The sequence below is a fragment of the Sus scrofa genome, chromosome 11, assembly GCF_000003025.6.
Source record: "Sus scrofa isolate TJ Tabasco breed Duroc chromosome 11, Sscrofa11.1, whole genome shotgun sequence".
In the NCBI taxonomy this organism is placed as follows: domain Eukaryota; kingdom Metazoa; phylum Chordata; class Mammalia; order Artiodactyla; family Suidae; genus Sus; species Sus scrofa.
In genome coordinates, this window is record NC_010453.5 from 64997008 (window position 1) to 65228196 (window position 231189).

At 43.9% G+C, this 231189-nt stretch overlaps 2 protein-coding genes across 4 annotated transcripts; one reads left to right on the forward strand and one right to left on the reverse strand.

The window, feature by feature from the left end:
- Positions 30699 to 147995, forward strand: CLDN10 (claudin 10). 3 transcript variants are annotated; one of them, XM_021065094.1, is made up of 5 exons: positions 30699 to 31166; positions 131347 to 131508; positions 131597 to 131678; positions 146746 to 146853; positions 147560 to 147830. In XM_021065094.1, exons 1-5 carry the CDS (start codon positions 30953 to 30955, stop codon positions 147684 to 147686), a joined length of 693 nt encoding a protein of 230 aa, XP_020920753.1. In that variant the 5' UTR covers positions 30699 to 30952; the 3' UTR covers positions 147687 to 147830.
- On the reverse strand, positions 149996 to 207287 carry DZIP1 (DAZ interacting zinc finger protein 1). The gene is given in 25 exon segments (XM_021065790.1): positions 149996 to 151110; positions 152562 to 152733; positions 153956 to 154086; positions 155437 to 155490; positions 155493 to 155629; positions 157239 to 157289; positions 157865 to 157994; positions 158268 to 158430; positions 159807 to 159946; positions 164785 to 164844; positions 170774 to 170830; positions 173712 to 173767; positions 175507 to 175559; positions 176149 to 176195; positions 176198 to 176288; positions 185185 to 185247; positions 187524 to 187661; positions 190986 to 191147; positions 193595 to 193719; positions 196459 to 196543; positions 203767 to 204315; positions 204428 to 204669; positions 205621 to 205834; positions 206188 to 206285; positions 206965 to 207287. Coding segments are annotated over 22 exon segments (2544 nt in total). The 5' UTR covers positions 204431 to 204669; positions 205621 to 205834; positions 206188 to 206285; positions 206965 to 207287; the 3' UTR covers positions 149996 to 151033.

Below are 231189 nucleotides of genomic sequence, written 5' to 3' on the forward strand. Positions count from 1 at the left end.
GCCCGGGTACCCAACCGGAAGGTGGAGAGGGAAGGCGTGGTATCTGCCCGCCCCTGCAGCTCAGAAACACCCCCGCAGCGTTCTGAAGACCCAGAGAAAGCAGGCCAGTGGCCTTAGCAGTATACTCTCTGGGCACCCTGCCTTCATCAGGACCAAAGTAGGATGCTCTGGGAGGTTCTCCAACCTGCTGCCAAACAGTTGACATCGGACAATGGCTGGATTTAGCACAGATCATGTTCATAAAGTTGCAAGACCCAAAGATACATTAACAGGATTAGGAGAACTCAAATGATTTTGGAAGACCACCTTCCAAAAGGCTTTTGGCATCTCACATTGCTGCCTTGTGCAGGGGAACCTCTTTGAGCTTTTTGCTGATCTTTTAGATTGAGAAAGGGGAATACAGCGAGAGAGACAGCCTTATGATAGTTTTCATCATGTGCTCAGAACCTAGTGGAAGAACAGTGGTATATGGAATAAAACACCAATTATGGGCATTTCAGGGAACATGACTGCCCCTTGTTCTTTTCTTTTCTTTAACTGTCTTTAATAGACAGTTAAGCTGAGGCTTTGCAAAACTGCTACATTTTCAAGAAGGTCAAGAGAATTTGGGCTACTGTTAATAGGGTCTAGTCCAGTAAGAGCACACTGAGTGGCCCATCAATGAAATCTTTGCCAGACCTGGGAATGAGTATTCCCAGCACTGTGGAATGAAATGTCCCCAAAATCATGGTCAGGTTTATGACACTGAAGGGGCCCTGCCAACTGAAAACTGGCACTTGTCATCCACCTCTACAAGGATTCAGTCAATAGCCACTGCAGTCACTGACCTTCAGCATCCCCTGAAGGGAACACAGGGTGGGCATCAAGACTGAGGCACTCTGTGCTCTGGGAAAATGTGTTAGGTAGGATGGATAGGGACTCGGACCCGGGTGATTCAAAACAGGCCATTTATCGTTTCCAAGAACATGAGGCCTGCGATCAAACAATGAAGACACATGCAGGTACCAAAGGAATGCTCTTCAGGGCATTTCCCTATAACCTTTGTCCCATGCAAGTAAGGCAGCCCTGCCTGGAACCAATCAGAGACTTAAAACACGCCCCCCATACAGAGATCAAAACAACCTTCAGCCCTTAGGCACCCATGACACAGGGGGGTTGGGACAGGAAATTAGTGGGTGAGGGGAAAGAGAATAGGAGTCCCCAAACATGTCCACAATATAGGAATATAAGGAGAGACCCAGTTGCAGCCAGCGCCAGTCCCTCCTCAGGGCAGCCTGCACACTCTGAGGGTGTAAGTAAATAAAAGTCTCTGTACACTGCAACCTGACTCTTGATTGCCTCTCCTTGCATGGCCATGCAATAAACCTTTCTCTACTCCAAACTCCGATGTTTTGCTATGTTTGGCCTTTCTGTGCGTCAGCACACGGACTGGTGCTAACAAGGCCAGGGATGGAAACCACATCCGCATGGATATGACTTGTGTTCGTTACTGCTGAGCCACGAGGGGAACTCCCTGCACTTTTATTTCTAACGATGCCCTATTAAAGAAGGTATTATTATCCCTCTTTTACAGATGAGAAAGATGAGGCTCAAGAACAGAACTTGTCCAAGGATTTAAAAGCCATACATAGGGGTTCCCACTGTGTCACAAGGGGCATTAGCCTGTTGTGGCCCCCTTCACCCGGAAAAGCAATTAAGCTCTTTTTCTCCTTCACCCAAAACACTGTCTCTGCAAAGGCGGACAGAGGCTGAGTTTTAGCAACAAATTTGGAGGACTCCTCTGGGATCTGTCTGCGGGCAGGTGGCCCCACAGGGCTCTCGGCTTGATTGGATGCGCTGAGGTCTCTCTCCACACCAGGCTCCCTTTGGATAAGTGGAGGGTTGCAGGACCCTTTTGGAGGCCAGGTTGCTGAGTGTTTCCTGCCACAGGGCCAGCCCGGAGCAGACCCGAATGGCTATCTCAGAAGCTGAAACTCTGTGGTGGAGAAGTTGTTGGAAGGCAAGGACCACCCCAGCAACCACAGAGGCTCCTCTGGCCCTGAGGGAACTCCTCCTTTTGCCTCTGCTCCCGCAGACCCAAACTTCCAACTTCAATAAACCTTTTTGGTAAAGAGAAAAGTAGCAGCTGGGACGTCAGGACGCCTCTGCCAGTATCTGGGTAATTCCCCCAGCATGCATTCCGAGGTCCCCTGGACCTTGTCCATCTGGGGAACCTTTGGTTCCTATTTGGGGATTTTCCTTTTGGGAGATCCCATCTGTAAGGCATGGCTTGGACTCAGGTCCCAGGCTTAGTGGTTCTTGGAAGCCAATTTGGGACTTTGAATCTGTGGCTTCCTTATGGCTGGTGAGTGAGGATTTCAGTTGTGCTTTCCATTTTGTGCTTGAGTATTTAATTACATCTGATGGTACTCTGCAAAGATTGTAACAGGTTCTAGCCTACGCGTCAGTTGTGTGAGCTAAGAACAAACAAAGCCAATCTGGGAAATTTCTCTGAAATGCCATCAGGCAGTCCCCTGGGGAAGATCGCAGGCAACTAGTCCACTTAGATCCATGAACCAATGACTAAGATACCATGACTGGCTTAGCTGGAAGAGACTGAGGGGTCTGGGCTGAGGGCTTAGGTGAGAGGCTGATCTGACACCTTTCCTCAATCCATGCATTAGTAGAATTTGTCAGGATAAAGGTGAAGGTATTACATGAGAGTCTTTGCTCCAAAGAAAAAAGACTCCTCCTGGCCACTTACAGTTTTCTCAGGTTTTCTCATGGGTGCAAGAGTCCTCACACCATGCTGTGATCCCATAGGGAAACTCATTAATTAAAACCTGCTCAGCCAGGGACGAATAACACCTGGCCATTGGGCCATCTGAGCACCTGTGGGGTCCTAGATGCCCCTGGGAGACACGCACGAGAGACTGAAGCAACGCTGGGCGAAAACCTAGAGGAATTAAGCTCTTAAGCAGCACACTGCCCACGACACAGTGTCATAAGTAGACTTTAACCCTGACAATTTCAACTTTAAAATGAGAAATAAAATCTCACACAGAAAAACGGGGAACACCAGAAAGCTAGGCTCTAAACCTCAACCAGATTTATGCGTATACAAAACTTATACTTGCAAGCAGCTACTTAATTTTTTGCCCTAAAAGTAGTCAAAATGGGCTTTTATTGCATATGCAGTTATTAGAGGAAGTTAGCTTGAAAAACCAAATCTTTTCAGAATTGGCGACTCTGGTGGGACATCCCTCCTTGCCATGACTGACATGATGACCACCCGGGGCACCTGAGGACCAGATCCAGTTGCTGCCACCTGGACCCTTTGGTCCCTGGTCTCCTGATGTGGACAACTGGCCAGAGTGTCCTGACTGGGTGAGGGACAAGAGATTTTTGACCTTTTCCCCTTCCCTTCTCTCAAGCTGGCCTCTTTTCCTCCCTTGGAAACCTTCGAAGACTCAAGATATTTCTGTTTACTCAGTTGAGTAGTACTCAGGTCTGAAGGTTCTGTGTCTCTGTAGGTTTTCCGAGACTACAACCTTGACTTGAAGGGAGCGTCTGATTAAGATGACCACACCTGTGTGATGTGTACTTTATGCTCTGTGTTGTCATTCGTGATGGGCATTCTGCCTTGTGAAATAGGTAATTCTGGTTCTGTTCCACTGCAGCGCCCTCTTGGGTGAATTCTGACTGGAAAGAGGCTAAGACTAAGGAAAAAGAATATTTTAATGCTGTATGGCCACAGCATTATTCTTCAGACTCTAGAGGAAATTGGTTTGGGTGAGACTCTTCTGAAAGTTCCAAAACTGGTTCTTTGTGCATATGCAATTGTAAAAAGCAAGCTTGAGAAAGCTTCTTTTCAGAATTCTGAATTCTGACCTTGCGGGAAGACGTGCTTCTGGGAGAACTTGCTTTTCTCACCCTGTGCCTTGAGACCTGGGCTCTCAGAATCACTTTTCTAGATCATCTCCAAATCCTGCGACTGAAACAAGGAAAAAGAATTTTATAAGAGAGTGAGTTTTATATTGTGATACTTGATTCATGATTAAGTTTAGAAAAAGAAGCTGTGAGATTTCTGCTTGTGTTGGTCTATGTGTCTGTGTGTATTATATGTATGTCCTCACCTTTGGATGGTATCAAAATTTGTCAATGAACTCTAATTATTTGTCATAAAAAACTAAGTGCTTATATAAATTCTCAAAAATGCAGAAGGAACTGGCCAGAATTAATTATAGGTTCAGGTGAACTGGGGAATATTCAGGATTAAATTAATATCTAGCACTAAAGCTAAAGTTTGTTAATATAATTAATAGAGACATGTCTTTAGATTATCAACATTAAATATAATCCCGTATTGTACCTAGGTTTAATAGAAGTCAAATGAGATACTGAGACATCATTCACTAAACAGAAACGAAAGGTATCTAGATCTAGGACTATTGCTTGGTGCCACCCCGAGATGTTCTCTATAAGGAAAACACGTTTTAGAAATTAGAAAAGACAGTCCATGGTTGCTTTAGGAAAGTAGGAAGTGTGTTTTTAGTAAAGAAGGAATAAGGAATGGAACTGCGTGTTACTAAGGGAAAAGAAAATAAATCTGCCTTGTAGCTTGTTGCTCTGGATGGAAAAATAAGGGACAGACAATCTGGATACAGAAAGTGATGCAAGGTGTGGGGGAAGTGGATTCTGAGAAAAGAGTTTTGTGCATGGTCAGGACTAAGTTTAAAATAAATTTAATTGAGTAAATTAATTTTAAAAGGTAAGCTGGTGCAAAACTTGAACTTGGCTTTTCTCCCTCTCTGCTAAAAGAACAACATCTTCTTGGGATGTAACTTTTGACAACAGATTATGTGAAGTCCCTTACCTTTAAGTGATCTGCATTTGCTTTTGAGATCTCATAACTTTGGCGTTCCTGTCGTGTCTCAGTGGTAAAGAAACCCAGCTAGTAACCCTGAGGATGATGGTTCGATTCCTGGCCTTGCTCAGTGGGTTACGGATCCGGCATTGCCCTGACCTGTGGTTTTATGTCACAGATGCAATTCGGATCCCATGTTGCTGTGGCTGTGGTGTAGGCCAGCAGCTACAGCTCCAATTCAACCCCTAGCCTGGGAACTTCCATATGCTGTGGGCGCGGCCCTGAATATACAAAAACAAAAAAAATAAAAATAAAAAAGACACTGAGATCTCTTGTAACTTTAGAGGCCATCCACAGTGGCCTCTCTCCCTCCAGGTTGGATTGGCACATGCATCCCGGGTTTCCCTTGGGTCCCAAAACATAAACAAAAAACTCTGCAATTTGCCAAACTGCTAATCTACTAGATGGACTCAGTCAGTTTTCAGATGCTTTGGTCATTCGATCAATTTCTTTGTTCCCAGCATAGGCCTGGAGAGAGTCACTCTCCATATAGAAGCTCTGGCGAAGTTCACCCAAAAAGCCTTAAATGATATCCAGAGAAGCATCACCTTGTTAAAGACTGAGGTCTCCCTGATGAGAAAGGCAATCTTGCAAAACAGAATGGCCCCAGACATCCTCACTGCCTCTCAAGGGGGAACCTGAGCCATCATTCGCTCAGAAGGCTGTACTTTTATACCAGATGATTGTGGAGAAACCTCTGCTTTGCTTAAAGAGATGAAGGCCCAAGTACAGAAAGTACATGATGGGAAGGCTTAGGCCTCTGAAGTAGTGACTCAAGTTTCAGACTGGTTTTCTGACATACTGGGCAGGATTCCACAGGGCATTCGTTCAGTTCTTTCAGGAACAATTAAATGTTTTGTCTTAACCCTTCTTATAGGAATAATGATTTATGCCTCAATTAGACTACTTCTATGTTGTATTCCATACTTATGCAAAAAAGACTACAAAAACTACCCTTAAGTCCCCATCTGAATGGCATAATAACCTCATTCCTTCCGTGAGAAGATCCCCCATTCACCACCCCTGTTCAGCAGGAGGCAGCCAGGCGATCATGATGCCCGTTTCCCGTCTTCCATCGAAATGGAAGGAATGAACTAGCAGTGGGGAAATAATGTGAGGCAGGTACCTCATGCACCTAAGAAAGGAAATTATATTCCTTACTTTTTAAAATTACTTAATGATTTGTGTTGCAATTATAGGTGTACAACAATCATCACAACCACATTTTACTGCATCTCCATCCCTTACCCTCAGTGCATCCCCATCCTCCAACCTGTCTCATTTGGAAACCATAAGTTTTTCAAAGTCTGTGAGGCAGTATCTGTTCTGCAAAGAAGTGCATTGTGTCCTTTTTTTAGATTCCACATGAAAGTGATAGCATTTGATGTTGGTGTGTCATTGTCTGACTGACTTCACTTAGCATGATAATTTCTAGGTCCATCCATGTTGCTGCAAATGCCATGATTTCTTTCCTTTTAATGGCTCACTAATAGTTCATTGCAATAGTATAAGAACATTATAACAATTGTATAACAACATTGTCTAATTGTATAACAACATTAGAACAGTTGTAAATATCTATGCACCCAACATAGGATCACCACAATATAAAGGCAACTGCTAACAACCTTAAAAGGAGAAATCAACAATAACACAATAATAGTGGGAGAATTTAACACCCCTCTTACAGCAATGGGCAGATCATCCAGACAGAAAATCAATAAGGAAACACAGGCCCTGAATGAAGCATTAGACCAGATGGACTTCATAGATATTTATAGGACATTCTATCCAAAAGCAGTAGAATAATACACTTTCTTCTCAAGTACACATGGAACATTCTCTAAGATTGATCACATCCTGGGCTAGAAACCAAGCCTTGATAACTTTAAGAAAATTGAAATCATATCAAGCATCTTTTCTGACCACAACACTATACGACTGGACATCAACAACAAGAAAAAAACTGCAAAAAACACAAACACGTGGGGACTTAACAACATGCTACTAAACAACCAATGGATCACTGAAGAAATCAAAGAGGAAATGAAAAAATACCTAGTAGCAAATGACAACGAAGATACGACACCTCAAAACCTATGGGATGGAGCAAAAGCCGTTCTAATAGGAAAGTTTATAGCAATCAAGCCACCTCAGGAAACAAGAAAAAGCTCAAAGAAATAACCTAACTTTACATCTAAAAAAGCTAGAGAGGAGTTCCCGTCGTGGCGCAGTGGTTAACGAATCCGACTAGGAACCATGAGGTTGCCGGTTCGGTCCCTGCCCTTGCTCAGTGGGTTAACATCCGGCGTTGCCCTGAACTGTGGTGTAGGTCGCAGACGCGGCTCGGATCCTGCATTGCTGTGGCTCTGGTGTAGGCCAGTGGCTACAGCTCTGATTCGACCCCTAGCCTGGGAACCTCCATATGCCGCGGGAGCAGCCCAAGAAATGGCAAAAAGACAAAAAAAAAAAAAAAAAAAAAAAAAAAGATTAATTTAAAAAAATAAAAATAAAAAAGCTAGAGAGAGAAGAACAGACAAGACCTAAAGCTAGTAGAAGGAAAGAAATCATCAAGATCAGAGCAGAAATTCAATGAAACAAGAAAACCATAGAAAAGATCAATGACATGAAAAGCTGGTTCTTTGAAGAGATCAACAAAATTGATACACCTCTAGCCAGACTTATCAAGAAAAAAAGAGAGAGGACTCAAATCAATAAAATTAGAAATGGAAAAGGAGAAGTAACAACAGACATCACAGAAATGCAAGAGATCATAAGAGACTACTATATGCAACTATACGCCAATAAAATGGAAAACCTAGAAGAAATGGACAAATTCTTAGAAAAGTACAATCTTCCAAGACTAAACCAAGATGAAATGGAAAAGATGAATGGACCCATCACAAGTACTGAAATTGAAACTGTGATTTAAAAACTTCCAACAAACAAAAGTCCAGGACCAGATGGCTTCACGAGCAAATTCTATCAAACACTTAGAGAAGAGCTAACACCTATCCTTCTGAAACTATTCCAAAAAATTGCAGAGGAAGAACACTCCCAACTCATCCTATGAGGCCACCATCACCCTGATATCAAAACCTGACAAAGATACCACAAAAAAGAAAATTATAGGCCAAATTCTCTGATGAACATAGATGCAAAAGAAAATTATACTCCTTATATTTCTTTTAAAAATGACTACTGTGGGAATTCCCATTGTAGCTCAGTAGTAATGAGCCTGACTAGTATCCATGAGGTCACAGGTTCAATCCCTGGCCTCACTCAGTGGGTTAAGGATCTAGGTTGCCATGAGCTGTAGTGTAGGTTGCAGGCATGGCTCAGATCCCAAGTTGCTGTGGCTGTGGTGGTAGGCCAGCAGCTGCAGCTCCAATTTGGCCCCTAGCCTGGGAGCTTCCATATGCCACAGGAGTGGGCCTAAAAAGACAAAAAAAAAAGGAAGAAAAGAAAATGAGTAACCTCTAAGTTAAATAGCTTAGTGTCCTTTCTTGTGTTTCTCCCTGGCCTAGTTGCAGCCTGAATACTCTCAGGCCACCCCTTTTGTTCTTCCTCTCCTCTCAATCTGGTCTTTTTCCTCCCTCTGAAACCTCTGATAATGGGAGTTCCCTTCATGACTCAGCAGTTAATGAACCTGACTAGGATCCATGAGGATGTGGGGTCAATCCCTGGCCTCACTCACTGGGTTAAGGACGTGGTGTTGCTGTGGGCTGTATTGGTGTAGGTCCCAGTGCTGGATCACATGCTGCGTGCTTGGTAGGCTGGCAGCTGTAGCTCCAATTTGACCCCTAACTGGGAACTTTCACATGCCAAAGGAGCAGCCCTAAAAAACAAAACAAACCTCTGATGACCCAAAATATTTCTGTCCAGTCCTGAAACAGAGCCGGGCCCTCTAGGGCACCTGGAAGAAGCCTTTGTGTCCCCCGTTCCTTTTTCAGGAAATAGGCCTCATTCAGCCTCCTTGACCTTCCCTGAATTCCAAAAGGCAAGTTCAAACAGCTGCTCATCAGGGAAGGGAGTGGGAGAACTAAATTCATGAGCGAAATCCATGGAGAGCATTCTCAAATGAACAATAAGCCTCAGATTCCACAGTATGATGTCTCAAGAGTGACCAAGTTTCTCTGTCAACTGCATTGTAATCAGACCTTAAAAGTGCTTTCTTAAGTCTTTTGTCATTATAGGCAGTTACTGTCTTTATTCTAACACCTTTGCAAAAATGCTTGCTCCTCAAGGAGAGCTATAGAAAAGACTTTTGAAAAATACAAGTTCCTGATTTTCAGACCATAATGCTGAATCCAGTGCTGAATGACCCCTGCACTGGGCTTAACAAGAGGACTGCTGACAAAGTCACACTCACATGGAGGAAAAGCTACACCAGGACAAGAAGAACACATATACCAGGAGAAGTAGACAGCTGGCCCAAGATGCTGGACCTGACTCGTATGTTGATTTATAATGTTTCTCGACTTCTTGAACTTTTGCATATGAATCAAATGTTCTTCCATCAGGAGCACCATCCTAGGGTAATTTTAAAAAGCAGTCCAATTATTGGGTTGTGGCCAATTACCTGTGCCTAGTACTCTGGCTTAGCTTGCTGGATTCTTCATCTCCAAGGCTCTGACTGAGTATCTCCTAGAAAATGTATTTTATTACTGGCTGAGATTTTTGCACCTGGCCAATTAAAAATACCTGCTGCTCTGACCCTGCTTGAAACACCCCCTTCTAAAACTAGTTTGAAGCAGGAAGCTATTGGCTTAAATATTTACTTAAACTCTATTACTGTTATTAGCTGTACTGTTGTATTTCAAGATTATTGTTTCTTATATTACCAAATGAGCGAGTGAGCCTCAGAGAAAAATCATGATGACTAGGAGACCGAAAGCAGTTAATTAAATATATGGTTATTTACCAGATCAATGATTGTAATGGTGTAACTCTAGATATGGGAAGATGCAACAAGAGGGAATGTATTCCTGGGCCATAATAGACTATGAAGAGAGGTAGTCCAGAGGATTTTGGCTACTGTAATGAGGCCTAGTCAAGTAATAGCACATTGAGTTGCCTAATCAATTAAATCTCTGCCAGACCTGGGATGAGCATTCCCAGCACCATGGGACAAAATGGTTATGAAATGCCTCCCAAAACTATGGTCAGATTGATGACTGTGTGGGAGCCCTGTGACCTGGAGACTGGCACTTGCCATCTGCCTCTACACAGCTTGAGTCATGAGCCCCCATAACTGATGAACTTCAACACTCCTGAAAGAGCTCAGGGTGGAAATCAGGAGTGAGGCATTCTGTGCTCTGAGAAAACTGGCAGAACAGGTCTTCAGACAGTTAGATATTTTCAGGAGAGTATTTTATGAGCCCAATTCTTGCATCTCCTCATATCTAGAAAATCATTAACAGTGATATCTGCCTTGGCCATTAAGAAAAATACTAGTAAAAGTCAAAATGGAGTAGCTCTGGTTCAGATATCAAAAGTCATGCTAGGTGACATCATGCTCATGATTTCAGACAAATCCTTGTATTGCTGAGAACTTGGATTTTCTGAGCTGTGTCAGACTTGGGATGCACCAGCCATTCTCAAGGCAATGTCTGCTAGCAGCTAGTAGCTGCAACCTTATGACTTCGAGGTATCCTGTTGTAACTATTAAATTTTTAAACAATGAAATGACTTTAGATCAGACATTAGCCAAAATGGCAAATAGCTCCTGTTGTGTATATGTCAATACCACATCTGAAGTTAAAAACCACTTAGATGAGAGTAGCCAGGATGAGAAAATGCTACAGAAGAAGATGAAGCACATACCACGCAGCTGGGGAATAGATGAAGCCCCAATTAGGTCCTTCCTTTAAAATCCCATAGCAGAGTTGGTTTTAAAAACAAAATAAAAACAATTTTTTGGTTTCTTTTTTTTTTTTTTTTTTTTTGCTTTGCATTTGCAACATATGGAAGTTCCAAATTAGGGGTCGAATCAGAGCTGAAGCTGGCAGCCTATGCCACAGCCACAGCAACACCAGATCCAAACCGCATCTGTGACCTCCTGCCTCAGCTCACAGCAACACAGGATCCTTAACCCATGGAGCGAGGCCAGGGATTGAACCTTCATCCTCATGGATACTAGTTGAGTTCTTAACCTGCTGAGCCATAATGGAACTCCCTAAAAACAAAGTAAATTTTAAAAAACATCTGCCAAGGAAAGTGGAAATCACTTTTTTTTTTTTGGTCTTTTTGTCCTTTAGAACCACACCCATGGCATATGGAGTTCCCAGGCATAGGTGTCCAATTGGAGTTGTAGCCACCAACCTATGCCACAGCAACACCAGATCTGAGCCGAGTCTGTGACCTACACCACAGCTCACAGCATTGTTGGATCCTCAAACCACTGAACGAGGCCAGGGATCAAACCTGTGTCCTCATGGATGCTAGTCTGGTTCACTAACTACTGAGCCACGATGGGAACTCTGGAAATCACTTTCATAAGGACTTTTCTGAAGTGTAGATAATTTTGATACCAAAACAAATTTGGGTCCCCTGACCACACACAGTAAAGCCAATCACTGACTGGGGTTATGGTGAAGGAAAATGCAGCGTTACTTTAAAGGCACCAATACAAGAAACACAGGTGACTCATGCTTTAAAACCCTGAACTCCCTGATGGGGATTTTTTTGGGGGGGGGGATTATTATAGGCAAAATTTGGGGCTAGGCCCGAAGGGTGTGTAGCTTTCCTCTGATTGGCTGGCGGTAAGGTAACAGGACAGTGCTCCAGGTACCTAGTGCTCAGCCTGAAGGCACCATCCTCCTCCTGGGGGGAGGCCTTGCTTCTGCAGAACAACTCAAAGATAAGGGTCTGCATATTCTTTGGGAGGAATCAGGACCCTGCATCAAGGCAGCATTATTGTTGCTTGACTGCTCCTCCCTTGTTCACATACCCTCTCCACCCCTCCACCCACGATGAGCAACGATTTGAATCTGCCCCTGGGAACTAGGGGAAGATCTAGGAGGCTGAAAGAAGACCATTTCCTACAGACAAGAAGAGAGGCGCACGGAAAGGATTGTGTCTGGGAGAGGCCCACAGGGTCCTGCCCCATTTCAGTCTGATTTGTAATCAGGTTAGGTCTATAATCCCTATTTTTCATCCTCCAAGGTAAAAACATAGAGACATTATTTCCATATTAATGAGGCATCTTAGCCTGTCACCTGGGAGCCCAGACCTGGTTCTTCATGCACCCTGATGTCTAGGCCATGTCCTTTCCCATTTAAGTAATACTCAATTCTCTTCCTAAACCAAGGACTCTCACACATTTTAGTAGAAAAATCAGCCCCTACCAAGAGGAAGTTACCCTGTGGAAAACAAAAAACAACCTATATTATTAATACTTTCTCCCAAAGGCCAGATGTAGGACTTCAACAGAGATCTAGGAGCCCATGGAGGGCTAGTTAATGAACATGGGCAATACTTTTTTCCCCAAATTGCAACTTGTTAAGAAATTAGGGAGGCTCATCAAGGAACCCGCTACGTGAGGAAAGTTCTGTATAATATGTTAGTTGAGCTCATGGTAACTCCTGGCATGAAAAGTGAGAACTCCACTTGGCCAACACCATTCCTCTTGCCTGATAGTTGAGACACGCCCCATCTGCACAATGAACACCCCCAACACCAGACCACTCCCCCCCCCAGGCCCCCAGATAAAGCCCATTCAGACCAGAGGGACATATCCTGGAGAAGATTAGGAGACTGACTTTGCTGTCATGCCGAGAGCATAGGGCAACCTCAGATAACTCTTGGTGCTAGTGCACCTGTTTTCAGAGTGGGTAGAAGGGTTCCTCCTGTCAACTTAAAAAAACCGCACAACCTGGAAGTTGAGAGTTAAGTTTTATTTGGGGCAAAATTAGGACTTAAGCCTGGGAGACCACATCTCAGGTGGCCCTGAGAAACCTCTCCAAGGAGGCAAGGGGGTATTTCTCTCCTGGAAGACGGTGCTAGTGGAGCTTTTTCAACAAAAGGTAGGTAGTAGGGGCAAAAGATGTACAGAAAACCAGGTATCTCAAGTCAAGGATTTTAGCACATTTCTACAGCAAGATGCAAGGGACTGGGCTTAGTGGAATCACTCCTTTGATAGGCTATGGGCCAGCACTCTTTGTTTCTTTCCTGAGTTCCCTCAGTGCTCACAGGTTCACCCTTGGGAGTGGCTGCCCTCACAGAAGACTGTGACGTCTTTTTGCTTTTAAAAAGAAGAGCAGGGGTGGGTGGGGGGCAGTATTTCAGACAGCTCTGAAATACCACACCAGAGAGGAAAGGGGAAATATCAGGATGCAGTGATAGAGGTGAAGGGGGAGGTGCATGCAGCCATGCACACAGTTTACAGGATTGCTTCTGGCATCATGAAGGTTACTGCTAGTCATTGGAGGAGGAGACATCACCACGAAGGATTTTCATCTTTTTCTAGACATAAGGAGATGCAAGAAATGGGTTCCTAAAATCTCCTCCTAAAAATATGATCCACACCCTGAGCTCTGCTCAGGCAGCGCTAGGGGTCAGCAGCTGCAGTGGCTCAGGCCTTTATCTATGGTGAGGCCCGATGGCAGGTGCCAGGCTCCAGTTCACACCCACTAGAATTGAAACCATAGCCAAAGTGGCAAGATTACAAAGAGGTTTGTGTTCCCAGGATCCTTACAAAGTGATAATGGCACAGCATTCCTGTCTCAAATGACAAATGGGATAAGTGGGCACAAATGGACTTTGCACTAAGCTTGGAGACCCCAATCATCAGAGAAAATAGAGAGATCCAATTTAACCTTAGAAGGAACTTCAGTCAAGCTATGCCAAGAGATTCAAGAAAATTGGATTAAGTTATTCCCAATTGCCCTGCTCAGCATGTGACTAGCCCCGAGGGAGAAGTTAAAGTTAAAAGCCATTGAATTCCCCAAGGCCAAGAGAAGGGGCACTTTAGCCCCCTTGAAACAACTCCAGTGCCGCCTCCAAGTAGGAGAAACCATGGTGACCAGGTGCTGCCCACACCCACCAACCTGTCCTCCACCTGTTCCAGCCAGGAGACCAGGTGCATTTAAAAACCTGGAAAACCTGCAGCCGCAAGACCAGCTCACTAAGAGGAACAGACCTCACTTGTGATGCTCATCACCCACCTGCCCTGAAGCCGTGGGGGGGGGTCACTCTGTGGGTGCATCACCGTCAAGTGAGGCCTCCCCACCACTCCCACCCCCCCACCCACCCCAGCTCCAACCTCTAGCGAGACAACCTGGGCCAACTGAGTTCCTTGACCAAACGTGTGAATCTCGCTCTGACGGGAAGCTTTTTCAGATGCAGACTAATTGCAGGAATCACTGCTCCCAGGGGATAGCTAGTGACCTTGGCCAAGGGAACCATATACATCACTGCCACCATAAAACAGGTTACAGTCACCCTGGTGACAGTGACCAAGAAGCCCAATGTGGACTTCCAGCTGTGACAAAAGTCTGCTGCCTCCCTGGCCAGGATGGCCCTGTGGGTGACAGAGTCGCCCTGATCGTCCGCCGACTGCCTGGGGAGGGGTCTGTGCACCAGCGGGCAGGGGTGGAGGGGGTGGGGGTGGGGCTGTTGGCAGGTGGATCCACGTGGCCTAAGTGAAGGCGGTGAAGACAGACCCGGGAAGGCCGCTGGGCTGCGGAGACCAGGCCGCCTCACCTGGCGGAACAAACCCGGAGCCCAGCCGGGAGACAAACCCTTCCTGGCCCCTCAGTGACCCTGAGCAGCTGTAAAACCCCAACGGGCAGAGGCTCAGGGCAGAACAGGTGCGGCTGAGGCCCGGGGGCCCCAGACACGGGTCCAGGCGGTGGGGGGAGAGGCCCTGCTCCTCCCCGGGGTCGTGACGACGCCACACGCACAGGAAGCGGCTGCAGGAGCCGGACCTGCGCCCCTCAGCGCCCCGCAGGGACCAGGAGCAGGACGGGCCCAGAGAGGCGGTGCCACCCGCCAAGCCCGTCAGCAACCCCGGAGTCGACACGGAATCGCCTCATAAAATAAAGTCTGACCTTCTCTTTCCATTGTGCTTAGTCCAGTGCCACGTGCTCACAGGCGGCCTCGTGCGGAGGCCTCACCCTCGGCCCCTCAAACCAGACGCCCTGGAGCCACAGGCAGGCGCCTCCACCTCCGCGGGGCGGAGGGCGCAGATACTCACTGCCGCCCCCCCACAGGAGCCCTCCCCAGAGCCCCCCACAGGAGCCCCTCCCCCACGGAGCCCCGCCCCACGGAGCCCCGCCCCCACAGGCCCGCCCCCACAGGCCCGCCCCCACAGGAGCCCACGCAGCCGCCCCCACCAGCCTTGTGGAGAAAGTGGCCTCGAGAGGCCCAGCTCCCATCTCTCTGGTCTCTTACCAAAGGCCAAAGCCTTCCTTTGCCTCAGACCCAAACTAGTCCTCATTCCACAGGTGTGAGCGACACCAGGCAGAAGGTCCCCGTTGGGGTCTGACTGGGGAGGGTGGGTAACAGGACGGGAAGAAATGGGACCCTCTTCTGCTCAGTCACGCTGTGTGATGTCCCCTAGGGACAGAGCTAAGGGAGCAGCTAAGAAAATCTCTTAAATATGAGTGGGGTCTGCATGTCCCCTTGAAGAGGAATGTTGACTCTTGGAAACGTGCGCCTCCCCTCCTGATAGAAGCCACGTGAGGTTTACAGCCCTTCTTGTTCCAGCAGGTCAAAGACTTAAAGAAACAGACCCTCACACGCTCTCAGAGGCGGGAGTCTTGAAGGAAATCCATTGCCCGGGAGACCCAGGCTCACACCAGACCCAGGAGCCCACCCGTCAGAGCGTTTCCTCCTTCAGACGCCCCCACCCTACAGACCTGAGCCCCAGGAAGCGCCCCTGTCCTCTAAACTGAGGGACTGGGACCTGAGACCTGCCTGACTGGCCAGGGGTCTGGAGCCGGATTCACAGGAACTAGTGGTTCCTATGAGGACGGGCTTCCTGCAGGGGGCGGTAGAGAGTGGCGTGACCACAGTGGAAGGGGGCCTCAATAAAACACCAAGGGCAAGAGGACTGGTGTGGCCCCCAGAGTTCCCACCAAGGGAGCTTTTGGCAAAAGGCCAATTCTCTCTCCTCTCTCTCTTTTTTTTGTCCTTTTAGGGCTGTGCCCGCGGCATATTGGGGGGGGGGGTGTCCCAGGCTAGGGGTCTAATAGGAGCCGGTAACTGCTGGCCTACACCGCAGCCACAGCAATGCCAGATCGGAGCCGCATCTGCGATCTACATCACAGCTCAAGCAATGCCAGATCCTTAACCCACTGAGCAAGACCAGGGATTGAACCCATAACCTCATGGCTCCTAGTCGGATTTGTTTCCACTGTGCAGGAGCTCCCAAAAGGCTAGTTCTCTAGTGTCCACTTTTAAAAGCTGGAAAAAGGAATCTTGTCAGAACTGTAGCCATTTCCCTTCTGCACTGAAATAAACACCCTTTTGAAGTTATTTCAGCTCCCAAATCAGAACATTCCTGCCCGGGACAGAGCTGCAGTTCCAGGGAGGCTGACAGGACAGGCTGGGGGGATGGGAAAGGGGACAGTTGCCCCACCTCCACGCACTGACCTACTGGGGACAGAGCATCATCCTGTCAGGTGGACAGAGACCCAGAGACTCAGGTCCTGCCCCACAGTCCTGTGCAGGGTGAGCCAGGAGGTCAGGGGACATTCCGCACCCTCTCAGGGAGCCTCCTTAGTGCACAGCTCACGACGCCAGGAAGCAGGAATCCGTTGTCTGTCACACATAAGCCACCCAAGACAAAGGGCCTTAAACAGGAGGCACTGAGCTATTGTTTAGCACAACGGTGAGGGCTGAGGAGGAGGGGTGTGGCTGGCCTCACGGGCTCACTCACCCGCCTGCTGCCAGCTCGGGGCCCAGCAGGCCCTGGGTGTCCAGGACAGGCCTCACTTCCATTTGAGGCCTAGGCTGGGCTGGCTGGGAGAGCTGGGATGACCTGGTCTCTCTCTCCACGTGGCCTCTCACCTCAGGCCACTGACAGTGTGGTGGTCAGAGAGGGTTCTCTGATGGAGTCCCCTTTGAGCTGAGGTCTAAAGGATTAGAGGGCAGCAGTGAGCAGGCAAAAGGGGGAGAGGCTGGTGAGAGGGAGGGAAATGATTTGTAGGAGGGAATAACATGTGCCAAGACCCTGTGAGGCAAGAGGAAGTAAGACGCTTCTAGAAAAAAAAGGAATAAAGTTAGTTTGGTTATTGAACAGAATATAAGAAAAGAGAGAAGGTAGGTTCCAGGAGCTGAGGATTTTTTGAATAATCTTCATACTGGGAATAATGGAAAAAACTGAAAGTTTTTAAACAATGGAATGACAAGATTCAATTTGCTCTTTTTTTTTTTTTTTTTTTAGGGCTGCACCCGTGGCATATGGAGGTTCCCAGACCAGGGGTTGAATCAGAGCTGTAGCTGCCGGCCTATACCACAGCCACCACAACGAGGGATCCAAGCCACATCCGCAACCTACACCGCAGCTCATGGCGACGCCGGATCCTTAACCCACTGAGCGAGACCAGGGATCGAACCCAAGTCCTTATAGTTACTAGTCGGGTCGTTAACCACGAGCCACGACAGGAACTCCCAATTTGCTCTTTAAAGAAAAAGGATGGCTATATATTTGAAGTACTGCAGGGAGACTGGAAGCAGCCTATCTCACTCTCAGCACTATTGATATTTGGACTAGATAATCCTTGGTCAGTGGTGGGACCTGTCCTGTACATTGCAGGATGAGAAGGAGCATCCCCGCCTTCTACCCACTAGATGCCAGTAGTCACCATCCCCCTTGGTTGTGACACTGAAAATGTGTCCAGACATTGCCAGCTGTCCTCTGGGGCAGCCGATTCCCAGTTGAGAACCACTGGGCTGGAGTGAAGGCAGGGCTTCTCTGCTTATGATGACTGGCTTCCAGGAGAGAAGTATTCAGCCCCTGGGCTTGACTGGTGGAGTGGGCCTGAGATAAGCAGAAGGGATTCCAGAGACCAGGAGATGAACTCACTGTATCTGGGTGGACAGACCCATCATGACGGTCCAGTCCTCACTCCCCTCTCGGCTTCCCTCTTTAGACATTCCACCTGCTCTGAAAAAAGAACCCGGTCTTATTTGTGTTGGGTCATACTCATAGCTGGATGGCAAAAGGATAACATGTGAGATAGAAAGTTCCTTTTCACTCCTTCATATTTGTTGGTGCTCATATAGTCACAATCCGATGAGGGAATTGACTGGACATGAGTAAGGCAGGGCGTTTCCAGGCCTATATTTGAATGAGGGACATCTAGAGGTTTGAAGAGCAAACCCTGAGGACTGCAGGCATTGGAAAGCAGTCTCTGAAACGAGCCTGCCTAAGTCACTGGCCCCAAACCTCAGCCCCCTGTGCACAGAGGCCAGCTTGTTCTTTTCATGACATCTGTGCCTGCCTCCCCTTGGTTTTTACACAAAGACTAACAATTCTCTATCCCCCACCTGCCTGTAAGGAGGCATTGTCACAAATGGTGAGCTCCCAGCCCTAACACACTTGGAAGTCCTCTGAAAAAAGACCCTGCCCTTATTTCTCCACCTCTAGAGTGCCGTTTTCTGTAGAAGAGGAAAGGTTGTGCTTTATGCTCCTACAAAGGAAAAATAGAGGCCAAAACCCCTTTAAAATCAAAGCATTTTTCTTGAGGCCAAAGCACGCACGTCTTGAGCCTCCAGCCAAGCCCGTGAAAAGGCTTTGTTAGATTATCTAAAGCTCTCAGGGTTCATAAAGGTCATAGTTTCACTCACGCTCAGCTTGAGAAGTCTGGCTTTCTCTGCTTAATTCTCATTTCCTTTCTACTTTACCCCGACTCTTTCCTTTCTGACTTAATGAATACAGTCACCCAGAAGTCATGTTACGCTCTATTTTTACTGTAAAAGTATTATTTTAAAATTTATAATGTAGGAGTTCCCATCGTGGCGCAGCAGAAATGAATCTGACTAGGAACCATGAGGTTGCAGGTTCGATCCTTGGCCTTGCTCAGTGGGTTAAGGATCCGGCGTTGCCATAAGCTGTGCTTTAGGTCATAGATACGGCTTGGATCTGATGTTGCTGTTGCTGTGGTGTAGGCTGGCAGCTGTAGCTCTGATTGGACCCCTAGCCTGGGAACTTCCATATGCCGTGGGTTCCGACCTAAAAAGAAAAAAAAATTATAGTGTAATTCACATAAAATTTTAGAAAATATGAAGATCTGAAAGTCAATTCTTTTCTTTATGGTCAGAAGGTTGGTGCCTTTCCACCCGCCTCCCAATTTTTCTACTGGGCAAAGGTGACATGAATTGTCACCATAACCAACAGAGCCACCAGCCAGGACCCAGTCCTACCCAGTCTCACTTAGAAATGGGCTGCTTTAGAGAGAATTCCAATTAATGCATGCAGAAGGATTGGCAGAAATTTTTAAAATGATCTTGTGGTAAATATCACAGTAATAATAGTTACAGGTAAGAATAAACGCTAAGACTTATAGGCAAAAATATGATGAGAAATAGGATATTTCATGGACTCAAAGCACATCCCCACAAGCCCCTTAGTGAGTTGAAAGGGAAGTAGTGACTTGGCAGCGGAGAAACCTGTGATGGAGTCAATATCACCAGTGGAAACCCGTCTGCATCACGCGTCTCCTAACATGATGTCAGCTGACAGCCTGCAGAGCACGCAGATTAAACACTGTTTCTGGGTGAACATCTGCGGGGGTGTTTCTGCAGGAGCAGCATCTGAATCAGCGGACTCTGGAGCGTGGCCTCCCCACGGCCGTCATCGCGCCTGAGGGCCCGAGCAGGCGAGGGCAGGAGACAGCGCAATGCTCCCCACTTTGCCCTGCCTCGCTGCTTCTGCTGCTCATCTCATTCTCTCCGGCCCTCGGACTGGGATTTACACTTTTGCCTCCCTTGGTTCTCAGGCCTTCGGACTTGAACTGAATCACACCAGTGGCTTCCCAGGCTCTCCAGTTTGCAGATGCAGAGTGTGGGCTCCTCCGCCCGCATAATTGTATATACCAGTTCCTCACAGTAAGTCTCCTTTATAAAGGTACATGTACGTACAGGTGTCTGTCCACAAAAAAAGGAAGGTGGGGGAGCGGGGACGGGGAAGCAAGTCATTTGATCCTAAAGTCTGCATTCTCCACCTCTACTCTGCACCGCCCCGCACGTTCTCAGTTCTGTTTGTGTCCCTTATCAGAATCCACTTAAGCCTGCAGCGCAGCCATGAGGAGCAGCAGCAGCAGTAGTGTCTTGCTGGTGCATGGCGCCATCTTGTGGGAAAAGTATGCAACTGCAGGACCCACACCACATCTACTGTGTTGGGGGCACATCAGTGCTTTGTTTGGGGGTGAAAACAGAACTCTCTGGCTGTTTCTTCTCTTCTCTTTTCTTTCCTTTAAACAGAGTAATATTTGTTCACATATTCTCCATGAAATTTATGTTCCTATTTTAACTGACTCATGGCAGAAAACGAGAAATGCCCATGCTGTAGAAATGGAAAATTGGAGGATCACAGGAGCAAGAATGAGCTGCAAGGAGCAGTTTTGTTGGTGGTGGTGTTTTCATTTTTGGCCGCCCAGCAGGATATGGAGCTCCTGGGCCAGGGATCAGATCCAAGCCATAGTTGTGACCTAAGCCGCAGCTGCGGCAGTGCTGGATCCTCAACCCCCATCCCAGGGCTCCCAAGAGGCCGCCAATCACGATGTGCCTCAGCAGGAGCTCCAGGAGTATTATTATTATTATTATTTGTCTTGCTGCCTTTTCTAGGGCCGCTCCCATGGCATATGGAGGTTCCCAGGCTAGGGGTCCAACCGGAGCTGCAGCCACCAGCCTACACCACAGCCACAGCAACACCAGATCCGAGCTGTGTCTGCAACCTGCACCACAGCTCATGGCAACACCAGATCCTTAGCCCACTGAGCAAGGCCAGGGATCGAACCCACAATCTCATGGTTCCTAGTCAGATTCGTTAACCACTGAGCCACGACGGGAACTCCAGGAGCATTTTATTATTAGTGCAGTACTGATGCCTCTTTTCCCGGCATGATTCAAAGACAAAAGTACAGTCATGCAGAGGTATTGTGATAGAAACACTTTTCATACATATAGATATGGCATTGTGAAAACGGATCTCTGTGTCTATCCATCTACCTATCTTTATCTATCTGTCTGTCTGTATATTCTCCACCTCAATATATATCAACTAGAAGACAAGACTATCAAAACCCTTAACATATTTCCTCATCCTTACTTGTACCTCTGACGGTTCCCCTGACTCCTCTAGGGAGGTTATGACTGACCTCCATGGCTGGGTTGATTTCAGGACAATATGAAGGTGCTTTGTCTTCCCCAAACCTCTGCTCCATGACTGCGAATGCTGGGAATAGAGAACAAAGCCTGCTTCTCAAGTACTATAATGTGCTTTGCTGTATTCTTTGGCAACAGTCAATTCTGCTGTGAGAGACAAGAAAAACAGGCAGGACAGATATGATCCAGCAACCCCACTCCTGGGCATATATCCAGACAAAACTATAATTCAAAGAGATACACACACACTCCTGTGTTTATAGCAGCGTTATCCAAAACAGCCAAGACATGGAAAGAACCTAAATTTCCACTGACAGATGAATGCATAAGAAGATGTGGTACATATACACAATGGAATACTACTCAGCCATAAAAAAATGCCATTTGCAGCAACGTGATGCACCTAGAAATTATCATCCTAAGTCAGAAAAAGACAAATACCATGTGATATCACTTATCTGTGGAATAAGACACAAATGAAATTATCTACAAAACAGAGACCAATTCACAGACATAAAGAACAGATTTACCAAGGAGGAGAGGCGGGTGGAGAAGGATGGACTGGGAGTTTGGGACCAGCAGATGCAAACTGTTAATATAGAATGGATAAACAGCAAGGTCCCACTGTACAGCGCAGGGAACTATACTCAATACCCTGTAATAAGCTATAATGGAGAAGGATGTGAAAAGGAATGTGTATATGTGTATAACTGAATCACTCTGGTGTGCAGCAGAAATCAACACGGCATCCTAAATCAACTCTACTTCAATAAAATAAAATTTTTTAAAAAAGAAAAATAGAAACAGGCAGAACGGATGAAACTCTTAAGTGTTAAGTATGGATAGTAGGTAAACAAGTCATTTATGAAATCTAAGCAAACCTAATAGGATATATGAAATATAGCTAAGACAATTAATTATCCAAAAGCCATGCTAAAGATAAGCAGAATAAAAGGAATATGCAATGGGACAAACAATATTCCTCCTAGGTAGAAAGATGTAGAAACGAAGTCACCACCTTGCACTCAGCTGGCAGCTGAGTCACACCCACATCAGCCACGCGTTGGTGACATCCAGTGTACCCCATCTGGTCCCCTGTGTGCTCTGCCCAAGAAAACTGAGGCACAGCAGAGCTGCTCAGGAGGTTAACCAGCAGGTGCCAGCTGTGGCCAGGTGTGCACACCCATCTCTCTGAGGGAGCAGGTGGCGCGGTGGCCCCCACGCCTGCTGTCTTTTGGGTTCCCTTGCTTGACCTGCAGCCCTCCTCATGCCCATGCTGCCAGGAGGTGATGCAGCAGAGAGAGGGAGAGAGAAAGAGAAGACAGGACACATGGACTCTGAATGATCTGGGTTTCAGGCAGGGTGGTCCTCGCATCCCCCTTACACCCATCCTAAACCTGTGCACCTTTTGGGCTATGGTCTTTCTGTCCATGACCCCCGGGGTAGCTCGCATCGGCCATGCTCTTGAAGCCTAACATTGCATCTGGGCGATTTCCTACACAGCCAGTACAGGTAAGGGCTGTGTTGCTGGGACTCCAGCATCTCTACGTAGGAGGGGCTGAGGGACAACAACTTGTGGGAAAAAAGAGGCTGGGGGACAGTCTTGAAGCTGCATTTATGGAGCAAACACTGTTTAGAGTGATGGGGGTAAGGGAGTGGCCTTAAACCTTTAGTCACTGAGTTTAAAACCATTTATCTTGGGGAGGCGCACACAGACATAAACCCACATTGACCCACAGACACAGCAGATCCCCTCCTGAGAGCCACTTGGCATTTTGGGGGGAGGTGGCCCTGAGGATGGGGGGGAAGCCACCACCAGGGAGGGACAGGTAAGGAGACGTGGGCTGCAGTTTCCCGGAAAGACCTGGGAGCTGCAAAGCAGGCGAGAGTCCTGGTCCACACAGGCCTGGTTCTGCCCAGGGTCCGGGAGCAGCCCTGAGTGTGAGGGGCACAGACCCAGAGATGCTGGGGAAAGGGCCCAGGACTCCCACCTCCCAGGTAAGTACATGTGCATAGGCCACTGCTCCCCTCATGGCTGCGGGGAAGGAACGCTGTGTCCACTCCCACCTGGGAGACAGACCAACGCGTCTGAGGACATGGAGGCTTCTGACACTCGGTCCTCAGGCTGCATTGCTAAGGTTGCCATGAGTTCCTATTTCTTCTCCTGCAACATTTTTTTTTTTTAAATCTGTGTCCACAACATATGGAAGTTCCCAGGCTAGGGATCAAACCTGAGCCACAGTGGTGACAACACCAAATCCTTAACCACAAGGCCACCAGGGAACTCCTCCTCCAATATTTTATTTTGAAATTTTTTGTAAGTATTTTTATGTTTTCCATTATAGCTGGTTTACAGTGTTCTAGGTTGAAAATGTTTAACCAGAGAAGTTGAACGTATGGTGCAGAGAACATGCAGGCACCCTCCTCCAGCTCCAACAGTTGTCAACAACCTCTTGCCACTTTGCTTTGTACATATGTAGTTTTCTGAATCATTGGAAAGCAAGTTGCCTATATTTGACACTGTGATGTTGGGTTGGAATCGGTTGATGTGCCCTGAGCAACATGGAAGAGTCTTCAAAGTGCAGTGTCGACAAAAAGCAACAGAGCGGGACACATTGATGGAACAAGTATTTTATACAGTGCTTTAATAAGCCAATAAAATCTGTGCATCAAACAAACATGTACCTTTTACAAAGAATACAGAACACAAGAAGGCACAGTAAACACCAGAGGACAGTGGTTTGTTTATGGAAGAGAGGAAAGTGGGAGTGGAGACAAGGGGTAAAAGGAGCACAAGAAACGAGAGCAGCTCCACACCGTGCAAAGAGGATGTGACATCATGAGCTGAGGGGAACGATGAACTGTACCTAACGTCAGAAATGAAGGCAAGAAAGGGACAGAAAACAATAGAGAAGGAGATTGGGGAATAAGAGAGCAGGAGGGAGGGAAATAACAATAACTGGATTTATCCCAAATGAGGGGAATCCTGGAATTTCAGATTTCTGCAAATGTTGCTGCACTACCTGATGTCAATTCATATCTAGCTTCCCTTGGAAAGTACTTGCATATGTTTGGGGGAAAGAGCCCTCCTTAAATAAAAGACTGTCTATGGCCATCATCAAAAAGCCTACAAGCCATAAATGCTGGACAGGGTGTGGAGAAAGGGGAACCCTGTTACACTGCTGGTAGGAATGTAGGTTGGTGCATCCACTGTGGATAACAGTAGTGTGGAGGTTCCTTAAAAAACTAAATATAGTACTACCATATGATCCAGCAATTCCACTCTTGGGCATCTATCCAGAGAAATCGAACATTTGAAGATACATGCACCCCAGTGTTCACTGGAGCACTATTTATAATAGCCAAGACATGGAAGCAACCTAAATGTCCATCAACAGAGGAATGAATAAAGAAGATATGGTACATATCACAGTGGAATATTACTCAGCCATAAAAAAGAACAAAATAATGCCATTTGCAGCAACATTGATGAACCCAGAGACTCTCATACTAAGTGAAATAAGTCAAATAAAGACAAATACCATATGAGATCACTAATAAGTGGAATCTAATTTAAAAAGATACAAAGGAACTTATTCACAAAACAGAAACAGATTCAAAGATTTTTTTAAAAAATGGTCTGATAAACCTCTTTCTTTTTGTTCTTTTTCTTGCTTTTTTTTTTTTTTTTCTTTTGAGGTTCCCAGGCTAAGGGTCCAATCTGAGCTGTAGTTCCTGGCCTACACCACAGCCACAGCAACACAGGATCTGAACTGCATCTTCGAACTTCACCACAGCTCACCGCAATGTCAGATCCTTAACCCACAGAGCCAGGCCAGGGATCAAACCTGCATCCTCATGGATGCTAGTCAAATTTGTTTCCCCTGAGCCATGATGAGAACTCTTGATAAGCCTGTTTCTTAATACATTATGTATTTTTTCATCACAGTGTGAATTGAATTCCCAGGAGAGATATGCTTTGTTCTACATTTAAGATGAAAACCCAGCAATTTGAAATGAAAAAACACTTATTTTCTTATATCACTCAAATGAAATTTTTACTAGATTTCTTGAAACTTAGAAACATTAATAATCCATCTCTTTGAGTCAATATCTTGATTCCAGGGCTTAATTCAAGTGCTGTTAAACATTTTCCAAACATGAAATAATTAGCAATAAAAATTAAATAAGCAATTCTGTCTATAAGTAGTTATCAATCTTTTACTTTCTCTGCCAGAATTTTATGTACTTTGATTTTTTTTTTTTTTTTTTGTCTTTTGTCCTTTTTAGGGCCTCACTCACGGCATATGGAGGTTCCCAGGCTGTAGCTGCCAGCCTACATGACAGCAACACCAGATCCGAGCCACGTCTGCGACCTACACCACAGCTCATGGCAACGCTGGATCCTTAACCCACTGAGCAAGGCCAGGGATCGAACCCTCATGGTTCCTAGTCAGATTCGTTTCCACTGCGCCACGACCGGAACTCCTGATTTTTTTTCAGATGTGAATACATGTTAAAATCTACTTTCTGAAATAAAGATTCAGATGATTAGAACATGAGGGGAAAAAAAACAACAACAACAGAGAAACACTACCTGCGTGTCTGCAAATGTTTGGGGCATAAGCACATTCCCAGCTCACCTCCCTCTGGGGGGAAAGAAGAGGTGAATTTTCTGGAAGAATTCAGCCAAATTTTGTTCACTACCCTACTGTCAAAATTACTAAGAAATACCACATCTTAAATATTTTTGATCTTTTGCAAAGCTTCCTGGAATTCAAGAAGGCAATTGCAGGTGAGGGTGGAGGGAAGAATCCATTGTAATTAATCATAGAAAAAAAGGGGGAAAATAATTTTGCAAAGACAGAAACACTAGAAACAGCCAGTTCATGGAACATTCAGCAAGCGGGATGGCAGTGGGGTACTGTGAGTACAGCTGAATGACAGGATTTTCTTGGAAGGGGGATGGAGCTATGTGAACTCTTCCAGTCTAATAACTCTTATTCTATCATAAATATCTTCCTCCCAAGTTGGCGTGAGGATTATGACATAATACATGTAGAGCACAGAGCAAATGCCAAATAAATGCCATCGATGGTTGTTATTACTATTTCTAGAAAGACGAAGATACTGAGATCAGAGTGACCAACCCTTTCAGTTCGCCCAGACCAGACCGTCTAGGTCCTGCGTCCTGTGAATTCCAGGGTCACAAATACTTCCAGGTTCTTAGCTTCTGTTTCGGTGGGAGTGGGTTGAGGAAAATGACTGAATTCCTATTTTCCACAATCAAACAATAATCTCCTGCCAGAGGCTCAGCATTTCCTGTTTCTACCCTATCTTCCCCTCACACCGGCCGGCAAAAAAACAAGGAACTTCTAGTCCTGCGAGAGGAGTCAAGCGCAGAGCCCTGAAGAGGGCAGCCTGAAGCTGCATCTGGACTCAGTGTTCTCTGCACTACTCAGCTGTTACCAGCAGAGGGCACACTCCAACCTATTCTGCCCGTTGTACTCACAATTCCCCTCCCATGAGGTCTTAGTACACTGCTTTTCCAAGCTGGTTTGTGTACATCCTTCTTCGCTCTTCCTCTCTCCTTCCCTCCCTTCCTTTCTTCCTTCCTTTTTTCCATCTTTCCTCCCTCTTTGCTTCCCTCTCTTTCATTTCGTTGAATAAAGTTGCAAGGAACCCAGGCTCACAATCACAAACCACAAATCACAAAAACACATGTTAATAGCCAGCATGAGTAAGAGAGTAAAATTTTTGGAATTTTAGAAAAAAAAATCAACCCAATATGCAAAAACTACAGATATGGGGATAATGAGATACAGAATATAAACTATGTATATTTAATACTTAAAAAATAAAATAGGGTATTTGAATTATGACCAAAGAACAAGTTAGAATAAAAAGAAACCAAGGTTTGAAAAAGAATAAAAAAGAAATTACAGAATTTTATTTATTTATTTATTTATTTTAGGGCCTCACTAGCGGCATACAGAAGTTCCCAGGCTGGGGGTCCAGTCCAAGCTGCAGCTGTTCTGCCTACACCACAGTCACAGCAACGCCAGATCAAACTGCGTCTGTGACCTACAGCACAGCTCACAGCAACGCCAGACCCTTACCCCACTGGGCGAGGCCAGGGATCAAACCCACATCCTCATGGATCCTAGTCATGTTCTTTAACCCCTGAGGCACAAAGGGAGCTCCTGGAAGTTGCTCAGTGAGTTAAGGATCTGGCGTTGCTGTGAGCTGTGCTGTAGGTCCCAGATGCAGCTCAGATTCTTTGTTGCTGTGACTGTGGTATAGGCCAGTGGCTACAGCTCCAATTCAACGCATAACCTGGGAAACTCCATATGCCACAAGCGTAGCCCTTAAAAAAAAAAAAAGAAGAAGTTCCCAGGCCAGTTTGTGGCTCAGCTATCGTAAAGAAGTAAGGAATCCAACTGCTATCCATGAGGACATGGGTTTGATCCCTGGCCTCACTCAGTGGGTAAAGCATCTGGCAATGCTGTGAGCTGTGGTATAGATTGAAGACACAGCTCCGATCCCGAGTTGCTGTAGGCTGCAGCTCCAATTCAACCCCTAGTCTGGGAACTTTCATATGCCACAGGTGCAGCCTAAAAAAATAAAATAAAAGTAAAATATTTTTAAAAAGAGTAATTGAAATTAGAAACTCTATGGGTTCCCGTTGGGGATCAGTGGGTTAAGAACCTGACATAGGGTGTGGGTTCAATCACCAGCATTACTCAGTGGCTAAAGGATCCAGCCTTGCTGCAGCCTGAGGCGTAGGCCAGCAGCTGCAGCTCCAATTCAATCCCTAGTCTGGGAACTTGCATATGCCATGGAGTAGCTGTAAAAATAAAAAAAAAATTTTGGAGTTTCCGTTGAGGCGCAGTGGTTAACGAATCCAACTAGGAACCATGAGGTTCCAGATCCTTAACCCCTTGCTCAGTGGGTTAAGGATCTGGCGTTGCCGTGAGCTGTGGTGTAGGTCGCAACACAGCTCGGATCCCGAGTTGCTGTGGTTACAGCTCCGATTAGACCCCTAGCCTGGGAACCTCTATATGCTGCGGGTTCGTCCCTAGAAAAGACAAAAAAAAAATTTTTTTTTAAGAAATTAGAAACTCTGGATAGGTTAACAGCAGATTATATATAGCTGAAGAAAAAAAAAAAAAAAAAACCCAGAACAGATGTCTGAGAAAATACCCAGAATGCAGGATGGAACAATGAAAAGATAAAAAATATTAAAGCAAGTCTGAAACACAGGACGAAAAAAAAAAAATAGTTCTTATCAGAGTTAAAAAAGGAGACAAAGAAAGGTTAGAGACAGAGGTGATGTCTGGAAAGGGAAGGGACAAATAGTTTTCCAAAACTGATGACAGATATGAATCATTGCTTTCAAGAAGTTTAGTAAATTCCAAAGATTTTTTTAAAATCTGCACTTAGAAAATTAATGAAATTGCCATAACCAAAGACAATCTTAAAACTAGCCAAAGAAAAAATATAGATTAATCTTCAGAGAAATGACAAATTAGACTCTCGATTTCTCAAAAACAACAATGGAAACTGAAAAAAATGAACTTATATCATCAAAGTGCTACGTCAAAATAATTGTCTACTTACAACTGTGTACCTAGCAAAATCATCTGCCAAAAGCAAGCACAGAGTAAATACATTATCTGAAACACAGAAAATAAAATCCCTGGCCCAGGAACTTCTACATGCCATGGGCACAGCCCCAAAAAAATAGACTTTAGGAAGAAGAAGATAAACATTTATGGAGCAAAAAATCTAATTTGGGGGTCTGAAAACTAAACGACATAGAAATAAAGTAATAACATAGACTGGAAGAGGATTTATTAGTGTTAAACATTTTAAGGTCCTGGTATTCTTTAGATGAAGAGTAAACATAATGATTAATTTTACATGTTACATTAAATATCATTTACAATTTATAGAGCAACCATTAAATATTACAAATAGTATATAACTTCCAATTTAATAGAGTAGAAAAAGTAAAATGTGGGGGAAAAACCTTAAAAAGTGCAAGAAAGGAGTCCCCTTCATGGCTCAGCGGTTAACGAACCGGACTAGGATCCATGAAGATGCAGGTTTGATCCCTGGCCTCGCTCAGTAGGTTAAGGATCTGGCATTGCCATGAGCTGTGGCTTGCAGACATAGCTCAGATCCTGTGTTGCTCTGGCTGTGGTGTAGGCTGGAAGCTACAGCTCAGATTTGACCCCTAGCCTGGGAGCCTCCATACGCCCTGGGTGCGGCCCTAAAAAGCAAAAAAAAAAAAAAAAAAAAAAGTGAGTCAGGGAGTTCCCCTTGTGGCTCAGCAATTAACAGACCCAACTAGTATCTATGAGGACTCGGGTTCAATCCCTGACTTTGCTCAGTGGATTAAGGGTCCTGCATTGCCATGAGCTTAGTGTAGGTCAAAGATGCCACCCCGATCCCAAGTTTCTGTGGCTGTGGCCTAGGCCGGCAGCATAGCTCCGATTGGACCCCTAGCCTGGGAACCTCCATATGCCAGGGACTGGCCCTAAAAAAAGATAGAAGCCCCCCCCCCAAAAAAAAGAAAGTGAGCTAATAAACCCAAAAACATGCTCAACCTCATTAGTAATCCGAAAGTACAAAGTAATAATCATAATGTGGTATCTTTATATTCATTGGAAAAGAAAGAAAAATGAAAAAGAAAAAAAAAATGCAATTCTGAGGAGTTCTTCCTGTGGCGCAGGGTCAAGGATCTGGCATTGCTGCTTGGCCATAGCTGCGGCTTGGATTCCATCCCTGGCCTGGGAACTTTCATAGGCCTTTGGTCTGGCCAAAAAAAAAAAAAAAAAAAAAATTCTGAGAACACCAAGTGTTACGAAGTAGCGCAATGGAGACCCAGCCAGTGGTAGCAGGAGGGTATATAGGGCTGTGGCCACGGAGTCAGAAAAGCAATTCAGCATCATCTAGAAACCAGAAGATGGGTATTTCCTGCATCCTAACAATTCTGTTTCTAGGATTCACCCTGGAAAAACACTTGCAGTTGTGCACAAGGAGAAATGCATGCGAATGTTTTTAGCTGTTTCAATTTTGATGGCATGGAAGGTTGGGGGGAGAACATAAATATTCATCTCCAAGGAAAGCAGATACACTGCAGCACATTCATTTAATGAAATACCATATTCGGCAGTAATAATGAATGATAGCTTAGTCCTCAGCACAGACCAATTTCGCAAACATAATGGATGAAAAATAGGTTACAGAAGGAGACCTACTATGATTCCATTTACATAAAGACTCAGAAGTAAGCAAAACTAAAGCAATGGGTCAGGGAAGCCTTAACTGTTACTGTTATATTTTGTACTTTGTGATACCTGCATGGTTGGTTAAACTTCAGACTTTACAAAATTAAGCATTAACGACTGTGCCAGGAAAAAAAAAAAAATCTGCGAACTCAAAACCTTTAGAATCCGTCTACAGGGTTTTAGTAAATATCCATGTAGGAAGCTAGAAAGCTCATCTTAGGCTACTGTAAAATGCCATCGGTAAATCAGACTTTATCCGAAATCCCGGTCCTTCCCCAGGCCACTCGAGCATGAAGTGCTGTCACCTACCCGCATTAACCTGCTGCAACACTGGTCCAAGCGGGTTTTGTCCGCTGCATGCCTAGACCACCGCGGCCTCGATTCTGGACAGTGTCCCGGGAGACGGCTGAGCGGCATGTCCAGGGCGCAGATCTCGGCTCTGGTGTTCGGCGTCGGGGGCTTTGGCGCTCTTGTCGCTGCCACCACGTCCAACGAGTGGAAAGTCACCACGCGCGCATCCTCGGTGATCACGGCCACTTGGGTTTACCAGGGTCTGTGGATGAACTGCGCAGGTAACGCTTTGGGTTCTTTCCATTGCCGACCGCACTTTACCATCTTCAAAGTAGAAGGTAAATATAATCGTTCTGTTTGGGGTAGAAGTAAAATGTCGCCTTTCCCCTCCCTGTGCTGGAGCGTCCGTGTACAGTCGGCTGTTAACTCAGTGCTTAGCCTTAGTGCCAGCCTTTGCCTAGGATCTACGGGGTGTGGGAATGGTGGCTGAAAGAATTCAATTCTGTGTTGTATTTCGCGAAGGAAAGTTCAGAATAACTCTATGGATCTTTCAGAAATACCTAAGATGAATAACAGACTCTAGAGGAAAGAGTAGAAGTGACTGTCTTGTTTTCAAACTAGTTTGGATTTGCCTTGTGTCATGGAGGATGCCCTTACACACACACACACACACACACACACACACACGCGTGCGCACACACGCACACGTGTGCACACACAGACACACATTGTCAGGAAATCATACGTTGACCTAAATCCCTGTACTTGGTCAGGCCATCCAGGCATGAAATCCATTCGCACGTGTATACATTCAAATATATATTCACAGTGATAGGAACATGAAAAGATGGGCAGTGTTGAGAGAGGAAGTTCTAGAGAGGTTTTCATATTTTTGAAAAAATCCTGTTTAGTGATAAAATGGCAGAGGCAGTTAAAGGAAATAAATGCCCGTGAACTTTCACTTTTTGTTACTAGGTTTTACTAAACAGTTCTATGTAGACAAGCTTTCAATGTTATGCATACTAGAAACTATTACAAGCATGTGTCTCTTAAAGAGGGAAAATTTTAAAGGCATTTTCAGTATAATCTATAAGAATATTGAATCTTATATTGTACATCTGAAAATGAGTATACTATTTAAATCAACTATACTTTTTTTAAAAAAGGGCTTTTTCATACCTCGGGTTATCTTCAGGAAAACAATTATTTGCTATTTGCCTGTATAGGATGATAAAGATCAATATCGGCATCTGCTTTCTGATATCTTTACAAATCTGTCACACGCCATGCTCTTGTTGTGTTAAAAATTACCCCTGGAATTTTGTAACATCGAGACTTTTCAGGAGTTCCCATGATGGCTCAGCGGTTAATGAATCTGACTAGGAACCATGAGGTTGTGGGTTCGATCCCTGGCCTTGCTTAGTGGGTTAAAGAATCTGGTGTTGCCGTGAGCTGTGATGTAGGTGGCAGATGTGGCTCAGATCCCGCGTTGCTGTGTCTCTGGCATAGGCTGGTGGCTTGGCTACAGCTCCGATTCAACCCCTAACCTGGGAACCTCCATATGCTGCAGGAGCAGCCCTAGAAAAGGCAAAAAGACAAAAAAAAAAAAAAAAAGGGAGAGAGAGACGTTTCACAATCAAATGGCAAAACTGTACCTCTGTACCTTGACCCCAATAAAGAAAATGTAATAAAATTTTAACTAGGAAGTCACTAAAGCATAATATTTTATGGGATCTTGTGTCAAGTAGTCACGTCATTAGTCCACAGCGCGTGCCAGAGGATAAAGCGAGACTACTTAGCTAAAGCCAGGAGCTTCGAATGATCAAGGAAGTGTTCACGCTTGAGACCCATTTGTTAGGTCCTCAAAGGCCTTGGACCTTCCTAGACACCCGTTAGAGGAATCAGTGCTAGTCTCTCTTCCATCCCAATTTTTAAATGTACTTTGGGATATTTCAAAAGCATTCCTTCTACTATGGAAGGTTTCCCTAGGTGCAGGGAAAGTTATAAAAGGAGAAGAATGTTCTGGAGACACTATTGCCATCCCCAGACCTCTTGGCCCATGTCCATCTTGGCAGCAAATAGAAGTTATGCTATGTGGGTAAGTGGATTTCTTTGTTCTTTACTGGGCTCATCCTTTTGAAAAGTTTTTTTGTTTGTTTGTTTGTTTGTTTGTTTGTTTTTTGTCTTATTATCCTTCATTCTCTATTCCCAACGAAGCCTAGTTATTGTGAAAAATCGGCATTCAACTTTAGCTCTAAAGTGAACCAAGTTAGAGTTCCGTTGTGACTTCAACAGCTACTTCCCCAAATGCATCTTAGAAAACATGGAGTTAGGAATTTTGTGACTAAACAGCGTTGATGGCGGTCCAAAAATATTCTACTCATAACCCTTTATCTCCCTGATTTTGTTTCTCAAAAGTAAGAATAATGTATTCTCTGTCTGCTGGGTACCCTGCGCACGAGAGAAAAATTAGAAAACCTTGTCTACTTACCATGCATTTGCATTTGTGAGGTTAATTTAACATAATCTTTCCATTTTCTTCATCCTGAATCAAAGTCTTTATCAAAGACCCAGGTTACTACAGAAATCGATATTCAGAGGTCCTATCATGGCTCGGAAGAAACGAATTTGACTAGTATCCATGAGGACGCAGGTGTGATCCCCAGCCTTGCTCAGTGGGTTAAGAGTCTGGCATTGCCAAGAGCTATAGGGTAGGTCGCAGATGCGGCTCAGATCCTACATTGCTGTGGCTGTAGGCTGGCAGCTACAGCTCTCATTCAGCCCCTAGCCTGGGAACCTCCATATGCCACAGGTGCGGCCCTAAAAATGCAAAGAAAGAAAAGAAACAAAATCGATATTCAACATCTGGAACACTGATTCCTATTTCCCCAGGAAATGGACAAATTTGAACTCTCGCATTCACATGGAGTCACTGCTGATGATACTGGTTGCTTTTTCTTTATTCCTGCTTGAAAGCGTAACAGTGAGGCATTGGGAAAGTTTCTATGCCATCAGGCTCTCAAACATTAAGTGGTTCCAAACTGAGAAAAGAACCCAGAAGCCAAAGAAGAATGGAAGTGGTTATGCTGCATTTTAAAATAATAAACAATTTAAGCCTTCATTGTCCACCTGAGACAGATCTTAGATTTGGGCCAGATTAAGCCTCTTCAAGGAAAGAAAAACAGAAAACCTTTGTAAGCTGCCAGAGTTTTTTTTCCTTGCCAGTTACGTAACTTCATTGTTACTAACCCTCTTACACGTCCCAGTATAGCCATAGTTGTTTTAGGGACTCATTTAGATTAATAGTGACTACATCTTTTATAGATTTGATGTAAGCCAGCATCTCTTTGGACAAGGAACATTTACAGTTATTCTAAAAAATACAAGCCCCCTTCAACTACAGTTCTGTGGAACCAATTTCAGGAAACCATCATAGGGACACTTGAAATTCAGTCCTTGTTATGATCTGAAAGTTTCTTGACTCAATTTCAAAAACACTTCATTGTCTTTAGATGCAATATCCACTCTAGGCTGTGTCTCTTGCTCTGTTTTGGTTTTCTCTCTCATCAATGTGAGTAGAGACGTTGTAGCTGTGGAAGCAGAGCCCGTCTCACAGGCAGAGCAGCAGGCGTTTCTGACGGGGAAGGTTGGATCTGGAAAGCATGGCTCCCAGGAGAGACTGAAGCTGAATCGTGGGCCCCTTGAGGGCAGGGACCTGGTCTGTGATGTGCTCCTTGTGCTCCTGGCCCATGGCGGGCTCCAGATACATGTTTGCAAAATGACTGAATGAACAAAATAATGAGTGAGGCAGAGAGTTTGTGATGAGGGAAAAACTGTATTCCTGGAGGAAGCCTGGGGTGGCGCGAACTGAGGAGGGATTTAGGAGGTGCTCTCAGGCGTCAGAAGGGAAGATCAGCAGACGGAGCTTCCTGTTCTGACTCATTAACTAACTGCAAGACCTTGACGTTGGTTTTGAAGCTCTCTGTGCCTCATTCATAACTTTCCTCCTCCATCAGTCGAGAGAGCTAGACGCCAGGAGTCCCTTAGAGTGTGTTTCCACCTGAAGGTCCCTCAAGAGCTTTGCAATCCTTCACCTCCTTGCAGTAGAAGTTCACCAAAGTGATGGCTGTGAAAGGCTCCCTCTTTTTTCTCCTCTTATCTATTATCTTGCTGGCTTCCTGTGAGGCTGAGGGTTTAGAAGCCTATCTGCATCTGAGTGGAGATGGGTCTACATGACCTCAAAGGACCATAGGACCCAAGTAAAGATGCTGGGTTTCATTTGAATGAAGCCAAAGGCTGTTCTGGAAGCTGGTGGTCACATGATGCTGGCTGCCTGTAGGAGCTCAAACCTCCTCTCCTCACTTCCCCATCCTTCACCTGTCACCCCATTCCCTCATCAGCCAGGTCATGGGGTGGGGTAAAGGAATGGCTTTTGCTAAAGAAAAGGGGCTTCTGTGGGTGTTTATTCTCACATAGGGAACAGTTGGGAGCCATCTGATGTCATAACATTAGATTTCTTCCTGCTTGAAATGTGTGCCACAATTAAATTACAGTAGTAAATAAATCTCAGACAACAGTAATAATAAATGAAAACTAATTAGAGTACCAGTGAGGGAAAGTTGACTCAATAATTAGATGCTTCAAAAATAACATATTTGAAAGATCTTAGTACCTTTAGAAGGCATTTACCTTTAATCTCAGGACAGGTGTCCATTTGCTAAGATTCTGACTGCTTTCTGAGACTTAATTTTGTTAAATAAAACTAAGGTGAATTTTAGTTTAGATTTATTTTCTTGCTTTGTTCCAAATGCCTATAAAGTTGTGTAAAAGCATGTAGAAAAACTATTTTTAGTGGATCCCACCCCAAAAATAAGTGTAAGAAACATCTGATGTGTTCTTATCCCAATAAAAATGGCATCATTTTATATGTGTGCTGACATAATCAATGACCCAAGGTGGGTCAACGGAATTTTCACAGTAGAGTCTGGACAGAATGAACCACCATGAAATATCTCTGTGCCAAGAGACTTGGACACCTGCTGAAACACGTCCACATGCTGTGGAGGTGAGGGTGGCCCTGTAGCCAAGGCAGCCCATGACTGGACTTGGAATCCTTCTTTCATGGAAGCACCAGAGGTTTGCAGGACAGCTTGTCCATCAATAGCTCCTCTCTTAGAGGCCAGGACCTTGTCTTATTTATCCTGATGTCTTTGGTACCCACCTCTGTGGCCGGCTCCTAGCAGGCTCTCAGTACAGCTGTGTGGATTGAACAAATGGAAAAAGAAATCATTACTGAGTTAAATCATAGCATTTAGTAGATGCAGAGGGAATCTCCCCTCTGTCACCAAGCCCTGATAAAGGGAGAGGCCCTAGGGAAGTGCCTAGAAGGGTAAAAGAGCCTTGAGTATTTTTTATGGCAGGATTCAAGAAGCACTTTTCAAGCAGCAGACCAGTTAGAGCTTTGGTTCCCGAAGTATGGTCCTCAGACCAGCAGCATCTCTACAACTTGGGAACTCGCTGTACGCACAGAACCTGAGGTACCACCACAGACCCAGGGACTCAGCATCTGCACTTGAACAACATCTCCAGGTGTCTCTCATGCCCATTAAAAGGTGAGAAATCCTGCTTAGAGCTTGGACTTCGAGTCTGATGGACTCACCACTTACTCACTAAGGGTCTCAATCTTCCTGTGCTTTAGTTTTCTTGCCTGTGAAATGGTGATGAAGTGAGATAAGCCAGGCAAAGTGCCTTCTGCAATGCCAGATACAGAGCTGCTCACCAGAAAGGGCAGCAACCATTCCCATGAATACAGGGCTGGAGGGCTGACCTCTCAACTGTAGGAAGGTGACTGTTACTTCTGCTTCACCTGTGTTTCCAGCCAGGACTGCAGGAGCTGCTTCCTGGAATCCAAAACCTAATAGAAGGATGCTCTGCTCCCTTGTAGCAAATCTCATGTCATATGTATGATGGTGTGAAGGCTATTATGCACTTGAACTACAGTAAATGCTCATCCTACAGGTTAGGACTTGCTGTACCTCAACAGGCAAGACCACACTTCGTTTAGAAGTCAGTTTCTCCCCACAGATATTCATTGTGTCAATTCATTGTGTCAATCACATGTTGTATCTGCTGGAAATGGGGAAAAATGACCCCCTTTGGGCTCTAAGGTGGAAAGTAGAGCTTCACCAAACCTAGGATGTATTTATATGCTGGGCAGTCAAAAAGAACAAAGTTTATTTGAATATTCCTAGCCCTGAGGACTGGGAAAAACTCTGTGACAGTTAAATATATTGATTTGACTCATATTTGTATTCTATAAAGTACTTTCACATAAAATGTCATATTTATCCAAAAGATAATACTCTAAAATCCCCATTTTACAGACAAATTAACTCAGACTCACAGGAGAAGGTAATTTTAACTTTGTATGGTCATCTATAGAACTTATGGGGGATTGTTCAGCATTTTGTACTGGCCCCAGACCTATGTTTAAGTTCCAGCTCTGCCATTAACTTTTTGTGTGACTTTGGATGAGGTCACACAAAAACAAACAAATTCACTCTGTTTGTCTGTCTTTATCTATAAGATGATAATGATGATATCCAGTCACAGACTTCGAAAGTTTGTAGGAAGGTCAAGGCAAAGAATCTTATTGCATTAAATAGACTAGCAGGTGTTTTTAAATGTCCCTGGAGTTTGTCTTCCTCAGGGATGGAGAGACATAGACGTGAAGTGCTGTCGCGCAGGGAGAAGGTTTACACTCACAGATCCCTAGAAGAGGGAGGCTTGGGTCACCACACAGGACCATGTCAGGAAGCACCAGAGTTGGTCAGGAGGCAGACGGACTGACAGGAGACACGGGCAAGAGCCTCACTGAGCTGTCTGGCACCTGCTTGGGGTTGATTAGGGCAGAGGAACAGTAGCTCAATGTGTGAGAGCTCGGGAAGGAGGTCCCTGGGGTGTGGGCTTTGGATTCGTTCACCTGCCAGGAAAGCTGCACATGTGTGTTGTCGCTAAGACACTGCTAGCCCTGGGAGGGCCATCTCCCCGTCCCCTCCCCTGTCACGGCAAGGTCCTAGATGCCAGAGCGTGGAGAACGCAGACAATAAGAAAATGCAGTGAGTACACCACGGACCCGGGACCCTTTGATGGTGTTTGCATAGGCAGGTGGGCGAGGCAGGCGCTGTGCTGCTCCACCTCCCCTTTACGGCATCTCAGGCTTAGCTGGGTTCAGCGTTTGTTTTCTCGTGGTGAATACATCTTGTGCAGGAAAGGTTCAGGTGTATTTGTCACAGGGTCCCCTGTCCTCTCGCGCTCATTGCCGGTCGGACCACATGTGCGGGAAGCGGGCGATCTCGAGTCTCCCCCGCAGGTCCCGTCACTCACAGAGAACTCTCCTCCTGAGGGGAGGAGCTCCAAGGAGCAGAGCCTGCGGGGATCAGCAGTTTTAAACCTTTCCGCCACTGTGCATTTTTCGATAATTCTGGAGCACTTCAGAGAGCAGTATTGCTCTTAAAAATAAACTCAGGATAACGGAGCTGATTTTCAGAAGACAGCTGGTCTACCATGAAGCTTTGGCCAGATTTTTGTACACATTACAGATGACCCCAAATTGACAATGTGGCACATGGCTATGATACCATACTACAACTTCAGAAAGAATCCTGTAAGTAGTTAATTTGCTTATTTGTCAATGAGTTCCTTTCATCAGAGCACTCCCTAGATTCCTGGCATAGAATATAGGCTCTGGGGACTCAGTGAAGGAAAGGACATAGGCCTGTGCTATTTAGACAGAGATAACATTTAGCAAACGACTAGCCCAGATTGATAAGTGCTCTCTGGGGTTAAATTCAGCGGGTAGGCAGACTTCCCAGAAAAGCTGATGCTTGAGCTGTGTTGAAAGATGGGTAGAAATTAGCCAGGGAGAAAGAGAGGAAGGGCATTTCAGGTTACAGGACTGTTCCAGCTCTACAACTTATTAACTGCATGACTCCGGGCAAAATGCTTAACATATCAACTCCCCTATCTGTGAAATGGGAGTAATATTATCTACTTTAGGGGGTGGCAGTAGGATTAAGTGGGTTAATATGTATAGAACATTCCTAGCAAGGCCTGGCACATACAAGCAAAGACCTCAAGGCAGGAAGGAGCCACGTGCATCATCGGGGAAGAGCAAGTGCATCAGAAAGTCCGAGACGAGGGATGTGCAGGAGGAGGTGAAAAATGGGGCTGCAGATGCAGATAAAGGGGAACTTGCAAAGGGACCTTTTAAGCTCTATGAAGGGATGTGGACTTTGTCTCGGAGGACCTGGAAGCCACTGAAACATTTCGAGCAGACTTGCATCTTAGAAAGATCCTGGGTATTTCATGTGAGAACCTGCATCCAGAGAACGGCGGTGGAAACAGACAAGGAAGGTTCTTAGAGGCAGAATCAATGAAACATGTAACTTGGTGACTCATGAGGATGAAAGGGTCACAGATGAGCCCAGTCTCCTGCCCAGATGTGTGTGGGCAGTGGAGGAGAAAGCTGGCGGCAGAGCAGGTCCCAGCCTGAGGTCCATCCCTCTTCCCAGGATGGTGCTCCGTGTTACATACCATGGTCTCAAGCAACCAGATTCTCTACTTAATGTCTGGCTTTAAAAATCAGTTGGACAAAATGAAAGAGAATAGTTTGCATTTAATTTTTTAAAAACTCTGTGTTTTAGATGTTTAATAAAAACCAACAGTACATTTAGAATGAATATGCAATGCGATCCTACTGTATAGCACAGGAGCTATAGCCAATCTCTTGGGATAGAACATGATGGAAGATAGTATGAGAAAAAGAATGTGTGTGTGTGTGTGTGTGTGTACTGCGTCACTTTGCTATACAGCAGAAATTTGCACAACATTGTAAATCAACTATACTTTAATTTTAAAAAGGTAGCAGCCTTAAAGATTAATGCAATCTGAAGTGCCATTAATAGCATAAGAATAGGAGTTCCTGTCATAGCTCAGTGGTTAACAAATCCCACTAGGAACCATGAGGTTGTGGGTTCGATCCCTGGCCTTGCTCAGTGGGTTAACGATCCAGCGTTGCCGTGAGCTGTGGTGTAGGTTGCAGATATGGCTCGGATCCCGTGTTGCTGTGGCCCTGGTGCAGGCTGGCAGCTACAACTCCGATTAGACCCCTAGCCTGGGAACCTCTATATGCCGCGGGAGCGACCCTAGAAATGGCAAAAAGACAAAAAAAAATAGCATAAGTATATCAGAATTAGCGTTAATATCTCTCACACCCCCCCCATATTCTGTAGTCAAATAGGGCTAGTCTTCAACACCATATTCTAAGGGACATGAATATAAACACATTTGTAGATTTGAGAGGATGGTAACTAGGAAGATGAGAGGTCTTAAAATAAATGCACATGGGCAATTGTTTCGCTTGGACAAAAGGAAAAGAACATGGTGGGTAAGGTTGTAGGGGATGGAGGCGTGGGAAGATGAGCAGGACCACTGGGTAGAAGTTACTAGGGAAACATATTCAGGGACACTATGAAGAAGAAATTTCCATCAGAGTTGCCCAACACTGGAACTGGCTGTCCCACAAAGAACCGACTAGAAATATCCAGAGGAGGCGCATGATCCTCTGCTAAAAAGATGGTGGAAATAATTCCTGCATTGGCTGGGAAGACACACTAGGTAATCACTAAAGGCATTTCCAGTTTGAGATCCAAGATTTTGTGAACATGTAAAAAGATAAATATTTAAATATCGATATTCCTTACTTGCATATCAACTTAAATATTTTTTGGACAACTCTGGGCTCCATGCTGGGCACTTGGGAACAAAGCAATTAAAAGACCTGTCTTTGCCCTGGAGATGTTCACAGCCTGGAAGGGGACATGAGTTAATGTAGTAAACATGGTAATATACATGTTATAGTAATGTTATTATATCTAAATCAATATATTGATGTTTGTTAGAATTAATATAATAAATATATACTTCTCTTTCTTGAACTGATATTGTAAACGGTCTTAAGCAAACCCAGGAATTATGCCCCCAGCCCTTCAGAGGAAGAAATGACTCCTCAATCCAGACACAGACAGAGCTAAGTGCTGGGGGGCTGGGAGGTTACGAGAGAGCAAATCTTGCCTTTAACTGGATTTCTTTGGATCAGTCTTTTTGGTTTATACAAACCAAATATAGTCCATGTATAACAATCAGACCAGTCACCCTAATGGGAGACTGAATTTCTGCAGAACACAAAATGTGACTTTGGGCAAGGTGGGCAGGGAAACGAAAACTATTTTCTCCCTGTCTGACCTCAGCAGATGCTCTCTTTAATCTTACCAGCAAACCTCCAGCTAATCATGTCTGGGGACTTGCGCCTGCTCTCTAGGACTCCTGCAAACATCTCCACGAAGCTGACTCTCTGCTGCAGTGGTGCAGACCCTTCCTCGGCCCTGTGCCCAGGCTCTGTGTTCCTCCTGCTTTGCTTAGCCTCCCAGCTCCTGGACCTCAGCCGATTCCACACCCCTGTTTAATCCTGGACCTCAGACCTCTCATTGGTTCTGCTGGCTGATATCTGGGATCCAGGCACCAGATATGTTTTATGACTGTCCTACCTGCTATTTCCAGGCTGCCTGGCCACTCAGCCCTGACCCAGTGTCTGCTCTCAACTCTAAGCTCCAGATCTGCCCGCTCTGTCTGCTGGCTCACCCATTTCCTCTGCTCTGGTTCCGCTTCCTCACCGGAACATGCTCTCTCCCACCCTGTGCCTTGGGAAGGACTACTGGAGCAGCTCTCCAAGCCCTGAGAGCGTGGGAGGAAGGGAGAAGGGGGCGGGAAGGAAAGAAACAGGAATCACATCCACCACCCAGGTGCATCAGGAATGCAGTCAGTCGTGGCTTTGGTAGGACCACAAAGAGAAGCCAGCAGACACTATGAGAAAATTATCTGGAATCCGTTTACAGCCTCTTGGAAAATACCCACATTATCCTACTGACTTCCTCTATCCCAGATTCAAGTCAGTACTGAGAGACTGCAGCGCCCTTCTCAGGAAATCGCCCGTCCCAGCTGCAGTTCCAACGCTGTCCAGTAGGGGCGCCCGCAGATTCTTGGGGAGCCGCAACACCGCCTCTGCTTTGCAGGGCTCTTTCTGCTTCCGTTTCTTGTGACTTCATTAGTCTTTACTGGGAGTGCTGGGGCGGGGCGCGGGTGGGGGCTGTCTGCCTTTGCCCAGGGTGGTGAGCCATTCAGCTTGTGCTCAATTATGCTAGAATCAAAAATCGATTCACACCAGAGTGCTGACACCACGTGGGCACATAGATGCACCTACACAGATGCAGGGGGTTCGATAGCCAATTGCATGTCCACACAAGCTCTCACCATGCAGACACCTCTATACATCTCTCTCTCTCTCACACACACACACACACACTCACACACACCCCCTCATCATCATCATTGCCGTTGTCAGAGTCAAAAGACAGACTAAGATTTTCACAGACAGATATGTAGATATTTCCACAGGTAGGTATGTGGATCCACTGAACAGGAAGAGTTGAACATTGTTGTTCATCACGCTATTGTAGGAAGTAATTCATATGGATCAGGAGTCTACAGAGAAAATTTAGCTTCCTGTCTCATCCTCAAATGCCTCTCACAGGCCTAGGGAGTGCCTAGAAATACCCACCCCCATCATCATCTACCAGGTCACACTTTAAATCATCTGACCTCCTCCCAGGTCTTCCAGCTTCCTAAGTTTTCCCTTGGGTGAACCTTGGTGTCTAGCACATGATAAATACTCCATAATGATCAGTTTCCTTCCTTCCTCTTTCCAGAGCACAGAACTTAAATCCTGACTTTCTGTTCAAATCCCAGGTTTACCATTACTAGCTGTGTGATCTTGGTCTAGTTACTGAATCTCTCTGTGTCTCAGTTTCCTAATCTGTAAAATGAGGGTGATAATAATACCTCCCTTATGAAAAAGATTTAATGAGCCAATAAATGAGTTCACTAGTATTGTGGTTGTTTTCTCCAACCCACAATTCTAGCCTTCAAGACTGCTTTGAATCTTGATCTGGTCATCTTTGCGTTTACCAGTTTCCCAGTTGAGCATCACCCAAAAGCCTTTAGCCTGCTCCCTGTGGGTCTCCCCCGAATTCCTCCTGTAGAGGAAAGTCTTCCACCCAGCCCCACATGTGCCCCCAGATTTCCAAATCTAAGAGGATGCAGCACACACTTCCACTCCTTGGTTTTTTGTTTTTTGGGTTTTTTGTTTTGTTTTGTTTTTTCTAGGGCCGCTCCCCTGGCATATGGGGGTTCCCAGGCTAGGGGTCTGATCGGAGCTACAGCCGCCGGCCTAAGTGCCACAGCCACCGCCATGCGGGATCCGAGCCACATCTGCGACCTACACCACAGCTCACGGCAACGCCAGATCCTTAACCCAATGAGCAAGGCCAGGGATCAAATCCGCAACCTCATGGTTCCTAGTCCGATTCATTAACCACTGAGCCATGAGGGGAACTCCCCCACTCCTTGTTTTTCCCAAACTGCTGACCCCACACCTTGTCTGCTGCCGAGTCCTGCAGAGTCTGCCCGCCACCCTCCCGTCTCCCCATGGGGAGGTCTGCTTATCTGGGGCTCAGCCTGTGGTTTACCAGGGCTCAGCCTCCGGGCTCTCCCTGCTGTGCTAGATTGGAATCAAATATTAGAAAAACATTTTCTGCTCTTCACCTTGCTCTAACCAGGGCTATCCAACACCACCAGATCACACCTGCAAAAGCAAAGCTGCCTCCAGTTTAATTCCGGGCTTTATTCAGCTGCAGGTAGAGAGCACACCCTCTGTGCCAGGCACCACTTGACACAGAGTCTCATTCATTCCCCACAGTGACCCTCTGAGTTGGGTGCTATAGCCATGCCCACTTTATAGGTGAGGTAACTAGCACTTGGAGAAGTTCCTTAATTGGCTCAATTTCATGGCTAAGGTGGTGGCCATGGCAAGATTCCTGCCAGACTGTGTGATTCCTGAGCCCAGGCACTTGCTTGGAGGACTCCCTGAGCCTGATTCCCGACAAGAGGAATGTGTCACAACAGTGCTGGCATCCTTTCTGGCCCCTCCGCTTCCTTTCGGGTCCCTTGGCTTCAATCAGAGTGGACTTGGTGCTTAATCTTTTCCCTAGTCTGTGCCTCTGCTCACACCATGTGAGCAAATACCTTTCTCCATCATCCCGCATCTCTTCAAACTTCACCTTCAAACTGCACCTCAAATGCAATCTCCTTTTAAAGGAGCAAAGCCTTTTAAATCTTCTAACCAGAAGGGATCTCTGTCTCCATTGATCCCACAAGGCACGTGATACTTTTCTTATTGTGATCTTGTTTCTGTGACTTGGATTATGGTTCATTGGGTACTTTTCCTTTCTCCCACTAGGTTATAATCCCTGTGAGGACAGGAATTGAACAATTTTTTTCTACCCCTGCCTAGAAGATAAAATACATAAAATCCATGCTCTGTAAGGTGTATATTGAGCTAATGAATTTTCTGATGAGACGAATGAATGGGAGCAAGGACGGGACCACAGGGCCTGTTCACCATCCTTGGTACCATTATTGATGGTGACCAGGCCCACATTTCTCATCACAGCATGACAGACGTCCCAAAGCATCCTAATAAACTCATCAAAGAAAAAGCATCCAGCAGGGTGTTTCTTGCTCTTAGGAATCCTGCTGGCCCCTATTGGGAGCTTCTTTCTTTACAAAGAAACCATCCCTTTAACGATCTAGTCTAGGATTTATCTGGAGCTTGCTACTAAGTTTACCAACGGCAGTTTCTGAAATGTACCTTTCGAAATGTGGGACTTTTCCTTGACCCCTGCCCTCCTCCCTGGTCATTGTCTTCATTCTAAGATCTCCCCTGGTCCTTTCGTTTAGATGGTAACGTTATGAAAAGTCTCAGGCACCTTTCACCATGTTCCCATTGGGTCACAGAAAAGAGCTTTTATGTGAAAGGTGCAGGGAGGAATCAGAATGTGATAAAAACAGGTCTGAGGATTCTGATTATTCAGACTCATTTCTGAGGACTTTCTATGCTCGGAGCAGCTCTGGGCTGAGTCCCTCTCTTGGAAGTTGCTCTGAGATATGGACGTGGCCGTGGTCTTGTCCCTGAATCACCCAGCTGGGCATGAGCACAGTCAGCTGCACAAAGAGCTCGCCGGCTCCTCCTCTGCTGGATTCCGAGGGACTGGACCACATGACCACGAGGGTTTAGTTCCTGGACATTAGAAGCAACCGGGTGAAAAGTGCAGGGGAAACATAAAGTGCCGTTCACTGAAAGGAGACCAAGTTATAAGTCGTGACCTCCTCAAGAGAGGTCGGTGCCCCGGGATATCTAGGTTACAGAAGGCGACTGACGGGATCGCTTTGGAAATAGCTGTTCTTTCTCGGGTCTTCCTTTAACTCAGGTAGTTATGATGAGGAGTGGAAGTCATTTTTTAGCAATAAGCTATTTCCTTCCTGTCAGGATTTTCTCTTACTGACCCTGATCACAGACATGCCACAAATCAACTGTGATTTCTTAGCTGCTTTTTTTTTTTCCCCTGGCTGCACCCATGGCATATGGAAGTTCCCAGGCCAGGGACTGAATCAGGGCTTCTCTTTCTATTTACAATCTTGATTCTTCTCTTAATAAGCAGGCATTATTTTTTAACTTTTCAACCTGGGTTATATCTCATACATTTTTTCTTATGTGTAAAATTTAGGCTCCACACTGCATTAGCCTATGGTAACAAATGCTATCTCTTTATATTTCTGCCCCAATTCAAATGGAATCCAGGCAGAAACTCCAAACTTTTCTGGGGGCCTCTGCCCTCAATATCTCTGAGCTTCCTGGCGCTGCCTGGAAAGATCTCATCTACTTGCTCTTGTCTTGGGGGAGAACTCAGATCCCGTCAATAGGCTGCAGCTTGAGTGCAGTCCCACCACCACCACTGCTCCACCTCAAACTCCATCAGCCCTTCCTCTAGGTAAACACACAAGGAGAGTAAGAATGAGGTTTTCTATGCAAACGCGGCTTCCAGAAAAGATCCGAAGGCACACCTCTCCCTGTAACGTGCTGTGCACAAGCTCCTCCCACCTGGATTCCTGTGCCGCCTTTCTCAAGGTCATGTCCACCTCTGCTGCCTCTGCATCCTGTCTCCTTCTCCCTCCCTCCATCACCTGAGAGAGACTTGTCCCAAGGGTCCCACGACAATGACAATTTCAGGTCACTTCTAGGTAATTGTTTCCCACAAAATACAGCCACAGCCAGGATGGCTGAGTCAGGACAGGTTTTGGTGTTGGTGCCACCCCGGACCAGGACTCTCGTCCTCCTCTCCAACAATTTAAGGAAGATTGATGCTGAGATCAGACCACCGACAGGCCCTTCTCCCTCTCCCCCACCCTTTCTTGGGGTTGACAGCGGGTGGGAAGGGAAGTGCTGTCCTTTCCACACTCTGGCTGCATCTCAGAGGTTCGGGGGCCGGGGGTGGGGGATGGTAGCAGAGCAGGTGGTGTGTGAGGACAGAAGGATGGAAGTGGGGTGCGGGGAAGATGTCAGGATCCTGGTGACTTTCAGAAACTTGACTCCCATGAAAATTCATGAGTATGAATAGATACTGAAGGAGAAGATGCTGTCCAACTCTCGAGGCCAAGTCATCATTACATTATATGTAGTCTTTCACTGGGAAAGGATATTTTGGGGGCTAATTCCACCTCCCCAACCACAATAAAGTTTTAATTTCAAGCCTACAATTTCAGTTAAAGAAAGAAATGTCCCTTCGCAGAAACCCCTGGCTAGATGACCTCTTCTTTTAGCGGGGCTTAGTCATTCTCTCTGCAGTTTGCCCTGCACTGACCAGTTCCCGGGGCCCCCAGAGGAGCTGAACATTCCCGTTTCTAGAGGCTTCAGTGATTCCCAAGCTCTTCCTATCTTCTCATACATGTCTCTGTGGTTCTTAGAGCCTGTGTCTCTTTCTAGTTTCTAGGAAACAAACCACAGTGATAGCCTCAGGCCTCCTTGTTAGCAGAAAGGCACCTCCTTTCTCCAACAGGAACCAGGTAGACAAGCAAAGCCAAGGCCGGCAAGGACAGGGTGGCCTTGAGTTCTTCTGCCTGTGCCCCCTGGTTCTTATCCCTTCAAGAAGCCTGGATGGGCTTTCCTGCCTCCCATGGAATCTGCTTTCACAGCCTTACATGACTCTCTGGTGGCATTTACTATTTTCCACCTTGCTCTCTGGTTTTGGACAGTGGTGTGTTGGCAAATGCTAACAACCAGTGCTCCAAAAAAGTGTGTCTATAAATACAGGTGCAAAGATGAATAGATAGATACACATGCCCATGTGCACACATATATACACAGAAATACATGTGTCTGTTTACGATAGATCTTACTGCTATAAAGAACACACAGCACACAATTCACAAATAGTAACAAGATGCACACTGCTCTTTTTCATTTTTCGTTTTTGGCTGTCGTACAGCATATGGAGTTCCCAGGCAAGGGATCAGATCCCAGCCACAGTTACAACCTAAGTCCCAGCCATAGCTGTGACCTAAGCCGCAACTATGGCAACACCGGATCCTTAACCCATTGCGCTGGGCCAGATGGAACCTGTGTCCCAGTGCTGCCAAGAAGCCGTTGATCTCATTGAGCCACAGTGGGAACTCTAGATGCACAGTATCTTTATCATAATTTCATGTGGCCAATGGATTCTCACAGACACTTTCATTGATTTTTGCTGAATTTCGGTATCCATGGCCAACGAATGGTTGTAATGGGTGAATGACTGTAACCCTGACAAGACCGTTGGCTGATCCATAGCAAGTCACATGAAAGGAAACCAGCAAAGACGTGTGTGGATACATCAGTTGGTAGTCATGTGACTTCACTGTACTGGATGATAGTCTTCAAGGGTGGAGGAATAGTTTCTTAAGGCATTGGTGCTAGTCATAATATAATGGCTGAGACACGACACACTTTTCTGTTTAATTTGCATTTTTGTTATTTTCTCCATCATTTTTTAAAATATAGAAGATAAAAGAATGAAGAAAGTCTTGATGTGTAGCATTTGCCACTTTCTGTGGTGTCAGCGGTGTAAATACTTCTACTGGGGCAATTTTGAGCTACCGATGTGATATCACTGAATGAGGAGTTGAGAAGGCATGTGCAGTAGCACAATTACACAGATAGAATCAGCCTAACATCCTCAAGAGCACAGATAATCCAGGGAGTAAGGAGTTTTGAGTATTTGTTGCCTTTGTTTTCCATATAATTTATTTAATTGTAAATTTACATTTTTTAATGGCTTTGTTTTAAAACTGGCTTAGCAATTGGCTCTTGAGAGATAGTGGGAGCCAGGGCAGGTCAGCCATGGCACAGCACTGGTCATGGATGGGCGTGATCCATGCTGGACCACGGATCTAGGCTGACAGGTTCCCCCTCCAATTGCCTTCCTTTCCCCAAGTATCAGACACATGTAGAGGCAGAGAGAAAATGTTTCCCACAGGTTATCAGACTTTCCCTCTCACTGCTTTGTGTCTCATGATCCCCTATACACTTGTTTCATTTTTCCTGTTACATATTAGCTTCTTAACCTTGGAATTCAGCCTTACTCATGGTCCAGGACTCCTGGGAGTGAGGACATATGATTAGACCTCCCCATTCCTTACCTTTTCTATGATGGACCATTTACCTTTGTCTGGTCACAATTCACCTCATTTACTATTGTTTCAATTCCTCCTGTCCAGAAACCCTGCTAGTTCTATTTTTCACACTTGGGATCTGTTAGTTCCTTTCCTTCTTCTTCTTCCCCCTCCCCCCCACCCAGTGGCCACACCTGCAGCATATGGAAGTTTCCAGGCCAGGGACTGAATTCAAGCTGTAGCTGCAACCTACATCACAGTTGTGGCAATGGTGGGTCACTGCAGCAGGCTGGGGATCAAACCTTCACCAATGCAGCAACCCAAGCTACTGCAGTTAGATTCTTAACCCACTGTGACACCACAGGAACTCCTTTCTCTTCTCATCTTTCCTCCAAAGCATCTCCTGGAACTGAGATTGCATGCTCTCTGAGAGCTTGTACCTTATCCTTTTCATTTCTGTAACTCTAACAAAGTAGCAGAGTATTAGAGGGAAGTCAGAAATCACACCAGTCACTCATAAACAAAGAAGTTCTCTCTCTCTCTCTTTTTTTTTTTTTTTTTTTTTTTTTTTTTTGGTCTTTAATACCAGATCCAACATTTCTTTTATCCAGAGCAGGAGGAACATTCATTTACTCATTCACTCTCTCTACAGATGCTAACGGAGCCTCTCCATGTGCTATTCACTGTATAGCCCTGGAGACACATAGAAAACAAGGCAAACAAAGTCCTTGCCCTCATGGAGCTTAGATTCTAGTGGGAGCAGGTAGAAATAAGGGGGATTCAATGAACTGAATGCATCCCTCAAATTTGCATGTAGAAATCCTACCCCCCATTGTGATGACAGGAGATGGGGCCTCTGGGAGGTGATTAGTGCCTTTATAGGAAGGACCGCAGAGAGCTCTCTCACTCTCCTGCCACCAAGTGGGGGTACAAAGGGGGAGCTGACAGTCTGCCACGCAGAAGAGGGTCCTTACCAGAACCCGACCCTGCTGGCACCCTGATCTCAGACCTGCAGCCTCTAGAACCGTGAGAAATACACTTCTGTTGTTTATAAGCCACCCGATCTGTGGTACTTTGTCGTAGCAGCCCCAACCGCTTGACCAAAACTAAGAGGGCAGTGGGGAGTGCCCTCAAACGCCATCTATGTAATAACCATCCCTTCTGGACGCCTGGTCATCAGCCTCATCTCCCTTTACTGCTCCAGTAACACCCAGCATGGCATTGCTGTTGCTTTCCATACCTTCTTTCACTGACTCTTGAAGAACCACAGTTTGACCAACAAGGAGACAAGCGAGGCATAGATGGATTAAATGGAAATTGTCTCAGTATGTGTCAGAACTATAAGAACATTTGGTCCTACTTGTAACTAGTTTTTGCTAAAGATCATTCCTTCTAAGGCTATAGAGACTCATGGAAATACTCAAGGAAAAAAGTAGACCTGATACGCTGCACCAAGGGTTCTTTTCTACAGCCCCTAATGGAGAAATAGATTTTTAAAATTCTCTTCCTGTAGCCAGCTGGCTAGGGGCCATGGGATTCGATCCAACCAAAACCCACACTCCTATCTAGGGGCGCAGCATGACCTTGCTAGTCTTTTCCCACACAGAATGTTCACGATCTCCTTAAAGGTGCAGGGAATGGTTCAGGGCTATTTCTTTGTGAAGTTTTTTACTGGCTGAAAATACCAATATAAATTGAATTTAAACTGTCCGATGGTAAATTTTTTATAAAAAATGAAACAAATTCTAAACTCCTGAGGAACAGAAACAGTGGTTTATATTTCTCTCTCTATCCCACGGCACTCACCTAGCTCAGTGCTCAGTACACATAACAGCTCTGCAAGTTCATTTGTTGAATGAATTAATTTATTTGCTCATTACTTTCTTTTCTTGCATTTTATCTGTCATTTTCTTTATTCTTTGGACTCAGTAATACTTTTCATATCATTTTCAATAAGAGAGCTGAATACATGCATATTGACCTGAATTGGAAAGAGAAATGGAAACAGACAGAAAATCCTTAGCAAATTGGACCCAAAACCACTCAGTGAGTTGCAAATTAATCCAGTGAAACGTTCTGGATGTTTTGGATGAGGGAATTCTATCTTAGACAGGTCACACTCTCTTACTAACCTCGGGGCTGGTTGAAGGAAGATTCCTCTAATCCAAAACATCCTGCAATTTTAATTTAATTACAAAACAACATGTTGTGCAAATGAAGTTAGGCCTCAAGATGTCTTAGCAGAAAGTCTCTGGTTTGATAACGAGAACAGATGCCATCCAGAGCAATAAAAATGACTGTGCCTGGCCAAGCTGTTAGAGACAGGTCCAAGCAAGCTGGAATAGCTTTCATTTAATGTGACACTAGGAGTAATAAAAATTGGTGTCATTTGGGGTTAAACATTAATTTCATGTTCTTCAAATATAAGCTATGTTTGCTACTTCTCACCAAGTAGACCATCTAGACACCTTTAGTCTCTTTCCTTACTTCCCAAAACACAACTTATTTTTAGGTCCTGCCAACGCTTCTTTCTGATCTTTTACATCTGTCTGTTGTCCCCACAAAGACGCCAACCCCTTTCAAACCTCTGCTCTTCTATCCTGCCCCACTTTGCTCTAAGGAACTACAAGAAGCAAAAGCAAAGCCTCTGCTCAAGAATTTGAATAGCCTGCCTTCCTTCCATCCTTCCTTCCATCCATCCACCCATCCATCCATCCATCAATCTACCCATCCATTCATCCATCCACCCAATGGATGGATGAATAAATCCAATCCATTGGGTGGGTGGATTCAATAAATATCATTCAATAAGTATCTAATAAGCATCTTCTATGTGCCTTTTGCTTGGTTTGTGGTGCAGATCAATGAAAACCAAGCTATTGTTTCTTTTCTTCAAGAGAGATTTAAGCTTGAAGGGAAGATTGAAGCAAAGAGAGAATCGGAGAAAGACAGAGATGATGTACATAAATATAAGACATAGGGTCCCAACTAGGTGTGAAATACATCCCAAACCATATTCATCTTGTTCTTGCACAAACCACTTCCTTTTCCACTTCCTCATGTGGTTATGGTCCCACAGCTGCCTTCAGGGAGCATTTTATGGTGCCCATCTTGTGTCCACCTGTATTACTGTCGTGTATGCATTTGTCTACTTCTTACTCAACCTGGAATCTGAATCTGATGGCAGGTCTAATTCCTAGCCACTTCCTCATCTCTGGAGATGACTCCAGTTTCCACAGGGAAGGACCCTTCTCAAGGCATTTATTTATGCTAAAAACCATTCTACTTTTTCCTTCACTATTGATCCCCATTCACTCTCATTTCCAAATTATTTGTTTTTTCTGCTTATGTGGTTGGATCTCAGAATTCTACCTCAGTATTCCTTCCACTCCCACACACGGTGCCTCCATATCATCAGCATGACTCCTTTCCTGACCTATTAGTGGTTTAGGAAGCCCCAAGTTCCCCTGGGGGTCTGCATTAGTCTTGGGGGGAAAAAAAAAAGAACTTTGAAGTGAAACAACCTCAGCTTCCTCAGCCACATTCCTGAAGACAAACTCTGCTTTTTAAATCTGAGCTAATCGTTCCTACCACAATGCAAATGCTTGAACTCTGTGGGCTTCTGTGAGATACAGAACAGCAAAACCTGCTCTTTATAGAACACTTTCCATGCAGTATTTAAACCCTATTACTAGGTGGGCCTTTATTTTTTTTTTTCCCCCTCCACACTCTTGTAGAGTGTATACGAGCGTTTTCACAGTCCATTATACACACAAGGAATCCGGGCTGGGATTCCTTGTGAGCTGGGGGAGGAAGTAAGGGGCAGGGATGGAGAGATATTAATAAATGATCATCGCCGAAAGAAAAATCTGTGAAAGATGTTGAAAGGGTAAGAGAGGCTACAGAATGCCTCTTATGCTCTCTTCAGGGCGGTGCTGGCTTGTGATCTTTGCAGGGTTGCTTTATTGTACAGAGGGGAGCACCTGGCTTCCACTAGGCTATTTTACCTGGTTAGGGTAGAAGTTAACTTGCAGAAAACTAATAGTGATACAAACGATTCCTGCTCACAGCAGTGCAAACCATCCTGCTCGTGGCGATAGAGTGATATTTTGTCAGGAAGAGACTATAAAAACCATCCTAATAGAGTTTCCATCGTGGCTCAGTGGTTAACGAATCTGACTAGGAACCATGAGGTTGCGGGTTCGATCCCTGGCCTTGCTCATTGGGTTAAGGATCCGACGTTGCCGTGAGCTGTGGTGTAGGTTGCAGATGAGGCTCAGATCCTGTGTTGCTGTGGCTGTGGTGTAGGCCAGCAGCTATAATTCTGATTAGACCCCTAGCCTGGGAACCTCCATATGCCATGGGAGCAGCCCAAGAAATGGCAAAAAGACCAAGAACAACAACAAAAAAAATCCTAATATTTTACCAATTCCATCATGAATTAATAACAGCTAATCCTAAATAACTCATAAATAATGACCATTTATTATCTGCATGAGAGCCACGGTTTTACCTTTTTAAAAATCACCCTCTAAGGCTACATTGCTGGGTTGTCTTCCAGATACAACCCCTACAGTCACTTCTGCTTATTTTATTCATTGGGTCTGTAAAGCGTCCACAGTTATTAACATCATAACTGATTTTCTTTAACCATTCTCTGAATATTTTTTGGAAGTAAATAACTTTCATAACAGCAAAGGCTTTGGTATCAAAGGCAACCGAGAGACCCAGGATGTGTAGCACCGGGGCTGGGGTGGTTCTATCTCACACACCCCTTTTGTACAGGTTGTTAGGAGCCACTCAGAAGATGGAAGGAAGGAAAAAGGAACAGAGCCTGGGGACTGCTCGGCAGAAGAGTCAGCTCTGAAGTCAGAACACCTTAAAGTGTTTGAGGCATTAAGTACTTAGAAAAGAAGCCAAAAAAAAAAAAAAAAAAAAAAAAACAGTGGTCGAGTACCACCTTATTCTAAACAGCAGCTCGGTATTAGCTAGAAAAAAAGAAGGAAAGAATTTGTGAAGGAAGCCAGAAGCCAGCAGAAATGGAGAAAGTTAAAACAGCTCTCAGGATCCTGTGATGCTACAACTCAGAGCTTTTAACAGTTCAGTTCCCTCTAAGTACTTATCTGATTGGAAGGAAAAAGACAATCCTGTATCAGGGACACAGGAGAGAAATACCTAATTCATGCTTGTTCTACTGATCAGAGATTGTAAGTTGCTTGCTCAGGACTGAGGCCGCCACAACCTGTCTGTTTGGCTGGTCGGTGCTTCTGAAACATCTCAAACATAAATGCTTTTAGACAGGGACAGGCCACCTGCTCTCTGTGACAGTCCATACGGCCTCCCTCAGTTCTTTCACCCATGGAAACATGTGAGTTTGCACTCTGGACTATTAATTATATCTTTAAGCAGTTTTTGAAACCATTTACACAGATTTAATGGCATGACATTATTTATAGCAGTTAGCCAGAGCCAAAGTAAGCGCAAGTTCTGCCCCTGTGTGAACAAAATCGCCCTAGGGTAATGACCCCAAATACAGGCAGAGGAGCTGCCCTGCAAAATCATCATTCTTGGCAATAATCAGCCAGAGCTGTCTTTTCTTTGAGCCATTTATGTCTTTATTTTAAATGCACAATGGCTGAAGTTGCCCCAATTAAATTTCATTCTGTGATCAATCTTTTCTTCAGTTTTCAAGGTTATTCAAGCAAAAGGTCTGGTCCTTAAACAAGAATAGTAGTCCCCTAATAATGACATCTATCTATCTAAGGGGCAGACCTAAGAGTCCTAAGACAGACCTTTGATTTACACAGTCTTGAATGTTCATCATGACGAATCTTTCCATGGCCCAGGCATTAAATACTTTATAGGAATTGTTATTATTATTTTTTGTCTTTTCAGGGCCACATTCATGGCATATGGAGGTTCCCAGGCTAGGGGTTCAACTGGAGCTATAGCCGCAAGCCTACACCACAGCTACAGCAACTCAGGATCCGAGCCGAATCTGCGGCCTACACCATAGCTCACGGCACTGCCAGATCCTTAACACACTGTGTGAGGCCAGGGATCGAAACTGCATCCTCAAAGATACGAGTCAGGTTCGTTAACCACTGAGCCACAACAGGAACTCTGGTATTGTTATTTTTAAATTCTCATCTTATGGTGTCAGAACTCTAATTTCAGATATGAATAAGAACTAAAAGAATCCTGAAACACAGTTTATTTTATTTTATTATTATTTTTTTTTGTCTTTTTTTTTTTTTTGCTATTTCTTGGGCCGCTCCCACGGCATATGGAGGTTCCCAGGCTAGGGGTCGAATCGGAGCTGTAGCCACCGGCCTACGCCAGAGCCACAGCAACACGGGATCCGAGCCGTGTCTGCGACCTACACCACAGCTCACGGCAACGCCAGAGCTGCGCAGGGACCGAACCCGCAACCTCATGGTTCCTAATCGGATTCGTTAACCACTGCGCCAAGACGGGAACTCCCTGAGACACAGTTTAAATAACTGACCTGGAGTTCCCTTGTGGCGCAGCGGTTAATGAATCCAACTAGGAACCATGAGGTTGCGGGTTCGGTCCCTGCCCTTGCTCAGTGGGTTAAGGATCCGGCATTGCCGTGAGCTGTGGTGTAGGTTGCAGACATGGCTTGGATCCCGAATGGCTGTGGCTGTGGTGAGGGCTGGCAGCTACAGCTCCAATTAGACCCCTAGCCTGGGAACCTCCACATGCCGCAGTAGCCGCCCTACAAAAGGCAAAAAGACAAAAACAAACAAACAAACAAACAAAAAAAAACTGACCTACAATCACACACCTAGTGTTAAGTCTAAGTCTAAAGACTGCCCTAAATCTCCAAGCCATTCAAAGGCCCTTTAACAACAGTACCAAAAACACACGTGCCCACCTAGAGGAGGATAATTGTGCCTGCATCGCAGAAGGAACACACATACCAACTTACCCTTTAAGCGTTTACACTCTGGGAGTTCTGTTGTGGCTCAGCAGGTTAAGGGTGAGATTAGCGTACATGAGGATGCAGGTTTGATCCCTGGCCTCACTCAGTGGGTTAAGGATCCAGCATGGCTACCAGCTTTGGCCTAGGTCACAGATGTGGCTCGGATCTGGCATTGCTGTGGCTGTGGCATATGCCAGCAGCTGCAGCTCTGATTTGACCCCTAACCCAGGAACTTCCATATGCTACAGGTGCGGCCCTGAAAGAAAAAGAAAAAAAAAGTTTACACTCTGCACTCATCTTAGATTTTAGATAAGTCATTCCTGTTATCATTGCTCACGATCAAGGCAGATTCAAGAAAACTCTTTCCAACAGATTCAAGAGAACATTTTCTTCCCAATAGCAACCCCTAAGATCCATCTTCTAGCCCAGGGGTGTTTCTTCACTATTATTTGCCATCTGCTATAGTTAGAGACTTTCCAGTACAGTTTTTTTGTTTTTTGTTTTTTGGGGTTTTTTTTGTCTTTTTAGGGCTGCACTAGCAGCATATGGAGGTCCCCTAGTATGTGGAGACTAGGGGTCAAATCAGAGCTGTGGCTTCAACTGCTGGCCTACACCACAGCCTCACCAGATCCAAGCCTCATCTGTGACCTACACCACATCTCACAGCAACGCTGGATCCTTAACCCTCTGAGCGAGGCCAGGGATAGAACCTGTGGTCTCATGGATATTAATTGGGTTAGTTAACCGCTGAGTCGTGATGGGAACTCCCCCAGAACAGGTGTTCTTAATCTGGGGGTCCATGTATTTGGATTTTGTCTAATGCTTTTGCTGCACCTACTGAGATGATCATGTGATTTTTGTGATATGATGTGTTACACTGGTTAATTTTCTGATGTTAAATCCTCCTTGCATCCCTGAGATAAATCCCATTTAGTCATGGTGTATAATTCTTGTTATTATTTTACTATTTTTTACTGTAGCGAAATACATATCACATAAAATTTGCCATGTTTAACTGTTTAATTCTTTTTATATGTTGCTGGATTTGGTTTGCTTGTCTTTTGTTGAGAATTTTTGTATACATTGAATATGAATATTGGTCTGTAGTTTTTTGTGGGTGTGTGTTATGTCTTTTATTTTCTTTGTTTTCATGTGTGTGATATCTTTGTCTTATTTTGGTATCAGAATAATATTGGCCTCATAAAATGAATTTTGAAGTATTTCCACTCTTCTATATTTTGGAAGAGTGTGTCTGACACATAGGATGGAGTTTGATTACGGTGGACTTTTGTCAAAGTAGAGGGTATCTGCGTTTTGTCACAGTGTTGAGGAAATATTTAAGCTTAGACTATAGATTATGCATTTCAATAATTTTTTTAAAAAAATCACTGTAGGTAAATATGACAAAATAAAAGAGAGCTCTCCTCATGAAATAGAGAGTTAAAGATCATATAGTTTATGAGGCAGATGGAAACATTTGCAGTAGACAAAAAAGGGAGATAGGTTTTGATTGGTGCCTTAAAAATATAAGTCAATGGAGAAGTAAGCATTCGGGGAAAAAAAGCACTTACTTGTAAAAAATTTCTTACGGGGAGTTCCCGCTATGGTGCAGGGGGTTAAGAATATAACTGCAGTGTCTCAGGTCGTCGAGGAAGTGCAGATTAAACCCCCGGCTGGGTGCAGTGGGTTAAAGGATCTAGCAGTGCCATAGCTGTGGCGTAGGTCACAGCTGCAGCTCCAATTCAATCCTTGGCCTGGAAACTTCCATATGCCATAGATGCGGCCATCAAAAAAATTATTATGGGAATAATATCCAAAAGTAGAGAAAATAGTATAAACACCTCCCATGTTCTCATCACCTGTTCCTCAGCAGCTCCCAACACACCATGACCTCAGTTTGTCTACACCCACTCTGCTCCTCACCCTTACTCCTAGCCCTGCTGAATTATTTTGAGGCAGGTGTCAGATAGCAAAATTATTTTACCCACAAATATCTCACTCCATATCTGAAAAAAATGTGGACTTAAAAAAAGCATAGCAACATAAACATCATTGCACCCTCCAAATTTACAGTATTTCTGTAACATCATCAAATATCCAAGCACCGTTTTGAATAGCCATCATTTTCTCATAAATTTTAAATTCTCAGAGTTGGTTTGTTCAAATTAGGCTCCATATAAGACCCCTACAGTCTCTATATTGCATTTGGCTGATATGACCTTTAAATCCTTTTAATCTATAGGTTCCCCATCCCTTTCTCTTTTTTAGTGCAATTTATCTATTGAAGAACAATAATATATCTGCAGGGCTGCGGAATGTCCCACACTCAGGTTTGGTTTGTTGTTGTTGTTGTTGTTGTACCCCCCAGGGATGTATTTCCTATAAGCTGGAAGTTAGAGCAAGGCTTACTTCATCAGATTTGGGTTTTATCTTGTTTTGTTTGGCAAGGATGCTCATAGGTGGTGTTGTGAACTCTCACTGCATCTCATCAAGAGGCTCATGAAGCCCCATGGTCTTTTTGGCCATGTTAAGAATCACTGATGGGGGCAGGTGTCAGAGCCTGGTCCTCTCATTATAAAATTCGCTATCCATGTTCTTTCACCTATTTGTTCAGCAGCTACTGAAAACCATTTGCCTTCATCTATTATTCCATTAGAGGTGGCATATTCCAATTCTGTTTCCCTCTGCATCTATCGGCTCAAATTCTTCCAAAGGCAGAAACTGACTTCACAAACTATTTGGTTACCCTTTACTAGCAACTTTAATATAATTCTGCAGAAGAAAGAATTGAGCAGTTATTTTTGCTTTTCTCTTTATTTCTCAGTTTCCAGAATAATGAGTTAGATTCCTACCTTCCTTCAAAGATGTGGGGGGGGGGGGTAAGAATTGTATGAACTCATAGATTTTTAACCTGTTCATTGTATTTAAATCATTTGCAGTTTAGATTCTTTTGGGTGCTGAAAGTGCATAATTTCTGGCCTACAGATTTTTCAATTTGCTTCTGTCTTTTGGGTGTGATCTTACGGTTTTGATAGCTTCCTTGCTTGCTGGTAGGACAAGATATTCCAGACTCATCTCTGACCTTGAATCAGTCATTTCTCCACAAAGCTCTGTTCATTTTAGTGGAAAATGAAGTTCAGTAGCACAATCTGAGTCCTAAGGAGGCGCACTGCTATGGGTTAGTCTAGGCCTTTTTGACAGCACTGAAATGAATTAAAAAACAACCACCAGACAGTATCTACGTATTCCTACTAATATTTCTAATTTCATAAGATTTTTATTTAACCTCTTTGATTTGATATGTACATCTCTTTTTTTTTTCCCTTGCACTGAAAATCTTGGTTCCTAATGAAAAAATGTTTAACTTCTTTTGCTACTAAATCGATTACTGTTTAATAATGGTACCCTACTATCAGAAAACATCTTAATATCAGGGGGAAAATCATGCTAAAAAGTAAATTACTGAAAACCGTCTGAGATTTCTTTGCGGTTTGGGGCTTGTTTCTTTTTCTCCTTTTTCCTTGACATATACTGTACTAGGACTACACAGTCCAATTATTGTAGTTTAAGTAAAATTCAGCTGACACCCAGGGGGTTTTAGCCAATTTTAAAGGCAGAAATGGGGAGTTCCCATTGTGGCTCCGCAGTAACGAATCCACCAACTATCCATGATGATGAAGGTTCGATCCCTGGCCTCACTCAGTGGGTTAAGGATCTGACGTTGCTGTGAGCTGTGGTTAGGTCACAGACGTGGCTCAGATCCACAGTTGCTGTGGCCGTGGAATAGGCCAGCAGCTGCAGCTCTGATTTGACCCCTAGCCCCGGAACTTCCATATGCCGAGGGGGAAAAAAAAGTAAAGGCAGAAATGATACACCCTGGAGGGGTTAGATCTGAATGCTGTAACCAACTATTAATTAACTCAAGTTTCTGCTAATTCGGGAAAGGATATGTTCAGAGTTATATTTACCATAATTATTTTAACCTAACCATCTATATTTAGCAGGCGTTAGACCCTTGCTAATGATCAATGACCCAACTGGCTAAGAATCCATTTCACTCATGACGCTTGGGTCTTTAGGAGGAAAGTACAAAGTCCTAGAGCCACAGAGGGTTGGCATGCTGCTGAACCTTACAGGTCACCAGGTTCAACCACCCATTTGCAGAGGAGGAAACTAAGACCCAGCAGAGTCTAATAACCTGCCTGACATCACAAAGCCAGTTAGCAGCAGGGGCAGAGGTGGAAACTAAACTGCCTTCACCCTTCCACACCCTGTGCCCTGTTCTCTTGCTCTCCTTGTATGACTGCAGAAGCAGACTGTCATTTTTGCAATGAGCAAAGAGGCCCAGGCTAAAAGTTTAACGTCCAGACTCAAAAGAGGGAGTTCCTGTCATGGCTCAGTGGGAACAAATCTGACTAGCATCCACGAGGACGCAGGTTCAATCCCTGGCCTTGCTCAGTGGGTTAAGGATCTGGCGTTGCTGTGAGCTGTGGTATAGGTCACAGACACAGCCCAGATCCGGCATTGCTGTGGCTTGGTGTAGGCCAGTGGCTACAGCTCCGATTCGACCCCTAACCTGGGAACCTACATTTGCTGCAGGTGCAGCCCTAAAAAGACAAAAAAAAAAAAAAAAAAAAAAGACTCGAGCTAATCAATGTTTATGAGAACTGGGTAAATCTTTGTAACTGGCTCTGAGTATAGCAACAGTCTTCACTGTCTACTGCTTTCCCCTGTACAGCTAATAAATTGAAGAGAAGATATGTTTGGTGAAATGTCAAGACAGGAGACTCTTTCAAACATTTAAGACCATTTTTCCACAATCTTTTATCCAAAAAAATACAACATTACTTTAAAATAAGTTCTGCTGTTCTGATTATAAATGTTCTTTGTGGGTATCTAATTCAATAACCACAACCACCTACAAGGCACTGGGCTAAAGGGTGTTTTCCAGCAACAAGAACTCTCCAAATATGGACCGGGCTGCCCTGTGGGTTAGTGAAGGGGAAATGGAAGGCTGTGAGTCATCAGAATCTGCAGAGACAGAGTTCCCTTTGTGGCTCAGTGGTTAATGAATCCAACAAAAAGAACCACGAGGTTACAGGTTCGATCCCTGGCCTTGCTCAGTGGGTTAAGGATCCGGTGTTGCCATGAGCTGTAGTGTAGGTCACAGACGCGGCTCAGATCCCTTGTTGCCGTGGCTCTGGTGTGGGCTGGTGGCTACAGCTCTGATTAGACCCCTAGCCTGGGAACCTCCATATGCCGAGGGTGTGGCCCTAAAAAGACAAAAGACAAAAACAAAAACAAAAAAAGAATCTGCAGAGAGAATACCTGCAGAGGTAGAAGGATGGGACCCGATGACAGCCCCTGTTCTTTCCAACCCTGGGGGTGGATGAGAGGGTTGTACACTGTAATGGGTGTGATATCACTGTTAAGTGGCTTGTTGGGGTGGAGAGTACAAGCATTGATATAAAGAGACACAACATGTGTTTCTTCCAAGGTCTGTTTCCATTGCCAGCTCTGCCCACAGAGCCTCCGCCCCTCAGAGAAGCAGCAGAGGGAACCCCCAGGACAGTCCCCGGCAGGTTCCTCCTGGGAGCCCTCTTTACAGGGGACAGGACAGGCTCTGCGGGAATCAGGCAACTCGCTGTTGGCCACGCACTTCCTGAAGTGCCAAGGTCTTTGCTGCTTCTCTCCCCAGCTGCCTCCTACTTACATCACACACTTGTGCTTATCCTGAGACCCTCCCCCCAGCACACCTGAAGTTTCTGCGCCGCCAAGTTCCTGGTCCAAGGGGACAAGAGAAGCAAGTGGACAAACCTGGGACACAGAGGCAGTTCACTCACAGCCTGGGTGCTTCAAAGTCACCCCATGAGTGTTGAGCCCTACTGTGTGCCAGGCTCCTAGCCCTACTGTGCGCCAGGCTCTGAGACAGGTGCTAGGGGACATGGAGATGCAGCTGCTGCTCTTCCAGCTGAAGAAGGAGGGAGACTGGAAAGGATCAGATACAGGAGGGTCAGGAGGGGGGACAGGGCGGGGCCCCTTCTCACGGAGGAGGGGGAGGGGGGCCGCTGGGCAGAGTGATGTCCGCCTATGACCCGAGGGAAGAGGAAGGCCAGTCACTAAGGAGGGAGAGGGTTTCCAGGCGGGGCAAGATGAGTCCAAAGGTCCAGGACAAAGGGGAGGCTGGCGAATTGGAGGAACTGAAAGAGGTTAAGACCTGCGGGAGCTCAGGCTGCAGAGAGAAGGTCTCGCGATGAAGCAGGAGGGGGCAGGACTCAGGCGGGAGGTCTGTCCTGCGCCCTCTGGACAGGCTCACGGCCACTCCCAATTCCACCTGTGGACTCGATCCTCAGTCCTAAAGGAGTCCTTCCCAGCCTCTTAAACCCCCTGTCAGAGTGTTTCACATCCAACCTTTGCTCAGCACCTTCTAAGGGCGGGCAGGGTTCCAGGCCTGGGAGAAAGTCAGTCATAATGCACAGGCCACCCAGTCAGGAGCTCAGAAAAGTATGTTTTGTCTTTTTATAACACCAAATATTAACCACAACAATTACATCCGAGAAACAAGAGACAAAAAACTAAAGGCTAAAAAAACCCCTGCATCATCAACTTCTTTAGACTACATTTTAAAATAGAGTGGGACATTTACCACTACAGGAAAATGGAAACTCTTACTCCCTTGAAAAAACATGTTTTGGGCGTTCGATCCCTGGCCTCACTCAGCGGGTTGAGGATCTGGGGTTGCTCTGAGTTGTGGTGTAGGGCGCAGACGTGGTTCAGATCCCACATTGCCGTGGCTGTGGTGTAGATCGGCAGCTGTAGCTCCAGTTTGACCCTTAGCCTGGGAACCTCCATATGCCACGGGTGCGACCCTAAGAAACAAAAATATAAAAATTAAAAAACCTATACTCTTATACTCAGCAGCTTTTGGACACCCAGTACAGTCTATTAGCCACACATGGTCAGCTTGCTGTACAGGTGATTCCCATGACTTACTTTAGAGCTGGAAGTTTATACCTTTTCACCACCTTCAACCATTTCATCTCTTTCCGCCCCCCCCACCGTCTTTGACCATCAATCTGTTCTCTGTACCTGCAGGTTCTGTCTTGGTCAGGTCGGGGGTTTTTTGCTTTTAGTTTTTGATAAAAGTTTTTCTTTTATTGAAGAATAGTTGATTTACAATGTGTGAATTTCTGCAGTACAGCAAAGCGAGTCAGTTATACATTCTTTTTCATATCTTTTTCTGTTACGGTTTATCAGGTGATGCTGAATATAGTTCCCTGTGCTGTTCAGCAGGACCTGGTTTATCCACTGATAAAATATTTTAACTCCAGAGTGTGGATGAGAAACCTGGCCCCACCACTCCACAGTGGAGCCTGACTGCACCAACCCTGGCGCCTAGAAGCCAGGGCTCCCTGGGGCACTGGGACTTCTCCTCAGGACACTTCTGAGACCTTCGGGTACTAACCACACCCTGCGGAGGGGACAGGACACGACGACAGAAACAGGGGCTAAGGAAGAGACAAGCATCACGCACCCCGGCGGCCCTATTATCTACACAATGAAATTACACCACGAATTAAACAGGCGAAGTACCTCAGACTCGGGGAGCCGGTCACTTGGTCAAGTTCTCAGCTCACAGGAGGCAGAGCAGGTGTCAAACGCCCAGTTCACAGCTGTTCTCACACATTTGCTCATGTAGTCATTCAAAGGTCATTGGTGAGTTTCCGTGTGTGTGCAGGTCTGTGTTCCCACCGCGGCCACTGTGATGGGGACCCAGGTCAGAGCAGAGGCAGGATGGGAAGGAAACCCGCCGCTCTGCCCTTGGGGCGGGAAAGAGAAAGGAGCCCTGAGCAGCTGCGAACAGCCGCAAAGGCGCCTGCGCCGCAGAGGCGCTCGGGACAGACCCGGCCCCGTGTGAGTCCAGAACCTGCAGGGGCAGCACCTGGGGGCTTCCTAGCAACGCACACTCCCCCCCCACCCCCCGCCCCGCCACCTCCCAAGTCCCAGTCTGCAGAGTAAAACCATCCCCGTGGGACCCGCAGGGGAAATGTGCTGCCCCCAATTACAGACAGACCCGTGGACAGAGGGCGGAGAAGGATGTGGGATTAGTTAGGAAGGCTTCTTGGAGGAGGCTTCCAGCAATGAAAGCCGGCTGCCACTTAGGACAATAAGATCCTTGGCCTCCAACAGCTTCTCAAACTTGGCTGCCAGGTGAAATCACCTGTGGTTTTAAAAAATGATTCCTGCCCCCCAAACCCAGAAATTATGACTTAATCGAGATGAGGCTTCAGCACCGAGTTTGTTTTTCTTTTGCACCTTAGGGCCGCACCTGAGGCATATGGAGGTTCCCAGGCTAGGGGTCTAATAGGAGCTACAGCCACAGCAACGCGAGATCCGAGCTGTGTCTGCGACCTACACCACAGCTCACGTAAAGGCCAGAATCTTGAGCCACTGAGCGAGGCCAGAGATCAAAGCCGCAACCCCATGGTTCCTAGTCGGATTCGTTCCTGCTGCGCCACAACGGGAACTCCAGCAGCACCGGGATTTTAAAGAGCTCCAACAGCAATTTGGTTTTGCCGCCAAGTTTACAAACCACTGACCTTTGCTATATTTAAGACATAAAGGACTGTACCTGGACGAGAAAACAGAGTAAACAGCGATCAGGTGATTCTGCAGGACCAGGAATGTGCGTTTCTGTGTGCCGAGGATGAGGTAGATGATGAGGGTGAGGCTAGGGTTTGAGACCCCTCCTGCCCCCAGTTCGGCCTTCCTGGCCCCAAGTTCTGTCTCCTTTTCGCTTGCCTCACCTGGATGCCTGGATTCCGCTGCCGCCTAGTGGTGGTTTTCAGTACAGCATGCTGTCCCTGAAGGTTTCACAAGAGCGGAGCCTTCATCACAAACTTGAGTCCCAGGGTGTGTCTTGCTGGCTGGCATAGCCTAGGAACTGTACACGCTGAGCAGTGTAGCAGGAACCTCAGGAGTTGCTTCTTTGCAGGGAAGCTGAGGGAACTCCAGGTCCCTGACCAAGCACAGGGCTGACACTGGGCTGTGACTAGAGACTTCCTATGCCTGAGATTTGAGGAAATTGGTCTTGTCAGTGACAAGTGCCTATGAATGATATCAAGCATAAGGAAAAGGTGAAAGGTAACAAGCTTCAACAATGACCAGCCACCCCTTATTCTGCTCTGAATCATTGAACCTGCCCCTCACACCTGTGGACACCTGTCAAGCGCATAAATCGAGCCCATACTATGTGTTTGAATATTTAAAGTTACAGATCAAGCAGACAAACTGTCAAGTACACCTGTGTAACCACCTCGCAGCTGCCATTCCTGGGCCCTGCAGCTCAAGCCACAGGTGGGACAGCAGAGGGACAGCCGCCCCCAGTCCCCGAGGGCTCTTCCCACTCTGGCTCCGACCCGCTTTGTGCCCTGAGGAATCTGCTGCTCAGTCAAGAGCACACCCAGCCTTCAAATCCAAGCTCAGGCCACCCTCCTCCGGCCCCATAAACAGCTGAGACTTGACCACTTGTGGGGCTAGGAGATGAGCCCCAGGGGGCAGGCCTGCACTAGGACTGGGAGTAGGAGTCTAGGGTTTAGGTGCTCAGTGCATGGCCTGGGAAGAGGGGCTCCAGGTGGACACACCCCCTTGTCCTCTCTGGCTGCCTGCCCCACGGGGAGGGTACAACCAGAGGGAGACCTGAGCAGGGCCTTCAAAACCAGCACTTCTCAAACTTTAATGTGAGCAGGACTCACCTGGGATCTGAAGACTCTGAGGCAGCAGGTCGGGGGAGAGACCAAGATTCCACGCCTAACAGCCTCCCCGCAAAGCCGCTGCTGCTGGTCCACAGGCCCCGCTTAGCAAAGCTCTAAGGTGGGGTGGGCGGGGGTTTCTGCAAAGGGACGCGAGGTACATTCTCAGGCTCTGCAACACCTCAGCTCTGCTGGTGCCACACAAATGCGGTTGCAGACAAAGTTGGTGAGCCTGGCTGTGTGTCAATACAACCTTGTTGGTGAACATTGAAACTTGAATTTCATGATTTTTCTATGACACAAAATATTCTTCTTCTGCGGATTATTTCAACCTTTTTAAAATGTAAAAACTGTTCTTAACTCATGGGCCATAAGAAACAGGACCAGACAAAGCCTCAAATCTCTAAAAGATAAGGATGTTTTAACATTAAGCACAATATCAACATCCCACCTAAAAGCAATTAGCAAAAATATTTAATATCATCAAACACCCTTTAAGTGTTTTAATCTCTAACTATATTATAGAAGATAGGTTTAACCCCATTCTTAAATATATAATCACTGTCTAATCTGTCTCTTTATTCTTTACCTGTAGCTCTGGATTCTTTCCCAGTAGCTCAGCATCTTGCACCCTATGTTGTCATACTACATTTCACCAATAGGTGGCACTATAACCCTGACATTTGCTAACAGCTTGGCACCCAAGAAAAAAATTGTATGCAATTTGCAATTATAAATGAGTACATGATCACAAAAATTGAAAAATAGCCTGTTTCCTCTGTGTAACATGTGATAAACCTCAATACATCCCAATTTCAAGGAAAAAAATATTGATGTTAAATAAATTTCTTTTTTAAAAAAAACAAACATGAGAAGCCCACTGCTCTGTATTGAGGTTCACTTTTGCATTTCCAGTGTTCAGTAACTGAGGCCCTTATATTCTCCTGCTTAAGATAAAAGCAAATTGAATCTATTTGCACAATTGATCTAAATGTCAAATACCCATTTCAATTGTACCATCTGAATTGTATTGTGTGCCTACCTCTGAATAAAACAGTTTCTTTTCCAACTGGCTCTAGCATGGTCTGAAGAACAAGGAATCAGAATGTGCGACTCGGATAGAATCTTTAAGGCCTTCTGTGCAATTTGCCATCTTTCTGCCAGCAATTTCCCCTTCTTCCCTCCACACCTACCCTGCAATAAGCATAAACTATTGCAAATATCTATTCAATAATAATTAACATTTCATTTTAATGCAAATAGTTTACTTATGAAATGTATGCAAATGTTTAATTAAGTATTTAGTGCAGATATGTTATTTGCTCAAAATCCAAACTGTGCAGTTAATCCTCTCCTTTTCTGCCCTTTAAATCTATTCAGCAAACATTTATTGGGTCCTGCTATGGCCAAACAAGTTCTTCCTATTTTCTTGCTCAGCTGGGTCTTCCATTTGAACTCACATCTTGAAATTCCCTAGAAAGAACTTTTGGAAATCAGCTGATGTGAACTCTCTCATGGGCAGCATATATGACTCTTTCCAGCAGATGACACAATATTCCTGAGTCATTTGTTAGCCTATCCTCCTATATTCAGATTAACACAATACTGGAAGGTCCTTTCTGTTCTGAAAATCAAGTCCTCTGTCTAGGGCAGGCCCTAAACGTTGTTCTTGACAGTTAATTCTCACCAGATTTACCCCAGACCACTTTGCCCATAGTAGGTCTTCCTCACGTTCTGGAACATCCGGGTTCTCTTACCATCCTCCGAGAAGCAGCCCTCTGCTCCACCTGCGCCTGCATTGCTTCTCTCCTTCTGGTCTCACCTACCAAGCCTCCCCCTACACAAGCTTCTGACTTCTCTGGGCAGTTACATCCCACCTGGAAACACCCTCTCACCTGTAGTACCTTTTAACTGTGTTATGGGAAGTATTCATAAGGGGGAGTCCTGTTGTGGCTCAACAGTAACAAACTTGACTAGTATCCATGAGGAGGCAGGTTCGACCCCTGCCCCTGCTCAGTGGATTAACGATCCAGCGTTGCTGCGAGCTGCAGAAGAGGTTGTAGACACAGCACCTCTGATTCAACCCCTAGCCCTTCCATATGCCAAAGGTATGGCCCTAAATTTTTAAAAAAAGGAATAAAAAAGGTGTGGGGGGGGTGTCAAACAAGTTTGAGAAGCAATTGGCTAAATAAATTTAAACAGTTTTCTTTACTGCAGGACTTTTCAGAGCCTTCAATTTCCTAATAGGTGTTAAGAGCCTATTAACATAGGGGGTGAGTACAGAGAATTTTCTAAATTGATTTGATTAAAAAGCACCCTCCCCTGTATTAGTCAGCTCCAGCTGCTGTAACAAAACACCACAGACTGGGTGGCTTAAACAATAGACATTGATTTCTCACAAGCTGGAAGTTGGGAAGTTCAAAATCAAGGTGCTGGCAATTTTGCCTCCTAGAGAGGGCTTCTTCCTGGCATGTTGATGACCACCTTCTTGCTGTGTTCTCACATGGCAGAGGGAAAGGAAGCCTCATCTGAACCTAATTACTTCCCAAAGGCCTCTCTCCAAACACCATCACACTGGAAGTAGGGCTTCAACATATGAACTTGAGGGGACAGAAGCATTCCATCTATAACAACACCCCCTTTCGTTTTTCTCATTGCATGGTCTCCCGTGTGTTGTGTGGGATGAACCTTGGGATTTATACTGGGGGCAGGCTCTGGAGTCAGACCGCCTGCGTCAGAAAGCAGGCCACTCGAATTCAATCCCAGGTCCCCTGCTTCCTGATCGTAGGGCCTGGAACAAGTTTCTCCATCTCTCTTTGCCCCAGTCTCCTTGCCTGATAAAACAGGGATAATTATGGTACCCACCTCATTGGGCTGTTGTGAGGATTCAGTGAATCGATACAAAGCAATAAAGTGCAACAAAGAGTAAGCACCCAGAACATGTAAATTATAATTGTGAAATGTTATCACTGACGATGGAGTGTAAAATTAACCAATTTATTGTATGAGTTATTGCTAAACATATTAACAATCACTAACACTTGTTGGGTAGCAATATTTAATTTCTATTTAGGTTGAATGTTGCATTTTACCACTGGGGCAGGTCAAGCCTCTATTTTATTTTATTTGTATTTTTATTATTTTTTCCTTAGAGCCCCACCCACGGCATACGGGGGTTCCCAGGCTAGGAGTGGAGTCAGAGCTGTAGCCGCCAGCCTATACCTCAGCCACAGCAACGCCAGATCCTTAACCCACTGAGCGAGGCCAGGGATCGAACCTGCATCCTCATGGATACTAGTCGGATTCAGTGCAACTCCTATTTTTTTATTGAAGTACAGTTGAGGTACAATATTATATATGTTAACAGGTGTACAATGTGATGATGCACAATTTTAAAATTTACAGTTATTGTGAAATACTAGTTATATTCCCCATATTTTTTGTAGCTTATTTTAAACCTAACAGTTTGTACCTCTCAATCCCCTCCCCGCATGTTGCCTCTCCCCTTGGCCTCTCCCCACTGGCAACCTGTATTCTCTACATCTGTGAGTCTGTTTCTTTTTTAAAAATCATATTCACTAGTTTGTTGTATCTCAGCGTCCCATATAAGTGATATCATACAGTATTTGTCTTCCTCTGACTTATTTCACTTGGCGTAATGCCTTCCAAGTCCATCGTGTTGCTACAAATGGCAACATTTCATCCTTTTCCATGTCAAGCTTCTATTTTTAGATTGCAGCCTCCCAGGGCCATGCAGCTCTGAGAGCAACAGCAAGAGGAGACCTCAAAAACATGTGCCAGGAATCCGAAATGGTGTGGCTGGGTTAAGGGAGAAGGGGCCACTGATCTCAGTGCCAAGACTCTGTGCCAGTCAACACAGCTCTGGCAGGAAGCAAGCTGTGATTCAGCAAAGGATGGACCAGCCACACAATGAGGGTAGCAGGCCCGCCCATCACCCCCTGTTCTTGGCAGACACATTCCTACGCATCGTAAATAATACTTTGAATCACATGGCAATTACTCTTCCATATCTGCCTTACCCAATAATCCTAGAGCAGTGAAACTTCAACACAAATATTCCCCTGGAATTTCAAGGATATGGGGGGTCCCTTTATGTAATAAGGCAGGGGGTCAATGCCAGCCAGGAAATCCAAGGGTTTAAAAACTGTTCAGCATTTTTGCAGCCAAAGAGTATTTGCTAAACATTTCTCTCTCAAAAGAAAGCAGGCCACTGAATGAATACTAGTCAGGGGATTCTGAAAAATAATTGAAGAAGGGAAGGGGTGTCTTAAGAATCTCAACATGATTTGAACTTAAAATGAGATGCTACTGAACTTGAATATATTAAAAACACACACACACACACAAAAGAGAAACAGAATAAAGCTGATTTTTAAGGGCCAACCAAGAGAAAATTTTACAATCTATTAACTTCTGGATGTAATCAAATAAAAGCAGAGTCTCTGTTAGAGAGCCTAGAGCACTCAAAGAGTTATGGAGCCAGGCTTTTCCTGAGAAATGATCTAAAAGGTCAAAGTCATGGTCTGAGGTAAGTGCTTCTTTGGAACTCGCAATCCAGCTCTCATCTCCTAGCATCATGGCATCGCCCTGCCCCAGCCCTGCTATTGTTCAGTTAAATTCTCACAGGATCCCAAGGCCAAATTCAGATCCTCATTAGCTATTCCTCAAGTAGACTCAGAGTAGAATTGCTCAGGGAGGAGAACCAGCTGTAACTGACGATTGCTAGAGGCTCAAGGCAGACAAGTCTGAGAGTTAAAACTTCCAGAGGGGGAGTTCCCGTCATGGCTCAGTGGTTAACAAATCCAACTAGGAACCATGAGGTTGCGGGTTCGATCCCTGGCCTCGCTCAGTGGGTTAAGGATTTGGCGTTGCCGTGAGCTGTGGTGTGGGTCTCAGATGCGGCTCGAATCCTGCGTTGCTGTGGCTCTGGCGTAGGCTGGTGGCTACAGTTCTGATTGGACCCCTAGCCTGGGAACCTCCATATGCTTGGGGTCTGGCCCTAAAAAAAGGCAAAAAGCCAAAAAAAAAAAAATTTCCAGAGGGTGTTTTCACAGCAGTACAATTTACAATAGGCAAGGCATGGAATCAACCTAATGCCCATCGACAGAGGAACGGAAAAAGAAGATATGGTACATGTATATACATCACAGAATATCACTCAGTCATGAAAATGAACAAAACAATGCCATTTGCAGATAATCTCTGGATGGACCTAGACATTCTCTTACCAAGGGAAGTCAGATGGAGAAGGACAAATACCATATGATACCACTTATATGTGGAATCTAAAATACAACACAAATGAACCTATTTACAGGACAAAATCAGACCCACAGACATAGAGAACAGGCTTGTGGTTGCCCAGGGAGACATGGGTAGCGGAGGAAAGGATTGGAAGTTTGGGGTTAATAGATGCAAACTGGTACATACAGGATGGATAAACAACAAGGTCCTACTGTAGAGCACAGGGAACTGTATTCAATCTCCCACAATAAATCACCATGGAAAAAAATATGAAAAAGGATATATATCTACATATAACCGAGTCACTTTGCTGTACAGCAGAAATTAACACATTATAAATCAACTGACCTTCAATAAAATTTAAAAAAAACTCCAGGGGACCCAGTCATAATGGGGGTCCCACAATATTGTGAGATTTACTTCCAAGAAATTGACTGGCTTCCCAACAGCACCTACTAGAGAAAAAATCTCCACATACTACCAGCAAGGAAAGGGGAAAGGAACCGTTTTGAAATGTGCCAGGGAACTCTGTGCTTAACTCTGTTCCCACCTTCGGGGGAAACTAGTTAACCAGAGTCTAACCTGCTGGAGTGTTAACAGAAAAGAGAATGCAGTGCAGCTTATTTTGTAAAGACGAGCAAGGCCAGGGAGCTCCGCTGTAGCTCAGTGGGTTAAGAACCTGACATAGTGTTCATGAGGATGTAGGTTTGATCCCTGGCCTCGCTCAATGGGTTAGGGATCTGGCATTGCTGCAAGCTACTACATAGGTCAAAGATGTAGCTTGGATCCTGTGCTGCTGTGGTTGTGGCATGGGCCAGCAGCTGCAGCTCCAATTCAACCCCTAGCCCAGGAACTTCCATAGGCTGCAGCTGCAGCCATAAAAAGAAGGCAGGCCACATAGAAGAATACTTGTAAGCAGGAAAGACAAAACTTTCCCTCTTTTTTATTTTTATTTTTTTAATTTTTTTGGTCTTTTTAGGGCCATACCCTCAGCATATGGAAGTTCCCAGGCTAGGGGTCAAATTGGAGCTGTAGCTGCCAGCCCACAGCTCACGTCAATGCTAGATCATTTAACCCACTGAGCAAGGCCAGGGAATGAACCTGCGTCCTCATGGATACTAGTGAGATTTGTTTCCACTGAGCCACGAACTCCTGCTTATATTTTAATACTCCCTCAAATCCTCTGCAAAAAATACTGATTACATTTACCAAATTATGGTGTGATTGTCACACATTCTTTAAAAGAATCCATTTGCTTTATGCCTAAATTCCTGTTGAATATTATTCCATCGGAAATTCTCATGAATGTCAAGGCACTCACATGTAAAATCAGATCTTCCGGTTCTATCTTTATGGAAATTTAGCAGAACCCACGAGTTTGCAAAGTTGTTATGCCACTTGGTTCATTCATTGCTCAGATGCAGAGCCCTAGGGCCATCTTGGATTGAGCCCAGCAAGGTCGTGGTTGTTCACTGACTCGCCTTCCTCAATGCTCAGTTTTTAGCTCTTATTAGTATAAATACTATGGTCTTTGGAAGTTGATTTTGGTTCCAGCCCAGGCCCACAGTCTCTTGGTGGCTTAGCTGAAGGATATTTTTGGCTCCACGGGCGAATCCAAGATGGCTGTTGGCAGCCGGAGACGCAAATACAGTTCGAAAGCTCTCGTCTAGGTGTTGGATTACTGCCCCAACTGTTACATGTACTACCGAGGCAGTGGGCAGGGCCATGTTTGCAAAGTGAGGCTGACCTATATTGATGCTTGAATGAAATAAAATAGAGACACTTGCAGCTTTGCTTATGGCAGGCCCCTTCTTAAACAGGGGACTAATGAGCTTTTGGGCATAGGGAACTCACCGCCTGGTGCCTCAAAGAAGGGCCTTCTCTGCTGCTGCTGCAAACCAGCCTAGGGGCTCTGCAGCTGGTGTGTGTGTGTGTGTGTGTGTAGCCCTGCAAAATGAAAGCATAATCTCTGTCCTCCCCCAAGTCCCTCCTGGCACATCAACCATCCCTTTCCAAATGCACAAGGAATTCCGATGTTTTCCTCAGAAGCATCAGGCAGATCTCAGAAGAACCACCCAGTCAGTGTAGGAAGAACAAGAGGTGGGACTTGATCCTTGAAGTCTCAGGTCTCTAGAAGGAAGGGTGACCCCATGGGTGCTTCTCTCTCCCATCTGGTGTTTCTTGAACTCTCACTCAATGTCTGTCCCATTTCTAAAATCTCAGTTTTAAAATCTCATCTGCTACCTCCCTCCTCAGGAGACCATTCCCTCTGCCTCTGGGGAGGTTCTGCCGTCTCAGACCCATCGTCTGCAGACCCCACGGAGTGGCTCTTCCCTGCTCAGTGAAGGGGAGGGTGGACCTGGTTCTGCGGGTGAGGACCCGGGTCTGTGAGCCAAGTCTAGGTCAGTCTCTTTAGCAGCAGAGCCGGTGTCTTCGCTGCTTTATCCAGATATGAGAACACCTCGCTAAAGTGAATTTGTTGTTGTTGTTGTTGAGGCAAAGAAGCGTTGCTTTCTTATTGGTTGGCCCTCGGGGAATTCGAATTTCCTTGCCGCCCCAGACACAGCCCTGACATCACGCGTCCTCCCAGCACCGCTATCTTTCCTCATATCCCAGCAACATCCAGGGCCCAGACCACCCAGTGCTCGGCAACAACATTCTGATAAGATGATCATCAGTCTCTCTCTCTCTCTTTTTTTTTTTTGTCTTTTTAGGGCCACACCCGTGGCATATGGAAGTTCCCAGGTAAGGAGTCACATCAGAGCTGCAGCTGCCGGCCTACACCACAACCACAGCAACGCCAGATCCAAGCCACAGCCTCAACCTATGCCTCAGCTCATGGCAACACCAGATCCTTAACCCACTGATCAAGGCCAGGGATCAAGCCTGCATCCTCATGGGCACTACATGGGGTTTTTAAGCCACTGAGCCATAGCAGGAACTCCACCAGGCTCATCTTGATGAGAGACATGGACTAGATTCCACCAACCTCATAAAAAGATGACAGGAAGTATCAGGTAAAATCTTCTCTCTCCCTAAAAGGGAGGTGAGGGGAAAGGGAGAGCTCCAGTCCGCAAATTCAGCATCCCCCCAAAAGATGACCTCCCTTCTCCCTCCCTGTCTCCTCTCACACTGATGCAGGGAGCTGGGGTCTGGGGGTGGCAGAGCTCTTGAAATGGAGAGTTTCAGTGGGCTATGGGGAACGGAGGCAGGTCTGAACAGAAAACAGCTGGTACCCAGCTCTTTATTCTCCGACCATGGGCTCATAGAAGCTGATGCTGTCCTGTCACCATACTTTCAAAGCCTCTACACACAGTGTTAGAATTATCCCAGTGAGCACAAATTTCATGGAAATTAAAAACGAATCTAGAAAGACGTGTTTGCCTTTGAACACACCCAAGTTTCTCCATTGGAAAAAAAAAATATTCCATTGATCCAGTTTGAATTTAACTATTATCCTCATTTCCTGCCACCTCCCATGGATGTACGTTACTGAGTTGAGGCAAGAGTAAGGTTGAGGTTGAAGTTAAATTCCACCACCTTTATTCCTACATCCTTTTCTACTAAAGTTGGGGGAGGCAGTGATTATGAGGAAGAAACCAGTTTGAACACAGAGCAGCCATTCAAAAGGCATGACTCTGCATCTGTCATTTGAACCTTTGTGTTTCAGCTTCCCTGTTGGTAATTATCTTTGGTTTTTAGTTTTAGTTTTTTAGGGCTAAACATATTTTTTAGAGGGGTTGTGAGGATGACATGAAATAATGTATGTAAACACCTGGAACATCCAGCACCAACAAATGCTCATTAGCTTCCTGCCCCCATTCCTATCCTTCTGGGCCATTCAGGTTACTTCTGTGAAGCTACTTGACCTAGAGCCTCTGTTAATGCCCTTGTGACCAAGTTCGGCCTTTCCTTCACTCTAGATCTCTTCTCTGCATCAGTACTATGGATAAGGCGACCCGCCGTGAAATGTTTCATGTTTGTCCTTCCAAGCTTTCCATTTTGGAGCCAAATTCATATTATCCCCACGTCCTATTACTGCCTTCTCAAGCTTGCAGCTACAAAGAAATCAAGTCCACAGCTAACAATTCTGCAGTCCTGTATCAAACATCAACTAAGTGATGGGCAAAAGAGATGCAAGGCCAAAGAGGATGTGGTTCCTCCTGTGCAGTAAGGGAAACAGACAGGTACCCGACCGTGTGACACCAAGAGTGATTGAAATGCAGAGAACGCAGGAGAGACCTGTGCATCAATTTGGATGTCACAAAAGATTTACTTTTAGAGGTGATTTTAAGCCAAACTCTGACAGATGAGTAGGAGCTAGCTAAATTACAAAGTAGGGGAAGAGATTCAGGGATTCAGGTGGGAATTCCAGGCAGAAGGCACATAATGTGCCCTGAGGTAGAGACAACAAGACATATCTGAACCTCTGAAGAGCTGAACTGAAGGCTGTCGGTAGAGGAGGTGAGAGGAATGAGACCAGAGGAGTAGATAAGCCTTGTTTCATGAGGCCTCATGAGCTAATGTGAGGACTTAGAGATTTATCATGAAAATTCTATGAGTTTCTGCTGTGGCCCAGTGGGTTAAGAATCAGACTGCCATGGCTTGGGTCACTTCAGAGGCTCAGGTTCAATCCCTGGCCCAGAGCAGTAGGTTAAGGGATCCAGCATGGCTGCAGCTGCAGCATAGGTCACGGCTGCAGCTTGGATTCAATCCCTGGCCCAGGAACTTCCAACCTGCAGGTGCAGCCATTAAAAAAAAAAAATCTTGGAGTTCCCGTCGTGGCTCAGTGGTTAACAAATCCCACTAGGAACCATGAGGTTGTGGGTTCGATCCCTGGCCTTGCTCAGTGGGTTAAGAATCCGGCGTTGCCGTGAGCTGTGGTGTAGGTTGCAGATGCGGCTCAGATCCTGAGTTGCTGTGGCTGTGGCATAGGCTGGTGGCTATGGCTCCGATTAGACCCCTAGCCTGGGAACCTCCATATGCCACGGGAGCAGCCCTAGAAGAGGCAAAAAGACCCAAAAAAATAAATAAATAATTAATTTTTTAAAAAATCTAGAACACTTTTGGAGGAACAAGAAGTGACACAATCAGATTTGCTCTTCTAAACATGACCCTAACTTGGAGTATAGATTGGAGGATAAGGAGGCTAAAGGCCCAGACTCTAGATAATTAGGACATTTTTATGGGACTCTAGGGAAAAAGCAATGAGAACTTGATGGAAGGCAGTCTCAGTGGCAATTGGAAACAGATTCTAAAGATATAAAGTCAACTGGATTAAATGTGGGTGGCAAGGGATATAGAGAAACCCAAAATGATGCCCAGGTTTTTATTTGGAGTAACTATTCAGATGATGATACGTAAGCTTTGGGTTGTAGGAGAAGAAGCAAGTAGCAGAAGAAGACTGTGAATGTGGTATTGGACATGCTAGGGCTGTTCAGTGACAGCAAGGACATGAGGGTCAGCATGCTATATGGCTGTCATTGACCGCTACACCTCACAGGGAATCAGGGACAGAGCGGACATCCTCCCGTGAAAACTGTGTGGAGGAGTTCCTGTTGTGGCTCCGTGGTAATGAACCCAACTAGTATCCATGAGGATGTGGGTTCGATCCCTGGCCTCATTCACGGGGTTAAGGATTCGGCGTTGCTGTGAGCTGCAGTGTTGGTCACAGACGTGGCTTGCATCCTGTGTTGCTGTGGCTGTGGTATAGGCCGCAGCTGCAGCCCTGATTCAATCCCTAGCCTAGAAACTTCCATACACTGCATGTTTTGCCCTAAAAATGCAAAAAAAAAAAAAAAAGTAGAGAGAGAAAAGAAACAAACTGAGGTCATGGATATCTTGATGCAGGGGGAGCAGCAGGAGTGTCTGTTGGCAAGGCCAACATTCTCTAAGAATTGTTCTGGAACTGCTCCAATGAACAGAGAAATGAGTGGTTACATGGCAAAGCCGCAAAAATTTTAGCTTCATAAAAATGCTAGGAGGGGGCAGACATTTTAAAATAACCAAAAATTTTTAAAAAATCTTATTTCAGCATTCACATTAATACAAAGTTCTAAGAACTCTACTGTTACCTAGAGATATAATGGAGGTGACTTCATGACTCTCTGGACACACTGCTGCTGCCCAGCCCTCCCACTCACTCTTCTTGAAGGCGGTTGGTGGCTCCCCCCTCGCCCCCCCTTGTGACTCTACCTCTGCCTCCTCACTCATTTCTTCTGCCCCCTCCGGTCCATCTCCTCATACACAATGACCCGAAGCAGCTCCCGGACTGTAAAATCCCCATCTTCCTGGTGGGCCGGTGTGTGTTTAACAACTGGCAGGTGGGGCCATCATGGCTGATTTGTAGTGTTTGCCAATGGCTGTGGTGTAAATACCGCCAACTCGACAGACGGCAAAATTCTAAGCACACATTGTTAATGGCCTCTCAAAATCCATAAAATGTTAAGAATGGGCAAGGTCTCCTCAGTCTTCAAAAGGGTTCCAGCACACCCCAGCTTCTGAAATGGAGAAGAGTCACGGTGAATGTGATAGTGTTCCTTCTCTTCCCTTTGGGGAGAAGCTGGAAAGAAATGGACCGTCTGGCTTATGAATGAGGATGTTCTCAGGAGATGAAATCTGGAAAGGTCTACCTCTGACTTTTGATTTGGCCAATCCCCCCCTTCCCTCTAATGTGCACTTTCACTCCGCTCTTTTTAGGAACCTGCTGTGATTTTCCTGACCCCTCTGAGCACACTTTGATGTTTATGAATTCATTCCTAACTTTGCCACTTTGCAGACTCTTGTATTTTGCACAGAGACACTAGTTCTTTGTTCTAGCATCATTAAAGAATATTTGTTCTCTGTTTTCTCAGGCTAACAGTAAACTTCTTAAGAGTAAGAATCTTATCCCTACACATGATTGATTCGTGAGCATTTGATTGACTGCTTAGGTAAGCCCTTCCCTGATTTGCTTTGGCCTCCTTTGTACCAGGCTCTGCATCTTGAAAATTATTTTTCTTGGCTTAATATTAAGCCACCTATATAAATCTTTTATATACAATGAAAATTTAACTATATTTGTCATCATGTCAAGTGCCTTTGCCCAGTAAAGAAATCATTTGGTGTTGGTAAATTCATAATTTATGTTGCAAGGAAATCAGTGATAAGATAGGCTGGTTTATTGGAGACTTCTCTCTGTTACTGACTGCCTTGCTGCCTGAGGCAAGTTATTCAGTTCTCAGGCCTCCAAGTATTTTTTTTTAAAAGGATAATAAGAAAACTTTCAGGGCGTTGGAAAGGTTATGTGAGCCAAAAAATATTTAGTCATTAAAAGTACCCTATGAATATATTTGTCAAGCATACGAATTTTATAGAAAATACAACATTTTTACACTGCAGGGATCATTTTTTTAAAGCTCGATCATTCTCGGAACATCTACAAAATTTAGGCTTTGACAACCAGTTTGACAAGAACTTTGTCCAATCTTTGGATGCATCCAAAAGTCAGTCAGCTGTGAGAACCCCAAGCCGCACAAAGTAAAGTGAGATACTATAAATACAGATTAGTATCACTTAGCCAAGCCATCCCCATCGTGGGATTTTCTCTAGATGAAAAAAAGCAAACAGATGAGAGAATGGCAGAGAACAAAAAGGCAAGAGGAAAAAAAAAAAAGATGTCTGAAACAAGGAGGCCATTCAAACCTACATCTGTCTATTAACAGAAGCAAGCGTTGAGAAACTTGGATGATTCGAGGGAAGTGGTTTCACAAAAAAAGCATTGCTTTGTGCCAGAGTTTTCTGCAGTAGGCGGAGGTGACAGAAAGAGGTGAGGGTTCCTCATGGTGCTTCAGAGCCAGGCCAACTGTTGACCTAGGAAGTCATTTACTGTAAAGACTCACTCTTTCCTTCTCTCCCTCCTGCCCTCCCTCCTTTCTTTCCTTCTCTCCTCCCATCCTTTTTTTGATGTAAGTGGGAGCCATGTGTTTGGCCAACCCAAGACAAAGCTTGGACGGGGAACAATGGGCAATGGGCGAATGCACTGTGATGAATGTTTCAACCTCCGTTGAGGTGCGTGATTTCACCGCAGGACAATAGCTTGGCTTCTGCCACACAGGATGCTGTCCTGGGAATTTCCCAGGGGCCCATCCACTCCCAGACCCCTGGTGCCATCTTCTCTCTGCCACCTCTACCACCTGTGCTTTCAGGTGAGCTGGGAGGGGGTGCGTCCGTGTGGGCTGCCTGTGTCTACAGGCTTACTTGGGAGAATGAGCCAGCACTTTGCAGAAACGCCAGGTTCCTCCCGCAGGAAATGCCTAAAGTGTCTCACCAATACCTGACGCGCACTCCATAAATATTTTATTGACTTGAAACGGGAACTTTCCTTCACTGCGGAAGTTCAAAATGAAGAACTTCTTCATTATTTATATACTCAATAAATAATGAGTGCCCACTCTTTGCCAGGCACCGTGCTGGACAGTGGGCACAGAGTGTGAGGGAGAAACTTACATTTTATATAACAAAGGCAGACACGCTCTACACTGAAGATAGATCTGCTTTCTAATTAACATAAGGACAAAAATCATTTCACTTGAGAGTTTCAAACTATAAACTCATCCCACTTCCTTCCAGACAACACCCTCTAACTCCCATTACACTCTTGGCCCTTTCTCTCTCCAATGCCCTCCTCATCCAATGTCCTAGCTCCTTCTTGGCCTTCTGAAATTTTTTTTTTTTTTTGTCTTTTTGGGGCCGCACCCTCTGCATATGGAGGTTCCCAGGCTAGAAGTCAAATCAGAGCTACAGCTGCCAGCCTATGCCAGATCCGAGCCTCGTCTGCAACCTACACCACAGCTCGGAGCCATGCCAGATCCTTAACCCACTGAGTGAGGCCAGGATTCGAACCCGCATCCTCATGGATACTAGTCGGGCTCATTAACCACTGAGCCACACGGGAACTCCTGGCCCTCTGAATTTTAAAAGCAAAGTTTTTTTCCCTAAAATAAGAAAATATATTTTTTTTAATTTGGGAAAGCTAAGAAAAACAAAAGACTGGGGGCGGGGGGAATCCTTGTGTGTGGAATGACTGCTTAACATTAATACATAAATAGTTTTGGAAGACTTATAATTGATAAGAATTGGGCTGAGACAGATCTTCCTTCCTAGACAAATCTCTAATCTCTGTCTATAAGTTTTGAAGACAAACAGAAAAGTGGTTGTATGAACAAATACACGGTGTTACAGCTTCCAAGGGTGCCATTAAGGAAATAAGCAGGCATGTGTGATGGAGAATAATGCAGCTCACATCAGGGCACAAGAGCTGATTGTTACATTTCAGAAGTTTTGCCAACCCTGGGCTCCACGTTAGCAGCATGGACTCAGCTATGGTCGTGGTACTTACACCATAGAAAGCAGCAAACCCTAGCAGTCAGGGATTCTTCCTCTTCCCCTGAGAGCGGTGGTTAAATATTTACCAGTACACCACTGATAACTGTGTAGAGGAATTGGGCTAATTTCTATTTTTCTTTTATTTATTTATTTTGCTTTATAGGGCCGCACCCGAGGCATATGGAGGTTCCCAGGCTAGGGGTCCAATCAGAGCCACAGCTGCCGGCCTACACCACAGCAAGGGCAATACCAGATCCTTAACCCACTGAGGGAGGCCAGGGATTGAACCCACAACTTCATGGTTCCTAGTCAGATTTGTTTCCACTGCACCACAACGAGAACTCCTGGGCTGATTTTTAAATATAAGATGTCATGGCCAAGGAGATAACATTTATTTTTTTTTTTAATAATGATTTTTTTTCCCATTATAGTCAGTTTACAGTGTTCTGTCAATTTTAAGCATCCAGGAGATAGCATTTAAATGAAGATCTGTTAAGAGTCCGGTTACGTGTTTCAGACAGAAATTTCCAGAAGGGCAAGGCAGCACTGTAAATCAACTATAACGGAAAAAATAAAAATCTTAAAAAAAGAAAAGAAAGAAGTGCAAGGCAGGCCAGTTGGCGACCTGAGGGTTCTCTAGGAATGATGGGCAGACGGGGGTGGTTCCAGAGCAGTGAGGGGGGGGATGCAGTGAGTTGGATGGGATAATATGGGATTTAGTGAGTCAAGGCAAAGCATGTCCTTGTTCTTTCAAGAGCAGGGAGAGCCGTTGAAGGGTTTTAAGCTGGGGAGGGGTGTGTGTGTGTGACCTGATTTGATTTTCATGTGAGGAGGCTCACCCTGGCTACTGTATGAGGGATGAATTATAAGATGATGGGACAAGCATGGAGGCAAGGTAGCATCGAGGGTGTGAGGTGATGTTACATGCACTCCTATGAGGGTGGCACTGTAGACAAAGAGAGAAGACGGATTTAAGAGATACTGTGGACGAAGAGCTGGCAGGAGACTTGGCTGCCATGTGCAATCATTACTAGTGTTTTTTTCCTTTTTTTAGGGCTCCACCTGCAGCATATGGAAGTTCCCAGGCTAGGAGTTGAATCTGAGCTGCCGCTGCCAGCCTACAGCACAGCCACAGCCACAGCAACACCAGATCCAAGCCATGTCTGCAACCTACACCACAGCTCACAGCAACATCATATCCTTAACCCACTGAGCGAGGCCAGGGAATGAACCCCCTTCCTCCTGGATACAAGTTGGGTTCATTACCACTGAGCCACAGCAGGAACTCCACTAGAGTTTTTTCCAAGAAAGAAAAATGTTACACACAAGAACAGAATGAGTACTTTTTGTGGATGAATGTGAGTCTTTCCGCTACATGAAGCGGTGAGTCAGCCTCCCTACAGAAGAGGAACGGTGGAATTGAGATGCCTGGGGTGAACCTCAGAGCTTGCCTTCTCATTGTCCTGTCACCCGGCCTTCTCCTCTCGCTTCGGCGCACTGGGGGAGTGGTACTTCCAGCCTGGCTCCTTTGATGGCAGCTTAAGGAGCACTGGTCCCGAGGGAGGGGTGTCACCTTCGGAAACCCTGGACCTTGACTGGCTTCAGAACAGAGGTTCCAGTCCTCCACTGAATCCGTATTTATTTGGCTCCAAATTGACCCAAAGGTCTATTTTCCTTAAGTACCACTTTTCTAAGAGAAACTCAGTTCTTTTTTTCCTTTGAAATGTAAGTGCTACAACTAGGTGCTATAAAATAACCACACTGAGGAAACCTAACTAATAAAAATGATATTGAGGGAGTTCCTGTTGTGGTTCAGGGGATTAAGAACCCAACTAGTATCCATGAGGATGCGGGTTCAATCCCTGGCCTGGCTAGTGGGTTAAGGATCCGGCGTTGCTGTGGCTGTGGCGTAGGCTGGCTGCTTGCTGCTGCTCCAATTTGACCCCTAGTCCAGGAACTTCCATATTCTGTAGGTACAGCCCTAAAAAAGAAGAAAAGGAAAATAAGCGTAAAAATAAATACATTTTTAGAAAGGGAAAAAAATGATGCTGTGTTCCTTGTTGCAATAACAAAAGTAATTGTGGTCCTTGGTGGCCCCGGTGCAGACAACAGCCTATATTGCTATTTGAAACATTTTTCAAATATTCAACTCACCAGATGAAAAATATGTAAAGGAGGGCCTGGAGTTTGTTCTTTTTATATTTGTTTGTGTTGGGTAAGAAGGGGTGGGTAGGCTATTTAGGGGAAGATTTTGCCATGGTATTTATGTAAAGCTGTTCCTTTCAGAAATAATAGGAACTGATCTATCAGATAAGTGCATACATAATACTGGGGGAAATAGCAGGTATCCCAATTTGGCTTGTTTTTTTTAAAGGTTTTTTTTTTTTTTTCCCCCATGAAGATCTGTTTTATAATTTCAAAATAATGTATGTTAAAATGTCCAAATAAATAATTGCTATAAATGTATACTGACTAAAAATATTTTTTCAATAAAAAAAGAAATGAAAAAAAGGATAGTGCGGAGAAGAAAAGAACTTCACAGTAATAGAATTATTTCTCATCCGTATCAGCTGGCCCATAATCACGATATTTGTAGAGTATCATTACATTATAAATCTTCAGATGAATTAAACCGTATCATAAAATATCTGAAACAATGTGCAAGCCCAGCCCTCTGTAAATGCTGACAATAATAGCTTGAGGCAAAAAGGAGTCACAGAGAAGGAAGAGCAGGCTTCAGGCTTGTGTTGACTGGAGGAGTAGGCTTAGAATTCAGATGCATACCTTCAAATGAATGGCTGTGTTTTGGAGAACACGCTGTAAATTAAATGCTTTCAAGTTCTTTTTTTTTTTTTTAAACTCCCTCTGAAATCCAAAAGGATATTGTTTTTACCAAAAACATTTGCCAGGAAATGGGAAGCTTAAGGGATTCCCAAAGAAAATCAATTTCCAAACATCCTCAAAGCTTGTGTCATTAGGCAAATAGATGCTATACAGATTCTTGTCCCTCTGCCTTTCTCAAGGACTCTGGGGGGACCACAAAACCTGTCGGGCAGCTAAGAAAAAGAATTTGCATCTCTGTGGGTGCCTAGAAGGGCACAAAGGGCAATCCTATCTCCTTATGGCCTTCATATTTACGGTAGGAAGCCTTTACCATTCAAATTATTCTTAATTCATCAGAACTTAAGTGTGGTTTAGGGAGGAGATATGACTATATCTTCCACTAACCATAAACCATGTTTACTCATAGAGTCATTTGTGGGGTTTTGGCTTGGCTTATTTGTTTTTAGGATAGGTGTTTTTATTTACATGTACCAACAAACAAAAAACAAAACAGCTTTCCTTCCTGCTTGCCCTGTGCTTCATTTCGTATGTCTCAAGGCCCTCTTGGGAGTTAGTGTCCAAACCCCAAGGGGACCCTGGGAGAGAAGTAGGCCCACTGCAGAAGCTGCTGCTCATTCCTCCAGATACAGGGAGGGCCCTCGAGCTTGTGCCCCTGCAGTGGGCTGGTGGAGGTGAGGACTGGACTATCTCGGGGTTTTTCTCCATGGAAGCCATGAATGCATTTGTCTAAGTGAGTCTCAAAGGCACTGAACTCATAGAAGGTCTGAAGGCAGAAATCCTATTAGGATTGTTTAAAGCAAGTTTCTTTTTATACAAATAGGGGACCCAGGGGCAAGATCTTACTGGGGTTTTTATGTTTTAAAAGCCTTCCCATTCCACTCAGGCCTGATGCCATTATGACAGCTTTCTTTTGCTGAATTCTTAAGGGAAAAAAAAAAAAAAAGTATCTGCACACCTTTGTCAATGCATCATACTCTAAACAGCGTCATTTCTTTTTAATACTGTTTTCAACTGTTACTTAACCTGGTGATATACTTTTAACTGCTCATCTATTTATGAAGGCTCTTAGCTAGACTGTGAGCGCCTTAAGGTTCTTTAAGTTGTCGCTTTCCTCCATGGAACTTTCTCAAGCGCCTCGATTCTCAGTTCCCTTTTACTGCTTGCAATATAAATTTTTTTTTTTTTTTTGTCTTTTTGTCTTTTCCAGGGTTGCACCCGCGCGGCATATGGAAGTTCCTGGGCTAGGGGTCTAATCAGAGCTACAGCTGCCAGCCTACACCACAGCCACAGCAATGCCAGATCCGAGCCGCGTCTGCGACCTACCCCGCAGCTCACGGCAATACTGGATCCTCAACCCACTGAGCGAGGCCAGGGATCGAACACGCCACCTCGTGGTTCCTAGTCAGATTCGTTTCTGCTGCGCCATGACAGGAACTCCTACAATATAAATTTGACACCAACTTACCTTGCCCTCTGCCTGTGCAGGTAATTATATGTTATTTTACTTTATATTTACAGAGTCATTTGTGATGAAGCCATTCTCTGGGTTAAAAGATCACTTCCACCCTCCCTCCCTTCCTTGTTCCCAACTTTCTTCCTTCCTTCTTCCCTCCTGTTCTTTCATGGCCTTTGACTGAGCACTTACTCCTGCTCTGTGCTGGGAACTGGAGATACTGACATGAATGAGGCAGTCCATGTCCCCCAGGAACCTTTTTCTTTTTCTTTTCTTTTTTGTCTTTTTAGGGCCCCACTCACAGCATATGGATGTTTTCAGGCTAGGGGTCAAATTGGAGATGCAGCTGCTGGCCTGTGCCACAGCCACAGCAAAGCCAGATATGAGCTGCATCTGCGACCTACACCACAGCTCACGGCAACACCAGATCCTTAACCCATTGAGCGAGGCCAGGGATCAAACCCACAACCTCGTGGATACTCATCAGTTTCATTACCACTGAGCCACGATGGGAACTTTTGGGGAGATTTTTCTACAAACAAATAATAGAAACACAAAGGGATGAGCACCTACTGACCTTGGGGATCTGCCCATGAGAGAAGGAAAATCAAGGGGGAAAAGTTGGTAGCTAAATTGAATCTTAACAGCTAAACAGAAAATTATCAAGTGGAGAATAATTGGTCTCGGCAGAGACTGAAATATATTCTATTTTCTCTAGTAGAATTATAAATAGGAATCACATTAATAGCTGTGCTAATCTTTTCCTGGGAAAATATTTGGAACTTTTAGATTGGACTTTTAGACAGTGTTAACATACACAGTATTAAAAATAACATGTTGGAGTTCCCATCATGGCTCAGTGAAAATGAATCTTGACTAGCATCCGTGAGGATGTGGGTTTGATCCCTGGCCTTGTTCAGTGGGTTAAAGATCTGGTGTTGCTGTGAGCTGTGGTGTAGGTTGCAGACACGGCTCGGATCCAGCATTGCTGTGGCTGTGGTGTAGGCTGGTGGCTGCAGCTCGGATTCAACCCCTAGCCTGGGAACCTCCATATGCCACAGGTGCTTAAAAGACAAAAAAATACAAAATACAAAATAAAAATAACATGTTAAAGTCTTTAGATTCTTTCTCTTTCCAAAAGCAGCTTATAAAAACATTAAAGCAGCTTATAAAAACATATAAAAGAAAACAGGAATAGATGAGGCAAGAACTATAAGGAGAAAATAGTATTAGAAAAATGAAATAAAGCTTACAGCCTGCATGCCGTAGGTCTTTCACAGCTGACGGAGGTAATCAGCAGATAGCGTGTGAAAAATCCTTCTTACCATATGGGGAGCCTAATCAGGTCCAATGGTCACAGTCTCCATAAAATAAAATCAAGCCAGAATTTCTCCCACAAATATGTAAAGTGGACTCTAGTGGAGTGTGCTGGTTTTGCTGCCCAGCACCCATCTACTCTGGCAACTAAATCAATTTTCCTGGGGGGTAGGGGCGGGGTTGTCCTCTACTCAACCATGATCTATGTGCATCCTCTGGATTTGACCCAGGCTTCCACCTAGACCAGAGGTTGAACACGTGACTCAGACAAGACCTTTGAATGCACTGCATTTCCCTGGCTGCAGGGATTGATTCAGAGATAAGCACGTGACCCACCCAGAGCTAATCAGACCACTTGGACTTCTGGAAAAGAGATTCTGAACTTGCACATGAGAAAGCAGGCATCTTGGAGCTGTTGCTGCTGCTATTTAGAGATCTCAAGAGCAGAGCTTATCCAAGAATGGGGTCAAGATAAAGAGAGATGGAATGAGAGAAGGTAAATCCTGATGACATCATTTGAGCATGGATCAAGTCGTCCTTGAAGCACATTTAGACTTTTGAATTCCATGAGCCAATGATTTCCAATTTTGCTTTAGCCAGTTTGTGTTGGATTGCTTATCCTTCACTCATATAATGACACTGTGTGATGGAGCAGAAAATACTTCCAACAAGATCACTGTAGTAAGTGCAAAAGCTTTGTAAAAGCATCTCACGCCGTCCCTCAACACAGGCCAATTGAAAAATGCCAAAGCATAGTAAAGTCAATTCTAATGGGAACCAAAGGGACATGATCCCAAATGATAAAGCTGACATGAATCAGGAATCTAGATATACTTCATATTCTTCAGAAAATTCTCCATGAGTACTCTGTCCTGATATTGCAATTATACCATGCAGTGAGAGTTTTCTGACAGGTCTCTGAAGTGTAGCTATTCCATGTAACCAACTAAAGAGTGTATGCTTTGACAATCAGTGAATATTCCTATTAGGATGTACAGTTAGCCCTCTGTATTCATGGGGTCTGTGTCTGTGGATTCTACAAACCTCAGACTGAGAATATTAGAAAATACTTCCAGAAAGTTCTAAAACACAAAAATTGAATTTGTTGTGTGTCAGCAGTTATTTACGTAGTATTGACATTGTATTTACAACTATTTCCATGCCATTTACTTTGCATTGAGTATTATAAATAAGCAACAGATGGTTTAAAGTATATTGGAGGATGTGTGTAGGTTATAGTCAAATACTACACCATTTCATATAAAGGACTTGAGCATCCTTGAATTTTGGTACCTGTGTAGGTCCTGGAACCAATCCCCCTCAGATATTGAGGGACAATTGTATTTCTAGAGCCAGCCTTCCAGGGTTCAAATTCCTTTTCTGTCACTTCTTAGCACTTCAGCAATGTGGAACAAATAACATTTCTTGGCCTCCGTTTCCTTACCTGAAAAAACAAGATTATTTTATCTCCTGCCACAGAATTGTTGTGAGGACAGAATGAGTATGTAAAATGGTTGTAATGTAGCTAGAATCATGCCTACTGTATACTTAGCCCTCAAAAAAAAAATGTTCAAAATCCATTATTTTTGGAGTTCCCTTCATGGCTCAGGTAATGAACCTGACTAGTATCTGTGACGATGTGGGTTTGATCCCTGGCCTCACTCAGTGGGTTAAGGATCTGGCATTGTCCTGAGCTGTGGTGTAGGTCACAGATGCAGCTTGGATCCCAAGGTGCTATGGCTGTGGTATAGGCCCACAGCTGCTGCTTCGATTCAACCCTTAGCCTAGAACTTTCATATGCTTCGGGTGCTGCCCCAAAAAGACCAAAAAAAAAAAAAAAAAAAGAAGAGAAAAGAAAAGCTATGTTTATCATGGTCCTGTCCTCACAGAGAGTCCTTGAGGGCAGAGCCAAGGTTTTACTCAAAAAGTTTTTCCCACCTAGCACCCAGAAAAACTAGTGAGCTAGATCCCAAAGTTCTGTTATAGATCACATCCCTGGTTATTTACAAGGGAATTTTTGCAAAACTCAGACTTACCAATTGCAGCCATGATGGGAAAAAAAATGACATCTAGAGATTTTGGAGAGTGCAGATTCCTGAGGACACCTGCTCTAAGGCAGAGTAGCCGCAAACAGACTGCAGGTAACACAGTCATTGTTGATGTCTCCAGAGCTGTAGACCTGTTGGGAGATGTTGATCAGAAAAATATGTTTTGGTTTAGGGTGTGATCTTGTATCACATTTCTGACAATAATGAAATAACTGAATCAATTGTTGAGGCCTCCATGCGTACGTGACATCCATCAGCAAAGCCATGTGACATTGTGAGTACATTGCTTCATCTTTCTACACCTCAGCCTCTTGGGAAAGGGTTATCCTGGGGCTTAAAGGGCATAACACATGCCAGGTGCTTAGCACAGTGCCCAGGACCTAATACAAGCTCATTGGAGGTTAGTGTGTCAGGCAGGGATTGAGTTTACTTGCACATAACAGTAAACACGGGTAACAGCGGCTTCATATCTGGGGTTTGTTTTTCTCTCATCAAACAAGAAATCTGAAAGTTGGTGACCCAGAGCTGGTCCAGAGGCTTGAGAAGGCAGAAGCCAGGTCTCTGTAATTCTCTGGGCTTTCTCTCACGTCTGGTCACAAGATGGCTGCTGCCGCCTTTGCATCCGGGCTTTGAGCTTTAAGCAGGAACATCAAAGTCTGGGATCTGTTTGTTTTTTAAAAAGAGAGAGAATTGATACGGCAGTCTTTGCTGCAGTTAGTTATCAATTATCTAACTCTTTATCATACCAATTCTTCCTGATAGCTGTGGAGGTAGACACAAGAGGTATTATCTCCATTTTACAGATGTGGAAACTGAGGCTAGAGAGATGAAATAATTTACTCAAGGCCATACAGTAGTACTGGAGAAACAGGCTTCTGACTCAGGCTACCATTCTCCTAGCTCTTAGTTTTTAATTCTTCCTGGCGTACCATACCACCACAAGGGACAATTCTTTGTCACAGGCATGTAGCTAAGTTTTAAGGCAATAAAGGGGTTAGTGGGAGACAATATCATTAAATGTAAATGAAGATAATTTGCTGCAAAATGCTCTGAGCATCTCAGGGTCTAGGTGAAGAAGAGAAGGAAGGGCAGAACCTAAAGATTAAAATGGAAAGTAATGATAAAGTGAGAAAAATAATGCACAAATATGTATAAGTGGGTTGCTTTGCAGTACAACAGAAGTTGACAGAAGATTGTAAATCCACTCTAAGAAAATTTTTTTTAAAAAATGATGGGAAGTAATGAGAGTCATTTGTGAAAATCGTCTATGGAAATCAGATAGGAAAATCAGATAGGAAAAGCATATGAAAATCTAAAGTGCAAAGCGTCTTATAATTAAGACTTTGTGTTTCCCTCAAAATGCAGCTTGAAGAATAGTGTATGTGTGTGTTTGTATGCTTGTGTGTGTAGATGAACACACACCCATGTGCTCAAGTGAGTGCATCCACGTGCCTGGCAATAGACACCACCACGTTAACAAAATCAGAAATGACACCAGATTAAGATTTCTAGACTAATAAATGCTTTCAGCCCATATAAATCAATTTTACGCAAAAGATTCTATGTTAAAATAGATTTTCCATATGGTATGTTACCTATACACTATGTTTGATATGGTTTAAGCAGCTTTTAATATTTAAATAAATATTTTCTATCAAATGATCCCACAGTAACAAAACTGATTTTTGAGGGATTTTTCTTTTTTTGTCTTTTTAGGGCCATACCCTTGGCATATGGAGGTTTCCAGGCTAGGGGTCAAATCAGAGCTGTAGCCACTGCCCTACACCACAGTCTCAACAACGTCAAATCCTTAACCCACTGAGCAAGGTCAGGGATCGAACCTGTGTCCTCATGAATGCTAGTCAGATTCATTTCTGCTGAGCCACGCAACAGAAACTCCTCATTTTTGAGTATTTTAAAAGAGGGGTAAAAGAAAAAAAAAGATCATCATAGTTAGTTATCATAAAAACTAATCTTGCCAGAAATTACAGTTTAATCAAAGCATTTCTTCAGTAATTAAAAACAACTAACAAGGAGTTCCCATTGTGACTTGGTGGGTTAAGAACCAGACTAGTATCCATGAAGATGCGCATTCGATCTCTGGCCTCACTCAGCAGGTTGGAAGACCCAGCATTGCCGCGAGCCGCAGCATAGGTTGTAGATGCAGCTTGGATCTGAAGTTTCTGTGGTGTAGGCTGATGACTGTGGCTCCAACTCAACCCTAGCCTGAGAACCTCCATGTGCCTCAGATACGGCGCTAAAAAAAAAACAAAAAATAAAAAATAAAGCCAGCTAGAAAGAATGGTGGACATTGTAACCAAAGATCACTATCTACATCGAAATCATTGTTCCATTTTTTCTTTACTCTCAGTTTCCTCATCTGTAAAATGGGACTATTTGCCTCATAGGGTTGTTTGGAGAATTAAATTTGATAATTTCATAAAGTACTTAGCACAGTGAGAACACCCAATATTAGTAATTTTCCTTATTTCAGTAAATGAATTTTAGTTTTTCTTTTGTGGATTTACAGAAAGATCTCAAGTACCGCTTTAGAATTCTTATTTTAAAGCGCTGAATGTTTTAATTAAGTTTAAAATTCCAAAAGCTATACCTTCTTACTTAATGATAGGGCTACTAAGGGGAATGCTAGGCTTAAAAATAATTTCATGGTCCTAGTTTGTAAAATCAAAGTGACATTACTTCTCTAAGTTTCAAAATATACTTATTTTAATGCTACAAAAATGGCCTTGGAATTTAAACTCCACTGTTTAAATTCACTCATATCACTCATGTTATAGATTCTTAAGACTGTTCCTGGCTTGGTTGGTTACATCAAGGTACTTAACTTGTGCTTAAATTGCTTAAATCCAGTGGGCTGCCCTCTTGACCTGTCATGGGTCCATATGAAAATGCTCACATTCAGTGGGTATAAATGCTTCAGCCGATTTCTATTACTTTATACACTGTTCAGAGTTCAAGTCCAGTGAGAGCTACATCTCCAAAAATTTCTGTAATCTCAGTGGCAACCTTCATGTTACTGACCTGGGTTCCTGGACTCCTTAATCAACAGAAATTGCTAAGAGGCCGGATGAGAAATTCAAGCAAGGCGTTACTGGGACTCGTGCTGCAGCAGGAAGGAGGAAAAACAAGTAAAAGGTGCCCTTGCTCGCTCTCTGAGTTGGGGACAAGCTGGTCCCTTAGATGGGGTGAGGGTGGGAGTGGGGCGGGGATCCCACTGGAGGGGTGCTTTAGGTGATGTGCCCACCCCCTTGGTGGTGCTGGGTGTAGGGATGACATGCAGTCCCCTCGTTTTTTTCCCAACTCCTCAGATGTGATAGTTTATGATCTTTTTATATCTTGTTCAAAATTTGCCCCAACTGCTCATGCACATGGTTATTTTTAGCCCCTTATATTTTCTTTATACTTTGTTGCTGGAGGAGATGTTTGTCCAGGCGGAAGCAGGGCAGCAAAGGGCCCCAGGTCCCAGGTTTCAGGCGCCAGCCTGTTTCATTCATATCTTTTAGTTTCCAGAGATACAGAAGCACTTAGCTGAAACATGAAAGACTAATTCTGGGAGTTCCCGTCGTGGCTCAACCCAACTAGTATCCATGAGGACGTGGGTTCGATCCCTTACCTCACTCAGTGGGTTAAGGATCTGGCGTTGCTGTGAGTTGTGGTGTAGTTCGCAAACGCAGCTGGGAACCTGTGTTGCTGTGGCTGTGGTGTAGGCTGGCGGTACAGCTCTGATTCGACCCCTAGCCTGGGAACCTCCATATACCTTGGGTGTGGGCCTAAACACACAGACAAACACACACATAAAGAAAAAGAAAGAAAGACTAATTCCTCAAAAACTATCAGCAACAAAATTCCTCTTATTTTGTAAGACAATTTCCTCTGTCTTGGCCTCAGGCCTCTCAAGAGTTGGAAAAACTGGGGGTAAGGTCTTTGGGGATTATTCGGACCTAGTTTTGGCTTAAGACTCAATACGATTACACAAAATTATGCTACCACTTTAGCTTTTAAAAAAGTTGTCTATTTTTATATTTAACATGATGTCATTTTCACACATAACGGGATCCAAACACATCCACAAACTGCATTTGGTTGGTATTTCTCTTAAATTTTTTTGAATTTATAATAGTTTCCCCTTTTTAAAAAAAATGGCATTTATTTTTGAAGACACCCGGCCATTTGTCTTGCAGAATATCACACATTCTGGATCGTTTTGTCCTTCGCTTAAAGGACAGTGTCCACCTGGAATTAGTTTTGTGTCTCATGTGATGTAGAGAATTATTTACTATCTTTTTGGTGGAGTTTCTGGAAAAATCAAATGTAAATATATATGCCTACCATCTTACCCAGAAGTTTATCTTCTGTCTTCAAAGTCTGACCTAAAAAAGAGGTGTGTTCTGGGGCACAGCAGATTAAGGATCTGACTCTGCCACTGCAGTGACTTGAGTTGCTGCCGTTGGGGGGGTTCGATCCCTGTCGGGGAACTTCCACGTTGGAAGTGCTACAGTCAGTGTATATCACCCTATGGCCACATGAAATTTTTGTACCCAAAGATGAACACACCTTCATCCAGTATCGGCTACAGCCATTCACTCCAAGAGGAATGTGGCCTTGGTAGGGAACAGTTTTTCACTCAGCAACTGTGTCGTTGAATTGGAGGTATCCTGAGCTATGGAACTCTAAGATCAGTGGCAACCTAGAGATTTTCTGCAGGGTGCTGTGTGATCTGAAAGTGTTTGGAAGCTCTAGGAAATACTTATTTGCCTGCTTTGTTCAAAATCTTCTTTCCTTGATGGTGTAACTGTATCTCTATAATGCCACATGTGCAAGTGAGTCATACACTTTAGTGTCAATATTTCTTGGTTTTCACATACAGTGCAGCAGGAGCTAGATAAATGAATCATCTGCTAAAGGCCAAATTCAAATAAGATATCGCTAGCAAGGAAGCTCAAATAGAAATGAATGTGATGCTTTTCTTCTCCCAAAGAAATGACCACAAATTGAGCGAAGCACACTCTAAGGAAAGGGACTGTGTGCCCACCAGTTGAGTGTGGAGCTCATGGCAGTGGAAACAAGAAGAGACCACAGCAAAAGCAGTCGTAAGATTTGACTGCGTTAATGGGCCATGGTAGTTGGCAAGGAAAAAAAAGTTCATTCTATAAGTTGGTGATGCTAAGTTACAGAGAGGTAGCAGCTAGATCATTACGACAACAGACACACTGATCTTAGACTCTAGAGCTAGAATACAGTATGAATTGATTGGCTACAGAAAGTTGTAAAACGTGCCAAGATATATGACTGATTAGTGGCTAATTTGGGACGTTTTGTTTTTTTTTTAAATAAATACAGTTTTTAAAATTTTTTTGGGGGGCTGCGCCTCAGCGTGTGGAAGTCTGGGGCCAGGATCAAAGCCCTCCCCAGGAGTGATAACACTGGATCCTTAACCTGCTGAGCCACCAGGGAACTCCTTTTTCTATTTGAAACAAAGCTGTTTTTTTGTTTTTTTAAGGTAGGACCGATTGGATCCATGAGATATTACTGCCCACACCTAGTTTTTTTTTTTCCTTTTTGTGTGACTGTGATCCAATGGCCACATGCTATTGCCTATAAATTCCTAAACTGAAAAACAAGGTCCTCAAAATAATCAGAAGGAAATTCAACAGACACTGTTAAAAACTCTTCTTGCTTTGCTTTTGGATATATTTCTTCAACCAGTAAGTTAGTGGTGCTTTCTTCTTCCTTGACTGGGAATGTTTTCATCAGTTCTCATGAAACATTTCTTCCCAATGCTAGTGAGATTTCCAACTAATTGAAGTGAATAAACACGCTTCTTTCAAAAGAATGTGCCATGTTACACAGAAAACAGGGCTTGAAAGGAATGGTTAAGAATCATTAGCCTTATTAATATGTTATTTTGGGTACTGTCAAGGGCACAGGGAACTCCAGTCTTTCGCAGTAGAATTCTTAGCTTCTAGGTGAGATTGCCTCCAGGCTGGAATAATTTAGTCACCTGACTTTCCTGTAACTTTTATTATTTTTGGCTTCATGAGGCAGCATTCATGCACAAGTGGTCCTTGTTCATTCCTCAAAAGTCTTTTGTAGGACACTGAGAGTCTTTCTCTTTCCCTACTTTGCTGCAAGAACTGTGCAAAATCTGTTCATTCCCAGGACTCGCATGCAAATCATCGATACAATTAGGATTCTGATTTTGCTATTACTTATTTCAAAGCGTCTTGGGTTTAACATTGTTATTTCTTGGTTTGGCAAGAGATAGCTCTCCCTTGAAACCATTTTATTAGATCTGATCGTTTAGCACTGTTTTTAATAATTTGGTGGGGAAAACATTGTAAATTATCCTAGAGTCCAAGCCACTATGATTGTTATGGAAGGTCACCTGAATTATTTAAAACACTGAGTTTGTTAGACTTAAATTAAAAAAAAGTATTAGGAATGTATAAATTTCATGAACTATAACATCATGCCACATTCATATAACGATTTTTAATGTCCATCAACTACAAAGTATGTTACTTCCAAGCACTTCTATTTGTTTGGTCTTGAAAACTAGAGCGAGGGGGAAGCATCAGGAAGTTTCCAAAGTGTCCTGGGAGTTATTGAAATCCACTGTCTGTGCAGTGAAAGCCCCGTGACATTTCCAGAGCTGCTGTTTATTTTGGGATGTGAGGGATGTTCAAATTCTTTGTGCTCAAACCACAACATTTATGAGTGGCATGGGACAAAGACGCATGGCAGAGTGTAAGTGCTCAGGCAACCCTTAGCGGAAGGAAAGAGGCTATTGAATTACCGGAGTCAAGAGCAGGCAAATCCACCTGGGTTGGCAAGTGTAGCGGAGGCCGCCCCGGAAGACTAACACCCTTGTTTCACACCTGCCCGAGTGTGTCCACTCGCAAGGAACAGTGTGTTTCTGTCTTCTCACGTAAAGGGGAATATGAAGGTGCTGGGTACAAGCTTTTCCAAAGGGGAATACCTGCTACGCGGATGTCCAATGAAAACACCTTGGATTTCTCAACCGCCTCACACTATATCTGTTTTTGACTCTTTTCTTTTTTTTTTTTTTTTTTTTTTGTCTTTTGTCTTTTTAGGGCCATGCCTACAGCATATGGAGGTTCCCCGGCTAGGGGTTGAATCAGAGCTACAGCTGCCGGCCTACACCACAGGCACAGCAATGCCAGATCTGAGCCACATCTTCGACCTACACCACAGCTCACGGCTATGCCGGATCCTTCATCCACTGAGCGAGGCCAGGGATCGAACCCGCAACCTCATGGTTCCTAGTCGGATTCGTTTCCACTGCGCCACAACAGAAACTCCTATTTTTGACTCTTTTAGCCATAGGTTTCACTACAATATTTCCCTGAACTATCTGGACATTGTAATAAGAACTAAGAATTACTTCCTTTTTCTTTCTTTCTTTCTTGAGGTAAAATAATCTCAGATTACAACATAAAGATTCAATATTTGTATATATTGGGAAATGATCACAGCCATAAATCTAGTTAACATCCATTCCCATCCATAATTTACCTTCTTTTCTTTCATACATTTCTTTCTTTAAAAACAAAAACCAGGGAGTTCCCATTGTGGCTCAGAAGTAACAAACACAACTAGTATTCATGAGGATGCGGGTTGATCCCTGGCCTTGTTCAGTGGGTTAAGGATTCAGCATTGCTGTGAGCTGTGGTGTAGGTGACAGACTCCATTTGGATCCCACATTGCTGTGGTTGTGGCAGCTGCAGCTCTAATTTGACCCCTAGCCTAGGAACTTCCATAGGCCACAGGTGTGGCCCTAAAAAATAAAAACAAACAAACAAACAAAAAAAAACCCCCAAAAAACAGGAGTTCCCATTGTGGCTCAGCCGTTACAAACCCAACTAGTATCCATGAGGATTCAGGTTCAATCCCTGGCCTCATTTAGTGGCTTAAGGATCTGGCGTTGCTGTGAGCAGATGCAGCTCGAATCTCTCATTGCTGTGGCTGTGGTGTAGGCCAACAGGTGCAGCTCTGATTAGCCCCTAGTCTGGGAACTTCCATATGCCACAGGTGCAGCCCTAAAAAGCAAAAAACAAAAACAAAACCAGGAGTTCCCTGGTGGCCTAGCTGTTTAGGATTCGGCAGTGTCACTGCTCTGGCTTGGGTTCAGTCCCTAGGCCAGGAACATCTTCATGCCACAGATATGGCCAATAAATAAATAAATACAAAATAAAGGAAGGAAGTCACTTATCTAAGTTCACGTACTAAATTCCTAAAAGCATCCCTGCCGTTCAACCACATTAGACTCTAGTAAGAGAAAATGGATCATCCGATTAAGTGATAAAATATGGTGAACTTTAAATTAGGATATAATAGCAGTAACCTAGTTCTCTATTTTGCATTTTTGAGCACTACTTCATTTTCAAATAAGAATTCCATACATTTGATTATCAATATGAATGTGAAATTCCTTAAGAGAGAGAAGTTGATTCATACTCTAAAGTTACAGGGTCTCAATTTTTCTAAAAGGCTATTAGACATCACTACATCCTCGTTATGAAATTCTTGTTTAAATTATGGTTAAATAAGATAAAGGTGTAAAGGTTACATAAAGAAAGACATAATCTTTAAGAAAGAAACTTCTGGGTATTGATTGCTCAGTATTTACACTTTTTAAAAGAGAGTAAATAGACCCACACTTATTCAAGCATTGGATTTTTAACAAAGGCACCAAAGCCAAAGCAATGGGAATTTAAACAGATGGTGCTGAAATAGCTGGAGAGGCATAGGAAAATGAACTTTGCTCCCTAGTTCACATAAAGGACATCAGTGTTAAACAGAGGTATGTCGTAGCTTAAATAGAAAAGCTAAAACCATGAAGTTTTAGAGGAAAACATAGGAGAACAACTCATTACTTGAAGGTAGACAAAAGCGTCTCAAACAGTTCACCAAAAGCGTAACTGTAAGAGAGAGGTGGGATAGGTATATTTATATTATATTATATTATATTATATTATATAGACGATTAAAATTTAAAACTTCTTGGAGTTTCCATCATGGCTCAGTGGTTAACGAACCTGACTAGTATCCATGAGGATGCAGGTTCAATCCCTGGCCTCGCTCAGTGGGTTAAGGATCTGACATTGCTATGAACTGTGGTGTAGGCTGCAGACATGGCTTGGATCCTGCTTTGCTGTGCTGTGGTGTGGTGTAGGCTGGCAGCTTCAGCTCCAATTGGACCCCTAGCCTGGAACCTCAGGCGTGGCCCTAAAAAAAGACAAGACCAAAAAAAAAATTAAAACTTCTCATCAAAAATGACTTTGAAAAATGGACTTCCTGTCGTGGAGCAGCAGAGGCTAATCCGACTAGGAACCATGAGGTTGTGGGTTCGATCCCTGGCCATGCTCGGTGGGTTGGCGATCCAGCATTGCCGTGGGCTGTGGTGTAGTTCACAGATGTGCTGGATTTGGCGTTGCTGTGGCTCTGGTGTACGCCAGCAGGAATAGCTCCGATTGGACCCTAGCCTGGGAACCTCCATATGCCGTGGGTGTGGCCCTTAAAAAAAGGACAAAAGACCAAAAAAAAAAAAAAAAAACTTTGAAAATAGTTCCACCACACACTGAGAGTAAACATTCCCTAAACACACATCTGTCAAAGGGCTGATATCTAGACTATTTAAAGAACTCCTACAATGATGAAAGAAATAACCCAATAAAAAATGGTCAAAAGATTTTCAGAGACTTCAGAAAAGAAGCATTTGAAAGGCAATAAGCACACAAAGGTGTGCTCAATACCATTAGTTATCAGGGAAATGCAAATTAAAATCACAATGAGATACTGCTGCATACCCACTAAAATGGTTAAAATAAAAGACTAATAACATCAAATGTTGGCAAAGATGTGGAGCAGCTAGAATTCCCATACATTGTTACTGAGAATGTAAAATAGCACAACTCTTTAGCAAAAAGTCAGGTATTTCTTACAAAACTAAACCACACCTGCTCTGGAACCCAATAAATCTGATCCTAGATATTTACCCATGATAACATATGTTCACAAAAAGACTCTTCCAAGAATATTCATAACATGTTATTTGCAATTACTCAAAAACGAAACAGCCCAAATGTTCATCTGTGGGAAAAAAATGGGTAGGGAAACTGTGATATCTCCAATAATGAACTACTGCTCAGAAAAGAAAAAAAAGAGGATAAAAGAAAGAGGAAAGAAATAAACTATACATAAAACATGGATCAACATGGAGGAATCTTTAAAATATACTGAACGAAAGAAACCTTGTATGAAAGAGTACATACTATTTGACTCAATTTAGATAAATTCTGGAAAAAATAAGAAAAATGGTGGGGTGAGGATTGACGGGAAGAGTATGAGGAAAATTTCTGGAGAGAAGTTAGTATCCTACATATTAATAGGAGCTTGGGGGGGGTTGTTTGTTGGGGGAGTTGTTGCTTTTTTTGGCCTTGCCTACAGCATGTGGAAGTTCTGGGTCAGGGATCAAATCTGGACCAGAGTTGTGACCTGAGCCACAGCTGTGGCAATACTGGATCCTTAACCCACCCTGCCACAAGGGAACTCTAATAGGGGCTTGTTTTGCTTACAAAGATGTACATGGTGTCAAAAGTCAGTGAATATACACATAAGATTTATGCATTTCATTGTATTTAAATTTTACATCGAAAGAAAAAAATTTAACCTCTAGCTAATGATATTCATGTTGAAGTATTTAAAAGATACTGTGCCAGTGCCTACCATTATTCTAAAATGCTCCAAAAAATAGATGGATTGAAGGATGGATAATAAGAGGGAAGAAGAGAAGGATGGGATAAGAGATTAAAAGAGAAGGGAAGAAAGCAAGTAGTATGTTGACACTAGCATCTAGGTAGTGGGTACCATATACAGTATATTAGTCAGCTTGGGCTGCCTTAATAAAATGCACAGACTGGGTGGTTTAAATAACTGATATTAATTTCTGCACAGTTCTGGAGACTGAAGGCCAGGATCAGGTGACATCATGGTTGGTAGGTGTCTGGAGAGGGTTCTCTCCTTGGGTGGCAGACACCATCTCACTCTGTCCTCACGTGATAGGGAGATTGCTCTTCCTCTTCTGATAAGGCCACTAATTCTATCAGATTAGGGCCACCGTTACTACCAGGATTCAACCTTACTTACCACCTAGAAGCCCTTCTCCAAAGATAGTCAAATGCAGGTTGGGTTAGGGCTTCAACATATAAATTGGGGTGGGGCAGGGGAACAATTCAATCCACAGCAATGGGTATTCACTGTAAAATTTTCTTTCAATGTTGCTATGTATTTATGTATTTTTAGAATAAAATGTTGACAAAAAAAAGAAGGTAGGTTTTTAAGAGAAAGAACTGCTCTTCCAGGGATTTTTTTTTTTTTTTTTTTTTTTGTCTTTTTGCTATTTCTGGGGCCGCTCCTGCGGCATATAGAGATTCTCAGGCTAGGGGTTGAATCGGAGCTGTAGCCACCAGCCTACGCCAGAGCCACAGCAACGTGGGATCCGAGCCGCGTCTGCAACCTACACCACAGCTCACGGCAACGCCGGATCGTTAACCCACTGAGCAAGGGCAGGGACCGAACCCGCAACCTCATGGTTCCTAGTCGGATTCGTTAACCACTGCGCCACGACGGGAACTCCTCCTCTTCCAGGGATCTTTAGATACACTTCCTTCCTAAAACTGTTTTGCAGAATTGCTTTCTGCTAAGCCTATTTGACAGTAAATAAATGATGAATTTGTTCAACCCATTAAAAGATAATTCAGGCTGGAGTTCCGAGTGTCTCCCAGTCACTGGAGAGGTATAAGAAGTAGAAGGGAAAAGACTCAGGTCAAATAAATGCAGCACTCACTGAGCATTCCCTACCAGCTCACCTTGCGGGACGTGACGATATGGAAGACCTAGATCTTTTACCGGCAGGGGGCACGCTCTCACTGGGTGGCCCTGAAGAATGGAGCCAAGTTCAGGTCTAGAGGTGGTACAGGTGAAGCATAAACACCAGCTCCACAGGTTCCTCCTCACAGTCTTGTTCTGACTTCCTCCCACCGCTGGTCCCTGCACAGACCGTTGGCTCTGTCTACACCACACAGCAGGGCTCCACCTCATTCATCAAGCCCCAGCCCCAGCCCATTTCCTCAGGACATTCTCCCTGACCCGGAGCACAAATCAGGTTCTTTGTTATACAGCTTCCAAGGACAGTAGTCCTTTATTTCAGAGCATTGATTCAATTCATAATTATACGGTCACTGGAGGGATCATTTGAGAACTGTGTGTCTCCTCTACTAGATTTTTTTTTTTTTTTTTTTTTTTTTTTTTTTTAATGGCTGTACCCACAGCATATGGCAGTTTCTGGGCCAGGGACTGAATCTGAGCCACAGCTGTAACCTATGCCACAATTGTGGCAATGCCAGATCCTTTAACTCTACTGTGCCGGGCCTGGAATGGAACCCTCCCTTGCGGCAATCTGAGCTGCTGCAGCTGGATTCTTAACCCTCTGGCCATGGCAGGCCTACGCCAGAGCCATAGCAACTCGGGATCCGAGCCGCGTCTGCAACCTACACCACAGCTCACGGCAACGCCGGATCCTTAACCCACTGAGCAAGGGCAGGGACCAAACCCGCAACCTCATGGTTCCTAGTCGGATTCGTTAACCACTGCGCCACGACGGGAACTCCTCTACTAGATTTTAAACTCAATGCCAAACAAACTGTATTTCCTTTGTAGTTCCTATTTAATTATAATAATATCCCAGCAATTAGCAGCATCTGTTACATAGAAGTTTACACAGGAAAACAAGAAATATTGGGTCTGCGATTTTTTTCTCTCAACAGAAAAGGAAAAACAAACAAACAAAAAAAAAAAAAAAAAACCCACACACTGTTATCACCATAGGAATTGACTTCCAGGATAACTTGATAAAATAAATTTAAGAAAATATATTTTAAATTCAAAGGTCAATGTTTGCAGAGTCTTAGGCTGAAAACACCGTGGGTCATCTGGTCCACCTTAAGTTTTTTTAAAAAAAAACTATTTATGTCAAACTGTTAAAGAATTGCAACCAAATCAATTCTCAATTCTCTGGAAACTGATCATTATATGAAGCATTTTGTACAATGCTTGAGTCACAGTAATAATTGTATATTTATTATTAGTGGTAGCAATATTATCAGAAAACCTCTAAGTTGTAGAGCATTATTTTGAAAATAGCACCGGTTTGGGACCATAAAAACACCTGGATTAAATCCCTACTCTCCCACTAACTGGGCCTATAGCTTTGAGCAGTTCACTTAATATCTCCAAAATTCAGTTTTTGCCTCCTGGCATCTAATACATGGCAGCCTATAGTTATAAGAATCACAATGACAATGAATTAGAATCTGTTTAACTTGGAGTTCCTGTTGTGGCTCAGCGGTAACAAAACCAATTTAGTATTCATAGGGATGCAGGTTCAATCCCTGGCCTCGCTAAATGGGTTAAGGATCCGGTGTTGCCATGAGCTGTGGCGTAGCTCGCAGATGTGGCTTGGATCCTGTGTTGCATAGGCCTCAGCTGCAACTCCAATTCAACCCCTAGCCTGGGAACTTCCATATGTAGCAGTTGTGGCCCCCCCCCCCCCCCCCCCAATAAAAACCTCACAGGCTAGCAGAGAAATAAGTACAAACTCCAATTCTGTGTAGTAGAATGTGTAGCAGGAATGGAAACAAGCCCCCAAAAGGAATGGGAAGGAACTCTCAGACCTGGCCTGGTGAGGAGGAAAGAGTCATGGTCAATTCAAAAGAGTTAATGAGAGGGCATTCTCCAGGCTGATTAAGCGGAAAAGGACACTCTGAGCAGAGGAACACTGAAGAGTGTCTGGGTACGATCCCAGCAGAGTTTCCAAAGTCGGGTGTGGCAGGAGATGGGCAGCTGATCCTGGGGATCTAGTACATTATGATAAAATGCATGGATTTCATACCGTGGGAGGTGAGAACCAGGAAAGTAATCAGAGAAGTAATCAGACTTATCATTTAGGAAAATCACCTGGGTCGTCCAAAGGTGGGTGGTTTAGAAGGGGTGAGGCTAGAGGCAGGGAGACCAGTCAGGAGGCTCAGAGACAGGCAACAGGAGCGGTAATGAGGACCTGGACTGGGAAGAGCTGTGTGGGCAGGGAGAGGTGAGAATGACCAGGAGACAGTTCTGGGCTTGAGTCAAGCAGATGGGGTGATGCAGAGCACAGGGGGGAGTGAGGGGTCCAAGATGACACATGAGGAATCATGACCAGCTCAAGGGAGTGAGAGGGTGGGCAAACAGATCCAGTTCCATGAATCGGTGTAGAGATGACAGAAAGACAGGGGCAGGTGGGAAGCAGAGGGATGCCAAGGTGAAGGTGAGACTTTTGAGTTTAGACATGCTTCAGTTGGCAGTCCCTGTGAGCCACCAAGAGAAAGGAGAAGCTGGTCCCGTAGGGACTAGAAATCAGAAGGGTCAAGGAATCCTATTTTGGAGCCGCCAGTTTGCCCAGGGGTTGAGGATGACACGGAGAGGGTAAGTGCCCAGCACAGAACGCTGGGGTGGCAGCCCCACGGAGGAGATAGGAAGGACCACGGAGCAGGCAGAGAAATAGAAGTGAGGTTGGGGTCATGCAAGCTAAAGGAAGACGTTATTTCACAAGGAGGAACCGGACAACTTTGTCAAAAGCTGCAGAAAAGTCGCAGCGCTGCTCAGGTCGTGCAAAGCCACTGCCCCCCTTTGCCTGCCACCTTTATTGGAGAGAGAAAGACAGGAAACTAGACTGCAGTCACTGCAGTGACCGCCCGGTGGAAAGAGACATCGCGATGACAGACAACTCTACTAAGATGCTTGGTTGAAACGAAAATGGAAAAACATTTTCAAAGTGTCCCTCCAGATATTTTTAAATATTTTAGTGCCTTTTTCTAAAAGTGAAAGAAAGAAACCACTCCTTGAGATCTGCTTCATGCAGGCAGAAAGGTCACCCCAGGGATAATTTGAGACTACAAAATTATAGTCTCAAGAGGAAGATAAGTGCTTACCCCTGTTTTCTAGACCATGTTGGCCCTAAGAAACATGACTCTATAATTCAACTATGGGGCTGAATTTCCCAACACATTCTGATTAAAATGAAACAGTAGATTCCTAATTCTGGGTCCTCCAGATGCCCATTTTTGCCTTGGGCCCTGTTAGTGCTGCCTTTGCAATGTCCTCACATCTGTCCTTTCTTCTCCTTTCCCACGGGCTCTAAAACAAAACTTGTGTTTATTTTTAAGCCGAGTTCACATCTAAATGTCTTCACCATCTTTATCCAAAAGAGGGTGCAAATTTCTCGTGAACTGTGGTACCGTGTTTCACAAAATTTCCTGGCTCTTCATAGTATTTCAGTTTCACAGCTGCTGTAATTTAATGCCGAAATATTATTCCTGGGGTATGTGCATATGAATTAAGTCCTATTGTGTGAATGCTAATTAAAAGCCTTTTGCTTCTTCAGAGTAATATCAGAGAAGAGCCAGACTACTGGGAAAGTAAAGAAAGAAGTTGAAGCTGACGTTCTATTTTGGGTAGCCAAGTCAAATTAAGTTGACATTTTAAAATTAAACATTAAATGGAGTTAAAAAAAAACTGTTTACAATCTTCTAATTTTAGGGTTTATTTCCATTCTACTACTGGCTTAAAAAATGACTGGTGAAGCCCTGGAGCTTAGAACTTTTGTGGGGGTGGTTAATAGGTAATGATAGGGTTTGGTTTTTGTTTTGGATTCTTAGGGCCATAGCTGGAATTGCTCATATTTTGAACACTCAGTAACATAGCTCTTCTTACATCTAAGAAGCAGCATGGCTGTGAACAGAGGGGATAATGTGAATTCCGATCTCAGCTAGTCCTTCAGGTTGATTCTCCATGATTTGTATGTATTTCTTTAGGGCAATGATGTGCCAAAGATATGTTGAATTACTGGTGGGCTTCCTAAGTTCAGGTTATGGAAATAGAAGGAAAATGCAAAGGTTGTAATGTACTATAAGCACACTTGAACAGAAATCCACTTAACCAAATTCTGTACTTAAAACGTATGGGTTAAAGAACAACCTCATTCCACAGAATGGCTCTTCCAAATCTGAAGGCCCTATGCATTCATTAGCTTATTCCTGCTTCTATATAGCTGGCTTGGGTTCCCCACTCCAGCTTCTTTCTCTGTGGTCCCTGACTGCCTGGTATTTGCTGGTGTGTGGTAGCAATGAACGCTTACCTAGGGAAGACACCACCATTTTAATTGGCTTCTAGCCCCTAAAACTGAACACACAAATGATGAGTAGAACATCACTGAAATTGTATTTGTTGACTGATGAGGCACTAAGTCATTATTACTTACGACCCAAACAACGCCATCCTCCAGTGGCAACATACAAATAGCCCTAAGTGAGGGAATAGCTAAATTCCCAGTCCCTCTTTATGCATCAGTCTAAAAGGACATTGCCAAGATCTGCATACATTTTTGATAGAGAACCAACACGGCAACAATAACCAAGCATTATTTCCAGTTTTCATTTAATTACAAATCTATGACCCATTGCCAAATTATTTCCAAGAATTACCAGTACGTGCTCATACCTATCCTCTTTCTGTGATTATAGAGTGCTAGAACTCGATTCATCCCACCGATTTCTGCCTGTGACTGGCCAAAACTTCCCTCATCATGCATCCCCTCCCACCTGCAAGGTCAATGGGTGTATTCACCTTGAAATTCTCCTGCTGCATCATATCCATCTTCCTCCTTGTCTGACTGTAAGAGTCATTCTCATCTTCTCTGTGGCACAACCTGGACGACATTCTCTTGTCTGGATTTGGGGGGCCTGCGATGCCTCCTTTTCCTCTGCCCCTGGCACAGCCAACACCCTTGTTTTGCAGCATCCCTTATGGCAACATCCCAACCCCCTTAGATTCCATCCTATAGACTCCACCAAGAAGGCAAGTTTTTAAATACTCAACTCATTTGATGGCATCAAACTCTGTTACATTTCTGAAACTTTCTATTGCTCTCCAACAATGGAAACCAGATCAATCAACCACCAAAAATGTCTGAGAACAGGTATGTGAAAATGGAGGCTACAAAGGTATCTAAGACACAAGCACATCTTAACAATAATACAGAAAAAAGGCTGAGGATCCTGGGGATAGGACTGGATTTTAAGTCTGTTTTCACATTTGATATTTCTACTGAGACATGTGGGAATATGCAGTATTTCAATGTATCTTCTCTGAAATGATAATTTCCCGATTGGTACATGACTTTAAAAGCTATGCCACATTCACCGGTGTAAAACTCACATACCAAAATCAATCTGTTTAGAAAATGAATTTGATATAATAATACAAGTTTTAAAAAAGGCTCAATTAAAAATGTGCAGCTAGAAGAAAGCTCTTGCATTATTTATTTAAGAGCATTAATAATACATAAAGGTAAATGGGTAATAAAAGCTAACTACAAGATGTCTTTATTTCTTATGGAAGTTATATTTTCTGCCTTTCTGGAAGACTGTCACGACACAATTTACATATTCCTTTTTTTTTTTTTTTTGAAAACTGTGGGGAGTTCCCGTCGTGCGCAGTGGTTAACGAATCCGACTAGAACCATGAGTTGCGGTTCGTCCTGCCTTGCTCAGTGGTTAACGATCCGGCGTTGCCGTGAGCTGTGTGTAGTTGCAGACGCGGCTCGGATCCAGCGTTGCTGTGCTCTGGCGTAGCCAGTGCTACAGCTCCGATTCGACCCTAGCCTGGAACTCCATATGCCGCGGAGCGCCCAAAGAAATAGCAAAAGACAAAAAAAAAAAAAAAAAAAAAAAAAAAAAAAAGAAAAACTGTGGGACTCAGCAAATGTTCATTATTTTGAACTCAAATGATTATGATTCCTTTGGTTCCTATCCAGTTTCCAAAGGATAATCTTGATCCTTTGACAAACATTTATCTTTAAGAATGACTTACCACTGAAATCTAGCAGGATATATATTAAATTACAAAAGATCATTTTTAATTCCTTCTCTGAATGAGATAAGAAACACATGGCATATATGTAGCCTTTGAAAATATCAGGGAAAAAAAACTAAAACAAAAATTAGATGCTAGTTAGTGGCTCTGAGAAATGATATTTTTAGAGCTGGCTCCCTTTGTTACCTATAAAAACACGATTACATCTCTGACTTAAAAGCTGGAGTGTAGTTTCTTGGTTGGACTTTTTGCTTTTCCCCACTGATACAGACAATATTAGTTTACTTCCCTGTGACACTTGCTTGTTTAGAACTGAAAGAATATCTTTAATTTTTTAATTTTTTTGTCTTTTTAGGGCCGCACCCGAAGCATATGGAGGTTCCCAGGCTAGGGGTCGAATCCGAGCTGTAGCTGCTGGCCTACACCACAGTCACAGCAACATGGGATGTGAGCCTTGTCTGCAACCTACACCACAGCACACAGCAACGCCAGATCCTTAACCCACTGAGGGAGGCTGAGGATCAAACCCGTGTCCTCAGGGGTGTTCGTTGGGTTCGTTAACTACTGAGCCATGATGGGAACTCCTGAAAGAGTACTTTTTTTTTTCCTGTTCTTAGAGCAATTCTTTTTTTTTTTTTTTTTTTTTTCGTCTTTTTGCTATTTCTTGGGCCGCTCCTGCGGCATATGGAGGTTCCCAGGCTAGGGGTCTAATCGGAGCTGTAGCCACCAGCCTTTGCCAGAGCCACAGCAACGTGGGATCCGAGCCGCGTCTGCAACCTACACCACAGCACACAGCAACGCCAGATCCTTAACCCACTGAGGGAGGCTGAGGATCAAACCCGTGTCCTCAGGGGTGTTCGTTGGGTTCGTTAACTACTGAGCCATGATGGGAACTCCTGAAAGAGTACTTTTTTTTTTCCTGTTCTTAGAGCAATTCTTTTTTTTTTTTTTTTTTTTTTTTCGTCTTTTTGCTATTTCTTGGGCCGCTCCTGCGGCATATGGAGGTTCCCAGGCTAGGGGTCTAATCGGAGCTGTAGCCACCAGCCTTTGCCAGAGCCACAGCAACGTGGGATCCGAGCCGCGTCTGCAACCTACACCACAGCTCACGGCAACGCCAGATCCTTAACCCACTGAGCAAGGGCAGAGATTGAACCCTCAACCTCATGGTTCCTAGTCGGATTCGTTAACCACTGCGCCACGACGGGAACTCCTTTTTTTTTTTTTTTTAATTTTCCCACTGTACAGCAAGGGGATCAAGTTATCCTTACATGTATACATTACAATTACATTTTTTCCCCACCCTTTGTTCTGTTGCAACATGAGTATCTAGACAAAGTTCTCAGTGCTACTCAGCAGGATCTCCTTGTAAATCTATTCTAAGTTGTGTCTGATAAGGCCAAGCTCCGGATCCCTCTCACTCCCTACCCCTCCCATCAGGCAGCCACAAGTCTCTTCTCCAAGTCCATGATTTTCTTTTCTGAGGAGATGTTCATTTGTGCTGGATATTAGATTCCAGTTATAAGTGATATCATATGGTATTTGTCTTTGTCTTTCTAGCTCATTTCACTCAGTAGGAGATTCTCTAGTTCCATCCATGTTGCTGCAAATGGCATGATGTCATTCTTTTTTATGGCTGAGTAGTATTCCATTGTGTATATAGACCACATCTTCCGAATCCAATCCTCTGTCGATGGACATTTGGGTTGTTTCCATGTCCTGGCTATTGTGAATAGTGCTGCAATGAATATGCGGGTGCATGTGTCTCTTTTAAGTAGAGTTTTGTCTGGATAGATGCCCAAGAGTGGGATTGCGGGGTCATATGGAAGTTCTATGGATAGATTTCTAAGGTATCTCCAAACTGTGCTCCATAGTGGCTGTACCAGTTTACATTCCCACCAGCAGTGCAGGAGGGTTCCCTTTTCTCCACAGCCCCTCCAGCACTTGTTCTTTGTGGATTTATTAATGATGGCCATTCTGACTGGTGTGAGGTGGTATCTCGTGGTAGTTTTGATTTGCATTTCTCTTATAATCAGTGATGTTGAGCATTTTCTCATGTGTTTACTGGCCATCTGTATATCTTCCTTAGAGAAATGTCTATTCAGGTCTTTTGCCCATTTTTCCACTGCATTGTTGGCTTTTTTGCTGTTGGGTTGTATAAGTTGTTTATATATTCTAGAGATTAAGCTTGTCGGTTGCATCATTTGAAACTATATTCTCCCATTCTGAAAGTTGTCTTTTTGTTTTCTTTTTGATTTCCTTTGCTGTGCCAAAGCTTTTCAGTTTGATGAGGTCCCATGGGTTTATTTTTGCTCTAATTTCTATTGCTTTGGGAGACTGACCTGAGAAAATATTCATGATGTTGATGTCAGAGAGTGTTTTGCCTATGTTTTCTTCTAGGAGTTTGATGGTGTCCTGTCATATATTTAAGTCTTTCAGCCATTTTGAGTTTATTTTTGTGCATGGTGTGAGGGTGTGTTCTAGTTTCTTTGCTTTGCATGCAGCCGTCCAGGTTTCCCAGCAATGCTTGCTGAATAGACTTTCTTTTTCCCATTTTATGTTCTTGCCTCCCTTGTCAAAGATTAATTGACCATAGGTGTCAGGGTTTATTTCCGGATTCTCTATTCTGTTCCATTGGTCTGTCTGTCTGTTTTGGTACCAGTACCACACTGTTTTGATGACTGTGGCTTTGTAGTATTTCTTGAAGTCTGGGAGACTTATGCCTCCTGCTTGGTTTTTGTTTCTCAGGATTGCTTTGGCGATTCTGGGTCTTTTGTGGTTCCATATAAATGTTTGGATTGTTTGTTCTAGTTCTGTGAAAAATGTCATGGGTAATTTGATAGGGATTGCATTGAATCTGTAGATTGCTTTGGGTAGTATGGCCATTTTTACAATATTGATTTTCCCAATCCAGGAACATGGAATATCTTTCCATTTCTTTACATCTTCTTTGATTTCTTTGATTAAAGTTTTATAGTTCTCAGCATATAGGTCCTTTACCTCCTTGGTCAGGTGTATTCCGAGGTATTTGATTTTGTGAGGTGCAATTGAAAGAGTATTTTTAAAGTTTCGAGGTGTACGTACTTAGGCGCGCTTGGACGGTTCTGTTTAAGAGAGCTTGGTCACAGCAGTGGGCCTAGGAAGTCGCCCGCAGTTGACAAGTGGGTGACTTGGAACACGGCGTGGAGCAGCCCCGGGGCCCGGGGCCCACACTGAGAAATCAGCGTTAGCTGTGCACACTAACCGTGGCTCTGTCTCTAACCTGCGGTGAGGCTTCTACACACGGCTTAATTCCAGCCATGAAAGTAAACATCAGCACCAGGGCCCGAGAGCAGATCAGAGAGAATCAGACCATGTCCACATAAACCCCTAACTCGCCCTGCCTTTCTCTCTGACGCCATCAGGGCCAGAGAGCGACCAGGCTCTAGGTTACTGTTCTTTGCTTCCAAATAAAAGAGGCAAATGTCAGCAAGTGACCAGAACCAGGAGGACCTGGGGCCACTGAGGTGAGGATGAACAAAACCTGAGCAGAATTTGAAAACCGAAGGAAAAGTCTCTGCAGTGGTGAGAGAAAAACAAAGATTTTAACTCTCCTGCCGGTTCCCTGCGGACAACGACTCCATCACACTCTTGCCTCTGCTGCTCGGAGTTTGAGCCTTCCTTTCAGTCCTGTTTCTCTCTTTCCCCGGGTCTCCCATTTCTTGTTTTTGCTTTGTCAGCACTGTTTGCAGGGGAGGGGGAAACAATATTCTCCCATAACATTTTTTATTTCCTCCTCCCAGTATTGGGGCGAAGGCAGAATTTTGCAGACTCTTTCTGCAAACTCTTTAGAACTGACTTTTTAGATGGAAAAATGGGCCCAAGTAAATGTGTGAGTTAAAGTAGTGACAAATCTACAACTAGTTCCCAGATCCTTTAAATGTGTTATTTCCACACATTTCACCCAAGCATGATGATTAAAAAAACCCCAAACCGCCAAACTTCCAACATTGCATTGACCTCATATTTTTCATATGTAAAAAGGATATTCCATGTTCAATACTTTACAACCATAGGAATTAAGAGGAGGAGGACACTATGGTGGCTATGATGCCATCCCATGAAACTCCAGCATTTCATATTTGCAGGAATTATTTGATTTAGAAAACGAATGTATAGGAGTTCCCGTCGTGGCTCAGTGGTTAATGAATCCGACTAGGAATCATGAGGTTGCAGGTTCAATTTTTGGCCCTGCTCAGTGGGTTAAGGATCCGGCGTTGCCGTGAGCTGTGGTGTAGGTTGCAGACACGGCTCAGATCCCATGTTGCTGTGGCTCTGGTGTGGGCCAGCAGCTACAGCTCTGATTCGACCCTTAGCCTGGGAACCTCCATATGCCTCAGGAGCAGCCCTAGAAATGGCAAAAAGACAAAAATAAATAAATAAATAAAATAAAATAGAAAACAAATGCATAGGAGTTCCTGTCAGTGGCACCGAGGAAACCAATCCAACTGGGAACCATAAGGTTGCGGGTTCAATTCCTGGCCTTGCTCAGTGGGTTAAGAATCCAGCCTTGCTGTTAGCTCTGGTGTAGGTCGACAGCTACAGCTCCAATTCGACCCCTAGCCTGGGAACCTCCATATGCCACGGGTGCAGCCCTAAAAAGACAAAAGAAAGAAAGAAAGAAAGAAAGAAAGAAAGAAAGAAAGAAAGAAAGAAAGAAAGAAAGAAAGAAAGAAAGGAAGGAAGGAAGGAAGGAAGGAAGGGAGAAAGAAAGAAAGAAAATGAATATATTTCAAAAGGCAAGGTGATTTTGAATCGTAGTCACAAATGTGGTTCATCTTTGGCCCCATTTGGCCAGAAATAACATTGCCCTAAAAATATGTATGCTGCATTCAGTAATCAAAAAAGTTATAGTCTAAGTCAAAGTCTTGGTCACAATCATCATTAAAAATAGTCATAATCGGAAAAAAAGGAGTTTTCATCATGGCTCAGCAGAAACAAATCTGACTAGTATCCATGAGGACACAGGTTCAATCCCTGGCCTCACTCAGTGAGTTAAGGATCCTGTGTACAACAACTCCACTCTTGCCTCTGCTGCTCGGAGTTTGAACCTTCCTTTCAGTCCTGTTTCTCTCTCTCCCTGTGTCTCACAGGCATTGCCAGGAGCTGTGGTGTAGGTCTCAGATGCAGCTCAGATCTGGTGTTGCTGTAGCTGTGGTGCAGGTTGGCAGCTGTAGCTCCGATTTGACCTCTAGCCAGGGAACCTCCATATGACACCGGTGCAGCCCTAAAAGCCAAAAAAACAAAACAAAACAAAACAAATCATAATCAGTAAAGACCCACATTTGTCCAGTGATTTGGTAAAGCAAGCACCAGTCTATGTGGGGGTAAAATTTACCCTTTTAAGGAGTCTTCTGCCCTGAGATTGAGTCACCTAGAGCTTTCCCAGATGGTGAGAAAATAAGAATAATGTCACTTTCTTTTGGCCGCACCCACAGCATGTAGAAGTTCCTGGGCCAGGAATTGAACCCAAGCTACAGCAGTGTCCAGAGCCACAGCGGTGACAACTCTAAACCTGCTATGCCACCAGGAACTGCCTGAATAGGGTCATTTTTAAATAGGTAAGATTTTGGACACTATATAGAGCCAAGCTGAGCTTTTCCCTAAACCAGTGAAGGATAAACATCTCGAAAGTCAAAATGAAATGGCTGTTAGGAAAAAGGATACAAAAAACTGCTGATCCTAATCTGTGAGTGAAATTACCTCATGGCTATTCCTGGCAGATGATAGGGAGTTAACTCTGTTTACAAACGGGGCAGAACAAAACATGAAAAAACACAGTGTTTTCCTAAATTCATATTGTGTGATTCCTGATAATCTATAGAAAACTTCTTTCATGATAAATACATTATTTGTATATGTATGTATAACAGGTTTTCCACACAAAAAAGAGCGTTATTTGGGGACTAATTTGATCATTTGAAGCCTAAAATAATATCCCACTTTGTTGCAAGATTATAATTTGAAAGGATATGATTTTTATTCATTCAAAAAGATGATTTACTCAAAAGAGCAATAAAAATTAGACATTGACAGGTTTTAAGTGGTAATGCTTAACATTCATCCAGTATTTTAAGTCAATTATCCTTTTTGACTAATAAAATTAAATTCAACAATTACCTGTCAAGTAACTCACAACATAGCCAGTTTTATAATGTCTATGCTTTAATTTATTTGATCCTCTCAACTGGATCTGAAAATTAGTAAAAAATAATGGAATTTGATTATCTGCTTTTTTCCTCTGCAGTATATAAACTCTAGAAACTGACAAACAAAATATCAGTTTGCTTAAACAAACTACATTGGCTGTTTTATACCATGTCAGAAAAGTACAATATATTCTTTCATATAGTGTTTTGATTGGAAAACAAAACATGACTTATAGGATTTGTTTGTCAGAGTTATATTTGAAATCCTAGAGGTGTGGCAGTTATAATAATTGCAGGCAAAACATGACATCAACTTTGTTCTTTAGACCTTTTTAATTTTTCAAGAACCCTAAATCAAACATAGAAACAGCTATTGCTTTGAACCACAAAAAGGGGTGTGTATTATCTGTCTACTGTATTATCAGCATACAATTTCATTGTTATTTCCTTTCTTTTCATTCAAAGGCCATTTGTAGAGATGACTCTGCATTAACTTGAAACAAAAAACCTCCCAGTATTATACCTGTAAATATTTTAAGGGCACGAATATATCATTGAGGAAAACCTGTATGAAAACAGTCATTTTCAACTTTTAAATATTCAAACCTTGCTTATTAATTCCGATTTTCCTTCAATTCAGGTCATTTTTCAAATCCACACATATGAAGAATAACACACACGAAATGCTATTCCAATTGGTACAATACTCCAAGCTGCATTTTATAATTTAATATGCATTAGGTCATTTTTGAACTCCAGTCTCATCTGTAAAATGTCAAATTCAATAATTTTCAAAGTACTTCCTAACTCCCATACTCTAGAACTATAAAACTTGTGTACCATATTGCCCCCCCCCCCTTTTTAAGGTCTCACACACTGCCCATATGGTTTTTAAATGATATCAAACTAAGACATATACAGCTGGCCCTTGATATCCACGGATAAGGAGCCCCAACTGTGGGACTCCAGCAGTCGCACAACTGGTATGGGAGACAGGTCCTGGAGCCAATATGTATTTTACTACAAAGTCAAGTAAATACAAATGCAGATGGAAAAGCTGCATATGACGTGTTTTTATAGAATTCTACTTTTGGGGGGGGGGCTGCCCCTGTGGCATATGGAAGTCACCAGGCTAGGAGTTGAATCCGAGCTGTAGCTGCCAACCTACACCAGACCCACAGCAACTCCGGATCGGAGCTGCATCTTCGACCTACACCTACACCACAGCTCATAGCAACACCGGATCCTTAACCCACTGAGCAAGGCCAGGGATTGAACCTGCATCCTCATGGAGCCACGAAAGGAACTCCTAAAATTCTATTTCGTATAGAATTGACCACCGACAGTACTGGGGGCAAAGGGTGGCGATGGACAGTCTGGGGCACCGCCGCACATGGCGTGGGACTCTTGCGCCCACCCCTCGGCTTCCCGAGCTGTGTGCCTGGTGTGGGACTGCAGCCACACAGTGGAAAGGGTACCTTTCTTCAATTCACACGAAGGGCCTTACAGGTCCTCGGGAGGCCCCACATCGGGTTATTTCCCCTCACCTTAAAAATACAAAACTAAAACAACAACACAGCCTTTCGAGATCCCACTTTCCTTCTAGCCCCCGCGCTGTTTCTCTCCTCCCTTTAAAGAGCTGCTCACTCCCCGTCAGCGTTTTCCCTTCCATCTTCCCCAGATCCTGCCCCCATCTGGTTTTCACCCTACTCTTCCCAGCAAAGACCTCGGACCCCCCACCGTCTTTCTTTAGTCCTCCGTGGCGTGTGACATCATTTCTTTCTCCTTAAAGCGGCTTATTCACGCTGTTTCCAGAACTCTCTCCCCTGGTTTTTCTCCAACCTAGATGGCTGTGCCTTCTCACTCTCTTTTGTTGGTCCCTCCCTGTCTCCCAGACTCTTTCTTTTTCATCTTCATTTCGTTAGAGAGGAAGGATCTGGCTCGTGGCATGCTTTAAATGCCATCTAACCACAGGTGCCTCCAAAGTGGACCTATTAAGATTGAACCTCTGTTCTGAAGTTGTGGATTCAGTTATTTACTTGGCTTCTCCTCCTGGATGTCTAATGGGCACCCCCAACTCAATGTAAGCTGCATGAACTTTTTTTTTATTTTTGCTTTTTAGGGCTGAACTTGTGGCATAGGGAAGTTCCCAGGCTAGGGGTCGAATCGGAGCTGTAGCTGCCAGACTACACCACAGCCATAGCCATGCCAGGTCTGAGCTGAGTCTGAGACCTACACCATAGCTCATGGCAACACTGGATCCTTAACCCACTGAGCAAGGCCAGGGATCGAACCCCAGTCCTCATGAAACCTAGTGGGGTTCATTACCGCTGAGCCACAGGCTGCATGAACACTTGATAGTCACCTCAAACCTGCTAATCTAGAGCTTTCTTCATCTCAGGAAACAACTCCACCCTTCCAGTGTCTGAGGCCAAGCTCCTCCTGTCTTCCTTGACTTTCCCCTCTCACTCCTCCATCCAACCAGTCATCAGCGAATCCTGTCAACTCTACCCTCAAAATAGATTCAAAGACAAAATTTGACCATTTCTCACCATTCCACTTCCACCAGGCTGATCAAAGCCACTATCATCCCTCAGCGGGACTACTGCACTGGACTCCCAACTGGAGTCCTTGCTTTTGCACTGACCTCCCTCCAGGCTTTCCTCGGAGTGATCCTGAAACACAGGTCAGCTCTCCCTCGTCCTCACAAAACCCACCAGTGTCTTCCCATTGAACTCAGTGAAAAAGCCAGTGTTGTTTTTAGGACTTACAGGTCCCTCCATGAACTGCCCAGATTTGTATACAAGCCCCTCTCCCCCAGCCCCACACACATACAGAGACACACTCAGATATGCACAGACACACATGGACGCACACACTCATGGACACACCCTGTTACCTCTCTGTCTTCATGTCCCACTGCACTCCCCTTCCTCCCTCTGCTGCAACCACTCTGGCCTCCCCAGTGATGTTCAGACAAGTCAGAGGCACAGACCCCTCCAGAAAAGCTCTGCCTGAAACTGTCCACACGGCTAAGCCCCTCATTTCCATCAGCTCTTTACCCAAAGGTCATCTTCTCAAGCAGGGCTACTCTGGCCACCTAACTAAAATCGAATACACCCATCACACTTTGTATAACAGCCTCTTTCCTTGGTGGCTTATGTTTTCTCTTTAGCATATAGCATCTGCTACACCAAATCTTTTTCTTACCTGGTATTTCGTCTCCTCCAGGGAATGTCCACTGCGTGAGGGTAGCAAGTGCTTTGTTCAGCATGTCTGCAATGTGGGGAAGGACGCCTGGAGCCTAACAGGCACCCGATAAATGTATTTTGATTCGTTTCAGTAAATGAATAATGCTGATCTTGAAATGGGAGCAACCTAAGTGAACTCTACGGGCTGTTTAATCTTCTGATGGCAAGAAATCCCAACCTCTGACACTGGTGTCTCCAATCTCCTCAAATCCATAGCAGTCAAAACCACTGCCTGGCTATTTCTTTTTCAGGCCACTATTCCCACAATTATTGGCCATTCCTCCCAGGTTTCGGTGATGTTCAGCCATCTCTGATCACCTCTGTTTTCTTAATCATTTCCTTAAAGGCGCCTCCAGCAGGTTCCTGGCAGCTGGGTTTGCCTTCAAGGATACAGTGGAGGAAATGGAATATAAAAATCAGTGAACCAGAAAACTTGCATCGTGGGCACACCCAGCAATTAAAACACACTATTTGGTAATGAGGAGATTGTGGTTACAAGTTTCTTTTCCAACACTTGGACATTTAACTCAAAAGAAAAAAAGCAAAGAAGAGGAGCTCCACTGTGGCTCATCAGGTTAAGAGCCTGACACAGTGTCCATAAGGATATGGATTCAATCCCCTGGCCTTGCTCAGTGATTAAGGATCCGGTGTAAGTCACAGATACGGCTTGGATCCAGCATCTCTGTGGCTGTGGTTTAGGACAGCAGCTGCAGCTCTGATTTGACCTCTAGCCAGGGAACTTCCATGTGCCGCAGGTGAGTCCCTAAAAAGAAAAAATAAATAATAAAAACATAAAAATAAATAAATAAACATAAGAACATGAACTTTGGAGATAGATAAACTTGGGTTGTGCATTTATGTAAGTCAGTTAAAACAAGTACTGAGGAGGATATGAGAAAATGAGAACCGCCCTGCACTGCAGTGGGCATTCCAAAAGCAAGAGGGCAAAATACCTAGTGGCGGAGGCGGGGACAACTTGCCTTTTAATGTCTGAATGGGACACTTTTCCTTTGTTTTATTGTAGCACACCTTTTGTTGGCTAATATGGATCACAACTTCAGCAGAAAATAAACATAAGAAGCATAAGCCATAGCACAGTAAACAACACACAGCAAAGAACTCCCTCAATTCACCATAAAAAGGTAGAGGGTGGGGGCTGATTAAAGCCTTCATAGTGAAGTCAGCTGCGGTGGCTCTGACTGGCTGAGAGCCCCGTGCAGGACCCAAAGCATGGAGAAGACAGGAGTGTGCTAATGAACTGTTTAGTGTGTGTGTGTGTGTGTGTGTGTGTGTGTGTGTGTAAACATACACACCTCTCTATACATACAAATGCACGCACACATATACATTTTAAGAAAAATGTTCTAGGAGTTCCCTTCGTGGCTCAGCGGTTAATGAATCTGACTAGGATCCATGAGGATTCGGGTTTAATCCCTGGCCCTGCTCGGTGGGTTAAGGATCTGGCGTTGCCATGAGCTGTGGTGTAGGTTGCAGATGTGGTTTGGATCCCGTGTTGCTGTGGCTGTGGTGTAGGCCACCAGCTGTAGCTCCAATTCAACCCCTAGTCTGGGAACCTTTGTGTGCTGCTGGTGTGGCCCTAAAAATGAAAAGAAAAAGAAAAATGCTCTAGTCGCAAACCATGACGTAATGGGTTAGCATTATGCAGGACGTTGTTAAACAGTGTATGAATGAACTTCAATTCACCTCTTACAAGATACAGTCACATAATGAAATTAAATAAGGAAATAGGTACATTGTTCAAATACTTCTGATTATAAAAGCCATTCTCCTAAAAATTAAAATAAATGCAAATGATGTAGCATTATTTTAATTAACTTTTTGTGTGTGTTTGTTCATATACTCAGCGGATATTACCTAAATATATGAACTACAAAGCAGTGTCTTGGTAGGAGGTAAATGACTGATTACAAAGAGGAGTGTAGACTCCAGAACTAAACTGGTTAAGTTGAAACTCTGCCTCTACCACCTTCTGGAGCCAGTTATTGCATGCCTCTGTGGTCAGGTTTCTGCATCTGTAAAATAGGAGTCAAAACAATACCTACTTCATAGGGTTGCTATTGAGGGCAGTACCTGGTACCCAAAGGTGCCCATCTAAGTTTTTATTAGACAAAAATAGGAGGAAGTCTACATTTTGGGGAAAAAAAACCCTCACAATTATTTGCTTATGAGTATGTTTTTGGAAGAACTTTGCATCTTTGACCCCTAAAGAATTCATTTTAAATTTCCAATAATTTTTCCCATGAAGGAAGCCAGATGGTAAACACGGGACTCCTGGGAGCTTTGAATCAGCTTCTCACCAGCTCTTTTCTGAGGCCCAGGGAGGAGGGGAAATCTCTTCGCTGGTAACAGGCACTAGAGCGTGGCCCTTCCGCACAGTGGTGTAGGGAGGTGAGAGCTGTGAAAACAGCCTCCACTTCAAGCTCATCCGTCTTCTCTCCCTGCAGCCTAACCGCCCCCTCCCCCGGGGCTTTCCCATCTCTTTTTTATTCTTTACCTTTATTTTGTTCCTTTCTCCTTGCATTCATTTCCCTTATTCTGTCTTACGCCTCATTTCCCTTATTCTGTCATACGCCGGTTCAGCCCCTTTTATCTACGATTCTAGTTTTATTTCTCACGTTTGCTACACTTCCCTTTGAACACGCCCCCACCCCCTAATTCCATCCCCTGGGCTGATCTCCCCTTGTGTCCTGCTGTTTCTCCCTCTCCTCTCAGCATTAACCTCTACTATGCTGGTGCCCCACTGAAGGTTTTCTTTCTCTTTTTTTTTTCTCTTTTGCTTTTTAGGGCCGCACCTTCAGCATGTGGAAGTTCCCAGTCTAGGGGTCGAATAGGAGCTGCAGCTGCCAGCTTACCCCACAGCCACAACAACCTACAACCAAGCCACGTCTGCAACCTACACCGAAGCTCATGGCAATGCCAGATCCTTAACCCACTGAGCAAGGCCAGGGATTGAACCTGTGTCCTCATGGATGCTAGTCAGGCTCAAGAACTTTCTGGGGGGTAGGGTTGTTTTTTTAAGATTTGCAACACAGTTCATCCTTAGTCACTTGCTGCAGTCAGTCTAACTCTGATTAATACCGTTTTTATGCAAAATGTAACTTTATAACTTTAAAAAGAGGCAAGGAATTGAAGGAGCATGAGCGATCTGAACGAGCACTCATTTTTAACGGAATGTCTACCGTGTTCCAGGTCCTTTATGTATATTATCCCTAATCCTCACAATAACTTTGAAAAAAGCGATTATTTATTCCCACTTTATCGTGGAAGAACAGATGCTGAGAGATTAGGTGACTTGCTGAAGGCCACTCAGAGACAGTTTTATCTCCCTCCTTTATGGTTCCTTCATCTGCCCTGTCCCCAGCATCATCCTGTTTTATAAGTGAATTGAAATGCTGCAGTCTTTCCTTTTAATTCTTTATTTTTATACAATTTAAGGTTAATTCCCATTTACATTTACTACAAAATATTGGCTATATCCCCTGCGTTGTGTAATACATCCTCAAGTCTATCTTATACCCAATATCTTGTACCTTTCACTCCAAACCCCTACATTTCCCCTCCTGCTTCCCGCTGATAACCACTAGCTCTGAACGACTGCCCTTTATCACATTGCTAATAAACAACCAAAGGAAAAAAAAAGATTTGAAAATAAGACAGATTTTTTTTTAAACATTATCTTCACACACACACCTGCACACACCTATCCACAGACACCCCCTTTAAATAAAGCAAGAGAGGGAACGTAATGGCAGGAAGTGGGTAAAAAAGAAAGGACAAGGACACCAAGGAAAACTTTTGCTTTTCTCTCTATTTGTTGATTTTGTCTGTGGCTGGTCAAGTTTATTAGGAGACACAGGCTCAAGAGATTTTTAGAGTTCAAAGGGGTCTTGGAGACCGTCCAAAATAACCCCTTCATTTTTCAAATGAGGAAGCAGCAATTCAGAGAAATGAAAGTACTTGCCCCAAACACATAGGTGTACTTACTGCCCAGCCTGGATGTGTAGGTTGAATTAATACTCATAAGATGCTCCAGTACCCCAAAGTAAGAATCTTTCCAGGCTGGAGGGATAGTCACCAAGACAGCAGTGAGCTTCTGGGGCCCAAACTTACCTCTCCAGATGCTCTAGAGGGATCTAGATGGTCTTAAGATACCTCAGAATGTCACTGAATGCAAGTTGATGTGCCCCAAACACAGTGAGGCCAAACAATGCCGAAACATTGGAGTCTGGGGCAGAAAAAGGTTTCATGCAGGGCCGTGCAAGGAGACAGTGGCTTGTACCCCAAAAACACCCAAATTCCCAAAGGGTTTACAGAAATCATTTTTATTTATTTACTTTTTTATTATAATTGATTGACAATGTTCTGTCAATTTCTGCTGTGCAGCCAAGTGACCCAGTCATACATATACATACATTCTTTTTCTCATATCATCTTCCGTCATGTTCTATCACAAGTGATGGGATATAGTTTCCTGTGCTATACAGCAGGACCTCATAACAGCAAATAATTTTTAAAGGCCAAATGAGGGAGGGGTCGCAGGTTTTGTGCTCATCTTGTGCAAACTGCTTTGATTGGTTAATGGTGAGGTAACAGGGTGGTTAACTGTCAATCCTTCGGCGCCAGTAGGTCTGGGGGCCCCTTGCTCTACTTGCTCCTGCTCCAGATGATCAAGATGTTAATGCCTTACATTTGCTGATGGTTTTTAGCATTTGAAAAACTCAGGAGATATGCATGCGATACTGATTATCTGGGTACTTTGAAGAGAGGAGATACAGCAGAGGATATGGGGGAGGGGTCTGTCCCGGGCAGGTGCCATAGGGTCCTGTTTGATTATAAGAATTGGGAACCAGTGTGATTTAAATGAATGTATGAAATTCAACACCAACAACAAAAAATGAATGAATGAAAGACAAATTCATAAGTTATATGGCATCCACTTCTGATGCAGCACAGCCACAGCCGCAGAGGGTACTAGATGCCAAAATAAGCCACTGTTCGTTTCCTTATAATTTGCAAAAATTATGTATAGACACACATGCATATGATTCATGATGCAATGATAAGCATGAGTGTTGATTCCTGTAACTACTCCTATGGCTCTGTAGCTTTCATGCTAAGTAGATTACAAGTATCATAGAATTAGCGTAGGGCATTAAGATAAACCAAGAGTGTTAGAGAAAACGATGGGGAAAGAACACGGATATGCTATTTTACTATCTTAGTATCGGCATTAATGTCTTCTTTAACGTGGTGTAACAATGTTTGGCTCCTGGGCAGTTGTTTTTTTTAGTTAATACCGTATTTATCAGGACTTTAGTTTCTTCCCACGTGATCAGCGGCACGCCACCTCCCTGGAATCTAGGAAGGCGCTCATGTATACTGAAACCAAATTTGATGCTTAGAAAATCCTTGAGCTGTTGAAAGGCACACCTGTGTTGTTTGGCAAGTGAGTTGAATCTCAAGTAAAGAATTTCTGCAAATCTCTGGTTCAGTTGGCTGAACTGGTTTTACTCCTATAGAACCGATGCTGGGGTGGGGGAATCCTCTCTTTTTCCTTAATAACCATAATAATGGCAAAGAAATAACTTCCAACGCTAATCTCTGTGGCTTAGGTCTCCAAAGTGGAAAGCACAGAATATATGTCAGAATGTTAAATGTCTTCAAGTCAGATTTATTGTAGATAAATTAGTACTTTTCATACTGGGGAAAAGTCTACAGTAAAAGCCAATTTATTGTTAATTAAGATGTCACTGAATAATTTGGAGAGGAGACTTTCTAGCTGTTATATTTATACTTTTATATTTAAATTAAGAATGGTTTGTTATGAGTAGTTAAAACTTTCAGTGAACTGAATCCTAAAGAAAATAAGGAAGCATTTATCACTGAAAAGGTACTTTGTAAATGAGTTTGCAGATTAACTGCAAAGATTACTTGGGACTCTAGAATCTTAAGTGAAATGGGCCATTTATCCACTACATTTTTTTTTTCTTTTTTAATCTCTATTTGGTCTGTTTTCCTTTTCTGGACATTCTTGTGTTGGATTATGTGGTTGCCTGTACTAAGGTTTCTTCTGACTAAACTGGTTTTGAAAAGCTTAAGATATAAGACATTATAAAGTAAACGCTTGATTCATTCCATAATATTCTTTAGGTATTACAGAAAGTTAACATTTGTCATCCTTTGGTCAGGCACTTGTGGACTCTAAAACGTAACTCGCCAGGAAAGAGAAGTTTGGGACTGTCCAACCTCATAGAACAGACAAAGGATAAAAGCAAAAAGAAATTAATCAAGTCCACAGGCATGACGACCCAGTCTGTTTCAGCTGGCAAAAGAACTAATAGTGCTGCCGCCTGTGTCATAAGTTATGGCTTGTTTGTGGTGTTTCCAACCTCTTTTAAGTTGAAGCTGTGTGTGACAATCTCTAGAGTAAAAGAATCTTTTTTCAAAGTTTTCAACCAAGAGATGAATATTCTTTTCCTCTATAATACACACCATCTGCTCAGCTAAATTAACTGTTTATATACATAGACATGAATCTCAATTGATCAGAGCCACGGTTTCTAACCTGGCTGTACAGTGGAATCTTTGGGGAAATCACTACCAGAGCCACCCCCAGAGAGTCTGGCTTCAATGGTCTAGTGATGCAATAAAGAAACTTTCTTGGAGTTCCAAGGTGACTTTCAAAATTTGTTTCCTCTGGAAGCTATGTGGCAGTGGTGGGTTTGTGGATATTTTAAGTGCAATAGATAAAACAACACTAGCTATTAAATAAACTGGGGGACAAGTCTGAAACCCCAAACTATTCTCCATACTTCTTTTTGTAAAACAATGTACCTTTGGTCCCAATGGAATTTATAACCAATGTCTTTTTCTTTTGTCTTTTTTTTTTTTTTTTTTTTTTTTTTTTTGCTTTTTAGGGCCACACTCATGGCATATGGAGGTTCCCAGGCTAGGGGTGGAATCCGAGCTATAGCTGCCAGCCTACACCACAGCCACAGCAATGCCAGATCCGAGCCATGTCTGTGACCTACACCACAGCTCACAGCAATACCAGATCCTTAACCTACTGAGCGAGGCCAGGGATCAAACCCACAACCTCATGGTTCCTAGTTGGATTTGTGTCTGCTGAGCGATGACAGGAACACCTATAACTAATTTCTTGATAAATTAGGAACTGCTTGAGTCTTCAAGGCATAATACTAGGTACTTGTGTCAAAAGTAAGTGAGGGTTTTGTCTTGCAAAAAAAAAAAAAAAAATCAACAATTTTAGTAATTACCATGAGGAACACACAAGCAAAGACACTCAAACACGGCCAAGAAATAAAGTGCAAAATCAACACTGGTGCACTTTTTAATTTTTGTAAATCCCATAGGGAATGTCCTTGTTCATTACTATGTTGTCTGCATAGAAGACGGGATTAAAAATAGGCAGATGGTTCAGAAAGAAATATGGCATAGAAATAAGAGTGGAAATATGCCGGAGGGTAAGAAACCAGACAATAAAAGCACTTTAAAAAGGCAAATCATGCTAAAGAATAGAGGACACTTTGTAGTCAATACTCAAAGGTGACTGATTTGAATGGCAGGGAAGATGAGAAGGAGGAGGTTAGTTAGGTTTGTTCCAAACTGTTTTTAAACTTGACCCCCCCAATGAACCCAATGTGACACAATAGGACAAATTGCGACCAAGAGTAGTACAGCAGCGTAACCATGTCTACATCACACCAGGCAAACCGTGGCCAAGCATACCCACTTCCCAAGGGCTGCTGCGGGGCCCCAAAGTGGGGCTTAGCCTGTATAGTCTCAGGGCGGATCCTTGCAGGTGGGTGGATTAAAGAGAAACAGATTGGAGTTCAAGATTAAAAAACAACAACACCCCCCCAAAAAAAACAAAAACCCCCCACAACTTGCTAAACTTCTGTCAGTACAAAACAAAACCAGAACACACACTTTGCCATGCACTGAACCCACAGCCCTGAAGGCTAGAGCGTGAACTGAATATTACAGACAGAAGTTGAATGATTGTGTTGAGTGTGAAGTGTGTCCATATGAACTCAATGGTCCCTTCATTTTCTTTTTTTTGTCTTTTTAGGGCCCCACTCTCAGCATATGGAGGTTCCCAGGCTAAGGGGTGGAATCCGAGCTGTAGCTGCCGGCCTACACCACAGCTCATGCACGGCAACACCGGATCCTTAACCCACTGAGTGAGGCCAGGGATCGAACCCTACTAGTCAGTTAGTTCACTGCTGAGGCATGACGGGAACTCCAAGCGAGGATGGGACCTCCCCTCCGGTAGTCCTTTTAAATCTAAGTTCTGATGTTTCTATACCCCAACCACCTCTTCCCCATAAACATCACCTTTAATTTCATTATACACTTATTTGGCTCACCAAAAAAAAAAAAAAAAAAAAGTGACAAAGGGGAATTGAGAAATTCTTCACAGTGAACCAAAGTCCCTCTGCATAAAGACGGTGAATCAGAGGGTTAGCAATTAGCCTTTCTTTTTTTTTTTTTTTTTTTTTTTTAATAGAAAAACTGACAGAGGTTTTAGATCTTTGGTCACTTTTGGTAAGAAGTGAATCTTGAAAGTTCATACCAAGAACTGCAAGGGCAAATAATGACCACATAATAAAGCCAGAGTCTTTGTTCTCTCATTTACGCCTACATTTGTGACCTCGGGAGCCAACGTACACCCTGATCTTTAAGTTTACTTTGAGACAGCAATGCAGTAGAGAATGCGTTTATTCCTCAATTAGGTGCAGAAGGTGGAGGTAGTAAGAACGTATTACAAGATGCAGAGCAGCTGTGACAAGACTATTAGCTCACAGAACAGACTCACAGAACTAGGAGCTGGAAGGGCCCCACCGGGGAAAACGTCCTAAATGCATAGCCTAAGTGTAGTGCGTGGTACCAGCAGGCCAGCACTGTGGCTGGAACAATCCCGACGCTGCCTGTGCTCTCCATATGCTGCTGTCCTGAATTTACTTCCGCGCCACGCACCTCTTTACAGTGACCTTCCGCACACTGCTTGGCCAAAAGGAACTGCACAAATTTTAGGGCAGGGCTGCCCTCGAGCCCCAAACTGCAGTGATTCCTCCTTGACAAGCCGAACAGGGTCACCCAAAAGAGCATGGCATGAAAACCTTTGGAGTTCAGCAGGCCGAGAGAGCTGCGTTAGCAGGCCGTGTCCTTTCCGGGCACACAAAAGGCTTTTTCTGCTTTGCTTTTACAAGGTACTCTGGTAGCCAAGCTACTGCCAAGGAGCGGGGCTGGAGAGGGGAGGGGTGATGGACGCAGCAGGTTGTCCACATCCGGCTGTCAGTCGGTCCAATAGAACAGCCATTCTCCGCCGTCTCCTGGCCTCCGAGATGCGGGAGCGGGGGCGAGGGGTTCGGGAGCACGCTGGTCTGCTTTCCTCCAGGCCGCGGTCTCCGGGCTAGGAGACTCGAGAGAGAATCCAGGCGACCTAAAAAGCGCCCGGCTAGCCCTCTCTGCCCCGAGGGCGCGTCCTGGGGTCCACGCGCGCCCCCTAGCGTCGGGTCTGTGGGCGGCCGGGAGGGTGGGAGGGACCGGCGGGGGACGGGTGGGGCGGGGCGGGGCGGGGGCGCGGCGGAGGCGGAGCCGCGGGACTGGGCGCGCGGGGGTAGCCGCGCGGAGAGCGAGCTCAAGCGCAGCTGCAGCGGGCAGTATGGCGAGCACGGCGTCGGAGATCATTGCCTTCATGGTCTCCATCTCCGGCTGGGTGCTGGTGTCCTCCACGCTGCCCACCGACTACTGGAAAGTGTCCACCATCGACGGCACGGTCATCACCACCGCCACCTATTGGGCCAACCTGTGGAAGGCATGCGTTACCGACTCCACGGGCGTCTCCAATTGCAAGGATTTCCCCTCCATGCTGGCGCTGGACGGTCTGCATCCCCTCGCCGCGACCCCATCCCCGGCCCTCGCTCCTCCCCTACCTACCGGCTGGGCGCCCGCTAATTCCCAGATCCCGGCGGGACCCCCAGGCCGGACTCCTCCGAGGCCCTGCCCCGATTTCCCCCTCAGTGTCTGAAGGAGCGGGGAGGAGTCCCCGGTGCTGCTGCCCACCTTCGTCGGACCTGTCTCCGACGGGGACACCTGTCCGAGCCGGGACCTTGGGGCGGGGGAGGGAGCACGCAAACAGGTCTGGTGGGACGGGTGACTCTCAGGCGTCAGGGATGGAGGGAGGCAGCTTTGCAGTCCTGAAAGTTGAGGACAGGGCAGTGGGACCCCTCTCTTGGGGACTATTCCTACACGCAGTCACGGAGAGGGGCATTGTCTACTCCAGCCAGCACTCCCTAGAAGTGCTGGATTCTGATTAAAACGGTATCATTGACTTGTCAAAGCGAAATCTGCTTGCTCTGAACTCCCTTTAGCCATTTCGTTAGTTTTTTTTCAAAGTGTGCGGAGGAAAAACAAAACAAAACAAAAACTGCAAAAAAACTCGTGCATCCACAAGTGAGTCGGCCTGGGATTTAACTCTTCCCCTAAATTTTAGGGAAATAAATAGTCCTTGCCTGTGCCACTGAAGATAGAGAATTTTTCGCCAGCAAGAATCTTGTGCCGGAGACGCACAGCTTCTGTGTCTTGGCTCCCAAGTGTGCTCTCGCGTCCTTCTTCAGTAGATTGTTTTCTAGGTTGTTCTTGTAGGCGAGGCTCTATATTGAACTGTATTAGAGCAACAGGTGCTCACAAAGAAAACTGGCTCTTTTTCGTTTCAAGAGAACAGTGGATGCCAACGCGGTCACACTGATTCATTGCTCAAGTTCTAGGCTCCTTTCTTCCAGGATTTTACAGCACATGACCAGATGGATCCCAGCAGAAACTTAAGCAGTCATTTACATTATTTCTCGATTTGAGGTGTTTTCTTTGTCTTTTCTTACTGCATTGCTGCAAGTTTTTATTTGCGTAGCTGAGTAAATAAAAGACAAGATTGAATTCCCCTAAGATGGTGCTTGCCATGAAAAGCAAACTGTTGCCCAATGGTGGTATTTGATGGAAACTCCGTATAAGGGAAAATACCTGGCTGGTTTGAGATGAGTGACACCTGGGTCTACCGTCCTGTTGTATACAGAAGTAGCTGGGAAACTGCTGATTCCCTGGAATTACTGTTGAATTTACTGTGCGCTGCAGAGCGCACACCCAGGTAGATGTTTGAACAGGCAGGCTCTTGTTTCTGTGGTTTACTTTCAGGAATATGGGATTGACAGTTACTGTCCTAAACACATTCTTCTGTTGTAACTGTATTGTTACCGAGCCTTCTTGCCAGATAGGTGCCCTTCCTTCTCCAGCACAGATGAGGGACAAGGGAGGGGATTGAGAACTAAATACTCCATGGAGATTAATGGGTGCGGAATAGTGACGCTCTCACCTATGTGTCTGAGAATGGACATATCGGTCTCAAGGTTTGGGGCAAGGTGGGGGAGTGAGGAGGAAAGAAAGACAAAGAGAACACCTCAATTATCCAGCGCTTGGTAGGAGGCATGACATTTGTCCGTAACCCAGCTGGCAAAATAGCCTTCCACGTGTGCTCTTGGGTCTAGAAAATGACTTTACAAAACACGAAGGACACCACCTACTGTTTTGCATTGTTTTAAAATTAATAGCATAGCGTTCCAAGTCAATACATATAGAAGTCACTCTTTTTAATGACTGCATAGTATTCCTGAGTCTGGGCAAACTGGTACCATTTACCCCTTGTTGAACACTGGACCCTCCCTACCACATTGTTGTTGGTGCTTTACCCAAAATCTTTCTTTTGGCTTCTTGGTGCATATGTGTATTTCTTTAGTGTAGATATGAGAGACTGTGTTGTCAGAGCAGTAGAATATTCATTTTATTATTCGGCTTATACTACCAAATTACATCCCACCAATAATGTATGCAAATACCTGTTTCTTGACCTTCCACCAAGTTTGTCATCCAGTATAATGGGCGACATCCCATCATGTTATTTTAGTTGGCATTTCTCTGATTACTGCAATTTTGACCACCTTGTCATGTGCTTATTGACTTTTTTTCCCCCTTTTGTTAGTTGCCTGTCCATATCTTATGCCCAGGGTTCTGTTTCCTCTTGGTTTACATGGGTTTGACTTGTTACATGGGTTGCAGCCTCAGCCCATTCCTTGTCTTTTCAGTGTATGGTGTCTTTTCTCATACAAAATATTGAAATGTGTACTAAAATCAAATTTATTTTAGTCTCTTCCTGCTGGCTTGGTTTAAGAAGGTATTGTCTACCCCAGCGTGGTAAACTCACTTTTCATCATCTCCCAGAATAACATTTTAGGGGGTTCAGCCATCCAGCTATATTTTCACATAGAGAGGAGTCGACTCCCACTTTGCAGTGGAACTTCCCATTGTGACCCTTCTGCTTTTCACATTCTGCAGTGTATTTTCGGGGCAGCCTGTACCTGCTGGATGCTGGTCCTAAGGCAGGTCCTGCCAATAGCACTCTGCAAGGTGGATTTCCTGGTGATACATCAGAAGTGGAGGGAGAAAGTTACATTGCCAGGGACCGTGCTGGTCACTGGTCTAAGTAGGCCAGCCCTCCCTTTAAACCAGGCAGAAAAATCCAAGAAAGGAGAGAGAAGGCTCGACGTTCTCCCCTAAGTCTTAGGTGGAAGAACACACCCCTGGACAGAGATGATGGAGTCATTATTATTCTGAATTTTCTACATGAAGTCAAAGCTCTGATTGCTCATCATCAGGGGGTGTCATTGTTCCCCCAGTTTCCTTTATAAAGAAAAAGCCAAATGTGCAGATTTAATGTTATGCCATGTTAAAGAGTCCCACTCTGATTTCTGCTTAGACTCCACCTTAGTGTTCTGGAAGGGAGACCTTGCTGTGTGTCTTACCAATCACCAAACGCCTAGTTCACGTTGTCTTCCTGTGAAGAATGGACTGTTAGTTACTCCTGTGCCTTACAGATGAGAAAACAGGCTTGAAGAGATTAGGATACCCAGCAGGTAAATAGAAGAACCAGAGCTGAAATTCAGAGTTCAGCCTTGCCCCACATAGCACCCGGCTCTCAAAGGATGTGCAGAAAGCACAGGAAGCTCCTCGCCTAAGCAAAGCACATTCTTTTTTCTTCCTTCAGCCAGCAACTAGCAGGTGCACTGCTAGGGAATTTCTCCACCAGGTGGATATTTTCATTTTTGCTAGCTGGAAGTGGAAAATAAGGTACATTTTTGAAACATGTTCACCTTTTCAGGGACACCTTGAAGGTTTCCTCCAACAGGATTCGTTTTAAAGCCACCGTATTTCACTAATTGAAAAACCCACGGCTGACTGAGCTGGTGATTTCTGCTTATTGCCAACCCATATTCCTTTCAAAGCACCACATGAACTGCCGCTGAGAAGCATTTTCAGCCAGGGTTTTTTTTTTTTTTTTTTTTTTTTTTTTTTTTTTTTTTTTAGTGTATGCCACCTATTTTTGTTAGGGGGAGCGTTTGCCATTTCTTCCAAGGGAGTTACCTATAAATTATACTTCAGAGAACTTCTGAGCAAATATGTTCATGCCTCAGCACTTTAATGTGTTAATTAGCTATTAAAGGTGTCAGTAAATCCAACCTGTCAAAAATAATGGCCTCCTTGACTGGGGTTTTACTACCACGTCACTTGAGGGTGTTACTTAGAAGGTTTGACCTCTGGAACGGTTAAAAAGCAAGGTTGTCGTGGTTTGCCTTGCAAAAGATAAATTCCGAGGGTGGGATGTCACCTGAGGCCTGAGTCTGTGTGTGTTTTAAGGCCCAGTAGCCCCTAATTTGCAAACCTCAGGCTTAGCAGCAACTCGTTCCCATTGATGGCCAGCAGTGGAGTTTATCCCCAGGAACCCCCAAACCTGATCTTTCCTCCCCGTTTCAGAAAAGCTAGCCAATCATTTTGCTGGTGAAGTGCCTTCTTTTGTGCCTGGGAGTTATTGCACCGGTTCTCCCATCCTAAAGAGGTACCTTCCCCTCCAAATCAGTGTTCTGGTTGGTTCAGAGGAAAGACCAGACCTTGTTAGAACCTTCTCTCTCTCTCTCTGTCTTCTGCTTTCCTGGTACTTAGCAGAGCCTTCTGCAGGTCCCAGGGCTGAGACGGGAGAACTGAGTGAGACACTTATAAAAAAAAAATAGTAGGAGCAGTGGTTAAAGTTTAAAGCTTGCTGTTATTTTCCTAGTCCTATTAGGGATTGAATGCATCAGCCTGGGATTCTGACCACTGTGTACCATGTGGAAAAATGCATTCCATGGTTGAAGAGGTCAGACTGTAGACCTAACCTTTTGCAAGGTTCATGTGTTTTCTGTCTGTAAAGACTATAGGATTTCTAAAGTAAATGCAAATTATGGTGCATGGTAAGGTTTTCTAGGATAATTTTTTTTACATGGATAATAATCGTTACATCACACACACACTTTCTGGTCGTTTAAGATTGCAGGAAGAGTCAGCTAAAACACCTCAAAACCAGAGGTTAAAACCAGTCTCAAAACGTAATGAGACCACATTGCCCCAGCAGCCCTGGTGGTAAATGATGAGCCGGTTGTGGTTATTCTGCCTTTAACCTTGCAGGGAACTAGCAGGCTTCCTCTGTGCTTCCCTTGCTCTTCTGGCTTCGGGCTGGGGGACTTGAGGGCTGAGATCTGAAATAGAGCTGGGCGAGTATTTGTCAGCAGCTCTCCAGAGAGCCCACGGCACAATTACTGCTGCCGCAATAAGCCTCCATTATCCTGTTTTGCTAAAAATACGTTTCTTTTGCTGTTTTTGGTAGCCTCACCATCAGTGAAATTATTTTCTGCCTGTAATCGTTCACACCATAAAATAGAAGATTATTGTTAAATTGCTTTTACATTTGTGGGGGTCTAAATTTGTTCAATTTAAGTAGAGTCTCTTCTGGGTACTCTTCAAAATGGATCCTCAGACTAGGATTAAAACTTAAAATGTTATCTTTCTCAAAGAAACATGGGCTAGAGGCCACCTGCCAGCATTATCCCCAAATTTGTGATCATCTCCTAGCCTTAGAATTATTATTTATCATAGGCTTTGCCTGAACACAGAGATCAATGGCTCAGTGTATCTTGGCACTTAGGAGTTTTTTCAAATTAGAACGTTTAATTCCAAATGTAAACCTGCTATATATGTGTGGTCATTTGCTTAACAAATATTTACTTACACCGAGTATGTGCCATCCCTGTTTCAGATTGAAATATGGCCCCGTTTCAGGCTGAAATGAAAATGACAGCAGGTGGTAAAAATGTATTAGTTTAAATCCTATTAATTTAAAATTTGTTAGTAGTGTCTGGACAAAGGCCAGGCTGAAGTTTACCGTCACCCTGGCTGTGCAAATAAAAATACGTGACTAAGAAAACGAATGGTGTAGGAGGAATGATCAAACCAACAGAACAAGCTTTTAGGATACTTTGAAAGTATTCACTTATATGCAGACAGTTCATGTCATAGTTATAAAATATTCTTCTCGGAACCACCAATGCATATTTAAACCCATTTTTATTACATGTGCCTTTAAAAAAAAGTTCATTACATTAAATCTTTTTTTTTTTTTTTTTGGTCTTTTTGCTATTTCTTGGGCCACTCCCCCGGCATATGGAGTTTCCCAGGCCAGGGGTCGAATCGGAGCTGTAGCCACCGGCCTATGCCAGAGCCACAGCAACGCGGGATCTGAGGTGCGTCTGCAACCTACACCACAGCTCAGGGCTACCCCGGATCCTTAACCCACTGAGCAAGGGCAGGGATCGAACCCGCAACCTCATGGTTCCTAGTCGGATTCGTTAACCACTGTGCCCCGACAGGAACTCCCATTACATTAAATCTTGAGTTAGACTCTTTATGGTCCAGGATGATATTCCAGTTGGTTTCATTTATAATCTTTCACTGATATTAGAGGAATTAACTCTTTGGGAGCACTCGCTGTCCACTTAAAAAGTTTACAATGTCAAAATCAGTAACACAGCTACTGAAAAGTTCTCATGTGCAAAGTTGAGATAGTGGCAGATGAGGTTTCTCACAGTGAAAGGCAGTGCGCATGGATTTTGTAGTCCGATCTGGATGGAATCCATTTGAGCCTCTTACTCACTCATCTCTGGCATATTGTATAACGTTTGGGTGCCTCGGTTTCCTCCTCTGTGAATATGTGAATAATAACCCTTCGATAGCTCCTGAGGGTCATGCATAAGCCCAGCTGCACAGCGTGGGATGCAAAGCGTGGGACACAAGGCACGCACTGCGCATAGATGAACCTGCTTTCCTTCACATGGGTTTTAACCATTGTGGTTATTTTTTCAGGAAACAGCAGTCATTCGGGAGGACGATTGTAAAATGAGGGTTTCTCCCTGGACCACCACATGTTTTATTTTAATGTAAATGACCTACTCTAATTGCAGGTTATATCCAGGCATGTCGAGGACTTATGATTGCCGCTGTCAGCCTGGGCTTTTTTGGTTCCATATTTGCCCTGTTTGGAATGAAATGTACCAAGGTCGGAGGCTCAGATAAAGCCAAAGCTAAAATGGCTTGTTTGGCTGGGATTGTATTCATACTGTCAGGTAAATAGTAACTTTCTTCCAAACAAGGTGCTTCAGAATGTTCATGAGACACCCGTAATCATACTCTTTTCCTTCTGATGCTTTTTAGGGCTGTGCTCAATGACCGGGTGTTCCCTGTATGCAAACAAAATCACAACGGAATTCTTTGATCCCCACTACGTGGAGCAGAAGTAAGTATTCCTATTAGGGGATCTGTTTGTGGCTCACAAGAAGTACATAGAAAATCATCTTCGAAATTAAGGTACAGCAGCTTCCTCTGTGGCTTATGAAAATGAGACATACTGATAAATGATATTTGATGACATTCAAGAGTAAACATTGTATCGCTCCTTTGGCAAAAGAGGCACCTAATCACTGCCTTGGTGTTACGGAGCGGAGGAGCGTCTTATCTCTCAATAGCTCAAGGTATAGGATTTAGCACTCTAAATGGCATCCACCATACACCTTGATAGCTTCTCCTTTTACTCTGCTTAACTTCATAAATTGAGGAAAAGTAGAAGAGAGGGGTTAGATGCGGAGGAAAGAATGATAAAGTGTGACAACAGAAAATAAGAGCGTGTCTTGCATGTTGTCCATCCAAAATCTCACACATGTTGAGATGAAAACAGACTCTTTAACTTGATGTTTAAAAACATTTAAATGATAGTACATGAAATATTATTTTTCATTTTTAATTAGCCTTATACATTTGTTCTGTTAACTACGACCTTAACAAGCTCCACACGGAACTCTATATGACGCAGGGTCTTTAAAAAATGCTCTAAGGGCAGCCCAGACACCCACATGTGACCCGTCTCAGCTGTGGGTGACTGCTTTGGCGCTTACAGACCAGTTCGTTTGTTGTTGTTGGTTTTTAACTCTGGGCTGCTGCTTTTTCTAGCTTCCCTGGACTTATTTCTTTGCATTGGGAAAACCCAAGGAACATCACATTAGAAATAATAGTAGATCAAATATTTTGTCTGCCGTGAGAATATTTCCACAACCTCTATAGAAATTTACATGTGTGTGTGTGTGTACTGCTGTTAGCCAGGCTGGGGCTTCTCTTTAGGTCTTCAGATCAAATGTTACAAAATTCTAAAAGAGTAGTTACTGAAATGGCTGGTCAAGTGTGTGTTACTTTTTCTGGTGGACTTAGGAATCTTTAGGAGATGATTTCTCTAGTACTGTCTTTGTGTATAAATGGTAAAGGCTTATATAGTGAAATATAATGACTATAATAGCTAACGCATGTTGAGCCCCTACCATGTACCAAGAAAAGCATCACAAATATTATCTTCTTCTCTTTTTCTTACAACAGTCTTATGAAGTAGGTCCTTTCAGTACTCCCTCCTTTAAAAATCAGGTGAAGAATTCAAGTTATAAGTGCAGGGGAACTTGGACCAAACTAAGAGGCTGATTGAACTGTGATTCAAACAGGCAGCCACATTTTAGAACCCTTACTCTAAAATGCATGTTATGTTATAATACTATTTTGTAAGTTTTGGGACAGCACGCCACATATATTTTTCATGAAAGAAGTTTCTTTCGTACAGTGGTGTTCACTGTGAAATTTTATTAAATGGAAAACAATGCTTCAGACCCCGGTATAACGTTTACTCACTCCCCTGCTTCTGTTAGAAAAATGTGTTCTGATAAACCTTGATTGATAAGATTTGCATAAATGCGGATGACACCAAACATTGAGATGAAAACTGAGACTGTTCTCCTGAAGATTAGAAATATGATCACGATATTTAAATGTCATTTTTCACTTAAATATTATATTTAAATGATACATTTTTATTTCAGGGCTTGGTATCATAAATATACCACAAAATTGTATTTTGTTTTCTTTTTTTTTAAAGAAGCACACAAAGGCTTCCTTCTTCATTTTATTGTCATGATTTATTTTATTAAAGACATTTCTAACTTTTCTGGGTTATCTTTTCCACATCACTGTTTTTATTTTCCTGACAGTTATTAAGGGTGTCTTGTGTGAATATTAAACATCATTTTCATCTTTCCTGCTAAGGCCAGGGCTAATTCCTGTATGCACAGAAACTTACACCTGTCCTTTGTGTGATTTTTTTTTTTTTTCTGTACTTTCTGTATATGCTCAGTCACCCAGTTTGGTTTAGTATCATTGGAATTCCTCATTGTTTCAGATTTTGGTTGGACTCAGCTCAGTAATTAGGGACTCTGAGAGACTTTCCTCTTTATGTTCTTAGTGCTACTTTGAACTGTCAGTTCCCTGTATGAGCCTCCCAGTGCCTCTTATTCTGTCTGTGCCAACTCTCTCTTTATTCTCATCTATAAAATTGAGATAATCATAGAGTTGGTGGGAGGGTTAAGAGAGAGTGTATAGGAGTTCCTGTCGTGGCTCAGTGGTTAACGAATCCGACTAGGAACCATGAGGTTGCAGGTTCAATCCCTGGCCTTGCTCAGTGGGTTAAGGATCTGGGGTAGCCCTGAGCTGTGGTGTAGGTTGCAGATGCGGCTCGGATCCCGCGTTGCTGTGGCTCTGATGTAGGCTGGCAGCTACAGCTCTGATTAGACCCCTAGCCTGGGAACCTCCACATCCTGTGGGAGTGGCCCTAGAAAAGGCAAAAAGACAAAAAAAAAAAAAAAAGAGAGAGTGTGTATATATACCCTTTGAGCTGACTCGAAAAGAGTCAAAACCTTATATTAGCCATTACTGTATTCTATTAACTGTTATTAAGATTACTTTCTGTATGTAATATTTAAAATGTGGCTTATCTTTATGGATGTCTTTTTTTTTTTTTTTTTTTTTTTTGGTTGCACCCAAGACATGTGCAAGTTTCTGGGCCAGGGATCGAACCAGCACTGCGTGTAGCCTCTACCACAGCCGTGGCAATGTGGGATCCTTAACCCACTGCGCCACAAGGGAACTTCCTATAGATGTCTTTATTAGCTCTTTTCTGCAGTCACTTAAAAATATATCACCTACAATTGCCAGTTAACCTTGTGTCATTTAAAAAGCACAGGAGTTCCCATCATGGTGCAGTGGTAAGGAACCCAACTAGTATACCTGAGGATGCAGGTTAGATTCCTGACCCTCCTTAGTGAGTTAAGGATTCAGCATTGCTGTGAGCTGCAGTGTAGCTCACAGATGTGGCTTGGTTCCTGCATTGCTATGGCTGTGGCATAGGCTGACAACTGCAGCTCCAATTCAGCCCCCTAGCCTGGAAACTTACCTATGCCGAGGGCACAGCCTTAAAAATAAAAAAATAAAAATAAACACAAGAGCTAGGGGTAATGAAAACCAGTATGGCTTATAAAAAATTTTGTAATATTTGCAAATAACAGGTCCTTCACACCAAAAAAAAAAAAAAATAGACTTTATTTAAAAAAAACCACCTTTTTATTGAGAGCATTGGCTCCTTGAGATCAGAGGTCACTCACACCTGCATCCCGACTTACATAAAATCCAGTGGGAGCAAGGAATTGTCAATGCCTTTTGAGATTTGTAAACATGATCAGATGCTAATTACCCACAATGTTAGAAAAGAGGCACGACAATGACATGGGTCACTTACAGGAATTCACAGACTTCATTTAAATAAAACACACTTCTGTAAAAACCAGTCAGTTGACTAACTTGCCTTCATCTGTTTTCCCTTTATCAGTACCTCTAGTGGAGGAGAAGGAAATGAAAATTTGGAAGATTAATAAGCCACAAATTGAGTATCAACACAAAATAATCTGGTTCCAGAGGTCTTAAAATATAATTTTTAAAAGGAGATTTTGATTTGGGCATATTCTAGGGGATAGGGCTTCCTTAGCTGGCATTTGCTAGAATTTAGTAACCAGCGCCTCTGTTGTAGTTTGTACAGAACTCAGGAATATGTTGGAGCATCACTGCTAAAGGCAGGGCCAGCCCTAGGGGACCCACTTGGGGAGGTCCAGACATTCTTTCTTTGGTGTCTTCATTGATTCATATGAGACTAAGTTCCTTGAGGTCAAAGAACATCTATTTCATCTCTTAATGTGCCTGGCATGGTGCCTGGTAAGTGAAATTCTTATCTGTAGGACCAGTCCTTCCAGGGTTAGCAGAAAAGCTATTGTCTATCATCTCAGCAGACTGAGGAAACCTCCCAGAGCAGGGAGGCAGAAGGCAGGTGCACACTCCTCTTCCCATCCTCATTATCCTGCAGTCACCTTCCTGAAGCGGATCACCACTACCCAGCAGCACATCCTCCAGCCTAGACATCATGGCCATGGCATAGGGCACACATGTGCTTGGCCCTCAGGAAGGGCTGCGAGGAACAGCCGCCTGCCCCATGATCTAGTTTAAATTTCTGGTGAGCAAATGCTTGCCCTAAAAGGCACTGGAAAACAGGCTTCAGAATCTGGTTTTATTGCTGTTGTTTTTCGTAAGAATTCTCTGTCGGGTAAATTGAATTTTTGCGGATTTCCAGGAGATCCTTATGTAAGGCCCACCTTGGTTCCCTAGGTTAGAAATACACAACTAAGCATGTCAGCAGACTTCCTACCACATTCCTACTATGTGCAGGGCACTCAGTAGGTGCTTTATCGATGAAGGAAAAAATGAGTGATGTCTAGTGTATCTTTGGAATAAAGATTCTGGCAGAAGCACTGCAAACAGTATTGGGCTTTGTGTTCAGTGGCTAATGATTTCTGAAGCCCTTACTTTCCCTCAAGTTATCTGGGAAGATTTTTCTTCCTGCCTAAAATCATTGACAGAATTGCAGTCTCTAAAGTGTTTCACCTGACTCTGGTTACATTCTGCCATTTCCCCATTTTTCCCCTTTTGTTCTGCTTCCTTGCTTTCATTCAAGTTGTGATTATGTTTTATGGCTCCAGGATGCCCCCCCCCTCCCCCGCAAAGCCTTGAAAACTATTTCTCAACTTTTCCCTTTGGGCTATTTCAAACTAACTTCCTTCTTTTTATTAAAGCAGAACTGACCAAAAAAAATATCTATCCTCTTTCAAGCTTATGGTCACAAGCACCCCTCAGAGTGTATTGAAACTAAAATTGTATTATCCCCACCATGGCTTTGTTGTCCAAACCACTAACTTATTGAGTCTCTTACTTTGTTTTTTCTTAAAAAAGCTGTTTCATGGGAGTTCCCTTCATGGTTCAGTGTTAACGAACCCAACTAGGGTCCGTGAGGATGCAGGTTCAATCCCTGGCCTTGCTCAGTGGGTTAAGGATCCGGTGTTGCCATGAGCCGTGGTGTAGGTCAGCAGCTGTAGCTCCATTTCATCCCCTAGCTTGGGAACTTCCATATGCTGCAGGTACGGCCCTAAAAAGCAAAACAAACAAACAAAAAAAACCCCACAAAAACCCATTTCAAGGAAGAATAGATTGACATAAAGAAACTAACTTCTTTTCAAATTATGCAAAGTTGGAACACTCAACCAGTTTCTTTAATTGAGAAAACAGGACATCATTATCTTAGATTTATTCTCTTTTAGTCAGTGAGATTTGTCATTAATGTTTTGGCTCCGACATTCATGTTTGAGTCTTATCATCCTCCAGCCTTTTTTTTTTTTTCCCCAAGAGTTTTTTTTTTAAACCGTGGAGTTAGTTATCTCTGGCACTTTTCTTTCATGGCATTCAGTTAGTTTCTACTTTAGTACCTAAGTGTTACATAGGTAAAGTCTTTCCATCTTTGTGGTTATTTAGTGAGTTATAAATAAATAGCTGGGGAGTTCCCCTCGTGGCTCAGTGGTTAACGAATCCGACTAGGAACCATGAGGTTGCGGGTTCGATCCCTGGTCTTGCTCAGTGGGTTAAGGATCCGGTGTAGCCCTGGGTTGTGGTGTAGGTCACAGACACAGCTTGGATCCCACATTGCTGTGGCTCTGGCGTAGGCCGCTGGCTACAGCTCTGATTCGACCCCTAGCCTGGGAACCTCCATATGCCGCAGGAGTGGCCCAAGAAACGGCAAAAAGACCAAAAAAAAAGAAAGAAAGAAATAGCTGTCTACGTTCCCAATAAATTTACTCATTCTTGTTATCTGTCAAGTGAAATGCACAATCGACAGTTCAAGAGATGTTTCTAGATTACACACATCTTCCTAGGTGAAGTTGAAAGAAATACTAATTTCACGAGGTGACCTTGCCAAGATATCTAACGTCTCTCTTCTGTCCTTATTAAATTATAGGTGTTTGTTTACTTAAGCTTACTCCAGTCATGAGGCTATTTGGAGAAAGAATTAATATTGGTAAACAGCTCAGAGATTCTCAGATAAGGGGTTCCGCAGAAGTGCCAAGTGTTAACAAAACAGAATTTGACTGTTAAATATTAAGAAGGTGTTATTCTACGATTTCACTTTGTTCTGCAGCAGCACCAGCCACTTCGGATCGCCAGAGTTGCTCTGATGCTTTTGTTTCGCTGGCAGGACTTAAAAATATACTTGGAAACCGAGTGTTTGGCAACTGTGTTTTGTTTCCACTGACCAGTATATGAAGTCACCATTCCTTCCAGTTTGCCATGCTTTCTGGTGACTCAGCTTTTAGCACCAGCACCCCTTTCCCTCTCATTTTCAATCCTGGCTAACCCCTGTGTATCCTGTAGGACTTGCCTCCTGGGTGAGACACCGCCTGGGTGTTCCCTTTGCCCCTTGTGCTTCTGTTGTGATCCGACCGGGCAGTGGCACTTGCTTATTGGTCCGTCTTCCAAACCAGACTGGGAGAATCTCGCAGCAGAGGCCACGTCTTGCTCATCTGTGCATCTCTTGTAGCCAGGAGCTAGTAGCTAGTAAGACTGTGACGTGGACAGCAGGATGATCAGTCAGCAGTGGTGTATAGCTGTCTCAGATCCCACATTGCTGTGGCTGTGGTGCAGGCTGGCAGCTGCAGCTCCATTTAACCCCTAGCCTGGGAACTTCCATGTGCCATAGGTGCAGCCCTAAAAAAAAGAGAGAAAAAGAAACAAGGCTTCTGTAATTCCTTCTCTTTATTTCTATTTTGTCTTTTTAGGGCTGCACCCGCAGCATATGGAGGTTCCCAGGCTAGGGGTCGAATCAGAGCTGTAGCCACCTGCCTAGGCCATAGCCACAGCAATGCCAGATCCTTAACCCGCTGAGCGAGGCCAGGGATCAAACCTTCGTCCTCTTGGATACTAGTCAGGTTCATTAACCACTGAGCCACAACGGGAACTCTGCTTCTCTTTATTTCTGATCATATCCATCACAGCGTAAAAATCCATGACATTCTGAAACTGGCAAATGGATAGATACTCCTGAGACCCTTCTCGAGAGAGCTCATGCTACATTCATCTTCCCAGCACCAGCTTTGATTCTAAAATGTTCTCAGGGAGTCTGCTGAGGATTCTGAAGATGATGTAGGCTATGCTTTTTAATTGACCCACACTTTTTTGCTGCAGGTCCTTCTTTATATTTTTCCCTCAACACAAACAGGTGTGCACGCTTACCTCCACACACTCAGACTTGCTGGTCATGCTCTCAGGTGTCACAGGCCAGCACTGGTTGTTTTAGGAACTTCCTATCTTGGAGCACAGCACCCTCTACAGTGTTAGTTTATTCAGGCTTCAGAGTTTGCGTGAGAGCATGCTCCTGTGCCTACTTTGTGCGTTGTGACTCAGCACATCCTTTCTCACTTAAAATCAGGGTCCAGAAAACCCCCAATTATCCACATGAATGGAGATCAATGGCAGGGATGTGGCTCAATGACAGATTTGTTTTTGAATTGAACTCCATAATTTGGGAGACACGAGCTATTCCTTTGCAATTATAATTTACTTTGGCTGAAATTATATTAAGTTGTCCTGTAGATGGTTTTTTTAAATGTTCCTGAGTAATTGGCAAGAATTAGAATTCCTATGAAGACGCTGCACACTTTACACACGTGTGGTTAGAGGGAAGGTGGAAGGTGAAAGGCCAGGTTCTAGGGTTAGATCTCTGCTCAGCTCCTGGTCCAACTCAGGGAAGATGAAGTTACTTCATCTGGATGATGGGGTTAGCACCCCCTGCTTCTGAATGTTAGGAGAATGAAAGAAAACACTCCGACCCCTCACCCCCTGGTGACCCATGGTAGGTGACTAGTAAGTGTTACCTGTTCTTTACATGCACAGTCTGTGTATTTGGAACTATCCGTAATGATAAATTGTCATACATGGGAAGATGATGCATGTCTGTCTGCTGTAAATCATCAACTCAGGAAAGAATGCATGTCTTTTATGAGCATGCAATTTAGAACTGACACCCCCCCAAAAAAATCAGTTTTTATCTTGCATTTCCTAAATTTGAGAATTCTCCATGAAGGTTCCTTATGCGGGTAGATGCTTGTTATTTAAGAGACCTCATTCTACTCTAGCCACCTTTTGGGAAGCATCTGCCACTATTTCATAGTCCCATGGGAAGCCTCGGGTAGAAGATTTTGTGGCGTCTTCCAAGCTGTTGAGAGAATTGTTACCTAACATGAGTTGCATAAGGCAGAGGAGACTGCAGCAGCCTCAGGGGATACATGGGTTGGTGGGCACTAAACAGTCTGCTTCTGGTACCTGGGACCCCAGCAGAATGTAGGGTATTTAGGGGAAATGGGTATGCCTATAGAATGCTGATTTATTGATTTATATAGCATCCATTCATGCAGTTTTATAGACCTTAGATTATATAAGCCTATGAGTTGCAGAAATTTCATTTTTGATAGTAACGTTTAAAAGAATGGCATGCCAATGCCAATTCAATTTTCAAGTGTTAACGTTGAGCGGAGTTCCTGTTGCGGCACAGCAAAAACAAATTGACTAGTATCCATGAGGATGTGGGTTCTATCCCTGGCCTTGCTCAGTGGGTTAAGGATCTGGCGTTGCTGTGAGCTGTGGTGTAGGTCGCTGACTCAACTTGGATCCTGTGTTGCTGTGGTGTAGGCTGGCAGCTGCCGCTCTGATTCGACCCTAGCCTGGGAACCTCCATATGCTGTGGTTGCAGCCCAAAAAATCAAAAAAAAAAAAAGTTAACATTAATAATATATGGGTATACATCCTAAACTTCAAACCTTTTTTTAAAAAAAAAACATATTTAGTTGTATTAAGGTAACTGGAACGTTTTGGCTGCTACCATGCTTGATTAAATGAGGAGTAGGACAGTGTGTTTGAAGAAAGTCTATCCTGGATTTTGCATCCTGACTCCTAGTTCTTTGACCTTCATCAAGGTCACTTTTCTCTGGGGAATCTTAAAAGGATGAGGATTTTTTTTTTCATTCATTAAACAGTTTTTGTTTTGTTTTTGGAGGAGCTGCCTTTTGTTTTTGCAAGCCCAGATTTTAATTACTGCATTCACCTCTTTCTGTGCTGGGTGAGAAGACAGCCTGAGGGAATTCAGAAAAAATTCCATACCCTAGAGCCACTGAGAATGAACGCAGTGAGCCCAGGAGAGAGAAAACACATCTTTCTGAAATGACAGCTAAAAGCACATTGCACTGATTTTTTTCCCACAGGGACCCCACCTCTTACTTGGCCAAGGTGCACATAAAGGGGGAAAAGAATGATGGTTCAGAGCTTGGGGTTTGGAATCATAGTGACGGGTTTTAAGTCTCAGTTCTCTTTACTTAGCTGAGATATGGCAAGGCAAGTAATTTAATCTCCATCAGCTTCAGCTTCCTCATTTGTAAAATGACCATTTCTCAGGATTGTAATGAAGATTGAATATAATAACATAGGCAAAGAAACTTAGTATACAGAACAAAATCCTCGCACCGTGAGCCAGCAGTAATAGTCGTGATTGTTCGGGGTGGCTTTGGGAGAACAGGTCATGTTTGCAAAAACATGCTCTTCTGCTTCTGTTGTGAAGTTTCATCACACTTGACTATAGTTATTTGCTTAATGTCCGACCATCCCCCCTAGACTGTAAGATCCTTGAGAAGAGAGCTGTGTCCTCTCATCCTCCCAGAAACACGTGATTCTCACAATGCCTGGCCTGTCGCTTCTGTGCTGGTGACCAGGGTGGGCTACACCAGCTCCCCGTGGATGGCAGATCAAGTCCCAAGAGGGGTTTGGGTCCAGGAAAGACAGAGAGGTGAGGTGAACATAAGAGGTGTTCCTCAATCCGTTCCCTCAGGATTGCTCTGGCAGGTCACAAGGCTGAAATAGGAGTTGAATATGAAATCTATTCGGTGGAGTTCCTGTCGTGGCTCAGTGGTTAACGAATCCGACTAGGAACCATGAGGTTGTGGGTTTGGTCCCTGGCCTTGCTCAGTGGGTTGGGGATCTGGTGTGGCCATGAGCTGTGGTGTAGGTCACAGATGTGGCTCGGATCCTGAGTTGCTGTGGCTCTGGCATAGGCTTGGCAGCTACAGCTCCGATTGGACCCCTAGCCTGGGAACCTCCATATGCCGCGGGAGCGGCCCTAGAAAAGGCAACCCCCCCCCAAAAAAAAGAAAGAAATCTATTTGAATTTAGGTCACCAAGTGATCTGGTGCGCTCAGCAGGAAATAAAGCCGTGAGCAGTAACCAGGAGCCCCAGGCACAGCCAAGTGGAGCCTAACGTCATCTGGTCATTCAGACTGCACTTCGATGCCTTAGATCTTTATAGATGTTGGGGGGGAGTATCAAGTGGTTAATCTGTTATTTTCTCTGTATAGAAGTAAAATGTTTCCCTATTGTTTACCAGATCCACATTCAATTATATGCATGAATTTAAGGTCATAAAGCTGCTTTTGATGAGTCCTATCCATTGAGCAGATGGTCCGAGAGATGTTCCAGTGTTCTGATCTGTAAAACGAAGTTCTGTCCTCAGCCCGACGGTACTGGATCTGTCTGGGGCTAAGCAGATTGAGAGCCTTTCAGAATAATGAAGAAACTGACGATTGTAGCAGCTCAGTAAAGAGGTTGCCCTCTGGGTGGGAAAGCTGGTCTAGGACCAGCAGGATATCGTTAACAAAACTCAGACCTGCAACAGATAGAGTATCTGAAATTTGGGTAATTATCTGAAGTGTGGACATTAGCTTCGTAGCGTTACCCAAAGTGAAAGATTTCCAGGCAGAAATGGAGTTTCCTGATGAATGTCAAAGGAGGCATGGTCTGGAACAAACTTGAGCGGATCTAACAAGGCTCACCCTCCATCCTGTTTTTCAATAATACATTTTTGCCAGATCACGCACGGATGGGTGTGAATTCAAGTCACTGCTGAATAAGTCTTCTGTAGTTGTCTTTCAACAGAAGGAAGAAGAAAAAGTCTCTGTAAGAGAAAGAACCAGGTCACAAAAGCCCTTACATCTAAACTGTTAAAAAATGATTGGTATAGATGTGGAGTCTTTTAAAGACTTCAACTCTAAACTGGTACTATTTCTTAAATGTTTGTCTTTGATTGATTGCAAGGGATTCAAAGGGAGTGATAGTCTCCTTGGAATAGAATCTATATTTAGGGCCCTCAAGAAAATTTAAACCCATCTTTAAAAACAGGAATAAGTGAAGTAGTTTGGGGGTTTTTTCTTTCCGCCCTGTGGCATATGGAGTTTTGGGACCGGGGATCAGATCTGAGCTGCAGTTGTGACCTAAGCCGTAGCTGTGGCAACATGGGATCCTTCACCCACTGTGCAGGGCTGGGGATCGAACCTGCATCCCAGCGCTCCCAAATGCTGCTGGTCCCATTGTGGGAACTCTCCAGTTTTTAATATAAGCCAAACTTGTGATTCTTAAGTTTCCTTCAGAAACTTTTAAAATGCTTAAATGAATTTAAAGACATAGTTCAAGCTGCCTTGGTCATTTGTCTGCTGTTTTGTACGTTGGCATGTTCTTTTTAAATAAATTCATAGGGCTGAGCTGTGGTTTGATTTCTACCACCCTAATTGACCGATATTAATAATTAGAGACTTATTATTAATGGTGGTACCAGGTACTGGCATCCTGTTTTGGAAAGCTAAATTTTTTTTTTTTAAATCTGAGATTGGAATTCCTGTTGTAGCTCAGTGGTAACAAACCTGACTAGTATCCATGAGGATGCAGGTTTGATCCCTGGCCCTGCTCAGTTCGGCTAAGGATCTAAGGTGTACATCACAGACTTGGCTCAGATCAGCCAGGCTATGGCTGGTGGCATAGGCCCCACAGCTGCAGTTCCAATTTGGCCCCTAACCTGGGAACTTCCATGTGCAGCAGGTCAGTCCTAAAAAGCCAGGTAAATAAATAAAAATCTTGGATTGTTTCTTCCAGGAGTACTTACACTGAGAGTTAAAAAGCAGTGCATGGTTTCAAGACAGAAAACAGCTTAAATTCTAAGCTGGGAAAAATAAAGAAAAATTGAAAGTATCCTTAAATTGTAATCCTGAACTCAATGTCCTCCCAGTAGAAATCTGCAGTATACACAGCCTTTAGTTGTCTTTGCACTGAAAGGATGGCAGCAGACGGATTCGATGCCCTCACGCTAGGACTGGTGATGTTTTACCGAGGTCCAGTGACAGGCACCTACAACTTGGCAGGCACCCTGTGTTCATTCTATTTGCATAACCTCATTCAAACATCACACAAGAAGGGCTGATTGTAGTAATCCAGGATATCCTTTTTAGATGTGTAACATGATATTTGATGTATATTTTGTAAAACTACCAGTTGAACCCTCTTGATCTCGCCACTCTTTTCTTTCCACCCGTGCACATCACTCTCTGTACTTTTTTGAGCTGGTTTTTGTGCAGAACTCAACCTAAGGCATTTTCCCCTCACTCCACCAGCCTTCAGTTTCTGCCGTTGCCTCTGATGGGAACAGTTGGAGAAGTTTCTCAGTTCCTGGAACCCAATCAGTGCTCTGGCGCAGGATGAGGTGCTTCCAGCTGTTATTCCTTGCTTCAGCTGTCACCTTGATTTCCCAGGAAAGGCAGTGTAAGAACGAGGAAAGGAAGGATCATAGGAGGGCATATATTGAGTGTGTAACTTCTTCCCAAATGCAAATGGAGGCCCTGAAATGACCTCAGTGGCTGGGTCTGGAAGTGGGCGAGCAGACCCTAAGGCTGTCATCTTGTGTAAAGGTTGTTTTCTGTTCCCACTTGCTGGTGGCCAGAGGCACACTGTCACACCAGAAAGCCTGCACTCCCCCCGCCCCCAATTAGCGACATAGTGATGCAGCCTGTAGAAAGAAATGAGGTGAAGCTCAGGACAGGCCCAGGCTCCTCCCGCCAGCTGCTCTCCACGGTGTGGGGTGGCCTGGGTGCCTGAGCCTGGCCCTGGCCCTGCACCTGGTTCCGGGGGTGGGCTGACTTTGGCCCCCTGTTTCCCCTTCTTACTCTCACCTCTTCCTTTCCTTCCTTCAGACCCTGTGTGGATTCTGTGTGATCAGTACAGACCCTTCCCACTCTGACTTTGACACTGATGGGGGGTGTCATCCATCAGTTTTCACTTTGTGATGGACATCTGTGGGCTAAAAACTTCTTTGAGAATCACTTCTTTATTTAAAAAGAAAAACAACTATTCTTCAGTTAGAGGATAGCAGGCATGAGAACACTACGGCCCCTGAGATTTGGGTATACTTTTCTCATCCCTTAATTGTTTCTCTGAAACACACACACACACTCACTCTTCCCCTAAAAGCTTTTCCTCCAGCCCTCCACTACAGTTTCCTCTGTTATTCTCAGTGGCATCTTTGTATGCTGGCATCCCCAAGCAGGAGCTGTCTCATTTATCTTTGCATCTGTTCTTGTCATCAGCAGAGTGCTGTGGCCTGCCATCTAGGAGATGCTTCAGAGCAGTCTGGCACTAAATGATGGTTTGGTTTTGTTTGCATTTTTAGGGCCAGACTTTCAGCTCATGGAAGTTTCCAGGCTAGGGGTCAAATCAGAGCTACAGTTGCAGGCCTATGCCACAGCAACTCCAGATCCGAGCTGCACCTGCGACCTATACCATAGTTCACAGCAACGCTAGATCCTTAACCCACTGATCTAGGCCAGGGATTCAACCCACATCCTCATGGATACAAAGGAAAAGGACTTGGAGCTTCTAGGGCCACAAATTTTGGGAGGGCAGATAATATGGGGAATATTGGAGGATAAGAGTGAAGTTTGTGATATAATTTGCTCTGGTACCACTTGTGGGCTGATCAGGGTATAGAGTGGCTCTGGAAATTAACTTCTGCCCTTCCTGATAGAGAAGGGCTGAAGTACAGCTTTACAAATCTATGCCCTGCTTTTAGGCAAATGGGTGGGAAAGCAGAGAGCTTTTGTTTTTATTTTTTGGCCACACCTGCAGCATGCGGAAGTTCCCAAGCCAGGGCTCCAACCCAAGCCACAGCAGTGACAAGGCTGAATCTTCAACCACTAGGCCGCCAGGGAACTCCCAAAGAGCTCTTCTTGTATCTGCTTCTTCTCAATTGCCTTCAGCTCAAAATAATCCTTAGGCCAAAGTGGCATGTTTGGGGGAGGCATGCTCTGCCATCCTTCAGCACCTTGCACATGATTGCACACAGCAGGTGCTTAATACTTATTGAATTGAACTAAGATGAGAGCAGGGTGTTCCCTTGTGGCACGGCAGGATAAGGATCCAGGGTTTTCATTGCTATCATGCTGTGGCTTGAGTTGCTGCTGTGGTGTGGGTTCGATCCCTGGCCGATACCTTTCACATGCTGCAGGCATGGCCAGAAAAAAAATGGAAGCCAAACCAACTTCCCCTTTTCTAACTGGAGTCTGCCTAAATAATTTTTTTTTTTTTTTTTTGGTCTTTTTGCCATTTCTTGGGCCGCTCCTGCGGCATATGGAGGTTCCCAGGCTAGGGGTCTAATCAGAGCTGTAGCCGCTGGCCTATGCCAGAGCCACAGCAACGCCAGATCTGAGCCCCGTCTGCAACCTACACCACAGCTCACGGCAACACTGAATCCCCAAGTCACTGAGCAAAGCCAGGGATCGAACCCCGCAACCTCATGGTTCCTAGTCGGATTCGTTAACCACTGAGCCACGACGGGAACTCCATGCCTAAATAATTTACCCTCTGTGACAGACTAAATAGATGGAAGGCTTTGTCAGCTTCAGGCAGAGCCCAGAGAAAAGATGCTGGCTGACCCAGGAGGCCCCAGCTCCAGCTGACTACTTCTGCTTTGTCCGCAGGGGTCCCTTCATCATTCTTTTGGGATGTTGGGGAGATATAGTCAAATAATGGATGTAAAAATACTTTGAGAAAAGTTTAAAGCACTACTCAGATACAGGTGTTATTACTTCCTGTACAAGCTCTGAGAGCAAAAATGTGTAATGAACATTTAGTGAGGGCTGGCTAGTAGTGTTAATGCTGTTTACTCCCCAAATAAACTTTAATACTCGTGTGATGCTTTCTCACAGGTATGAATTAGGAGCTGCTCTGTTTATTGGATGGGCAGGAGCCTCACTCTGCATAATTGGTGGTGTCATATTTTGCTTTTCAATATCTGACAACAACAAAAAACCCAGGTATGAACAAGAGACAGAAATGACCTGTTAAAAAAGACAATACTATTCTAAATTGTTACATATGGGACAAGTTATAGGTAGGTCAGATAATTCTTAGAAACCTCAAAAACCCAGAACTGGCACTTTGCGGTGCAGCAGAAACTAACACAACTTGGTAAGTCAGCTACATAAGATGTTTTAAAAACCCAGACTTGGGAAAGGTTAGGATTACATAATAAATATAAAATTAAATAGAGTAAATGCTATAATGAATAGAATATAGATAATTATAGTTAATTTTTTTTTTAAAGAGGTTGTTGTTGTTAACATTCCAAAGCTATTGCTTTAAGTTAAAATCTGGGTCTAACTATGGAGGCATATTCTTCACTTTGGCCTCCTGATTTTCATATAGGCAGAAATTGCAGATAAATGGCATCACTGTCTCCTAAGTTCCAGGAAGATGAGTTTTAAATAATACTTTTGAAGGAGAAAAACTGAACAAGAAAAGAAGCCATGCATTTCCTCTGCAGAGTCCCTTGGTCACAGCAACTATTCAGAAATGACACTGAACTATTTCTTGGGGCGAGAGAGGGGAGGGAAGAAAGCTGAAAGTAATCAGAGAAAAACAAACTCCGCTACGACAGAAATAGAGGGAAGACAGTTTCTTCCCATATTTGTTTGCCCTGCACGTAAAAGACAAACCTCCAAACTGTGTCTTGCCTTTCAGAATGGGATACACATACAATGGGGCCACATCTGTCATGTCTTCTCGGACAAAGTATCACGGAGGAGGAGGAGGAGATCTGAAAACCACAAACCCTTCCAAACAGTTTGACAAAAATGCTTACGTCTAAGAAGAGCACTGCCGCAAGCTGTGTCTTGAGCTTGTTAGAAACGTGAACTGTTCACAGAATGATCCCCTCAAGGCCCTCCTGTAATTAACACTCGAAAAAACTATTTTTCAAATGCGAATGTGAAGAATTTGTTGATTGCATGGATGTAAATGTTCTTACATAGTTACATACTAATCACTTTCTGTTGTGGCTTTCTATAACAAATAAACAGGCTATTTACAGGATTTGTATATATTTTATACATCCGCAGAACCTGTAATGTACGCAGTACCAACGATTACAGACGTTGTCATCATAGAGCCTTCTTAAGCTTTCAGACTTTGCAGTCTTTGTTCCCATGTTTATGTTTCTTTTCCTTCGTGTATTAAACAGAAGGTGTATAAGGAGTGGTGTCTTGTAAACAATGTGGGGGTGACCTAAAACTATTCCTCAAGAGATGTTTGGGGGTGAATGGACACTTACTCATTGTGTAGAGCTGACTTCTAGTTTCTTAGAGCTGTCACTGCTGTATTTCTCAACAGCTGCTCCAGGCAGGGCTGAGGGGGCCTAGATGCTGTTGCCCCATTACCTGGCACATCCGCCTTCAATAACTGCCCAGGGCTCTCTGATGCAGAAAGCAGATCCTGGGGTGGGGCATCAGCAAGGACCGAGCCAGAGATGCTAGTCGTGACTGACCTTGAGGCCCGCAGAAGAAGGCCTGGAGCCACGTGGGACCTGCCTCCCTCAGAAACAATGGGCCAAGTCCTGGCATGTCGCTCGGGTCACGTATGTGGAACTAACTGGTAATGGCAAGACATCGCATCTTTCAAGGCATGTAAGTTGCTCCAGTGCTCTCTGACCAGAGACGGTGTTTTATTTCCAGACCCCATCAGTCCTTTTACCTGATGCCCATCAGGGTTAGTAGTTATCTCGGTAGGTGTGTGCCCAGCGCTTTTCTAAACCCTCCACCTGCTCTCACTCGCTCCATCCTCACAGCAGCCTCTGAAGTAAGAACTGCGGGAAGCTGAACTGGCAGAGGCGGAAAGGAAACCAGAGTTGAAGTAACTTGACACAGCAAGGGACAGACCCAGGACTTTGAACTGAGGCAGTCTAGGGTGAAATAGACAGTTTGAAGTTTTGGATAAGAACTGGTATTTGTGTCATCTGTGAGTCAGACACTTTCCAATACCAATCACAGCATGAGTGACCGTAACATTTTCCTGAAGCGTGAAAGACTTAAAGAGGAAAATGGCATTGTTTGCAAATGCTCGATGAAAGAAAAGGAACACGTTTATTACCTGTACATATATACGTGTATATTTTCTTTTGCTTTTTAGGGCTGCACCTGCAGCATATGGAAGTTCCCAGGCTAGGGGTCAGACCTGCAACTGCCGGCCTACACCACAGGATCCTTAACCCACTGAGCGAGGCCACGGATCAAACCTGCATCCTCATGGACACAGGTCAGGCTCATAACTTGCTGAGCCAAGACAGGAAATCCCTGTATGTTTTCTTCCCAGACCATGACAATACTTGAATACCTTTTAGGGATATAAGTGAATTGAAAACCAGGGAGGGAGATTAGGTGCTAGAGGCCGGTATACAGGGGTGGGCAGGGTTTTGTGTGTGTTTAAAATTATGTACGTACAACTCTGTTTTTCACATCTTTAAGATGAAGATTATAATAACTACATCTCAAAGTTTTTCTAGTTAAGTGAACTAATAATGCATCTTAAAAAGTTAAGTAGCTCCACAGATCTCTGGAATGAGTGAGTGACTGCAGGGACCTAGGTGTCTTCTTAGGTGGTGGTGTAGGCAACTCATCTTTGTTTTCCTACAGTGAAGATTTAATTCAATGTTTACTACAGATTTTAGAAACATGATCAAGTGGGTACATCTGCATAACATGGCCTTTGTGGGAAGTTTTTGTTTTTTCGGGTTTTGTTGTGTGTGTGTCTTTTTGCCCTTTCTTGGGCTGCTTCCCGCGGCATGTGGAGGTTCCCTGGCTAGGGGTCGAATCAGAGCTGTTGCTGCCGGCCTACGCCAGAGCCACAGCAATGCAGGATCCTTAACCCACTGAGCAAGGCCAGGGATTGAACCCACAACCTCATGGTTCCTAGTCGGATTCGTTAACCACTGAGACACGATGGGAACTCCTGTGGGAAGTTTTTAAAAGACAGTGGACGCAAGTAAAAAGGACCTATGGGGCAGAAACAGATAAAAAATTGTTTTTAGTTCAGTGTTACATGGCATAGCTACCAGGGCAAGCTTAAATCCTCTAATGAGGTCGGTCTAACTCGGAAATCTAATAACTCAGCCACAGTCACAAGGATGTCATGGAGGGCTTTACTTGAAAGGTTGACAAAATGAAGAAAGATCCAAAACCCAACAAACCATTTAGTTTAAATGTTACTTTTTTTCCCTCTTTTTTAACAGAGTATAATAGTACCACAAAATATTAAAAAATGCAAAAAAACCAGTTTATATGAACTTTTTGACTGTTGACAATGTCACTGTTAAGAATAGAACTAAATTGGTTTTGAGGTATTTTATAATACCGTTGAGCATGTTTAAAAAATTGGAAAAAAAAAAAAACTACAGACAACATATGAATTCAGTATTGACTCAATGTGTTCTAGTCATAGTCTCATAAATTGACATTTAAAATAGCTACATATTATTCATAAAATATCCAAGGTAAAGATTATGCTGCAGAAATAGTATTTAAAGTTCTAAAGTAACTATTTAACAAGAAACAACATGCATAGAATGGCTCAAAACTGCATATGGAAAAGGTACTTCTGGAAAATGTACCATGTTAACATGGGCCTAGCTATATATTTATAACTCTAAACTTACTTCTATATGAAAATTAAGCAATCAACTCTTTAAGATTTCACAGATGCTACTAATATAATTTTAAGGATACTAACAGAATTTTATAAAATGCTTCCAATGTGACAATGTCCTCAAGAAACACTGAAAAAAAAAAAGTTTTAATTCAAACCAAAACCAGCTATAAGTTTAAAAAAAAAAATTCACTTAAAAATTAGTTGAAAAAAATACACTTAAACACTAGAGTACCGTTCTGAAGAAAAAAATTTTTATGACTTCAGCGACACGTTATTTTTAAGCAGCAGCAGTCTCAAACACCTTTATATGCTTCAAAATACTGTTGACAATTTGTTTTTCAAAATTGTATTAGGTGCCATTAAAGAGACTCTTGTTCTTCGCGAGCCAGCTTCCTTGTTATTGTGGGAAATACTGCCGGGCAGGAGCATTTGCGTTGCACAGGCCGGGAACGGAAACAGTGCGAGACTGGAATACTGCTGGCATCTAGCAGGACCTTCTGAGGCCCAGGGGGACAGTTATACGTCTGAAGAGTCACTCCAATCAGTCACAGTTACTAAGCTGCTTTTCACGGTGCTGGATTCATCCTGAAGTCCTGCGGAGGGAGGGAGACGGGGGCGGGGGGGGGCAGTGATTAAATAAGCACATGGTCTAGTCTGTAAAAATCGACAACCTCATACTGTAATTTGTCCCTTGGTATCTGAGGCTCCACCCCCAGCTCCCACAAGCTGTGCAGGTGGCTGCTGACAATCCAACCACGGGACAGCCAGGTCTCTAGGGGAGCCTCACGGGGCCTTTGCAAGGAAGCTTCTGCTGGCCTCTCCCTCCCTGCATTCAGCTCAGGGCCTGGAGGCTGACAGTGGTAAAAGATGATAAAATTAACAAGACGAGGAGGAATTTTTTTCTAGGGTAGATGAGCTTAAGCTTATGAAGTTAATTCATAAGTGCCTTGAGCCACTGAAATAGTACAGGGCAGAGGATTCCACCGAGTATGACTCTAGAAATGTTTTCTTTGAGAGGCATGGGGTCATGGCATTGGGAAAGAGGAAGGCAACGTCCTCGGGGTATCCTCTTGGCCCTGTGTCCTTACAGAGTCACCGTAATGTAAACACGTCTCTTGCTTTTTCAATGATTAGACACAGCACAGAAAACTTCAGATGGTGACAGAGCAGAAGGTCAAAGTTATGACTGACATGGTGGAGAGAGGAGGCCAAGGGAAGGGCAGAGGCAGCAATGGCTCATCCCCTGTAGTGGGGGAGGAGGGCAGGAGATCCCTGCAAATGGAAAGGGCAAGTGTAGAGGTGTGGATGTATTCACTGAAAGCTACAGATAGGGGAACAAAAGTACTGAAGATGGGGCATGAGCGGTGCAGGCAGTGGGAAAAGAGCCAGATCCTCCTCTGTCTTAGCAGGACATCAACAGTTCACGTCTAAAGTCAACTGATTTAGATACAGGGGCTGAGCTCCTTACTCAGAGGCACAGCTCATGGGACACACCGAGGCAGAATGGCTGGGAGAAGGCATTGCAGGTGGGGAGGTGGCAGGGACAGTTACTCTGCTTTAAACAAATACAAATGACATTTTCTGATTTAAAAAATTGAGTTGAGAGATAATTAGGTGGATGAGCACAAGTGCAGTGAAAGGGTTGCACTGTCATTCATCCCACTGGCTATAATGCTACAAGAGAAATCTTCCTTGGAAGAAAAAGAAAAAATATTTAATATGTAAACAGATGGAAACAGGAAAACAGGCAGGAAAAAATGGCTTCGTTTAGACATATGATCAGAAATTCAAATTTCTACGAGGCAACTACATGAAGAGAAGATTTCTATGGGCTTTTTTTTAAAAAAAAAAATGCTAAATTTAAAGACAAAAGATTAGACCTAAAATTTAAATTTAAATTAGTAAATATAAGTTGTTCATATTCTGTCCTTATAAAGCATCAAGATCTTGGTTATGCCAACAGAATGTTTTTGTCTGAAAATATATTAGCATTAACTTAATTAGATATTTATAAAAGCTTTTGTTAGACACCAAAGCAGCAAACCTCCTTTTGGCCCTTTCAGGTTAGTTGCACCCCAGGCACTTGGCACTTGAGCATAATTTGACTCATTCTTCATAGGCAGAGGATCCTTCTGTTCTCTCCCAATTTTCATCCCCAAAGATTTTTCTTCCTCTAAGGATGATATGTCCCAGTCATCGTCTTCCACATCTACACACTGGAAAAAAACAAAAAACAAAAAAACACATGGAGAATAATGAGTGATTTCTAAAGAAACAGTGCATGTTACAACCCCTCAATCACTTTGTTGGTCAGACTGGGCCACTGGCATTAAGTGATTACGTTGGGAGTCTCAGAGAATCCCCCATCTGGTCATTTGGTCACCTCTGGAGGGCAGTAAAACGGATTTGGAAATCCGTGCTTGAAAGAAGAGGGAACCACCTCTTTTTTGTTTCTTGCTGTGGAAAGGTATGTTTCCTACTCAGCAATCATGAACTTAGAAAGTTTCAGAAACACTAAGTTGTAGAACTCAAGTCAGGATGCTCTCCAAGGCGAAGCCAAGGCTGGCTCTGGGGCTCTTGCTCCTGAAAGTAAGACATGACTGGCAGGAGACATCACACGAAGGTCCTCAGGAAATGCCCCTGATGCCAAGGAGCGCGTGTACCTATGGCGCCCCTTCCAGGAAAGACACCTCTGCTCTCGCTTGACTGACGTGACTTCTTGTCATCTTTGGCTTGTTTGACACGAACGACACTAATTTATGAAACTAGTTTGGTAAAATGCTCTGGATTTCAGATGAGCAGGGGAAGAATTACATCTAATTCAAGTGAAAAACTAAGAAAAAAACAACTACTATTGGCCGACCCGGTCAACACCTAAGAGCCTGGATCTCCATCTACAGATGCACTTCCGGTGCCTGATGCGGAACCGGAAGCGCCTGCAGCGTCAGGGCCTCTCCTCGCTTGGGGAGAAGAGCTTCGCTCTGCGCTTGGCTCGGGTCACAGACTCCGGGTCCCTAGTGGGGGTGCACCCTGGAAAGTCCCTTCTTTACTTCCAGGTCATGCCACTGGTGGCAGAAAGGTTCCCGGACTCAGATCTGAAGCCCCCTGGATTCCCGTCAGTCCCAAGTTTCTGTGAACAAGCTACCTAATGTAAGCATCAGATAATACATACGACAGAATGTTTAAAATCTGTAAAGCTTGATAAGCATATGCATTATTGTAAACCTTGATAAGCATTATTATTACCAATTATCTTTCTGATATCTTTGTTTCTATGGGAGGGAAAGAAACACAGTACTAAAAATAAGATAAAAATCTCAACCTCTACTATACCAAATAACTATATTTGTCTTGTATTTCACTACAAAAGTACAATTATTAAGATATATTCATTAAAAGATGAACTTATATACGTTTAGCAAGTAAAAGTGACTTCACCTTTACATCTTCGTTTAGTTCTTTCTTGATGAATGCCTCAGCAACATGAATCCCACCGACTGGCTTGTTCACATTTCTATGATTTGAAACCGTCTTTTCAACTTTTCCGGTTAATATTTTAATGGAGGTTTCTATAGGGCCGACAGAAAAAAGGTAAAGTTTAAAAAAAAAAATTTATCTTCAGTTCCAAAATAACTTTACAAGCAACTCTGAGCTTTGCACATAATTCCTTTTAAAAAATCGTAACCCTCTCGACTAGAACAAAGTTTTAATTTTAAGTCAAAGATGGATGATCTCATTCAAGTACGTGATGAGAAACTTTAATTTCAGTGAAGCAGCCTGCATGAATGGGATAGTGGTATTTTCAAAAAAAATTATGTTTAAATGTTATATTTTACATAAGTATATAAATACATGGTATATATAAATTATATAAATACAATCTATATACAATTATATAAAATAAAATTTTTTTAAAAATCAACTATACCTGATATGTTTAAATATATAATTTTTAATTGCATTAAACAGAATTTATTTAAAAAATGACCCTTCAGGAGTTCCCGTTGTGGCTCAGTGGTAACGAACCTGACTAGTATCCATGAGGATGCAGGTTCAATCCCTGGCCTCACTGTGGCTGTGGTATATGTCACAGATGTAGCTTGGATCTGATGTTGCTATGGTATAGGCTGGCAACTGCATCTCTGATTTGACTCCTAACCCTGGAACCTCTATATGCCACAGGTATGGCTCCAAAAAGCACCCTTCTGGCTCACTTCTCAGCAAATTATCAGAGTTATAGACTTGGACTTTTAGGGTTGCCAAATCTCCAAAGGGCAACACAGTGTATTAGAAAAGCAGTTATAATGACCCAGTGGTAGGAACTGAATTGTGTCCCAAGTGCATATGGTGGAGTCCTTACCCCCAGTACTCAGAATGGGACCTTATTTGGAGAAAGAACCTTTAAAGAGGTACTCAAGTTAAGGTGAGGTCCCTAGGGTAGACCCTGATCCAACATGACTGGTGTCCTTATAAAAACAGGAAATTTGGGCACAGATGCACGCACAGAGAAAGTCAATGTGACAGGTTCAAAGAGAGCCATCTATCTAGAAGCTAGGGACAGAGGCACAGAGCAGATCCTGTCCTCACAGCCCTCGGAAAGAACCAGCCTTGCCACCTGGATTGTGTCCTTCCAGCTCCTGTGAGACAGTTTCTGTTGTTTAAGCCACTTGGTGTGGTACTTCCTGACAGCAGCCCTTGCATTTGTCACTAGTACACCCAGGCTTCCCCAACCCCTTCCTCTTCTTCCACTTGAACATCAACTACTTGCTAATAAATAGGCACAATCCATATCCCTTGGGCAGCAGCTTTTAGCCCCAACCTGTCACAGCCCCAACCTGTTCCCAGGCCTTGATGCCCCTAGCTGAGAACCACTGTCGTCAACAAAATTTCCAGAAGGATTTTCAATGATAAAAGCTTACCTGTGGGCTTGGGAGAAATATCAGAATCCTCGATTTCACTTCCCTCGGTCCATCGGTGTCACTTTTGGTGGTACTCCTTCCTAAGCTGCTCCTGTTGCTTTTAGAGGACAGCACCTGAAGTAAGTCTGGGGAGGCGTGTGCCCGGATGAGGTCGTCATCGTCCAGGTCTTCCTCCGAACTAAAGGGAGGCGTCCTAAACAAATCAAAACCCAAACGGGGGTCACTGTTGCCATACGCTGCAGGATTTACAGACGATACACCCTGTAAAGTGGTGGAAACTTCCCAGGGAGCGTAACCAAGGCCTGTGTGGCCACAGAACAAGACGGCGGCCAGGCCCACGCCCAGGACTTGCACAAAAGGCCCAAGAGTCATCTCAAATCCTGACCGCCCAACCACAAGGCATATTTTACCAAAATGGACTGAAGTTATGACATGACTCCTCTAAACCCAAACTTGTATATTCTTTATATGGGTTTCTACACACCAAAGAAAAACTTTCTCAGTGGAAAAAAAAAAATAAAACCTTCTCAGTCTACAATAAAACTATGCCATCTTTTAAAATAGTGTCATTAATTATAGCTTACCTTTACAATGCACACTCCTAAGTCCTTGTACATAAACACACCACTTCATTTGTATTATCACATGAATTATCACCCATTTTAAAGTGAAACAGAAATTGATGGTATTCCTTCATTTAAAAAATATTCATTGTGGAGCTCCAGCTGTGGTGCAATAGGATTGGTGGTGTATTGGGGATGCTGGACCGTGGGTTTGATCCCCAGCCTGGCACAGTGGGTTAAAGATCCAGCACTGCCACTGGTGCGGCTTAGGTCATAACTGCAGCTTGGATCTGATCCCTGGCCTGAGAACTCCTTATGTCGTGGGGCAGCCAAAAGAATAAAAAAATAAAAAATATTCATTGAGCACCTAAATTCCAAACAATGTTCAGTTACACTACAGCCCATGAAATAAGGCTCTTTCCATGAGGTTATGTACATGAAAAGTGCTTTAGAAGAATGTATTATTATTATTTATATTGTCTCCACTATATTATATTTCTACTACCTCTGCTATATATACCCAATGCCTTAATGAGAGAAAGCATCAATCGCAGAATAAATCAATGATGATGAAGTTCAATTGTTATAAAATTAGTTTTACTCATAATTAATAACAATAATATACCTACAATTTACTGAGTACCCACAAGGGCCAAGCACTGAGGCCAAGCCCTTTTCACACATTCTCAATTCATGTGTAGAATTATCCTGTGAAAAAGGCAGCATCATCCCCTATTACAGGTAGGAAAACTGAGGCTTAAAGCAGGTAAGCACCTGAATCAGCGGCACACAGTTAAGGAATGACTGAGCAAGGATTCTTAGTATCCTGCGAGAGCCTAAGAGAAGAAGGTCTAGGGCCATTATTGACTTCCCCAAAGAGCTGGAGCACTAAAATTTCAGGTGGCTGCACTGTTATGGATCCAGCCAGTAAAAAAGCAACATTACACATTTATTGTGCTTATGGAAAATTACTGGGCACTAGGCGGGGGTGGGATGGGTAATGGAAATGACTTAGATGTGGTCCCACTTGCTAATGGAGGCCACAAGGGATGAGTGCTGTTGGCTTAGGTAATATCTGATAAAGAAACAAAGCTGCCACAAAGGAATCACAAATTAAATATGATGTCTAATAATTATGGCTCTAGTTACCACAGTGAATATACACATTCATGATGAAAGGACTGGTCAGTGAAAATAATTTCTTTACAATCACCTCCCCCCTGCTCCCTCAGTACTCACGCAGCCGTTGAAGACTTTCTGGGAAAGTGATCTTCTCTATTTTTCTTAACTCTAAAAACAACAGAAAAATACTTCTGGCATGAGTGAATAATGTCATCTGAAATAAACTTCTATGGAATTGGTGATTTTTGCTTTATTAGAGGGTGAGCAGCAACAGGTCTGCCTGTGCCAATGAGAGACAGGAAGGCATTGCAAGTGTCATTCTCTGTTGGGTCAAACATCGCTGTGGCCTAAATGTCCCTGTAAGGCACATGTTGAAGCCCAAACCCCTGGTGTGATGGTATCTGGAGATGGAGCCTTTGGGAAGTGATGATGTTTAGATGATGTCATGAGGGTGGGGCCCACATGAAGGAATCCGTGTCCTTACAAGAAGAGGCAGAGAGACAGACCAAGGCTCACTCTCTCGCCATGTGAGGACACAGCAAGAAGGTGGCCGTCTGCAAGCCCTGGAAGAGAATCCTTGCCAAAACCTGACTATGCCATCACCTTGATCTTGGACTTCTAGCCTCCATAAGTGTAGAAAATTTCTGTTGTGTGAACCACCCAGTCTATCGTATTTTGTTATGAAGTCCAAGCTGACTGAGACAAATATTAGTAAAAAAAATTTTAGGGCTGAACATACTTACTTTGGAACAGATGTCCTATCAGAAAAAACAGGCCTTTGTCTAATCAACTGCCTGCTTCTGGGAGGACGGTGGGCTGCTCTGGGTACTTCTCCAGCTGAAAGGATATCCACTTGGGAAGCATTGCACCTGTCTGGAACAGCAGGGTCATTTATCACTCTCCAGTGCGTGGAAAGCAGAAGCAAATACCACAATACCGACTATGCTGGCATTGAAACAATCCCGTCTTGAGGGTCTAGAGTTTTTTTTTAAACTGTCAAAGCAGCATCTAAAACCCAGTGTTTAATGATTTAGTGAGAAGGTTGCCAATGAATGCCAAAGTTTGTGAACCAGTTAAAACTATGAAATGGTGGTTCTCTTTGGCTCCCATCTGCAGAAACCAAGTGGCAGTCGGTAACAGGCTCACCTGTTGACAGCAGTGTCCTCTCCTCAATCTTACAGCTGACCTGATGTTCGAGGTGTTCTCGAATTTGCTGAATGTTGGGTATTTTTCTTTCTCGCTCATGTCTGGTGGATTGCACGGTTCTTAGCACTCTGTTCAAGCGATCACTTGGAATACCACGTGTATCCTGAAGGAATAAAGTCAAGTTCATCAATTATCCTGGGATGTTTTTCATTTTGTGGATATTTGTCAACATGAACCATGCCAACCTTTCATCCTCACTGCTGCAGGGAAAGTGGCAGAAACCCTGACAGAGCACACATGGCCCCGGCTCCCAAAGGCGCTCACGGGGCACTGGGACATAGAAGGCAGGTGAATGATGGAACATGACCAGTTAGGGGCACTGGGCTCTGGGTCTCAGGACCAGCACATAGAAGGTGTGTGTGTGACTGATTAGGGCTGATTGGTTAACCAACAATGCGAGGTGTGTAATAAGGACCAAATGAGTCCACGAGGACTAGAGGATTCAGGGAGAGAGCCTAGTGGAGGCCACAGTGGCCCAAGAAAGCTTAGGAGGGAGGCTGGGCTGTGCCCTGAAGGGTGGGTGGAGTGAAACAAGTTGGAACTCGGGTGTTCCAGAAAGACGGATGGGATCAGGTGGAAGCACCTTTGGGGAAAGGCAGGCACTGGGGCAGAAACAGTCAAGGCATGTCCAGTGGTTAAGGCTGCAAAGGAGTGGGTGAGGAGAGCACAAAGGCAGACTGAGGCCAAAATGAAAGGCTTAACAGTGACTCCACTGGTAAGAAGAAAGTCATCAGAGGTCTTCATTGATGAAAACACCCAATTAAAGGTTTGAGAAAATGCATCTGGATTTGATGGGTATCTAGATGGAAGAAAACTAGATAAAGAGATATTTATCCTTTTGTTTGTTTGTTTAGGGCCACACCTGCAGCACAGGGAAGTTCCCAGGCTAGGGTTCGAATCAGAGCTACAGCTGCCAGTCTGTCCCTCGGCCACAGTAATGCGGGATCCAAGCCACGTCTGTGACCTACACCTACACCACAGCTCAGGGCAACACCAGATCCTTATCCCACTGAGCAAGGCCAGGGATCGAACCTGCATCCTCATGGTTCCTACTCAGGGTCGTTACCACTGAGCCGCACTGGGAACTTCCAAGATATTTATTCTTCATTTGTTCATTTGATTTTGTAATAGGCAATAATTAGGAGTTAACATCAGAATGGAAGCAACCCTGCAATGGCCTAGAGGCCAACCCTGGCTCCTTCATCACTAACATGTGACTGCACCCCTCTGTAGAGTTCAGCTGATACTGTCACTTACCCCAGAGATCAGTTTGCTTGTTTAAATGAGTTAATATTTGGAAAGCTCCCTGAAGTATGCCAGGCACACAGTGAATGCCAGCTAAGTGTTTAATGAATCATGTCAGAGTAGCCTCTGGTCTCCAAATACAACAGAACCGACATGGCGCCTTCTCTGATCTTCCTTATTTAGAAAACAAAGTAAGACAAAAACAGCAAATATTCCCAAAGTGAGTGAACTTACTGCATTAATCCCCAGGGTTTCCAGTCTTTCCACCAAACTCTGCTCCAAGACTGTTCTTATTTGCTTAGTGAGGGAAGGGTTATTCTTCAAAGCTTTCCTTAAATGTATCTTGTTATTTAATTTCTGTTCATTTTCCCTTCCTGAAATAAGGTTTAAAAAATGTGTTAAAAAGGAATTAAATACATTAAACCTCTAAGCAGAAAAGGGCAAAACACAACTTTTAAACAGCATGCAAGCATTTATAATGTTGTAAAGTTTTTGGATATTTTCAGTCAGTCAGCACAGTATATAATGTTTAAGTACTATAGCTTTAAAAACTATAAGTCTGCTTCAAAACGTCAGTATCTTTAAAGACTTTTTCTTGATCACTTCATCAAATTATAGCTAGATAAATAATGTGAGCTATGTCTCTAGAGAAGCAAAATGGAAAACAATTATTTAGAAGTGTAATGATTTATCCTAAAATTATTTTCTACTTCCTGAAAAACTCATCTCTCCTATATTCAGTTAGAATTTAGTTATTGCTTAATGAAGAAAAAGTCCTATTTCTTTTAAATAATTAAGTTCGTGTTTATACAATAAATTTAGTGGAGGTTAAGTTCACATAAAATTTCAAAATGGGAAGATCATTATCCCTCTCGAAACATTTACCAAATGAAAAAGAAATTAACAAGTCTTAGGAAAAGTGTGTTTTGGGAGTTCCCATCGTGGCGCAAAGGAAACAAATCCAACTAGGAACCATGAGGTTGAGGGTTCGATCCCTGGCCTCACTCAGTGGGTTAAGGATCTGGCGTTGCCATGAGCTGTGGTGTAGGTCGAAGACATGGCTCGGATCTGGCGTTGCTGTGGCTGTGGCATAGGCCGGCAGCTGTAGCTCTGGTTCGACCCCTAGCCTGGGAACCTCCATATGCCATGGGTGCAGTCACAAAAAAAAAAAAGTGTATTTTGTTTAAAAACACTATAATTACAAAGAAAAAAAATAAGCCAGTTTCTTCTAATATTTTCGAACTTATTCCTTTTATTCTCCACCAAAAAATGTCTAGTTCACGAGGGTTTGAGGAAAGGGGCATGATTACATGACCTTGAAGAGCTAAGTCCTTATATCAACGGAAACTGAAGGCTCAAGGAAAGAGACCCAGTGCCAGGCAGTTCAGACCCTTAGTGAACATCCAAGGCAGATCTGGGAGAATGGGACAATGGTACTATTATCATTTCGAAGCCTATTCTCCTGACAAAAGCATTTCACCCCAAGAAGGTGGCACCAAATGCCATTGCCTAGGTCTGGGGCCATGGACAGGTCCCCACAGATACCCCATTCTTCCTCATCCATCTCAGTAGATGGACTTTTCCAGTTCTTACAGCACATGGATTTGCAGAAGATCTTAAACAAAATGCTTTCGGTTAATGTGTTTCCTAAATCCTAGTTCAATTCCAGTAGTAAAGAATATTTCTGTTCGTTAATTAAGAGTTTCGCAGAAGCAAAAGTAGTCAAATTATTATTTGTACATTTAGTAGGAGGGAAGATCCTATATGATGATGCCTTTCTATGCTTTGCTCCTGTGGTGTGCTAAATTATGAAACTTTATAAGATTCTATATGAATAAAAACCCAAAGTAATCTTAAATTTTATATTCTCAGCATTCATGCTGTTGTTATCCCACCAATGTTTTCACAATATCCTGAAACCACCAGCAAAAAAAAAGCACTTCTGTTCTAGGAACTGAATCCATCAGAATCTACAGGGCTTAGCTGCAGCCATGGCTGTGTCACTGGCTTTGGCTGCTAGTTGGCCATTGAGTCTGCAACTACCTAGGGCTAAAAGTAAAAAAAGAGGCACCAAGAGAGACCCTGAAAGTCATGGAGCTACCATTCAAACAGATGCACCGCCTGTCCCAATTAGGCAAAGATAAATTCTTTGCCAGCATCTCAGCTATAAAAGGAAGCAGAGCCTGAAGAGAGGCCCCAGGACATGGAGCCATGTGCAGGGCCAAATGATGCCCAGAATGGCTTGGCCACAGTTTAGGGGAGTTGTAGGGCCTCTGACAGCACGAAATGAATTCATCTGCTGATTGGCCAACCCTGGTGACAAGTTCATTTTGATGTCTGAGTTCCCCCAAAAGGCGAAGACTAAACATTTCCCTCCATCCTCAAATTCCCTTTATAGGCTGGTGCTCTCTTTGGAAAGCCATTTGTGAATAATTAGAAACCCTTTGATACGAAGTACTCTAACAAGGCTGGGGCTGGCTGATGGAGGTGAGATAAAAAAGGGAGAGTAGATAGGAAGAGAAATAATGAAGTTTTTACGTACATGTGAAATGAATTACATGAAAGACAATCAGAGCTGACGATTTTAGTTTAAGCGTGTATTGCTCACCAAAATCAACAAGGCAAAATATTCCAGAGATCAGCATTTCCTCTAATTAAGATTACTAAAGCATGCCCAAACAGATGGCCAGGCTACCACATGACAGCCCACACATGTGAGCAGCTGCATCAGACTTAACGACACACCACTTATGGTAAGAAAATCACTGGAGAGAAAAGCAAGCAGTCAAAAAACAAAACACAATGGAATTTCTGCGTTGCAGGGGACTTGTTCATCTAATATTCAAGCTCCTCATTATTTACATGAAGATTCTAAAAGCGGAAGATAAAGAGACTATTCCAAAGGTCACCCAGCCAGTCCTGCAAAGGCTGGACCTCTTTGCTTTTCTTCCATCACTTTGTTCTTTGCATGAAGTTACGGAAACAGAAAACCTGGACTTTAGTTCCAGCACTGTCACTAATTAAACGCAGTGACCTGGATGGAGCAAGCACCTAATTTCCCATATGTCAAGTCTCTGAAAAATAAAATAGCCCCTCAGGTCCCTCCTGGCCCTCACATTCTCACATCCTGTAGAACAGCAAGATCAGGTCTGTCTCGACACAACTGGCAAGAAGTAAAGATGCAGAAATAGTCTTGTACAAGTTACTTCTTGGTCAAAGCTGTAGTGTTTCTGCAAACCACTGCCAACATTTGGCACGGACACTCGTCTGCAAATGTTAGCACAGGCTGAGGAATTTATTGATGGCTATTAATCAGCGTGCTGGCTCCACAGAGGCACGAGAAGGAGGCGGTCACTGCTTTCTGGGACGGTGTGTGAGGACCTGGGTGTTCTCAGCAGCCCCCAGCACGCTCCCATCTCCCACCAGAGCTGCGTCTGAACATGTTCCCCAAAATATGGCAACAGCCAATGATCGTGTTTGCTGTCAATGATCCCTAACTCATGCCTTCCATCCTCTGCGAGGAAGACGCCTAAAAGAAGCCCAGGCAGAATATGCAGCAGGCGAAACCTGGAACTGAACTGGTGACAGGGGATAAATCAGGATCCCTCTTGGAAACTAGTGGACTCATTTTTCAAATAAGTGCGAACTATATGACCTGAGATTCCAGCTTCAAAATTGGGACCCTATCTATAAACCTCCGGATGCATTTCGCAGATTCTTCTGAGAATAAAGGATTTTGTGTTCCAGATATCAATACCTGATAATTATATAGAGGAGAGAGAAAGCATGTTACATGCATGTTAAATGAAAATACGCATCATGTGGATGTTTGGATACGCCTGACAATCCCTTCTCAATGTGTAGCCTTGTAAAAACAAAAACTTTTTGGGAAAAAGTCGAGAGAACACAGAAGTTATAACAAATATTAAGAATTGATATATTAGGAGTTCCCGTCGTGGCGCAGTGGTTAACAAATCCGACTAGGAACCATGAGGTTGCGGGTTTGATCTCTGCCCTTGCTCAGTGGGTTAACGATCCAGCGTTGCCGTGAGCTGTGGTGTAGGTCGCAGACGCGGCTCGGATCCTGCGTTGCTGTGGCTCTGGCGTAGGCTGGCAGCTACAGGTCCGATTAACCCCTAGCCTGGGAACCTCCATATGCCACAGGAGTGGCCCAAGAAATGACAAAAAGACAAAAAAAAAAAAAAAAAGAATTGATATATTAGAATATATAATTTTATTTCTCTTCCTAACAAAAATGGCAAAACCAGAACCCATATAAATATTAACAATTGGCTTTCTCCTGAAGAAGTGAAATACGGTAAAGCATTATTATCACTAAGGAGAAAATTATGATAAACTGATCAAATATAACTGTTTTAGGATCTATAAGTCTAGCATTTGAATATACTTTTAATAAAGTAAATAAATATTCATAAATTTCAAAGATTAGTTGACAGAAAATAATTTTTAGAACTGCCAAATGAAAGGAGGCAGCAATCACTTTAATTATTTCCCTAAACCTGTAACAGCTCCCAGATTCTACCATGAAGATATTCTGGACATTCAGAAATTAAACATTATGCCTTCCTTGCTTATTAAAAATACTTGTTGAAATGGGCACTTTATCTATTCATTTCATAGGTTGGGGCATGAGGAATAACTTCTGCCATACAGATATTTTTGTATCATCTAGCACACGACACGTGCATGTCAACTTATCTGATCAGAAAATTGCTGCACTGGTATAAAGGCTTAGATTTTTTTTTTCAAGTTCCTTGAGGTTGGAAATTTCTTTTTTTTTTTTTTTGTAATCAAGCATATTTATATTTATTTTTTTCATTATAGCTGGTTTACAGAGTTCTATCAATTTTCTTCTGTACAGCAAGGTGACCCAGTTACATAAGTGTACAATCTTTTTTCTCACATTATCATGCTCCATTGTAAGTGACTAGACATAGCTCCTAGTGCTAGAGGTTGGAAATTTCTTGTTCACACGCTAAGAAACAGTAAAACAGGGGAAAATATAACAGTGCATGAAGGGAAGAGGATGACAGAATACTACACATAGATTGAAAATGTAATCCAAACCTAAATGTCTTCCCTAATTTTGATACACTAAGTTAAAAACCACTGCATCGTACTTTTGAGGCTTAGGTTTTGGCCCCTAAATGTAATGGATGCAGATAAAAATCCTGATCGAGTTCTTTGTTACCTTTTTCTTCCTCTGAAAGTTCTTCTATTGGTTCCAGTATGTGCGATGAGAATGCCTGTTCTATTAATGAGGAAAAATAAGAACAGCACAGACAGGAGAATAGCAGAGTAAGATTAGTTCCTTTGACAGATATAGTTCCATCGTGTTTTAACCATGCCTAAAATAGCAAGAATTTACTAGGAAAAAAGAGTAAGGCAGTCAGTGAAAGCTGGTCACTCTTCCATGGTATCTTCCCTTTCTACGTGTTTTCTGTTAATTCCACTCTCAGAAAATAATATTTTTAAATGATTAAGTTAGAATTTCTTCTTCATCAAATTAATCCTGGACATGATTTTTTTTTAAGGCACAAGGACACAACGACAAAAGATCGTCTTCACTTATCTCTAAGAATATTTTCCTTATAAAATATCTTGATTGGGTGGCTAAGCAGAAAATTATTGAAAGTATTTCAATTCCCAAAGATGAAAACATAAACAATTTCCAGGGCCCTGGGATACCCATTTCCTGCTGGCACCAGAGTCTTTGAGTGGAAGGACCAGGAATGGTAAAAGGGAGGCGTTCTGGGGTCAGCAGCAGGACTGAGACCCATCCTTATCCACCTCTGTGTCTCTAAATCACGTTTCAGGACCTCATTCTGGGGGGTTCCCTTTGTGGCTCAGGGGTTAACAAACCCAACTAGGATCCATGAGGATGCAGGTTTGATCCCTGACCTCGCTCAGTGGGTTAAGGATCCGGCATTGCCGTGAGCTGTGGTATAGGTTGAAGACGCAGCTCGGATCTGACAGTGTTACTGTGCCTGTGGCGTAGGCCAGTAGTTAACTGCAGCTCCAATTCAACCCCTAGCCTGGGAACTTCTGCGGGTACAGCATCAGCCCTAAAAAGCAAAAAAAAAAAAAAAAAAAAAAAAACCCATCATTCTGTTCCCAGAGAGCCAGCAAGGTGGGGCTGCAGAGAGATGACAGATAAAGGTGGGCTTTACCCACTCCCACCCCAAAACAGCAGCTGGGGAACATGAGGCCTCTGGGTGACTTCCCAGAGAAGTGTCACTGTGCACACACAAGGACACCTGCAGGCAGCATGGATAAAGCAAACCCAGCCTATCAACAGAGGGAAAGCTTTTTCATGAAGAAAGTAAGGTTTGGGCAAAAGGTCCAGCCACAGAGGCCAGGGATCAAATCCATGTCCTCATGGATAGTAGTTGGGTTTATAACCCACTGATCCACAACGGGAACCCCCTCAGCAGGCTTTAGACATGGAAGGAAACGCAACCAGATGCATGGCTTGGGAGGTGCCTGGTTCACTCATCCTTAGCCTGGAGACTGACATGGGGCACCTGCTCAGAGAGCTCTCCACCTGCACCCCCACAACAGAGATCATTTCATCCTGCCATCAGACCCCACGGTGGGCGACAGGGGAGAATCATAGTGGCCACCAATGACTGAGAGCTCACACTGGGTGGCCATGCACAGATCTAAGTGCTCTGCATGTATTACCACAGATTTACTACTTCCTGCTTTGAAGGTCTGGCTTTTAATTGATTAAAGAGTATTTCTGGTGCTCTATTTTAAATATATACAAATATACATACCCCTGTAGGTATATACAAGTAAATACATATTATATCTGGGTATTTTATAAATAAGCTCTTATGGCTTGTTCAGCATTCTAATCAACACATATGACACTGACCATTGGGGAGAAATGCATTTTAAACTACTTTCAAATGAATTTTCGGAGCACAGCCTATGAGTACATAGAAGTCAACTTGAACTTTGAGACATAAACATGGGCCCACAGAGGAACATGTAATTCCACCTGTGTGAAAAAACTGTTGACCAAAAGTGCTCTCAAATTTGTTATCCAGCATCGAGATTTTAAAGTTACACAAATAAAGAAAAAAATGTGTAACTACGTGTGGCAATGGATGTCAATTAGACTTACTGCACTCATCATTCTTCACTACATACTAATACCCAATCATTTTGTTGTGGGCTTGAAACTAATATAATGTCAATTATACCACAATAAAATTTCTTCAATTAAAAAAATAAAGGTATCCAAATAAACAATTCTACTACTAACTACTGAAATGGAGCTCTAAGGAATATAGCTAATTTCATGTTTTTAAGTCACATGGTTTATATTTTACATCGTGTACTTTATGAAAATAACAAGTTTTTGAGAAGTTCTGTCAAATCTTGCAAAATCATCATATGTATGTTTATGATCACTATATTACAGGGATAATCCTATGACATGTCTTGCGTCAGGATGAACTGTCAAAACGCTGACATTTCCTGCAGTGGGGCCGAGAGTGGGGAAGGTCTGATTCCTGAACCTGGGCTCCTATGATAACAAAGGTGGAGGGAGGGAGGCTGCCCAGACCCCAGCTCCCAAAATGAGCCAGCTGATGTCCCGAGTAGGGAGGGAAGGCCCGCCATTCTCATGCTTTATAAGCCACAGGTCTAGCCTCCAACATCCCAGTTCCTCTCCAGGATGAGAGGTGGAATTCTCAGAGGGAAGCTTGTGTCTCCTCTCTGAACTTGCCAGAAGCTTCCAGAAAAATCCATATGTCATCTCCTACCATTACCTTCAGAAGAAAGACCCCCAGATCTTCAGCCAGCCTTTTTTCTACTGGCTGACACTGCTGAATTTCATCACCCCAACCCTAGACGCTATCGTTCAGCCGGTGCTTGCCGCTCTTACGCAGCCCACTGAAATAGCCAAGAATCCTCTCCCCATCCAGCAGACAACGAAAGTTAAACCCACTGTTCTATCAGTTGACCGTGAATCCAGACTGTCTGCTTCCAAAGTCCAGGCTCTTGGCCACAAAGCCCTGGTACTCCCTGTTGACACTCGCTGGGTTTGCCTTCTGGAATTTTCTGAATGGCATGGCTGTCCACCCAGGACCTGAGCTCATCATGTGCTGACCCTTCTCTCGCCTTTCAGCCTTTCCACCGATCCCACTGAACCAATCCCAGTGAACAGTGTCACATTCGCTTCCTCCTGTTTCATCATCACAGTCCCAATTCCTAGGCACGGAATCTCACATAGACTCTGTCTAATATCCTCAATCCATCTCCCAGCTCTGATTCTCTGAACACACTGGTCAGGCCAAGCTTCCTACAGCCCACCTCTCCATGCCATGCCCAGCCCCAGAACATTCCGCAGCTAGAAAAAGCCACAAGAAGGACCCAAAGAGCTTTGGGCCAGCACTCCATGGTGGCATGAACAACCTCAACCAGCCTTATGTCCCTCAAATCTCTCTGTGTACACCAGGCTCAGCCAAATGATTCATCCACACCAATAATCCACATCAAGAGCTTTCCTGCCACCTTTTGCTCCTACTTTTTGCTTTGTCTCAGCTGAGAGGAGAAGCCTGCACCCCCTCCCCAGGGCAGCCCACGTCTGATAACTGATCACCTCACTCCAGGAAAATTCCGAAGTGCCCGCCCCAGCTCTAAAGCTGCTGGCCAGATCTGCTGAGGCCTCCAACGCAGCTGCATCAGGGATCAGTGTCCCCTTGATGCCCAATCCTGCTTCTCTCACAAGCGTTGTCTGAGGCACTGCCCCCATCTCACCTTCAAACCTTCACCTCAATATGCTTCCCAGGGGACCCAACCTTGGACGGTGAGTAATCATGAGATACTCATGGTAAAGAACCTCACCAAGCTTTGAGATGGAACAAAAGGAAAGAGAGAGAGGAAGCTGGACTAATTAATATTATACAATATGTGACTAACCCTCCCTGTCCCCCACCCCCAGCACCTGGGGAAGCTGCCACCACTGGGAGTGGGGGCAGGCAGTGGGCCCCCGCCGAGCTTCCTCCTCGATCCTGCCCATGGAGATGGTCACAAATCAGCTTTGATCCCGATCCAAGGCCATGGGCCCTGGGCCAGGTCTTGCCGGCATTTCAAATGAGCATGTCAGTCCCAGGAGATGCCAGCAAGGGGGCCACGGCTGATTCATGAAGCCCCAGCCCAGTGAGGGCAAGGTCCACACGGAACACAGTGCTCTAGAACCGAGAGATCTGTCAGGTCCCCTGAATCAGCCCCAGACAACATAACATATGTACTGTACGTGTCCTTCATCAGGCACCAGAGACATAAAACAAGGAAGATGTGGACCTCGTATAATGTCAGATAGCAGACTAACAATAACAAAGGAGAAAAAGAAAAAGAAACTAAAACATGTGTTAAGGTACAAAAAAGAAATTGCCAGCAATGCCTTATAAAAAAATCAACCCTATAAAAAAGAGGCAACAGAGAAATTTTAGACCTGACATAAATAATGCGAATAGAGATTAACTGACAGAGATAAGTTTCCTATATATTCAATAGAAAAGAAAGTTTAGGAGTTCCCATCATGGCACAGTGGTTAACGAATCCGACTAGAAACCACCCGGTTGCGGGTTCGATCCCTGGCCTTGCTCAGTGGGTTAAGGATCCGGCACTGCTGTGAGCTGTGGTGTAGGCTGCAGATGCGGCTCGGATCCTGCGTTGCTGTGGCTCTGGTGTAGGCTGGCGGCTACAGCTCCGATTGGACCCCTAGCCTGGGAACCTCCATATGCCACGGGAGCGGCCCTAGAAAAGGCAAAAAGACAAAAAGACAAAAAAAAAAAAAATAAGGAAGTTTACATAGGTCCAACCTACTTGTCATCTCTGTTCCTGGTCCAAAGGGAAAAAAACCAGCCACCTGTCCGTTCTACTTGCAAATAATAACTTTGTAACGTGTACATAATAACTTGTAAATAATAACATCCAATATGTGGAGAATTTATGCATTACATGTTGCACGCCCAAGGGTACCGATCCACCCGATATGATCTTAGGAAAAAAATAGGGGGCAATAAACACCTCATGAGTCAGTGAGTATAAAGGAGAATTACAAATGGCCATGATAGATGGACCAGAGTATTTATGGAGACAAAAAGTCCAATTCAACTGACCATGGATGTAGGTCTTTCTAAAAGGCTAAAAAGAAAAGTGGAATGAAGTAATGACTAGGTTCCAGAAGCATTTGCAGGTAGACAGGAGAAAGATAGTCCTCTTCCCACCTTAATTCATTTACTATACAGCAGGACCATAGGAAAACAACCTATTAAAAGTATACCACAGGGGTTGCCATTGTGGCTCAGTGATTAACAAATCCAACTAGAAACCATGAGGTTGCGGGTTCAATCCCTGGCCTCACTCAGTGGCTTAAGGATCCGGTGTTGCCGCAAGCTGTGGAGTAGGTCACAGACGTGGTTCAGATCTCATGTTGCTGTGGCTGTGGTGTAGGCGGCGGCTACAGCTCCAATTCGAACCCTAGCCAGGGAATCTCCATATGCCGAGGGTGCGGCCCTAGAAAAGACAAAAAGACGAAATATATATACAACTGTTATTAGCCCCTTAATTACATAAAAATAAAATACGGCTACAAATATCCACCCTATCTACTGGATCATGTTCATAATGATTATCACCCCATGGCCTGGTCCAAGAACTGGGTCCTGGCAGCAATTTCATCTAGGGGTTCCTACTTTTGTCCTTTGGTTTCCATCACATGTCTTGTCCAGATTTTCCCAACCAATCGCTGGAACTATTTGCTTAAAAAAGGTGACTTGCTGCCACATTGAAAGTTATAAAAACAATCACAAATGCCCTGTGGCATGTGTGGGTTGGCTGGTCTAGTAGAAAAGTCACCCTCTTACCCAATACCTATTACTTTCCACCGAAAATCACATATGATCAAAGTACCACTCAAGAGTTAAAAGTCTCTACTTGTGAGCCCAGCAGTCGGAACATTTTATAATTTATGACTTGGGTAGTTCTGATCCGTTGGCAGTAACACAACATATGAAGACTGCAGTTTTATTAACTGTTTTGCATTCACCAAAATGTTCTGTTTGCATAATTACCCCCCACAGAAGCACTTTCAGTTAATAAGTTATCTAACTCAGGGAGGAAACTGTACATGAAATGGTTGCGACTCTGCTGAAACTTACCATGTGCCATTGTTAGACTTGACTTCGCATCCAAAGTCTGTGGGGCCGAGGCATTCACTGAAACAGCACACAAAGAAAAAGGACACAGGATTTCAGTGAGTATAACATAAGCATCTGAACATCATAACAAAATATTCATCAAAATTAGTCAAGACATATATAGACCCTGAAGTACAAATGTTTCAAATGACAGAGATATTACCAACTAACCTACACCCATTTTTTTGGTTTTTTGTTTTTTTGGTTTTTTTTGGCTGAGCCTGTGGCATGCAGAAGTTCCCAGGCCAGGGACTGACCCAGAGCCAAAGCAGTGACAATGCCAGGTCCTTAACCCACTGAACCGTGAGGAAACTCCCCAAGCCAATTTCTAATTAACAGCTTTACTGAAATATAACTCCTTTAAAATATATACAATTCACCCCTTTAAAACATACAATTCCGTGGATTTTAATACAGTCACAGGTTGCACAACCATAACCACTATCTTATTTTTGTGCATTTTTATCACACGCAGACCTCCCCAAAATATCTGTATCTATGAGACCCGTTTCTCTCTCCCCCCAGCCCCTGGCAACCACTGATCTACCTTCTGTCTCCAGGAATTTGTCTATTCTGGACCCTCTGTATAAATGGAATCATGCAATGAAATATGTGGTCCTTTGTAACTGGCTTAACTTAGCATCATGTTTCTAAGTTTTATTCATGTTGTAACACGTGCCAGCATTAGCATGTAACTTTCATGACCAAATAACATTCCACTGTATAGACACACCACACTGTATTTATCTATTCAATCAGGCATTTGAGTTGTTTCTACTTTGGGGCTATTATGAATAATGCTATGAATATTTATGGATAATAAATTAATTAAAGAAACTACCCCAGTTACTGCACTGGAAAACAGTGAGAAGGTATTAATGCAGTTACAGCTTTGGGAGAGGCGTATACCTGATTCAAGACAATGCTCTCTACTTCAAAATACCTCAGGAAATTGGATTCTGCAGCTTCTCTTCTAACATGTAACAATTCCTATCTGAGGGTCCTCTCTGAACGACTTATGTGTCTCTTCGTTCACTGATTCTTTCCCTAGTTCATGAAGATAGATCTTTAATTCTAATCCTAGTCTAAAACAACACTGGCCACAAATGCCCACAGGCAAACAATTTCGTCTTTACCATGGCCAGTGTGGAAGTGTTCAACTCCTAACTCTAGGTAAAAGGCTAAAAATTCAGGGAACATGGCCTTCAAACCCATCTGCAACTTGCTCACCTAGATCCGGGCTTGGCAAACTGCAGCCTGTCAGACATACCAGCCCCTGATGGTTTTTGTAAATGAAGTTTGATTGGAACACATTACTGTTTCAATATTGTGCCAAGTATAATTAAAATATAAACGATAATAACTGCTTCTTTTTTTTTTTTTTTTTTAGGGCCACACCCATGGCATATGGAAGTTCCTAGGCTAGGGGTCCAGTCAGAGCTACAGCAGCTCTGATTGCGCCACAGGTACAGCAACGCAGGATCCAAGCCACATCTGCAACCTACACCACAGCTCACAGCAACACCAAATCCTTAACCCACTGAGCGAGGCCAGGGATCAAACCTGCAACCTCATGGTTCCTAGCCGGATCCATTTCCTCTGCACCATGACGGGAACTTCCCTAGTGTCTTTAACTCTTCCGTACGTCTCTGAAATGCTTCTATTCTCCCCTCAGCTCTCCTCTTGGCACTTAAACCACCTTCTCCTCCTCAGCACCTCTCAACCTCTTTAGCTTCCAGAAGCAACAGCAAGAGGCTAAAGAAACAGCTGAGCGGTCAGTGGTTAACAAATCTGACTAGGAACCATGAGGTTTGGGTTCGATCCCTGGCCTTGCTTAGTGGGTTAAGGATCTGACGTTGCTGTGAGCTGTGGTGTAGTTTGCAGACGCGGCTCAGATCCTGCATTGCTGTGGCTCTGGCATAGGCCAGTGGCTACTACTCCGATTCGACCCCTAGCCTGGGAACCTCCATACGCCGTGGGAGCGGCCCAAGAAATGGCAAAAAGACAAAAAATAAAAAGAAACAGCTGAGCGGTCAAAACCTTTAGCCCTGTCCAATCAATTGTGCCCCATTCCCAAACAGGCTCATCAATATCCTTTCATGAACAGAGAGTCCTGGGCTCATAGGACTGGTTGCTCAGCGCCCTGCCTCAGTGCAGGCCCTCCCCTAGGGTTCAGTCCTGTTCACACTCTTTCTTGAATGGAAATTAAAACATTTCAACTATTTATTATTAAGAAAACAATCTGTCCATTTCTAAACTCTACAGATTCTGCCTCTTTGGATTCGAGGGATTCTAGCCAGATCCTGAGAGCTCCTGAAGGCCACTGAGCCGTCTTCAAGTGAGTGACCGTCTGATGGGCATGTCAAGGTCAAGCCCTGCAGCTGAGTTTCAGTGACGCCAAAATGGGGCAGCCCCCACACACGCCCACATCCTCACTCACAACCCAAGAGTACAACCCAAGAGCACAAGCTGGAGCCATGCCAAATAATTTTTACTCATTCCTTTATTAGGCGAACCGTGAGGTAACAGGCATGGCTAACCAAAAACATCACAAAATCACATGGATGTTTACAATCTTGGTTTTAGAACTAGGTCAAAGTGAGGAGTCAAAATAGATCATTATATAATATCCAAACGCACTGCTGTCCAAAGAAGAGCCTCTAATAATAGAACGCAGAAATTATGTATGGGTTTAGCACTTATTTTAAAATATCTTTTGTTGTTGTTGTTGTTGTTGTTTTCTTACCATTAGTTTTAGTTTATTTATTTTTTTTTTAATCTTTATTTTTTTAATTACTCAAAGAATTTTATTACATTCATAGGGGTACAACAGTCATCACAACCAAATTTTATAGCATGCTATAAAATATCTTTAGACCCCTGAGCCTATTACAGAAACTTACCAGGTATAGTTGGGCAGTTGGCTTAGATTCAGAAGTTTGCCAGGTTAATGGACTCCCTGAAATAACAAACAAAGAAAAAAATTAATAACAAAAATCACCAGCTATAGGTTATATTTTACCAGTGCATATCCCAATATTTTCCCCCCCAAAAAATAAATGAAATTTACCAAAATATAGAGGCTCACCCAATGAAGATGTTTAATGTAAATCCCCTTACAGCTAACTTTTTCCTAACATTATCTTTCAGTCATATATTTATGCTAAGTAATTACAGGTATTCCTCGCTACCTAAACCTTCACTGTTCTGAGAGAAGCAAGAGGGAACCACCGCCCTTCCCAAACCTTTATCTCAAAACAAGGTAGGAGTTCCGTTGTGGTTCAGTGGAAACCAATCTGACTAGCATTCATGAGGACACAGGTTCGATCCCTGGCCTTGCTCAGTGGGTTAAGGATCCGGTGTTGCTGTGAGCTGCGTGTAGGTTGCAGATGCAGCTCAGATCCCATGTTGCTGTGGCTGTGGCATAGGTCAGTGGCTGCAGCTCCAATTTGATCCCTACCTGGGAACCTCCATATGCTGTGGGTACGGCCCTGAAAAGACAAAAAAAAAAAAAAAAAAAAGGTAAACAAGTGTACAGGTCAGTGTGTGTACAGGCAGACCTTGTTTTATGGTGCCTCACTTTACTGTACTTCATAGATGTATTTTTCACAAATGAAGGTTTGGGGCAACCCCATTTGTCAGGTGTTAGCATTTCTAGCCATACAGTATTTTGAAATGAAGGTATGTGCATTCTTTTTAGACATCATGCTGTTGTACACTTAATAGCCTACAGTAGAGTATAAACATAACTTTTTAAAATTAAAAAAATTGGAGTTCCCGTCGTGGCGCAGTGGTTAACGAATCCGACTAGGAACCATGAGGTTGCGGGTTCAATCCCTGGTCTTGCTCAGTGGGTTAACGATCTGGCGTTGCCGTGAGCTGTGGTGTAGGTTGCAGACGCGGCTCAGATCCCGCGTTGCTGTGGCTCTGGCGTAGGCCGGTGGCTACAGCTCCAATTCAACCCCTAGCCTGGGAACCTCCATATGCCGCGGGAGCGGCCCAAGAAATAGCAACAACAACAACAATAACAACAACAAGACAAAAGACAAAAAAATAAATAAATAAATAAAAATAAAATTAAAAAAATTTTTTTTTCTTTTTACGGCTACACCCTCAGCATACGGAAGTTCCCAGCCAGGGGTCGAATTGGAACTGCAGCTGCTGGCCTATCCACAGCCACAGCCACAGTCAGGCCAGATCCGAGACACATCCTCAACCTACACCGCAGCTTATGGCAACACCAATTCCTTAACCCACTGAGCAAGGCCAGGGATGGAACCTGAATCCATGTTCTCCCATTAATCCTCGGAACAAGCCTGTGATGTAATTACTATGAATCTCCCAAATTTAGAGCTGAGGCAACGGAAAGACTCACAAAGCACCAGAGATCGGGCCAACCCAGTTTGTCCCAAGGCCTGTGCTTTTGATCGTAACTGATCTTACTGCACACCCATCCAGAGACACAGTTACGGAGCGTGTATTACATGCGTAAGAGTATTTTAATAAGGAAGCTAGAGGCCATTCAATGACAGCTGAGGTATTTAAAATTCTTGGACTCTCTGGGTTGGGAGAACAGAACTCCCAAATTAAAATAACCAGAGGAATGTCATCTTAGCACCCACGAACCATGGGCCCCACATTCTTCCGATGCCCAGCACACCTTCCTTCCCTCCAGCGCTGGGATTCTGGCCCACTTACCTTTGGGTTCACCAGCACTGTTCAATGATTTACTGGTAAACTCTTTAATCTGCAAAGAAAAACAGTTTAAAACTAGATAGGGACATACCTGGTAAGGGACAGATATGGTACTCAGGAAATGACACTTTCACTACTACACAGGACATGCGGACTTAAGTGACACGGAGGCGGCACGTGCTTTATAAAAGCAGCATCTGGATTCCGCTGCTTATCAAAGTAATCACCAGAAGAAATCCTTAGCTACCGTCACATTTCTTAATTCTAAGTGAATAAATCTGATTGCTCTAAAGTATCTGAAAATACTTAAAAATTATTTTATTTACAATCAGGAGAAAAGAGTCTATCTTCTTTGTCTTATCCGATTTACAAATGCTCTAAAATAAAAATACATCATAGGAGTTCCCGCTTGGTGCAACAGGATTGGCAGCATCTCTGCAGCACAAGGATGCAGGTTTGATCCCCACCCAGCACAGTAGGTTAAAGGATCCGGTGTTGCTGCTGTGGCATAGGTTGCAGCTGTGGCTCAGATCTGATCCCTGGCCTAGGAACTTCATATGCCTTGGGGTGGCCAAAAAAAAAAAAAAAAAAAATCACACAGCTTAAGGAAAAATAGTGCCAATATATGTTCCCCCAAATACCTGTTGTCGCTGAGTGATGATCAGTTCATTCTGCTCCTGCAGTCTTGCCCCAACTCGTCTATCCTTTTCTTGTAGAAAACATTGCTTGCATTTAGATCGTTTGTCATTGAGGTTCGAAATTTCTCTATATGAGACAGGATCTAGGGAAAAAAAAAAAAAAGAATGCAGAAAGGCATTCATCTCCAAACGGCATGTCAGTTTCTTCTTTCTGCAGTTTGTATGTAGATGCCTGGCCTTCTTTGCTGGCCTGTTATCTGCACATTGAATACATCACTGATCACTGTGTACCAAGGCCCTGGCTGCACAAGGGGCTTCAGCTCAGTTCCCAGGGAGCTCATGGCCCAAGACAGAAAAAACTGATGCGAACAGATGAGGGAACATGAGCCATTCCCTGAAATCACACAGGGAGGAGCAGGGATAAAGGACCTCGGCTCTGACCCAGGCAGTCCTATCCTCACATGTCCACAGGTGCCATCCCGGCTGGGATGCACACTCGCTGGGCCAGAGAGTCCACTGTAATTATTTTATACAGCCAGCAACTAGTACAGTCTCTGGCACTCAGCAGGTTCTCAATATTTACTGAAAAATGCCAGGTGGAGGGGGTTGGGGGTAGAGGAAAGGGGGAGGGAGGAAGGAAGAGATGGATGAAGGGAGGGAGCAGAAGGAAAAGAAGCAGAGGACAGCCAGACCCAAAGATCCACAGACAGATTCATCTTTAGAAACTTAACATAGGGAAGATCATATATTGGACAATAATTCAAGAATTTGTTTTTAATAATTTAGAAAAAGAGGGAGTTCCCATTGCAGTTGAGTGGTTAAGAACTTGACTAGTATCTATGAGGATGAGAGTTCAATCCTTGACCTCCCTCAGAAGGTTAAAGATTCGGGGTTGCCTGGAGCTGCAGCGTAGGTCACAGATGCAGCTTGGATCTGGTATTGCTATTGCTGTGGTGTAGGCCAGCAGTTCCAGCTCCGATTTGACCCCTAGCCTGGGAACATCCATATGCCACAGGTGTAGCTCAGAAAAGAAAAGAAAGAATATATAAAATTTAGAGAAAGATAACGCAATTTCAGAAGTTGCTTAAACAGAGGAGAAAAAACCCTTGGTAGCCAGCACTAAGGACATTCCAAACCTATGGCGTCGAAATGGACACAGGGCTGGACAGATCAAATAAGGGGGCGTAACTGTGTCTTAGAGGCACACAAAAGTGCCTGAGCAGCATTTCCTAACCCGCCAGGGTTTTTTTTTTTTTTTTTTTTTTTTAACAAACACTCAACACGTTTTAGAGGCTGCGTTAAGTACTTCATCTTGTTGAATCCAAACCACAACCTCACGGATACAGGTTTTGACCCCGCTGTTCAGATGGGGAAACTCAAATCTAGAGAGGTAAGCAGCTGACCCAAACACAGACCACTGAATAGCCCAGAGACTGGATTTTCCTGTTTTCAAAGTCAAGGCTTTCAAACTTCACGTCTGTGGCATGACACGTATTAATAAATTATGCTTACAAACAATCCGCTCCAGGACTTTAAGAAATAAATCACCAAATCAGGGAGTTCCTATCGTGGCTTAGTGGGAGTAAATCTGACTAGTATCCGTGAGGACGCGGGTTCAATCCCTGGACTCGCTCAGTGGGTTAAGGATCGGGTGTTGCTGTGAGCTGTGGTGTAGGTCGCAGACGTGGCTTGGATCTGATGTTGCTGTTGCTGTGGTGTAGGCCAGTGGCTGCAGCTCTGATTTGACCCCTAGCCTAGGAACTTCCATACGCCATGAGTGCAGCCCTAAAAAGCCAAGAAGGAAAGAAAGAAGGAAAGAAGGAAGGAAAGAAGGAAAGAAGGAAAGAGCAATGTACTTTTCAGAATAGCCAAAATTCAGAGCTCACCAAATGCTGGTGAGGATGTGGAAAAGGGGAACTCTCATCCAGTGCTGGTGAATGCAAACTGGTGCAGCCACTTTGGAAGACAGCTTCTTACAAAACTAAACATACTCTCATCAAATGATTCAATAATTGCCCTCCGTGGCATTTACCCAAAGGAGCTGAAAAGTTATGTCTACACAGGTGTTTACAGCAGCTTTATTCATAATTACGAAGGCCTGGAAGCAACCAAGGAATCCTTCAGTAGGTAAAGAGATAAATAAGCTGTGGTCCATCCACACAATGGAATATTATTCAATACGAAAAAGGAGCTACCAAACCACGAAAAGACTTGGAGGAAACTGAAATGCATGTTGCTTGGTAAGAGAAGCCTAGTGAAAAGGCTACACTCCTATACGACTCCTACTATGTGACATTCTGAAAAAGGCAATACTATGGGGGTAGTAAAAAAAAAAAAAAAATCGGGCTGGGGAAGGGAGGGATGAACAGGCAGAGCACAGAGGATTTTTAGGGCTGCAAAACTATTCTATTTTTTTTTTTTTTTTGTCTTCTTAGGGCCGCATCCATGGCATATGGAAGTTCCCAGGTTAGGGGTCAAATCAGAGCTGAAGCTGCCGGCCTACACCACAGCCATAGCTATGCCAGATCCTTAACCCACGGAGCGAGGCCAGGGATTGAACCCGAGTCCTCACGGATACTAGTCAGGTTCATTACCACTGAGCCACAAAGGGAACTCCCTGGCAGTGAAACTATTCTGTATGATACCATAATGATGGCTGTGTGACATCATACATTTGTCAAAACCCTCAGAATGTAAAACACCACGAGTGAACCCTAAACTGGGAACTTTGGGTGATAATGACATATCAGTGAAGATTCGTCAACTGTAGCAAGTGTGCCTCTGTGATGCGAGACGGTCATAATGGGAAGGCCGGGCATTGGGGGTGGGTCGCAGGTGTCTGGGAACCTTCCACACTCTCTGCTCAGTGTTGCCATGAACCTACAACTCCTCTAAAAAATGATCTGTTTACATTAAACAGACAAACAATAAAAACGACAAGAAGTTAAGGCTCTTAATACATGGCAAGGCCTTCCCTGTGAAGTGCTCTGTGCGCATAGGAGGCTAGACCAACATTCACTTGAAAGAAGTTTAAAGAGCTTCCCAAGGGAGCATAACAAAGAACCTCTCTTATCCCAGAGGATGCTAAGAATCTCCCGCTGCAGAAGGACACTGTCGAGCACCTTCCCGCATGTTTACAGACCACTGAAGAGTGCTCCCAAAAGCAGCCTGGGAAATGCGGAGCTGGAAATCGGAAGGAAAAGCCAGTCAACATGTCCAAGGGTCAGGGCAGAGGTTTAGACTCAACAATACGGGGACTCAGTGCAGGGCCCAAGAAGAAAGGGAACATGGAGTTCCCACCATGGCGCAGCAGAAATGAATCCGACTAGGAACCATGAGGTTGTGGGTCTGATCCCTGCCCTTGCTCAGTGGGTTAAGGATCCAGCATTGCCATGAGCTGTGGTGTAGTCTCAGACGCGGCTCAGATCTGGCGTTGCTGTGGCTGTAGTATAGGCCGGCAGCTACAGCTCCGATTCGACCCCTAGCCTGGGAACCTCCATATGCCGTAGGTGTGGCCCTCAAAAGACAAAAAAAGACAAAGAAAGAGAACATAAGAAAAACTAAGCAATGGCATCATTTTGATACTGGAATTGAGAACGTGCCAGAAAGGTACAGAAAAGTTTGCTGAGCAAGGAATGTGACAGTCTGGAGAGCCAGAAATTCTTTCCAAAAGCTCGTGGCTCTTGAGCTCATTCCCTGTGATCTTCTACCATTTCAAGTTTTTTCGGTTCCATTTTTAAAAGTTTTATTGAAGTGGAGTTGACTTATAATGCTGTGTTAATTTCTGCTGTACAACAGAGGGATTCAGTTATATGTGTATGCACATCTGGTCCTTTTCAGATCCTTTTCCCATGGAGGTTATCACAGAATACTGGGTAGAGTTCTCTGTGCTACACGGCAGGTCTCTGTTCTACACCTTTTTCTCTACCAGCCACATCGCCCCATCTTCCTGTCCTTTGCTGCGTGCCCACTCTACAACCTCCTGAGCTCTAAAGAGCCTTCTCGTGGGTAGAAAAGGGCACACCGTCATTTACCTGTGGTTCCCTTTGAACTCTTTCCTACCCATGCTACTTAAAAACAAAACCAAAAACAGACTGCCAAGAATCTAGGTAAAGCAATAAAAAGCTGGCAGACGCACCTTCCCTTAAACAGAGAAATACAATGCGTGCATTGTAAACAGCAGGCACCAATCATGTGGAATAATTAATAGTTAGGTCTCAGGCCCAGATTAAACCTGATTGAATTCGCCCCTCTGTTAGGGTTTAAGAGAAATGAAGGAAGAAGTACACATGCAAAACCATACAAAACCAACAGATGAGGCAGCAGCGTGGCCTGGCGGCAGCACAAAAGCTCCACACTCCCAGCACATGGGGCGAGGCGCCTCACTCAGAAGCAGGCCAGGCCTCGCCTTCCTCCAAATCAGCAATCTGTCTTCCCCTCTGTCACCACCTGCAGCGGCCAAGTGTAAATCTCTACAGCATACACTGTGCTCCAGCCAGAAGGTCACTGAAATTCCCACAGCTGCCTGCAACACCAGAGGCTTGAAGGAGCAAAGACTAAAAATCACCCCCTTTTGAGATGGAAATATTCTAAAATTAGGTCACGATGATGGTGGTGTACATCTATAACTATAATAAAATTCACTGAATTATTTTTTTAAATCACCCCCTATTAATAAGGAAGCCTGAATCCTGTCCCTAAATACCAAGGCTCTCAAGATACCTTGAAGAATAAAAATACAACTTCAAATTATGAGTGGGAGTTTCCTGGTGGTGCAGTGGGTTAAGGATCAGCATTGTCACTGCAGTGTCTCGGGTGCAGTTTCTAGTCTGAGAACTTCCAGGTGCTGTAGGCACAGCCAAATATGTACATTATATATGAGAAGTGGTTCAAACGATGGATCCAAAACACAATGGTCTGGGGTTTGGTAGTGTTGTTATTGTTGTTTTTTCCAAATGATGCATGTCCCAGACTCACCTACTGAATCAGACCCTCAGGGGGCGAAGCTGGGCACAGGTACTTTGGCAAAGAGCCTTAGGTCGTCCTGAAGGGCACCCCTGGTTAGGAACTACTACCTTAGAGCATCTTGAAGGAACGAATTAATGTCCTTATAGAAAAGCAACTGCTCTCGGTTGTCACTGGCTATTGCCCTCCTCTGCTGGCTAAGTGCCTGAAGCATGAGAGGCGAGCAAGTCCGCGAGGCAGACAAGCAGCACCCTGAGGTTAAGAGGATCTGGCTTCAAATATCGCGCTTCTACCGACAGACTGCACTTTCCACCCTGTTCTTCGGAACTTTGCAATCAGCATTTCTCCAACTACATAAAAAAGGCTGAGGGACCCCTTGTTGGCCATTGATCACTCTTCTGCATTCATTCAGCCAAGATTTAATGAATGCCAACCACATTTTGGACATGTGACTGGATGCTGGGGATTCAATGGAGCAGTAAATAGATAGAGCCCTTCCCTAGGCTTACTGATTTGATTGGAGAAAGAGGGACAATAAACAAGCAAACAAATAAACTCCTTAAAACAGTGATCAGACCAGCAATCCCATTCCTGGGGCATCTATCCAGAGAAAGCCATGACTCAAAAAGACACGTGTACTCCAATGTTCATTGCAGCACTCAATACAAGGGCCAAGACATGGAAACAACCTAAATGTCCATGACAGAGGAGTGGATCAAGAAGATGTGGTACATATACACAATGGAATATTACTCAGCCATTAAAAGGAAAGAAATAACGGCAGCGGCAACATGGATGGACCTGGCAATTATCATGCTAAGTGCAGTCAGTCAATGAGACACCAACATCAAATGCTATCACTTACATGTAGAATCTAAAAAAGGACACACTAAACTTCTTTGCAGAACAGATACTGACTCACAGACTTTGAAAAACTTATGGTTTCCAAATGAGACAGGTTGGGGGGGTGGGAGGATGCACTGAGGGTTTGGGATGGAAATGCTATAAAATTTGGTTGAGATGATTGTTGTATACCTATACATGTAATAAAATTCATTGAGTAAGTAAAAAAAAAAAAAAATAGGGATCAGAAGAGTTCCTGTTGTGGCTCAGTGGACGCGGGTTTTACCCCTGGCTTCGCTAGGTAGGTTGCAGACCTGGTGTTGCTGTGAGCTGTGGCGTAGGTTGTAGACATGGCTCAGATCTGGCATTGCTGTGGCTGTGGTGTAGGCCAGCAGCTACAACTCTGATTCGACCCCTAGCCTGGGAACCTCCATATGCCGTGGGTACAGCTATAAAAACCAAAAAAAAAAAAAAAAAACTGATCAGAGCTACACCTGTGAAGTGATGAGAATAAGAAGGGGAGGGACCATCTAGCTGGATAGGGTGGTCTCGGGTGACTTCACATCTCTTGAAGGAGAAGAATGAAGGCAGGGGAGACATGCTCCTAGGGCCCTGGAGAAGTCACAGGCAGGCTATGAACTGGGGTATCACCCCTTGGTTAAGCATAAGGAACTGCACGTCGCCAATCATCTGAATGGGCTTGGGAGAGGCCCTGGAGCCCGGACCAGCTCGGCTGATACCCTGAACACAGCTTGTGAAACCCTGAGCAGACGACCCAGCCAGGCCATGCCTGGACTCCTATCCCATGGAAAGTGCGTGACAGCAAATTTGTGGCAATTCGCTACACAGCAGAGAAAACTCAATCAGAGGAGAGGAAACCAGCCACGTAAAGAGCAAGAGGAAGGATTTCCCAGAGCAAAAACCATATGCAGAAAGAGAAAAAGGCCGAGTGTTCTATAAATTACCAGAAGGTCACGCAGCTAGAAAGAGCAGGTTGAGAGGGGCTCAGAGGTGGCCAGCAGCCAGATTGCGCCGTCTGCTCTGCAGAGGCCGGTGTCAGAAGGAGAAGGTTAGAACTGGGAAACCAGGTATGGGGCCCCTTTAGAAACAGTGGGAGCCCAGTGGAGGGCGGAAGCAATAGAAATGTCCAGAAGAACATGGATATGAGATACCCAGCAGGACCATCTGATAGCCTGGGGATGAACTGGGAATCACGGGGTGGACTAGGATGGCAACAACCAAAAGAAAGGTGTATCTGGAAACAAACCCAACAACTGCCCTTAACATGCTACATTCAGGAAGCAGTGGAGATGCCAAGTGCAAAGCTGGCTATCTCGTCTGGCGCTCAGAAGGAGGGTGGCTCAGCCTGGAGAAATAAACATAGGCATTTTATCTACACACAGCCACCACTCCACTTGAACAAACTCCGTCCAATCCCTGGAGCACCAGAACTATAAAAAATACATCCCTGTAGTTTATAGGTCACCCAGTCCATGCTGTTTTGTTAGAGCAGCCTGGAAGGGGATTTTAAAAAGGCTATAAAACACATACTATTTATTTATTTACTTATTTATTTGCTTTTCTGGGCCTCATCTATGGCATATGGGGGTTCCCATGCTAGGGGTAGAGCTACAGCTGCCAGCCTATGCCACAGCTCACAACAACGCCGGATCCTTAACCCACTGAATGAGGCCAGGGATCAAATCCATGTCCTCATGGCTCCTAGTAGGATTCATTTACACCGTGCCACAATGGGAACTCCCAAAACACATACAATTTAAAGTGGAAAAAATAAGCTGATTTCCCTATCTTAAAATCTCAAATAAAACTACTTTAGATTTTTTTTGCACTACAGTAAAAGCATTTTAACACTTATATTTCTGATTGTCCTCAGTGGAAAGGGAATAGGTGTTACAATTAATTTTTGCTTTTGTTAAAATGATTTTAATGTGAATAATCTTTGTTTTTACAGGCATACCCTCAAAGATTCTCTGGGTTCAGTTCTAGAGCACGGTAATAAAGCCAAAATTGCAACTCCCACTCTTATAATTTGAAGTCCTACTTTTATTCTTCAAGGCATCTTTAGAGCCTTGGTATTTAGAGGATTCAGGCATTATATCTTAAAAAAACAATGTACATTGTTTCTTAATTAAAAATACTTTATTGCTAAAAAATGCATCATCTGACTACACAGGGTTACCACAAACCTTCAATTTGTAAAAAAAAAAAAAAAAAGAAAACACACAACTCTCTGCAGAGTGCAATAAAATGAGGTACTCCTATTCTCAAAATTTATTTAGCTGCCACTCAGTAACATGATAAAATTAAAAACATGTATTCAACAATGAAGCAATGATTAAATAACAGATGATACAGCCATAAGATCATCATGGAGCCATAAATAATTTGGAGTATTTTAAGACATAAGAAAATGTTTATGACATATGAAATGAAAAATGACTAAGAGATCTAAAAAAAGCATAATTCAAAATTTGTGAGACATATTATATGTACAGGTTTCTATGCATATAAAAATGCAGCATTTGGGAGTTCCCGTCGTGGCGCAGTGGTTAACGAATCCGACTAGGAACCATGAGGTTGCGGGTTCGGTCCCTGCCCTTGCTCAGTGGGTTAAGGATCCGGCGTTGCCGTGAGCTGTGGTGTAGGTTGCAGACGCGGCTCGGATCCCACGTTGCTGTGGCTCTGGCGTAGGCCGGTGGCTATGGCTCCAATTCGACCCCTAGCCTGGGAACCTCCATATGCCGCAGGGGCAGCCCAAGAAATAGCAAAAAGACAAAAAGACAAAAAAAAAAAAAAAAAAAAAAAAAAAAGCAACATTTACAGCATAGAAAAAAGACTGAAAGAAATTATAACAAAGAGGTAGCACTAGTTATCTTTGGTACTGGAACTAAAAGTAAAGTATTTTTTGCAATACACGTCTCCACAAATTTTTTCATTTTCTCGTTTTTGGGTGCCCCGTGGCACATGGAAGTTCCCAGGCCCAGGATCAGATCCAAGCTGAACACCGGATCCTTTAACCCACTGAGCTGGACTGACTGGGGATCGAACCTGTGTCCTGGTGCTGCAGAGACAGTACTGATCTTGTTGTGCCACAGCAGGAACTCAACTAATTGTTTTAAGTGGACAAGTACCACCTTTATTATAAAGAAGAGCAGATATTCTCTTCGAAAATGACACACTATTCAGAGGCCATAGTTTTCTTCGTCTTACCTGGCTCCTCCCTTTCTTTTGTTCTTGATGAAGAGCCCGAACTTGAGCTGTCCACTTGCTTTCCTGCAAAAGAGTAAAAAGTGAGAGATTTACATGCAACTCTAACAATGACGTCTAGTCAGAATGGAAGCTTCCTTTTTAATGAGTACCTATGAAACCCAACTATCTATTTGGTAAAATTTTAGCAGGCACTTAAAAAAAAATTAAATAGGGAGGTTCCACCATGGCTAGTGGGAACGAACCCAGCTAGCGTACATGAGGACTTGGGTTCGATCCCTGGCCTCGCTCAGTGGGTTAAGGATCCGGCGCTGCAGTGAGCTCTGGTGGAGGTCGTAGATGCAGCTTGAACCCCACGTTGCTGTGGTTGTGGCTTAGGCTGGCAGTTGTAGCTCCAAATCGACCCCTATCCTGGGAACTTCTATATGCCATGGGTGTGCCCTTACCAAAAAAAAACAAAACAAAACAAAAAAAACAACCCTACAGAAATAAATACAGTCAAAAATGTTTAAATATATTTGAACTTGCTTTCAATTTATACTCTGAGGCAGGAGTCAACACACATCTTCTGTTAAGGGGCTAAGTGAATACACCAGGCTCTGGGGGCCAGATGATTTAGTTACCATATTAGCAGTAGGAGAACAGTCATAAATAAAACATAGTAGTGTGGCTGTGTTCCAATAAAACTTCATTAAAAAACAGGTGCCAGCTTGCCCACCCAAGAAGCTAAAAGGAATCCCCAAGGTTTCTGGGTCCATGGGGTCTGAACTGACAGAGCACACAGGAAGGAGACAGAAGAAATTTAGGTGGGAGCTGAGGATTTCATAACTGGGTCCCTTAAGACATAAAAAAGCAGCCTCCTGGGAGCAACCATCAGCAGTTCCATTCACAACACAATTCCTGGTCCCCTACCACGTACCAGGCACCTTGCTGGGTGGCCCCTGGTAGGCTGGGAGAGGACTAAGAGACGGGCCCTTTCTTGCCCAGCAGAAGAGTGGACATGACAATAGAGGGTTTCCACATAACATGCATGTGATGCTGCAAAAGATCCTGCCTGGAGGACTATGGCCAGGCAATAACCTGGAGAAGTGGGAGAACTCTCTAGAAGAGGTACCATCCCAAGGGAATGAGTAAGTAACAGGGCATGAAAACAGAGGCACATGACAAAGAAAACTGCGAAAGCAGAACTCAGACTGCCTCATCCTGGGTACCACAAGCTCTTGGATGCTGCTAGAATGTCGCAGGAGGTGGGAGGTGGCAGGTCCAGATCCTTAGGGACTCTGAATGCTGGTTAAGGGTCCTAGACTTTGTTTTGTGAAAAGTGGGAGCTGTTAAAGGATTTTAGACAAGACAGTGACATGGTCAGACAGGGTAAAATGCCAAAGGTAGATTTGGGGTAGAAAGTCAAGATAAGAAGCAATGTCTGGAGTTTCCGTTGTGGCTCAGCAGGTTAAGAACCCAACACAGTGTCCATGAGGATGCGGGTTTGATCCCTGGCCTCGCTCAGTGGGTTAAGGATCTGACGTTGCCGTGAGCTGTGGTATAGGTCACAGACGCAGCTTGGATCCTGTGTTGCTGTGGCTGCAGTGTGGGCCGGCAGCTACAGCTCTGATTTGACCCCTAGCCTGGGAATTTCCATATGCTGCAGGTGTGGCCTTAAAACAAACAAAAAAACCCCACCATTAGCTGTCAAAAAAAAAAAAAGAAAGAAAGAAAGAAAGAAAAGAAAAGAAAGCAGTGGCAGCAACCTGTATTCAAAAACACATCTCTATTTTTTTAAATGACATAATATTGCTTTAAAAAAAAAATCCTGAATTCATAAGCTTCAATCTCTATTTAATTTCTGGCCAAAAAAAAAAAAAAAAAAAAGATACTCCTAAGCCAGTGTGACCAAAATAGCCAGGATGAAGGCTGCACTGATTACTGAGGTTCACTTCCAGATGATTGCAATGATATTTCATAAAGGTAAAAGACCATCAGTGCGCCAATGTAGCTGCATACTTAAGCTCTAAAAAAAAAAGTAAGTGTTTCAACGTGCCTTTTGAAAGGGGGCTGACAATTGAAACATGAAAAATGACTAAGGAAATAGAAACCGATTCAAAGTGGTATTATTTGAGAAAAAAATTAAACAATTTTGCTAACTCTTCCGGATCCACATCTATTAGTCAATCAGTGGTATCTAATGAACACCGATTATGACTTATACACGTATTAGGGGACGAGAAAAACAGAGTCACCTTCGCCATCACTGAAAGAGATACTTTTATCTGTAGATGTGCTTCCTGTAAATTAGTTTGCTATGAGGCTTCTAGTGCAGTCACACACACCCCCCTTTTACATACCTGGCTATTCACAAGTTGTATCACATTCTGGAAATCCTGGGAATACTGAGGACGTTCTTCTTTAAACTCTCGGGCATCTCTCAATGTGCCGATGTTAGACTTGATCTGCATATTAGATTTCTGGATTTCTGCCAATTGCTATAAAATAAAAGTATCCTTGGTTCAGATGGTCATACTTTTCTATGAAACAGAGAACAAAATCGGGGAATACCTGACGACCCCTGGACATGCATCGTGTTTCTCCTGCTCCCCCTTCCCAGCAGTTTTGCTGTTTCGTTTCTTCCAGTAAAAGAACGTCCACAGGGTGAAAAAGGCAAAGGAAAAGCTAACTTTCTACCCTTAGACAACAGGCTTTACAAATTTGATGGGCATGTTAACAGTTGCAAGAAACAGAGGAGCTGGGTGCAGCCGATTCTCAGGAGGACTTAGTGAGCAGACCAGCATCATCCAGGGACCACTCAGGACATAAGGTTTTCATTGTACCCTTTGCTTATAGGTTCTTCCCAAAGGTACTGGCAGTAGAAACCCTCAGAAAGGCTCAGAAGGCAATATATTAATTTCAAAAAACAAAGGAATGAGGAAGCATTGTTGCCCACTACTTAAGTCTGGGATGCACGTGGAAACGAATCCGACTAGCATCCATGAGGACACAGATTCGATCCCTGGTCTCACTCAGTGGGTTAAGGATCCAGTGTTGCCACAAGCTGTGGTGTAGGTGGCAGATGCGGCTCAGATCTGGTGTTGCTGTGGCTGTAGCATAGGCCAGCGGCTGCAGGTCCGATTCAACCCCTAGCCTGGGAACTTCCATATGCCACAGGTAGAGCCCTTAAAAAAAAGAAAAAAAAAGAAATCCGAATAAAGTATAGACTTTAGTTAATACTAATGTATCAGTATTGATTCATTAATTCTAACAAATGTAACATACTCATTTAAAACGTAAGTCAGTAATATGGAAGACTATGTACAGGGTAAGAGAAGTGGGTTTCTATGCAACTTTCTATACTATTTGTTCAATTTTTTTATAAACATAAAACTATTCTAAAAATGAAATCTATTATTAATAATTTTAAAAACCCTCTATAGCCAAAATAGACAAACAACCCAAACATCCCTCAACTGCAAATTCATTGTATGGATATACCAGATAAAATCTGGTATATCCATACAATGAAATATCATTCCGTAATAAAAAGAAAATCAAATTCTGATACATGCTACAACATGGATGCATCCTGAAAACATTATACTAAGTGAAAAGAAGCCACTCATAAAAGATCACATTTTAGGAGTTCCCGACATGGTACAGCAGAAAAGAATCTGACTAGGAACCATGAGGTTTTTGGTTCGATCCCTGGCCTCACTCAGTGGGTTAAGGATCCAGCATTGCCATGAGCTGTGGTGTAGGTCGCAGACGAGGCTCAGATCTGGCGTGCTGTGGCTGTGGTGTAGGCCAGCAGCTACAAGTCTGATTCGACCCCTAGCCTGGGACCCTCCATATGCCATGGGTGTGGCTATAAAAAGACAAAAATACCAAAAAAAAAAAAGAAAAATATATGAGCAGCAGATATTGACAGAACATTGTAAATCAACTACAACTGGAAAAATAAAAATCTTACAAAATATATGTATATGAGTGGAAAGCCTGACATGGGGAAAAGTCCAATTCCACAATGATCCTAGGGGCCGGGGTAACCTTGGAAGGAATCTCAAGCAAAAGAACTGTAATTGGCAGCGTACCATAGAGGGAAAAAAAAAAGAGTGTAGCTTTGATGTCGAAGATGTAAAAAAGCTAGTCTTAAGTTGGTTTAGTATCAAAATCTACTACTCTGGGTAGTAAGACATCCCACTTTGAGAAGGCACCACAGTTATGAGTTCGGGAGAGGCCCCTGGAGCAAGGATAAAGAAATTACTAGTACACAGGAGTTCTGATGCTCAGAACCAGAAGTGATATGGGGATAAAGGAACCAACACAGAGTTGCCTGAAGGAAGCCCTTACAGAAAAAGCACAAAGAGCCATCCCAAGTTAATCTCCCCTCAACTTTTTATTTGCAAATTATAACTTCTGGTAAAGCAGATGGAACAGTATAACAAACACCCATTTCACCTGCACCAGGTGTTAATCTTGTACCACATTTGCTTCATAACGATTTGACAGAGACTGGCAAACTTCTTCTGTAAAGAGCCAGCTGGTTTTTGACTCTAGGAGCCATGACTGGGTCACTTTGCAGAAACCGTCAATCAACTATACTTTAATTTAAAAGATTAATTAATTAGGAAGACTTTGGGAGACACATAAGGTCTTGGTCACAACCACTCAACTCCATGGCTGCAGCACAAAAGCTCCACAGACAAAGCATAGAGGAAAGCACATAGTTGTGTTTTATTTTATTTTATTTATTTATTTATTTATTTTTGTCTTTTTTTGCTATTTCTTGGGCCGCTCCCTCGGCATATGGAGGTTCTCAGGCTAGGGGTCTAATCGGAGCTATCGCCACCAGCCTACGCCAGAGCCACAACAACGCGGGATCCGAGCCTCATCTGCAACCTACACCACAGCTCACGGCAACGCTGGATCCTTAACCCACTGAGCAAGGGCAGGGACCGAACCCGCAACCTCATGGTTCCTAGTCGGATTCGTTAACCACTGCGCCACGAAGGGAAGTCCCACATCGCTGTGTTTTAAAAAAATCCCCAAAAAACCCAAACCCTTCGCACATACATGTATACGTTCTTTTTCTCACATTATCCTGCTCCATCCTAAGTGCCTAGAGTAAGGGGGGCGGGGAGTGGGAAGGACTGGGAATCTGGGGTTAATAGATGCCAACTATTGCCTTCGGAATGGATAAGCCATGAGATCCTGCTGTATAGCACTGGGAACTGTATTCCTCTATTTTAGTTTGTGAAGCAAGTTGGCCCCTAGAGGGAGCTCAAGGATCTTCTCTTGCCTCCATGGCTGCTCCCACAGGGGAGGGGAGTCTGCCTTTACCACATGGAGCTCAGGCAGACCCCAGTCCTCCCCACCAGCCAGGTGAGGGTGAGGAAGAGGCCTGGGAAAGGTTCTCTCTCTTTCTGGGTCAGCTGCCTTCTCCCACATTGGCGACCTGCATCCGTCTTTCTGGAAAGTTCTTTTAGAACTTTAGAAAGCTCCAAAACTCAGGCCGGAGGTTATGATTTTGGACTATCCAAAGCTAAACAGTTAAGAAAGAGAGACCACCTTCTCTGATTCGACCAAAATGTACCAAATGTTCTGCACTGGGGTTCGGGGCCAAGGCTCCCACTCTCAAGGAGATGATTTTCTGACTTGTTCTGTCTTCCATTTGCCCAGGTTTCCCAAGATGCTTAGGGAGGAGGGGGTGCCTGGGCCAGGACACAATAAGGGAATTTCTGGATGCCTGGTCCCTGCTGCCATTCTATCACCACCTCTCAAGGTCATGACTCTATCAGTGCTAGGAGGATACTTACATATTCTAACGCTGAATTCTTAGAAGTCAATTCTTTAAACTCTTTCATAAACATTTCCTTGACTTTTTCCATTTCACCAACTAGTTTCTCCTTTTCTTCTTCCTTCCATCTATCAAACAACTTCAGAAATTCTTCCTCTTTTGTTTTTTGCATTTCATATTCCTGAAATTGATTTAATACACAGATTTAAAAGCTCAGGTATGAAGCAAGTATGCAGAATTTTCAATAAATGATCATAGCTTCACCTCGAATGGGTCGGATAATCCTGCAGATTTGAGTTTGGCTTTTTTTTTTTTGGTTTGTTTTTTATTTTTTGCAAAAACACTTCATATAACCAGCAAGTCTGAGCACAATTAATTTTTTTTCCCATCCATCAAAGGGGCACACAGCATCCTTTTGTCCTTACATGCTTCAGAATACAAAGAGATCGAAAGTCTCAAAAGTTCGGTGAACTTGTAGAGCAGAAATGAAATTATGTGTAAAATGTAAACATACTTTAAAAGTCTACTGAGCAGAAGAACCTTTCTTGATACTATACCATTTAGGCAGAGTAGCCCCGCCGCTTCCCCAATAAATACAATATTAATATGTACACTAAATTCCAGATCTAGTCTACACAGTGTTTGATTTCTTGATGACCTTCAGATTTTGTTGTTGTTGCTGTTTTTTACCTGAGGACCTGAATAACACTACAAATAAACTCCACCTAACAAACACAGAATACTGCACCCAACAACAGCAGTACATACATTTTTATTAAGCGTACATAGAAGATTCATCGGAATAGACTATATGTTATGCCATAAAATGATTCTCAATTTTAGAAAGTTGAAATCACACAAAGTTATCTCCTCCAACCACAACAGAAATGAGGCCAGAAAGCACTAACAGAAGGAAAACTGGAAAATTCACAAACACAGGAAAACTAAACAATATACTCTTAAACAACCAATGGGTCAAAGAAACACACACTAAGGAGATTCAAAAATACTTTGGGATGATTGATTTTAAAACATAACATACCCAATAAGGGAAGCAAGCAAATCAGTACTCAAAGGAAAATTTATAACTCTAAGTGTCTACATTAAAAAAGAAAGTTCTCAAGAGACAAAGAAGGTCATTATATAATGATAAAGGGGTCAATTCATCAAGAAGATGTAACAGTTATAAATACATTTGCATCAAACACTGGAGCACCTATATATAAAAAGCGAATCTTAACAGAACGAAAGGAAAAATAAACAGCAACAAATAAGAGTAGGGGGATTTTAATACCTGACTCTCAACACTGGATTATCCAAGACAGAAAATCAATAAGGAAACGCAGGATGCGAACAACACTAATGACAAAATGGACCTAACAGAGATATATAGAACACCCTACCCAGTAACAGCAGAATACACATTCTTCCCAAGCACGTGTAGAACATTCTCCAGGACAGGTTTTAGGTTAGGTCATAAAATAAGTCTTAACAAATTCCAGAAGACTGACATTATATCAAATATCTTTTGTAACCACAATGTCCTAAAACTGGGTAGCAACAGGAAACAGAAAATTCACAAAGAAATTAAACAACACACTCCTGAGCAACCAACGGATCAAAGAAAAAAAATCAGGAGTTCCTGTTGTCGTGCAGCAGAAATGACTCTAACTAGTATCCACAAGGATGCGGTTCAATCCCAGGCCTTGCTCAGTGTGTTGGGGATCTGGTGTTGCCATGAACTGTAGTGTAGTTCACAAACACGGCTCAGATCTTGTGTTGCTGTGGCTGTGGTGTAGGCCAGCAGCTGTAGCTCCAATTCAACCCTTAGCCTGGAAACATCCATATACCGTGGGTGCAGCCCTAAAAAGATAAAAAGAAAAAAAAAAAAATCAAAAGACAAATCAAAAATATCTTGAGACAAATAGAAATAAAAACACAACATAACCAAAACTTATGAGATACCACAAAAGCAGTTCCAAGAGGAAAGTTTATAGCTATAAATACAGACATCAAGAAAAAAAGAAACAACAAAAAAGAAAAAGAAAAAAGATCTCAGATAAGCAACGTTAACATTACACCTCAAAGAATCAGAAAAAAAGGAGAACCAACTAAGCCCCAAGCGAGCAAAGGAAGGAAATCATAAAGATTAGCACAGAAATAAATGAAACACAGGACAGGAAAACACAAGAAAAGATTTTTTAAAAACTAAGAATGATCTTTTTGAAAAGATAAACAAAACTGACAAATCTTTAGCTGGTCTAACCAAGAAAAGAGGACTCGACTACATAAAATCACAAATGAAAGAGGAGACACTCCAATTGACACTATGGAATTCAAAGGAGCATGATAGCCTACTGTGCACAAGTGCAGGCCAAAACACTGGACAATCTAGAAGACATGGATACATTCCTCGAGACATAAAACTTCCCCAAGACTGAACTGCGAAGAAAGAGAAAATCCAAATAGACGGATAACAAATATGGAGATTGAATCCGTAATCAAAAACCTGCCAACCAAGGAAAGCTCAGGACCCGATGGCTTCACGGGTGCATTCTACCAAACATTCAAAAGAAATTAACACCAGTCCTTCCCAGCATATGGTTGTTGCCGGATGGAGCGACCTACCTTGGAGATTTGGACTGCGTGGGCGTGCTGTGCAGCCTCCAGCTGAGACTTGGTAAGCTGCAGCTGCTCCTTCAACATGTCCATCTCATTCTGAAGCTTGTCAGTCTGCGCCCTTTTCTTATACTCTGTTGCAACAGAAATCTCTCATTAAAATACCCTCTCTTAGAAAGCCTGTCTGAAAATTACAGGGTACAGCCCTATAGATCAGACAAAAGCAACTGCTTTTACTGGGGGTATTACTTTTCTCATGCCACAGGAGCCACCTTTTTATTCTCTACTGTTTATTTTCGGCCCTTTATACGACTTATTGGGCACCGAATTATGTTTAGCAGGTTCTTTCAGCCACCGCGGTGAGGTCGATTATCCGATAGAGACAGAGTGGGAGCCCATTCAGGGAGCTGAAATGCTGATAAGGAATAACCCGGGGCTCTTCTTCGAGACGCCTGTCTCGGTCAGAGAAAGGAAGTGACAGCGTCCACATGCAGGTACCACAGGATTGAAATTGCCATGGTCACCGTCCTCCTGGCTCCCACCGAACTCGCCTGAGAACCTCATCGGTGCTAAGACGCGAAGGCTGGCGTTCCAAATGCAAGCTCGGGCCATAACCCGTCCACGGGGCAAAAACCAACTACTACTGAGAAGTCGTAAAAGGAAGCAACAAGTGAAGGGAAGAATACTTATGTACATGTACTTACATGCAGATGTAGACATGACTGAATGGATGTACATGTGTCTGTGAGTGTAGACATGAAAGGTATGGAAACCAAAGTAGAAAGTCAGAATCTCAAAGATGACCTGAAGAAATAATACTCTTTTCAGAGTCCGAAATACTCTCTGAAACGAGTATGAGACAAGAACAAGATACTGAAACAGAAGAGAAAGAAGGTCAGTTTCACACGGAAGAATGGCAGGTTAATTAAAATACTGAATCTTCGCACTATCTCCAATACATTGCTTGACAGCATCAGCGGTCCGTGGCTTGTAAATGGGATTTTACGCTGTTCATCTTGCTTACACAAGGGGGTAGCTGTTGCCTAAATAAATCCATTCATCTGAAATAGGCTGGCATGGGAATAGACTGGCCCAAAAGGGAGAGGAAAGCCACACCGAGAAACAGGCTAAGTGCACACCTAGATCCTGAAAACATTGATGATCACGGTAAGAATTTCGGTGGGTTACAGCAGCAATCTGCAGAATGCTCTGATCTGCTCGTGGAGAATCAGACCGTGCATTCTTTGCTTCCGAGGACATTTAAATGAGTGGGAAACCTGGTTCCTTGATAAGGGGCAGAGCCCCTTCCCTCGCCTGCTTCTCTCCTTTCCCCTCTACACACTGGTTATCTTACACTGGCACCCAAACACATCTTAGTATCTGCTGCCTCACATAAGACAAAAAAGTTCCCTTGGTCTCATATTTCCTCCAGGCAGTGCCTCCCATCTCTGCTTTTCTTCCCAGCAAACATTACTGAAATAAATGTACTGGGTGACCACTGCCTCGCCTGATTCTTAGCTCAGCTCACCCCAGTCCAGCTTTTGTCCCTACGAATTCACTGAAGCTGCTGTGTCAAGGTCACCAACAGCCACTGGGACATCAATGGTCAATTCTCCGTCTTCATCTACTCTGTGCCTCTAGATCAAGAGCTGTAACTGCCTCCTTCTTGAAATGCTCATGCCCCTTGGTTTCCATGACAACACAGCCCCAGCTTCCCTCCTGCCTTTGTCACTGTGATTTTTCACTCTCCTCGGCTAGTCCTCCTCAGCTCCTCGTGTGGGGCTGACCCTGAGCCATCTTCTCTAAGGGATCTCATGCAGTCCAGTTGACTCACCACTCCCAGGTTTTCTCTCCAGCCTGGGCGTCTACCTTGATCTCCAGACCTCCAGCATCTCCCACCTGTGCGGCAACTATACTTAAGAGTACCCACGGCCAACACCCCTTCTCCATTCTCCTTCCTCCCTCAATCTGCTCCCCTCCCGGTCCCCAGCTCAGTAAACATCAAAGCCATTCCCTCAGCCATTCCCTTGGATAGGACAAAAGCCCAGGATCATCTTTGTTTCATCTCTTGCTCGCATGTTGAGTCACATCTCCATGCCCAGACGTCATCCTTTCCATCTCCGCTTCTTCCACCTCCCCTGGTACCTCTGGTCCAGCAGCTTCCACCACGGCCCCCGAGTCTGTTTCCCACCCTCAGCTAGAGGGGTCATTTTAAAGTACAAATTAGATCATGCCCCCCCCCAATTAAAAATTGTCCAGCAGCTTCCCATTACACTTATTAAAACACCCACATTCCTGCCCAGGGGATTCGAAACCCTAAGTGACCTGGCCCCTTTCTAACCCACCATGACTGCTCATTCTGCTCCACCAGCCGTCTCTCTGTCCCCCAAACACGCAGTCCTGCCTCCCCCTCACGGTGAGCGTTCACCTTGCCTGGGAGACTCATTTCCCAGATTTTTCCCAGGCTGGGAATCCCTGCTCAGGAGGCAGGTTTTTGATCAAATATTGCCTCCGTCATGAGACCTTGGCTGACCACCAGGGGTCGCTCTCCATCCCATTCTCCTTCTTTACTTTCTTCCTTGCATTTGTCAGGATTTGAAGAGTCAACTCATTCATGTGTTTAAATGTGAATCCTCCAGCCCCCCAGCCTCCCAATTAGGGTGTAAGAGAGCTGGACAGGGTTCGCCTGCGGCTGTATCCTTGACCCCTAATGCGGTGCATGGCACATAAGAGAGGCTTGATTTTTACTGAGTGATCAAGGACACTGAGACTTCCTCTTAAAAGGACTGAGAGATGCACTGGACCACGTCTCACTAAAAAAGAAAAAGGTACCAGAAAGAAAACGGCTCTTTGAAATTAAGCTCAAGACTTACCAAGATGAGAATCCTCAGGGTGGCGGCGCTGAATGTGACTCTGTAGGAAAGCTTGGTTCATAAAGGCCTTGTCACAAAAATGGCACTGAAAAGGAGAGCACAACAAATCTAAGAGTCTGTGACAAGTGCCCTTTCCCCCAGTTTGAACTAAAATTGGGTGCCTGAAGCACTACCTCTTGGGGGCTTTCCTCCATAAGATACCACCTTGGCGAGTGATGCTAAAAACTAAAAAGACACAGAGAACCAGCGTGTTCTCACACTAAACGCAGGCAGTGAAAACCATCTTTTGACAGTTAAAGTAGATCCTGGCGGTTTCTGGAACCCCGGATGCTGCTCCCGTTACACTGGCGGTTCCCAGCCTGTCAGCATCAACCTGTTCATGACACTCCAGCTACGCTAGCCTTCTTCCTGTTCCTCAAGCAGACCAGCTTCCAAGGCTTTGCATTGAATCTTTCCTGGATCTTCCCATGCCTGGCTCCTTCTCAAGACTCAAGATGTCGTTCAGGGAGCATCTTCCATGCTGGGGCTGAGGGACACGCCCTCGACAAATCTTTCTGGATGATCCTCCCACCAGCCCGTGTCCCATCACGCTGCCTTCTTTCCACCACTGTACATCTCACCAGTTACTATTTCCAGGTTACTTACTTCACTCGGTTCTAATCTCCTGTCCAAGCCCCCTGGGTTCCAGAATCTCAGCTCCCAGAGAGCACAGACTCTTGTCTATCTTATTCACAGCTTCATCCCCAGAGCCCAGCATTAATAAATCACTGAGCACATGCTTAGAATATCTGGCCTCCTAAGACGAATTTACTGAAAAAAAAAAATTTCTACCAATACTTCTCTTTTCCACTTTAACACATTTAATGTTTAAGCAAAAAATTCAACTTATTTCCTCTATAACCTCCCCCCTAGATTACTCTAAGGTAAATCCTCGATGTTGTATATTTCATTTGTCAATATTTCACAATCTATCTCCAAGAGGACTTTCTTTTAACACAATTATAATATCATTATTCCACCTTTTAAAATGTAAAAATGGGGACTTCCCATTGTGGCACAGCGGAAACAAATCTGACTAGTATCCATGAGGATGTGGGTTTGATCCCTGGCCTAGTTCAGTGGGTTAAAGATCTGGCATTGCCATGAGCTATGGTGTAGGTTACAGATGCGGCTCGGATCTAGCGTTGCCGGGGCTGTGGTGTAGGCCAGCAGCCGCAGCTCCGCTTTGACCCCTAGCCTGGGAACTTCCATATGCTGCAGATAGGGCCCTAAAACAAATTTTAAAACTTTTTTTTTTTTTTTTTTTTTTTTTTTTTTTTTTTTTTTTTGGTCTTTTTGCTATTTCTTGGGCCGCTCCCGCGGCATGGAGGTTCCCAGGCTAGGGTTGAATCGGAGCTGCAGCCACCAGCCTACGCCAGAGCCACAGCAACGCAGGATCCGAGCCGCGTCTGCAACCTACACCACAGCTCACGGCAACGCCGGATCGTTAACCACTGAGCAAGGCAGGACCGAACCCGCAACCTCATGGTTCCTAGTCGGATTCGTTAACCACTGCGCCACGACGGGAACTCCTTAAAACTTTTTTAAAGGTGAAAATGAAGTTACCAACAAATATTCAACCCTTTGTTAATTTTTTTCCTAATACGTCACACATGGTCTTAGAAAACATTTTTACAGCTTGTTTGTTTTGAATCAGAATCCAAATATGGTCATGTCCTGCAAACAGAATTGTCTTTGTACATGACATGATTGTCTACGTAAAAAGTCCAAACGAATTGACAAGAAAAATCCCTGGAACTAATAACCAGCTATAGCAAAGTTGTAGGATACATACAAGGTTAACATCCAAAGTCAACTGCTTTCTTATATACCAGCAATGAGCAAGTGGAATTTGAAATTTCAAATACAATACCATTTACAAATAGCACCCCCAAAAGTGAAATACTTAGGTCTGCTGATAATGGCACAGAGGCTATACATGTCTAAGCAAGGGAGATAGATGGAAACTTGTACCTTCCCCTAAATTTTGCTATGAACCTAAAACTGCTCTAAAAAAAACCCCAAGGAGTTCCCATTGTGGCTCAGAGGGTTAAGAACCAGACAGAGTGTCCGTGAGGACTCGAGTTCGATCCCTAGGCTCACTCAGTGGGTTAAGGATCCGGCATTACCGTGAGCCATGGTGAAGGTCGCAGACGTGGCTCGGGCCCGCACTGCTATGGCTGTGGCTGTGATGTAGGCTGGCACCTGCAGCTCCAGTTCGACCCCTAGCCTGGGAACTTGCACATGCTGCAGCTCTGGCCTTAAAAAGAAAGAAAGAAAAAAAACCCCAAAGCTCATGTTCACACAAAACCCTGCAAGTGAATGTTTATATCAGCATTATTCCTAATAGCCACACACTAGAACCAAATGCTTTGAAGACAGCCCTCAAAGGAGAAAGGTTAACAAACTCTGACACACATACACCATGGAAGACTGGACATTTTTTTAAAAAATGATTGAATTACTGATACCTACAACAACTTGGTATATCAGGCCCCAAAGCCAAAGCTGTCTGATCTTTCATCACTAGCAGTAAAAGGTATTCTAATAATAGATTTTATAGTAAACAGACACAGAATAAAAATCAGATCATTTGATACAATGAAAGCAGCAGGAGGTTCAGGAATCCCATTTATTGTATAAAGACTCTGCCTTAGAAACAATAAGGTTCCCTTTCAGGATAAAAAGGTAGGAAAGAATTCTACATCACCTAGAACCAAATTTCCCCATTAACTGGAGTTCCCATTGTGATTCAGAAGGTTAAGGACCCTACATTGTCTCTGTGAAGATTCAGGTTCCATCCCTGGCCTGGCTCAGTGGGTTAAGGATCTGGCATTGCCACAAGCTGCAGTGTAGGTCACAAATTCAGCTTGGATCCGATGTTGCTGGGGTTGTGGTGTAGACTGCAGCTGCAGCTCTGAATCCAGCCCTGGCCTAGGAACTTCTATATGCCACACATGCAGCCATAAAAAGAAAAAAAAAAAAAAAAAAAAAAAACCTCGCCATTAATGAAGTAATTGTATGAGTTTGATACACAAATGAATGATATAAATTTATATCGCAAAGGATTCCCTTAAAGCATTTTTGGGAAAGAAAAAAAGGGACAAGTTAAGAAAAATTAGGTACTATTAACTGTTCATAGAAAGGAATCTGATACTCTTTCCAAGACAACTCTGAGAATAGTATAGGTCAAATTATGTTCAGTATACTTGGTTTACAACTGTAGAACACATGTAGGTTGCATGTTACATAAAACACGTAAATGTCTTAATACAACTTCTATCCAAAAATCATTAAACAATGAAAACCACTGAGTGCAATGGGATTAACACAAGGATTCTTTTATCAAAATGAAGGAGGATGGAGCTTCTCTATTCCTCCAGACATTTTCTGAGCCCTCTCAGAGACAATGGTAGAGAATGGTGGAAAAATAAACCAACATTTCCACTATGCCCACCACAGTTAGGCCCTTTTAAATCCTTATCTTTTTAAATTTCCATGGCAACCACTTTATCCACGAAGAAATCAAAGTTCAGAAGATTTGTCACAGCCTTATCAATTGCACAGGTAGACGCACATTTCTCTGACAGCAAAATGCCTACTTTTTCTACTCCCAACACTCATCTCCAACTCGAAGAGGGTCAATGACAGGAACAAGGCACAGAAATTCACTGACAGATTCCAAAGTCTGTCTGCACTGCTGGATTGTGGAGAGCAATCTGAGTCTTCCAGGTATGAAAATGAAAGGTCTTTTCAGAAGGAGTCCAAGTCTTATTATTACTTTTACTCTTCACTTTTTACTTTTATTATTACTTATTACTTTTTTTTTTTTTTGTCTTTTGTCTTTTGTTGTTGTTGTTGTTGTTGTTGCTATTTCTTGGGCCGCTCCCGCAGCATATGGAGGTTCCCAGGCTAGGGGTCCAATCGGAGCTGTAGCTGCCAAGCCTATGCCAGAGCCACAGCAACGCAGGATCCGAGCCGCGTCTGCAACCTACACCACAGCTCACGGCAATGCCGGATCGTTAACCCACTGAGCAAGGGCAGGGATCGAACCCGCAACCTCATGGTTCCTAGTCAGATTCGTTACCCACTGCGCCACGACGGGAACTCCCTACTTATTACTTTTTAAAGTTTTAAAAATAACCTGGGAGTTCCCACTGTGGCTCAGTGGGTTAAGAATCTGACTGCAGTGGCTCAGGTTGCTACAGAGGTGCAGGTTCGATCCCCAGCCTGGTACAGTGGGTTAAAAGGCTGTGGTGTAGGCGGGCAACTGCAGGTCCAATTCATAGGTTGCAGCTATGGCTTGGATTCAGTCCCTGGCATGGGAATTTCTATATGCCTTGGGTGCAGTCATAAAATTTAAAAAATGAAGAAATAATACATAAATAAATAAATAAAATTTGATAGCCAGATCATTGGTAACACATTGGCCTTTACACATGGCCATCAAACTACCCCAGCTGTTGGAGGTCTCTAAAAATTAATGACTCCAGGTTAAAGTCAAATAACTATTTAAACAAAATCAGTTGACTGCCCATAAATTTTATTATAGGCCAAATATCCCTAGCCTGTGAATCTGTTAGAAAAATTACAACACCATGGAACCCAGCTAACTTACAGCCAACTATTCTTAGCAACAGTGTTTTGTGTTTTTTGTTTTGTCTTTTCTAGGGCTGCACTGTGGCATATGGAGGTTCCCAGGCTAGGGGTCTAATCAGAGCTGTAGCTGCTGGCCTACACCGCAGCCACAGCAACTCAGGATCCGGGCCGTGTCTGTGACCTACACCACAGCTCACGGCAAATGCCAGATCCTTAACCCACTGAGCGAGGCCAGGGATCAAACCCACAACCTCATGGTTGCTAGTTGGATTCGTTAACCACTGAGCCACGACGAGGACTCCAGCAACAGTCTTTGACTCCCCCTCCCTGAAACACTGACTCTTACAGCATCAGCACTCTGACCTTTGGCCTTGTGGTCTGAGGATTCACAAGGAGCTCACAAGTAGCCGCAGCTCACTCCCAGGAAGTCACTACAGAACTCAGCATCCACATGTCAGATGCTATTGACCGAATCTTCCTCATGCTATACATGCATTATCTCACGGGATTCTCAGAGCACCCTAAAAGGCAGCCACTTCTCATGTTCTCCTTTTCCAGATGAGGAAACGGAGATTTAGAAGTTAAATGCCTTACACAGAAGAACAGCTGGGATTCAAACCCAGGTAGTCTAACTCTAGAGTTGTCATCCCAAAGGCTCAGGAATTCCATAAAGAAGCAACTGTTAAGCCACTTAATAAAAGGGCTGAGTACATCTGTACTATTCTAGGAGTGTGCCTGAGAAGAGGTCACACCTGGGCACACCAGACAGTTTCATCTACCACTGCCATTCAGAGAGTTTGCTGAGTGGCCAACAGGTGGCAGGTGTTACTCATTTGATAAGTGAGTCATCACTTTAGCCTCACATACCCTTCACATTTGAAAACCTTTATTTCCTAGCAGCTGTTTCTAAGATAACTCAAATTTATAATTTTTTTTTTTTTTTTTTTTTTTTTTTTTTTTTTTTTTTTCTATATTATGTTCTTAGATAACCAAAACAATCAAAAAAAAAAAAAACAAAAAAAAATGTCTATGACTAACACTCACGAACTAACATCTCTTATGTTAACAGGTTTTAACGTTTCACTGATTACGACCAAAGCCAGATGAGCTTTTTTGAATGTTTAAACAGAATCCATTCTATCCATTTTATGATAAATACCTTTATAAAGAGCCATCTCAACATGATTTATAACATTCTGGTTGTTATTTATTCTTTTGTTTTAAGTTAGCATTTTATGCTTACATTTATTATAGAAAACTCTAATAAAATAGCACTTATGAAACAAATAGGCGATTACTGACATCAAGTATCACTTAATGATCATACCTAAGGGTTGTGTACTCAAGGCTAAACATTAAGATTTTCTAACTTCATTCTTTTCTGCCTGTTCATCTATTTCTAGCACACTTCTCTCAAGACTCCTATTGGGTCAGCCCTAAGCACGATTAACCAGTTTTCTGTTCCCTACACCCAGTTCTCCACATTCACTCTTGCTTTGGCTCCACCATCGCCTAAATCCACTGGAGAATGACTGGAATGGAAGGGTATGAAATCCATCTTGTCAGTTTACTGTTTACTTCAATATCTTTATCAGACATTTTGTGTTTCCTTCACAAGTTGAGAAAAAAAGATACATATGCTGATTTCTGCTACACTAAAAAATTACCATATTTATCTTGGGTTCAACGTCTACCCCATAACAGGTGGAAATTAAGGACAAAAGGCAAAATTTTTTAGTTTTTTAAATAGTCTTGTTATATTAACAACCATTCATGTTCTCAAGAAACACACACTTTAAAATGTTTAGAAGTCAGCAAGTCACTGCCAGATGTTCAAAACTAATAGTATGTATACAGAGACGGAGGAAAAAAAGCCAATATGGCAAATGGTTTTTTTTTTTTTTTTTTTTTTTTGCTATTTCTTGGGCCGCTCCCACGGCATATGGAGGTTCCCAGGCTAGGGGTCGAATCGAAGCTGTAGCCACCAGCCTACGCCAGAGCCACAGCAATGCGGGATCCGAGCCGCGTCTGCAACCTACACCACAGCTCACGGCAACGCCGGATCGTTAACCCACTGAGCAAGGGCAGGGACCGAACCCGCAACCTCATGATTCCTAGTCGGATTCGTTAACCACTGCACCACAACGGGAACTCCAGCAAATGTTAATAACTGGTGAATTTAGTTGAAGGTTATAAGGAAGTTTTTGCACTGTTCTTGCAATTTTTCTGTAAATTTTTAAATATTTCCAAATTTTAAAAATGAGGAAAAAAATCCACAAATTTAAGCATTCCATATTGTTTGCAGCCTGACCTCAACAGCAATTGGTACCTGGTTTATTTTTCACTACATCAATGAGGAGGAGGAGGAAAGGGCCTTTTAAACAACCAGCATTTAGATGATTCAATAAAGCACTGCAGACGTTACCTATGTTTAATTAATAATTAAACAGAGGTTTAATTATTAATCCTGTGTTAGTCTACACAAGGTAATGAACCATGTCACCTGTTGGTTAAAATGACTGTTTTGCTTAAATATGCTGTTTCTTCTGATTTGCAGTTCAGATTTAAAAAAAAAAAAAAAAAAAAGGCAGTGAAACAGGAAAGGACTTTCAATATCCCAGACAGTAGGAATTGAGGCTTTTCCTGGATAATCACAAGGCAGGTTCCCACCTGGTAATAGCTGGCCTTGGCCTCAATCATCAGCTGCTGGGTGGAGATCATCTTTTTCCTGCGTTTACACTCTTCCTTGAGGAACTTGATCTCCCCGGCCTGCTTGCTGAGGAGCCTCTTGCTCTGCTCGCCGTCGGCCAGGCTCAGGCGCAGGCGCTCCTCCAGGTGGTGCAGCTGCGAGGTGAGGAACTCCTGCGAGTGCAGCAGGTACTCAATGGTGAGCTGCGCCAGGCGGATGAGCTTCAGCAGCACCGGGTCCACCCCCGACTGGCAGTGCGGACACTTCTCATCCTCCAGCTTGCAGAAGGTGATGTTCATGATGTTCTCCTGCAGCGTGAGCACGTCCACGGCGCCCGCCACCTTGTCCACGTCGATGGCGCTCAGCCGCCGCCAGTCCACGCTCTCCAGGCGCGGTCGGAACTGGAAGAAGGGCAGGGGGCCCGACGCCACGCTGGGAGGGGGACAGGCCATGGCCGCGGCGCCCCCCGCGGCGGCGTCGGGTCCCTCCAGTCCGCTGGCGAGCGGGTAGTAGACGTGCTTCTGAAAGGGCTGCGGGAAGGAGACAGACCGAGAGTGGTGGGGGTGCTGTGGGGGCCCGTAGGGTTCCCGCCGCCCCCAGCCCAGCGTCCGCCGGCAGGCACTCCTGCTTCCCGCTGCTTACCATGCTTGGAAAGCTTATCCGCCGCCTCTGCTGGCATCCGAGGAGGGGGCGGTCCCGTCTACCCGGCCGCCTCCCGGGCCGCCGCCGCCGCCGCCGCCCCACCCCTCGGGAGCAGCAGAAGGCGGTCCCGGCGGCGGCGGCCTAAGGTCCGGGCGTCTAGGCCGTTGCTATGGCAGCGCCCTGGCCTAGACCCGGAGCAAAAGGCGAGCTGGCCAGCGCGTGGTCAGCGTGCGTCCAGGGCCCTGCGGGAGGGGAGAAAAATTCGTGGTTCATCCTGAATGGACACACCTGTCCACCCCAGAGAGCACACCTGTCCACTTACACTTCCTGAGCCTGACTCCCCTGGGCACCACCCTCCCTGGCTTTGGCGGGGACATCTCATGAGAAGCCACATGCTAGATGCTACCCTCTGATCCTGGCCTCAGGTTCTGAGATTTTACATATCTATTCATCCTCATCTTTCACACATAACTCAGAGTGTCTTAAGCAACAAATCTGTGATCTTGGGATGGCGGGGACTGGCTACAAAAAGACAGGAAAACACTTTTAGGGCCTAATCAAAAATATTCTCTATTTTGATTGTGCTGTTGATTACCCAGGCATATACATTTGTTAAAATTCACTGAATGGTATGCTGAAAATTAAGGGTGCATTTTGTATATTACACTTCAGTAATGTTGTTTTAAAAATTAAATTTGTAGTTAATTACATTTGGTGGAAGGCTTCCTAAATTTCTCACACCCAAGTTACTTTTTTAAGTGGAGTCTTGCTGGAATTCCCCTTGTGGCTCAGTGGTAACAGACCCACAACTAATAACCATGAGGATGCGGGGTCAGATCCCTGACCCCACTCGGTGGGTTAAGGATCTGGCATTGCAGGTGTAGGTCACAGACACAGCTCAGATAGGCATGGCTGTGGCTGTGGGGTAGGCTGGGAGCTCAGATTCTAGGCCTAGCCTGAGAACTTCCACATGGTGCAAGTGTGGCCCTTAAAACAAACAAGTAATGGAGTCTTTCTTCCTCTCTGGGTTGGCCACCTAAATAACACATTCTGATAGAAGTACAAACCAAAGAACTTCCCCAAATATGTGCTATTTTACTTCTCTGTCCAGGAGGATACATTTTCAAAATGTGAAGATAAAAGCAATTATATATCAGCTTTACCACCAAGTTTTGCAGGGCCCTGGTATTTACCTTACAAACTTATGTGGCAGCTGCATTCTGTTTTCAGGAGAGGCTAAAATGTTTCTAGCAGCAACTTGGGGACCTCAGGCCTCTCATTCTCGAGGTCTTCTGGGAGCTGCCTGTGGCTATCACAGAGATGGATGAACTGAGGAAAAGCCAGACATTCCTCAGTCCACCGAGAAGCCCCTTCTTGGACCAACCATCAGGAAAATGTTTGTCTTTCCTAACAGCCAAAGGACAGAAAAAAGGAAAATACAATTCAGAGTAACTGGAAGCAAAATTATAATATCAAATATTTCTAGCCCTTTCTAGATACTGAGAACTAGAAATAAGCCCTATGAAAGCATTCAGAAGCTAATCATACACTTCGTAAGAAGCTGCACATCCAAATAATTTTCAATGGAATTTTTTGGGGAAAAGAGCCATTACGGATTCACTGTAGCCAGCATAAAAGTCTTAGAGATCTAGCTTCAAAAGTCTGATTCTTCCATATACTTGCAGCCTGACCTAGAACAAGTTACATCAGACCTGGGACTCTGTATCCCTCTCTGTTTAAGGGGCGTCAAGGATACCGACCTGGCAGGTCTATGTACTGTGGACTCCATCCACTGGGCTGCAGGATCAGCGGGAACAAGGGCCGTGGTCTCTCTTGCTCACCGTTATATTCCCAGCACCTAGCATAGGTCAGGCACAGAGAGGCGTTAAGAATTTACCAAAAGGACACGTGGATAAAGAACGATCCGAATGAATTAGGCGCTTAGTTAAGTCAACATCAAGCTCTCAGACCCCGTCCCTCATATTTTCTGTGCCTCTGGCCTGTTAGGGAAATTCACGCGGGATCTGGGTCCAGCCCTTGGAACTGAAGGGGCGGGGGAGCTGTCTGCGCACCCCCATTGTATTCGGGGGCGAAGGAGGCGCGCAGGGCGGGAGGCGCCCATCTCGGTTCTCCGCCACCGCCCTGGCCCCGAGCGCCGCGCTCTTGGCCACCCTGGCCCCTCAGCTGGATCTCTGTCGCAAGATGGCCGGAACAGGAAAGCAGGGGGCACTTTTTCCCGTTTCCTCCGCCACCCATCCCTCCGCAAGGCCGCCAGCCGGCCGCTGCGCCTCCCGCCCCGGGCGCACCGCGGGACCGACCCGCCAAGACAAAGAACGAGGAACCCGGGCTCCAGTGGGGCCTCGGCGCTGGCCCTTAAAAGGCAAGACAAACGGGGAGTGGGGGCTGCGGCAGCCAGGCCAGCGGGGTCTGCAGCGCCTCGGCTCGACGCGGGGAAAACGGGAGGAGGGCCCGGCTTCGCGGGCACCGAGATACCCGGGTTCCCCTGGGCGCCTGGCGCATCCTGAGCCGCGGCTCACCCCAGCTGCGCGCTCCTGGGCGGGCGCCGGGCGCTGCAAGCGGACGGGGGCGAGGCTGGGGACGCAGATCCCAGGGGCGCTGCTGGCGCGGAGGAGCCCGTGGAGGCCGAGGAGCAGCCGAGCGGGAAGCGGCAGGCCGGCTCCTTCTTCCAGGGCGCAGGACGAGGCTTGTCTGTTGTGGGCAAGTTGTGGCGTGGAGACCGCCTGACGCCGCTCCAGGCCCTCGCAGATTCACCGCCGCCGGTGCCTCGGGATCCCCCACCCCCCTCCCGCCCCCTCCCCTACGCGATCTCGATGCGGCCTCTTCTCTCCGCGTCCCGACTCCTCTGGCAAGCTGGGCGGGACTGCACGTCTAGACCGCAGCGCAGAAATGCGCTCCACCAATCCCGCTGTTGGTGCAGACACGTGGTGCCGGGGCGCGCTCTGTTGCTGGCGTGGAATGCTCACCCCGGGAAGGCTTTTCAAAGAGTAACCAAATTCACTCCATCCCTGCGGTTGGCCTAGCCCTCAGCTAGCTAATTTCCCATAGAAGCAGGGGCTTTATGTGAATTCCTCCTAAGAGGAGATGCATTTTAATCGCACAAGTCTGCAGATGCCAGAAACCTTGAAGACGCTATCTAACGCAGCCTTGCACTTGATTGAAGGGGAAAACAGGCTTGAAGACCATATGCCGAAGCACACAGGATTTAAATCCACCTAGGTTTCCGCTTTGCTTTTGGTAATGCTGGGTTTAGGACCAAAGGCTTGGATCTCTGTTGGTGGAAAGTTTGGCGGTTGGGGACGGGAGATGTCCTGGGTCAAGAGAAAGGCGACTATTTTTAAACCTAAAATTGGAACCTGTGGTCTAACAACGGGGCACAATTTCGTATTTTTAAATAATGAGTGATCCAGAAACTATGCATATACTTAGCAACCATGAGGTTGACGCAGACTGAGAAATTTGAGGCACCTTCTGCAAAGTCTTAGTGTCTGCTGTCTATAGAATTTTTGTTGGATGACAAACAAAACTTAGTAGTGTAAAATGCCTTCCCCTGTGTTTCTTTTTGACCGAATTTAACAATACTTTATTTAGCGCAGGGCTTCAAACATAGTCATACCTCAGTAAGTATGTTGAATTATTTACTTTAGTTTTCACTTAAAATCATACAACCTAGGACAACTTTGGTGGGATTTTTTTTATTTGTCTAATTTTAATGCTTCAATTTGAAAGAGAATCCAAGATACCACAAAAATGCTCTAAAGTAGTAAAGTAGTATAGGTAAGGATATCTAGGTAAAATTTTCAGGCAATGTGAGGGAGATAAGGCCACTTTGCAAAATCTATGCTCTAGCTGTGTGTGTTTGTATGTGTGTGTTGCACACTTGCAGGGATTACTTAAATTGTGTGTGTGTGTGTGTGTGTGTGTGTGTATGTCTTTTTAGGGCTGCACCCGAGGCATACGGAGGTTCCCAGGCTAGGGGTTAAATCGGAGCCACAGTTGCTGGCCTATGCCACAGCAACTCGGGATCGGAGCCACGTCTGCAACCTAAACCATAGCTCACAGCAATGCCAGATGCTCAACCCAGTGAGCAAGGCCAGGGATCGAACCTGCATCCCCATGAATGCCAGTTGGGTTCATTAACCGCTGAGCCACGACGGGAATGCCAAGGATGCTTAATTAATATAATTTGACAATATACTGTTTGAATTATGGGTATTTCCCATTCCCTACTCTCAGTATGTTACCCCACATATGCAGAATTGGAAGAAATAAAATGAACCAGTTGAATTTGACATGGCATTGCAGCAGTCATATATTCTTGATCCTTTTAAGCCTTAAACCAATTGTAATAGCTGAGCTGGGAGTTGCTGTGATAATTAAATATTTTTTTTTCTTTTTAGGGCCACACCTGCAGCATATGGAAGTCCCCAGGCCAGGGGTTGAATCAGAGCCACAGCTGCTGGCCTAAGCTGCAGCCACAGAAGCACAGAATCTGAGCTGGCTCTTCCACCTATGCTGCAACTTGCACAACACCAAATCCTTAAGCCACTGAGTGAGGCCAGGGGTTGAACCCGCATCCTCATGGATACTAGTTAAGTTCTTAACCCACTGAGCCACAAGGGAACTTATCAAATTACTAAATTTTTAAAAATTAAGTATCTCTCTCCTCCATCAGACTATGAGAACCTTATGTAAGTATTCAAATAAGTATGAAATTTTTGAAGACAGAAATGATCCCCAAATAAGGAAAATAGAAATATTTTAAAAAGTTGAGTAGCAACACAAACTGTATAAGGACAAGTCAGATGAGTATCTGGGTCCTTACACAAATGAGAGAGGGCTTTCACCCTGGCGTGGCCCTTTAGAAAATTCAAGAAGCTTTTGGACCAGGTCTTCCTATAGCCTGTGCTCTCCTGTTCTAGACGATATTACATAGAATCTCAGAACTTCCTGCATAAACAGTCCATGTCAACTTCCAGAGCCTTGTATGGGCTGCTTCCCCAAGTTCATTTTCAAGGTGGACTGTATTGCTTGTGGTTGGGAAGGATAACCTGTAGGCACACAAGGCCCCTTCTGATCAGGATGGTGCCAGGGTGGGAAGAGAAGAGCTGCTGCCTGGGAGCTTGGCTGAGAGTCCAAGAATTCTAAATTTAAACCTAGCTTTGCAGCCTCAGCTTCCTTTGAGTAACTTAAAATGTGATACTGCTGGCAGGCAGTTGTATATTGCAAACGCTCAGGCAACCATTAAAAAATTAAAAAGAGGAGTATGATTAATATGCTAAGAGAAGAGATAAATGGAATGGCATAAACTGCTCCATTCAAACCAGAAAAGGCAGGAAAATGGGATGAAAAGAAAAAACAAGCGGAATAAATGGAAAACAGTTATAAATATGGATGATATTAGCCTTTTTTTTTTTTTTTTTTTTTTTTTTTTTTTTGCTTTTTAGGCCACACCTGCAGCATATGGAAGATTCAAGGTGAGGGGTCGAATCGGAGCTACATCTGCAGGCCTATACCGCAGCCACAGCAATGGTGGGATCTGAGCCGTGTCTGTGATCTATACCACAGCTCACAGCAACACCAGATCCCTGACCCACTGTGCAAATCCAGGTATCGAACCTGCATCCTCATGGAGTCTAGTCAGATTCATTTCCACTGCACCAGGAAGGGAACTCCTTATTAACCCAATTATATCTGTAATCATTTCAAATAAGAATGATCTAAATAAACCAATTAAAAGATAGAGATTGTCAGAGTGAATTAAAAAAAAAAAAAAACATGAGTTCCCGTTGTGGCGCAGTGGTTAACGAATCCGACTGGGAACCATGAGGTTGCGGGTTCGGTCCCTGGCCTTGCTCAGTGGGTTAACGATCCGGGGTTGCCGTGAGCTGTGGTCTGGATTGCAGACGTGGCTCGGATCCCGCAATGCTGTGGCTCTGGCGTAGGCCGGTGGCTACGGCTCCGATTAGACCCCTAGCCTGGGAATCTCCATATGCCGTGGGAGCGGCCTAAGAAATAGCAAAAAGACAAAAAATAAAATAAAATAAAAATAAATAAAAACAGAGGAGTTCCTGTTGTGGCTCAGGGGAAACAAATCTGACTAGCATCCATGAGGATGCAGGTTCCATCCCTGGTCTTGCTCAGCAGGTTAAGGATCTGGCAGTGCCAGGAGCTGGGTGTAGGTCACAGATGAAGCTGGGATCTGGCGTTGCTGTGGCTGTGGTGTATGTAGGCCAACAGCTACAGCTCAGATTTGACCCTAGCCTGGGAACCTCCATATCTCACAGGTTTGGCTCTAAAAAGACAGAAAACAAAACAAAACAACAACTCAACGGAGTGTTACCTATAAGAAACTCACTTCAAATATAGAGACTTAGTTTGAAGGTCAAGGGAGGGAAAAAAATCTATCACTAATGGTAGGAAAGCTGGAGCAGCTGTATTCGTTTCAGGCAAAGAAGACCTCAGAACTAGGAAGAGGATAAAGGAGTAACAGGAAAACTAATGATGAAGAGATCAGTGTTCCAAGAAGACATAATCCTTAACATGCATGTACGTAAGAACAGAGCATGAAAATAGATGAGGCAAAACAGAACTGCCGAGAGAAATAGACAAATGCACAGTTACGCTTGGGACTCCAACATTCCCCTTTTAACAGTTAATAGATCAGGACAACATTGACCTGAAAAGCACTAGCAGTCAGCCTGATCTAAGTGGCATTTATACTCCATCCAACAACAAGAAAATACACATTCTTCTCAAACTTTCATGGAACATTCAGAAAGACAGACCATGTTCTGGGCCCAACACAACTAAACAAATGTGAAAGAATAGAAACCATACAGCTATGTTCTCAGACTGATGCTGGAAAGATGTTATCAGCATCTGGGGTCTTGTTCACGCAGCCCAAAAATGAACTTCACGAACACACAGGCAGCGAGCAAGCAAAGTCTTTATTACAGGAAAGCAAATAGCTCCCAGGGCTGCTGGGATGGGGGAGAAGAGCCCCCTCTCTCTATTGTCCTGTAGGGGTTTTTATCCCTTAAAGATGGGGGGGTACCAATGTGAGGTCCAGAAAGGTGTGGTTTTTCTCCCATTGGCCTTGCCCAGTTACCTGTATCAGTCCTTGTCCAATAGGGGTTTTAGGGGTGGAAATGTCCCTTAAGTTTTAGGGTTTCTTTGCCCTTCTCTTCCCTTAGGCTGAGTCACCATTCCTCTCATTCCTTTTTTATCAGTTGAGGAGTGGGTTAGAGATTAATTTCCATGTCAGCATAGGTACACTTCCTATAGTAAACAAGGCCTGTGGGGTTATTACTCTCTGGAACCCTTAAACCACAAATGTTAATCAACAGCCATACTAAAGAATGCATCGAAACCCATGCTGAGTTATTATTCTGCCTCAAGACCACAACAGAATTAAACCAGAAGTCAGTAGCAGAAAGAGAGCTGGAAAATCCCCAAATATTTGGAGATTAAACAACACACTTCTATATATAAAACATAAGTCAGAGAAGAAATCACAAGAGAAATTTTAAAGTATTTTGAACTAAATAAAAATATAACTTATTAAAATGTATGAGATGTGGTAAAAATAGGGCTTAGAGGGAAATGTGCTTATTAGAAGTGAGTTTGACCCACACACAAGGGGAGGGGAATCAGTTTTGCCTTTTGAAGGAAGGAGGCATCAGAGATTTCAAGGCCATATTTTGAAGCTACCACAGCAACCATACCATAACCTCCCTTTCTTTAATTGTTCCCTGATGATAGGAAGTTGCTTGGTGACAGTCTCAACTTACCCTTCAATTGAACTATTTATGTATTGCCTTGAACTGAGAAGGGTCTGGTAGATAGGTTAAAAAACAAACAAACAAAAAAACCCAGAGTTCTCTTGTGGTGCAGTGAGTTAAGTATCTGGTGGTGTCACCGCAGTGGCTCAGGTCACTGCTGTGATGTGGGTTTGATCCCTGGCCCAGGAACTTCCACCTGCTGCAGGCACAGTCAAACACAAACCCCAAACCTAAGTCTCACAAAAGTGGCTCGTCTTGGCATTTGTAGTGGGGTAGGAGGGTCCTACAAGTCAGATGAGAACTTGTGGTTTGATGAAATATGTACTTTGGAGCCCTGATTAATGTAGCACAGATATTCATGAGGGAGAGTCAGGCTATTTTCATCAGAATCTGATTGCCATGACCATAGTAGGATTACCAAGCTGGGTTTACCTCTGGCGGTTAACAGCTTCAACATGGGCACAGGCACCTTGGGCTTCCCCCCACCCCCCAGATCTGTGAGTCCATTTCAGTGTCAGCCCTTGCACCCTGGGTTTCTGGTCTAGAGAGGGCTTTTTGTAAAGAGCAGTCACTTTCCTTAGGAGATGGATATGGAATTACTTCTTACCCTTTACTATGTCTTCCTGCTCAGCAGAGGCAAGAAAGCTAAAATCCATGCTTCCCAGACTCCTTTTCAGCACGTATTCTAGAAGCAAATTGGTTTCTTCCAATTCGACACACTCCAAATGAGTTGAAGTTCCCCGTGTACTTTGCTTCTAATAAATGCTGTCTCTATTTCACAGTCTTAGCTTCTTTGCTGAATTCTTTCTTCAAAGTAGACAAGATCAGAGTTCCCGTTGTGGCACAGTGGTTCATGAATCCGACTAGGAACCATGAGGTTGCAGGTTTGACCCCTGGCCTTGATCAGTGGGTTAAGGATCCCGTGTTGCTGTGAGCTGTGGTATAGGTTACAGACATGGCTCAGATCCCAAGTTACTGTGGCTCTGGTGTAGGCTGGCTGCTACAGCTCTGATTAGACCCCTAGCCAGGGAACCTCAATATGCCGCGGGAGTGGCCCTACAAAAGGCAAACACACACACACACACACACAAAGAAGACAAGATCAAGGTCCTTCTTCCAGCCGTTCCACCGCTGGAATCATAGGCACCTCCTTATCATACTTTGATGTAAAATTTCATTTTAATAATAAATAGGGGTGCTTAGGTTGCTTATATGGGTGGGGGCAGTTTTCCAGGTTATCTCTGGCCTGTCATCTCACTTGTAAACCAGTTGTAGCTGCTCAGCCTGGGGCCTATCTATCTCCCACCTCACTTAGACTAGATGAGCATAAATTATCCAATCCTTTATTTCCTCTTCCTGAAGTCTTCGAATGCATTGCTTCACTTGTTAAGGGATTTTTGACTTTGAAGATGTAATTGATTGTGGGACAAAGTTCAGTTCACGTTTACATGGAAGTCTTTCCCCCACGTGTCACACCCTGAACAGAAAATCTCTGAGAAGGGCCCAAATCTGATCCAAAATACAGACCACGCTCCTTGATCTAGCAGCCTCAAATCTAGTCCCACGAGCATTCTCCCCATTTTGGAGGGAATATAAATTAGCAAATTCCTACAATGTCTAGATTTCCAACTCTTCCCTACCAATGTTCAGGATTGTCTCACTCAAGCTTCCTACCCTCCAGGCCATGCTAAATTTATATTCTGGTTGCCATAGCAGCAGGGTGACTTGGCTCCTGAGAGGGAAATAATTAGTTCTCACTTGCAAGGTGGCAAAGCGTCCTTAGCCAAAGAAAGCAGAGTGAGGAGTTATTTCAGGATGAAGACTTTAGATCCTTTACCTCAGTTGCTCTCAAACTTTATCAGAGTCAGCTGGTAGACTTTTTAGACGCACAGAGCCATGCCTGTTCCTAGGGTTTCTATTTAGTAAGTCTAGGCTGGAGTTAGAAAATTTGCATTTCTGACAAGCTCCCAGTAGGTGCCACTGGTCTGGGTACCTGACTTTGAGAACCACTGCATTCAGTCTTAACGAATCCTCTTAAGTGTTACCTTTTCTGCTTGTCAGGATCTACTGTCTTCTGATCAGTTCTCCAACCTTCATAAGAAAAGATTGAGAACTACTGTGAACCCAACTCACAGAATCAGTTTCTCAGTTTGATTTTGTATCCTCAGTCTTACAGCTTTAAATGAAAATTGATTTTTTTTTTTTTGGTCTTTTTTGTTGTTGTTGTTGTTGTTGTCGTTGTTGTTGCTATTTCTTGGGCCGCTCCCGCGGCATATGGAGGTTCCCAGGCTAGGGGTCCAGTCGGAGCTGTAGCCACCGGCCTACGCCAGAGCCACAGCAATGCAGGATCTGAGCCGTGTCTGCAACCTACACCACAGCTCACGGCAACGCCGGATCGTTAACCCACTGAGCAAGGGCAGGGACCGAACCCGCAACCTCATGGTTCCTAGTCGGATTCGTTAACCACTGCGCCACGATGGGAACTCCGAAAATTGATTTTTTAATATAAGTCGCAGAAAGAACCGGAATATCGCCAAGGTGAAATTTTGAAATTTTGAGATTTGTTCTCTTTCTTTAAGTTATACATAAGATGAAAAAATGATCATCATGCCTAATTGTCCAGCATTTTTTCCGGCCGAGCCCTTGGCATGCCAGGGTAGGGATAGAACCTGAGCCACAGCAGTGACAGTGCCTAATCCTTAACCACTAGGTCACCAGGAAACGCCCTGCCCAGCATTCTTCATCCCTTTAAATTGATCAGTTGCAGCAACTGCTTAGTCCCAACCTTAGTGGACAAATTGTTCCAGTGAATGTTAATGGGAATTTCAGATTCTTTTACCTCATATTAGCAAAATAAATAATTCCAAACATTGCACATTCCCCCAAGAGCGTCTTTTCTCAGGTACCAATTTCCATGTTAGTTAAAATTCTCTGCTTGTCAGCAACAGAAAACAATTCTGTTGACTGAAAGGAGTGGGGTTATTGGCAGGATATTGGATAGCTCACAATATCAAAGGCGGAAAGTGGACAATCAGACAGTAACCAGATAAGCTCCAGAGTCCATGTAACTCAAGGCAATCTCACTGCCACAGCCTCCTCTACCTTCAGCCCTTTGTAATTCTGCTCAAGATTCAAGTTCCTGTAAGAGAGAATATGATGGGCCAATTGGCTTGGCTTACGTTTTTGATGGGCCCCCACTGAAGTGGCAGCAAAAGGAGCTGAGATGGAGAGACCCATTGGTAGTATAGTGCCCAGCAAAACTGCCAGCAGTGGGGAGTGCCAGTCCCAAAAGGAAGATATTCCAAGCAGAAGAGCAACAGACACCTAGTATGAACAGCATCAACTCTCTCCCTTTATCACCTCCTCTGTGATCGGGGCTTTAGGAAAGGCATCTTGGTGCTTTCTTCAAAAAGTTCTCTCTCCATAAACTGAAGACTCAGGATGTGAAGATGCGTGCAAGGCAGAACAAGAGATAGCAGCTTTAAATCTCTCTGAATAACTTCCCTTGGTCAGGAAGGTTCTTCCCCCATCACCTACAGTTTCTCCATCCCGATTCTGGGATCTTAGCTTCCTTCCTTCAGACTCTAGGATCCTAACTAGCTCCATAAGACAGGACAGTCATTGTTGCTTAGAAAGGGGTAGAAAACCAGACACTTTCATACGATTTCTCCAACTTTGAAGTAACACCTGCCCTTGCATGCTCAGTTTTTCCCTCTCTATTTTCTCCTGCCTTCTAATTGTATCTTCACTTGGGACGGTAAGGGGAGGCAGGATTCAAGAACTGGTTCTCATCCTTGGCCCTGATCCCTTTAAAAGCCTCTTTGTCATAGTTCCTGGGTGGCATAGCAGGTTAAGGATCCACGGTTGTCACTGCTGTGGCTCAGGCTGCTGCTGTGGTGTGGGTTCAATCCCAGACCCAAAAAAAAGTTCTTTCTTTCTCAAGTCTTTATTCCAAATGGGCAAAATGGGTCTCAGGAACCAATATATAGTCTGATAATGCCAGAGTGGCTGTCATGCAGAAATTGTATCCATGGCTTTCACCAGATTATGCTGAAGTAAGCAACAATCCCAGAATATATTTATGATAGAAAGGTCTATTGTTTATGTTTTACATGAGCTGTATGCTTGCTTCCAGGGGGAAGGAAGGAAGGGAGGGAGGAAGGGAGCAAGGAAGGAAGGCAGAAAGGAAGAAAGAAAAGAAAGAAAGAAGGAAAGGAAAGGAAGGAAGGAAGAAAGAAAAAGAAAGAAAGAAAGAAAGAAAGGACAGAAAGAACGAAAGAAAGAAAGAAAGAGAGAAAGAGAGAAAGAGAGAAAGAGAGAAAGAGAGAAAGAAAGAAAGAAAGAAAGAAAGAAAGAAAGAAAGAAAGAAAGAAAGAAAGAAAGAAAGAAAAAGAAAGAAAAAGAAAGGAGAGAAAGGGACAAGGAAAGATGAAGTATTGTTCCAAGTTAAGGGAACTTAAGAGACATGACAACTGAACACAATTCATCATCTAGGATTCTCCTTTTCTATTAAGGACGTGATTAGGTCAAATGGCAAGATTTTAATAAAATCTGATGCAAAAAATATTGAGTATTGCATCAATATTATTTTCCAAATTTTGATATCTGTATTATATAAAAGAATGCTTTTGTTTTTAGGAAATACACCCTGAAGTATTTAGGGATGCAGGGCCTCATGCCTGCAACTTCCAAATAGATTAGGAGAGACAGACGGAGAATGGGGAAATGAGAACACAAATAAATACAGCAAACTGGGGACTCTGGATGAAGCGTCTATGAGGAGATTTGGTACTAGCTTTGTAACTTAAAAAACAAAAAGGCTATAAATTCATTTGTCTCATGTAAAGGAAGTCCAGAGAGAGGCAGTGTGGGTCTGCATGGCAGCTTCACGTAGTTATCAGGCACCCAAGCGTCTTCCAGCTCAGTCCTGGATGTGTCCTACCTCCTTGTGGCGGAAGATGGATGCTGCAGTTCCCAGTCTCGTCTCATTAAATGAATTCAAAATAACTCTAGAAGCTAAGGAGGAAAGGGAGAACAGCCTTGTAACATTTGAATCTAAAATTATGTCAAAGGTTAGGAAAAACAAATCTGTGTAAAAACAATTCTTTTGAAATAGAATCTTTATTATTATATTAGCTAGCTATCAAAATAGGGACCATGACAGTGATGAATCCACTTAGATCTGTGGGAGGACCACAGATTCAGGATTGTGACAAAGCGGGGTGGGAAAAGTGCAGCCCCATGAGACTATTTTTCTTGGAAGCAAATATAATGATCTATGAGTCCAGAAAAAAACTTCTTCAAGAATGACTCATGGGGAGTTCCCATTGTGGCTCTGTGGTTAACAAACCTGACTAGTATCCATGAGAACGCAGGTTGGATCCCTGGCCTCGCTCAGTGGGTTAAGGATCTGGCATTGTGGTGAGCTGTGGTGTAGGTGCCAGGCGTGGCACGGATTCTGTGTTGCTGTGGCAGTGGTGTAGGCCGGCAGCTGTAATCCTGATTCTACCCCTCGCCTGGGAACTTCCACGCGCCATGGGTGAAAAGACCTAAAAAGACCAAAAAAAAAAAAAAAAAAAAAAAGACTGACTCATGGAACAACATCTTAGTGTTTTGCCTATCCCAAACTTTTAGTGTTTTGCCTATCCCAAAGTGCTGCTCTGTGGCCTTTATTCTTAAATAAGTTTTGTTCAATTATCTTATGGCATTGAATGTTTAGAAATGACTGACCCTCATTCTAAAAGTTTATTAAAATAAAGATTGGCAGAAAAAGAATTGGTGTGAAAGACAGGCAAACAGTATGCAATTATATACACATTTCAGAGTTCCCAAAGGAGAAAATGGATACAAGGCAAAAGAACAAATAAATGTACCAAAAATATATAAGAAAATTTTTAAGAAGAAAGGAGGACTCAAATCTGTAGACTAAAAGAACACTCTTTGTATTAGGAAAAATTGCACGTGGTGTACAATGTGTTTGCATTTTAAAATTGAGAGTTCTGGAGTTCCTGTTGTGGCACAGCAGAAACAAATCCAACTAGGAACCATGAGGTTGTGGGTTCGATCCCTGGCCTTGCTTAATGCGTTAAGGATCTGGCGCTGCCATGAGCTGTGATATTAGGTGGCAACATCAAATCTGATGTTGCTGTGGCTTGGGGTAGGCCAGTAGCTGTAGCTCTGATTAGACCCCTAGCCTGTGAACCTCCATATGCTGTGGGTGCAGGTCTAAACAGCAACAAAAATAAAGAAATAAAAAATACAATACAATAAAACTGGCAGTTCCTGCTTTGTGCAGTGGGCTCAGGATCTTGTGTTGCTGCAACAGTGGCATAGGTTGCAGCTGTGGCTCGGATTCGATCCCTGGCCTGGGAACTTCCATATGCTGTGGATGTGACCAAAAAAATAAAAAAGAATCATTGCATAAATGAATTTATCACAGTCTTTTTTTAAAAGACATTTTCCGTTGATGTCGTGGCTATTATAAATAAAGCTGCTATGAACATTATTGTACCAGGCTTTTTGTGAACATATGTTTTTATTTCTCTAGGATCAATACCTAGGAATAGAATTTCTAGGTCAAGGAGTAGATATAGGTTTAACTTTTTACCATGTTAACAGTTTTCCAAAGTGGTTGTACCATTTCATACACCCGCCACAATGTGTGAGCGTTTCAGTTGTGCCAAATGGTTGCAACACGGTATTAGCAATTGTTTTTCATTGTAAGTCCTTCTGGTGGGTGTGTAGAGGTATTTCATTGTGGCTTTAATTTGCATTTTCCTGATGACAAATCCTGTTGAGCACCTTTTCATGTCATTATTGACTATTCCATTCTGTCCTTTTTTTTTTTTTTTTTAATTGTCTTTTTAGGGCCGCACCCTCGGCATATGGAGGTTCCCAGGGCTAGGAGTCAAATTGGAGCTGTAGCCACTGGCCTACACCACAGCCACAGCAACTCGGAATCCAAGCCACATCTGTAACCTGCACCACAGCTCACGGCAATGCCGGATCCTTAACCCACTGAGCAAAGCCAGGGATCAAACCTGCGTCTTCATGGATACTAGTCAGATTCGTTTCTGCTGAGCCACAATGGGAACTCCTCCATTCTGTCCTTTTGGATTACAGTTGACTTTTGAACAATGCCAGGAGTTAATAATCCGAGTACAGTTTATAAATGTCCTTCCATATGCGTGGTTCGTCTGCTTCTGCAGATTCAACTGATGTTGGGTCAAGTAGTTCTGTAGCATTTAGTATTGAAAAATAGGAGTTCCATTGTGGCTTAGCAGATTAAGGACCCCAGGTTGTCTCTGTGAGGACGTGGTTTCAATCCCTAGCCTGTGGGTGAAGGATCTGGCATTGCCAAAATCTGTGGCATAGGTCACACAGATGCAGCTTGAATCCAGTGTTGCCATGACTGTGGTACAGACTGTAGCTGCAGCTCCAATTCGACCCAGGACTGGGAACTTCCGTATGCCACAGGTGAAGCCATAAAAAGGAAAAAAGAAAAATATCCACGAATAAGAGGACCCAGGTACTTCAAACTCCCATTGCTCACAAGTCAACTCTACTTACTTTTTTTTTTTTTTTTTCGTCTTCTTAGGGCTGCCCCCGAGGCATATGGAAGTTCCCAGGTTAGGGGTTGAATCAGAGCTGTAGATGTCAGCCTACACCACAGCCTCGGGAATGCCAGATCTGAACTGCATCTGTGACCTATGCTGCAGCTTGCGGCAATGCCAGGTCCTGGACCCACTGAGCTATGTCAGGGATCGAACCTGTGTCCTCATGGTTACTAGTCAGATTTGTTTCTGCTGAGCCACACTGGGAACGCCCTACTTATTTGTGATTTTTGCCTAAAACTGTTTTTGTAGAAAGTTTGTACAGAGGAAGAGATTGGGCTATGTTCAACACTTGCCATATTTTCTATAATCCAAATTTTTGTATAAATTAATCTAGCTTTTATTTTTCCTTTGCAAAGGGAGACAGGTAGCCACAAGGCTGTTTATCATGTCAAGCTTCTCTTGGGGTAAATTGCTTCCTGGAGATAATAATAAATAAGCGAATCATCTTTCAGGCCTGTATGGTTTGCTCTTGGAACCTACATAGATTCTGTCCCCAACCAGTGCATCTCATTCTTCTTGTTCCAAACAAGATATGTGGGTTTTTTGGAGCTCCTCCTGTGGCTCAGGTTAAGGTTCTGGTGTTGCTGTAGTTGTGGCGTAGGTCGCAGCGTTGGCTCAGATGCGATCTCTGGCCAGGGGACTTGCATATGCTGTGGGTGTGGCAAAACACAAAAGAAAGATATTTGGGGAGTTCCTGTTGTGGCGCAGTGGTTAAGGAATCCAACTAGGAACCATGAGGTTGCGGGTTCGGTCCCCGGCCTTGATCAGTGGATTAAAGGATCTGGCGTTGCCATGAGCTACAGTGTAGGTTGTAGAGGCGGCTCAGATCCCACGTTGCTATGGCTCTGGCGTAGGCTGGCAGCTACAGCTCCGATTAGACCCCTAGCCTGGGAAACTCCATATGCCGCAGGAGCGGCCCTAGGAATGGCAAAAAGACAAAAAGACAAAAAAAAAAAAAAAAAAAAAAAGAAAGATATTTGGGTTTTTCCCTGCAGGGTAGGCCTTTAACCTTTGAGGCAGGCTGGGACCTGGCACCCTTTACTAGAATGTTTGCACCTGGACAAGTGCCTCCTCCAGCAACAGAGTACAGAGATTATGTGCGACTGAAAATAACTGTATGCAGGCAGAGTGTGGGTGAAATAGGGGCAGTAAGATACAAAAAGGCCAGAACCCAACTGCTGATTCTGAGGTGCCATCTCTGCACACAGCGCCACCAAGGATGTGGGCAGACCACCCCCTGGACCCAACCCACCCATCCACCTTCTCCCTTGCCCTATTTAAGAAAGGAGCTCACCTCGCCACCCCGCATCAGGGGGCAAGCAAGGGCACTTGTTTCTTGTTTTCACAGCCTTGTACTATATAGCAGGAGTCCCAATAAAGCTTTACCTGAATTCCTAGTCTGGGGTCTTATCTAATGTCTATTGATTAAAGGGTCCAAGAACCCAGGTCCACAACACTTGGAGGAGTAGCTCACTGCCTTTTTCTGAGCTGAGCGTGAGCAGGCACCTCTCTCCGATTCCTCTCCTGTTTGACATCCCTCCCACTTACTTTGGGAACTGGAGTTTCCAGTCTCCTCCACTTGGTTGAAGTTGTCACCTGCTATTCTGCTTCTTATTGGTTGTGGTGGCTTTGGGTGATTTCGAAGAGGAAATGACATGATTTGACACCATTATCCTGAAAATAGGAATTTTGATAAATCCCAGGTACCAAGTTAAAGCAGTTTGCTCCCCGTTTTTGCTGAGATTTTTTTTCCTTTTAAACATGGACGAATGCTGTATTTTCTCTAAGGATTGAATCTTTTAAAATAATTTTTCATCTACCTGTTAATTTGATGTATTTCATTAAAAGATGTTTCAATCTTGGTCTGTCTTTGTATCCTTGGATAAGTTCTTCTTGGTTATCTTTCTAAACTGTTGAATTGCATTTAGAAATATCCCATCTAAGACTGCTTTATTTATCCTCATAATTCACTTCATGGTTTTCTTTTCTTTCCAGTTCTAGCATCAAATCTTTTAAATTGAGTTGGAGAAATTTTCACTAGAAAAAAAATACTTGGGGGCGTTCCTCTTGTGGCTCAGCAGGTTACAAACCCAACTAATATTAATGAGGATGCGGGTTCAATCCCTGGCGTTGCTCAGTGGGTTAAGGCACCCGAGTTGCTATGAGCTGTGGTGTAGCTTGCAGATGAGGCTCGGATCTGGCATGGCTGTGGCTGTGGCATAAGCTGGCAGCTGCAGCTCAGATTTGACCCCTAGCCTGGGAGGTGTGGCCCTAAAAAAGCAAACAAAACAAAGATACTCTGAAATACTTTGTATAAAATAGGGACTACAAATCTGTGAGAGGCAGGTGGTTTTTGGAGCAGGATGCACAATGACTCATTTATTTTCTTTAATAGCTCTTGGCTTATTCAAACATCCTATTTTTCTTTTCATCTCTATTTTCTTTCTTTCTTTCTTTCTTTTTTTTTTTTTTTCCTGTCTTTTCTAGGGCTGCACCTGGGGCATATGGAGGTTCCCAGGCTAGGGCCTAATTGAGCTGTAGCCACTGGCCTATGCCAGAGCTATAGCAACTCTGGATCCAAGCTGTGCCTGTGACCCACACCACAGCTCACGGCAATGCTGGACCTCAACCCACGGGGCGAGGCCAGGGTTCGAACCGGAAACCTCGTGGTCCCTGAGCCACGACAGGAACTCCTTCATCTGTTTTCAAACTTATTGGTATAAAGACCTTCAATGTTTTGTTTTACACATTAAAACATCTCTACCATATTTGTAAGTTGTATGTCACCCTTTAAATGCTAATGTACATCTTTTATCTTTTTTTTTTTTTAGCTTGCTCTGTTTTTGTCTATTTTATAACATCTATCAGTACCTAGCTTTTGGGTTTGGATGCTTCATACATCTTTGCCACTCCCTCACAGTGTTGCTGCAGCTGTGGCTTAGATTGGATCCCTGGCCTGGGAATGTCCATGGGCCTTGGGTGCAGCCAAAACAAACAAACTCACAACCTGAAATCATGGGTTAAATGCATTACACCTGTAACCTGCCTTAGTCGGTCAGGGTCCTTTTAATTGTTGCTACACAATCTTTGCATGTTCTCCAAGCAGCACTTAACCTAAACCAGATGTTTGCCCCAGCTGTTTTTCAAGAACTTAGAATCAGCTGTGTCTAGTTGGCTTGTGAGCTGGTTAGGACAGGTTAGGACCAGCTATCTTTCAACTGGGCATGCACCCGCCTGTGTCTGCTTCATGACTTTTGAGGTCAGAGGGCCCCAAACTTCCCCCTCAGAACAAGCATTCGCTGCCATTTCTGAGCATACATCCCATGAAGGAGCCTGTAGTTTAGTTACACCTGGACAGAAAGACATTAATCTCGCCTTTTTCTTATTTCCAATCACCTTTCCCCACACTCTCCATGCATCAGAACACGCTGCTTCTTTATCCCTTAAATATCCCAGCCCCTCGACCTTGGGAGACAGGTCTGAAAGTTGTTCGTGCTTTACTTGGCTGTCCAGCAAATAAGCGGATTATTTGTTGCAAACCTCAGTGTCTCAGCATTTCAGTTTGCTGCAAGTGGGCAAACCAACCTGTCTAACGAAACCGCCCAGGTTATGGTAATTTTTTATGGCAGCCCTAGGCAAGTAATACAATTATTTTTTTAACATCCATTCTTGTTTCCTTATGTCAATTTTATTTCATTCTTTCTTGTAATTGTGGATGTGATTTCCACATTTCTGTCTGTAAGCATTGTTAGTTTAGACAATGAATTTCCTCTTAAGTGAGTTCAAGTTTAGTTGTTGATTTGGTTGTCGGTCTTTCTTAGCTTTAGATTTCTTGACACGTTTTGATGTTTCATTTTGCAGTTCCATTTGGAGTAGAAAGGTCAATTTTTGTTTACTTGCTTGCATGTCCACTTCTTTTTTCTTTTTGCTTCCTCCCTTTTGTTCTATATTGCTAGTTCCAGGCTGAAACTGCAGAGCCAGCCAGGAGCAGCTTGCTTCCCTATTCCCAGGTTTCTACCATTCCATGTAAACAAGCAGCCGCATGTACGCAGAGCTGCTGCTGGTGTGGTCAGGCACCCAGGAGAATAATGAAACTGTCTCTGGATTACTTTTGGTCCCTTCCTAGATCTAAAAGAGAGGCTGGCCTTCCCCTGGCTTCTGCTTACACATGATTTTGTGGTGTCTTTCAAGAGAGGCAGCAGTGAGTGATAGCTTGAAGCGAGATCTTAATTTTCTGCTCAGGAATTGATCCTGGGCAGTCAGGTTGAAAACCAGGAGTCCTAGCCACTAGACTAACTGAGGCTGGAAGCAGAATTGCCCTGATTCTTGCCCCCTGTTGAAAGCAAGAATGTTTCAAGGAGGCAAAGGCTGTAAAAACAGGTATAAAGTTTATTGTTGGAGTCACAGTACAGCATGTGGGAGAGCACACAGAGGAGTAGTTTATTTAAGTCAGAAGCAAAGTAATATACCCCCTAAAGAGGCATGTAGGTGCAGCTGTCCCCTGAGTAAGAGCGTGCCAAAGAGGTGATTTAAATCACTTGTATAGCATAGTTCTTCCAAGTCTTTGTTTTCCTTTGGCCAATTATCTTGTATTTCTCACACCTGACTGGATGCAGGACACTCCCTGACATGCATGTGTATTTTTTGGCAAAGATGGATTCCAGAGCAAAGGGTGCCAGGACGGTGTCAGGACTTATTACGGCCTGGTGCTCCCTCCCTTTCTGACCCCTCGGTTTTCAGTTTTATGTGAAGATATGTGTAACCATCATGTCTACCTAATTTTAGAACATTTCATCATCCCATCAACCCTATGCTCACTAGCAGTCATCCCTACTCCGAGCCCCAGGTTACCACTAATCTTTCTGCCTGCATGGAATTACCGATTCTGCACATTTCACACAAACGGAAGCATACAATTTGTGGACTTTTCTGACCATCGTCTTTCACTTAGCATAGTATTTGTCGGGGTTATCCATGTTGCAGCATGCATCGGTACTCCACTCCTTTTTATAGTCAAATACTATTGTATGATTTTAGCACAGTTCACCCATTTTCTTGTTGATGGATACCTGGATTCTTTCCACTTTTTTACTCTTATAAACATGTAATAGCTAGGAATGTTTGTGTAACATGTTTTATGTGAACATGTTTTCAGTTTTTTTAACTGGGTACCTAGAGTGGAATTGCTGGATCACATGGTAACTCTATGTTTAACAGTTGGATGTTTAACTATTTTCTAAAGTGACTGTACTGGAGTTCCCTCGTGGCTCAGCGGTTAACAAATCGACTAGGAACCATGAGGTTGTGGGTTCGATTCCTGGCCTTGCTTAGTGGGTTAAGGATCTGGCCTTGCCATGAGCTGTGGTGTGGGTTGCAGACTCAGCTCGGATCCCAGGTTGCTGTGGCTGTGGCATAGGCTGGCGGCTACAGCTCCAATTAGACCTCTAGCCTGGGAACCTTCATATGCCGCGGGAGCGGCCCAAGAAATGGCAAAAAGACAAAAAAATGAAAAAGTGGCTGTACCATTTTACATCCCAAGAGCAGTACAAGTGTTTCCATGTCTCCATGCCCTGACGAACTCTTGCTAATGCTCATCTTGATTACAGCTGTCCCAGTGGGTATGAACTGGTACTTCATTGTCATTTTGATTTATACTTTCCTAAAGGCTAGCAATGTGGAGCATCTTTTCTTGTAATTATTGGTCACTTGTATATCTTCTTTGGAAAAAAAATCTATTCAGTTCCTTTGCTCACTTTATTAGGTTGTCTTTTTATTTTTGAGTTCTAAGAGGTTTTTTTGTTTTGTTTTTGTTTTTTTTTTTTTTTTTGTCTTTGTTTTTTAGAGCCACACCTGTGGCATTTGGAAATTCCCTGGCTAGGTGTCGAATCTGAGATGCAGCCCCTGGCTTACGCCACAGCCACAGCAACACAGGATCCAAGCTACATCTGCACCCTACACCACAGCTCACTGCAGTGCTGGAACTTTTAACTCACTGAGTGGGACCAGGGTTGAACCGGTGTTCTCCTGGATACTAGTCAGGTTTGTTACCACTGAGCCACAGCAGGATTTTCTTTTTTTTTTTTGTCTTTTTGTCTTTTGTTGTTGTTGTTGTTGTTGTTGTTGCTATTTCTTGGGCCGCTCCCGCGGCATATGGAGGTTCCCAGGCTAGGGGTCGAATCAGAGCTGTAGCCACCGGCCTACGCCAGAGCCACAGCAACTCGGGATCCGAGCCGCGTCTGCAACCTACACCACAGCTCACGGCAACGCCGGATCGTTAACCCACTGAGCAAGGGCAGGGACCGAACCCACAACCTCATGGTTCCTAGTCGGATTCGTTAACTACTGCGCCACGACGGGAACTCCAGGATTTTCTTAAGAGTTCTTTATGTATTCTGGATACAAGTCTCTTATCAAATATGATTTGCAGTTTTCCAGTTCTGTGCACTGTTTTCATTTTCTTGATGGTGTCCTTTGAAGCACAAATTCTAAATTTTGGAGTTCCCCTGCTGGTGCAGGGGGTTAAGGATCTGACATTGTCACTGCTGTGGCTTGGGGTTCAATTGCTGGCCCAGTAACTTACACATGCCATGGGCACGGCCAAAAAGAAAAACAAATTCTAAACTTTCATGACATTCTCTTTTTTGGCTGCCCTCAGCATATGTAGTTCCTGGGCCAGTGATCAGATCTGAGCCACAGTTGTGACCTCAGCTGCAGCAATGCAGGATCCTTAACCCACTGTGCAAGGCCAGGGATTGAACCTGTGTCCCAGCGCTTCCAAGACACTGCCAATCAATCCTGTTGCACCACAGCGGGAACTCCACGACATTCACCCTATCCAATTTTTCCTCTGTGCTTGTGTTTCTGGTGCTGTGTCTAAGCAAGTTTTATTCAACCCAAGATTATGAAGATTACTCCTGTTTTCTTCTAAGAGTTTTGTAGTTTTAGATTTTACATTCAGGACTATCATCCAATTTGCGTTATCTTTGTATGTGGTCTAAGGAAACGGTCCATTTTCACTCTCTTGCATTTAGACATCCAGTTGTCCCAGCACTATTTGGTGAAGTGACTACATTTTCTCCATTGAACTGTCTTGGCATCTTTGCTGAAATGACTTGACCACAGTGTGAAGTTTTATCTTCCTTGCAGACAATTTATAGCTGATTCAAGTTATTTTTTTCACTATCTGTTTTGACAATCTATTTAAATATTGTGTTTAGCATTTACATTTAATGCAAGGATCTGGAAAATAAGTATCTGGAAAAATAATAATTAAGCCCTTACAACTTATGTTATAGAAATTTCATAAGAATTTTTCAAGCCATTGGTTATAATTTTATTTAGTTAACTTAGACATTTCAAAGGTTTAAGTTTTGAAGCATATACCCATTGTATATAAAATATAAAAAAATATAATAAAATCTGGAGAAGACATAGAGCTATCTCTAATTTTTTGAGATATGACATATAGCATTGCATTAGTTTTAGGTGTTCAATATGATAGTTTGATATATATATATGTTGCAAAATGATTATCACAATAAGTTAACATTCATCACTACACATTTACAATTTTTTTTCTTATGATGAGAACTTTGAGATCTACTTTCCTTCTTTTTTTGCTTTTTTAGGGCCGCACCCACGGCATATGGGTTTGACCCCAGGCTAGGGGTCAAACTGGAACTGTAGCTGCCAGCCTAACCACAGCCACAGCAACTCGAGATCTGAGCCACGCCTGGACCTACATACACCACAGCTCATGGCAACTCCAGATCCTTCACCCACGAGCGAGGCCAGGGATCAAACCTGCATCCTCTCGAATACTAGTCAGATTTGTTTCCACTGAGCCACGACAGGAACTCATTTTTTTGAAGATCTACTTTCTTAACAACTTTCAAACATACAGTACAGTACATACGGTATTGTTACCTACAGTCACCATGCCGTACCTTATATTACCAGGACCTATTTACCTTGTAGTTGGAAGTTTGGACCTTTTGACCACCCTTACCGTTTCCCAATCCTCTCCCACCCACACCTCTGGCAACTAGCAGTCTGTTGTTTGCATCTAAGTTCACTTTTTTAGATTCCACATATGAGATGATATATTGTCTTTTTCTGTCTGGCTAATTTCACTTGGCATGATGCTCTCCAGGTCCATTCAATTTGCCTCAAAAGGCAGGATTTCCTTCTTTTAAATGAATACTAATATATATCTCATTTTCTTTATCCATTCACCTGTTGATAGACACTTAGGTTGTCTCAGCTCTTGTAAATAATGCTGCAGTGAACATGAAGGTGGACAAGAGAGCTGTCTTTAAATCAATATTAACTCATTCCAATTATCCAAAGTTTCACCTGTTCATCAGAGATCGTATATGAGCCTTTAAACATACAAATTTAAACCCTGCATTCCGGAACCAAATCTCAAAGAATCTTTAAGTCATGCTTCGAAATTTTTATCTCAAAATTATTGTAACAGGCTATTATTTACATGCGCTTGTTAATATTTTTTGAATAAGTACAGTTTGGGAGTTCTCTTCATGGCGCAGTGGTTAATGAATCCGGACTAGGAACCATGAGGTTGTGGGTTCCTTCTCTGGCCTTGCTCAGTGGGCTAAGGATCCGGTGTTGCCGTGAGCTGTGGTGTAGGTAGCAGATTCGGCTCAGATCTTGCGTTGCTGTGGCTGTGGTGTAGGCCGGTGGCTACAGCTCTGATTCGACCCCTAGCCTGGCAACCTCCATATGCCGAGGGAGCAGCTCAAGAAAAGGCAAAAAGACAAAAAAAAAAAAAAAAAGTACTGTTTATGAACTTCCTCTTGTGGACATTTTGATAGAATATTTTAATATTCCTAGAGTGTGTACCTAACAACAGATTATTTTTTTAAATCAAGTAATTTCTCAAGAGAAGGGAAAAGAGAGGAAAAATGGAAAAAAAAAAAGCTGGTTTTAGACAACTAAAGAAACATCTCTGTAAACTGCTAATTCTACTCTTCTGCAAGTAAAAGAGGCAGTTTCGATGCAGAAAAACTCATTTGAGACAAACACTCGTTACAGTGGATTTAAAATTATTTAGGCCCTTCATAATAAAGTAAACTTTATTTTGGAAATAATTTTAGAGGAAAGCTGCAAGAATACTACAGAGAGGTCCTAAACATTTATTTTACCCTATTGCTAACATCTTACATAATCATAGTACATTAGTCAAAATTAACGTTAATGGTCCATTACTATGAACAAAACTCGAGTCTTCATTTGGATTTCAGTAGTTTTCCCAGTAACATCTGTTATCTATTTATGGAGCTTGTTCAACCACACATTTCACTGTCATCTTGTCTCCTTAAGTTTCCTCTGATCTGTTGTACCTTCTTCGTCTTGTTTTTCATATCTTGACAGTTTCAAGGAGTACTGATCAAATATTTAATAGACAGTCCCTCAATTTTGGTTTACATGAAATGTTCTTCATGTTTAGACTATTGGAAAGAATGCCATAGAGGTGACGTGACCTTCTCATGACATCGTATCAGGCGGGACATGGGATCAATACAACTTAACTTTGTAACGTTAACCTTGACCCCCTGGCCAAGGTAGTGTTTGCCAATTTCTCCACTGTGAAGTTATTCCACTCCACCCTTTCCACACTTTAGTCTTTTAAGTTAGTCATTAAGTCCATCTTTAAGGGAGAGGGAATTAAGGTCTATCTCCTAAAGTGGGGGGAGTATCATGTTAAGATGAATAGTGTTCTCTGCCCCCCCACCCCAATATCTACGTTCTGTTCCCCTGACAACGTTATCTTATGTGGCAAAAGAGATTCAGCAGATGTGAGTAAATGGGGGATCCTGCAGCTAAAGAACAGCCTGGGTTATCCAGGTGGGCCCTAAATAATTAATTACAAAGACCCTGAGATGAAGGAAGCAAGAAAGTCAAAAGGGAGAGAAAATGATGCAATGAAGGATGCAGATTAATGTGGTCTGAAGCCTAACACAGAAGAAGGTGGATGAGCAGACAGATGACAGGACATGGTTTTAAAGCCAAATTTTTAAAAGAGAACAAAGTTTGATTAGAATCCCCAGATTGGAGTGCCTGTCATGGCGCAGTGGAAATGAATCAGACTAGGAAGGGTGAGGTTGCGGGTTTGATCCCTGGCCTTGCTCAGTGGGTTAAGGATCTGGTGTTGCCTTGCCGTGAGCTGCTTGTGTTGCTGTGGCTGTGGTGTAGGATGGCAGCTGTAGTTCTGATTCGACCTCTAGCCTGGGAACTTCCATATGCCATGGGTGCGGCCCTAAAAGACAAAAAGATAAAAAGCCAAAAAAAAAAAAAAAAAAAGAATCCCCAGATCCCTGCAAACAAGTAGTAAACTTGACTTACAAAGGTAATTTTTTTTTTTTTTACCATCAGATTGGCAAAAATTATGAAAATCAATTCTATCTAGTGATGGTGAGTATGTAGGTCCATAAATAATTGTTAGACATACATATCACCCTGACTTTTAGGGAAAATAATGACAATACATCTTAAAATTTTAAATGTGTACATTCTCTGACAAAGCAATCCCACTTTGAGAAATCTCTCAAAGAAACAAAAGCACAAGTTTATAAAGTGCAGAAGGATGTATAGTGAAGTATTCATTTCGTTAATTATAATACTACCTATTTTTTTTTAATTGAGTGCAAAAAATAAGTATCACACTTGCTTTTGAATATTTATCTCTCCTCATAGCTAATATATCAGCAACTCTTATCTCCTTTACCTCCCCCAAAAGTGTGTTCTAGGTCTGTCCAGCACTCTATAAACATTATTTTTCTGGTTGACAAACATAGCTCAGTATATTTTTATATATTAGAAATCAAATAATATTGCTAGTTCTGCATATACCACAATTTAAACATTTTATCATTATTTTAAGCCTTTTACTATCATGATGAATAGGTACTATTCACTGGAGTGTCTATGCTTAATTTTAAGAGTTGCATAAATGTTGATAAATGCAAACAATATTTATAATTTTTCCTACACTCACTGGTTTACTTTGGTTTTATTGGCAGGAGTGATCAGGTGAAAACCATGCTCAGATGACCACTAGAGAAAAGATTCCTAGGCATTTTATACATAAAAAGATAATTTTTAGCACTGTTTAAAAATGTTTCCTTCTTTGTAGTAAGATTCTGTCTTTCAAGGGATACTTTGTCAATCTCAGTTTTAAGACTTCAGGATTCATGGCTATGCACTTTGATGAATGATTTTTTTTTTTCCCCCACAGTGAAAGCACACTTATTTGGGGAGATACACACCCCTTAGAAAGAAGGTGGGCAGTCTAAGGTGAGAGAAGCCTGATTGATGAATTTTT

Excerpts from the sequence above, each read along its gene's own strand:
- CLDN10 (XM_021065094.1), top strand. The coding sequence starts at position 30,953 with ATGTCCAGGGCGCAGATCTCGGCTCTGGTGTTCGGCGTCGGGGGCTTT. Across the intron at positions 31,167-131,346 it reads TACCATCTTCAAAGTAGAAG|GTTATATCCAGGCATGTCGA; the intron begins GTAAATATAATC and ends CTCTAATTGCAG. Across the intron at positions 131,679-146,745 it reads CCCCACTACGTGGAGCAGAA|GTATGAATTAGGAGCTGCTC; the intron begins GTAAGTATTCCT and ends GCTTTCTCACAG.